Raw genomic sequence first — 288,358 nt, forward strand, 5'->3', positions numbered from 1 at the left:
TCCACTGTCCTCGGGGTTTCTGTGCATTGGGGAAAGCAAACAGCTGCAGGGGGCACCTACACTGAACACTATCCCAACATTTTCCACAGGAGTTGATCCTGGAAGATATCTCGCTGCTGCGGGTCACCTGGGAAGCGCGGAAGGGTCTTCTACAGCAATGTGGATTCCGCCCTGGCCCCTATACAGCTAGCCTGTGTGCAGCAATGGTCTCCCCACCCCTCGTGGCACAGTGGCGTGGATGCGTTAGCCTGACTAGGACAAGGACCACGGTGGCTCTCCCAATAAACTTGTGCAAGCGCATTTCCCACGCTCTGGCTGAAATTTTTGAAGAGATTACCGAGGACAATTACCGCGATGTGATAGACCACATCAATGCGCTATTCCGCATCTAGGCATGCATGCATGCAGCGCTAACCCTCCCTCCTTTCCCAAAAAATTTCCATCATGAAAATAAAAGCCGCTTACCGGGAACCCGCTCCTCTGTTTGTCCTCCACCAAGTACCGGCTGCTGCGACTGGCTATCTTCCTCCTGGCTTGAGAAGAGCTCCTGGCTGCATGCCTCCAGGAACTCCGGGGTGTCTCCCCGCAACCCAGTACCCTCACTCTCGCTTTCCTCCTCCTCTTCCCCTTGCTCTGAAGTGTCCATCGTGGTCCTCAGAGTGGTGGTGGGGTCACCCCCAAGTATCGCGTCCAGCTGTTTGTAAAAACGGCAGGTCGTGGGGGCAGCGCCGGAGTGGCGGTTTCCCTCGCGGGCTTTGCAATAGGCACTCCGCAGCTCCTTTACTTTAACCCTGCACTGCAGCGCGTCCTGGTCATGGCCCCTTTCCAGCATGGCCCTTGATTTCTGCCCATAGGTATCGTAATTCCTACAGCTGGAGCGCAGCTGGGACTGCACAGTTTCCTCCCCCCAAACACTGATGAGGTCCAGCAACTCGCCATTGCTCCATGCTCGTTTGCCACGTGGAGCCATGGTCACCTGGAAAGATTCATTGATTGCACTCCACACCTGGCTGAGCAAACAGGAAGGGGATTTTTAAAATTCCCGGGGCATTTAAAGGGCGGGTCATCAGTTCGAACTGATGAGCAAAGTGGCTGAACAGGCATTCTGGGATACCTCTGAATACCTCTGGAGGCCAATAACAGCGCTTTTGGTGGCCACACTGGCGGAGCAGCGCTGCATCAGCAGCGCTATAGTCGTTATTCCCCAGGCTGAGGTGGAGTACAACCAGCGCTGTAGCCAGGGAGATACAGCGCTGTATGTGCCTTGCAAGTGTGGACGGTGAGTGAGTTGCAGCGCTGTAAAGCCACTACCAGCGCTGCAACTCTCCAGTGTAGCCAAGCCCAAAGTGTATATGGGTCAAAAATGCTTGCATGCCTGAGAGGTGTGGGGATGAAAATGCCTTGGGCTGTGGCATGGCCCTGTACCTATGCTAGTTTGTAGTGTGGACAGGAGTAAGGGACTTGTACAATGTCACAAGTTCAATAGTCCACCAGCCCTGTTCCCACAATGCTCTGAGCCCTTTCCTGCCTAACCCTTACCCAGATCTATAAAGGGGTTGGGAACACCACATGGCTCTGTGCAGCAGCTCGCTATAGAAGCTCTCCACTTTATTTTTATTAAAGTTTCATTCCTTTCTCATTCACTGGTTTGTTATTTAATGAATCCCAAGATTGTTACAAGAACTATAATAGTTCAGCGTATACTAATTATCTTGTTAAATTTCCAAATTAACAATAAATGTATGAGACTTGATAGTCACGTAGGTAATCACACTGAGACTACAGCCCATTCATGTTTTTTAACTATTGTGATATTTAGGAAGTGAAAACTAACTTAGCAAGGAGCCAATTGTTTTGTCATTTATACCATTGCAAGCCCACTAACTCCAGAGTAACTAAGAAAAGAATTAGGGTCAAAAGTTTTTTGTGTGATGTTCAGTAGCGTAATAAAGCCAAACTCACGAGCCACTAGATTTTAGGATAGTCTCTGAATTTCCTTGGGCCACATCCTGAGCTGGTGTAAATCAGGATAGCTCCAGTGAAGTCATTCCTTAGTGGAGTGGCCCTGATTTACACCAGCTCAGGATTTGGCCCATTTTTCTCTTTTAATACTGTTAAAAGTCGGGAATCCTTTTAGTGGCTTGAACTCCTGAATCCAGGGTGTTCATCACATCTGACTGGATTTTAGGAGCTGTCATACTGTACATGAAAATAGAAAAACTTTCTAATCTTTATATTTTTATATAAATTAAAAACGTCTATAACAAAGACAGTACACAATGAAGACTGATCCTCCACTCTGTTATACCAGCTTTATGCCAGTGTAGATTCATTAATTTCAATGGAATTTCACCAGTAACAGAGGTAATAGAGCAGAGAATCAGGCCTGTGGTACTGCAACTAATATGTATTTTTAAAAATTTCTTAAGGAGCTGATGCTGATCTAACTAAATGTTTTAAAATATGCTTTAGAAAGGTCTTTGTGCTAAAGGTATTGGAAAAAACCCCCCTCTGTTTCTGTTTTTCCTTCTGTCTGGCTACATTGAATATAGTCTGTAGGATATTAGTACTTGGAATGGGATGCACATTTCTTTTCCTTGGTATATTCAAGGTCTCAAATATGTGTTTTGTCAACAATTAGGTTGTTTGTATATTTTCCCTCTTAACTGACTTGTAAACTTTTCTGGTATACATCTGTACATATTCAGGTAGCCATTTATGCACTGAATGTTATGTAGGCTTATTAACGTCTATATAAATGTTATGTTCTTTTTGTTCAATTCTTTTTCCTTTCTTTTTTTCTGTGGCATTTTTTCTCACTTGGAAAAGGTCATAACATTTCAGGGTGTTCACTTTCTTTAGCACTGTTATGAAGCCTGAATCCTTGAGGTAATGAGATGCAGCTGATCTGTCAGTGACAATATGCAATGAGTGGAAAAGAAATACAGCAAAAGCAAAGCAAAAAAGCATCTACCCTCAGTAGCTTATGACAGTGTAATGGCTATTCACTTTCTGAACATTATTGGAAAATCGCCCAAGGGGACAAAAAAACATGACTATGTGTCACCTAGTGTTATTCTTTTAACCTCTATAGTATTTTCAACCTTCGTGTTAATGTTACATGGTGATTCAAACTTAAGGAAACTTTCCTTCCTAATAGCCCTAGAAAGTGTGCTGTTATTTTTCAGCTCTTTAGTGATTCTAAATAGATTCTTGTTGTATGTATTAGTTGGAACTTTTCCTGACTGAAATTTTCAGGTCATTCTTTTGGATGTATATGGCTCAGAAAAATAACAGTGACTTTCACCCTAGAGGTGGCTAGATTTCACTGGTGGTATCTGTAGAAAGGGGGTGTATGGGAGAGGTAGTACTTTTGGGAGATTTGAACTGTCACACTCCTTGAGTGGTTCTTTTTCTCTCTGGTCCTCACTGTACACTCATCTGTCACCCGTGGCTCCATGTAGCTGTAAGTATGTGACAGCAGCCACATCCCGGTAAACTGCCTTGGCAGGTGGGCTAAACCAGGGGAGGGTAACCGGAAGTGTGGAAACTGACAGTGATTTAGAGATTGCCTTCCCAAGCATACAAAGACTGTTCTGGTGGCCAGAGCAGAAGAGACCGTATATTAGTCCAATGGCTTGAAAAGCAGTGCAGCAACATATTGTAGAAGGCGAAAGGCATGATGGGGCGCTACAGAAGTCATGGCTATCAGGGGCAGCTCTAGGCATTTTGCCGCCCCAAGCACGGCAGGCAGGCTGCCTTCGGCAGCTTGCCTGCGGAGGGTCTGCTGGTCCCGTGCCTTCGGCGGACCTCCCGCAGCGGGAGGTCTGCCGAAGCAGCGGGACCAACGGACCCTCCGCAGGCAAGCCACCGAAGGCAGCCTGCCAGCCGCCCTCGCAGCGCTGGCAGAGCGCCCCCCGCGGCTTGCCACCCCAAGCACGCGCTTGGCGTGCTGGGGCCTGGAGCCACCCCTGATGGCTATCCACTGCAGCTAAAGAAATCTCCAGTTGTAATAGTCTTTGTGCCACTGGGTCAAGTTTCAGCAACTGAGAGAATGGGTTTGTCCCAGTGCAACGAGTCCCCCATTTTAATCAGCTTCACTTACACGTCATTCATTCACATCGTCTGTAGAAAGAAAAATGTGTGGCATGATGATTTAAATACGTGGGTCTGATTCAAGTTGCCCTGCATTTTGTAGGGGCATTTACCTCAGTAAAAAGAAGGTATAAAATACTTCCATTCTGAGTGTGTAGTATCTTACATCACTATGCAAATTACTGCATGAGATGCAGACAGAGGTGAAAACTGTAACATGCTACTTTGCAAATGCGTTGAAAAAGTCCAATACTAAGCCCAGGTCTAGTTTGCAATTCTAAAAGTAAGCCTGGTCTTGGTATCAGTGTGTGGGGCAGGCCAGATGGCCCTTCTCATGGGGAGGCAAAATCTGACCTCCTCTAATAGTATGCTGCTGGAGTACCCCATGCCAGGGAATCTTTGTGGACGATTTCATGGGAAAATACCCTCCTGTGGATTTTCAAGCATAAGAGAAACAATTTGACCCCATATATATTCTATCCCTTATGTAATACATCCAATAATTCTATTTGCTTTTTAATTGCTGCTATGCTTTGTACCGACATTATCATTATTGTATGATAAACAATGCCATCTAGTTCTTTTATTTGGGAGATCAGTTCTGAGCCCATTTAAAAAGTAATTTAGCCTGTATTTCTAAATATGCACTATCCTGCATTTCATCTATTCTACTGCCTAATATGACTGTCATTCATTCATCCTTTCTTTTTTTGCAGTCATCCTTAGTTGTTGTTAGTCACTAAGAAACAAACTCTAGCAACTTTATAATAACTGAAATTATAAATAAAACTGTTTTCTTAAACAGATTATTTAACTTTCTGTACGGTCATCTTGTGTGAGACGAAAGCAATGTTAAATCAAAAAGACATTGCAAATGGAAATAACTTAGGCAGGATATTCATATTGGTGAAGGTCAGAGTGATTTTTTTCCCCATAAGATGTGATATTATTATGCTGTACCTGACAGAAAAAATGAAATTTTGTTGACATATCTTAAATTTTTAATTGCATTTTGAGAAACAGAGAAAAGAATCTGTCATGGTTTCCATGGCTGTCTTGTTCTTGAATCTTTTATCCACATACAAAATATTTCTCTTCCTCTTTACTGGTTATTTATTTCTCAGTTTTATCTGACTGCAGCAACTCAGCGATGTCACCTTTACTGTTCTTCAGCAAGAAAATGGCTGCTCATTGGGTTTACAGCAAATAATCAGTTAGTAACCTCTCACTCTAGTGAAAGAGACAAGATTTATAAAAGTCCAATTATACCACCACTGGTTTTTAGCCACTGATATATGGCTCATAGTACCATTTGGGATTGCAACTCTCAGTTTCCCCCTAACCTTGAACCTGATATCTTTACTCAAGCATGGCTTCCATGGAAAGTCCATTGGTAGCTACCTGAGTAAAGCCTGCAGCTTTGTGCCCCGAATGCTGAGTCTCTGAATACTGCTTCTTCCCACCTAGTATTCAATTTTCCATATTCTAACCAGCAGTGCAGCTTAAGCCACTCCAAACTTGTCTGTTATGATACCAATGATCTATTGTGATTAGGAGCACAGTAAAACCCTGATCTTTCTCCCATTGACGTTAATAAGAAAAACACCTGTTGACTTAAATGGTGCAGGATCTGGTCTAATTGAATGGGAGGTGGCAACCACTAGCTAGTATAGTAGAGGTAGTAGGGCCTGATCCTATAGGGGTGTTGGGGACCCTGAAAGGCAATCAGCATTTTGGAAAATTAGACCCATAGCCTGGCAAACTGGTACAGCTGACTGAAAAGGTTGGGAGCCATGACACTACAATACTGTAGACTGACTGAGAGTGTGCATTCTAATGTAAATTATTTTGCTGCAGCTCATGTGTGTAGCAAATTTAAGGTAAAAAAGTATGTATGAATGATGTATTATTAAGATTGTTTCTCTTTTATAATGCAGCTCCTGTACGGTATCTGATGTGTAGACAGTTCTCAGTTTCTATAAGATATTTATGCACTGCTGTCATTAACTATGCTTGCTTTCATGAAAAGAAAGTGAAAACGTTTGCACGTTATTTAGAAAAAATATTAAAACTACCTAGGTAATATCAACATTTATGCTATTTACTGGATAGAAAAGAATATAGCACTAAAAGACATTGAAAAGTACTATTTCTGCCCTGGAGTTTTTTCTTTATTTAAAAAATAAGCTGTCAAGTAAGTATTTTATATTTTTCATTTCCCTGCTACTCTCAGTTGTTTTTTGTAAAACATCCCTAGAAGTCTGAAAATAAAATTTTCTTTCCCACTGATTTTGTCTTTTTCCATTTGGCAACTATTGATTTTTGCTTCGCTGAGTTTTGGCAGGCGTTGACGTTAACAATAGCAGCTTTCTTTTAACAACACCTTTAACTTTCATTGCACTTCTCTTGTCAAAATATAATTGTTTACACACTAAAATAATCAATTGCATCACACCTCTAGGAATAGTGGCAAACACAGTTTTAACAGATACTGCAATCCCAGCCAAGTGTGTATAACACATTTGTTTTTTGTGTGTTCCACAAAAGCATCGGTCATTTAGACACATAAAGAAGATTGGGAACATTTATTATTTATGTGCAATATTGTCATAGTTTCCTGATGAAATATTATTTATTTATTTGTATTGTGGTAGTGCCTTTGTAACCCACACACCTCTTGGGTGTGATGTTCTGTTCTACCTAATGGCACCAAGACCACTTAGAGAGAGTTAAATAAGTCTGCTCTACAGCCTTAGCTAACAGCCAGTTGACTTTTAGCTCACACAGTAGAGACTCATGCACTAAGCTCCAGAGGCCCTAGGTTCAATCCCGCCCGCCGACATCCGGAGTCTGTCGGTGTTATACATTGAATCCAATAAGGATCAAGATTCCATTGTGCTAGACACTCTAATGGAAAGATGGTCAATACCCCCAAAAGCTTACACTCTAAGCAAGATAAGGTGATGAAATAATATGTTTTAATGGACCAACATCTGTTAGTGAAAGAGACAAGTTTTCAAGCTTACACAGCACTCTTCTTCAAGTCTGGGAAAGATACACAGAGGGTACATTTACATTACAGCAAAAGTCCCACCGCAGGGTGATGGCTGGCCCAGGTCAGCTGACTTGGTCTCATGGGGTTCGGGCTTCAGGGCTAAAAATTGTAATGTAGATATTTGGGCTTGGGCTGGAGCCCAGTGTCTGAAACATCATGAGGGGTCTGGATCTCAAAGTCCAGGCTCCAGCCCAAGCCCCAATGTCTGCACTGCAATTGTTAGCACCTCTGCCCAAGCCCCACGAGCCTAAATCAATTGACCTGGGCTCTGAGACATGGGGCTGCAGGTTTTTTTTAATCACAGTAGATATAACCTGCATGTCACAGCTAAATACAAGGTGGAACAGATCAGTGGCTTTCAACCTTTCCAGACTACTGTAGCCATTCAGGAGTCTTATTTGTCTTGCGTATCCCCAAGTTTCACCTCACTTACAATCTACTTGCTTACAAAATCAGACATAAAAATACAGAAGTGTCTCAGCACACTATTACTGAAACATTGCTTACTTTCTCATTGTTACCATATAATTTATGAAATGAATCAATTGGAATATAAATATTGTACTTACATTTAAGTGTGCAGTATATTGAGCAGTATAAACAAGTCATTGTCTGTATGAAATTTTAGTTTGTATTGACTTTGTTAGTGTTTTTTATGCAGCCTGTTGTACAGCTTGACAAATATCTAGATGAGTTGATGTACCCCCTGGAAGATCTCTATTGAAAACTACTTGAACAGACTGATTAGCATAAGCAGTCAACACATATTGTAAGACACCATTCAAGGTGAAGTGGCAGGTTAACACCCTGCAGTCATAGGACAAAAAAGGTGGGATAGTAGGTTACAGACAGGGCTGGCTCCAGGCACAAGCCCAGCAAGCAGGTGCTTGGGGCGGCCACGGGGAAGGGGCGGCATGTCCAGCTCTTCGATGGTGGGTCCCTCACTCCCTCTCAGAGGGAAGGACCTGCTGCTGAATTGCCGCCAAAGACTGAAGCGGCGGTGGTAGAACTCTTGCAGATCACGATCGAGGCTTTTTTTTTTTTCTGCTTGGGGTGGCAAAAACCCTGGAGCTGGCCCTGGTTACAGATTGTTGTAATAAACTATAGATCCAGTGTCTTTATTAAGTACATGATTTTTAGTGTCTAGCGAAGTTATAAAGCTCCCACGCTAGTCTTTTGAAGGCGTTGTACAGGTTCCCTATGAGGATGAAGAGCTCAGATATGGAGTGACTGCTTTGAGAAAAGTGTTCGCCCAGGGGTGATACGATGCATTTTCCTTTTATCATTTTTCTGGATGAGTTCATTCAAGAGTGTAGTGATTTGTCTTGTTTAACCCCCATAGTTGTTACTAGGACATTTAGTGCACTGGATGTGTTAACTACTTATGCTAAACAATCTGTTCCACCTTGTATTCAGCTGTGATACTCTCAGTACCTTTCCCAGATAGAAGAAGAGCTCTGGGTCTTTCACCAACAGAAGTTAGTCCAATAAAATATATTACCTGACTCACTTTGTCTCTCTAATATCCTGGGATCAACATGGCTACAACACTGCAAACTACAATCTAAGCAATAAGAGCTTGTCTACATTTAAAGTGCTGCAGTGGTGCAACTGCGTCACTGTAGCACTTCAGTGAAGACACTACTTATGCCAACGGATTATCTACGCCATCAGCGTAGATAATCCACCTCCCCGAGAGGTGGTAGCTAGGTTAACAGAATTTTCCCATCGATCTAGCACTGTCTACTTAATCCTCCCATTGACCTAATGTGGGGTTTGGTTGGTTTAACTGTGTCACTTGGGGTGTAGATTTTTCACACCCCTGAGTGACATAGTTATACCAACCTAATTTCCTAGTATAGATTAGGCCTAATTCAAATACTTTTGCACACAAGTGGTTATTAAAAAGCAAATCCAGTACAACCTATGTTTATTTACAAATCTGCAGTAGCAATTTTAAACACCAACTGTTAGCTCATTCAAAACTCACAGACTCCAAAAATCAGTTGTCTTCAACTCCAGTGACACCTTAATTGTTTCTGTCCAAATACTCCTTGTTTGTCCTATCCTTGTCATGTGCTCCAGTTGTAGTTTTGGGAACTGCAGGTGAGTCATTCCCCTTGCTGGGTGTGGAGCCCCTCTATGGATTCAATCCTGCATGGTTCTGAGTTTTATAAAAAGCATTTAAACTTGCGAGTCGTTCCATTGAAGTTAGTAGGAGTACTCATGTTTAAAGTTAAGCATGTGTTTAAATGCTTTGCTGGATGGAGGCCAGAGCACTCAGCATCTTTCAGGATTGAGCACTATCTGAATAGAGGTTAAAAACCAAGGGACAGGATTGCATTTTACCTTACTACCTTCCAATTTCAATAAGATCTCTGCTTTTAGACAGTGCACCAAATTCAGCTACAGTTGTAGCTTTCAATGAAGCCAATGGGAGTGGCAGACGTTTGCCTTTTGCCAAAAATGTTCTAGAGTTCTGAAAGTAGAATTTCTTGTGTGCCAGGTTTGTTCCTGGTGAAAAAGATTTGTGCATGTATTGTGAGTAAAATAGACAAGAATTCTCAGTATCATTTATTTCTTTTCCAAAGGGAAACAGTAGTTCTAAAGCGGCAAAGAGTTCTGTGGCACCTTATAGACTAACAAACATATTGGAGCATGAGCTTTCGTGGGTGGTGCTTCGTTGGATGCATGTAGTTCTAAAGTTTCTTTAGTTCCAACTCTGAAGTTCCAAACTCATGATCATCTGGAAGACAGGACAGTTCTTTATAGACTGAATGGTCACACTTCTGAATTTCATTTCTTTTCCTGCTTAACATCTTCTTAGTTATATAGTCTGAAAACTACAGATCAATGTGAGATTGTTATTATTTTATTAATTATGCATTAGTCACTGACAATGTGCTTAACCACTTGTTTCTCCATGGTAAAGGTAGTCACTAATCTTTTTAAAGGCTTACTGCTGCTGATGTGCCTTGGGTGGTGTTATACCACAGTATGTTTCTTTCCTCTTCAGGCTGTGTCTATGAAAGATTTCCGTATTTTGGAATGTTAGCCATTTTTCATACATCTCATCAGACCACACCTGATTCATAAATGACAATGACTGTAGATGTTCATTATCTTTCTCTAGCTGAATATATTTACAACTTTTTGTTTTTATCATCAGAACGTCATAAAACAAATAAATCATTCAGTTCCATGTCCTGTTTGGTATGTGGAATTAATGAGGAATGTTGGGGGGAAATTGAAGCATTGCATGGTATAAATGGGGTGAGAAAAGTTTATGGTCCATGACCAATTCCACTTTTAAACTGAATGCCAGGCTATGAAAATTATATATTTTTATTGAGTATATTTCTCATGAAGTCTGCCTGCTCTAAAGATGGTGATTGCTTTTGATGGACGGGATGGTTCAAGGGATTATTAATGGGATGCAAAGCTTTTCACTTATAAATGATTGATTTTAAATCCATCCCAGGAAATAGTGACTGAAACTGCTTAGTGGCCTCTATAAAGTCATTTTAGTGGTTTTCAGTTTAGTCCTATTGCACAGGTATCTTCTTCATAAAATCAGCCACTAGGAAATGGCACTCTTTTTGTAGTCTCAGCAAAGAGGTCAGTGAGTAATTTCCTAACGCTCAAAATGAGATCAAACTAGCTAGTGACATAAAGGTTAACAAGAAAAGAGTCTATAAATACATTGGAAGCAAGAGGAATACCAAGGACCCGGTGGGCCCATTACTCAGTGTGTGTGTGGGGGGGAAATAATAACAGAAAATGTGGAAATGGCAGACGTGCTTAATGACTTCTTTGTTTTGGTTTTCACCAAGAAGGTTGGTGGTGATTGAACGTCTAACATAGTGAATGCCAGTGAAAATGAGGTAGGATCAGAAGAGGGTAAAATAGGGAAAGAACAAGTTAAAAATTACTTAGACAAATTAGATGTCTTCAAGTCACCAGGGCCTGATGAAATGCATCCTAGAATACTCAAGGAGATGACTGAGGAGATATCTGAGCCATTAGCAATTATCTTTGAAAAGTCATAGAAGATGGAGATTCAAGAAGACTGGAAAAGGGCAAATATAGTGCCAATCTATAAAAAGGAAAATAAGAACAGCTTGGGGAATTACAGACCAGTGAGCTTAACTTCTGTGCCCAGAAAGATAATGGAGCAAATAATTAAGCAATCAATTTGCAAACATCTAGAAGATAATAAAGTGATAAGTAACAGTCAGCATGGATTTGTCAAAAACAAATTGAATCAAACCAACCTGATAGCTTTCTTTGACAGGGTAACAAGCCCTGTGGATAAGTGGGAAGCAGTAGACATGGTATATCTTGACTTTAGTAAAGCTTCTGAAACTGTCTCGCATGACCTTTTCATAAACAAACTAGAGAAATGGAACTTTGATGGAGCTACTATAAGGATGAGTGCATAACTGGTTGGAAAACCATTCCGAGAGAGTAATTATCAGTGGTTCACAGGTCACACTGGAAGGGCATAACAAGTGGGGTCCCACAGGGATCAGTTCTGGGTCCGGTTCTATTCAATAGCTTCATCAATGATTTAGATACTGGCATAGAAAGTACACTTATAAAGGTTGCAGATGATACCAAGCTGCGAGGATTGGATTAAAATTCAAAATGATCTGGACAAACTGGAGAAATGGTCTGAAGTAAATAGAATGACATGCAGGAAGGACAAATGCGAAGTACTCCATTTTGGAAGGAACAATCAGTTGCACACATACAAGACAGGAAATAACTGCCAAGGAAGAAGTACTGTGGAAAGGGATCTGGGGGTCATAGTGGACCACAAGCTAAATATGAGTCAACAGTGTAACGCTGTTGCAAAAAAAGAGAACATCATTCTGGGATGTAGTAGCAGGAGTGTTGTAAGCAAGACACGAGAAGTAATTATTTCGCTCTACTCCACACTGATTAGGAGTCAACTGCAGTATTGTGTCCAGTTCTGGGCACCACATTTCAGGAAGGATGTGGACAAATTGGAGAGAGTCCAGAGAAGAGCAACAAAAATGATTAAAGGCCTAGAAAACATGGCCTATAGATAGATAGAAAAAACTGGGTTTGTTTAGTCTGGAAAAGAGAAGTCTGGAAAAGAGAGGGGACATGATAAATTTTCAAGTACATAAAAGGTTGTTGGAGGAGGGAGAAAAATTGTTTTTCTTAACCTCTGAGGAAAGGACAAGAAGCAATGGGCTTAAATTGCAGTAAGGGAGGTTTAGGTTGGACATTAGGAAAAACTTCCTAACTGTCAAGGTGTTTAAGCAGTGGAATAAATTGCCTAGGGAGGTTGTGGAATCGCCATCATTGGAGATTTTTAATAACAGATTAGACAAACACCTGTCAGGAATGGTCTAGGTAATACTTAGTCCTGCCATGAGTGCAGGGGACTGAACTAGATGACCTCTCAAGGTCCCTTCCAGTTCTATGATTCTATGACCTCCTTCAATCTAAAGGGTCCCCTCAAACTTGGATTGAGGGACACGGGTGGACAGATTAGAGAAATATGCACTGCCAGTGCCCATGCTGTACATGTTCTGTGTATAGAGGATTTCAGACTCAGATGTGCACAATGGGTCAAATACAGCTCTTTAGTGATTATAAATCCACTGACTCTAGAAGAGTTGTACCCACTTATAAACTGGCTGAATTTGGCCCATCATGTATATTGTTACACAGATTTTTTTCACCTACCTGTGGGTTTAACCATATCTTTCTTATGGAAGTACCTGGAAACATCTCTGAATGTCTGGTGCACCCCATGCCAGTGTTCCCAGAAGTAGACCTCACTGGGTCAGACAATAGCTGTCACAGGGTTAATCAGGGCCGCCCAGAGGATTCCGGGGGCCCGGGGTCTTCGGCGGCGGGGGGCCCTTCCGTTCCGGGATCCGCCACCGAAGTGCCCCGAAGACCCGCAGCGGGAGCCCCCCGCCGCCGAATTGCCGCCGAAGCGGGACCCGCCGCCGAAGCGCAGCCCGGTCTTCAGCGGTAATTCGGTGGCGGGGGGGGCTCCCGCCGCGGGCCTTCGGGGCACTTCGGCGGGGGATCCCGGAACAGAAGGGGCCCCCCGCCGCCGAAGACCGGGCTGCGCTTCGACGACGGCGGCGGTGGGTCCCGCTTCTCCCCCCCCGCCCGGCCCCGGGTCCCGCTTCTCCCCGCCCCGGCCCCGGCCCCGGCCTCTTACCGTCGCCGGCAGGGCCTGAGCTCCGTCCCGCTCAGAGCCGCGTGGTGAGGGGGCGGGGCTGGGAGCTCCACGCCGAGCGGAGGCAGCTGCCCCGCCCCCTCCCCACGCCGCTCTGAGCGGGGCGGGGCTCAGGCCCCGTTGGAGCTCCCAGCCCCGCCCCCTCCCCACGCGGCTCGGATCGGGGCGGGGCTCAGGGGCCCCGGCGGAGACTCGGCGCTTGATGCGCTGAGGCTCCAGGAGAGGGGCGGAGGCGGGAGCCTCCGCTCTTCTCTTGGGGGCCCCTGCGGAGCCCGGGGCCCGGGGCAAATTGCCCCCTTTGCCCCCCCCTCTGGGCGGCCCTGGGGTTAATTTCCAGCCAGGATTCCAAGTCATCTCAGGGAGGCACTCCTAGTTAGGAGCTAATTAGAAGCTGCAGGGTCTACCCAAGCGCCACACATTTAAGGATCCTACTCTCAGAAGGGAGAGTTGAGGAGTTCTGTTGATCAGATCAAGGGTAGGATGTTTTAGGACAGGTGTTCTCAAACTGGGGGTCAGAACCTCTCAGGGGGTCACAAGTTTATTACATGGGGGGTTGCAAGCTGTCAGCCTCCACCCCAAACCTCGCTTTGCCTCCAGCATTTATAATGGTGTTAAATATGTAAAAAAGTGGTTTTAATTTATGAGAGATGAGGGGTCACACTCAGAGGCTTGCTATGTGAAAGGGGTCACCAGTACAAAAGTTTGAGAACCACTGTTTTAGGGAAACTTAGGAAGTATTGTACCCTGCATTGTCTGTACTTTGTTTTTAAATGTATTGCTTGCAAGGAGATGCAACTAAAGGCTTTTGTCAAACTGGTGTCAGTTTGGGTTGCAACGAAAGGTCAATCAGAGATGCTGATTGTTCACATCCAACCCTCTGGTGAACTTCATGGTTCTGCCTCTGGCCCCTTCATACTCATACTATGAGTATGCTGTCAGTAAGATATTAAGAAAGTACAACAGACCCAATCCAAGTGATTCTGAGTAGGGATTGACTGACCATCATGACCTTGCCTACTCTAGACTTATTTCCCAGAAATTGTATAGGAATTCTAGTGTAGAGAGGATGCCAGTGTTTTAAGCATCATGGAGTGTAGACCTGCTCTTGGAAGGATTAGGCATGGAGCTAATGTCACTGGAGGCTGGTCTCCACCACTGCCCCCTGCTATTGTTACTATTGCTGTAGCTGGACTGGTGGTAGCAATGATGGGAATTTTGGGGTAAAGTAAACCCAAGTGTAGATACCACTTTTTTGTGTTTATGTTCCAATATGGGTGTAATAATTCCCTACTATATGAGTACAAATGAAGTGACAGAACCACTAGCATGGACTGAATTCTTACAGGCTCCCTGTATGTACACTAAAGCTGGATAGATTCAGAGATGGAGCTCTTGACCTTGACTCTTCTGGTGACAAACAATGGTGCCTTTACGTCCTCAGCTGTTTGATTTCCTCTCCATTAGCCATAATTAGTGTTTACTCAATCAGTAGTAGGAAGAATGCAAATATTCCAGTGAAACTAATTTCAGTCATCAGAGCACAGAAAGGAATGAACTCCAAAACATCCTAAACTGGAAATATCCTTTTAATAAGGATGTGCCTTATTCCTGCAAGCTGGGTAACATCAATTTCATCAAGCAATTAACCCAAACAAGAACAGATACAGCATGCCATATTTTCTCCTCCTCCTATTAAGGATGTTGTAGTACTTGCAATTACGCAAATTACTGTTATAGTTTTTCAGGACAAAGTTAATTATTATCATCTATGAAAGCTTTATGAAAACAAAGGGTGAATTTCTAAGTTCTTGGGGCTTTTTATATGACAAGTTACTGCTTTGCAAGCCAACATGTGAATTTACAGCACACAAACTTGATATGCAGTAATATCCCTTGTGAACTCTGCTACAGCACACTGAAAAACCCAGAGTGGAGCTTGGCTTACTATGCTTATTCTGTAAGACTCCCATTGACTTCTGTAGAAATTTCGGGCTGGTCTACACTAAGGGGAAAAATCGATATAAGATACGCAACTTCAGCTACGTGAATAACGTAGCTGAAGTCGAAGTATCTTATATCGATAACTTACCCGTCCTCACGGCGCGGGATCGATCTCCGGGGCTCTCCATATCGACGCCGCCACCGCCGTTCGCGGTGGTGGAGTTCCGGAATCGATATAAGCGCGTTCGGGGATCGATATATCGCGTCTAGATGAGACGCGATATATCGATCCCTGAAAAATCGATCGCTACCCGCCGATACGGCGGGTAGTGTAGACGTAGCCTTCGTCTCAGTGCAGACTTCAGATTTGGCCTAATGGTAACATGCCTTTTCATTATTAATTGTATTTGCTCTCTGGAGACATGACCAGAATGATTACCCTTTCCCCCCAAACCTGTTCACATTACACCTCTACCTCGATATAACGCTGTCCTCGGGAGCCAAAAAATCTTACCGTGTTATAGGTGAAACCGCATTATATCGAACTTGCTTTGATCCACCAGAGTGCACAGCCCCCAGCCCACCCCTGCCGAGCACTGCTTTACCGCATTATATCTGAATTCGTGCTATATTGCCTCGCGTTATATCGGGATAGAGGTGTACTTTGCTATCAGGAAAGAACAATAATGCATTGATGCTCTTTACAATTAGTAAGAATATATAGGCTAAAATTTGAGGATGGAACTTTTTCTGAGTAATCTACTTTTGACATTTTCTGTCCCCAGAAATACTGGAAGAATTCACCTCATGAGGATTCAGAAAAGGGGGAGGAGGGGAGAGGACCATTGTTTGGACAGCAGCATTACTTCAGGGTCCAAACCAGATTTCATGTTTAATTATTATTGATCTTTCTCATGCATAGAATTCAACTGTAAACCAAACTTGGGACTGGGATTGAAGATTTGGGAGGCAACACACAAAATCAAGTGTTAGGCATAGGAAGATTCATAAAGGTTCTATTGCAGATCCACAGGAAATGGAGAGATGAGTGGGTGGATCATCCTACTGGAGAATTTTATGTTCTCATTGTAGAAATCTCATTTAATATGCTCTTAAACTTTTAGATTATAATGTTAAAACAGATATCAGATGAAACTCAGTTACCAAATAATATATTTTTTCAAACAAAAGATTGAGTTTAATTCAAGCTTTAGGTCAAGAAAAAGGTTTCTTAAAACATTTTGTAGCATTGTTTAATATGTCTGGAAGAGTCATAGCTATGTCAACATCAGATTTGTTTATATTTAATATATTGCTGTATGGTGCATTCAATATTATTTAACATGTGTATTAATTAACAACATACATAGTCAATTAAATCCTTCCTTTGACCAAACCGCAGGACACTGATTCATTAATTTGGACCAAAACTAAAGATTAAGGACATATTTTGCAGAGATGATGCCTACTAATTTGGGCTAATCTCTTTGAAATGGCAAGTCTGACTTCTTAACAGAAACCAGGACAGAAACACAGTCATGATCTATATTGATTTAAAACAAATACTTTTTATTAAGCAGAGATAAACACAGTAATATGATATTTAAAATACAGATTCACTTAATTTAATGCTCTGAGTTGCAAGGGCAGAATCTCTGAGTTGCAAGGGCAAATTCACATGCTTCAGAATATATATCATGCTGAGCAGAATGCCTTTCATACAGTTTATAGAGTGTCTACTTTATGTACTAAGTTTGATGTATTGTGCTTTGTTACCATCTATTCTATTGACACTGGGCCCAATTCTGTTTCCAATGAAGTGAGCAAGAGCTTTGTCATTGGCTCCAGTGAGAACAGGAAAATGACTGCTATGACAGAGAATTTTGTATTGTTTTAGTACAGTGGTTGGTAAACTGATCAAACAATACAGGTTCTATGGCTTGTGAGGCTGTTCTGGGTGGTAGAGTACAATTAGTGACATACTGATCTGCCACAAGTAGGGCAGAGTTCCTCACCTGTCAAATAATCAGCAATTAGAATTTCTCAATAAAACATAACAGTATGATCTATTTGAGGGTACCTGGATCATGTATATTATCCATAATTCTGTCATTGCTTAAGCATTATGCAATGTTACAATAGAAACAAACAAGATTTCACAAATAAAGTATTGAGGACTGATAGAAAATTCCAGAAATTTAGGGCAAGATTGTGGATTTGAAGACACTGCCCTGAGTAGGGAACAGTGTGAAGCTGTGCCATCCCAGGAGGTGCAACTCACTGGAACACAATCTTTCCACAGCTGCTCTTTGCATGCAGGTAGTGAGGTGAGTAATTTGTTTCATCCTTTAGATTGTGGCCCCAGATGCATCAGCCTTGTTGTGAGCTGTAGTCTTGCCATCTCTTCTCCCCTTCCCTGAATCATGTTTCCTTAGAGCAGTGTTTCCCAAACTTGGGACGCCAATTGTTTAGGGAAAGCCCCTGGTGGGCCGGGCCAGTTTGTTTACCCGCTGTGTCCGCAGGTTTGGCCGACCGTGGCTCCCACTGGCCACGGTTCTCTGCTCCAGGCCAATGGGGGCTGTGGGAAGCGGCGCGGGCCGACGGACGTACTGGCTGCTTCCCGCAGCTCTGGCCCACCAGGGGCTTTCCCTACACAAGTGGCATCCTAAGTTTGGGAGACATTGCCTTAGGCCTGGTCTACACTGGGGGGGGGTCGATCTAAGGTACGCAACTTCAGCTACATGAATAGCGTAGCTGAAGTCGAAGTACCTTAGCTCGAATTACTTACCCGTCCTCACTGCGCGGGATCGACGTCCGCGGCTCCCCCGTCGACTCCGCTACCGCCACTCGCTCCGGTGGAGTTCCGGAGTCGACGGGAGCGCGTTCGGGGTTCGATATATCGCGTCTAGATCCCTGTGCACAGGTTAAAACTCCCATTTACTTTGATGGGAACAGAGTTAGGTTAACAGTGAGTGCTTCTGAAAATCTCATGTTGAAGTTCTATTGGAAGTCTGTAGTATGGATGAGCATCACAGATAATAAATAAGAGTATATACAGATCAGAGATGAAGTTTCAGGGAAAACCTTGCAGACCAGAATCAATGTGATTTTAATCCACAAACACTGCAATTTGCATGTGATATATTTAATAATCTATCATTTTAATTGTATTTATTTTTCTAGCAACACTAGGAGTGATTGCTTTCATTTAAGTTGTTAAAATGGTTTCCATTTTGAAAATCTATTTTTAGTTGCTTAGAACTAGAGTTGGTCAGAGAAACTGTGACAGAACCATATTCCACTGAAGTCAAAATGCTTCACAAAATCAGTCCAATTTCACTGGCATTTTTATTTGTAAGGAAAAAATGTTGCATAACATATAACGTATATTTTTAAAAAGTCAGCATTTAAATGAAACATTCTAATCAATTTGAAACATTTTGTATCCTGGACTTTTTCTTCACAGAGAATTTCAAAATTGTGTTTTCCCTCCAGTTTGGAATGAAGCCACACTTTAAAATCTTGAACTTTTTCATGGAACAGAACTTCCATCCTCCTAATTGCTCTAATTAATACGTTTCTGCAACATAAACTTTAGGGATGAAATTGACCATGACTGGTCTCCTCTCAAAGGTGCTTCTTGAGATAAACCCCTTTAGTCGTTTTAGAAGTACACAAGTGTGAAAAAAAATGTTTGAGCAGGTGCCTTTCCCACAAATTTTGGCAGGTCACAAGACAATACTTAAAGTTAGGCACAAGCTTAAGTAGCTTCCTGAACTGGGGGGGCTAAAGATCTTAACTCCGCCATGCTACTCTCCCCTTAGCTGTAGGGGAGAATGGAAGGCACGAGTCAGCGTAGATACTGCAGGGGTCAGTGCTTTAGAAATAACATAAATTGATGCCTCTGACACCAGAATTTTGCCTTATTTTCCATACCTCTCCCGCACTTGTTTTACTGCTTGGTTGCCCAAAAACTGGAATCCACATAACTACATTGATTTTCATTCACACCGTTAGTTACAAATCTAACCCTCTTATTTTGAGTTAACGAGCCTATTTCTTAAAAAATTGTCATTTTAACCAAAATATTCCAAATGCAACAACCTACAGTGCAAAATACAATATTTTAACCAAATACAAACAACTCTCAACAACACAGGCAGAGCTCGCACAGCGGAGCACGCGAAGGGCGTTGTGTGCCACCCTGCACAAACACAGCTTGGGGTTGTTTTTCATGGAAAAATCCCGTTAAAGAGAGGGTCCAAATGTGAGTGAATGTGTGTGTGTGGGGGGGGGTGTATGCCTTGATCCCGCCATGCCTGTGGCCCCCTCCCGTGTAACCTAGGGGACCCCAGGCGGCCTTGGCTTTTCTTCTCCACTTCCCAGTCACTCAGCCGCGGGCCGAGATACGAGGGGCCCCGCGCTCCCGCCCTGCGGTGGGTGGGGAGGGACCCCTCGCCCGGGCTGAGTCACGAGCTGCCTGGCCGAGCTGTGGGACTCCTCGGGCCTGGGACCCGCGTGGATGCGGGGGAGCGAGCATGACGCGCTCGCCATGAGTCAGGATGACGCAGTCCACGTGTCCGGGAGATTTAAAAGTTTGGGAAGGGACCGCGGGCTCCGCAGCGTGGCGACTCCGGAGCGAGAGGCGCAGCCGCGGCGGCAGCGGGTGCGGTAGGGAAGAGCTCCGCGGCGCAGGGTCGGGGCCAGGGCCAGCCGGGCCCCCCTTCGGCAGACACCATGCTCAGGAGAGGCTCTTGCCAGCAGCAGCCCCCGGTTCAGCAGCACGCTGCCTCCTCCCGCGGCAGCCAGCCCAGCCTCAGGACCCCGCCGGGGCGCCACAGCAGCGTGCCCCAAGCGTCCCTGTTATTGCTCTTCCTGCTCCTCGCCTCCTGGACGTGCGCCTGCCAAGGTGAGACGCAGCCCCGTCCCCAGACCCAGTCCCTGCTACTCTGGGGAGCCTCTAGTTGCTGCTGGGTCCTGCCGCTTCCTAGCCCCATCCCCGCCCCGCTCTGCTGCCCTTGGCGGGGTGCTGGTTTACAGGGTGTCCCCGCGAGTCCCTCTTTCTCGGGGTGCTTAGGCTGAGCGAGAACAGGTGGGTGAGGTAATATCTTTTACTGGACTAACTTTTGTTGGGAGAGACACAAGCTTTCCAGCTCCCCCCCCCCCCCCCAGGGCTACAGCTGCCCTGCATATAAGGCTTGGGCTAGTGTGAGCGCTCGGGGAGCTGAATCTTCCCCCCCCCCCCCGTACCTGTGACAGTTTATTCAGGGATGCGGCTACCTGAAAAGGTTCAAGGTGTCCAGGAGAAAAACTTCCGGAGTGGGAGTCTCCTAACCTGGTGTCGCCACCAAGCCTATGTGCTTCATCTGTGTTTGTAGCTCACAGGAGAGGTGCTGGGAGGGAAGGGAGACTTGGGACAGAACTTGCACTGAACCTGGGGGAGGAACAAGACGTTTGAATTAATCATCCCATTCTGAATATGTGGATGGAGAGTGCAGTGATACTGCTCTGCAGTAATACTGAATACAGAAAACCTTCTCTTGAATTTAAGAGCAACGAAATTGGGAGTCCAGGCAGCTACCTTAAGCGCTTACTGGAGCACATACAGAGGTACCCCCCAGAAATGTACACACTTCTGGGGAAGTCCCTAGGAAATACTTTGGTAGGGATAAAAGCAATAGGATCCTATAAAATTCTAAACCCTGATAGAAGTTAATAGAGAATGATGTCCTTTCTGTGGATTAATTGAATCATGCCTCAGAATTTTATATACTTCACTTTTAAATTGTATAGGATGGTTTAAAACAACTCTAGACATGAGAACAGATTGTTACATTCTATGGGACATCATAGACATTTCATTTGCCTGTGGAAATCACAGAGAAGAGCTCTGTAGTGGCACAAAGTCCTGTAAATATTGCTAGCCACTGTTTTGTTTGAGTCTCTATCATTACTTTCAGAACAGTACTCCAAACCATCTTGCATACCAAGATACATCCTGTAGTACCTCAGCACATCAGGGCTGGTTATAGACACCACTGTGGCAATCTTAACTGAATTTATTATTCATATTACTGCTTATATAGTTTTATTAATGTGAAGCAAGAATAGTGTAATAAACCTGATTACATCATATTGAAAAGTTACAAAAACAAATACTGCACATGATGATTATTAGTTAATTTTCACACACACAAGTCTGCAATTTTATATATTTTGATTGCAAAGGTATGAAGTTCAAATTTAGAAAGAACTATGGAAAAGTTAATTTATTAAAGCTAATATTATTTTAAACCAAAAATTTGGCATAAAAGAAAATGACAAGGCATGAAATATTTATTTCTTTATTGCTACTCTGAGTCAAAAAGGGCTCAATGTTCTCAATTTATTTTACCGGGGAAAAAAAAAATCAACTATTCTGCAGCTTGATTTCATTTGAAAGGCATAAGACATTAAACCTGAAAATTAAGCATTTATGAAGGTGTTGTAATATAATATAATGTAATATGTATTTCTATAATATTGTTCTATTCTGCATATCTTCAGATGCTTTACAAAATAGTTAGTTATGTATTCATTGATGAGGAATGTCACACAATAAGTCATCACACAATGAGTATTTTTGTTTTGTTTGTGTTGCTTATCTGAAGGTTGCTTTTTATTTGTGAGTCTGATATTTAAAAGCACCAGGAAGGAGGGAGGTTTAAATATTGCATCATAAGCACTCTGGTGTGGCCATTTTTTTAAAAAGTTGTCTCTTTGAAATGGCATAGCTACACAGATATTGGGCATAACTCTGAATTTCTTGAGTGTCCAAATTCCTTTTGAAGTTTTTGATGCTACTGTTTCCTTTCAAAGTGATATTTACTTGCCCTCTAAAGGATCTTGGTGTGTGCCCACTGATTTCAGCTCATGGGTGTTGCATGCATTCAACACCTCACAGGATCAGGCCCATGTTGTTTACAGAGAGAGGTAAAGTGTTACCAACAGGGCCGGCTCCAGACCCCAGCGCGCCAAGCGCGCGCTTGGGGCGGCATGCCGCGGGGGGCGCTCTGCCTGTCGCCGGGAGGGCGTGCCTGGGGATGCTCCACCGGAGCCACGGGACCAGTGGACCCTCCGCAGGCACGTCTGCAGGAGGTCCACTGGAGCCGCGGGACCGGCGACCGCCAGAGCGCCCCCCGCGGCGTGCTGCCGTGCTTGGGGCGGCGAAATTACTAGAGCCGCCCCTGGTTACCAATAACCTTTTGCTTAAAGAAGACTGTGTGGGAGATTTAAAACTATAGTACCTACTTTGTATACTTTTAGTTTAAGTGAACATACTTGTTAAAATAAATATATTCATACTGATTGCTACACATCATCAGATACCTGTATTGGATTAATGAATAAAGATCACATTCGGCTCCTATTAAAATCAGTGGAAACGGAGTTAATGGGAGTTGGATCATGTTCTAAATCTAAAAAGGGTACAGTCTTGTGTTCTTTGTGCAGCCAAAATTCCCCTTGACCTTAAATGAATATAAATCATATTACCAAAGTATAAAATGTAGAGGCCATTAGACATTGATTAGGCATAAACTTGTTAAAGTTGTGTAGAGAGATGTTTAAATGTATGTGAATCCTGTGTGTGAAGTGAAATGAAATTCGACAATAGTCTTAAATAGTCATGTAGAGAATGTGGAGTCATTTTAAATATACCAATATAAAAATAAGCAAGGCTTTAAGTACCGTTTCTTTTCAATATTGTTAGTGTTTCATCTTTTGTCTCCATATTACTCTAATGTTAGAAGGCAAGTGTCCTACATGTGATACTTATACAAAGACATTCTGAACAAACCTCATGAGTCAAATTGTAGAATACCACTGATATCTTTTGTGCACCCTAAATCTACGTCATGAATTGAGAACTGGTTAAAAGACAGGGAAAAAGGGTAGGAATAAATGGTAAATTCTCAGAATGGAGAGGGATAACTAGTGGTGTTCCCCCAAGGGTCAGTCCTAGGACCAATCCTATTCAACTTATTCATAAATGATCTGGAGAAAGGGGAAAACAGTGAGGTGGCAACATTTGCAGATGATACTAACTCATGATAGTTAAGACCAAAGCAGACTGTGAAGAACTTCAAAAAGATCTCACAAAACTAAGTGATTGGGCAACAAAATGGCAAATGAAATTTACCGTAATGTGGATAAATTAATGCACATTGGAAAAAATAACCCAGCTATACATACAATATGATGGGGGCTAATTTAGCTACAACTAATCTGGAAAGAGATCTTGGATCATTATCTGAAGATGTCCACGCAGTGTGCAGCGGCAGTCAAAAAAGCAAACAGGATGTTAGGAATCATTAAAAAAGGGATAGAGAATAACACGGAGAATATCTTATTGCCCTTATATAAATCCATGGTATGCCCACACCTTGAATACTGCGTACAGATGTGGTCTCCTCATCTCAAAAAAGATATACTGGCACTAGAATTGCTAACATAGTTCCTATTTTTAAGAAAGGGAAAAAAAGTGATCCGAGTAACTATAGGCCTGTTAGTTTGACATCTGTAGTATGTAAGGTCTTGGAAAAAATTTTGAAGGAGAGGGTAGTTAAAGACATTGAGGTCAATGGTAATTGGGACAAAATACAACATGGTTTCACAAAAGGTAGATCATGCCAAACCAACCTGATCTCCTTCTTTGAGAAAGTAACAGATTTTTTAGACAAAGGAAATGCAGTGGATCTAATTTACCTCGATTTCAGTAAGGCATTTGACATGGTTCCACATGCGGAATTATTAGTTAAATTGGAAAAGATGGGGATCAATATGAAAATTGAAAGGTGGATAAGGAACTGGTTAAAGGGGAGACTACAACGGGTCATACTGAAAGGTGAACTGTCAGGCTGGAAGGAGGTTACTAGTGGAGTTCCTCAGGGATCGGTTTTGGGACCAATTTTATTTAACCTTTTTATTACTGACTTTGGCACAAAAAGCGGGAATGTGCTAATAAAGTTTGCGGATGACACAAAGCTGGGAGGTATTGCTAACACAGAGAAGGACCGGGATATTATACAGGAAGATCTGGATGACCTTGTAAACTGGAGTAATAGTAATAGAATGAAATTTAATAGTGAAAAGTGCAAGGTCATGCATTTAGGGATTAATAACAAGAATTTTAGTTATAAATTGGGGACACATCAGTTGGAAGTAACAGAGGAGGAGAAGGACCTCGGAGTATTGGTTGATCACAGAATGACTATGAGCCGCCAATGTGATATGGCCGTTAAAAAAGCTAATGCAGTTTTAGGATGCATCAGGCGAGGTATTTCCAGCAAAGATAAGGAGGTGTTAGTACCGTTATATAAGGCACTGGTGAGACCTCATCTGGAATACTGTGTGCAGTTCTGGTCTCCCATGTTTAAGAAGGATGAATTCAAACTGGAACAGGTTCAGAGACGGGCTACTAGGATGATCCGAAGAATGGAAAACCTGTCTTATGAAAGGAGACTGAAAGAGCTTGGCTTGTTTAGCCTAACCAAAAGAAGGTTGAGGGGGGATATGATTGCTCTTTATAAATATATCAGAGAGATTAATATTAGGGAGGGAGAGGAATTATTTAAGCTTAGTAACAATGTGGACACAAGAACAAATGGATATAAACTGGACACTAGGAAGTTTAGACTTGAAATTAGACGAAGGTTTCTAACCATTAGAAGAGTGAAGTTCTGGAACAGCCTTCCAAGGGGAGTAGTGGGGGCAAAAGACATATCTGGCTTCAAGACTAAGCTTGATAAATTTATGGAGGGGATGGTATGATGGGATAGCCTAATTTTGGCAATTAATTTGGCAATTGATCTTTGATTATCAGCAGGTAAGTATGCCCAGTGGTCTGTGATGGGATGTTAGATGGGTTGGGATCTGAGTTACTATAGGGAATTCTTTCCTGGATGCTGGCTGGTGAGTCTTGCCCACATGCTCAGGGTTTAACTGATTGCCATATTTGGGGTTGAGAAGGAATTTTCCTCCAGGGCAGATTGGCAGAGGCCCTGGAGGTTTTTCGCCTTCCTCTGCAGCATGGGGCACGGGTCACTTGCTGGAGGATTCTCTGCAGCTTGAGGTCTTCAAACCACAATTTGGGGACTTCAATAACTCAGACATAGGCTAGGGGTTTGTTATAGAAGTGGATGGGTGAGATTCTGTGGCCTGCATTGTGCAGGAGGTCAGACTAGATGATCATGATGGTCCCTTCTGACCTTAAAGTCTATGAGTCTATGAGAAAAGGTTCAGAGAAGGGCAACTAAAATGATTAGGGGTTTGGAACAGGTCCCATATGAGGAGAGATTAAAGAGGCTAGGACTTTTCACCTTGGAAAAGAGGAGACTAAGGGGGGTTATGATAGAGGTATATAAAATCGTGAGTGGTGTGGAGAAAGTGAACAAGGAAAAGTTATTTACTTGTTCCCATAATATAAGAACTAGGGACAACCAAATGAAATTAATTGGCACCAGGTTTAAAACAAATAAAAGGATGTTCTTCTTCACACAGTGCACAGTCAAGCTGTGGAACTCCTTGCCTGAGGAGGTTGTGAAGGCTAGGACTATAACAGGGTTTAAAAGAGAACTAGATAAATTCATTGAAGTTAAGTCCATTAATGGCTATTAGCCAGGATGGGTAAGGAATGGTGTCCCTTGCCTCTGTTTGTCAGAGGGTGGAGATGGATGGCAGGAGAGAGATCACTTGATCATTACCTGTTAAGGTCACTCCCTCTGGGGCACTTGGCATTGGCCACTGTCAGCAGACAGGATACTGGGCTGGATGGACTTTTGGTCTGACCCAGTATGGCCATTCTTATGTTCTTATGTTTGTATCTACAGTAGTTATTTTCACTAGACACTCAAGAAGGCAACATTTCATTTTCTTTTAATGAAAGATTCTATAACATTTTAGTTCTGGAGTTTTAGTAACTTTAAATCATAAAGTTAATCTTGATAGACTTGATCTGATATTACTAAACTAGTGAAATAGTAGAAAGAGCTAATCCTTTTTACACTGTAAAGTCAGTTTATTTATGTTAACTTGGAGTACTTAACACACTGAAATGTGAATCCTTTTAGTTAATAAACTGAGATGATTTTGAATAACATATATTAAATATGTTTATTATTATTTTGGAAACTACAGGCCCACCCAGTAAAGTGCCAAGTAACCTAAAAACCCACTGATTTCAGATTGGAGTGGAATAGAGTTAGGTTTTTTGAGTGTTTCTGTACTCCTCACTGGAGAGGCTTAGAACTTTGTATGTTTGGACTTTATATTAGTATGCCACAAATTATTTACTTAAAAACAAACAAACAAACAAAACCCCACAAACTTAATTCCTGAATCCAGGATTGGTAATTGTAGGGGCCAATGTTGTAATCCTACCAGTGTTGTTCATGTGAACAGTCCCAGAATATGTCTACACTGCAGCTAACTTGGGCTCATGAGGGGCTGTTTATCTGCAGTGTTCAGGTTTGGGCTACCCAGGATTACTAGATCCAGGGTTGGGATAATTGTAGACAAGTATCAAATAAAAGTCTCAAGAGTCTGGTAAATATGCTTTATACAGAGCAGAGGAAAATTATTTAGAGCTGGCTGTTTTTAACTATTTATTTTACATTTATGGATGTAAAATCTGACTTTATGCAGGTATCAGTGATGCTTCCCATTGCTAAGGCTGTGTTGTATTTTCAGTTAAAGCAAGATTTAAATCCTTAGGTGTTGTTTTTTGTGTGAAAATTAATCATCCCCAGCCTTACAGTATCTGCTCAGCAAATCCTAATTACATTTACTATACAATTATTATGTTAAATTAGTTATTCGGTACCTTTACAGATCTCTCCTTTTAAAAATTTAATATAGTTCTAATCTTTATAATCGGAAGATGCTTACAACACTCAGATTTCAAACTTCATAGTCATCACTCGTCATTAGATCTCCCAAATAGACTTATTTTAAAAATCAGTCATCTAAAAACCAAAAGTGTTAGCTATATTGTTTGACACTACTCTGTAAAGAACTGTAGCTAATGGAGAAAGCATTCCTTACAGGATAAGGGCTTTCCCACAGTTCAGCCAGTTAAATAATTCAGTTTCACTGGCTGAGCTTGTCTTCTCGATCTCCTATACCGTGGGGAGTCTGCAGGATGATGTTGCTCTTCTGCCAACTTCCTAATGGCTGCAGAAGATATTTCCCCGTCCCGCTGTCTGTGCACCACCAGATTCTCTCCTGGACTTTCTGCATGCTTTGGGAAACCCTCTTGCCAGCTGCTCCTTCCAGTGCCCTCTAATCCCAAATGCTCCCACCCCTTCAGTATCCTCCACTTTACCTACATATTTATGGTTGTAAACTAAGGCTCCAGTTCAGGAAAGCATTTAAGCATGTACTTAACTCAGTATTTCAAAACCCAAGCTTTTAAAAATTATGCATCAGGACTCCCAGAATGAGTAGATTAGTTTAAAAATAATGTGATTTTTTAAAAAAAACATAGAATTGGGGTTTTCTGGTTTTTAAGTCTTTAGTGTACATGTGGATCATTTTTTCAAGCTTTTTTTCTCAGCAAGTATGAGGGCTAGAAATTTAATTGTAGCTTTAATTTAACAAAAAAATGAAAGTTCCAGCTAATCATATGCCTCCAGAAGCTGTGCCTTTATGAAAAACTCCAAATATCAGGAGGCCCACAATAAAATCATGAGAACTGGCAATGCTGTTAATTTTAACCATGAGTTTAAAGTACGTTATTATTTATTTGTTTGTATTACCACAGCGCCCAGGAGCCCAGTCATGGACCAGGAGCCCATGTTCTAGGCACTGTACAAAGAGAGAACAAAAAGGGCTTACAGTCTAAGTATAGAATAAGAGACAACAGATGGATGCAGACCAACAGGGGAATACAAGGAAACAATGCTCAGCATGACAGGCAGTTGTCTCAGCATATCAGTGGCCTGTTCTCAAGTTTTTGTAGGCATCGTGGCAGAGTTTTAAAAAGGATTATGAAGGAGAATAATGTTTGTTGTGTAGATATTTATGTGGAGCATGAGGGGCAGCATCAGAGAAAGTTCAAAGGTACGTGTTTGAAAATGTAACAAGTGGTTGATGGAGTCTGGTATCATGGGCCAATTTCAGCTGGGAATCAACATCTCAGTAGTGAATGAGAGATGATGGGTAGAGTGGGGATAGGCCATGAAGGGCCTTTAAAGTGAAGATGGGTAGCTTATGTTTGTGATAATGAAGGGGGAGCTAGTGGAGGAATGCAAAGAAAGGGGTAAGATGGTCAAAGTGACACAGGCTAGGAAAATGATCTTTGCAGCAGCTTTCTCAACAGATATGAGTAGGGCAAGACTAACAAGGCCAGACAGAAGTAATTGAAACTAGAGACTGAGAACCTGGATGAGAGGTTTAGCTGTGTAAATGATTAGGAAAGAGATGTTATGCAGAAAGTTTGCAAAACTTAGACATAACCTGGATATGAAGACTTAGAAAAGTCCAAATCAAAGATGATGCTTGGGTTATGGATCTGAATGACATACAGGATGCTGGTGTTGTCCACAGTGATCAAGAAAGGAGATAGCGGGGGGGCTTGGGGGAAGACTAAGTTATGTTTTAGCCATGTTGGAGCTTGACCTGACAACATGACATCCATGAGATATCAGAGAGACAGGTCAAGGTTTTAGTTTGGATAGCATAGGTGCTGGAACTAGGGGTGCTGGGGGTGCAGCCACAACCCCTGGTTTGAAGTGGTTTCCATCATATACAGGGTTTAATGTTTGGTTTGGTGGCTTTCAGCACCCCCACTATACAAATTGTTCCAGCACCCCTGTTGGACAGAAGAAGACAGGTCTGGAGTACAGAAGTAGATATGTAAGTCATCAGTATATAGATGGAAGTTGAATTTGTGTTTGCAGATGAGATTACCCAGAGATAAGGTGTAGAAGAAGAAGAAAAGGGGGCAAGAACTGAGCCCTGTGGAACTCCCAAAGAAAGTTTGAGGGAAGATGCAGAGGATCCTCTGTAGGACATGCTGAAGGTGTGATTAAAGAAGTAACAAGAGAGCTTGCAGAAAGCAGAGTCACAGTAGTCAACGGGGGACAAGATTTCAAGAGGAGAAATATTGAAAGTTGATAGGTCACAGAGGGTGAGGATGGAGTATTGATTCTGAGCTTTGGCTAGGAAAAGGTCATAAGTGACTTTTGCAAGAATGGTTTCAGGGTCTAGGATGGAATTGGAGGAGAGGAACTCCAGAGAGCAGTTGCACTGTATACAATTGCTCTCTGGAGTTCCTCTCCTCCATACAGTGCCATCAATGAGCTTAGACATGAATGGATGATGGGGTGGTAGTTGAAGAGGCAAATGGGGTCAAGGATGAGGTTTTTTTAGGATGGGAGAGATTAAAGCATGTATATATTTTTGTGGGGAGCAAGCCAGAGGAGAGAGAGAAGTTAAGCAGAGGAGTGAGGGAGGATATGAGAGAGGGCACAAGGAAGATCAGGAGATGTAGTAGGATGGAAGCACTGGGACAAACAGATGGGTTACTGGAAGAGAGCAGATGAGAAACTTCTTCACCTGTGACATGGGAGAAGAAGATGAAATCATGTGTTGTTTTGTCAAATTACTCTTGAGAGAAATCAGTGAGATCTTGTGCAGAGAGAAAAGTGGAGTCAGGAAGAGGGGAGGGTTTGAGGAGTGAGTCAAAGATGGCAAAAGGTAGCTGAGATTGTGTGTGTGAGATTGAATTAAGTTGGAGAAGTAAAGTTTAGCAAGGAAAATGGCAGAACTGAAAGATGAGAAAATGCATTTGTAGTGGACGAAGTTAGCCTGGTCATTGGATTTCCTCATAAGTGGCCTTTCTGAATAGGGATGCCTTCCTGAATCAGGGTTTAAGTGCTTAATATTTCTGCATGTAATTTCTATACATGGATATTTCATCCATATATGGCAAAATTGTATACAATTTATATCAATGAAGTCCATCTAGGTTACAAGATGAACACTGGATGAGGCAGTGTAGGGGGCAGTGATGGTGGCTGTAGGACAGACAGTGCCTGTCTAGGGCTTAAAGCATGGGATAGAGACTGAGGAAGACATGGTCTACACCTAAAAACTTAGGTCAGCTTAACTATGTCATTCAGGGGAGTGAAAAAATGCACACCCTGAGAGACCTAATTAAGTCAACCTAAGCCCTGGTTGTAGAAACTGCTAGGTTAATGGAAGAATTTTTCTGTTGACATAGCTACTGCCTCTCGAGGGGATGGATTTACTACAGCAATTGGGAAAAATCTTACTGTTGCCATAGTAAGTATCTATGCTACAGTGGCGTAACTGCAGCTGTGTCACTGTAGCGCAGTGGTTCTCAAACTTTTGTACTGGTGACCCCTTTCACATAGCAAGCCTCTGAGTGCGACACCCCCCCTTATCAATTAAAACATGTTTTTATATATTTAACACCATTATAAATGCTAGAGGCAAAGCTGGGTTTGAGGTGGATGCTGACAGCTCATGACCGCCCCCATGTAATAACCTTGCGACCCTCTGAGGAGTCCTGACCCCCAGTTTGAGAACCCTTGCTGTAGCGCTTATAGTGTAGATATATCCTAAAGTCTTGAGAATAGAGCTGGCCAGGGGGAGGAGGAAGGAAACTGCAGAGCTGGTGAAACAATTGTATTTGCTCTGTTCAAAAGTTTATACTGCTGGCAGAGAAAATTCTAACCAATACTCAAACTTTCCTGCCTGGTGCTCAAAGCTTTTCATTCTATCAGGCTCCTGTTGCTTCATGTGAAAAGCTTTGAGAGCTTGATAGAAGCAGCTGGAGCATCAATGAAAGTTTTCTCTTCCCGACTGGAAAAGATTTAAATGGAGAAGATAAGATTATTATCTGCTCCCCAGCTTTACTTTCCAAATAGGTCCTTTCTCCAGCCCCAGATATCACCCAAGTTTGGATACCTTAATTAAAAACATAAAAGAAAACCAGGGAATTTTAACACAAAAAAATTCATTAATTTGTAGCTAAGGTTGCTACAGTGTATTTCCTGCCACTAACATAAACACTGAGAGGCAAGGAAGGTGTAAATAGGGCTGGCGGGACATGGCTTCCTATCCTGCCAAAATGTTTGAGATTTCAAAAATTTTCCTGTTCCATATTGGGATGAAACTGAGACCTTCTGAAATTTTTATGAGAATAGCATGTGTGAGAGAAGAATAACCAATAGCTGAGTGATTAGAGCACTCACCTGGGATGTGGGGTATGCACAGTAAGATCTCTGCTCTGCTTAATTTGGAGGGAGTCAGTGGTGCTGAATTAATATTTAACTAGTTGTACAAAATGGAACAGCTTCAACAGGAGAGACTGAGAGACCCACCCCAGACTAGCCAGGTAGTGGAGGCACTTGCCTGGGAAGTCAGGGTTCAATTAAGTTCTGTCTGATTTGGTGCAGGGAGTTGAACTTACGTGTCCTATATCCCAGGTCAGTGCCATAGCCCCTAGGCTGTTGCTCATTCACCCCTCCTCTTCCAGTTAAGATCAGAAATTCCATCCTGGACCTGAGAAACTTTCCCAACAAAAGTTTCAGCTGAACTGACCCTTTCCCATGAGATGTTTTTCTTTTGACAAATTTCCATTTTCCAATGAAAAACCATTTTGACAGAAATTTCCAACTAGCTCTAGTCATAAATTTAGTCAACATTCACACCCATCTCAGCACTAAATTCCAGGCATTTGCCCATTACCATTACAATATTCCTTCATCCCAACACATGAGAAACTCATTTTCAATTCAACAATATTATTACCCTCAATGCACATAGCAGCAAACTGTAAATTGTAAGGCAAAACACAAACTTGGCTCCAGCTTTCCAGTGTCACATAAATTAATAATTAACAGACATTTATTATCTTTCAACAATCTTAGCATTTCCACATAGCATACACCCAAAAAAGAAAGAATGCAAAGCTGATACGCAACATTTTTCATCTTGTCAAAAATGCCACCTTCAAAAAGTCAAAAAATCAAATACTATCCGTACCACTAAACAAAATACACATTAAAAGTTCCATGTGTGAACCTATACAATATTACATATGTTTAGTGCAATATACAATAAATTAACAAGTCAGAGCTATAGTTATTATTTTCAGTTCTTTGAATGCACTGAGAGTGAGATGAGCTCTTGGAGAGCTATGGGACTTGAGAGATTTGGAGTAATTGGAATGGTTTTTTAGACTGGGATTTTAGTTGTCTGGGACTGCTAGACAGTGTTTCCAGCCAGCTACTTACAGCTTACCACAGAGTTACATCAGCATGAATGTTGATGGAAATAGAATGACTTGCACAACTTTTACATATGGAGGGTCAAAATCCGCTGTCAGTTACATCAGCAGTGTAAATGACATGAAATCTGAGCTAGAATAGCTAAAATGTATTGGGCCACCTTCCACCTTTGTATAACTCCATTTTCTTCAAGGAAGCTATTCTGCAACTGTATTGTGAATAGCAAAAGAAACTCTTTGCTCCAATGAAGAAAATAACTTCATCAGACAGAAACAATTGGAGAAAATATAATAATGTTTGAGGCCACAGGCTCCTGTATAGTATAACTCCCTGTATCTTTCACTTTTGTGCATTCTAACAGTGTATTCTGGGCATCAAATCCTTAGCAATATAAACTACATGGCATACTATATGAGACTATATATATGAGATACTATATATATGAGAAAAATCATTATAAACAGAATAATTATAGCCTTTGTTCTATGGTATCACTCTCTCTGTTTTCAGGTGTACCAGTGCTATCTCAAGAACTACAGGCAGAACAAGATTTGCAGCTGTGGAATGAAGTAAGCAGCAATATCTTCAAGTGCTGGATCAACCATGTGTTTTAATAATATTCTGCTACAGTTTACAGTTGTGGATGATCCCTGCTACATGGCTGGAGTTTGACAGCTGCCATAGTTTCCTGACATCCTCAATCATAGAGATTTATTTTTTTGGCATTCCACATCCTTTGCACAGGTTTTCCCCCAAAGAAGGAAACACTGAAAACACGAACTAATCATGTCATCTCTGATCATAAGCAGAGTAGATTCAGATTGGAGTGCATTGAAAAGTGTTCTTCCTACTGCTCACACATGTACCCATCTTGCACTGTAAATATTTCTGACATACTGGTGGAGCTCTTCCTCTGTCCCTTTCTACCTCTCCTACATAGATTGTACCCTTCTATATTGATTTTGGGGATGGGATGCAACCACCTTTTTCAGATTGCTGAATACTAAATATTTTGTCTTAACCCAAATACCGAAATGATCATTAGGCTGGGAGTTGGGAGGTCATTAGAGTAAGGAAGAAATTGTGTTGGCTCATGCAGAGCTAGACTTGGTAGTGGGAGGCAAGCTTTCATGTAACTGGCAATGACTAGGCATATTTATGGGCCACGGAGAAAATACATATAATCATAATGTAGAATACATACAATGTAGTGATTGTTACAGCAAAAGATATTACTCCAAAGATACTGTATATGGTACTAAAACACTTACTGAATCACATTCTATCATTTTGGTTCACTTGATATTGGATTATGTACTGCTTCAATTATATATTTTAATATTGTGGGTGCTGACTGATGTTATAGCATGTTGTATTCTCAGTTCTGAGTTTTTTGATTTATGTACAAGTATGTTACATGCGTGTTAGGTGGCCAGAGCTCATTGCTCTGTACCTTGTGATATGGACAAAGCATTGACATATAACATTTAGAAGGGCTTTACCTCAGGATATGCATACACTCATCTGCCATTTCCTTAGGGTGCAATATGCTATTAGAAAACAGGAAGAGGATTCATTTATATATATATGCAGTAAACTTACTATTAAAAGTTCAAGATGTTTCTTCTAAAAGGATGTGCGTACAGTACTAATAAAACAGCAGCCATATACTTTCTTGTAAGCTTAAACCTAAAGAGTTTTCTTAGGAAGTTAACAAATCTGGGCTCTGGTGGACCAAGGGGGTGGGGACGGAGGAAGTTCCAGAGTCAAAGACCCCTCCCAGGGAATGCCTTGCTGCCAGCCTCTGCTCCCTTTTAAACTCAGGAGTATTAATGCAAACACCTGTGCTGAATACAACCATTGTAATATTGATCATATGAGTTGATGGACCATCTCTCAGGAAAATGAGTCTCAAACCACTTAAGGATTTAGATGAAAAATCAGAAACATAAAAGACATTTGTTTTATACATCCCTTGAATTAGACATGTAACAAAAGGCTTGCTTCTGCTCTCTTTGAAGACAAAGGCAAAATTACCATTGATCTCAGTGGATGCAGGATCAATTCATAATATGATGAACTCTGTATAGAATGATATAACAAAATCAAACAGTTACAAAGTGCATGTTTTACAGCAAAATTAATGTGGGATTGGATTATATATGGCAAGACTGCAAACTAATAAAAGAGATACAGCCATCTCCTGGTAGTAGGATCCTCCAAATCACAGTAGTTGTTTAGGTTATGAGACTGAGCAGTCCCGTTTGGTTCCTTCTGATTCTGACTAGCAGAAGGATCACTCAAGAGACAGCATCCCTAGAATAACAGAATACTTGTCAGGTCTTACTCTTAGACTGTCTTAACTGCAATAATGGGGTGTGAGTGCAGCTCATAGACCCGTATCCTAACCAGCCTTAATCTAGTTAGCTTTAGTACCCAAGCAGTGAAGCTGGGGCAGCACACACTTCAGCATGGTGTACATACACCCACCCTGGACCCTAGCTAATTACTTGCATGGTTAGCCTATGCTGAAGCATGTGCTGCTGCAGCTTTGCTCCTCTGGGACCCAAGCTAGCTAGATTAAAGCTAGCTCAGTATGTCTACATGAGCCAGAATCTTACACCCTAGTTGCTGGGGAATTTAATGCACTTGTACTCTGTCCTTACATTACTATAGTATCTAAGCACTTCACAATTTTTAATCATCATAACACCCCTGTGATGTAGAAAAGAGAAGGCAGGTATTGAGGAGATACATCTGTAAAGATAAAAATTATGGGTTTTTTTTTTAATGCAAGTTCTTGATTTTTAGCATTCTTCGAGTCTAGATATTGTAGATTCTTCTCAGCTCAACCATTTAAAAGTAGATTTTGGCTGATAGATTCTCAGTCTTGCTCTCCATTGAGACCAAGATGGCCTACAGCTTATCTTACTTAGTGTTCATGAATTACAGTAACCCTCTAACAGAGACCTCCAGCAGCAGGAAGGGATTGTCCTGGGTGAGAATCAGGCTTAAAGCCTAGAATCCCAAAATATGATTTTTGAATTGGTCTATTTTATCCACTTTTGCTTTACACCTATACATTTTCAACACTAAACCCACAATTGCAAAGTTTAATAATCTGTTGGTATTCCCAGAGACACAGAGATTCAGCAAAAGGGGGAGGGGAAGGAGACATTTTAACATAAAAGGCTATTTGGAGAGGAAGCGTGGTGAGCTACTCACCTCCCCTCAATGTCTCCTAATGTGTTTTTCATATGATTAATTTCTGAGCAGAAAAGCTTCTCCTAAAGCACCTGAACCAACGATATTTGTATCTTCTTTTGTAATTTGTGCTTGCCAAGGTGTAGCGTTTGGAGTTCTTTATCTCTGATATTTATTATAGAACTTATTATATTGTCCAGTCTTTTTTGAAAACCACTTCTCTGGAACATAATGCATGATTGAGAGTGTGATTGCAAAAGGTATTTGTCATCTGGACTAAAAATATAGGATATTTTATGGAAAATGTGTCTCATGCAATGTACAGTAGCATGTGACACAAATTTTAAACTGTCATGAAAAGTTAAACCTCTTTTTAAAAAAAACTTCCCTATAGTATTATATCCTGGTGCTGCATTCTGGGCTTTTGTAACCGTTCCTTTTTCATTATAAAATATGGTATAATTACAGTTATCTGAATTTCTTTTATCTGAAAATCCTAGTTATCTGAAGCCACATTGTGTCCCCCATGTAGCCCTATATTCAATCACTTGCTAATAAGGTCTCACTTAGTGCTAATCAACAGCTTTATATTTGTATAGTGGCTCTGAACAGTTACCTGCAGTTACTGAGATGTAATCCTATTTCACCAGCAACAGCATATTGGCAGGATCATGTCAAAAAGAAAAAGATCTGTGCTGGATCTAAAGCAAAAGTATTAAGCAAACAGCAGCATTACTCCCTTCATTCCCCGTATGCCTATATCAGCAAAACTGCAGCTTAAAATAGTACTTCCATAATTTATCCAAGCACCTGGTTATCTGAAGGTTTTGGATGTGCCCCAGGCCATTTGAATAAATGGGAGTATACTGTACTCTTGAACTTTCTTCACTGAAAATATTAATTACTTGAATTCATATGCCTTTATGAGTCCCCTATTTCCCTTTCCTCCCTCTCTCCTGGAGTACTTGAGAACTGATCAATAAGTGTCTATTCCTGTCACTGGTGGTGTATGTTATGTAGGTGGTCCACAGTCAATCAGTCACACCTCCAGCAGTGCCCTTTTGTCTGAGTTTAACGTCCCTGGAATACATCTCTCATTGGCACTCTGAGTTTTATATATAGCATCCCCTTTAAACCAACCACGTGAGGTGTTGAGTCCCTTCGGTGACAACTGAGATCAGTGGAGTCATTGAGAGTTGAGGGTGCTTAGGGTACGTCCAGACTACCCGCCGGATCGGCAGGTAACAATCGATCTATCGGGGATCGATTGTATATACAAACCACCTATTTTGATAATCCTGTCATACCTTTTGCTACACTGAATGCTATTTGAAAATGTATATACATTTTGTCTGTTCACTGTTCAGTCTGACTTTCTAAGATGTAACATCTCAATTTTTACAGATAGATGATGCATGTTCTGCTTACCTGTCCATCATAGATCCTCACCCTGAGGTGAGTCTAGTTAGAGCAATATTATTTTAATTATTTATAATTGTTTTTCAAGTGCCATTAAATAAGTAATCCGGTGTCTGAGTTCACGTTTTCTTTTCAATAGGCATCCAGTGCACTGGAAGAACTTTGCTTTATGGTCATGGGATTTCTACAGAAACCTCAGGTAGTGCAAATTCAAAACTATTTTACATTTTTGAAAGATGATTTTCAGTATACTAACTGCCTGAAACTTTAGAATAAATTGAGGATCCAGGCAAATAGTAATTATCCCCAGCTTTCTGAGCTGGGCCATCCTTGGATAACCATGGATACTAGCTTGCCACAGCCTCCAGCTCCATGTTGTGTAGTTATGGTGCTGCTCAGGTCCTGGAGGAATAGTATAAATCTATATCTCCCTCACTCTGCAGTGCTTTATGGACCTCATCCAAAGCCCACTGAACCCATCTGAAAGACTGACTTTGATTAGCTTTAGACCAAGCCCTATATTTGGGAAACGGGAAACAATCTCTCTCCCCCTCTGGAATATACAGTCTATGGAGCTTTTGTAGCTCATGGGTTAGAGTAACCACACAGCCTCCAGTGTAGGAATGAACTAGTTTCCTTCAGTTACCTGGGAGGGGAGTCTCCTGTCCTTCTTGTATTGGTAGTTTACTTTTACTGGAGAATGGGGCCTCACACTTTGCTGAATCATTAAAACATGAACTCCTTAGTGTATTAGTGTCAAAGCGATAAAGTTCTCCTATTCTGAATAGTGGAAAGAAGTGGCCCAGTAGTAGCATGTTAATGATTGTAAAGAAATGTATTTAATGACTAAAAGTCAAGTTTTCTGGGGGAAAGCAATCCGTACACAATACAGTTTTTGAAAGCAGCAGTTAATTTGACAACCCAAGAAATATAATGTGGTTATCAAAAAAGTAAAATGTTCCAAGAAAGTACCAAGATGTTTACAATGTTACTAAAACTGACCTTGGCTTGTTTTAGAAATTAAAGCATCTATACCAATTATTGTTCCCACAGAGTTTAGAGGAAAAAGACAACACCAAAAGGGTAAGGTTGTCATACATATTTTTGGTCACACTTATAGTCAAGAAAATCATAGCCCATTAACATGTCTTGTAGTAAAATCCCACTTTTAATTTTTTCTGAACAGTTCTTATTTCATTATTCTAAGACTCATGACTCAGGCAATTCAGACATCATGGTAAGTTTCACCACCCCTCTTTGTGAATAAATGTGTGCTTGTACTTAAAAACAAGACAGTATTCTTCTTAGCAGTAGTCTTGATAGACTCTCCAGCTGGAGATCAAGTTAATAATTTGTGGAGTTTGACACAGTATCCCTAATAATGTACATTTAAACAAAAGAATGGAATGTCCAAGGAATGGTGCCTATGTCTGAACATTGTAACTTCAAAATTTAGGAAGGGTGCCACAAGACACAAGTTTATCCTAGGAAAAAATAAAACCATGTTCATTTCTGCATATCTAATATAATTATATGTTGAAATTAAGATCTCATGTTCCTGATCCTCAGTTAGTTTTGACTGGTATTGTTTCACCAAAGTCAATTGAGCTATGCTGATTTATACTAGTTGAGAGGCTGGCCTTAAATGTTGAGAACTATTAAATATATCTAATACAGCATTTTAGGCAAAATATAAGATGCTAATTAAGATTTTGGATTTCATAAACAAAAAATAGAATAAATCAAATATCCTAGTGTTCTGATATTTTAAAAAAAACCCTCATCACTCAACAAATAAACTACATTTTGATCAGCTCTTGCTTTTAAAGTGCAGACATAACATAGATATTTGTTTTCTATGTGCAACCACGCTTTCATTGTATATCACTGCGTTTTGAGAGTGCAATATTCAGACTTTTCCCTTTTTGGTAATCATTCTGTCATGTTTATGTTCACTGTTGTCTTGCGCTATATGTTTCCATTGGGAATATACTACATCATTGCTAGAACACAGTACAAGTTATTTTCTAAACCTCCAGTTAAAGCTATAGTCAATATGTTTCCTGGTTGATTATCATGCATAGACCCAAGGCAGCTGAGTTTGGTGACTTCAGCTGCTCATGTTTAGGTTTGACGTTTTTTCTACTGCATGAAATGCTTTTTTTTTTTTTAAGCACCTGCTCTGTTTCTGTACCCTACAGATAAAATAAAATGATAGTGTCATTTTTCCTATTAAATATGCTGTAACTTGTGTTACAATAGTAATTCAACCTTTGTTGCACTTTGTATAAAAGTAATCATATCAGATATGCACTGTTTTTCATGTTGTGAACCATGTTCTCTTGTTTAAACAAGGGGATCAGTTTGGGCTTAAAATTAGTTGAATGAATACAGGTAATTATCGTTTGATTTATTTCTCGGAACATTTTACTCCTTATGTAATAAATAATCCATATTGAGGCCTTGATCCCTAAAGCCTTGATCCTTTGATTCATTGCGTAGGGGCACATTGCTGCACCTGCATGGAGCCCCACTGAACTCAACAGGGATCAGTGCAAGCACATCAGTGTGCCTGAGCATGTGAATTGCAGACTCTGGGCCTTAATTTGTCTTTCCTGAAGCTAATAGGGTGACCTGCATCAGATTTGCTGATTTTACTTCAAATATATATATATCCTGGTAGGAACACTACTAGAAATTACTTTTTAATTGAACATCACTTTTATTCCTGTGATTCAAACTATTTTAAAGCAAAATTAACTTTGAGTGCCAGGAAATTTGAAGCTGTCTATTACAATAGCAGATCATCTTAGAAACAGTAGTAATCAGAAACGGAGAATGAAAGCTTTCCAAAAATGTTCTGTGCACAGTTCACTATATTCAAATCACAGAGCTACCTGTGCACTCACACAGGCTGATCGAAGTCAGAATTGGGACTTGCCCCTGACAAAACAATACACTTTACCACTCTAGATGTATTCAGAGACTAAATAAACATGCTGTATCTTTCAGGTATAAATTCAGAGTACCCAAAAAGTTAACTATCAGCTAACATCTTCGGTCCTTTGTTTTGCATGTTTTGTCCATAAACCAGTAGTATAATAAGAGTCATTCTTTGCATCACAAGACCAGGATTTCATTGTTACTCATGTGTCTGTGTTCATGTCCTCTCAGTCGTCTGTCCTGCATCCTTTGCTGCAACTTGTTCCCCAACTTCATGAGAGAAGACTGAAGAGATACAAAGCAGACGTATGTAACTTTAAACTATGTATGCTTGCTGTGACCGTTGGTGCCTGGGTGGGGGGCACACTGAGAATGCTGTGTCAAGGCAAACTGCAAAGAATGGGGCAGACGATCCCCAAAACTGGTGGTTATTCTATTAGATTCATTAAGGCAGCAACAAAACAGCTTCTACAATACCTCTCTGGTTACCCCAAAGCCAGAAGTACAGTTCTCTTAAAGCAGTCCAGCCTTGCACTCCCACCCACGCAGCCAAGTCAAATATGAGGATTACTGAAAATCTTGTCCATCATATATAAAGTTCTACCGATCCCAAGGAATCGGACACATTACCCACTAGGTCAATGAATATTTCAGATCTTATCCATATAATCACTTACAGCCAATTCTTATTAATAAACTAAGATTTAAAAGAAAAGAGTATTGTGATTAAAAGATTATACATACAGATATGAATAAAGTTCTTAGGTCAGTTTCATAGTAAAGATGGTGAGCTGCTGAGTTGCAAAAGGTTCTTTCCAGAATCCGTTCATCGGGTTATAGTCCAAATAGGCAGCCCATATATAGAGTTTGTTCAAAATTCTTCCATGAGAATTAGCAGGGTAATCTAGACTGGAGCTGGAGACCTCAGTCTTGCGACTCAAGCTTCCCCTGACCAAGCTTAAGCAGATCTGAGATACAGGATTGAGGCCTCAGTTCTTTTATAGATCTCTGACAGCAGGCATTCCTTGGGTGAAGCATTGTGGCTTTGAAGTAAAACCTCCTATTTCTTATGTATACATAAGTAATTGGTTACATTCATAGGCAGTTTACTACAAACTTCAAATTGAAATATAGACAATTTTATTATTACACCCAAGTTTCATCTAAATGTTAATATTCCCTTTTAATCTCTGAATCAATAGAATATAGTAACAGAGAGGAACCATCTGTTACAACCTTAACTTCTAACAAGATATAGGTAACTACAGACAAATAAGATCACTATCTTCTACTAATTTTCTAACAATACAAGTCCGCATTTCAAAGCTCTAGACTCTCTAACATGGCTTTGTTAGCTATTTATAAGGAATGACCCTAATTACCATTTATTATAATATGTCTTTAAAGGCAGCATTTGGGTCATTTAGCCTGCTTTCTTGCTCAGTGTCACTCTTGCATTCTTAAGTTGTGTGGTTTCATTACCTCTTTCTGAAAACATCCTATTTAAGTGTTTCTGATCATAGCATTTTTTTCAAGGTGCATCATCACATCAGTATGCTATTTAAGTGAGGTTTTGTATGTCCTATTTACTGGAAAATACTCATGCACCTTTGATGTTTAACATTTTAAAAAAGAGAACTAATATAACATACGTTTAATAATTAATGCCTGAAAAAGGAACAATGACAGATGACATATCCTGTATAATGAATCTAGATTTTATACAGTTTTTAAAATCTCAGCCAAGTGTTGTGCTATCATATAGCTTAATTTTGTCTAAGGGCCCTGTTTTTTTTTTTAAACTGAACAATGTCTACTTATTAAAATGTATTTATGACTTAAATACTTGTAACATCAAGAATTTTCCTAGTAATTACAGACAGAAATATGGCTTATGTTAAGGCACAGGTCAGAAAATTCCCTCTTTTTAATTTTTGCCCAGAGCCTCAAAAGTCTTATTTTTCCAAGCTGTAGAAACATGGCCTTTGAGAATATAGATTCTTCTCTTGCTTTGTGCCTCTATTTTTAATAAGCTTGTTAAAAAAATTTAGCTAGTGTAAACTGATGCAAGATAAATAGATCAGAGAAAAATACTACTCAGTCTGTAAAGTGTGAGTCTCCTCTTGCTTACGTTAGTGTAAATTGGGAATAATACCTTTGAACTCAAAGGTGTATACACTAGAGTAAAACAGGTATAAGCAGGGCCACCCGGGGGGGGGGGGCAAATGGGGCAATTTGCCCCAGACCCCGCAGGGGCCCCTCGAGCCACTCTGGGTTTTCGGCGACACTTCAGCAGCGGGCCCTTCACTCACTCCGGGTCTTCGGCGGTGGGTCCTTCAGTGCAGCGCAAGACTCGGAGCGAGTGAAGGACCCGCTGCTGAAGTGCCACGGAAGCCTCAGAGCGCCGCCCAGTGAGTACAAGCGCCACAAGCGGCGGGGAAAAAAAACAAACAAAATACTCCCCCCGCGATCGGTGGCAGTTAGGCTGCTCTACCACTGCCAAAGACCCAGCCCTGCCCCAGGCCCCCTGAATCCTCTGGGCGGCCCTGGGTATAAGTGAGAGGAGAATCAAGCTATGGACATTTTCCCCAAAACACTCTTAATTCTGTGTCTTATTTTTAGATTTGAAGTACAATTAATCCATTAGATGTTTTGCAGACTAAAAAGTTTTATAGGACTCTAATAGAAATAACAATCATTAAAAAAAAATCTTCCTGATATTAATATTGCTATGGCATACTCACTGTCAGAGCATGCATGTGCACATTTTCACCCTGCCCCATCTCAAGACACTGTATTGAAGGGTTTCTTATCTATCCTGGTTCCACAATTTTCTGTTGCTTCCAAGGTTTAGCCTCCAGCCAAGTCACCTGTCCATCTATTCCCCTTCCAGGTTTAACATAAACATCCAAATATAAGAAAACTCAGTCTAGTGGCCTCTAAGCTCAGTCCTTGGCCTCTGCCTGGGACTCATAGTTCTTAGCCTCTTTCACTCCTGATGCCTGTACTTCCCCTCTTAGTCTAGAGAAGAGGTAGAGGAACCCAGGCCCATCCTCTCCTCTGGGATCCAGCCCAGGGATCTTGTTTTACAGCTACACACTTTTCCTTCGGTCCCTTTGCTGCTCCTACCTTTGCCCTTTACCAGGTCTTTACAAGGTCCCCATCTTGGACTTGTGGCTCCTTATGCCTTCTTTTTAGCCAGATACAGAGGTGCTTTCTCTGCCAGCAGCTGGGATGTACTGTATTTCAAACAGTTTCTCTGTCTCTTATTTTAAAGCAATTGGTATCTCCCTCCTTCAGGATCTGGAATTGTGTTTCAGGCAGTTTCTTTGACTCTTGCCTTGTGGCTGTCAAGATCTCCCTCCTTTAGACAGAAGTTCCTGCAAATCTCTTCCTCCAAGCTGGGGCTTATGCCAGCAGTAAAGCCTAATCAGCTCCTCCTTCCACTGGATCCTTTTCCCTAATCAGCCCTCCACTTTGGAAGGTTCATCAGGTTAGCCTTCTCCTGCCAGTCCTTGTCTTGCTATAATGCAGGATGCAGTAGATATATGCTGGTCCCTTTCCTAGATTTCATCCCAATTGGCTGGGAGAGCAAAGCACTTTGCCCTACCCACTCTGCAAGGCTCCTGGGACCTTAAAGAGACAGTAATGGGATTCTTTCTAAACACTACTTATTCCAGGGACCATTTCCTCTACCCCAAAGCCTCCTTGGTCTTTGCCTATCAGACATCTCAACATCTTAAAGGGGTGGTGGCTCTTAAAGGCGCCACTATCCTTAAGGGGGCAGTTCAGCCAGTCACAAATGTGTAGATGGGTTCTATCATGAAAGTTACTGGGAATTCTCAAATCCTAATGAAGCCAATTGAGCACATCAGCAGTCAGCACCTTGCTGAATCAGGCCCTTTAATTCTTGCATATCTCTGAACTCTGTATATATCCTCTGGGAATGTTGTAAAATTGTTTCTGTTGGGCACATTGTCATATTATTTTTGTTACCAATTTAGATCCCAAACCTGCAAACACATACTCATGTACTTAGCTTTAGAGATTTTGACAGGTTCCAGAGTGGTAGCTGTGTTAGTCTGTATCAGGAAAAACAACAAGGAGTCCTTGTGGCACCTTAGAGACTAACAAATGTATTTGGGCATAAGTTTTCATGGGCTAAAACCCACTTCATCAGATGCATAGAGTGAAAAATACAGTAAGCAGTAGCTATATCACAGCACATGAAAAGATGGGAGTTGCCTTACCAAGCGGGGGGGGGGGGGGGGGTCAGTGCTAATGAGGCCAATTCAATTAAGGTAGAAGTGGTCTATTCTCAACAGTAGATAAGAAGGTGTGAGTATCAGCAGAGGGAAAACTACGTTTTGTAGTGACCCATCCACTCCCAGTCTTTATTCAGGCTTAATTTGATGGTGTCCAGTTTGCAAATTAATTCCAGTTCTGCTGTTTCTTGTTGAAGTCTGTTTTTGAAGTTTTTTGTTGTTGAAGAATTGCCACTTTTAAGTCTGTTATAGAGTGTCTAGGGAGATTGAAGTGCTCTCCTACTGGTTTTTGAATGTTACAATTCTTGATGTCTGATTTGTGTCCATTTATTCTTTTGCATAGAGACTGTCCGGTTTGGCCAGTGTACATGGCAGAGGGGCATTGCTGGCACATGATGCCATATATCACATCGGTAGATGTGCAGGTGAACAAGCCCCTGAAGGTGTGGCTGATGTGGTTAGGTCCATCATAGGAAGAGATATTAACACAAGTTCCCCATCTTCAGGACAGTCTTGGATGGAGTTTTTTCTTTATGGCCTTATGAAGCAAGCTGGCCTTTTCCCAGGATGTATCTCTGATGCACAGACAGCATTTGTGGCATTTTCAGAGTTTCTGAGACCCTAAGTTATGCATGGCCTTCTGGGTATGTCTATACATGGGAGTGTGCTTCCCATGGGAGGGGGCTAGCTGCCTGAGTACATATCCATCCAAGGGACTAGGCAGGAGGGCTAGCCCCTCGTGCCACTCACACTTCCATGGCTACACTCTATATTTAGACATACACACTTTAGAAAACACCATCATAATTAAAAATGCTGTTCAGACAGGAAATAAAATCTCAAACACTTTTGTCAGCATATTTCCTTTTTCTGTGGACTAATTGGAACACTGTACTGTAACTATGCATAGTTGTCATTTTCCCTTGAAGTTTAATACAAATTCAAAAATTGGAGGCCTTATCAAAGTTGTAGACTCCACTGGGAACAGTCAATTGCATTCTGGAGGGCACATTCCTCTTCAGAGTTTTTAGGTCTTTGGAGAGACAATATATTTCATCCGGGGGAGCTTCAAAAATGCCTGTGATAAACTTGTTCCTGGCTAGCTTTCCAACTTACAAATGAGACAACTCTGTTCTCAGCATCTGATGTAGATTCTGCATGAGAGGCTTGAAAATGAGGAGGAAGTGATTGGGGAAGAGTGAGCTTAAAAACAGATTTTTTTTTCTTCCTTTTTTTTAAAGAAGCATCTCAAAGTATGTTAATGCATCAAAACACTCATAGCAGTATTAAGCATGAGTGCCTTACATTTGGGGTGAAATATGCTATTCATTTATATTCATTCTTTATACAGAATTATCTATGATCATTCTGTTTCTCTTCTTTATAAAGCTGTCGCTTTGTGGATCATACATTTCAGTTTTTGCATAGTTTTGCTACTCACAGATATGTCACGACAAAGAATTCAGACAACTGGGAAGCACACTCTACCACCGATTATGAAAAGTCTGCTCTCTTAATAAAATGTTTGTATTTATATCCTTGCCCATTTGATATTTTGGCTCTAAGAACATCAGCTCCATTTGCTTTTTTCCCAAGAGATCTAGAGAGGATACACTGAAGATGTACAAAAACTACTTTAATAGTCAGTTGCCTTCTAGCAAGAAAAAGATAAAAAACAATTTGTATGATATTCTAATGCAGTGACCTTTTAAAGTATATGGAAGACTCTCATCAGAGTGAACAATTTTTAAGAAGCAGGGAAGAGAAAGCTATTAATATGTAATAAATCACCTAATCTAAGAGAATTCTGATTATTTTAAATGTCTTTTCATCAGTTGTTTGGAAACGTGAACTACAAATGAAAATTTTTGGAAATGTGTCAAAACAGAAAACAAAAAAATGCTGTAAAATCATCAGATTGATGGGGGAAGCAGAAAAATGGAGTAAAGAGATGTATTATGTCTGACTCAGGTGGCATAATGGAATTCAAATGGAATCTGGACTAACAACTAGAACAAAAACAAGAATTAATATTAGACAATAAAGTTAGATTTTAAAAATCTAACAAGAAATAACTTGGTCTGTACTCCCTAGAAAACTGCAGAAGATTTCATGTTTTGTAAAATTCCATAACTTTTTCAACATGCTATAAAAGTATCTTAAAATGCTAACTCTGCTATACAAAGCCCCATACCTTTCCTAATAGATCTTTGTGAATTGGAAAAAGATATGCATTTCTCTTCTTGGCAGGACTATAATGTTAACATTTTAAAGCAGTGAACTATGTTGTATAGATCTCTTTCAAGAGTGCTGTACTTAATCTTCCACAGTAACTATTTCCTGGGGATTACAGATACAGGTCTGTAAATCTCAGGTTGTGTCTACTCTGGGTTTCCTGTAGCAGAGGATTTTAACATTTTAAAGCTCTGTCTATAGTTATTGTCTAAATACCATGTTCAGAGAAAGGATGGTGTGTCAATCTTGGAGATTGATTCTCCTCTTACTTAAGCCAATGTTAAGTAGTGTAAGTGTGATCATTAACAGGCCATTGCTCCTCCAATTCAGATGTCCTTTTCTAACTTGGTCTCCATTGTGTTACTGCCCCTTAGAAAGGGGGACATTGCCATGCATTTTTCTGAAACATTATTCATAAGGCAAAAAATGCAAAGTGATACCACATTTAATGACTTTTGATTTAATTATTTATTGGTAATGTGATAGGGCCAGGATTACCAGTGGCATTCCCTAGTGGGCATTTGTCCGTTTTCTTTTGGCAACTGATCAAGTCAGCAAGAGCAAATGAGACAAATGCCCACTTTTGAGGGAGGGGGGGAGTCAGGATGGCTGGGACAGGGCTTTAAAAAGGGACTGTCCCTGCCAAAATGGGACGTATGGTCACCCTACTAATGACAGGGAAGGACCCTTAGTCTCTCTCTTAGTCCCTGTAGGTAGCTCAACCTTGTCATGAGGATTTCAGTATCTCTATTGTCTCTTTACTCCTGGGAGAGGAAATAAGGTTTGTCCCTTTATGGGACATAAAGGGGAGAGGGATAGCTCAGTGGTTTGACCATTGGCCTTCTAAACCCAGGGTTGTGAGTTCAATCCTTGAGGGGGCCATTTAGGGATCTGGGCAAAAATCTGTCTGGGGACTGGGCTTGCTTTGAGCAGGGGGTTGGACTAGATGACCTCCTGAGGTCCCTTCCAACCCTGATATTCTATGAGTCTATTCTATGGCAAGGATGTTTGGTAGGGGGGCAGGGCCCTCCCACTCCACTAGGCTCAGACCAAGAGGCAAACAATGTCAGAAACCAGGAAATGCCTGGGCCACTTCCTACCAGCCTCACAGTCCATTTTAAAATATCAAAGGAAAAAAACAGGGTAACTGAACCTTCAGCTCAGCGGGTCTCAAGTGGTAGTCTCTTCCTCCTAAGCAGAGACTTCTGTGGCAGAATGGGTCAGGAGCTCTCGGGGCAGATCTGTCCTATTCCCCCATCTCAGTTGTTTGGCTCCATTCTTAAGCTCCTTTCTCCAGCTGGAGTGTTCAGGAGGACAGAGTCACCTGGGCCCAGAACTGCTCCTTACACCTTCAATTCTATGAGTCTATGAGACTCTTTCCTTATGTATGCTCTGCTTTGCAGTAATTATTTTAACTTCTCAGTGCTCACTGGAAAAGGTCCTACATCATTTTAGGATATGGAGCAATTTCAATTCTGCCAATTTCAGTTCAGAAACCAGAACAAGACTGGAATTGGAAACCTCATGTAGCAAAGGGCTTGTACTTACAGTAGAGTCCATTTTCTTAAATGGAAATGCTGCAGAAAGGAGGTGTTGGAGAGATTTTATCCAACGCATTTTCCTGTCTGGAACACTACATAAGCTCTCAGTTCACTGAGAGCTTCTGATCAGATCTCCACTTATTACAACCTATGTTGCCACCATTTCTAAGAAAAAATCAGAGGTCTATGGACACTAGATATTTCTAGGAAAGAAGACTAAGAATGTGGTCATAGCAGAAACAAAAACCAGAAGGTGCCACCACCAAAATAGCTTCAGAAAAGGATGTCTAATACTTGGATTATATTAAATATCAGCACAGCTTTTCTGTTGAGGGAAGATGGGATGGGGGGTGAACTGTAGCATTTAATGTTATATTTATTATATATTTATTTTTATTTTATACTGGTCTTTTGAGACCTTTGCAACAGTACTATTTTAAAGGGCAATAAAGAACTTTTAGTGCACACCAGCATGGTCTACATGGACTAATTAATGCACAACATGTTACTGCACTTTTAAAATCGCAACCACACAGTGCGTATTGCTGCTCTGTACGGACGAGCCCCTAAAGTGTGATTTTTTTTTTCCTTTAAACAGATTTAGCTAAACTGGTGCAAAACCCTGTTGCACACATGTAGTTTGGTTTAAGGGGGCATTATTTTACTTTAGCTTAAGTCAGTTTGAAACAGGTTTAAGCTACACTGAAATAAGGCACCCATAAACTGAAAAAGTGTCCACACAAGAGTTTGCATCAGTTACATGAAATTGGGTTAAAACCTGTTGAAGTTTAACTAATGCAATTTCAGTTTGTAAACAAGATCTCTGTGTGATGAATCTGTACTTTGTAGGTACAGTTACTTTGGATTTCTCTAATAGCCATAGTATGACATTTATTATATAGATTATAGCCCTGAGGTGTAGTAGAATGGTATGCTATTAAGGAAGATGATGTAGCAACAGCATTGTCTACAGGAAGCTTTATGAAAAGCTCAGGAAAATCATGACATTGTGCATACCATCTTGGGGAAGCATAGCTGAGGTATACTGCTGAGTCCTCTTTTGGCCTTTTCCCTCAATATTTACTTTAGCACAACTGTTCTATTCAAGGACACTCATTAATATGCAAGAACAAAAGATTTCCTGTGGAGGATACTACGTTTTAAGAAGTTATCCTCTCTTAGACTGGCAGGGAACACAGACATTTGAAAGGACCTTTTCTGCAGAATACACCTGAAGAACACTGGACAACCCAGTCAACTTCTAAATAAGGACCATATAGCAAAGAGATGTATTCTACAGCAGGATCCAGGTGTTAAGTGACAATGAAGTGTTGCTTGGAATTATTGTATTTATGATCAGGAGTCAGAGTTGTTGGAGAACATCATGTAGGATGAGCCTGTTTGCTGCATTCCTCTGTTGTGCACTGATGCCTTGGGATCCCTATTTTGAGTGGATGTATCTGATCAACTACAACCAGTTGATGAGAAAAACAGCCATGCTGCTGAATGTCCATGCATCTGCAACTCAGTGAACATTGATTTTAAATGGGAGCTGTCAAGCAGAAACTCCTGAAAACTCCTATGGAGAACGACTCTGTATAGTCAAGCTGAGAGCTGATGCACTCATGCAGGTTGCACTAAGTGGTAAAGAACACATCACTTTAACAACTATTTGATCTTTTTTGTTAATTATTTTATCGTTGTTTTATCTATTCTCTGCAAGTCATGATTTTAATTATTGCTGTTTGATAGTATGTACATACAGATTAATAAAAAGTATCACCTCCTCCTGAAAACTTAGTACTCTTGCTGAACCTATTAACAGTGCAAGCTTATTTACACTGTTAAGTTCTGTGACAACACTTTCATTCATTGGCCCTCTACTGTATTTACCCCATTGCATCTTTCTTCTCCTTCCCCATTTGCTAGCAACTTATAGACTGCTGCTCCCTTTAAAGAATGTACCTCTCAAACAAGATGGAGGGAAATAGAGGTGACTTGATACTGGTATCTATTGTATTTCTATGTATTTAATTATTGTACAGCTTTCCATCTTTCAGTATTTCTTTCCTTTTTCTTTCCTCTAAATCTAGTGTAACATGCATTCTGGTAGCACACCTCACATAATATATATAAGCAAACCAGAGAAACCACTTTAAACACTGTTCTTTTAGTCTTTTCAAATAAAAACTGGTATAGTTGGTATAAATATATATGATTCTAGAAAGAAGCATATGATGTAAAGAAAATCATACAGGCAATCCCTACAAGTCAAAGCATGACTGGTCCATGGTGATAATGGTGTACTCTGTGACAGTAAAACAGGGTCCTACCGTGCTTTACAAGACTTGAAAATTATGTACAATTTACTTTCTTGGAGAAGTTCCTGGGATTTGGGGAGTCCTATGGTTGGAGATGCATGAGGCCATCCTGATCAAAGGGATCCTCTAAGTGCTGTTATAGACTTCTACTGACATTAGGAGCTAACAAAACATGGTTTTCTATTGGAGAATTCTGACTGATTGTAATCTGTGATACCCTGATGAAGAGACAGTTGTTAATGAGGAGATACCGGTGGTGGTTGAGAGAGTTCATGATAAATGGATGAATCTAGATATAAGGATGTTGTGATAAGCATAAAGTTTGAACCATTTTGTCTCGAACTTTGATTGGATTAATGTTAACAACAAACATCTTCAAATATCGGCTTTCAAAATGGACTCTACAAATATTGAGCTTAGTTCTCCTGTCACGGCCAGATAGTAGTTAGCCAGATCTAATGGTGAGCGTAGGATTCCACAGTCACAAGACAAAAGTCAAGAGTCAGCTAGATCAGGAGATCAGAAGCAGGAGACAAACTGGAGATACAACCGGGAGTCAGAGTCAGGTTGGGTCAGGATGCCAAGGAGTCAGAGGCAGGAGACAACTGGAGGTCAGGAACCACAAGTCAGATGCCAGGAGTCAAGCCAAGTTGGAATGCCAGGAAGTCAAGCCAGGGGAGCTGGAGCCCCATTGTTCAGACAACTTCCTGTTCCTGCTGCTGACTTAAAATGAGCCAGTGGGCCAATCAGCTGTTCTAGGGCTCCGCCAATAGGACCTCAGGCAGAGTCTCAAACTGGGGCTGGGCTTTGTGGTCCTAGGTAAGCAGATGTCAGAAGGCTACCAGGTGGAGGGTTGGAGCAGGGTCACTCGCATAAATCGGACCTGATTTTCAGACCCATGGGTCATGAAACCTACAAATTCTCTATACATGGAACTTTCAGTGAAGCCAAAGGGAATTCCATGTCTGGAGGGATTTCAGGACTGGGCTTAATATGACAAAATGAAATTTGTTTGTTCATCAATCTTCCTTACTATATAGTTGATTAGATCATTGGTTCTCAACTTGTGGGTCATGAACAGGTTCAGAGGTCACAACTCCCTTTTGCTTTGCAGCTAGATGTGGAAAGGAGAGGAGTCCTTAAGCCCATGAATTCTGAGAAATTCTCAAGCTGTCCCCAAGCACAGTTACAAATATGAGTGCTGCAACTTGGAAAGTCAAAGCCGAATTCTGCTCAGCTATGTTGGTGTATTTCTAAAACAATTCTGACTCAACTGAGTCAAAACTGGAAACAAAATTTGGCCCTCAAGTGTTAAAAGGTTATTCCTTGTCAAAATTATTTTGAAGATGCATTCTCTTGTATTGTTTAAGAAGGAGAGAATTATACATAAAGTATGCATATTAGGGGATCAGAGGATACAGTGGTACTGTATAATGGTTGTATTATGTATACAGACAGTCTCATGTGTATTAAAGGGAAACTGCTAGAAACCTTCTCTTTCCATCTCAATGTTGAAATGAAATTAATACAAATAGCGTAGAATTTTATTTTTTCCTTGGTGAGTTCTGGGTATTATTGTATTTGGACAATTTTCTTTATCAGTTGGGTTATTCAAGTTTGTGTGTTTTGAAATGCATTGTTGTTTCAGGAGGAATTTCAAGGACCTGGAGGGATTCAAAGCAGGGGCTACTTTTTGTTCAGGGTATGGTTGTTGTTGTTATTTCTTTTTCAAACTGATTGTTAAGTTGCAAAAAGTAAAGTATTCATCATCTGTGAGAGCCAGGGGAGCTTGTTTCCTTTGCAGCACTCATTATAATAAAGGATCTATCTGCATTCCTATTATAAACACCTACCATATTTAGAGGTGCTTAGCACTTGCTACTTCTATTGAGCTCTATAGGTAAATTCTACAGGGCAGGGAATGTGTTTGTACAGTGACTAGCAAAACAGGGCTTGGCTAGAGCCTTTGGGTGCTACTGCAAATGAAATATTAAATAAAAATCAATAGGTGTTGTCAGAGCTAGGCACTTTTCAGGATTAGATAGTAATTGGATTGTAAATATTTACCCTTGACAGAAGTGTGTGTCAGTGCCTTGACATGAGAACATTTTCTCCTACAGACCAATTGAAAAATGTTTTTAATCTACTAAAATGGATATTCTGAGATCGTGTCTAAAACTGATTTTCTAAAACTTTTCCACCAAAAATACAATAAGAAGTTTTGGCATGCTGTCTTAATGTGTGCTGAATGGATATGTTCCCATGCTGTTTCTTAATAAACTATCAATTATCATGTGTATAATCCTTGAACTAATAAGGATTGAGAGCTCATGCAGACAGACATAAGTCATCCTTGTCTACCTGGTAAATAAAAACTTTATTCAAAATAGTATTTCTACATGTTACACGTAATACATGCCGTGCCAGGAGACAGATATACACCAGTAGTTTGTATTGCAACAAGATACACAATAGTCCTGATTTTCCACTTTGCTTGTATTTTCTCTTGTCATTTGCACTTCAGCAAAGTGGGTGTAAAAAATACCTCATCAAAATACACTTAGTCCATCCTAAAATTAAGCTGTTAAACATTTTTTCTGTTTCTTAACATAATGAATTAAGTTAAGGTTGACAAGTCTTCCTTAATATTGACTTTCCTGGCTTTCGTTGGGTAAAATCTTCATTTTTTTTTCGTATTTAAATATGAAGCTGCCTGGCAAATGGTACACACGTTTTGTATATTACATTTCTCTAGTATGAAGCTTGGAGTTAGAGAGTTATGATTAACTGAAAGGGCCAAATAAAATTCAAGGGTAACATAAACAGTGGTGTACTTTACATGTCAGATAAAAGGTGGTCATTCTGGGTCTGAACCAGCTCCTGTTACAGTCAATGGCCGTTGTTCCATTGACTTTAATGGAAGCTGAATCAGCCCCTCATTGAGTATGCAAAATTAATGAAATGTACACCACTGGAAGGGTGAAAAGGATTTAGCAAGAAAGCAATTAACAGGGCAGTGTAAAGTAAATGAGACCCTGCCAACTCTGATATACTACACATGACTTTGGCCCGTGTATTCACAAGTGTGGTACCACTAGGACTTACCCTAAGAGATTACAATGTATGTCGTCACTAGCGACGTTAAAGCGCTGCTGTGGCAGCACTTTAACGTGGCTGTGTAGTCGTGGCACCACCAAATTCAAATTCTAGAGGACTAAGTAGGGAAGCGAATTCCAAAGCCAATGATGCCTCATTGATAATTCCCTGCTGCAAACCCCTTTCCATTTATAGAGGACTTTCAACTCAAGTGTCTCATAGGACCTGAACTGTACTTGTAACGCATGAGGAGGAAGACCTGGCAGGCTCTCCAATAGATAAAACCCAAACCATTCAAGGTTTTAAAGGTCAAAAACAACACCTTACAGTTAACCCAGATCAATCACTGATCAGAGAACACAAGTGTAAAGTACTATATGTTGTGGGTCTGTGTATTCTGCACTGGCAATACTAGACGAATAGCAAAGGTTTAGTCCCATTTGCAGTGCATTGCAATAATCTAGCCATGAGGTAACAAAGGTCTGGATAACCATGATGAGAGCTGTGTGAAAATGGAAAGGGGAGGAAAGAATGGAAAGGAGCTCCTTGTGCCCTCTTCTCCTCCCCCTTTACAAACTCAAACAGAACTGGGCACAGTCTGGCCCTCTGTTTTTAACAGTTGTAAATTTGCTGTACAAACAGTTTTCAGAAGTTGAAAAGCATAGATAAGTGTTCGTTTCAGTCTGTCTTTAATAATCATTATCCTAATTTTAACTGAGAAATAATCTTGTAAAAGATATGGTATAACTCAAGGGATTTGGAAAATGGAGTTGATACAGGATTACTCTGGGACCTTCTTTAAACCCTGTATGGTTTTACAGTGTTAATTTCTTACGAAATATTTGTTGTTTTCTAGCCACGCAATGGAAGGAGATCAGCAGGTTTCCGCTGAAAAGGTATTTATTTCATATTTTTAATCAAGATGCACGTCCAAATCCTGCTTCCTTTATATAAATAAACCAGGGTCCACATCTTCAAAAAATGTCCACTCATTTGGGTGCCACCACTTTAGGGTAACCAAATTGAGATCCCTATAGCCTGATTTTCTGAATTGCTGAGCATCCACATCTCAAATTGAAGTCAATGGGAGCTTCAGATGCTTAGTATCTCTAAGGTTATGTCTACACTTGGAACTGCGGGTGTGATTCCTAGCTCAAGCAGACATACTTGGTGCTAGCTGTCATCAGGCTAGCACACTAAAAATAGGGTAGCTGTGGTAGCATGGGCAGTGACTAGCACAGGCTGGCTGCCCCAAGTATGAACCCACCTGAACATGATGGATACATACTCGGGGTGAGTAGCCCATGCTACCACTACTATGCTACTATTTTTTAGTACACTAGCTAATGAGAGCTAGTGCTGAGTATGTCAACTTGACCTGGGAATCGCATCCCCTGCTTCAAGTGGTAGCCTAAGAATCAGGCCATAGGTGTCTCAGTTAAAAATTTGAGGAACCCAAAATCTATGGACAGTTTGGAAAGTTACTACTAGTGACAATATATGAACCAGACCAAATCCAACTTAACCTGGAACCTGAAAGTCAAGTTTGTAGAGATAGTGCCAGTGACTGTTCAGGGAGGGGAGACTTCAGAATTGTAATCTGTGAAAATTTAATCCAGAAATTGTTAAAGAAGAATGAACAGGAAACCCCACAATGTCATTTTTATAATTATTTTTCTGAGTAGAACTTCACTACAAATCCAATTATCATCAAGGAAAGTTGCATGTGTATACTGAGAAGAGAACAGACCTTTGCCTAAATCTAGAGGTCCTTACAAAGACAGAACTCACATTGAAACCAAGTAAGGACTTCAGGATTGGACCCCAAACATGTTAGCTAGTTGAAAAAGTTTGGAGAGGTACATGAAAGATTTCCTTTACCAATACTATGATTCAGTATTTGAGTATCTTTTATGTAGAATCACGTCATATAACTGTATTAACAACTACTGTTGTTTTTTTTTTCAGGATTTTTATTCCTTACCAGAACTAATGCTGTGGGAATGCAGAATACACGGACATAGTGTTTTGCTCACAAAAATTATTTCTTGCCACTTGTACAATTCTTAAAAAATCACTAGAATGTAAATGTTCCTAAATCAGATTTCGTTACAATTGCCAATGTTTCTTTAATTTCTTGAGTATATTAAAAGCATCTTAAAATTGATTTACATTGTCATGTATACAACTGTGTGTAATAAAAATGTAAACAAAAAAATTAGTGTAAGATCCTTGCATGCAAAAAACATTATCCCTACCAGTATTGCTATACACATTTATTTTTTGTTGTAAATAAAGGTACTCAGTAGAGAGTTGTTTTAAATGTGAATTTTTTTATTAAGGAATTTTCTGTTTTTACATAATGCATTTTGAGAGTAGGCATTTTTAAGTTAAACTAACAGTATATTATAGTGTGTGTGTGTGTGTGTGTGTGTATGTGTATATATATATATATATATATACACACACACACTATAATATACTGTTAGTTTATACATACACGTGTGTGTGTATATAAAATTTCTGTGCAGATTCAGAGTCAGATAGTGCTCTAGTGTACAGAGATAAGCCTGAGTATGTTCTCGTGCCTAGATAAAGTAAGAGTAACTCCAATTAAGTCAAGAGACTTGCATCCTTGTAAAACATGTGAAAGAGGAAAATCAGACCCTATACACACATGCACGCACACACACATATATACATAAAAGCAAGCCTAACTTTCCCCATATGTTGATTTTTCTAAAATAGTGCATGAAATCTCACTCTTCCAATATGATTTTCGTTGCAATGCCATTGTATATACAACTGCATTATTACAATACAGTACCTGAAGAGCCATTAGAATAGTATGCAGTTGGAAAAAAATGCAAATACTTCAGCTAAGAAAATGTTCCAAGTAATCATTTCATTCATTTTTTTTTTTTTTAGGAAGGATGAACAAAGAAAGTGGTGCCCTTTTCAAAGAGTGTTTTCTCAACCGTATTATTGAATTTAGATTGGCAAAATGAAACAATTTGTACTGTTTTAGAAGAGAAATAGCTACTTTATTTAAATTAAAATATAATCATAACTTAATTATTAGCTAGCATAACACAAATGCATTATGGTCCTGATTTAGGAAAACACTTAAGCACATTGATGTGGAATCTCTCTCCTATGTGAAGATAAATACTTACCACAAGAGCAGAGCTGGCCTCTCAGTCTTCATAGCTTGAATCCACGTGTCTCAGGGTTTGTTTTCATTAACAAATTAAGTTGTGTCAGAACATGATTTTGAGGGGTTATGGTAATTAACATAATAGTAAACATAACATCACTCAGTGTTGACAGATATTGTTGTGTTTAACATTGTGTCTACTGGTCATTGTTAGAGTTCTTCCTTGAGTTACCCACTACCTGCTGACACAATAATAAACATAACAATCTGTATCTACACTGAGTACTAGTTTGTATTAACTCCGTGGGCTACAATAGATCATGAAGTAATGATCCAACCTGAGCAAAGGCCAGCATGTTGCTGAGCAACCCAGGAAGAAGATTGTGATTTTGCTAACTGGCTTCTGGCCTCCCCATTGCTTCCAGGAGGAAGTAAACTATCCTGTGTCTATATGTGGTGTAGCATACATCTGCTAGTGTACCAGCACTGCTACACTACCCTGCATGAGGGGTAGCAGAGATGTAGCAGCTTTGCGGAGCCTTCTTCCTCTCCTGCATTTTGAGTAGTTGTATGTATAGTTGGCACAAGACAGTAAGGGAGTTATCACAACTCCTCAAGGTCATATTCTAAGAGGATAAAAGTTCCCAGTGTAGCCAAGACCGCAGTGCTTAACATTCTATTAGTTACCATGACTCCTCAAAGTCCTGCTGTAACAAAACCTAATTTACTAGCGCAAAGATATCCTCAGAGAGATTTCCACCAGCAGAGCTCTCCTCAATCTCCCCAGATGGAAGATCCATGTTCTTCTTAGATGGAATTTTGAATTACTTCCTGATATGGGCTGGTCTCATTAGAGATTTCTTATATGAACTCATCAGTTCAAATCACTATTTATCAAAAGCCAGCATCCTATCAGATACTGTTTTTTACAAAAGTAATAAAACAAATATTTGGAATACATGCTAGACCAAGTTGTTGTGAATGAATCCAATAAGCTATTTGTATCAAACAGCATAAACCAAAATACCATGTTATTTTAACCCTCTTGTTTCCTCTTTAGCTATGTCTTTTAATTGGCTGTGATTTCTTTAAATGGCAATTCAGCAAAAGAGGAGTGGTCTAGTTTCAGCCTTTGTATATATTTGATAAATATTTCAGACACGAATAGTGTAGGCCATATTAATTCCATCTTTAGGTATAGAGGGAATAAAAATTGCTGAAAACCCACTAAAATGGGCCAAAATCTGTCTGAAATTGAGTAGCTGCTATGCTTAGCCTATTACATATATTGCTTCTTGGAGATCCTAAGCTGTAAGGATATATTACCTGAATGTCCTGTGACTCCACCATTTACAATCAGTCCTAGTGATGTAAAATACACTCAGAAGTTACAGTAAAAGTTGCTAATTATTAACCACCACCCTTTGGTTTGTTATGAAATATACTGGCGATTCCAAATACCCATGTCAGACAGGTTCATTAATGTGGTACAGAAAAACGTTCTATAGGACTGGTGCCTCCATCAGCCTTAATAATCAGGCAATCTACCACGTGCAGCTGTTTTTACTGAGCGCCACTGTCGCACATTTCCCCACGTCCTTGTGTGTTGCTATTTAGCGTTGGTGATCGAGGGAACCAGCTAAATTGGACCATTAATCGCCTCCTTCTGACATAACCCAGGGGCTAGGGTAGGAACGCCGCACAGAGAACGTGCCAGTTTTCGGTGCATCTGGCGTACGGGGTCACATTATTTACACATTGACTCTCGCTATGTATTTCCACATCCACCGCAAACACGCACTTCTCAGGGGCACACCCGAAACCCTTCGGGCCCCGAAAGCCTGGGGGAGCGCTGGCTGCAACGGGAGCTCAGCTCCCGCGGGTTTGGCCATGAGACAGAGAGAGGCGAGAGGCAGCCGAGCGATCCCCTCTAGAACCCGACGGAGAGAAGAGCGGCAGGAGCTCGCGCAGCGGCCGTTAAACCTCGGGGAGGGCGCTCGTTCGCACTGTAGCCCGGCCAGGTTCTAACGGCCCCTGAGGACACTGATTTGAATACGCAAATAACCGTTCTCATGGCCCCGCCCACCCCGCTGTGTCTAAGCGGAGACCGCTCTAAGCAGCCGAATAACTGCTCGGGCTCGCGGCTGCTTCACACCGAGGTGCTACAGCGCCAGCCAAGGGGGGCTCTGCCCTGCAGCAGGGACAGTGCCACGCGACCCCGCCCCTCCGCAGGGCCCAGCCCTGACACACCCTTCCCCGGGCCGCGAGTAGAACCAGCTGCACCCCCACCCACCCCGTGTGTGCCATGCAGGTGAAAGCAGAGCCTGACTCGGAGGGGGCAGCCGCCGACACTGCAGGCGGACGGGGGGGGTGAGCCCAGCTGGAGGGGGAAGGGTTGGGGTGGGAGAGCTGAGCTGGGGGGTGGAAAGGGGCGGGAGTGAGAGCTAAGGGGTGTGGGTGGGAGCCAGCTGTATGCAGAAGCGAGAGAGGGAGCTGGGGGAAGGGCAGGCCGCATGCACCCACAGGCAGGGTTGCGGGGAAGGTGTGTAATTTCAGGCAAGGGGGTGTCCGACATGCAGCAGTGCTGTGAAGATGCTGTCAGGGAAACTGGATGAAAAGGGTGACGCTGGGGGCTGCTGAGCAAGATGTGAAGCTGTACAGCAGTATCAATGGTGTGGATGGATTTGTATGATCAGATGTGTGAAGGTTAGGGTGACCAGATAGCAAGTGTGAAAAATCGGGACGGGGGTTGGGGGTAATAGCACCTATATAAGAAAAAGCCCCAAATATTGGGACTGTCCCTATAAAATTGGGACATCTGGTCACTCTAGCGAAGGTGTGGAAGCTGGCACTGGGGAGGGAGTGCCACAAAGATGTGGACACTGTGGGGGGGAGGGGAAGCTGTAAGAAGGTGGGGAAGCTGTGATGGATGGAGGAGTTGGGTGTGCTGGTTTTCAGGATACCCAGGACTATGAGTCAGCTTGTTACCCACTGCCTCTAGTTGTAGGGATTCTTGCCTATGGTGACTGGAGGTTAGCTCCCTGACACCACCAGTCTTAAAGCCACTCAGTCACCCTCCTGCAGGCTCTTCCAGCCATGTCTTTGCCTTGCAGGTTAACAAGAGGTGCACCCCAGTCCCTTTGTCTATCTGAAGCATTCCCCTGTGGTTTCCAGCCCCTGGTACTGGCTACTCACAGAAATCCCAGATTCTCTGCTCCCAAAGGAGCATTGTACCCTCAGTTTACGAGTTTTATATTAAATCATCATTCCTGTGTAACACACTGCACTTATGAGCACTTACAATAAAATCAAAGAAGGTTTAAGAAAGAACAGAAGTCCCACTGGAAACATGAGTGTGATGGAAACAAATGGTTCCAATACAAAACAAAACAATAAAACAAGAACTAGGATGTATACTTATAGTTAGTTACCTTTCCTATCTGATAAAGCAGCAGTTCTCAACCAGGGTTCTGAGGCTCCCTGGGGGGCCGTGAGCAGGTTTCAGGGGGTCTGCCAAGCAGGGCCGGTGCTAGACTCACTGGGGCCCAGAATAGAAAGCCCCAACCCCGCCATATGGGGCTGAAGCCGAAGCCTGAGCAACTTAGCTTTACAGAGCCCTCTGGGGCATAGAGCCCTGGCCAATTGTCCTGCTTGCTATCCCTTAATGCTGACCCTGGCTTTTATATGGAGAAAAACTGTGTTATGGAACAAGTTGGGCCTGGAGTTTTTATAGCATGTTGAGAGGAGGACGGATGGCTCAGAAAGAAAAAGGTTGAGAACCTCTGTAATAAAGTAGGTGTTTACCCCAAAAGTACAGTCTGTGGCAGAGATAATAGATTGGATCCTGGTTTGCTATTCTTGAAACACTCCTGTACTCAACAAGATGGCTCCTTAGTGAAGGGATACAGAGTGTCTTTCTCCACACTGATATATTGAATCAGTCTTTTGTCTTTATTCACAGACAGGATGATCCTCTGTCTAACATTCCTTTTTTCCTCCAAGTGGATTTGATTGTTTGTAGTTGTCATGGTTTTCCATTGACAGTTCTGGGATGGATCAAGGACAATTGAAGCTTGCGTTACATCATTGGCTGATCAGAAAGGGGTGACAACTCCCTCCCACTTGGAACATATGATTCCATGATAACCAAGTTGTACTTCAGTATCATAAGGCATAGTTTTCAATATAGTTACATTATTCCTCAAATATTACCCATATGCACATCTTGCAATGATTATGCATCTTGGTAAGTTTTAAGCTTTCAGTAGAGATTCACATACTATCCTTCATGGATATATACTGTGAAAATAGTGTATTAGGTGTAGTGAGTTTGTCAGGTCTGAGATAGGAGTTGCTTGTAAAGACCAGTTTGCCTGTTTGCACCAATGGGGCCTCTGTGTCACATTGGTGTGTAGGAGCAGGATTTTATAATGTCCCATAAGAATTAATGTATGATTTGATTTCATCCTGTCAGCCACCCTTTTTGAATAGCAGAAAGGAATGACCAGAACAATCCTTATGACTGATTATGGTCACCTTTTTGTTTTAGGATAAGTTATAATGTCTACTATGGTTTCCTATATGTATTACAAATTAGGCATTCTAGTTACATATACATTTATTTGTTTTAAGGTTTTAGTAAGTAAGAGACAGGATCTTGTATCTATGTTAAGCAGATTAGAGGAATGTTGAGGGCCTGAAGCCCCAATGTGAATTGTTTTAGTTATAAGATTTAGCAAGGCTTGATTTACAATGTATTCTGCTAAATATACAATGCTGCTGTCTGTATATCTTTGAAGGTTTCTGTAAGAGATTGTTTGTGTGAATGAGGAATGCGTGCATCAAGAAAAGATAAGGTGTGAAAGCCATCACAAATGTCCAGATGGTCAAAAAGAAGTGAGAAACTTGGAAAGACCAGAAGGCAATCAGAAAACATCCATTGTATCCGATGCTAAACATATTAGCAGCATTGACAACCTCAGAGGTGAGGCAGGCACCCCCGAAGATGAGACAACAAATAGGAGATAACGATGGGAAGCCCAACAATAACCATCAAATGATAACACCACTTAAGGACTAATGATTACAGGATAACATTGCAAAATGCATGGACTCAAAAGGGAATTTATAACTATAAAGCTGGGGTGTTTTGCTGTGGAACTCTGGGTTCAGTCCTGCAAAGCCTCGGAGCATCGGATTGCGACCGACAAGAGCCCATCTCCACACTCGTGCTCAATCTAACTGTCCATTACAACAGACTGGTAACTATAAACATCACTGGCAGAACTCTGTGTGTGTGTGTGTATGTGTGTGTGTGACTGAAAAGCATATGCTAACTGTTGTATTTTCAATAAATGCTGCGTATTTGCCTTCCTCTATAAAGATCCCGTGTGCTTTGTTTAAGCATAACAGGTGAAAGTGTCAACACTGTGGAGTGTGGGAATCCATACAAATGAATCAAACCTGCAGATTGTTTTGTGGGGTGGGGGAGTAGAGGGAGCTGCCTGTATCATGATTAAGGTTAAGATTCTGTCATAGGTATTTTTAGTAAAAGTAAGGAACAGATTGCAGGCAATAAACAAAAATTCACAGACGTGCATGACCCTGACTTTTACTAAAAATACCCTATAGGGGGAGACAAATAGAGTGCTGCTGGGTGCTTACAGCTGCTCCAGCCCAACTGCTGCTGCTCCTGCAGTAGAGGCTGAGCACTGCTGCTCCACTGCTGGGGCCACAGTTTCAGCGACCCTGGGGCTGACATCTGCTTCCGCCCTGCCCCAAAAGCAGTCATAGAGTTCCTGGAAAGTCACAGAATCTGTGAACTCTGTGACAGAATTGTATCCTTAATCATGATCAATAGAACTGGAGTCAGAGGGTCAATGTTCCCTGGGGCCAACTGTTGATGGGACACCAGGGGAACTAGTGGAGTTAGGCTGGAAGCAACTCAACCACGTGGACAGAGCAGTCCACAGAGTTTAATAACATTGCACTTATTCAACTTAACCTGCATTCAGCTTCAGTCTTTGCAAATGAAACATGGTGGCAGTGTCTGACCAGTGAGTACTCTGAAGTGCAGCATCTGACCATGTCTGCCCCGGTCGGTCTGAAGCCCTCTGGATTTTGAAGATACAAACCTACCCCAGCGATAGGCCCAGTGGAAGGAGGAGTTCCAGATGTACACGGAGCTGGTCATGTGGGAGGACTACAACAGCAGGAAAAGTATAACTAATATGTTACTTTATTGGACAAAGAGATCTGCAGCACTCTGAAGCTCACCATGCCTCAAGCCTCACAGCAGTCCTATGAACCCTGGGAACCTATTGCTCCACAAAGCAGAAGAAAACTGGAGTGACACAAGTTTTTCACTAGAGACCAATCTGAAAGGGTGGAGATAGACCTTATGCACACTGACTGCTGCGTGCAGTTTTGGGGGCTTGGCAGACTCCCAGTTTGGAATGTGATAGTCAGTGAGTTATGATACTTTTTTGGTCTCTTTTTGGTTGTATGGTTTAGTGATGTACAGGTCAGACAAGATGATTTAATGGTCCCTTCTGGCCTTACATTTTATGACTTGGAATCATCACCTGTGGAAATGGCTGCACTGGTAAGGGGATCTCACATTATACAGAGGCTTAGACAATACACATGGTGTTGGAATTATTATTATCAGTGATACAGGTTATCTCTGACACCAGTATAACCGTAAATTCATTTATTACACTTAAAGGCCAAATGATATTCAAACAGCTGCTCCAAAGTGCCTTAACTACCTAAGCAATCATCAGACCCATACAATAACATGCAGTTATTAGTATTGGGCAGGTACTGACAACAAGACTAGTCCTTGGGTCCTCAAATCTATGTTGACTGACTCTAAGTTGTACAGGCAGGCAGACACTAGCAAGTGACCCCACCTATTCTTTCCCCTTTTATACCTTTATAATACATCTATGTATCTAACATCAATCAGTTTTAGGTCTCCACTTTTGTCAAAACCAGTCTGAACCATCCCTGACTATTTGGTTGGCAAGTGTCCAGGGACTTCAAAGATTCCCTTCACAATAGTTTACTTATCTTTATCATAGCTGCAGTTGTCCTAGGAACTTTTTCTCTATTATTCATTCCTTTTAATTAGTCCTTGCTAATAAAGGCTCCAAATTTAATTTCTTCTTTTACCTAACAAAGCATTCTTTCAAGGTTTCATTTTTTTATTTTTAGCAAAGCAAATTAAACCTATATATTCCTACACATGGGTGTGCAGTTGAAGCCTCGGGAGAAAGGATGAAAGCTCCAGGAGGGGCAGCACTCCCAGAAATATGTACAGTGAGACAATAGCAAAGGAGAGCAGGTGGCCAGGATTGAATATCCACAGTGAGATGCATTTACTGTGGGAGGCAGTATGAGCAGGTAAAGGAAAAAGGCCCAGCACTAGGACACCACTGCAAGGAATATGGCAGGTTGAACAATACTAGCAGTGTGTGCAAGAACAGACAAAGGTCTCAGAAAGCTTTAGTCACACTGCACAAGAGGGGAATAACTCATCACAGTGGTGATCACATCATGACTCTTTCCTTGAGTCCAAGAACACCTGAGGTTCAGTCTGTTGGGACAGGAAAGCAACAAGGGACAATACCAACTGCTATGTATGCAACAATGTTGATGGGGAAACGGTCTCTGCGATAGCAGCTGGATAGTGCACCTTCCTGCAGTGTGATTCATTGGGGTGAATTTGTTCTTTACAAAGAGCAAGAACAATCTAATAATGTACAATGAGGACACATTGTAGCCCATAGGAAAATGTGATCTCCTGGTGACTAACCTGAAAAAATAACAGGTGGCACCAGCTGAAGTTTGTAGTAGTGGATCATATGCACCACGGACCCTTGGGGCATAAAGTGGTACAAGACATGAATGTGATCATGGTGCAGTGTCAGAATTTTATAGTCTATGGGAAGTCCCATAGACAATGGAAACAATTTTAAAAGTAAATGGGATGTTTTCAAAAGTAACAGGTACCTCAAAGGAAAGCTGTGACTGAAAGTAGACCCCACAATGGAACCATAGTGCTTACCATGAAGAAAAATTCCAGTTGCACTACATAATCAAGTATGCAAGGATCTGAAAAGTGTGCAGAGTAGGGATATCATAGCACCTGTAGAGACTAGTCACATCTTGATTAAGCAGCATGATAGTGGTAAAGAAGTCATCAGGCAAATTATGCATCTGCGTAGACTCGAAGCCATTGAACTGGGCATTGAAAAGATGCAAATGTTGACTGCTTATAATTGATTACATCTTGGCAGAACTTTCTAAAGCCAGAATTCTTATGATCTGTGATGTGAGGAACGGGATTTGGCACATAAACCTTGATTAAAAAGTCCAGCATGTTGACAACTTTTGCAACACCATTTGTTCACTACAGATGGCTGTACATACCCAGGTGTTCCAGAGAAGACTCACCCAAGGGCTGGAAGGACTCCTGGGGTAAAAATAATTGCAGATGATATCCTCACTGTAGGCAAAGTGAGCAATAAGGCAGAAGCTGAACTAGACAATTACTGAAAACTACAAGATTTTGTACAGTGATGCAGGGACAATAACATAACTCAGCCTGGAAAAAATATGACTCAGGCAGCATGAGGAGACATATAATGGATATCTGCTCAGAGCAGAGGAACTGAAAGTAGATTCCCAACAAGATCAAGGCAGTCAGAGACATGCCAGCACCAGTGGATGTAAAAGTTCTTCTTCAGAGGAATGGTACATTTTCTCTCCACATCTGATTGCAGTAGCAGAACTCATACATCAGTTCACAAGGCAGGATATTGAGTGGGACTGGGCAGGTCTCCAACAGCAAACATTTGACATGCTGAAGCAAATGATAATGGATGCACTTGTCCTGAAGTACTACCAGCCAGGAGGGAAACTGACACTCCAATGTGATGAATCAGAAAAAGGATTGGGTGTGACTTTTTTGCAGAAGCCGCCAATCGCTTGTGCCAGGAGACCCCTGTCAGAGACTGAACAGGTGTACACCCAAATAGAAAAAGAGCTTCTGGCTTTTTGAGTGGTATGATTTTACCATGGCCAGCCAGTAATAGTGCAATCAGACCACAAGTGACCCCTGGAGACAATCATGGCAAAGCCTCTTCATAGTGCTCCAAAGAGGTTGCAGTGCACAGTGATGCACCTCCAGCACTACCAGGTAGAGATCAGATATTTTCCAAGATGTTAAAGGTTGTTATCTGACACCCTGAGCAGAACAATTGACTCAGCATCAGTGAGTTGGGGAAAGGGAATCAGGGAATTGAATCTATTATCATGCTACGCTATTGCCCAGTTTTAACAATGAAGCTGATGGAAATCAAAGAGGCTATGGAAAAGAACATTCAACTACAGGTCAACAAGAGAGCGATATTTTCAGGCTGGCCAGAAGACAAAAGTCAAGTACCTGAGCGGAACCATATTTTCAAATTAAAGATTAGCTATGTGTGCATGATAAAATCATGTTTCAAGGGAAGAGAGCTGTTGTTCCTGCCTCATTATGTAAGGATGTTATGCAAAAATTAATGCCTCACACCTTGACAATGACAGCAGTCTTAGGTTCGAGAGTGTTTACTGGTTGGGAATTTTTACACAACTCCGCTCCTTGATAGAAGAGTGTGACATCTGCCAGTTGTGTGATAACAGAAAGAGACTCTGTTCCCATGTTAGCTGCCCACCCAACCTTAGGGAAAAGTGGGAGTGGACTTATTTACCTTCAAGGAAAAGCAGCACTTGATTACAGTGGACTACTATTCAAATTTTTGGGAGGTTGATGACCTTCTTGATACAAGAAGCAAGTCAGTGACTGGTAAACTGAAGGTCCACTTTGCAAGATAGGGCATTCACCAACAGTGGACACCAGTTTGCCTGCGAAGAATTAAAGGAATTTGCATCCAGATGAGAGTTTGGCCATTGCACCTCCTCCCCAGCATACTCACAGAGTAATGGCAAGGTGAAATCAGCTGTGAAAACACCTAAAACTGTTACACAAGGCTGGTTCTTTTGGTTCAGGCCCTCCTGTTAGCATTTTTGGCACACAGGAATACCTCATTATGCAGGTGCCAATAGTCCAGCACAGACACTGATGGGACAAGGGACCAAAAATCCTGTTACCAATGAGAGATCAGTTGCAGCCAGAAGGCTGGTGACACCACCAAGAGGAGATGGCCAGCTATCAGAGAAAGCAGGCACTACAGTACACTTACAGTACAGGCACTTCCCTGTGGTGGGAAGAACATCTCAACTGCCCAACACTGTGGCCTTTAATTTCAAAAGGGGGAACTATACAAAAATGAGGGGGATAGTTAGACAAAAGTTAAAAGGTACAGTGACTAAAGTGAAATCCCTGCAAGTTGCGTGGGCCCTTTTTAAAGACACCATAATAGAGGCCCAACTTCAATGTATACCCCAAATTAAGAAAAACAGTAAAAGAACTAAAAAAGAGCCACCGTGGCTTAACAACCATGTAAAAGAAGCAGTGAGAGATAAAAAGACTTCCTTTAAAAAGTGGAAGTCAAATCCTAGTGAGGCAAATAGAAAGGAGCACAAACGCTGCCAACTTAAGTGCAAGAGTGTAATAAGAAAAGCCAAAGAGGAGTTTGAAGAACGGCTAGCCAAAAACTCCAAAGGTAATAACAAAATGTTTTTTAAGTACATCAGAAGCAGGAAGCCTGCTAAACAACCAGTGGGGCCCCTTGACGATCAAAATTCAAAAGGAGCGCTTAAAGATGATAAAGTCATTGCGGAGAAACTAAATGGATTCTTTGCTTCAGTCTTCACGGCTGAGGATGTTAGGGAGATTCCCAAACCTGAGCTGGCTTTTGTAGGTGACAAATCTGAGGAACTGTCACAGATTGAAGTGTCACTAGAGGAGGTTTTGGAATTAATTGATAAACTCAACATTAACAAGTCACCGGGACCAGATGGCATTCACCCAAGAGTTCTGAAAGAACTCAAATGTGAAGTTGCTGAACTATTAACTAAGGTTTGTAACCTATCCTTTAAATCGGCTTCGGTACCCAATGACTGGAAGTTAGCTAATGTAACGCCAATATTTAAAAATGGCTCTAGGGGTGATCCCGGCAATTACAGACCGGTAAGTCTAACGTCGGTACCGGGCAAATTAGTTGAAACAATAGTAAAGAATAAAATTGTCAGACACATAGAAAAACATAAACTCTTGAGCAATAGTCAACATGGTTTCTGTAAAGGGAAATCGTGTCTTACTAATCTATTAGAGTTCTTTGAAGGGGTCAACAAACATGTGGACAAGGGGGATCCGGTGGACATAGTGTACTTAGATTTCCAGAAAGCCTTTGACAAGGTCCCTCACCAAAGGCTCTTACGTAAATTAAGCTGTCATGGGATAAAAGGAAAGGTCCTTTCATGGACTGAGAACTGGTTAAAGGACAGGGAACAAAGGGTAGGAATTAATGGTAAATTCTCAGAATGGAGAGGGGTAACTAGTGGTGTTCCCCAAGGGTCAGTCCTAGGACCAATCCTATTCAATTTATTCATAAATGATCTGGAGAAAGGGGTAAACAGTGAGGTGGCAAAGTTTGCAGATGATACTAAACTGCTCAAGATAGTTAAGACCAAAGCAGATTGTGAAGAACTTCAAAAAGATCTCACAAAACTAAGTGATTGGGCAACAAAATGGCAAATGAAATTTAATGTGGATAAATGTAAAGTAATGCACATTGGAAAAAATAACCCCAACTATACATACAACATGATGGGGGCTAATTTAGCTACAACGAGTCAGGAAAAAGATCTTGGAGTTATCGTGGATAGTTCTCTGAAGATGTCCACGCAGTGTGCAGAGGCGGTCAAAAAAGCAAACAGGATGTTAGGAATCATTAAAAAGGGGATAGAGAATAAGACTGAGAATATATTATTGCCCTTATATAAATCCATGGTATGCCCACATCTCGAATACTGTGTACAGATGTGGTCTCCTCACCTCAAAAAAGATATTCTAGCACTAGAAAAGGTTCAGAAAAGAGCAACTCAAATGATTAGGGGTTTAGAGAGGGTCCCATATGAGGAAAGATTAAAGAGGCTAGGACTCTTCAGTTTGGAAAAGAGAAGACTAAGGGGGGACATGATAGAGGTATATAAAATCATGAGTGATGTTGAGAAAGTGGATAAGGAAAAGTTATTTACTTATTCCCATAATACAAGAACTAGGGGTCACCAAATGAAATTAATAGGCAGCAGGTTTAAAACAAATAAAAGGAAGTTCTTCTTCACACAGCGCACAGTCAACTTGTGGAACTCCTTACCTGAGGAGGTTGTGAAGGCTAGGACTATAACAATGTTTAAAAGGGGACTGGATAAATTCATGGTGGCTAAGTCCATAAATGGCTATTAGCCAGGATGGGTAAGAATGGTGTCCCTAGCCTCTGTTCGTCAGAGGATGGAGATGGATGGCAGGAGAGAGATCACTTGATCATTGCCTGTTAGGTTCACTCCCTCAGGGGCACCTGGCATTGGCCACTGTCGGTAGACAGATACTGGGCTAGATGGACCTCTGGTCTGACCCGGTACGGCCTTTCTTATGTTCTTATGTTCTTAACTGGTCAGCCAAGGACTACCGGCCCTGAATATAGACACTCCTGCGAGGATCCAGCTATCAGAAAGACACTGAGAAGGCATGGATTCAAGGAGTCTTGTGGGATACAGTGGTACCAAAGTCATACAAGGTGACTACTCAAGAGGGACAAGTAATCTACAGGAAGAGGGTACTTATGAGTCAGCAGACACAACGCTCATAGAACCTACAGAGATGATCATAGAATGGTGAGACAGAGAACCATCCAGAGGCCAGTCCCACGAGAAGGGAGGAGACACCACAGAAGACAGTTTGCTATACTTGGAGACAGAGAGAGATCACTCTTGGCATGGTCATCTGTTGAGGAGACAAAACTATTTCAAAGACTATGTAACAAGCTGAATCTGTAGTAAAGGCAAGACTCCAACTCGGCTCCGTGTTAGCAACCTCTGGCCAAAGGGACATGGGGTCTGGCCGTCAATTATTTTTATTTAATATTTATATTAAAATGTTTGTAAAAATAGGGAAGATGTATCATGATCAGTGGAACTGGAGTCAGAAGGCCTATGTTCCCTGGAGAGACTGTTATGGATGAGACACCAGGGGAACTGAGAACTGGTGGAGATAGGCAGGAAGCAACTCAGTCACATGGGCAGAGCAATCCACAGGGTTTAATTATGTTCCTGTGTTCAACTTAAGGTGCATTCAGCTTCACTCTTTGCAAATGAAACAGTGTCTGAAGATTTCAGTGCTGCTAGGGAAGGAAGGTCACTGCATGAAGATCCCAGAGCTGAGAACTGTGGACAGGAAGCTACATCAAGCTATCACAACTGGGGACTGGATGATGTATACAAAGAGAGGGGATGTGAGGAGCTTTGGTCTGTAAATTGTGAAGTGGGTGCAGTGGAGAGAGATCTGTGCAAATTCCAAACCAGTGGCACAAGAGAAGAGCTCTTTGAAGTCTTCCAAGTTCAGAATTGGACCAAATCAATGGGATTTCTTGCACTGACTTCAAGGAGAAAAGGAGCTAACATAGGTTGTCATAATGGGCAGGATCCTTTGCTTTGACCAAGTTGCATGAAGCCCAGAATGAGGCGGGGACAAAGATGGTGTTATGCTACTTTTGTGTTCCTCTGATATTATGACCAGCACAACTTAAAGTATCCTCAGGACTGCTCTAAAATTTGTGTCCTGGCCAAAAGGCTATTACTTTATCAGGAATTGCTGGGGCTAGATACCTGGCCATGCCCTCTTATTCTGCAGAAGGCCATGCAAGCAGACTTTGTGTCTCGTTATCTCATGAGAGAGGTGAAAAGAAGCCTTAGGAGGACTGAGACTCTGATTCAGTAGGTTTGAGAATTTTAGTGCAAACTATACATACAAATGATGACTGGGAACTTTTGCAGAGTAAGAGTCAATCAAGGTGCTCAGGTACCAGGGAAAGCATGTAAAAGAAGCAGTGAGAGATAAAAAGACTTCCTTTAAAAAGTGGAAGTCAAATCCTAGTGAGGCAAATAGAAAGGAGCACAAACACTGCCAACTTAAGTGCAAGAGTGTAATAAGAAAAGCCAAAGAGGAGTTTGAAGAACGGCTAGCCAAAAACTCCAAAGGTAATAACAAAATGTTTTTTAAGTACATCAGAAGCAGGAAGCCTGCTAAACAACCAGTGGGGCCCCTTGATGATCAAAATTCAAAAGGAGCGCTTAAAGATGATAAAGTCATTGCGGAGAAACTAAATGGATTCTTTGCTTCAGTCTTCACGGCTGAGGATGTTAGGGAGATCCCCAAACCTGAGCTGGCTTTTGTAGGTGACAAATCTGAGGAACTGTCACAGATTGAAGTGTCACTAGAGGAGGTTTTGGAATTAATTGATAAACTCAACATTAACAAGTCACCGGGACCAGATGGCATTCACCCAAGAGTTCTGAAAGAACTCAAATGTGAAGTTGCGGAACTATTAACTAAGGTTTGTAACCTGTCCTTTAAATCGGCTTCGGTACCCAATGACTGGAAGTTAGCTAATGTAACGCCAATATTTAAAAAGGGCTCTAGGGGTGATCCCGTCAATTACAGACCGGTAAGTCTAACGTCGGTACCGGGCAAATTAGTTGAAACAATAGTAAAGAATAAAATTGTCAGACACATAGAAAAACATAAACTCTTGAGCAATAGTCAACATGGTTTCTGTAAAGGGAAATCGTGTCTTACTAATCTATTAGAGTTCTTTGAAGGGGTCAACAAACATGTGGACAAGGGGGATCCGGTGGACATAGTGTACTTAGATTTCCAGAAAGCCTTTGACAAGGTCCCTCACCAAAGGCTCTTACGTAAATTAAGCTGTCATGGGATAAAAGGAAAGGTCCTTTCATGGATTGAGAACTGGTTAATGGACAGGGAACAAAGGGTAGGAATTAATGGTAAATTCTCAGAATGGAGAGGGGTAACTAGTGGTGTTCCCCAAGGGTCAGTCCTAGGACCAATCCTATTCAATTTATTCATAAATGATCTGGAGAAAGGGGTAAACAGTGAGGTGGCAAAGTTTGCAGATGATACTAAACTGCTCAAGATAGTTAAGACCAAAGCAGATTGTGAAGAACTTCAAAAAGATCTCACAAAACTAAGTGATTGGGCAACAAAATGGCAAATGAAATTTAATGTGGATAAATGTAAAGTAATGCACATTGGAAAGAATAACCCCAACTATACATACAACATGATGGGGGCTAATTTAGCTACAACGAGTCAGGAAAAAGATCTTGGAGTTATCGTGGATAGTTCTCTGAAGATGTCCACGCAGTGTGCAGAGGCGGTCAAAAAAGCAAACAGGATGTTAGGAATCATTAAAAAGGGGATAGAGAATAAGACTGAGAATATATTATTGCCCTTATATAAATCCATGGTACGCCCACATCTCGAATACTGTGTACAGATGTGGTCTCCTCACCTCAAAAAAGATATTCTAGCACTAGAAAAGGTTCAGAAAAGAGCAACTAAAATGATTAGGGGTTTAGAGAGGGTCCCTTATGAGGAAAGATTAAAGAGGCTAGGACTCTTCAGTTTGGAAAAGAGAAGACTAAGGGGGGACATGATAGAGGTATATAAAATCATGAGTGATGTTGAGAAAGTGGATAAGGAAAAGTTATTTACTTATTTCCATAATACAAGAACTAGGGGTCACCAAATGAAATTAATAGGCAGCAGGTTTAAAACAAATAAAAGGAAGTTCTTCTTCATGCAGCGCACAGTCAACTTGTGGAACTCCTTACCTGAGGAGGTTGTGAAGTCTAGGACTATAACAATGTTTAAAAGGGGACTGGATAAATTCATGGTGGCTAAGTCCATAAATGGCTATTAGCCAGGATGGGTAAGAATGGTGTCCCTAGCCTCTGTTCGTCAGAGGATGGAGATGGATGGCAGGAGAGAGATCACTTGATCATTGCCTGTTAGGTTCACTCCCTCAGGGGCACCTGGCATTGGCCACTGTCGGTAGACAGATACTGGGCTAGATGGACCTTTGGTCTGACCCGGTACGGCCTTTCTTATGTTCTTATGTTCTAAAGCAGTGTGGTATAAATATCTAGATAGATAACAATTAATTTAGAGGGACAATTTTTCTGGGGAAACAATTAATTTAGAGGGACAATGTTTCCCTTTACAAATAGATCATCAAGAATGGAAATGGAAATGTCAATTTTTAAGAGTTAACTTGATAGTTAATATGCACCAGAACAACCAAAGGCTATGCTTCTGTTACTAGGGAGTTTGTTTTTTTGTGGGTTGGCACCTTTCTTACAACAGAAATGAATTCTATTATTGAAGATCAGACATGTCATACTGTAAAAATGTCACTTCATTTGTTTTACTCAAGATTCCCCATTTAGGATTTAATGTTTTAAAAAAATTGATCCATTATACTTGCATACTATACACTACACATATATTGTTATTAAATGCATACAATGCTATGCAAAGTTACTTATTCCCTGGCCCAAAGAATTTACAGTCATAAGAGTGGTTAATACTTTAAAGTTGCTTAAACTATGTAAGAATGGATTGTTGTAAAGTAGTATTTAAATTGCTCTTGAAGTGTCAGTTGGCTATACATTTTTTAGATTTGAAATTAATTCATTAAATTAACTAGATATCTTTAAATTATTCACTTATTAATTTAAATAGTCAAGTCTTTGTGTGAGCGCTGTACTCTTGTAAGCAATCCAGTGCCTTTTTAGCTAATGTTTCTTCTGTCAGTTAACAAATCCTCTGAACGCTTCCATTTGAGCTGATTTTCAAAACATGCTTTTGCCTGATTTATAAGAAGCATCTATTTTATATTGGTGTATTCCAATTTTAACTTTCAAGAGACGGTACATAAATCCTTATTTGAAGAGAGAGAAAACAGGCTATTTCCATTGATTTAATCATCAGACACCTCAGGAAGCTAGAGGTCATATTCTGAAATTCATCTATGTGTTTATTCTCTGGAATCATAAAGGGTTCTGAATAATTATACATCCCAAAGTGATATACATACTGTATAAGGCAAGGTTGCCTAACCTATGACCCGTGGGCAGTACACGGCCCACCAGAGCATTTCATAAGGCCCACAGCTGCTTCAACACAATATACTAACGGCTGATTCATTAGTGTTTTGTCGCCATGTTTACATCATTTTAGTTTAATCAAGTGTGTAACTAGACAATACTGTACATACTGTTGCTATCTAAATACATAGGAAACAAGCTGAACTTAAAATATTAAATCAATACAGCTGACTTTAAATCTTATTAAAATATGTAGAATCTATTTGGTCCACATAAGGTTGTGCTTAGCTTTATGTAGTCCTCCTCTGCAATGAGGTTGGGCACCACTGGTAAAAGGGAATCTTGTTGTAGTTAATTTTGTTAAAAAAAAGTATAGTGAAATTTCTCAGGAGTTTTAGGTGCTGATGTTCAGGGTGAATTTGATTTAAATCATGATTTAAATCACTAGTCAGGAAGACTCACTTTAATCATGGATTTCTACATAAAAGTGCATTCTTGTTGGTTATTACTAACCTGAAGATCCTGTATGTTCAGACATGTTCCTTTTATCATCTTCAATGCCGCTTTCTCCTGAGAAGGAACACTTCTCATGATGTTGTTTCATTCGGGAAACCAGGCCTTGCATTTCTTTGTTGCACTGTTTGCATTTTGCATGCATGCCTGTCTTACCCACAGGTAGAGGAACTTCATTAAAATATTCCCAAACTGAGTCTCTTTTACGGCCTGCTGCCATTATAGGTTTTCCCTTCTAGTGAGAGAATGGTATGACAGATCTGACATCAATGAAGACTTCTGGAATATGCTGCTCAAACAGTTTCACTTTTGTTTTTACTGCCTGTCTCTCCCTTCTCACATTTATCTCCAGATTTGTTCTCCTTGTCCAGATCTATTCCATCCCCAGCAATCTTCTATTCATTGAACTTTTTGAAACTTTGCACTTTTAGAGAGAGGTATGGAATTGACTCTGTGTATACAAATTTGCAGAGGGACAATAGGGTTGAAGTCTGTTGTTTCTCACCTCTGTATATTATTTATTTATTTATTTCAAAACATTTTTGCTGTTAACAAGCATGTTATCTCTGGAGACTGTGATAACCTCAGGACAGACAGTTGCCAGGGGCGGGGGGAGGAGTCAGTCCCAGAGGGTTAAAAGGCCCTCCTCCTTATCAACTGAGAGGCAACTACAGGTCAAGCAGGTTCAGCTGAGAAAGGGTTACCAAGGTAGCAAATTAGAATCAGCTGAGGGGAGCTACCTGAGGGTAATTAGGATCAGCTGGTTCCAACTTGGAGCTGCCTGAGACCTTTTTAAACCCCTTCCTGGGAGGAAGGAAGGGGGGGGGAAAGCAGAGAGAGAAGGAGCCTGGCTACCAGGAGTGTTGAAGCAGCAAGCCTCCCCAGGCAGGGCGGCAGGACACTCTCCTACAAGGCAGGGTAAAAAATACTTTAATTAAGACTGGTGAGAAGACAGGGAACAGACTTCCCCTGAGTCCTAAGGGGGACTGCATTACCCTAGCCGGTCTCACCAGAGCTAAAAACAGCAGAGGCTGGGGAGACTGAGACGGGACTTTGCCACACGTGGTGTCAGGGGTGGGATGTGAGTGAGACTTTGCGGCAATCCGTCTCGGGGCAGGGTAAAAGCACCCCAAAAAAAAAAAAAAAAAAAAAAGGAAGGTGTAGTGAAGGCATTGGTGCAGGCCACTGCGGCCCAGCAAGAAGCTACCAGGGTGCAGATGGCTGCCCAGCAGGAGGCGGTACGAATGCAGCAGGAGACAAATCAACTCCTGATGAGCCAGGCGGCTCAGGATCGAGCCACCTTGCATGAGGTTGTGAACCAGCTAAAGGCCCTGACCACCCTAACGCACGGCCCCCATGGGACTCGGCCCCTGCACGCCAGCCGCTACTTACAGAAGATGACAGTGGATGATGACGTGGAGGTGTATCTCCTTGCGTTTGAGAGGACGGCCCGGCGGGAGGCCTGGCCCCAAGACCAGTGGGCCAGTATCCTGGCACCTTTTCTGTGTGGGGAGGCACAGAAAGCGTATTTTGATATGGCAACAGAAGCAGCTTCCCATTACTCCCAGCTAAAGGCGGAGATCCTGGCAAGGTCTGGCGTGACGACAGCTATAAGGGCGCAGAGGTTCCATGAGTGGAAATACCGAGCCAACAAAGCCCCGAGGTCCCAGCTGTTTGACCTGATCCATCTGGCCCGGAAGTGGCTGTGCCCCGAGACCCGCCGGCCGGAGGAAGTCGTGGAAACCATAGTTGTGGACAGGTACATGAGAGGGCTACCACCGGACATACGAGGATGGGTCAGTCAAAATGATCCCTCCTCCTATGATGAGCTAGTTGCCCTTGTAGAGAGACGTCTAGCAGCACAGGAACTCTCTCGGACCACTGGGGAAGGGAGGCGCCAGGATAGGAGGCAAGGCTACGTACCAAGGGCCCGAGTTGCCATAGCTCCAGGCCGAACTATGGCAGGGAAGAAGGAGGACGAAGAGCAGCCAAAGTACTTGGAGGGACCTGGGGACTGGGAGAGAGAGACTCGGGGGTAAGGCCCCACAGCCCAAAAATTAAGGGGCTGCCCCGAGGAGGGTACCGATGCTATGCATGTGGAGAGATAGGGCATATAGCTGCCCAATGCCCAAACCTAGAGGAGCCCATGCAATGTGACCTGGGAAATCTAGAAGAGTCATGTGACCTGATAAGCCTAGTAGGAGTAGCGATGGTCCCTCATAGATATACTAGGCAAGTTAAAATGAATGGTATATAGACCACCGCGTTAGTAGACTCAGGAAGTGCAGTCACGCTGGTCTCGGGAAAGCTGGTCGGGTATGATCAACTATCCCGGGCCAAGCGCACAGGGATATCCTGTGTCCACGGGGATGTAAATTACTATCCGACCATCCGAGTGAAAATAGAGGTCCAAGGAAACCCCACTAAGGTGATGGCGGGGATGGTCCCGAAACTCCCCTACCCAGTCCTCATAGGACGAGACTTCCCAGGGTTTGGCAGTCTACTTCCTGGAGAGGAGTCAGAAGAAGATAACACCCCAGAGAGCAATGGGGTGGCCTCAGTAGTTAGCCACCCCCCAGCCTTCCAAGAATTTGCCCAGGACTTATTCTCGCCCCCTGGGAAAACCAGGAAGACTCGGCAAGAAAGGAGGGCAGATAAGAGGAGGGGAACGAGCATCTTGGCCCAGAATCAGAAGCCTATACTCGTAGGGGAGAGAGTTGGCCCAACGGACGAGGGGACTAGGCAGGAGGTTGGGGAGCCAGTAGCCGGGCCCAGTTCCCCAGGGACCTCCCTTGATGGGGAGGGGGAGATAGAACCCTCTGAGTTGGGGCAACTTGGAACTTCACTAGAGAATTTTGGACAGGATCAGGCCAATGATCCAGTATACCAGAACATTCGCAAAGAAGTAGTGGAGGTGAATGGGGTCCCTGTGGAAGGGAGAGCCAAGGGCCCAGGGCCGTATTATATGATCAAGAAGGATCTGCTGTACCGTGTTGTCCGTATCCAAGAGCAAGTCGTGGAACAGCTCCTAGTACCACAGAAACATCAGAGGGGCGTGATGGAGCTAGCTCACAGCCATTTGTTCGGGGGACATCTAGGGGTAGATAAAACCCTGGACCGAATTCTACAGAGGTTTTTTTGGCCTGGAATATATGCAGCGGTCCGACGATATTGTGCCTCCTGTCCAGAATGCCAGTTACACGGGCCCCGACCCCGCTTAAGGGCACCTTTGGTACCTCTCCCGATTATTGAAGTCCCCTTTGAGCGGATAGCTATGGACCTAGTAGGGCCGTTAGAAAGATCAGCCCGGGGCCATCAGCACATACTGGTGGTGCTAGATTACGCCACCCGATACCCCGAGGCCATTCCCCTACGGAACACTACGTCCAAGACCATAGCTAAAGAATTAATCCAAATTTTCGCTAGAGTGGGAATACCCAAAGAGATCCTGACAGATCAAGGAACTCCCTTTGTGTCTAAATTAATGAAGGATCTATGTGCAATGCTCCACATAAGGACCCTAAGGACATCAGTCTATCATCCGCAGACCGATGGCCTCGTCGAGCGTTTTAATAGGACGTTGAAGAACATGATACGAAAGGTGGTGAGCCGGGATGGGAGGAACTGGGACACCCTGCTACCGTACCTAATGTTTGCGATCAGGGAGGTGCCTCAGAGTTCGACTGGGTTTTCCCCGTTCGAACTGTTATATGGTCGCCACCCCCGCGGCATACTGGACATTGCCAAAGAAAGTTGGGAAGAACAGCCGAACCCAGGGAGAAACGTCATCGAGCATGTGTTGCAGATGAAAGACAGGATAGCCCAAGTCACTCCCATAGTGCGGGAACACATGGAGAGAGCACAAGGGGCCCAACAAACATATTACAATCGCCAGGCGACGATCCGAAAATTCCAGGTGGGAGATCGGGTGATGGTACTCGTACCCACAGCAGAGAGCAAGCTCCTGGCCAGATGGCAGGGGCCATACAAGGTAATAGAAGCCGTTGGAGAGGTCGATTACAAAGTCCGACAGCCCGGACGCCGGAAGCTGGAACAAATCTATCATGTGAACCTGTTGAAACCTTGGCAAGACAGAGAAGCGCATGTGGTCACTATAGGGTCACCCCCTCCCGAGAGCAACCTGCCTGGCCAAGTGGGAATATCCCCAGAATTGACCTCTGACCAACGAGCGGAGGTGTTCCACATGATTGAACGCAACCAGGACGTGTTCTCAGAAAAGCCAGGCAGGACTACTGAGGTTCACCATCACATCCTCACAGAGCCTGGAGTGAAGGTGAATGTAAAGCCATACCAGATCCCGGAGGCGAAAAGAGAAGAGATCAAGTCAGAAGTCAGGAAAATGTTGAAGTTAGGGGTCATTGAAGAGTCTCATAGCCAATGGTCAAGCCCAGTGGTCCTAGTACCTAAGCCGGATGGCAGTATGAGGTTTTGCAATGACTTCCGGAAACTGAATGAGGTGTCCCAATTTGATGCGTACCCTATACCCCGGATAGATGAGCTAATTGACCGACTGGGGAAAGCACGATTTTTGTCCACCCTTGACCTGACTAAGGGTTATTGGCAAATTCCCTTGGCCAGGGCCGACAAAGAGAAGACGGCCTTTTCAACTCCAGAGGGACTGTATCAATACACTGTCCTCCCATTCGGTTTACATGGGGCTCCTGCCACCTTCCAACGACTCATGGACAAACTGTTACGCCCACATGGCAGGTATGCGGCCGCCTATCTTGATGACGTCATTATACATAGTCCGGATTGGGAGACGCACTTGGGGAAGGTGGAAGCAGTCCTGGACACCTTGAGGAAGGCAGGGCTGACTGCAAATCCCTCCAAATGCGCAATTGGGCTAGCAGAAGCCAAATACCTTGGATATATAGTGGGGAGAGGTGTGGTAAAGCCCCAACTCAACAAGTTAGAGGCAATACAGAATTGGCCCTGACCTGTCCGGAAGAAACAGGTCAGAGCATTCCTGGGGCTGGTGGGGTACTACAGGCGGTTCATCCCCCACTTCGCCACCAGGGCATGCCCGCTAACTGACCTAACGAAAGCCCGTGGCCCAGATATAGTGAAATGGTCTAGCGCGGCTGAGGAGGCATTTGCAGATCTGCGGACCGCGCTCTGCACTGACCCAGTGCTGGTAGCTCCAGACTGGGAGAAGGAGTTTATCTTGCAAACGGATGCCTCAGAAGTTGGGTTGGGAGCGGTGCTTTCACAACTGGTTGGAGCGGAAGAACACCCCGTCCTGTTCCTCAGTAGGAAACTCCTGCCCAGGGAACGGAAATATGCCGTAGTTGAAAAGGAATGCCTGGCCGTAAAGTGGGCCATTGAAAGTCTTCGCTATTACCTACTCGGACGGAAGTTTACCCTTGTCACGGACCATGCTCCCCTGAAGTGGATGCATCAAAACAAAGAGAAAAATGCGAGAGTGACCAGGTGGTTCCTGTCGCTACAACCCTTCCACTTCAGAGTACAACATAGGTCTGGAATCAAGCATGGCAACGCGGATGGCCTTTCAAGGGTACACTGTTTTGCCGACCCAAGTAGCCCAACCCTGTAGCGTTGAGCAGGGGGGGGGGATGTGTGATAAACTCAGGACAGACAGTTGCCAGAGGGGGGGGGGAGGAGTCAGTCCCAGAGGGTTAAAAGGCCCTCCTCCTTATCGACTGAGAGGCAACTACAGGTCAAGCAGGTTCAGCTGAGAAAGGGTTACCAAGGTAGCAAATTAGAATCAGCTGAGGGGAGCTACCTGAGGGTAATTAGGATCAGCTGGTTCCAACTTGGAGCTGCCTGAGACCTTTTTAAACCCCTTCCTGGGAGGAAGGAAGGGGGTGGGGGAAAGCAGAGAGAGAAGGAGCCTGGCTACCAGGAGTGTTGAAGCAGCAAGCCTCCCCAGGCAGGGCGGCAGGACACTCTCCTACAAGGCAGGGTAAAAAATACTTTAATTAAGACTGGTGAGAAGACAGGGAACAGACTTCCCCTGAGTCCTAAGGGGGACTGCATTACCCTAGCCGGTCTCACCAGAGCTAAAAACAGCAGAGGCTGGGGAGACTGAGACGGGACTTTGCCACAAGACACAAATCCACAGTTTGAGAACTGCAAAACTAAGCATCTCTGATGGTATCTTCTAGACTGAGCACTGAGTCCCATTGGGAAGATAGAAAGATTAACCTAAATAATCTATACAGAAGCTCCTGGAACCCCATAAAATTGGGTCCCTAATCTGTGAACTATTGGAACTCATTTACAAAATTTTTCTTGAACATTACATGACTATATTGTCTCATAATATGGAATTAGAATTTATAATCCTTATTCCATGATGAGATATCTTTGAACTATAATGTATCTTAATTAAAACTATCTCTAGAAAAGGTTTTTTCCTTAAAAAGCATTTTATCAAAAAAATCCGATTTAAATTAAAAAAAATCAGATTTTTTTTAAATCATTGTTTTTTTAGCTACCCTGCCGATGTTACATTCTAGTGAAGGAAAACACATATTCAATAATTTACCAATTGTTGCCTTGTCTTGGCATAAAAGCCATATTATCAACTCCAAATGCTCAAAAATCATGACTCAAGACCTTAAAAATAAATTAATAAATAAAACTTGAGTTGTTAGGGCTCATGTTTAAGTGAAAACTGAGAGTCTCATTTAATTATCTGACTTTGCAAACTGGGGCCTTATAAATAGTACCAAATAGTGTGAGTCTTGGCAACGCTGCAAAAAGGATCAGTCAAAGTTTGCCTCCTCTGTGCCACATACTGGTTGTCTTCATTATAGATTTTGCTTTCCACTTCCAGCAGTTTCTGAAGGTGCAGCATGTAGAGAAATCTGTATGTATATCTGGATATTACTTGAGGCATTACAAAAAAAATGTTCCATGAGCATGGGGAAATGTCATATTGTAGTGCACTGACCTTTGGCTTTCTATTTGTAGTACTTCAGGATTGCTTTTTCAAATCTCCTTTTCAAATGCTATAGAGAAATAAAGTTTCTTCTTCGAGTGTTGTCCCGGTGAGTACTCCACTTCAGGAGATTGTGTGCCCGTGTGCCTCTAGGAGAATTTTGACAGCAGTACCCAGTTGGGCCACATATGCACTTGCCCCATCTTGCGCCTGTAGCGGCGGTTAACGAGCATTTTGTGGCCAACACCCACTCAGTTCCTTCTTAAACACCCTTGGTCCGAGTTGGAGCTCTGGCAGTGCCTCTGCACGACTTACCTTTGGATATAAGATTAGCAGTATAGTGCAGTAGATAGAATAGTTAGTTAGAATTTGTTCCCTTTTTTCTCCCTGTTAAAATATATATATCTTATTTTTATTTTTACATTTCGTTCAACCCTCTTGGGGACAATTTTACCTGAGAATGCCCAGGTCTCCTGGCTTTAAATGTTGCCTCTCCTGCTGAGAGGCAATTCCAGTCTCAGACAGACATTCCCAGTGTGTCCACTGCTTGCGGGGTAATACACGTACATCAGAAGTGCTTCCATTGCCACAATCTTAAGGCCCATGCCTTAAGCAGGAAAGCGAGGGACCTTAAACTTAATCCTTATGGAGAAATCTCTCTGCCCAGCCTCTGATCTGGGACCGCAAATGCCTCCTACTTCAATTTCTGACAGACCTCCCCCACTGACTCTGCATGGGAGGGACCAGAAAAAGGGCAAAGAAGAGAGCTACCACTTCTCCTACAAAGGGAGCCTCCAAAAAGAAGTGTTCTTCAACTTTCTCCACATCCTCAGTACTGACCGTGCTGCAGCTAAGTACCTACGGGTCGGCAAGATCTTCTGGTACAGCCGATACCACTAAAGCCAAAGACCCTAAGTGGGCAGGCTCTCAGAAGGACAGCAGAGACAAGACTGCCCCTTCTACTATAGCACTGACTGCAGCAGCTAAACACTCAGTACTGAGCACCTCTGGAAGTGCCTCGGTTCATGGCACCATCTCTCTGGCACATAGTGCAGAGACAGTGGTACCAAAGTCTATTTTACCTCCTTTGGTACAGACAGCCTCGGCACTGGTCTTCCCAGTGCCACAACAACTCCCAGTTCCACAACAATTATTGCCAATGCCATCTTCAGTACTGAGATCTCTTGGAATACAGCAGTTTCTTTGACGTAAGGACCTAGTAGTTGCTGCGGCATGAGAATCACTTCTTCTCGGTACCAGTATAGTGTCGGTACATTCAGCACCGTTACACACACCAACAAACAGATCTTCCCCTCCTTTTTCTAGTGAGGAAGGCGACGATGAGGAAGGAGATGTTTATTCTTCACACCACTCTTCACCCATCCAGGGAATCATCAGACCAGACCAGATCTAAAGGAACAGCCGGGACACCGTTCCAGAGATGACACTCAGGGGTGGTATGGGCATCCATGGATGCCACCACCAATGCCATTTCCACCATAGTGACCATATTGGGACCTGTGGGCAATATATAGGCAACATTATTCCATGCCTCCCAGTATCTCCAGGGAAAGACAGAGAAGCTCCACATCGGCATCAGAGACGGGACTCTGCGAATCCCCTGGGCAGACTTTTGAGGAAACGGAAGAAGCTCTAGACCAGGATGTCACTCCTGCAACTAACACTTCCTCCTCTTCAGCCAGTTTGTTTACTTTGCACAGCCACCCGCAGCTCCCAGTGGCCGCGGTTTGCTGTTCCCGGCCAATGGGAGCTGCAGGAAATGGCAGCCAGCACGACTCTCAGGGCCAGCCTTATCGTGAGGCTAGCTGAGGCAGCCACCTCAGATGCCAGACTTGGGGGGGGGAGCTCAAAGGACGCCCCCATGCCCCCTCGCTTGGGCCAAAACTTTGAAAGGTCTCAATTCTGCCTTCTTCCTGTTCTACTCCTCTCATGGTACTGCTCTGCTACCTACCCCAATAAAGGAGAACTAACAACTTAAAATGCCTTGTTCAAAAATTTTAAGTATCATTTAACTTTCAAATGCCTGAAGCCATGGCCTCTCCACTTTGTCACCATTGGGGATTTCACGCCAGTAATGTGTTGGATTGAAACTTTTATTTTCATTGTCTTTGGGGAACATGAAGTTTTTCACTTGCTATGGCCCATGCAGTACAAGGAAGTCCCTCAGGCTACTGCTCAAGTGGGTCCACAGTCCTGGATCACCTAGGCTTAAGGAACTAAACTCAGCAGCAGCTGTTTCTTGCACCTCCACCACACTGTTCTCTGATCTACACTTTTCTTCAGGAATGTGCATGGTTACATCCATCTGAGATGGTGATATGAATGCTGCAGTAGCTGCCAGGTCACCTGCACTCTGACTAACTGGAGGATCAGGCATCTCCTCGCTACTCACATCCTCACTGGGGCCGGAAGGCTCACCGTGAACGTTTGTGTCTGTGTATCTCAGGAGAGCTCCTTCCTGCTTAGATAGAAAAGCTTCCTTTGCTTTCTTTCTTCTTCTGAATGCTGCCCCAGAGGGGCGTTTTCTTCTTTCACTCATGACTACTGTTCTGTGCCCACTATAGTGGCTCTCAACACTCAGTTGAAGCGGACAAATAAGCAGGCTGGTAGCAGGGCCTGAGTGAGGGAAGATATCAGCGTCTTAAGGGCCTAACTGGCTCCTACTACTTCAGTTGACTGCCTGTTCTCCTCAAGTGGGTTCAGGGAAGCAGCAGGAAACAGGAAGCTCCCTGAGAAGCTGGTGTTAATCAGTCCAGGGTCCTGTGGGTGCTAGAGAGGTACATAAGAGGCTCCTCCTCCTTTCTCTCCCTGCAGCTTTCTGTTATTGCCTCTCCCTTTTTCTCCTGCCTGCCTGTTACATCTCTTGTGCCCTCCTTCCTCCAGCACAGCACTCCACCATCTCTGTGCATCGAGAGCAGGGAAAATACATATGCACCAGCAGCAGACACAATTTTCTACACTCTGGGTCCTATTGGCGCCCCACCCCCCCACGCACACACACACAGTCTGGCACATGAGGTGGTGGTACTGTTGCATTTTCTGTCTTTCTTCGGGGCTTTCTTAGGTATATATTACTCTAAGCGCTAAAGGAATGATTTCACCCTTAGCAGACTTTGAGATATATATATTTTAGCATTTGAGCTGTGGGATTTTAGACTGTGACACCTTTGTGGAATGGTTTACCCAACAAGCAAAAAAATTAAATAGCATTCATTATGTGAAAGGTCTTGTGTAGTGTTCTTGTTCATAGGTATCGTTTTCCTTCCCAGGGACTGCATGTTGGTTCAAGTGAACAGTGTTTATGAAACACTTTTTTGTATAACCTTTTGTCTTATATGTTAAAACAGTGCTATTTGTTTCCACCATAAAACGTTGTGGCATTTACAAATAAGGTAGTATATCAGAGTTAACTGTACATGTTTTGATTAACTACCTAATTTAGAAATCTGTTATGACAATAAGTGAATATTTTCTTGTTGTCCATATCTGAAGATATACATCAGTTGTCCTACTCGGATATTCCATCATTCCAAAATAAATTGCTATAATAAACAGATACTTCTGATAGCAAACGTAATCTCAATAAAATAAAAATATAATTTTGTCAAATTGCAAGCAGTTTCTTTCTGTTGAGTGTCCCATTGATGTTCCCGTATATTTTTAAAATTCCACATTCATGTGTTCTATATTATAAAAAGGAACCATTAGTCATAGTATTTATGGTGGCTTCTTAATGTTAATACTGATTTAAAAGAAAGTTTATTTTTGTTTTCAATTTTCTAAGCTTGATTTTATATTTCGTATTCATAAATTCAATATTTCCTCCTTAGCAATCAATACAGAAGTTGTGATATCAGTTCTCTCCTGGATAGAATAGTCCAGAATGTACTGCTGTCTTTTCTTTGTCCAGGCTTGGTTATAATTTTGACCTATTTTATTGTAATGTCATGCCCTTTATTATAAGTCAAAGTGCACAAGGGAACATTCTTGTTTAAACAACAATACAGTAGTAGATTAACCTGTTGATTTTTGTTTTGTTTCATAATTTCAAAATAGGATCCAAATGAAGATACGGAATGGAATGACATATTAAGAGATTTTGGAATTCTACCTCCAAAAGATGAGCCAAAAGATGAAACTGAAGAAATGGTTTTACGTTTACAGAAAGAAGCAGAGGGCAAGTAAAGTTTAAAAATTATGCTCTTAATATAGCAAAGTATGAAGATCTGAGGACTCTTCAGAAACATTTATCATGACACAAAAGTTCTAACGTAATTCCACTCTTTAAAATAGAATACTTTGGTTATTTTATTTGGTAGCGTTTTTTTATTTTTAATTTTCATTTATTTGTGATTGGTTATTTTATTCAGTGCAATATACTTGTAAAATAACAGAATAATAGCACAATAAAATATATAGATGTGCTAATAACAAATATTACTGTACACGGTATGTAAAAAGACAAATCAACAATTCACTATTGGACAAGGAAAACCTACTTTCGGATTTTACCACACAGGGTGGTTGACGTAAGCAATACTGACATTCAAACAAACTACTGATCAGTTATCTACCCACACAGACTGGTAAGAACAAAGGGGATCAAATCAGAAAATCAATCTTCAGAAGGAAAATATGTCTCAGAAAATTGTCGTCTTGTAACTGCTTTCCAGTACTTCAAATTCCCCATGTGTTTTGTGTATCCAGCACTGCAAAACAAATTTTTACACAGTGTATGTGACCCAAAATAATAAGGGCAAAGTTTTCAAGAGACCTCTGAATTTGTGTCCACTGCTTGGCACATCAAATATTTTCATTCCCTATTACTTTGGGGTCTAATTTGCATGCCCACATCTATCATGCAAATGCTTACACGTATGTTTAACTATGTGCCAGGAGGTTCAATAAGACTACTCGTTGTGCTGAGTTAAACACATTTTAGTATTTGCAGGATTGGGGCCTAGGTAGTTACGCTTATCTAGTCAGCATGTGTACCAAAAGCAAAGATTTAGAGTGCCTCAAAACATCCATGTGCACAACTGCTAGTGCGGATGTAGAGACTGCAGGCTCAATTCTGCCCTCTTCCTCAGCCCTGTTTGATGTAGGTTTTGGGAGGCTGTCAGGAAGCTATTTACAGTTCCCTGATTCTGTGCCAGCCATTCCTAGCATGAGTTAAAGCAGTCTAGGGATCTTATCTCAGTGGAGGATTCCAGAATTATGTCATGCCCCTGCCTCGTTCCCACTCTGCCTCCTCCAACTCCCAGCATGCCCTTTACATTGGTGGCGGGGATGCAGATAGTGTAGGAGCTAGCTCAAGTTGCTTTATGACACTGGGAGTTTCCCCTGTTGTAAAGGGAATTCTCTGTTGGTCGCTTCTGGCCAAAATCCAAAGACTTTGCATTACCTGAAAGATGCAAAATGGCTGGAACAAAATGGGAAATCTGAGGCTCCTATGAAAATTTAACCCCAGTACAGACATAGTTAAATCCACAATTTACCATGTTATGTTGTGTCATGCTGTCTGAGAGCAACATAATATGAAAATGACAAAGCATATAAAGTAACTTATAGTTACTCAAACTTCAGTTATTTTTCTCTTTCTTGCCCAAGGTTGCTCCAGTGTTGGCCAAATTTATAGGTGAGACCTGAAATGTTTTTCAAACTGATATTGCTCTCCTGCCTGCATCTAAAAATTTTGCACATAACAATATTGAAATATGCATAGCTTTTTAGTGGACAAAAGCTGACTAATTATTTGGCTTGTTCTTTCTAGTGAAACCATATGAAAGAATGACTCTTAAAGAACTAAATGAAGCTGAAGATGACTTTGATGAGGATGATATGAAAGCTCTTGAAATGTATAGGTACAGTAAGATGTTTCTTGCCATATTCACAGTACATATTGTTATTTAGGATGTTTCACACATATGGGATAAAGAAAAATTCCATCCCCAAACTGAAAGGAAGAAAACTACCTACATAGTTATATATTTGAAAATTAAATATTCAGCTAAAAATTAATTAGTTCTATTAGTTCTATTAGTTAGAAAAATATTACTTTGCCTTCGGATGGTATTGGTTTGCAGGTAGAGTTAATGATTTAAAGATATATGCTGGCAATAAAGAAAAATGTATGTGTAGTGTATTTATAACTAAAGATTCAGTGGTACAGTATTTCATTCACACACTGTGATTACTACTTTAGAACCCTTAGCACATATAGACAGTGCATACTATTGAGTATTTGTAAAAGATTTTTAGTACATCTATTGTTGGTCCCATATATGCAGAACCTTCTTTTTTTGCCCCTTATCTAGTACCCATTCTATTTGGTTTCCTATTTCTTAATTCAGAAGGATGGCTTTATCTAACTAATATTTTATATATACACAGTATTTATTATGAATGATTATACATAATCTCAAATCCCTGATAAACTATTAATATCATTATACAATGCTTTCTTACATACAGTATGATGCAGAGTCAATATGTCTAAGCACTTTGGCTTCTGGGTCAGAAAATCATAGAAGCTTACACCCAAGATTTTTAGGGTATAGTCAATTTAGTCTTATTGACCCCGTGTGTATAACAAGTATTTTATAGCAATAATTTACAAAGTACTTTTGCCAAGATCTTTGGGTAGTACTGTACAATGACTCATAAAAATACAGTGTATGACATTGTCACGAGGTTGCTTGCCCCTTTAAAGGGGATCTGGGCTCAGGTTATCTGCAATAAACTAATTTAAGGAGTCCATCGAGGCAGTTGATTGTATAACAAGTGCTCAGCTCAGTTACAGGGGGGTGCTTACAGAAAAAATCTCCCAGAGACCACCAGCCACAAGGGGGAGGACTGTGTAACCCCTGAGACCAAAGAAAGAGACGTAATTCACATTTATTTTGGGTTTAACAAAGTAGAACCAAAGCAGGGGAATTTTGTCTTACATTCATCTGAACTGTGTAGAATTCTTAAAGGGGCCTGAGAGAAGAGAAACTGAGGCAGGGATTACCTGCAACATGACACTATTTCAGTAGGAGGCATGCCTTGCAACAGACATATACAAAATAAATGTATCAATGTGATAAAACTATCCACTTGAACTAAAAACCAGAACTGGATTTGAACCATGCCCATTATAGTATATTCCTGTACTGTTAGAACTGCTAAAATAGTAGCAATTTAGAAATACTAGACTGGTGTTGATTCCAAGTGTCTATTTTATGATAGAAAGAATTTTAAAAGAATGTTCTCATGAGTTGTGCACTTAAATCCTTACACATCATGGTAAGAATATATTAAATGTATTTTGTTTTACACTTTTTAAAAGAAAGTCAACTGCTGACTTAAAACAATGGCTTTGTTTATTTCAATAAATTTTAATAAAAATTGGCCTTTGGCTGTGAATTTTTCTCACTTGCTACATTGTCATTATTTTTATAGATGAAGACTGCCACCTAGTGCTTTTGCATTCAATTTTTCATTACAAAATTGTGCAACAGTAAGGTATTAAACTCTGGGTTGCTTTACTCAATACATTATTTTGTTTTCAGAATCATAAAAACATTTTGACTTTTTTTTGAATTTGTGTTGCTTGCCTTGTCTTCACTGCAGTATCAATACAGACGTAATATGTTTGTTGCTTTAACTTTCTTTTCCATAATATTTTATATCCTTAATGTTCCTTGACTGATGGAGTACATATAGTTTCTTTCCTATCTTCAAGTGTTGTCTCACTAACTAAATGCCAGCACTGAAGCTTTCTAGCACAAAATTATTCCATTAAAACTTAAAGGCAGTCAGATATAGATTATTAAAAAAATTGGCACCACATTTCAAAAACTGTTGCCACTTTTCCAAAATGTACAACAGTATCTATCTAAAAGCAGGATGAAGTACTAAAAGTTGAAAATCATGGTTGTAATATTTCAACCATAAATGATGGTGGGTTTTTATTCAAAGGAACTAAGAGATACAAAATTGATATTACTGTAAAATAAATTTTAAAAAATTGTACCAAATAATTTTTGTTTCTGAAATAGGCAACAACGGTTGCAAGAATGGAAAATTCTTCAGAAAAGACAAAAATATGGGGATCTGAGAGAAATTTCTGGTGAGCAATATGTGAAAGAAGTCACAAATGCTCAGAAGGATGTGTGGGTTGTAATTCATCTATATAGATCAAGGTAATGCTATGATTATATTTTTCAAAACTATTTAAGAATCTAAAACACTTAGCAAAAAAAGATTTAAGATGATGAGATGATAAGAAAGATGATATATGCAAAATAGATTATAATATCATTGTTTACTATATCCCCACTTGGGGGAAAAGAAATCTTAGAAAATAAGATTTCTCCTCTGTTGGTCCTCCTTGCTCCATCAGTGCACTACATAGGATTTCTTCACCTTTGACTCACATAGAAGTAATGCAAAAGATCTTTCTTGCTAGCTACTGTTGGCAGACATGAATTGTGCTGGAGCGCAAAAGTTCCTCTGTAGCCCTCCTTCAAGATTCCTCTCTAAGGCTTTTGCTGCCTTTTTTTCTTTTTCTTTCTTTCATTCTCTCCCTTCAACAGATCATCAGTCTGGTAGGGTGAGAGTCTTTCCTGAAGGATTGAGGAAGGTTGGGATTTGGATTTCCCTAATTTAGCAGTTCTCCAAGGAATTCCCTAGTGGTAGCAGTAATTGCATTAGGATTCGGTGGTAAGATCTAAGGACTCCGATGCTGAACTCTGTGGGCGAGGGGGTTATTTTGGTTTTTTGTGTTTTTGTTTTTTTTTGAGACAGGACATGGCTTTTTTCTTAGTACATTGGGAGGCAGTTTCCACTATTCATTCAATTGTCATGAAACAAGCCTTCCTTCCAGGATCAAGGATCAGATCAGTCAAATGGAAATAAATGCTTATTAAAAATAGGCAAAAAGAACAGGAGTACTTGTGGCACCTTAAAGACTAACAAATTTATTTTACCATGAGCTTTCGTGAGATACAGCTCACTTCTTCAGTGTAGCTCACGAAAGCTCATGCTAAAATAAATTTGTTAGTCTTTAAGGTGCCACAAGTACTCCTGTTCTTTTTGCGGATACAGACTAACACGGCTGCTACTCTGAAACCTGTCATTAAAAATAGGGAGTGGGACCTTCCATACTGTCATAATGGCAGACTCCTTTTGCCCTAAGCATCCCAGAGAGGGCCCAAGTATCAGTGCTCAGTTCCTGTCTTCTGATCACCCATAGACTTTTCAGTTCATTACCCACAAGGCTTCAGCAGAAGTTGCCAGTCCAGGGACAGTCCCGGATGGATTTTTTTCTGAATTACAAAGTAAACTATGTATCTTATTTATTCTGTCTTAAAAAGAGTGGATCCAGTTCTGGACACCACAAAAAGTTCTCAAGACAAAACTAAGGAAAATAGGAAAAGCAGTCTCCCTCATACACAAATGACTGGAAAAGACAGTGAACTCCAAATGATCCAACCTAGTAAAGAGGAAAGTCATCATTAGGGCCTTCCAAAAGTTATACCAAGTTCAACAAAAGGCCACTAAGTTCTTCTCGATTCATAAGATTAACTTCTTCGTTCCTTCCTCTGAACCAAAACTAGTCACTGTAAAGGAAAAATCCATCTGTGTGGATGGAATAGGTGCTCCTAAAGACCAGAAGATTGACAGTTTGCTAAGAGTGACTTTAAACCTTTCTCCATTGTCTTATGAACATCCCTGGCCTCTGAAATTGAAGCTTGCACAACTGTGTTCATCATTTGCTCATTCCACAGAGAGAGAGACCTTGTAATGACCCGGAGAGAGATTCTAAGTAAAATGAAGTTACATCAAAATAGCACTTATCTTTCTTTATAAAGCAACCTGGGATATTACCAGTTTCTTAGCCAGTTTGCTCCTTTGCAATACCTAGCTTTGTCTTGAATATGGCTTTGGGCCTTAGATACAGATTCTCTCTCTTGGCAACCTCATCCAAACTGGATGAGACTATTCTGAGAATCTCTCATGAGCATTTAGTATTCTTCAGGCCTAAATAGGATAGGCCAAGATTTTCAACAGTGATTGGTGATTGTAGGTGCCCAAATTGAGACATATTAAAGGAGGCTGTTTCTTTTTCCAGAGGATGGAGTCTCAGCACTTTCTAAAAGTCAAGCCCATTTGAGAAATCTTAAGTTGTTGGCTTCAACAATACCAAAGGTACTGGTGCCAGATACATAATATGTAGACAAATATGAGAAGAGAGATGAAAATATGTTTGTGTGTCAGAATTCACTACCATTTGTATTACAAAGGAAGGAAAAAGCCGGGGTGTAAAGGATTCAGAAGAGTACAGTGCACATGCTATTTGAAATTTCAAATTGGTGAAATAGTGAGTAAAATCCATTAGTTTTATCAGAGCTGTCTCAATTCTCATGGAGATGCAGCTGAGGTCTAATGTTCCTGAAGTTCAGATATATGCCTTATTGTGAAATCTGGAAGAGTCATTGGAGTTTCTCTTTTTCTCTGTCAAAATTTCAACAACCAATGTTGAGAATATAAGCATTCGGAAGCAACATAAGGCTTCTATCCAACCTTCTGGTGCCAAGATAATCATTGTTTTGAAGGCTGGAAGTATGCTAATAGTTTTGCGCTGGTAGTTCTGAGTTCACCATCACCCATCCCAGGCAGTTCTTATGGGTTAAAATACTGCAAGCAGAATTGCTATAGGATAAATTATAGTTGTGATGTTCCCCTCTGGTGTTTCTGGACCAGTGATCTGCTAGGTCATGCCAATACTTGACTCTGGGAGCCAGCCTTACCCTGCTTCTGTGAGAACCCCCACTCCTGGGCTGCTCCTTGGATTGTGCAACCGAATGACACTAGCCAATATCTCTGGTCCCAGACACAACCCTAGGAACCTCCGTCTTGCAGTGCCCAGTTATGCTCGCTGGACGCTGCAAGCTTATATGAGTTTGCCAATTTAACAAAGAAATTGATATGTACCAGGCTTGTTATCCCCAGGGGAGTCTCTGACACGCTTCAAACCAAATGCACTGCTTCAAGTAGAATAAATAAACAGATTTATTAGCTACAAAGATACCTTTTAAGAGATTATACGTCATAGCATAACAAGTCAGATTTGGTCAAATGAAATAAAAGCAAAACACATTCTAAGCTGATTTTAACACTTTCAAAGCCCTTACAAATTTAGATGCTTCTCACCACAGGGTGACTGGTTGCCCTTCAGCCAGGCTCTCCCCTTTGACCAGTGCTTCAATCAGTTGGTGTGGTGTCTGTAGGTGTAGGTGGAAGAGTGAGAGAGCACCACAGCCAAAATGAAGATCAGGGAAATATCAGCTCCCTCCACGATTTCACCCTCAGCCATACTACCCACAGGGGCAGTTTGACAACCAACGCCGTTGTCGCCGACCTCCCAACAGGCACAGACAATCACCTGCATGAGAGACACTGTCCCAAACACCCTCTAATAAGCAGCAAATTTGAAGGTGTGGTCAAGGTCTAGAGAACCTCGTGCCTGCTCCAGTTGCTCCTACCATCTGTAGCACCATCTACACACCGACAGTTTGACAACCACCTAGCTCCATTTTTACTATCTTGGATGCTCATTACCTTAGACAGATGGGTCCTAGAAATAGTAATGGAAGGTTACTCCATCCCCTTCCTAGCTATACCATCCTGCCAGCCCTCCTCCCTGTCCCTCTTCAGGCCATCCTGTGGGGGGAGGTGAGACATCTTCTTCAACTGGGAGCCATAGAACCAGTCCCTCCGCAATACAGAGGATGCAGTTTCTACTCTCACTACTTCCTGGTACAAAAGAAGTCTGGTGGTTGGTGCCCCACCCTAGACCTTCGCAATCTCAACAAGTTTGTCGAACTACAACATTTCAAGATGGTCAACCTATCTACCATCATCCCAGCATTGGAACAGGGGTATTGGTTCTCTGCCCCTGACCTACAGGATGCGTACTTTAATATTGCAGTACACCCTGCTCATAGACTTTTCCTGTGATTGATCGTCGGCCATGGTCGCTGTGAAGTTGCACTCTATATGATTTTATGAAAGTATGCTGATGAGTGTGAATATAATGTAACTAAAATATGCTTCATGCAAAAGGTCTCTTGTAAGGTATCATTACAAAGCTTATAATCTACTGAGTGTGGTCATCCTATTTGTATAAATGTATCACTCTTGTATCTGAAACTAGAAATATGAAATATAACTCTGAAGTCCTACTGTAGTTGTGCAAAGTGTGGGCCATTAATGGTGGTTTGGAATCTTGATGGCTCCCATTAACCAGAACAATTGACTGTAGATGGCTCTGTTTTACTTGTAAGTCTTCCTGTATACGTGTGTGCTGGCAAGTGGGTAATGAAGTCTTACAGTGACATGTGATCATGATACCTGAACTGGAATCCATCTTTAACCTGGTGCTTTTCCATTGAGAGGGAGGGGTGGGAACCCAGAGAGGGACAAAGGATTCCCGCCTTATGCAAAAGATATATAATTGGGTGGAACAGAACAAATGGGGTGGCCATCATGAGAAATCCCCTAGCTACCACCTGAGCTGGAACAAGGGCTGTACCAGGGGAAAGGATTATGCCCAGACTAGGAAGGCATCCCGTCTGTGAAAGAAACTTATTGAAACATCTCTGAAGGTAAGATTTTATCTGTATTCAATTTTATTACTGTACTAGGTTTAGACTTGTGTGTTTTATTTTATTTTTCATGGTAATTCACTTTGTTCTGTCTGCTATTACTTGGAACCACTTAAATCCTACTTTCTGTATTTAATAAGATCACTTTTTACATATTAATTAACCCAGAGTATGTATTAATACTGGAGGGAGGGAACAGCTGTGCATACCTCTCAATCAGTGTTATGGAGAGCAAACAATTTACAGGGTAAAACAGATTTATTTGGGATTTGGACCCCATTGGGAGTTGGGCATCTGAGTGTTAAAGACAGGAACGCTTCTTAAGCTGCTTTCAGTTTAAGCCTACAGCTGTTAGGGGACGTGGCTCAGACCTGGGTCTGGGTTTGCAGCAGGCTAGTGGGTCTGGCTCAAACCAGGCAGGGCACTGAAGTCCCAAGCTGGGAGGGCAGGGAAAGCACGGGCAGAAGTAGTCTTGGCACATCAGTTGGCAGTTCCCAGGGGGTTTCTGCAATCCAACCCGTCACAGTGGTGTAGTCGAGCAGGGTCTGTGCACAGCTGATTGCTTTGAGATGTTGGTAGTGATTTTAAGTGAGTTTTAAGTGTGGTGGCTGGAGAACAGATGACTGCCTTCTCAAAGTGCCACTGAGACTGAAGCGCTCTGAGCAGTCCACAGTACAATGACCCTCTTTAAAAACTGGGCCTTCTTATCAATTTTGAATAGTCCACACTAACCCCAGTGTAAACACTGGAATTCGTTAGCGCTGTACTTGATGCCAAGCGGGCAAGATCGTTTTTACCACCTCACAGGTTCACAGCGATAACACAACAGGGAACCGTGGCCAATGGGAACTTCGGGGGAGGTATCTGGAGGCATGGCAAGGGCAGCGCGCAGAGCCCTGTGTCCCCCCCAGGGGCCACACAGGGACGTGGTGAGTGGCGTGGGGCCAGGGTAGGCAGCCAGGGAGTGTGCCACTGCAGGTAAGTGGCGCCTGGCTGGACCCCAAACTCCTCATGCACCCCGCCCCCCAACTCCCTGCCCTAAACCCCCTGCCTGCACCTCGCACCTATCCTGCACCCCAACCCCCTGCCCTGAGCCCCCTGGCTGCACCCTGTATCCCTCCTGCACCCCAACTCCCTGTCCTGAGCCCCCTGCCAAACCCCTCCTGCATCCTGCCCCCCGACTCCCTGCCCTGAGTCCCCTTCCTGCACATCGCACCCCTCCTGCACCCCAACCCCCTGCCCTGAGCCCCCTGCTGCACCCTGCACCCCCATGCACTCCAACCCCCTGCCCTGAGCCCCCTCATATACCCCGCACCCCTCCTCTGCCCCAATCCCTTGCCCTGAGCCCCTTCCTGCACACCGCACCCCCTCCCACACCCCGCAGTCCCTCCCACCCCCCAACCTTTATGATGTTCACCTTAAAAAAATAAATAAAATTCCCTGGGTGCTCACCCTAATGAAATGTACTGCACATGCCTATGCACGTGGAGCTTATATAGCAGTAATAACCAACAGTATATGTATCATGACATTCATGTAAATATTTTAGATTTTTATTTCAACAGCCTTTTTCCATAAGACTCCTTGTAGGAGAAGCCAGAGAAGAAAGCTGTAGTGGAAGTCCCATTATAGAGCACAGTAGAAGCATACTGACTCCATGTAAAAACTCTATTCTTGAAAGATTATTTGTATGGATTCTAGTATTTTCTTGCATGTTTCAAACTGTTGTGTCAGAACTTTCATCAAACCTATCCAATTTTTTCTAGCATCCCACTGTGCTTACTAGTTAACCAGCATCTCAGCCTGCTAGCCAGAAAGTTTCCAGAAATCAAGTTTATCAAAGCCATTGTGAACAGCTGTATTCAAAACTACCATGACAGATGTTTACCCACAATTTTTGTGTACAGAAATGGTCAGATAAAGGGCAGGTTCATTGGAGTTACTGAATGTGGAGGGACAAATCTTAAACTAGAAGGTAATATAACAAATATGTTCAAAATAATTCTATAGTAATCTAATGTAATTAATAATCATAAATTCTTAAGATCACTTCTTGGTGTAGAACAGTCTTGTATAGTGTTTTTGTACCATAAACAGGAAAAGTTAGGAATTAACTGTTAACAGAAGCTTCTGCATTTCTACTGTAGCACAAATATTAGTACATGTTGATAGCTTGCAATGCTATAGATAAGGTAGGTGTGGTGGGGATGGCACCTGTGTAACATCTGATCTTTCCTATGGGGGAGGATTTGATCTAAAAAAGGGTATACATTCCCTCTTAAGTGCGAGTCCCCAACCCAGTTCCATGGGACCAGGCTACGCAGGATCCTTTTCCATATGCCCCCCATTCCATACTGGGCTGCGTGACACCTACTAGCAGAAAACCTCATTAACTATCTGATGGTCACTTGACATGCATTTTTGTCTTTTCCTAAACTATCCAAGTTCCAGTTCCATTAATATATATTCTGCAGCTATTGCAACACTATTCTATCTATCTCTATATTATAGGCACTTACATGGTCCCCATTACCATAATATCTGAGCAAATCACAATCTTTTTAATGTACTTATCCTCACAACACCGATTTGAGATAACAAAATACTATCATCTCCATTTTGGAGGGAGGAGACTGAGACACAGAAAGACTAAATGACTTGCCCAAGGTCACAAAGGAAGTCTGTGGGAGAGAAGGGTTGTGTTATGTGTGCAGTGGATCACTTTTGTGTGGATAAGTCCAGGTTCCTAAAAGCAGTGGGAAAAACTGAACCTATTGTTTCAATTTCTTGTTCCCGTCCTTAAATATAGTTCTTGGTGTTCTAACAGCACCTCTCTTTGAGACCCTTATAAGAATCTCTGTTTACTTGAACCCAGGCTCATATCCTATGAAGCACATTAGACCTCAGTTATGCAGCAGAGATCCTGGAATTATGCAGCATGGATTCTCTCTCTCATTCAGTTTAATCACTGTAGTGTTTTGTTTAATTTTTTTATGTTAAATTGAATTTTATTTATACTGCCCAAACTGCTAAACTACCCATATGCTGCACATTTTTGAACTGACGAAGATCTCCATTGTAGAACTTGTCAGGGGAAACCTGGAGGTTTTGACAGCTGTGAAAGGGACAGTTAGTTCTTAGCTCCCCAGAAGGCATGGGTACTAGTTTGGTTCTGAAGAAGCAGTGGAGGCTTTTGGAACCAGGGAGGGGATGCATCTCTAACTTCCCATTTTTCAGCAGGGGCAGAAGTTACTTTAAGCTTTTGGGGTGGATGGAGCCTTGAAGTCGTTATTCCTCACTCAGCAACTTCCACACCACAGTCTTTAATATCAGCAGCACAAAGGGAAGCAGTTTAAACCACTTCCTCATCATCTTCTGCTCCTACAACTTCTATTCCTGAGGGCATTCTGTGCCAAAACATTACAAATTCTGCAAATTGTATTTGTCAAATAAATGTGGAGGTTCCAGTATGGCATTGGGAAGCACAGACTACTGGCTGCACAGAGGTGGGAGATCACTGTGCAGCTCTCCCTGGGACATGGACTCAGCAGTGAGGCTGCACCCAACCCTGACACCACCAACCCTGGGCCTACCACAGAAACACTCCAAGGCCCTGATGCTCCATTTGGGCAGGCAGGCTCAGCAAGGCAGGATCCAAGTGTAGAGGGGCTTAGTGAGGGGGATTCAGGTGTGGCTTGAGAGGGTTTTGTGTGGGGCAAACTGGGTATGGCTGGCTCGGGGGATCTGGATGCACAGAGGCTTGTTGAGGGGTTCTGGGTGCAACGGTAATGGAACTCTGCAGGGGGGTCCTGGTGAAGGTGGTTGGGTTCAGCAGGTGGCATCTGGGTGTAGGGGGTATAGAGCTCAGCAGGGGAGTCTGGGTGTGGGGGCTCAGTGGGGGTCCAGATGCTGGGGAAGTGGATTGGAGATCCAGGTGTGAGTGGGTTGTAAGGGTGGTCCAGGTGCAGGGGGAGTGGGGCTCATCAGAGGGGGGTTCTGAGTGTAGGGGGGTGAGGCTCGGCATGGGAGTCTGGGTCTGAGGGGGTCTGGATGCATGGTTGTTGGGTGGATGGGGGAGCAGCTCCCTGTATAGGGATCCTTCCCCCTACAGCTGACAAGTGACGGGTGGAGGAAGTGGGGGTGGGGAAGCTTTCAGAGCTTCCTGCAGCGGGGGGAGAATCTGGGGGTGGGTCTGACCTGGCCCTGTATGCCATGCAGGGGAAGAGGAAGTCCTATTCTCAGCCCAGCTGTGGCAAGCAGCTGAGCCTGGCACAGGGTAGGAGCCACCAGCTGGGTTTTCCCCAGTCCCGCCTCCTGCCCCACAGTGATTTACCTCTCTTCCGGCTGCCTTGGGCACCCGAAACATATTGCTGGGGAGAGTCGCATAACCGCTCTTGTGGCTTCCCTTTACTTCCCCATCAGAAAGTCATTTTTCTGCAGAGAAGCAAAGAAATCTGCGGGGGACATAAATTCTGCACATCTGCAGTGGCCCAGAATTCCCCCAGGAGTATCTTCTAGTCAATAGATTTGATATGATGCCTGATACTCCGGTCCCAGGCTTGCTTTCTAAACCTTTCCCTTCCCAGTAGGAAGACTACATGGGTCATTTCTTTGCAAAATGGAGTGGAATTACCATGGATCACTGGGTTTTAGAGAGAACCAACCTGGAGAATGTGATTCACTTCCTCTTTGTATTGAATACCAACTTCCATTTCCCCATCCAATTTTAGGGTCATGAGCCAAGATATTCTAAAGTGACATGTGTTTTTTGTGTTCTTCGATTTTTGGGTATACAACTTGGGACATTCTATGTGGGCCTGGTTTTCCAAAAGTTCTGAGCCTCCACCCTGTGAAAATTGAACTTATTTAAGGTGTCATGTTAGGCACCTAAAGTGAGGCACCCAGAATGACTTGTCACTTTAGAAGATCATGTCTCCTGTTCATGACAGGAAGCTTAAAGAAGAGATTCTCTTTGTGACTAGGAACCACAGTAGTGGTATTTTGTTAGTTTCAAGGCAAGGAGTTCTACTCCCACTATTTTCTTATTCCAAAAAGAAAAGGTAGTCTGTGTCCCATCTTGGGCTTGAGATGACTAAAATATATCAAAATATTTATGGTCCAGGTAGCAACAGTAGCCTCTATCTCTGCATTATATGTTCAAAGCTCATTTGGGTTTCTTGTTTTAAAGAATGCACATCCATATTTCCATCAAGGATGCTTATGAGAAAATAACTTGGTTTATATGTGACAAGCAATCATGTTCACTACAGCTCTTTAGAAGGACACTGTCAGTTTCAGCCACATATGAACAAGTATGTTAAGGTGGACACTTCAGCTACTCAGGCACACATGAATGGGGTTAAAAAACTGATTCTTTATACACAATAGCTATATTCAGTTTGCTGCATGCCTGCTACTGTAACGCATAGACTGGAGTAGTGGTTGTATGCTACTGTTTTCCTTTTATACAAATTTGTAGAGATTTTTCAGTTCATGAACCCACAGGCCATGCCCCTGCCCCACCACTGCTATCCTGCTAATACCCTTCGCTTCCAGAAAATGAGGGGTATGTCTACACTACAGGATTATTCCGATTTTACAGAAACCGTTTTTTTAAAACAGATTGTATAAAGTCGAGTGCACGCGGCCACACTAAGCATATTAATTCGGCGGTGTGCGTCCATGTACCGAGGCTAGCGTCAATTTCCAGAGCGTTGCACTGTGGGTAGCTATCCCATAGCTATCCCATAATTCCCGCAGTCTCCCCCACCCATTGGAATTCTGGGTTGAGATCACAATGCATGATGGAGCAAAAACAGTGTCGCGGCTGATACTGGGTAAATGTCGTCACTCAGTCCTTCCTCCGTGAAAGCAACGGCAGACAATCATTTTGCGCCCTTTTTTTCTGGATTGCCCTGGCAGACGCCATAGCATGGTAACCATGGAGCCCGTTTAGCCTTTTTTCACTGTCACTGTATGTGTACTGGATGCTGCTGACAGATGCGGTACTGCAGTGCTACACAGCAGCATTCATTTGCCTTTGCAAGGTAGCAGAGACAGTTACCAGCTCTACTGCACTGTCTGCTGCTTTGGAAATTGGCGATGACGGTTACCAATCATATTGTACCGTCTGCTGCTGTCATAGATGCTCCTGGCTGGCCTCGCTGAGGTCGGCCGGGGGCGCATGGACAAAAATGGGAATGACTTCCCAGGTCATTCCCTTCTTTATGTTTTGTCTAAAAATAGAATCAGTCCTGCCTAGAATACGGGGCAAGTCTACTAAAGAACCTGAGAGCACAGCCGCTCTGGGTCAAAGCCCCAGATATCCCACAGAAATGATGAGCTGCATGCCATTCTAGGGGGTGCCCCTGCAACAACCCCACCCGTTGCTATGATGAGGACGGTTACCAGTCCTATTGCACTATCTGCCAGGACTGAATCTCCAGGACACAAAGCTTAAAGAAGGGAATGACCGGGAGTCATTCCCATTTTTGCCCAGGTGTCCCCGGCCGACCTCACCGAGGCCAGCCAGGAGCACTCACAGGATGATGGCGAGGATGGCTATCAGTCATATTGTACCGTACTGTCTGTCACTGGGGAGGGGAGAGGATGCTGTTGTTTAGCGCTGCAGCACCCCGTCTACCAGCAGCATCCAGTAGACATACGGTGACATTGAAAAGAGGCGAGAAACGATTTTTTCCCTTTTCTTTGATGGGGGGTGGGGGGTAAATTGACGACATATTCCCTGAACCACTGGCGACAATGTTTTTGACCCTTCAGACATTGGGAGCTCAGCCAAGAATGCAAATGCTTTTCGGAGACTGCAGGAACTGAGGGATAGCTCGAGTCCTCAGTCCCCCCTCCCTCCCTCCATGAGCGTCCATTTGATTCTTTGGCTTTCCATTACGCTTGTCACACAGCACTGTGTTGAGTCTCTGCTGTGGCCTCTGTCTATCATAGCCTGGAGATTTTTTCAAATGCTTTGGCATTTCGTCTTCTGGAATGGAGCTCTGATAGAACAGATTTGTCTCCCCATACAGCGATCAGATCCAGTATCTCCCGTATGGTCCATGCTGGAGCTCTTTTTGGATTTGGGGCTGCATGGCCACCCGTGCTGATCAGCGCTCCACGCTGGGCAAACAGGAAATTAAATTCAAAAGTTTGCGGGGCTTTTCCTGTCTACCTGGCCAGTGCATCTGAATTCAGATTGCTTTCCAGAGCGGTCACAATGGTGCACTGTGGGATACCGCCCGGAGGCCAATACCGTCGAATTGCGGCCACACTAACCCTAATCCGACATGGCAATACCGATTTCAGCGTTACTCCCCTAGTTGGGGAGGAGTACAGAAATCGGTTTAAAGAGCCCTTTATATCAATATAAAGGGCTTCGTTGTGTGGACAGGTGCAGGGTTAAATCGGTTTAACGCTGCTAAATTCGGTATAAACGCGTAGTGTAGACCAGAACTGAGCTATTGTAGAGCTTGGCTTTGTGACTTGTGGAGGCCTGTGAAATCATGCTGTGTGCCCTCTATGTATCCAAGCCCCACTGTGAAGCATAATTGTGGTGGTTCTGCTCTGTTGTGTGTTCTCTATAGCTCTCAAGATTTTGCCCTACACTTGTGCAAAAACTGTTGGTGGAAATATTTCAGTTTTTCTAAATATCTATATTAACAGTTTATCCACAATTCAAATAAATCTCAATTTGGATAGAGGTATTGAGAAGCTATATTGGATTGCCAGTACTAAAATCTTTTACGCAATTTTGTTTGCTGCACTAATAATGTTTTTAATACTGGATGTTCGGTGGTTCTGTGCCTGACTCTACATTTCAGATTTGCACTCAGTAGAATTATTGGTTTGTAAGAAATGACAAAATAGGAAAATATTTAGTTTCTTGGCCAATCCTTGATTGATTTTCCATCGAATGGAAGGGTTAAATGATGTCCTGGAGTAATCCAGTTTGGACAAGGGCTGTTTGCTAAACAACTGTACTAATATAGACTGTCACCCTAGCAAGGTTCTATCATAGTTTAACATGGCTTTTAATAGTTGGGTGTAAACACACACCAACTCTCTCTGTGCTCTACACAAGGAGTATATCAATGGAACTATAAATGTAAAGTTGGTGGAAGACAAGAATCAAGCCCACAAATCCTGTTACAATAGTAATTGTGTTTGAAAAGGATCTTCTTCAGCTATCCCTCGATGTGAGGATGATGTCTGCCAAGGGGGTTCACTGGTGAGTTTTTAAGTGGCTGAGACCAATTCTTGCCCTGCAGATTTTCCCACAGAAGTGATAGGTGTAATCTTGGAGGAGACATAGTTGTTGGCTGAAGTGTTGTGCCCTTTCTTTCCTCCACTGTCACTTCTCTGTCTCATGAGCACATCAGTTCTCCTCAGAGTGAGCTGTGGCTTGGTGTATGGGTGGTGCCACTGCGTTCTGTTCCGCGCCAAGTCCTCCCAGTTTGTTGTGTTGATGCCTCCCTTTTTGAGGTGTACTTTCAGTATGTCTTTGAAATGCTTCTGCTGCCTTCTGTGAGCCCTTCTTCCCTGACTTAACTGAGGGAGGAGTATTTGCTTCGGGAGGCGATTGTCATGTACACAGTGGCCAGCTCAGCAGAGTTGGTATTTCATGACCTGCGCTTCTATACTGCTGATGTTGGCTGCAAAGAGAACGCTGATGTTAGTGCATTGGTTTTCCTAGCTGTTCCTGAGAATCCTCCTGGAACAGCACTGCTGGAACCACTCCAGCCGCCTGAAATGTCATCTGTAGGTTACCCAGGTCTCACGCCCATAGAGAAGAGTGGGGGTGACAACTGCCTTGTAAACCAAGATCTTGGTACCTGTTTGTAGATCCCTATCATTGAAGACTCGTTTAAGTAGTCTTCTAACAGATGTGCTGGCACAGGGGATCCAGTATTCAGTTTCTGTGTCCATGCTGGCTGTTTGGGAGAGGTGGCAGCCAAGGTACGGAAAATAGTCCATATTTTCCAGGGTTTCTCTGCTGATGGTGATTTGTGGAGTTCAAAGAGTAGTTTGTGCAGGTGAGGGCTGGTAGAGTACCTTTGGTTTTCCCAATGTTGAGAGAAAGACCCTGACTGTGATAGGCATCTGCAAAAAGATTTAGGGACAAGAATCAAGCTCAACAATCCTGTTACAATAATAACTATGTTTGAAAAGGATATCTAGGTGGTAGAATGCCTTTTTCACAGTAGAACTTCTATTTTAAGAGGAAACAAAAGACTCAAAAGGCCCGTAGGTACCCAACTCCATATAATAGCTACTTTTAACATGGTGTTGCATGTATGTTTCACTTGTTATAATTCATCTAATCTCTTTTTTGATTGTCTGCTTTGAAAATTCAATTATCAGTCCGGTCCATTGTTAAAAAGCTTTTAACAATTTGCAAATTGTATGTATAAATGCATTTTATTACAGTATCTTATTTTTTTCAATTCTCTGTTTTAAGTCATTATTTGTTGTTACAGAGCTTGAATGGAAGTTAGCACAAGTTGGAGCAATAGAAACTGACTTAGAAGAAAGCCCCAAACAAAACATTACCGATATGATGATGTCTTCAGTTCGAAGTGCTTCTATTCAAGACACCAGCTGTGCTAGTAGGGACAATGATGAGACCAAATGTTACTCACATAGGAATTTTTAATGCTAGTACTCTGCACTGATGTTTTTATGTTTGGTCAACATATACATGTTTATTACTGGTTTCATAAATCTGAAGCAATGCAGAGATTTGTTTTATATTTATACTTGCAGTTTAAACTTCTAGAAAATAATTAATATACTGTCTAAACGCCAAATTCTACCCTTGGATATACACTCATGGCTCATGTTGACCTGGAAGGGCCTTGATTCTCCACTTCATCTAAGTGCCACTCAACTGGAATGGAGAGGTGGGGTCACAGGGAGCTAACCGTTGCATTCTGATTCAGGGCTGCCTGGCATCAGGGCAAGATGGGATGCACAGGGGTAATACTAGTGTCACTGGTTAACGATTGAGTGTAACTGAACTCCACTGTGCCAAACCTCTTCCCCATTTCTCCCATCAAGAATCTAGCCCAAAGGATATTATAGGCATACCCATCTAGGAGCAGGATTTAGCCCTTAATCTGTTGAATAATGAAGTTTTTTAGTACCTGAGAACTGCATTTAGTAATCTTCTCCAATGTCAAGGATAATTCTCCAACTGTTTCTAATACTGACTATTAGTCTCAGTTTTCTTGAAGAGAAACTGATGCTTACTTCAAAGCAGTGCAGTACAGTCATGGATGAACAAAGCCTAAAGTTATGGATGTAAATGAGGGGAAATGTGTCCTAATTCGGCATTATTAGGTATTGTGGCTATATTTCAGATAATATAATAATGTACTTTCATCATGCTCTCCTCATGTCCTCAACTGAAAAAGTCTCACTGCACTAATGAAGACTTCTCCATATAGAGTCTACTCAGGACATGTCTACACTTAAAACGCTGGATCGGCGCAGCTTCATCAATACAGCTGTGCTGCTGAAGAGCTTTAATGAAGATACTCTAAGCCAACTGGAGAGCACTCTCCTGTCATCTTAGTTAATTCACCTCCCTGAGAGATGGGTTAGGTCGGTATAACTACGTCACTCGGGGATGTGGACCAATATAGGTCTGTAGCGTAAACCTAAGATGGTTCATGGACTATATATGCATAAACATCCAGCATTCAGTTCACACTCATTACATGTATGTTCAGCTATATGACTGAGCAAAAACATAACAGGGTGGGCAGCTTTCTACTGGCCATTTTCTAAAGATCAATAGATTCAAGAATTCAATAATAGTTTTGCTCATAGTAATCTAAATAATTTTACATTGGATCTGCTCATACATTCCATGCACTGCAGCTCACAGTACTTTCAATGCAAACAACTAAGAACTATGCATTGGCACCTGGAGTTTACTGCCTTATCTCACTCACTCCAAGGTAGGAGTACTTGTGGCACCTTAGAGACTAACACATTTATTTGAGCATAAGCTTTCATGGGCTACAACCCACTTCATCAGATCCATAGAATGGAACATATAATAAGCATATATATATACATACAGAGAATAATGGGAGCTGGTCGGGGGAGGTGCCTGTGGGCAAGAGCTGCGTGGAACTGCTTGCGTGCCTCCTCCTAGGAGCCGGACCTGCTGCTGGCCACTTCCAGGGCGCAGCACAGTTTGCCTGCCTCTGTACCCTGGCTGCACTGCTGACCGCGCTGCAAACCCATGCCCCAATCTCCTGCCCCAGCCCTGAGCCCCCCAACCCAGAACTCCTTCCTGCACCCCAAACCCCCATCCCACCCCACCCCAGAGCCTGCACCCCCAGCCGACCCCCCTCCTATACCCTGAACCCCTCATTCCCGGCCCCACCCTGCAGCCTTCACCCCCACACCCCAACCCTCTACTCCAGCCCTGATCCCCTTCCACACCCAAAACCCCTTATCCCCAGCTCCATTGAGTCATGAGCATCAACAGTTTTATTCAGCTGGGTCCCCAGAAAAAAAGTTTGAAATCCATTGTTCTAGATGATGACTGACTGAGTTGAACTGTCTTTCATTAACTCTACCTTCAGTTCTTTCCAGAAAAATGTTTTTCAGTTTCCTTTGGAATTGGTCTCCAAGATGATTACTGTATTCCTCCTCAACTAACCCATTTTTCTTCCTTTCTGGGTAAAGCAGGTGCCTCATACCCCCATGGCAAGAAACTGTTTTTATTAGATGTTAGTTATGTTCTCAAATTTAATCCCTCTCATTCTCAAGCATTTAGAAAGTCAGAGATGTCTGTTTTGAGGGCTGTAGCAAGAGCAATGGCTTGGTTTAAGACTCTGTTACTAGATGGGTCATCTGAAACTGCATTCTTGCAGGCTAATAAGTATTGTACTGAGCTTGTCAAATGCTATTTGACTAGAGAAGCCTCCACTTGATTGGTAATGAGGGTCAAAGTGTTCCAAGATATGTAAGTTAGTGATTTAGTTGTCTCCTCCCACTTATACATAGTCATCCATTTGACTTCTTCATTCTCATGATGCCTCCTGCTAACCATTTTTTTTAGGGGGTGTCTACACTTGAGACAGTACAAGGTTATATGTGCGTTGTGGTACCATAGCATCCCTGTTGTCAATATCTGAAGCTCTGAAGCATGTTTCTGAAGGACAGTCTAGTTAGTGTATGAAAGCTAGCACACATGAGGGGTGTGGGTATGTACCTTGGAGGAAGTCCTGGGGAAAGCCCTAGGAGACACAGAGAACGAGCATGTAATTCTGCACCTCTACCCGGATAACAAATCCCCCCCCACACACACACACCCACACACACCCTGAGCCACTACAGGAAAGACAATCCAGTGCTGGTAAGTGCTTTTTTTATACAATGGACCTCCACATTCCCTAAGAATACCCCTGTTGCTCTGCTGCTATGTGCCTCATGAATAAGTTTTTTTAAAACAATATTAGAACATTTCCCACTAATAAATACTTAATAAGCTCTTACTGCTTAACAGTGCACTTTCAAGGCACAGTAGAAAACACTAGACAAGAGCCTTTGGGGGAAATGCAATAGCACATTTGTGCAGCCATATTATCCTGTATTTTGATCTTGTCAGATATCAAACCCCAAGTTGGATCAAGATGTGAAGACCTTCAAAAATAGCAGCTACTGCAAGGAACATTGGTGGTTCAGTAGGTGTTGTTGATCCCTTCATGTCAACACTACAGTAATACATCTGCATGGTGTGAAGGGGCACTTTGCTACTTGAGGTGCCCTCTTTTTCAGAACATTCTTGATTATTAGAGACCTTATGGCAAATTTCATTTGTCTGGGCTGGTGTTAACCTTTGTTTCCTGAGCACATTCCCATTTAGATAATACATAGGGTATGTCTACACTACGAAATTAGGTCAAATTTATAGAAGTTGATTTTTTAGAAATTGATTTTACCATCGATTGTGTGTGTCCCCACTTAAGACCATTAACTCTGTGGAGTGCATCCACAGTACCGAGGCTAGTGTCGACTTCCGGAGCATTGCATAGTTCCTGCAGTTTCCGCCACCCATTGGAATTCTGGGTTGAGTTCCCAACAGGGCCGCCCAGAGGATTCCGGGGGCCCGGGGTCTTCGGCGGCGGGGGGGCCCTTCTGTTCCGGGACCCGCCGCCAAAGTGCCCCGAAGACCCGCGGCGGGAACCCCCCGCCGCCGAATTACCGCCGAAGCGGGACCCGCCGCTGAAGTGCAGCCCGGTCTTCGGCGGTAATTCGGTGGCGGGGGGGGGTCCCCGCCGCGGGCCTTCCGGGCCCTTAGGCGGCGGGTCCCGGAACAGAAGGGGCCCCCCACCGCCGAAGACCGGGCTGCGCTGCGGCGGCGGCGGCGGGTCCCGCTTCCCCCCCCGCCACCGGTCCCGCCCCCGGCCCCGGCCCCAGCCTCTTACCGAGCGCGTCTCCGGCGGGGCCTGAGCTCCGTCCCGCTCAGAGCCGCGTGGTGAGGGGCGGGGCTGTAAGCTCCATGCCGAGCGGAGGCAGCTGCCCCGCCCCCTCCCCACGCCGGTCTGAGCAGGGCGGGGCTCAGGCCCCGTTGGAGCTCCCAGCCCCGCCCCGCTCACCACGCGTCTCTGAGCGGGGCGGGGCTCAGGGGCCTCGCCGGAGACGCTGAGGCTCCAGGAGAGGGGCGGAGGCAGGAGCCTCCGCTCTTCTCTTGGGGGCCCCTGCGGAGCCCGGGGCCCGGGGCAAATTGCCCCCTTTGCCCCCCCCTCTGGGCGGCCCTGGTTCCCAATGCCTGATGGGGCAAAAACATTGTCACTGGTGGTTCTGGGTAAATGTCATCAGGCCCCGCCCCCCGTGAAAGCAACAGCAATAAATCGTTTCTCGCCTTTTTTCCTGGGTTACCTGTGCAGACAACATACCACGGCAAGTATGGAGCCTGCTCAGCTCACTGTCACCGTATATCTCCTGGGTGCTGCCAGACGTGGTACTGCATTGCTACACAGCAGCAGCTCATTGCCTTTTGGCAGTAGACGGTGCATTATGATTGGTAGCCGTAGTCATTATCTCCTGGGTGCTCTTTTAGCCGACCTTGGTGAAGTTAGTTGGGGGTATCTGGGCAGATATGTATGTCCTCCCTAGCTGAGTTTTGCTCCTTTGAGTAGAGTGCAGCCCCCACTATATTGCCAAGAATAAATAGCTTTACACAACTGGGGATAAACGATGCTTGGTGACAGTGCGGCAGAGAAGTTAAAGATGATCCTGGTGTCAGACAACACAGCCACCCAATCTCTGACATGTCAGAAAATATCAAGGCACAGCTGATCTCTCGATTGCAGTCCAGTTTATTTGCAATCTGGTTAGAAGAAACATACCCCATGCCCCAGTCAAAAGCTCATGATTTATATTAGTGTCTTTGGATTTTCAAGGTGTTTAGCAAGGGGATTTGTGTTCACTCCTTCATTTCAGGCCCAATCTAACATTCTCCATGCACTCAGAACTCCCATACATTTCAACAGGAGTCTTGGTTCCACAACAGATACAGGATCAGGCCCCTGATTTTCTTCTCAAGATGGAAGCCAAGAGAATTTGATTTTCTCATATTATTACATGCTGAGAAAAACTCTTAAAACTAGCAGAGGCGGCTAAAAAGTACAACAATAAAAATATCCTGAGACTCCATATAGTCTGGACACTGAAATGCAGAAATATGACTTGACATGCAAAACAACCACAAGTGGCAAATGAATTTTGGATTTTTATACCCCATCTGATCCCTTCTTGTTCCACTCATTCAGGTTACCTTTATGGAAGGGGGCCTATACAGTCTGAAAAAAAACCTTCTGGTATTAGGAAGGTAGCTCCTGGAGGCTCCAGCTAGATGAGGGCCCATTGTGCTAGTAAGAGACAGTCCCCTCAGTCCAAACAGACAGAGGATGGAGTATTATCCCCATTTTACAGACAGGGAACTGAGGCCCAGAGAGATTAAGTGACTCATCCAAGATCCCCCCAGGGAGTCTGTAGCAGAGGCAGGAATTGACCCTACATCTCCCAAGACCCAGTCTGTTGCCTTATCTAGAAGCCCATCCCCTAAGCTGCAGGTGCCCCCTAAAGAATGGGAAATGCTCCAGAGCTCATGTCTGCACCCCATGCTTTCCAAGATGGCAGCTGAGTTTTCTCTAGCAGCAGCAAGATTGGCTGCTTTAAATGCTATATTTACAATACCCCCCGCCGCAGAGATTGTACCCTGGACCTGTAGCCCCACAAGTACCAACCCCCTTGAGCCATGGGAACTACCTGATTGGCTGTGATTAAGTGGGAACCAGACACTAGGAGGCACCGCAGTCCCACAGCCTACCCAATGGTTACACCCATAGATGAGTGAATCTGATCCCCCCCCCCCTTCACTAAAAAATACATCTAGGATCAGCCTCCTCCCCCAGGCCGGCATAGAAGATGGCCTGGTCCACACTGAATCCCTCTCACATATCATGCAGTCCCCCTGCATATCTGGGTTGCTGGGGTGCTCCCCAGCACCCCTCACCACAGGTTCTTTTATGCACAATGTAGGCTCCAGCAATAAAAACCAGACACCTAATCCAAGGTCTCAGGCATCTCTCTTGCTTCTCTGCATTAAGCCTTCAGCCACTTGGAATTGCTCACTGCCTTCCCGAATGGGTTTGTAGTTGATATTCTATGCATGTCACTGGTAATACCTTTGTCTGATCTTTTGAAGACATTTTGCTGCAGTAAATGGAACTTGGGAGGGTTTTGTTTTGTTTTTTTGGACTGAATGGTGCACTGGAGAGAGGTGGTGGGTTGATGGCTCTGGTACCTAGAGTCACCTCTGTTCCTGTAGAACAGGAGAGCAGCAGGGTCAGCCAGCCAGCTCCCCCCCATGATTCTCCAATGATGGGCTTCTGTAGATAAATCTCTGATTTTACATTGTGGCTCTTCATATAACCTTGTAGTGGGTCTACCCACGTGTGACCTCCATTTTCATGAAACTTTGTATCAAAGCCTCATATAGAAACCTTGTACTGATGAGCCTTGGTATATGAAAACTTTGTATCAAAGCCTCATGTAGAAACCTTGCATTGCCCTTGGAATAATGTTATAGACCCTAAGGATAGAATAAGATAGAAGAAAAATGTCTCTTTGCTAAGAATAGACTAAGCTTTCCCCCTACCCCTTAATCAATTGCCCTGTTGAATGAATGAGGTGTGAAAGAGGAAGGCGTGAAAGGCAAGCACCTCCAGACAACTGCAACAGCTGGAGAAGGGATGGAAGCCAGACCCAAGGACAATAAAACTTGTCAAGTGGGCTCACATACTTGTAAAACAATATCATTCTTGTGTTTTTATTTTAAGTACAAAATAAATATGTATAAGGAATTTAAAAGTATGTAGTTAGTAATTTGATATGTCGAGTGGTGCCTTTTTTTGTGTGTTCACTCCCCCAGATGTTAGAACCTGGCTACGCCACTGGGGTACCACCCTATTTGCGCCCCTGGTTGTGCCAGCCAGTGTAGCTCTGCTGGTGGGACCTTCTCACAGCAGTGCCTGAGTGATCATGCATCCCTCCAGACATTCTGAGGACAAGGCTATACAAGGGAATATGGAACCCTCTGCCACCTCAGTTCCTTACATTGCTCCCCAAGTCAAAATTAGGAACTTGAGGAAGTAGGAAGGTGGCCAAGGGTTTAAATAGGCAGAGTCCATCTTGAAGAACTCCAGTTCCAGGTAAGTAGCCTTCATTTGGGTGGTGAAGATTCCAGGAGTCAGGTGCATGGAGTTCAATTCCCCACTCTGCCATAAATTTCCTGATTGTGGCCAAGCAAGTCGCTTAAGCCTCAGCCTAGACACAGAAATTGTATTGGTACACTGAAAGCAGTACGACTCCCTATTGCTTCCCACTATGCATTTAATTATATGTGTAAAGTTACTTTATATTGTTGTAGTTATTCCGCAGGAGAAAAATAATCACCTACAGTATAAAGCACCTTTATATGAGTTATAAGTGGGCAGAGTAACTGTACGACCAACTCAATAAAAAACTCCTCTCCTTGCTGAACCATGCGCAGCCTCCTACCCGCTGCAGATTGTGATTTTCCCCTTCGACTCCTCCTCCCTGCAGTGGAGCTGCGCGCTCGCGGCGTGCGCAGCGGGACTCTGGCTTCCGCCTGCACCTCTGTATAACATGAGGGTCGTTTCCCGGGGGCGATGTGAGGGGAGGTTCATTAACGGGAGCGAAGCACCCAGCTAGCCCAGGGAGGGCGGCGTAGGAGGCAGGACTGCAGTGACCGGCTAAGGGCTTTCAAGCGGCTCTACGCCGTCCCCAGGCAGCACGCGCTGTGCCCGGCTGGTCTCTGCCAGCGGCTCCCTCGGGTTGTGCGACGTCGCCCTTTCCTCTTCCCACCGAGATGCGCGCAGCTGCTGAGGCGCTGGGAGGCGGCGGGGATTTTACCAACTCCCCCCCCCCCCCGGGGTGCAGAACGGGGCAGACCCTGAGGCAGGGTTAACAAGCCAGGGCTCACAGGGACTCCCCCAGGGTCTCCCGCACCCGCTGCCTCCGGAGCCCTAGGTGTGGGGCGGCCGGGGGACCCGCCCCTAAAGGAGCTAGTGGTGCTGGGCAGGCTGAGGTAACTGCTTTGGGACCCGCTCGGGCGGTCCCCACCCGCGAAGGCGCAGGGGAGAGCCCACAGCCACTGCCTCTGTCGCCGCGCCGGCCGCTCAGCCCGGCGGAAAGGCGCCATTTTCTCCTCACAGCCACCGCGTCTCTAGCGGGGTGATCTGAGGTCAGGGAGCCCGCCCGGGTCTCGCTGCGCAGGCTGCGAGCGCGTACGTAACTGCTCCGCGCGCCGCCGCTGGGAGGCGCTACTGGAAAGGAAGCACAAGCCGCGGTGGGAGGCCGCGCATGCCCCTTAGCGGCCAAGGCAAATCACGGGCCCAGCCGCGGCTGCGTGGCGCACGCGCACTGGCGCGGGGTTTAGCTAGTCTGGTGGCTGCTGTTGCCGGTAGGCTCTGGCGGCGCATGCGCAGTGCTGGCGGTGAGGGAATCGCAGGCCTGGCTGCTGCTGGAAGAGGCTCTGGGCTGTCGGTGGGTTTGGGACTAAGCGCAGGAAGCGGCTTCGCACGCTGCGAGGAGCCCGGGGTGGCCAGGCGGCGTGGGGAGCCGGGTAAGGTGCGCGCAGCAAGGGCAGGCGGGGCGGCTGTGGCCGGGCGGGGTCCCCCGGATCCCGGGCGGGGTCCCGGGGAGCCATTAAAGTTTGACAGTCCTGGCGGGGCTCCCGTCTCCAGGGCAGGGCAGGGGCTGCCCGTGGGGCCGGGCGCGGGCTGCGGCTCCCGGCGGGGCAGGGCAGGGCAGGGGCTGTTTCATAAGGGACCCGCTAGGCCTTGTGACCCACTTTACTCCTGTCACAACTCCCAGCACGTTTGGAGCCCTGCCCGGCTGGCCCGGCGCCCGGCCGGGCTCCGCCTGCTCTCGCCGCCCCCAGGGCGGGGGTGGGACCCTCAGAGCCGCCAGCTCCCACCTGCCCGGGCGCGGGTTGGAGCTGGCGCTGCGGCGGGGACCCGGGTTGTTTTCTTTCTCGCGCCTGGAGCCGTAGGCGGCGTCTCGTCCGGTCTGTGCCTCCGGGAGCGGCGCTCGCCCCGCGCTGCCCCCGCTGTCAGAGGGGCTCTCCCGGCTGCCCGAGCTGGTTGTGTACCGCCTGGGCTGCCCCTCGCGGTTATCCTGCCGGCTCCGCGCCGAGCGTGTCCGCCGCAGCCGTAGCGCCAGGAGCGGTCCTGCCTGCGGTACCGGGCGGACGGTACAACCAGGCGGTGTGATAGCCCCTGGCCTGTCGTTGGCAGGGCGGGGTGTTCGTAGTGTCACTGTTCAACTGGAATTAAATTCAGTGGCGTGAGAAGTTATAGGCCAACTGACGTCTGTAGCTAGGGTGACCAGACAGCAAGTGTGAAAAATCAGGATGGGGGGTGGGGAGTAATAGGAGCCTATATAAGAAAAAGACCCCAAAATTGGGACTATCCCTATAAATTCGGGACATCTGGGTACCCTATTTGCAACTCGTCAGTCCTGTCCTGTGGAAACCAATAGTCCTGCTGACCTGCGGGAAGGTTTATAAACTCAGACACATCCCTTTCATAGGGCCCCAAGGCGTCCACTTGCCTGGATCAGCTTGCAGGATCTATCTCTAAATCTCAAAATGATTCACATCATTAGTAATTATAATAGTTAATGCTTGTACAGCGATTTCAGTATAGAACTAGTTGCTTAAATCTTGTTGTAGCAGAGAGACTGAAGTTAAGGGTACAGTGAAACATTAAAAATTTTGTTGAATGAATAAATTTTACTTTGCTTTTATGTAACACTTTTTCGGCATCATGTCTAAGCAGTGTTTATTAATAACACCTTAAATTATTAAAAGTGAAGATTTTACAAATATATTCCCCAGTCCTGCTGGCACTTATGTACATGCTTAACTTCAAGCATGTAAGTAGCCTCTCTGATTTTAGTAGAATGGCATGCAATGCATACACAATTAAGCATGTGCATTGTAGGATTGGGATCCTAAATTACTTGGCATTCTTCTTGTGTTTCTCTCAACCTGGAAATTGAAACTCAGTGAAGTTTATAGTCAGTTTAATTTTCAGGTTCTCATTGTTCCCTTATTGGAGTTTTAAATACAGTAAGGAGAATGTTTGTTTAAAAGCTATTTTGATTGGAGGTTTTTGTTTAATAGTTGAAACATTTTGTTTTTCTGTGGTCTCTTAACATTATGGAGATTCCAAGAAAAATAACACGTGTGCCTCAAATAGATTTATTTTATAATACCAGGTGTTCCTGTTAAAGTGTGACTATTGTGCATCTTGGAGCTGGTCTTTAAACTGTAGAGAGACTTGTTGAAAGAGAAACAATTATTCAACCTAGTAGTGCAATATTTTCCTGAAAAAATTGCTTTGCATTATTACAGAATAGCATGAACAAAAAAATTATTTTTCAGGCCCGTGTTTAACAGCCAGGCTCGAACATTATACAGCTGCTTCTCACTTATTGCTTGTTTCAGTTTCTTTACATGTTCACTTAAAGGAGGATGAATGTTTTCTTTAGCTCTGTCATTTTATGCATATTTTGTTTTACTTTTTGTAAATTTTGTTTACATTTTTAGGACTACTTGAACTCCCTTTGGTGGCTAATTTAACATATAATTTAAGACTGTCAAAGAGTGGTTATTTGCCCATGTAGTTGTAGGCTGATCTCCCTGTGAAGTGCCTCATTGAGGTCAGTGGGGCTCCATACCAGGGTCCACCTGTGAATGACAAGTTACAGGTAGAACTCAATGGGAGGAAGGTTCCTTTGGTAATAGGTGATTACTGTAGTTATAATGATTGAGGCCCCAGGGGCTGTGAGGATCTTCAAGTTTCACCTGATCTGGCTGCCCTCTCTGAATGTCAAGTGTTTATTTTTGGATTGTTTAAACAGATTCTTCTTCTTGATTGTATGGCACTAATGTATATTTTTCTCTCCACAATCTTTTCCATCTTATTTTTTCACATATTTAAGTCCCCTTTTTGCCCCCTCATGTTACCTCCCATGCTTGAAATTTCCTTCCCACTCCTTTAGAATATGCACTGGGAAGCAACACTCTGCCCCTGGGTTATATAACTTTTGCTGCTCAGGAAAATTTGCAATTTCTCATTTATTCGCAAAGTGACTTTATATTGTATCTGATATATTTTAACAAGGATGGTTCTGATAATTAAATGTGTCTCCTGCAATATAAAGGATTTTAATAACGCAAAGAAAAAATATACTCGGTGCTTTAAAAAAAAAATGTTGACATTGCCGTGCTCCAGGAAACACCTTTGACAGAATTTGAAGCTTGTAAACTGAATAGAGATTGTGTATGCCTCTCAATTTCTAGTTGCTTTAATTCTTAAGCGAGGGGACATTGGTATACTAATACATAAATAGTTGAATTTTAATATTCTGAGCACAGCATCAGACATTGAGGGCAGATTTACTATCCTCAAGGCTGAAATTGACAATTCTAAAATCATGTTTGCCAATAGGTACTGGGCAACTCAGGATGACCCAATTTGGTCGTAATTTTTTTGAGTATAAATTACATGGGCCACCATCCTGTTATCATAGCTGGAGACTTTAACAAAACTCTAAACCCAACCCTTGATAAATCTTCTCCCTCTCCATATAAAAACATGAATTCTCATGTATTTCATACATACATAGCAGATTTAGGCTAAAAAAGTATGGAGATTGGGTAGTCTTATAACCAGAGACAATATCTTTTTTTCTGCAGCTCATTCAGTGTATTCAAAATTGGACTGTTTCTTAGTGTCACAAAACTCGATCAGTTCTGTCACTGATTATACCATGAGTACTATTGTTATATCTGACCATGCTCATATACATATGTCTTTTAGGCCCCCAGGGTATGCACCCCCAACTAAAATGTGAAGATTAAATACCTCTCTTTTGTTTGATACATCATTTGTTAACTTTGTCCAGCAAGAGTTGGAACTTTTCTTTAAAACAAATACCTCCATCGCTTCATCAGTTGTCACACTTTGGGAAGCCTTTAAAACTTTCATCAAAGGCCATATGATCTTTTATGCCACATTTAAAAAGAAACAGAGAGAACATAGAATTGATACCCTTGTGAAGGAAATTAAGGCCTTGGATGTAGACTGTGCTTCTAATTCCTCCCCAGAGAAACTCTGAATTCTTATCAGTTTAAAATATGAAATCAATAAACTTCTGTCCCAAAAGGCTGAGTTTGCTTTATTCTTTTTTAAACAAAACTACTGGGAATCTGGCAAGAGAGACAGCTTCAAGCAAAAGGCTAACAGAAATAAGATTGCTGCTATTCGTGATAGTAGCAATAAATTATATACAACAGTCAGATATTAATAAACAGTTTCAACAATTTTATTCAAAACTACATTTAGCTGAAGAGGGAATCACTAAAGATGCCCTAGATAACTTTTTTAGTGGATTGTCTCTTCCACAAATCTCTGACTCTGATGGAACTTTAGACACCTGTTTAGAAATCACACAACTGACTCAGGATATAAAAATATAATGGTCAGAAAGACTCCTGGTGCAGATGGGTTCCCAGTTAAAGTTTCAGAGAACTTTTTGTAAAATTCAACACCTAGGTTATTGAATATGTTCAATGAGACCAAGAATGAGCAAACTCTTCTGCCTACTCTATGAGAAGCTGTAATTTCAGTTATTCCTAAACCTGGGACAGACCTTGAACTACACCTCTACCCTGATATAATGCCACCCGATATAACACGAATTCTGATATACTGCGGTAAAGCAGTGCTCGGGGGGGGGGGGGCGAGGCTGCACACTCTGGCAGATCAAAGCAACTTTGATATAATGCGGTTTCACCAATAACACGGTAAGATTTTTTGGCTCCGGAGGACAGCGTTATATCGAGGTAGAGGTGTATGTAGTAATTACAAGACAATTTTTTAAAGCAATTGTGATGCTAAAATTTTTGCTAAAGCTCTTGCTATGTGATTGGACAAAGCTCTCTCTTACATTCTACGCACAAATCAGTAGGCTTCCTTCATAATAGATGTGGCTCAGATAACTTGGGTCAACTGAGATTATTGCCACTTCAAAAAATTCTAAAGAACTCTTAGCTGTCATTTCTTTAGATGCTGTAAAGATCTTAGTCCCAGGCTATGTGGGCAAATTTTGCTAACACACAAAAGAAACTGGATTTGGTAAACAATATATTGCTTGGATTAAGCTCTTATACTTTAACCTGACTTCCAGGGTAGTTATCAATGGTATTATTTACACACCATTTTCATTACAGAGAGATATGAGACAGGGCTGCCCACTTTCTCCTCTTCTGTTTGATTTAGCTCCAGAACCTTTAGCCTTTGCCATCTGAGCAAATAAACATATTAATGGTATCTGGGTGGCCCAAACCAAGAATAAAATTGTGTTCTATGCAGATGATCTTGTATTTGTATATGTGTTCCAGGTTACCATTCCTAACCTTGTAACTACTGGTAATAAGTTTGGACACCTTTCAGGATATAAAATTAATTGGGATAAATCAGAAATCTTAGACACTAACAATATACCCACAAAGGCCTCTTCTCAAATTGGGACTTTCAGTGGCAATCCTCTTATCTGAAATATTTAGGAATACTGATTCCCAAAAATATTCAGGGCATCCCTAAGATAAATATAGAACCAGTTATTGCCCAAGTGGCTAACGATTTGGGGAGATGGAGTTTAATGCTCAGTTTGTCAGGTAAAATTAGTATACTGTTCTTCCCAGAAATTTCTATGTCCTGAGCAGTCTGTCTATTTCTAGCTCTCAAATTCATTTTGAGAAATTCAATAATATTTTCTCTGCATTTCTTTGAGTACAGGTTAGAAATCTAGACTGGCTCTGAACAAATTACAGCTCCCCCAATATTCCCAATTTGAAAAATTATCATATCTTCTTTTTGTTAACCAGGCATCTCTGTGGATTTTACATATGACACGCAGACTCCACCCTGGGTTCAGATTGAATGAGAATTGGTATATCCCAGAGGTGGGCAAACTATGGCTTGTGGGTCACATCCAGCCTGCGGGACCCTCCTGCCCTGCCCCTGAGCTCCTGGCCCGGGAGGGTAGCCCCTGGCCCCCTCCCCTGCAGCCTCAGCTCACTGCACTGCTGGTGCAATGCTCTGGGTGGTGGGGCTGCGAGCTCTTGCCAGGTTGCGCAGCTGCAGAGCCGCGGCCTGACCCGGTGCTCTGTGCTACACGGTGGCATGGCTGGCTCCAGCTGGGCAGTGCGGCTGCCTGTCTTGGTGCTCTGGGCAGCACGGCTGTAGTGCCACCAGCCACCGGTGCTCCAGGCAGCACGGTAAGGGGGCAGGGAGCAGGAGGGGTTGGATAGAGGGGAGGGGAGTTTGGGGTGATGGTCAGGGGGCAGGGGTGTGGATGGGGTCGGGGCAGTCAGAGGGCGGGGAACGGGGGTTGAATGGGGCAGAGGTCCGGGGGGGGGGCAATCAGGAAGGAGGGAGGGGTTGGATGGGGCGGCAGGGGGCAGTCAGGGGTGGGGGTTCCAGGAGCGATAAGGAGACAGGGAGGGGTGGATAGGGCAGGGGTCCTGGGGTGGGGGGCATCAAGGAGTGGGGATAGGGCAGGAGTCCGGGGGGGGGGCAGATAGGGGGCGGCGGCTGGCCACGCCTGGCTGTTTGGGGAAGCACAGCCTCCCCTAACTGGCCCTCCATACAATTTTGGAAACACAATGTGGCCTTCAGGCCAAAAAGTTTGCCCGCCCCTGGTATATCCTCTACCCTTTTCAGACATTGTCGGATTATTATAGATTTGATAGCTCCAGAGTTCTCCCAGTGATGGCTGTCATATAAGCTTGGTCAAACTTGGCTAAAAAGTTCTGCTTCCCTCCGTTCTTCCATGAAGAAGTGGTCATATGGAACAATCCTGTTCTTAAAATCACTAGCAAAACTTTGATCTGGAGAGATTGGATGGACAGAGGAATTATGACTTTCACAGATAACTGACAATGATAAATTTAACCATTTGTGTAGATCTTCAATAACAGTTTGCAGAGTGGTTATCTCTGCTCTGGAGCATGGTAGTATATACAGTTAAAGTGTTTACTTATTAGTGTATTTAGATCAGATGCATTGGGAGCTTTATTCAGCCAGTATCCTTTTATGATATTCTGGCCCAAAAAACTCTGCCAAAGATTGATAATTTGAGAGTTGCTTGTAATAGAGATTTGGATACACATCTATCTTTGATCCAGTGGAATACAATGCTGTCTAGTGTTAAAAAAGCAACTATAGAGCTGACACTACGGCTTACTTGCCAAAAGACACTTTTTCCAAATATACTGGTCCCTGCATAGGCTAATGGTAATGGGCCTCACAAATGCTGTTGGAAATGTAACTCAGTTGGTGCTACATTAAGTGCCCCTGTGTCAAGAATTTCTGGTATGAGGTCAGTCAAAGGACCAATTTGATATTGGATTCTAAGTTGGAGCCCAAGTTTCATTCTTGGATATATTCCTGATATCTAGCGATTACCTTGTAACAAGGCAGCATGGTTCCAGCCTGCAGCTTTGTTTGCTAAAAAATTAATCCTGCAAAAATGGAAAAATTAATCCCTACCAGATATTGATGCCTAGCTCAGTGGTATGGCTGACTTTACATGCAACGAAAGGGAATGGCCAAAAAATTCAAAGCAATCTGGGCTGACTTTGTAGAGGTCTACGATTAACATAGGCCTTGAAGATAGCTATTTCACTTCCCCTCCCCTGCCTTTATCGTAACCCTCTCTGTTTACTTTTTGTATTATGATGAATCTGGTATTTTGGTATATTTATTGTATTTGGAAAAATTAATAAATGTCTTGCTTTCCTAATAAAAAAAAGTGAAAATTTTTTGACTTGAGTCCATATCCTGCATCTGAATATTCACAAAATACACTTTTTTAAAAAGGCTTTGCACAGTAAAATAAATAATGAGCACTGAATGCTTTAGTTTTCTAAAATAAACTTTTTAGATTGAAATGTAGCTGTCATGCATTATGGAGTGGCTTGTGACTGAGTGTGCCTACCTCAGGGCAGAATTTCAAAAACAGGGCAGATACCCCAAACTGGTGGTATGTTCTATACTTAGATTTTACCAAGGTAATAACAAATGTGAACTCCTGCATCACTACCATGGAGTCACAGACAGTCCCCTTAGACTCTCTAGTCTCTCTTGCCACCTATACAAACTGGGCTTAATGATAAATGGTCACTTACACAAAAATCAGACAATATTCAGGTTGCTTCCAGACACTTACACCAGATCAATAGGTACCCTAGATCTTAGACCAAAAACAATGCCTGTACCCAATCCTGTAACAAACTATCTAAAGATTTATTAACTAGAAAAAGGAAATGAGTTATTTACAGGGTAAAGCAGGGGTGGGCAAACTACGGCCCGTGGGCCGGATCTGGCCTGTCAGGGCTTTGGATCCGGCCCATGGGATTGCCACCGCCTTGGCACCGTGGGCCCCGCACCACTCTGGGAAGCGGCTGGCACCACATCCCTGCGGCCCCTGAGGAAGGGCAAGGGGGGCGGGCAAAGGGCTCAGTGTGTTACCCTCGCCTGCAGGCACCGCCCCCATAGCTCCCATTGGCCGGGAATGGGGAACTGCAGTCAATGGGAGCTTCGGGGGAGGTACCCACAGGCGAGGGCAGTGCGTGAAGCCCTCTGCTCCCCCTCCTCCAGGGGCTGCAGGGACATGGTACCGGCTGCTTCTGGAAGTGGCGCGGGGCCAGATCAGGCAAAGAGCCTATGTTAACCTCACTGCGTGCCGCTGCCACCCCGGAGCTGCTCCAGGTAAGCGGTGCTGGGCCGGAGCCTGCATCCCAAACCCCTCCTGCACCCCACACCTGAATCCCCTAAGCCCCCTGCCCTGAGCCCCCTCCTACACCCCAAACCCCTGCTGCACCCCAACCCCCTGCCCTGAGCCCCCTGCTGCACCCTCCTGCACCCCAATCCCGTGCCCTGAGCCCCCCTGTACACCCTGCGCTTCTGCACCCCAACCCCTTGCCCTGAGCCCCTTCCTGCACACTGCACCCCTTCCCACTCCTCAACCCCCTGCCCCAGCCCTACATTCTTGGCCCTGAATGCAATTTCCCCACCCAGATGTAACCCTCGGGCCAAAAAGTTTGCCCACCCCTGGGCTAAAGCATGCAAACATATGCACAAATGAGTTGCAATCTAAATCCTAAGAGTGATGAGTTGTAGTGATCTGTCAATTCAAAGCCTCTTTCAGGCAGAGGCAGATTACGATTTTTTTCTGGGGCCCTGGGCCAGTCCCCGCCTGCAGTCCCTGCACCCCTCCCTTGGTGCTCCTGCCAGGGAGCAGGGTTTGGGCGCGGGGCTTGTGCTGCTCTGCTCACCCAGCGCTCCTACTGAGCGTGGGTTCGGGGTGCAGGGTCTTCCCCTGCTCCCTGGCAGGAGCGCTGGATGGGTGGAGCGGGGCAAGCCCCTACGCCCCAACCCTGCTCCCCAGCAAGAGCACTGGGCAGATGGAGTGGGCTGGTGCACAGGGGTGCCCATTTTCCTGGGGCTCCTGGGCACGGGCCCCGTTGGCCCAGGGGCTAATCTGCCTCTGCTTTCAGGGTGTAACTATGAGGTAGACTCAGGGGATCTCTGGCTTCAGTTTCGAGTCTCTGACCCCGTGGGAGTTCAAACAGCAAAGAAATGGAAAAGTTTCCTGTGTCTGTTTTATTTTTTTTATTCAGCCTTCAAATCCATAGGCCAAGCTTCCTTTCACACAGCTTTTCCAAAGTGTGGTAGGGCCATTGCCCAATCCTTTGTACTGCAGTGTTCTTTGATGACCCATCTCATTTTGATAGTTCTTCTGGACGGCAATACTCTTCCCACCTGGGTTTACAAATTTAGAGCAAACATTTTCAAAATTATAAAGCAAAATTTGCATATTTCTTTAGCATGGACTACAGACATTACAAATAGGATTAATGCATGCAGCAACTTATAAACATTGGATAGTCAAAACTCTAAATACATTCTTATAAGGTTAAGATATATATTGAGCTACACTAAGGCCATATCTACACTAGCGAGCTTACAGCAGCACAACTGTACTGATGGAGCTGCGCCGCTGTAAGATCTCTTGCATAGCTCTCCTGTTGACATAATAAAACCACCTCAATGAGAAGCTCTCCTGCCAACATAGCACTGTGCACACTACCACTTATGCTGGCAAAACTTGTGTCTCTCGGGGTATATTTTTCACACCCCTGAGCAACGTAACTTTTGCTCACATAAGTGGTGGTGTAGACATGGCCTAACTAACACATAAGTGAACTGGTCTGGTCTCCAGTTATGAGTCTGTCAGTTCTTAGCTAATGCCTGCAGCCTTGGCAAGAGCTGGCATCTGGCCTGCCAGTGTCTCAGTAGCCACATGCTGCCAATGAGTTTTTCACTCGTGTCACTGCGTCACTGAAAGCCCTCTTAGTTTGGAAGAGCTATGCCTGTGTTATACCATTAGTCATCTTGTGTTTGGCACATCAAGGATGAATCTGTCTTGCCTCGAGGGTCATGGTGATGTTCTGCCTGGAATTGATCACTTGTGTATTAATAGGACATTTAAGAAAAACCATACTGTGATATTGCTGGGCAGAAGCAGAATTGCATAATTGTTTCATTTATATTAAATAGTGTCATAAGACTTTTCCATGATAAAAGTATCTGGAAGATGTTAGGAGATGGATTAAAAAAAATAAATCAGGCTATTGCTTCAGCATGTTTAAAAGTAAAGTTTAATACCCAAATGGACATTCAGAGAGCTTGGAGACAGTAAAAGTTAGTACCCAAGCCATTCAACTATACCTGACCTTGTGGTGATTCAGTACCATATTTCAGAGTAAAATAGCACTCTTATCTTTTGTTTGGGTTTAAAAATCTTTTGCAACAGTATAAAAGGTGTCTTTCACAAATGTCAATTCAATAGTTATGATTTCTAGGCTTTACTGAATGTTTTATAGTTTCCTGGTTTGTTGGTTGATTGGTTGGTGATTCATATTTCCTTTGGCTAGGCAAAGTTTATTTGCTTTCTATTATTTTATTTCCATAGTAAGTCAGATTGGTTGGGTAATAAAAATTATGCTCCTTAATTTTCAGTCTGAAGATCTGTAGGTTAGTTGCCTGTGTAGTATTTTTAACTAGATATGAAAAATTAATATTATTGATTCATTTTCATATTCAAATTTTGCAGCTGCAAAAGGACAAATTTATCTTACTAGTATGTAATCCGCATGACCATTAAATTGTTCAGCAAGTATGTGTTTAAAGATTTTAAAACACTAATTTGGCCTAATTGCAGTTGCTTGGGGTTGTACAGTATAATTTAAACAAAAGTAGGTATTTTAATCTTAGATCAGATTCACATTGTGAACATACTGTTTTTTTAATCTGCTCAGTGTTCACAAGAAGTGTAAAAATAGTCTGTTGTATGGAGTAAAACTATGTTATCTGAACGTGTGATACAGGTGTACTGAGTTTTTATTCTACGAGTGGACTTACATGCGTATGTGGATTACGTTTGTAATGTTGAGGTCTGAATTTTCAAAGAGTCCTCTGTTCAGCTTTTAACTTTGCACCCGAAATCTCGTGCCCACCGTTAGTCGTAGGAACAAATGTTTAAATTTTTAAATTCCCAACTACTTTATTTGATTGACAGATGCAAGTGGTTTTTTGTGCCAGCAAATCGACTTCTAAATTCTAATGCTTGTTTTCACAGTTTATGTGCATATAATATTATACCATCATTTGACTGTAGCTAATAACTGGAAGCCTTTTTTGGGGTAAAACCTCTAATCTTGCATATAAATTAATTTGTTTTTCTTCTTCAAGGTATTGTTTTCCTTGGAGTTTGAAACACACTTTTGTTTCCAAGTAACTTCACCATCTTTTAATAGGGATCAGGTTTAAATATCCTTAGTGTCTCTCTATATCAAAATTTTGGAAAGGTAACCATTTGTTCCTTATTTTTGTGAATTCTCCCTTTTTTTCCTGCACCAGAGCCATGTATTCTACTTGATGTTTGAGGCAGATAACAGATTTTACAAAACTGCAGTATAATTATGTAAACTGTTGATGATGATAGTAGTATTGAAAAGAGCGTTTTCCATAAATATGGAGTCCTGAGTACTGTAGAGTTCCTATGTATTTAGTATTATGTAGCAGCAACAAAATTATTTTGGTTCTGAGTCCTTCAGCAACTTCAGCATTACAGGTTTTGGACTCTTTCCATTCTAACCCAGGTATTTAGAATTCAGATCTTTTGTGTTAGTTTCCCTATCCAGTCTCAATGTGCTGATGAACAAAATTGAAATTAGAAAATCAATTTCAATATTATTTATTAAAGTACATACTTAAATGTAAAAATTAAACGCTATAGTATGTAGATCTTACAATATGAGATTCTATTAATAAGAGGTTTTTGTTCGAAAGGAGAGGAGAGGCCAAGGCTTGTGGGTTTGTATATACAGTGAGCACACTCCACGTGTATGGAAAAAAAGGTAGCTATGCTTATGTAATTGTTCTAAATATCATTTTTACAACCTGTAAGTGATTTCATGGGCAGCATATGTCATGATTTAATAAACAATTTATTTTTTGGAGTAGGCTAAGATCACTTTAGCTTTTAAGAGAGCCTATTGCGAGAGAGGACAAAATCAGTATAATAAACTGTTAGTACAGCCCAATAAAGCCAGTACTAGAGTAAGATTTATTTGTTAAAAACATTAGTACAAATAGATCCATGTGGGTGTATGTCCTCTGACATACATCCCTTTGTAGAACTAGGCCATTGAAGAGTCAATTTGGGGTAAACTATGTGAGAGGCCTTTTAATATGCACTGATTTGTCTTATGATACTTTTCAGACCGAAAATACATGATTGCTATTCCCTGCCAAAAGACGTTTATGGTCTAAAACCCTGAGGTAGAGACTGAGATAAGGTGGGAAGGGAGGATAAGAGAGAGTATGGCCTGGTCTACACTACGCGTTTAAACCGATTTTAGGAGCGTTAAACGCCGCACCCGTCCACACTAAGAGGCCCTTTATATCGATATAAAGGGCTCTTTAAACCGGTTTCTGTACTCCTCCCCAACGAGAGGAGTAGCGCTAATATCGGTATTACCATATCGGATTAGGGTTAGTGTGGCCGCAAATCGACGGTATTGGCCTCCGGGCGGTATCCCTCAGTGCACCACTGTGCTCTGGACAGCAATCTGAACTCGGATGCAGTGGCCAGGTAGACAGGAAAAGCCCCGCAAACTTTTGAATATCATTTCCTGTTTGCCCAGCGTGGCGCTCCGATCAGCACGGGTGGCGATGCAGTCCCAAATCCAAAAAGAGCTCCAGCATGGACCGTACGGATGTGATCGCTGTATGGGGAGACAAATCTGTTCTATCAGAGCTCCGTTACAGAAGACGAAATTCCAAAGCATTTTTAAAAAATCTCCAGACAGAGGCCACAGCAGGGACTCAGCACACTGCTGCGTGACAAGCGTAACGGAAAGCCAAAGAATCAAATGGACGCTCATGGAGGGAGGGAGGGGGTACTGAGGACTCCAACTATCCCACAGTTCCTGCAGTCTCCGAAAAGCATTTGCCTTCTTGGCTGAGTTCCCAATGCCTGTAGGGTCAAACACATTGGGGTGGTTCAGGGCATAGCTCGTCAATTTACCCCCACACCCACCCCCAGAAGGAAAAGGGAAAAAAATTGTCTCTTGACTCTTTTAAATGTCACCCTATGTCTACTGAATGCTGCTGGTAGACGCGATGCTGCGGCAGTGAACTGCAGCATCCTCGCCCCCCCCTCCTTGGTGGCTGATGGTACAATATGACTGATATCCATCGTCATCATCAGCCTTGTGGCAGATGGTACAGTGCAGAAGGACTGGTATCCGTCCTCATCATCAGCCCATGAGTGCTCCTGGCTGGCCTCCCGGTCATTCCCAGTAGATGGTACAGAACGGCTGGTAACCGTCTTCATCATAGCAACAGGGGGCTGAGCTCCATCAGCCCCCGCCCTTTATGTGTAAAGAAAAGATTCTGTACTGCCTGAACTATCATAGCAGCGGGATGCTGGGCTCCTCTCCCCCACACTGCTTAATGTCCTGTCTGGACTATCATAGCAGCTGGAGGCTGCCTTCCCCTCATTTTATCTCACTAACAAGTCACTGTTTCTTATTCCTGCATTCTTTATTACTTCATCACACAAATGGGGGGACACTGCAATGGTAGCCCAGGAAGGCTGGGGGAGGAGGGAAGCAACAGGTGGGGTTGTTGCAGGGGCACCCCCTGTGAATGGCATGCAGCTCATCATTTCTGCGGGATCTGACACGGAGCGGCTGTGCTCTCTGGTTCTCTGATACACTGGTTCTCTAGTACACTTGCCCCATATTCTAGGCAGGACTGATTCTATTTTTAGATACCATAAAGGAGGGATTGACTCGGGGAGTCATTCCCATTTTTGTCTTTTGCGCCCCCGGCCGACCTCAGCCAGGGGCACCCATGACAGCAGCAGACAGTACAGTACAGAAGGACTGGTAACCGTCATCTCATTGCCAATTTACAATGGCAGCAGATGGTACAGAACGGCTGATAACCGTCTCTGCTATCATGCAAAAGCAAATGAATGCTGCTGTGTAGCGCTGCTGAATCGCCTCTGTCAGCGGCATCTAGTGACAAAAGGCAAAACAGGCTCCATGGTTGCCATGCTATGGCGTCTGCCAGGGCAATCCAGGGAAAAAGGGCGCGAAATGATTGTCTGCCGTTGCTTTCCCAGAGGAAGAAGTGACTGACGACATTTACCCAGAACCACCCGTGACAATGATTTTTGCCCCATCAGGCACTGGGATCTCAACCCAGAATTCCAAGGGGCGGGGGAAACTGCGGGAACTATGGGATAGCTACGGAATAGCTACCCACAGTGCAACGCTCCAGAAATCGATGCTAGCCTCGGACCGTGGCCACACCACCGAATTAATGTGCTTGGTGTGGCCACGTGCACTCGACTTTATACAATCTGTTTTACTAAACCGGTTTATGTAAAATCGGAATAATCCCGTAGTGTAGACATACCCTATAAGTGGAAAGCAAGGCTGAACAAGTGGAGGAGGGATTTGAAGGAGGAAAGTGAGGAGGCTTGATAGGAAGAGGGATGTTATTCAGATGTAGGAAACATAGCTGAAAAAATTGATGAGGGGAAGAAGCTACAAGGTGAGAAATTGAGAAATGGTAGAAGATATAGGCAAAAAAAGAGCTATGCAGAGACTTAGGGCTTGTCTACATTGTGCTGATGCAAACCAGCTGAGATGTAAATTCTAGTGTGCATCAGAATGTTGCACACTGATTGGCCTGTTGGACTGTTTGAAACAGGACTACGTTAACATGCATTAGGGAACTTTTTGTGCATACCAGCAGGGTCCACACAGACCAATTAGTGTGCGACACGCTGGTGCACACCAGAACTTACACCCCAGCTGGGGTGTATTAATGCACTGTGTAGACAAGCCCTTGGAAATGGGTTGAAGAGTTTGGCCTTCGTTCAGAAAGAGACAGGAAGACAGTGGTCACTAACCAGTCCTGAGCCCCCTCCTGGAGTCAGCACCCCAAACCAGCCCTGATACCCTCCCAGAGCCAGCACCCTGTACCCCCTCCTTCACCCCAACACTCTGCCCTTGCCCGGAGGCCCCTCCTGTACCTAAACTCCCTCCCAGAGCTTGCACCCCATACTCCCTCCTGCACTCCAACCCCCTGCCCAAGGCTCAGCCCAGACCGCCTTCCCACACTTGAAAACCCCTTGGCTCCAGCCCAGAGCCCACACCCCCTCCCGAACTCCTACCCCAGCCTGGTGAGGGTGGGGGAGAGCAAATGATGGAGAGAGGGGGTATGGAGTGAGTGGGGTGGGGCTTTGGGGAAGGCGCAGGACCACGGGGAAGGGGCATGTTAGATCCTGGGTTGTCCTTAAATTCAAAAAGTGATCTTGGGTGTAAAAAGGTTGGAGACCACTGCAGTAAAGGGACTTGAGGACATATTGATATGGTCAGTGTGGTAGGAGGGAGGGGACACAAGTTATAAAGCATTAGTACTGTTTCAATACTCTTTCTTTTTATTAAATCCTAGGAAATTCATGTTAAGGCAGTCATAAAATAAACTCAAGAACAGTGACTCCTATAACTGAAAATTCATTTGAGCTTCAAATTCCAACATTAACTCTGCCTTCATATGCAGCTAATCACCTCAATAAGCCTGAGACCTTTTTTACTAAGTTGTCCTGCCTCATCTATATTTTAATATTGTTAAATAATAATCCACATATATGCACTTAAACATAAAAGTGATTCATATTTTCTGTAAAATAATGATTGAATCACTGACAACTCATCTCTTGTCACAGGCTTAAGAGCTGGTCTTGTACTGGTTTAACTAAAATTGGATTTTAATTTGATTTCAACTGATACATACCCTTGTATGTTACTTTCAGTTGCTTTCATTTGAGAATCCAATTTCTGCTCATTTGCCAAGGACCTCGGTCCTAATTCTTTACTGGGGCATCTCTCAATTGCAAAGGTTTGCCTGCATAGTTCTTATTGCAGGATTGGTGTCATAGTCATCAATAAATCCTGATGTCCTGCCATTTGCCCCAGAAACTATTGTCTTGGACTCAGGAAATGCTTTTTAAAAACACATGAGCATACTAGTGATAACGTTAATGGCCTTTAAAAAAAAGTTTACACTGTCCCTTTACAGTAAATAGAAGTAGCTGAAGCAGCAATTGCTTTTGGTTTGTATGTTTTTCCCACTGCTGGCAATCCTAGGGGCTTGATTTCAGAAGTGTTGGGCACCTGTAACTCCATTTGACTTCTATTGGAGTTTTGGGTGCTGAGTGCTTCTGAAAAATCATAGGCCCATAAGCAGTGTATAAGACTTAAAGAAGAGATGGCAAACTTGGTCACATGGTGACAGACAAAGAAGCTGCTACATGAGATGCACTAGCTCAAGAACAGTCTTAAGACTTGTGTTTCCTGGATCAGTTTTACTCACATATGTAAGTGAGGTGTTTGAACCCTCAATGGACAGTAATTGCTGTGTGTATTATCACCATTTGCTAGCTCAGTTGTGGAGTGCCATTAGGAGCCTTTTTGAGTCAGAGAATTGATGCTCTTGGAGCAGCTGTGTAATGAGAGGTAGAAAGGGTTAGAAGATATATCATAGAATAGCTCCAGAATGGAGAATTGTGGAATGTGTGAAAAACTCTTCTGGGTCACTGCTAAGAGAGGCTAAGCATCTGTGTTTGAATAGTTATGATGGGGCAGGAAGAGAAGAGGTTTCGCTTATTGGGTTGTTTTCTTCATTTTAAAAATAAAGTGTACACTGGCAAACTCAAAGGACTTCATTGGTGATCTGTAGAGATTAGCATTTTTAAAGCAATGAATAAATTGCTGTATGTTTATATAAAACCTTTTTAAAGGTCTGAGTTATGTGTAGGTGTAAATACAATTAATAAACTTGAGCTGCAGTATTACCAATAATAAACAAGAAATAAGCAGTAACCAGAAGGTAATAATTATCAAGTATTCACTAAGCTTTTGAGGCTTTGGGAGCTCAGAACCAGCAACATAACGTGATTAATAGCATTCTTCAATAAGATTCTCATTAAATGAAGTGGATTAATAAAAAAAAAAAAAATCTTCGCTGTTCTTCCTGCTGCTCTTTGTTAAGCAATTGCAAAAAACCAGAGGAGCTTATGACTTCCAGCAGGGATTTCAGAAAATCTTGTTGGCATCACTGCATCACTTGTACTAGATTCAGTTTTAAAGGCTGCTTCTGTTTTGGAGTTTGTTTCAGGTATTTTTGGCCACAGGTTGAATACTGTAGAATAACAAGGTAAGATTGAAGTGTTGATTAAACTAATTTGCTAAATCAAGTTTGCTAAAATATGCAAGTATAACAAAATGTTCCTAATAAAGTAGATAAAAGCAAGTTAGGGTTATCAGACTTCTCTAGTTGATAATTCTGGTAGAAGTAGAGTGCTAATTTACTAAGGCCCAGGCTACACTACAAATTTAGATTAATTTAAGTTACTTTGCATCAACCTGCTTATTCATGTGTCTGTGCTCAGATGTGTCCCCGGATGACATAAGCATCCCGTTACTGAGGTGCAATAAAACCACCTCCCCCAACAGTGTAGAGCCATAGAATCATAGAATATCAGGGTTGGAAGGGACCTCAGGAGGTCATCTAATTCAATCCCCTGTTCAAAGCAGGACTAATCCCCAACTAAATCATCCCAGCCAGGGCTTTGTCAAGCCAGGCCTTAAAAACCTCTAAAGAAAGAGATTCTACCACCCCCCTAGGTAACCCATTCCAGTGCTTCACCACCCTCCTAGTGAAAAAGTTTTTTTCTAATATCCAACCTAAACCTCCCCACTGCAACTTGAGACCGTTACTCCTTGTTCTGTCATCTGGTACCACTGAGAACAGTCTAGATCCATCCTCTTTGGAACCCCCTTTCAGGTAGTTGAAAGCAGCTATCAAATCCCCCCTCATTCTTCTCTTCTACAGACTAAACAATCCCAGTTCCCTCAGGCTCTCTTCATAACTCATGTGCTCCAGCCCCCTAATCATTTTTGTTGCCTTCCGCTGGACTCTTTCCAATTTTTCCACATCCTTCTTGTAGCATGGGGCCCAAAACTGGACACAGTACTCCAAATGAGGCCTCACCAATGCCGAATAGAGGGGAATGATCACGTCCCTCAATCTGCTGGCAATGCCCCTACTTATACAGCCCAAAATGCTGTTAGCCTTCTTGGCAACAAGGGCACACCGTTGACCCATATCCAGCTTCTCATCCACTGTACCCCTAGGTCCTTTTCTGCAGAACTGCTGCCTAGCCAGTCGGTCCCTAGTCTGTAGCAGTACATGGGATTCTTCTGTCCTAAGTGCAGGACTCTGCACTTGTCCTTGTTGAACCTCATCAAATTTGTTTTGGCCTAATCCTCTAATTTGTCTAGGTCCCTCTGTATCCTATCCCTACCTTCCAGCGTATCTACCACTCCTCCCAGTTTAGTGTCATCTGCAAACTTGCTGGGGGTGCAGTCCACGCCATCCTCCAGATCATTAATGAAGATATTGAACAAATCCGGCCCTAGGACCAACCCTTGGGGCACTCTGGCTGCCAACTAGACATGAAGCCATTGATCCCGATGATCTAGCCAGCTTTCTATCCACCTTATAGTCCATTCATCCAGCCCATACTTCTTTAGTTTGCCGTCAAGAATACTGTTGGAGATCGTATCAAAAGCTTTGCTAAAGTCAAGGAATAACATGTCCAGTGCTTTCCCCTCATCCACAGAGCCAGTTATCTCATCATAGAAGGCAATTAGGTTAGTCAGGCATGACTTGCCCTTGGTGAATCCATGCTGATTGTTCCTGATCACTTTCCTGTCCTCTAAGTGCATCAGAATCGATTCCTTGAGGACCTGGTCCATGATTTTTCCAGGGACTGAGGTGAGGCTGACTGGCCTGTAGTTCTCTGAACCCTCCTCCTTCCCTTTTTAAAGATGGGCACTACATTAGCCTTTTCCTCAGTCATTCAGGACCTCCCCCAATCGCCATGGGTTTTCAAAGATAATGGCCAATGGCTCTGCAATCACATCCGCCAACTCCTTTAGCACCCTCGGCTGCAGCGCATCCAGTTCCATGGACTTGTGCTCGTCCAGCTTTTCTAAATAGTCCTGAACCACTTCTTTCTCCACAGAGGGCTGGTCACCTCCTCCCCATGCTGTGCTGCCCAGTGCAGTAGTCTGGGAGCTGACCTTGTTCGTGAAGACAGAGACAACAAAAGCATTGAGTACCTTAGCTTTTTCCACATCCTCTGTCACTAGGTTGCCTCCCTCATTCAGTAAGGGGCCCACACTTTCCTTGATTTTCTTCTTGTTGCTAACATACCTGAAGAAACCTTCTTGTTACTCTTAACATCTCTTGCTAGCTGCAACTCCAAGTGTGATTTGGCTTTCCTGATTTCACTCCTGCATGCCTGAGCAATAGTTTTATACTCCTCCCTGGTCATTTGTCCAATTTCAACTTCTTGTAAGCTTCTTTTTTGTGTTTAAGATCAGCAAGGATTTCACTGTTAAGCCAAACTGGTCACCTGCCATATTTACTATTCTTTCTACACATTGGGATGTTTTTTTCCTGCAACCTCAATAAGGAGTCTTTAAAATACAGCCAGCTCTCCTGGACTCCTTTCCCCCTCCTGTTATTCTCCCAGGGGATCCTGCCCATCAGTTCCCTGAGGGAGTCAGTCTGTTTTTCTGAAGTCTAGGGTCTGTATTTTGCTGCTCTCCTTTCTTCCTTGTTTCAGCATCCTGAACTCAACCATCTCATGGTCACTGCCTCCCAGGTTCCCATTCACTTTTGCTTCCCCTGCTAATTCTTCTCTGTTTGTGAGCAGCAGGTCAAGAAGAGCTCTGCCCCTATTTGGTTCCTCCAGCACTTGTACCAGGAAATTGTTCCCTACACTTTCCAAAAACTTCCTGAATTGTCTGTGCACCACTGTATTGCTCTTCCAGCAGATATCAGGGCGATTGAAGTCCCCCATGAGAACCAGGGCCAGTGATCTAGTAACTTCTGTTAGTTGCCAGAAGAAAGCCTCGTCCACCTCATCCCTCTGGTCTGGTGGTCTATAGCAGACTCCCACCACAACATTACCCTTGGTTGACCTGCTTTAGTAGATGCAGTGGGAATGTAGACACAGTCCTACCCCGTCAAGCTGTGCTCACTGTGATTGGAGCCGGAGAGTGGTGTTTATGCCAGTGTCCTCCAAAGCTGAAGTATCAATAAACATTTCTCATTTAAAGTTTCCATGGAAATAAGGGAAGGTGTCTTGTCGACCCTGATGGTCCTCCAGCTGCTGTCTCACAGTGCCCCAGTCCCTGTGACAGTGACCATTCTGCTCACAACTATAAACTCCGCTGCCCAGGGTTCACAAAGACCAGAAGCCCTCTGCCCCCCTTTAAAAACTCTAAGTGTTTTTTTTAATGCTATTTCCTGGTTGCCCTCTGTGGTGAACACACCTAGCAGCTGACCTTTGTTTGCATCCAACCAACCATGGATCCATGCATGCAGAGAGGTACTAGATGCACTTCTGCAGGGAGCAGACAAGGAGGATTCGATCCCCTGGGTCTGTGAGGAGAAGAGGCTGTGCAAGGACAAGTATGGAACGGCTGAAGAAATGTGGACATCTGTGAGCAGATTGTGTGGAGGACAGAGGCCGAAGGGAAGGACAGGGGTCAGTAGCAGTGCTGCATGAAAGTGAAGATACTTTGTCAGGGACACCACGTGACAAGGAAGGGCAACTATAAATCTAGTGCTGAACCACAGACCTGCTGCTTTTACAATGAACTGCATGCCATACTGGAGTGACCCCACCAGCACCCTGTGGATCCTCTGAAGAGCCTGAGATGGAGACCCCTTCTCTGAACAGCAAGGAGGGGGGAGAGGAGGGGGACTCCAACCATACTGTGAGCCAGGATCTCCATAGGAGTCTAGCCAGTCCTGCCAGGCAAGTGTGGATGAGCCCACTGATGAAGAGGATGGGAGATTGGGTAAGTGTGTGCTGCGTTTTTTCTTACAATGTTTTATTTGCTTTTCCTTCCTCTCCTCCTCCCCCTCTGCCCTTTACAGATGGCCCGTCTCTCATCCCAAAGTGTATGAGACAAAAGTATTGACTTTTCATTGTTTTACTGGTATACTGTGAGAAATTAAAAAGTTAGGAAGCAAATTTGAAACAAATTTCTGAACAGTACTATGGCAGGCTAATTTCACGATCCACATCAATTCAGTGTCCTGTGTTTGGGTAGAAGTAGAGTCAACATCTGCTTCTGTTGGGCTAGGTGAGGGGCCATGTGGTGCACCTTGTTTATGTGAATAGGGATGTCCATTTTATCTTCCTGAGAGTTCTCGATGGCACTTTCATGGAGATACTCACAAACCTTTGGGAGAAGATTGCAAAGGATGGCAGTCTTATTTCTTCCTCCGCAGTAGGACACTTTCCCATGCCACTATGTGATGTATTCAGCTGGCCCCATTGCAGGAAACAGGCTAGCAGCATATGGGCCCACGTGGCTTCAGGATGCCAGTAGCAGCTGAGTTCTCTGTGCTTTTGTGACCCTCAGGAGTGAGAGAAACAAAACTCTTTGCCTGTCAGGGGGAAAGTGCCAGTAATTACAGTGATTGTCATATACTCATACCTATGGAATAGGGGCTCAAATTTTATAAATTAATGCAACAGAAAATTTGCCCCCACTCTCCTCCATGCCAAGCCATATTCGCCATGGCTGGAGCTTGAGAGTGGTGCTGTTCTGAGGTGCTCCAAAGCTCAAGTATCAATAAGCATGTCTTGTTAAGTTTCAAAACACCGTTCCCTTATTTCCATAAAAACTTTTATCTTTCCTTTTCCGTTGTGACTGTAAATCTAATGGTGCATCTTATCTGTTTTTTATCAGCAACTTTTGACATGGTGGCTTTGAGTGGTGCCCCTTCACGCCCGCAGTACACCTGACCCTGATGAAGAGGGAAAGGGCTAGGAGAGAACATGTTCCATGAGATCTTACAAGCCAGTGTTGCATCAGACTGTGAACAAAGAGCTTGGAAGGCCAATGTGACTGAGATGATGGAGAAAGGCCAGCGAGGACAAGAAAACAAAAGGAGTCCTAGCAGGACAAGGAACAAAAAATGTACTAGGACATAATGGGTCTTCTCAGGCACCAAACAAATGCTGCAGATCCTAGCTGACCTACAGATCCAAAAGTGCCAGTCTCATCAGCTTTTGCACTCCTTGGAGAACTCTGTGGTTGTTGCTCCCTACATCCCCCAACATATCTCATGGCATAGCATCCTTACCCCTACCACTCCATGCCAAGGGACAACAAGAGAAAATGCTGACCTATGAAAACCACAGATTGGTGTATGTGTAGCCAGAGTAGACTACATTGGACTATCTTTTTGTTTAAACAAATGGCAATAAATGTTTACTTCCTTTTCAGTAGGAATTTTAAAAGTTTTATCCCATTATGTTAAGTGTTTATAACATTGTATGTGTTTGATTTTGCGCACTCAATTTTTGTACTCAGAGTTGTATTTTTGGAGAATTAAAATATCTTTATTAGTTCACAACAGATATTACAAAATACATAGTGGCAGTCAAGAAATCGAACAGTATTTATAAATCTTCAAGTACCGTACAGTTCATAGCAGCAGGCAAAGCCCCAAGCCTTGAAGTATTTATAATTTGCAGCAGGCCAAGCAGAATAGATACCAGCAGGCAAAAACCAAAAAAGACATTATTTAAATTACATAAGACAGGCTCTACCTCAAGCTAGCAAGAGAGCACACTACTTTGGCTGACTGTGAAAATGAACTTTTAAGTATCCCTCAAATGCAGGAGTTCTCAAACTTCATTGCACTGCGACCCCCTTCTGACAAAAAAAAAATTACTACACGACCCCAGGATGGAGGACCGAAGCCTGAGCACACCCATGCTCTGCAAAAGCCCAAGCCCCACGGGGGGACCAAAACTCAAGGCATCAGCCCCAGGTGGGGGGCCTGTAACCTGAGCCCCATTACCCAACCCTGAAGCCCTCAGGCTTTGGTTTAGATCTGGGCGATGGGGCTCGGGGTTTGACCGTGGGCAGTGGGGCTCAGGCTTTGGCTTTGGCCCCAGGAAGTCTAATGCCAGCCCTGGTGACCCCATTAAAATGGTGTTGTGACCCACTTTGGGGCCCCGACCCACAGTTTGAGAACCGCTGCTCAAATGAATATCTCCACATTTTGCTCTTCTAAATAGCCCTGGCATATGACTGTTGAGGTTCAGCAAACAGCCGCTCCACCTCACCCCCTCCTCAGTATGGGCATTTCCCCATCACCCCAAGCTGCTCAGGAAAGAATGTCCTTGTATGCAGCTTTCTGAACAGTCTCATGTTCTTAAAGATGCAAGCATCATGTACCTTCCCTGACCTAGCCATAGTGATATCCGTGGAGCGTCCTCAGTGATCCACTAGTGCTTACATAACTGGAAAAGTATCCCTTTATGTTGATGTTACTAAGTAGCCAGGTGGGCTGGTGCCACAATAGGGATATGCATTCAATCTGTCACCCCACTGCTGCAAATCTATCCGGTATTTCTTGCACATTGCTGAGAGTAGCAGTCCTGTATAACGGGAGACTTATTAATAGCCCTACACACTTGTATGACAATGGCTCTCATAGGTTTTTCAACTCCAAAATGATTTCCCACTCACTGATGGCAATCCAAAGTGTGATCACCATGTGCTTCTCCATTGTCAAAGCAGGTCTCAGTTGGTGTGTCTGCACTGGAGGGCTGGGGTGGGCTCAACACACAGATCCAGAAACATGACCTTTTGCATCTGAAAGTTCTGCAGCCATTGCTTGTGGTCCCAAATCTGTATTATGATGTGATCCCACCAGTCAGGGCTTGTTTCTTGGCCCAGAAGTTTCGCGCCACCTCTTGCAGCTGCTCCATGAATGCAACCAGCAACCTGGGACTTTTTTTCACTGTCAGTCAACAAACTCTCCTCAAAGATAGCCTCATGTTCCTCATTGTGAGCCTGAAGGTGTGCAAATACAGGACAATTGTGCAGCCTGAGCCCCGTGAGCCTGACCCTGGCCAGCTGTGGGTTTTTTATCCCAGTATAGACATAACCTGTCGCTGCCTTTGCCACAGAGTTTGTGTGTAATACTAGGGAAGTCACTTAAACCAAACCTTTTCAGAGTTGTTCACTAACTGTGTGTTCCTTGTGGTCTGGGTACCTGGGGCCTAATTTTCAGAAGTGCTGAGCACTCAGAACTGCAGCTGAAGTCAGTGGGAGCTGTGCTTTGATATGGCAGTGCTATTTAATGCTAAGTTCTCTGAAAAATTAGGTCCTAGGTGGCTGGGTTTGAGGAGCCCAAAATTAGTGGATTCTTTTTAACTTAATCTCTGTGCCTCAGCTGTTCAAGTGTAAATGGGGAAAATACCTCTCACCTCATAGGGAAGTTGTGAAGATTGATTAATGTTTATGAAGTACTCAGATACTATTGTGATAAACACCACAGAAAAGCATATGAGGAAATGAATCATTCTGTCTTTAGAGCAGGGTTTGAATAGTGTGCAGTAAGTAAAGCCTAGGGCTACACATTGAATAATGAGGAGAAAACAAAATATTGAATAGTTGCTTGTTAGTTGTGCACCATCCCTTCTATGCACTGAATGAGGCAAAGGTCCTGTGGAAGAAAATGTCGTCATGTAATTAAAGAGTATTACAAAGCATTTATGCCTGGGGACTGAATTAAGGTTGCATAGTGCATGACTTTGCAACCTTAACTATGTTCATTTAATGTAGTTTTTGGTGTGTTGTACTTCATATATACTCCATATTTAATGTATTGTCTCTAGGTGGAAGGCCACTTCCTATTTTTTTTAAAGAGTTGTTATTTGGAATCATTGTTTCAAAAGCTGACTTCTGTAACCATTACTTGTTTGTATAGCAGTCGCCTCATTGTGCTAGGTACTATACACTTGTACCTATGTAATCCTCTCCCTTTGCTTCTGTGTGTTTTAAATTAGAAGTCACCTACAATAGGATAGGCCCAACAAGGAAAATAACAGAACACCACTGGCCATCACATGCAGCCCTCAGCTAACACCTCTCCAGCGCATCATCAAAGATCTACAACCTATCCTGGAAAACGATCTCTCACTCTCACAGACCTTGGGAGGCAGACCAGTCCTTGCTTACAGGCAGCTCCCCAACCTGAAGCAAATACTCACCAGCAACTACACACCACAGAAACACTAAGTCAAGAACCAGTCCCTGTAACAAACTTTGTTGCCTACTCTGTCCCCATATCTACTCTAGCGACACCATCAGAGGACCCAACCACATCAGCCATACCATCAGGGACTCATTCACCTGTACGTCTACTAATGTGATATATGCCATCATATGCCAGCAATGCCCCTCTGCCATGTACATTGGCCAAACCGCACAGTCTCTATGTAAAAGAATAAATGGACACAAATCAGACATCAGGAATAGTAACATACAAAAGCCAGTAGGAGAACACTTCAGTCTTCCTGTAGAAGCAGCAAAGAATCCTGTGGCACCTTATAGACTAACAGACGTTTTGCAGCATGAGCTTTCGTGGGTGAATACCCACTTCTTCAGTCTTCCTGGACATTCTATAACAGATTTAAAAGTAGCCATCCTTCAACAAAAAATCTTCAAAAACAGACTTCAAAGAGAAACTGCAGAGCTACAATTCATTTGCAAATTTAACACCATTAATTTGGGGTTGAAAAGGGACTGGGAATGGCTGGCTCATTACAAAAGCAACTTTCCCTTTCCTGGCATTGACACCTCCTCCTCAATTATTGTGAGTGGACTACATCCACCCTGATTGAACTGGCCCTGTCGACACTGGTTCTCCACTTGTTAGGTAACTCCCTTCTCTTCATGTGTCTGTATAATAATGCCTGCATCTGTAATTTCCACTCCATGCATCTAGAGAAGTGGGTTTTTTACCCACAAAACTTATGCCCAGATAAATCTGTTAGTCTTTAAGGTGCCACTGCACTCCTCGTTTTTTTTAAATTAGATTGTAAGCAGGGGCATGCTTTTCTTTTTTTGCTGCTGTTTGTATTACAGTAGTGCCTAGAAGCTCCAGTCAGGATTAGAGCCCCACTGTGCCAGACACTGTAAACACACACAATAAGAGACAGTTCCTTCCCTGAAGAGTTTATACCCTAAGTTGTTGCATTTATAGTAATAAGACTATGACAGGACCCAGACTCAGAACACAGATTACTGAATTTAATATCTTAAATCTATCAGATTTATAATTTTACTGCTCTTTTAAATTTATTTGAAATTAATTAAAGCTTCCTGAAACATCTGCAGCTGTGGAATCTTTGGAAAAAGTCTATGAGCAGCCATGGCAGAGGCTGATAGTTTATTTTACGTCTTAGCTATGTAAAATGCCATATTATATTAGGCTAAATGCTACAGTTTTTGGACTGATGGTGTTTACTCTTATTTTACTTCTGGGGGAATTCTGCAATACTGCACATGCATAATTAATGAGCTGTGCATATTTTTAATTTTTGTGCAGAAAAAAAGCGTCTACCGAAATGTTGCTGCAGTTACACCTTTTGCCCACCAGAGGATGCTGTGGTGATAGAACACAGCAGCTTCTGGCCAGCTAGGGAAGAGAAAGAGCCTGCCTTCTTCGCAGTGCCTGTCAGGCCAGGTCAGGAGACAGGGGCTATGGGGAGACAGACAGCATGGGGTGCTGGGGGGGATCAGATGGGGCTCATTAAGGGCTAGTGAGGGAGGACAGACTGGGATGGGCTGAATGGGAGTGGAGGCACAGGGCCACAGGGTGAGGGAGATGCAGGGCCACATTGTGATGGGGGAGGGGCTGCAGAGCTACATAGGGGCAGAGGGTGGCTGAGTTGGGGACACTGACACCAGGGGACAGGGGGTGGCTGAGTTGGGACACAGAGACACATGGGGATTGGGGTGCAGGGACACAGGGACAGGGGTGGCTGAATGGTGGCAGCGACATGGGGACAGGAGGAGGGGGTACAGGGACACATAGGGACAAGGGGTGGCTGAGTGGGGGCACAGAGAAACATGGGGATGGGGGAGGGGGTACAGAGCTACATAGGGACAGGGGGTTGGCTGATTTGGGGCACAGAGACACATGGGGGGGAAGGGGTACAGGACCACATGGGGAGGAGAGAGGGGGTGTCTGAGTGGGGGTGGAGGAACACATGGCGATGCAGGAACACATTGGAACAGGAGCAGATGTTCCTGACTGAATGGGAGAAGCCAGAGTCTGCATGGGGGAAGGTCCCTAACAATCCCACCCCCAAAAAATACCTGTTCCATACGTTTCCCACCCATACCCAACAACTCTCAAAGTTGACACTCAGGCTCCTTCCCCAGCAATTTACTTCCCTCTCCCTCAGCTCCTCCGTTACCCCTGATTCCCCAAAGCATTTGCACTGCTTCTGAGGGGTGCGGGAAATATGATTCTGTATTGTAGTTTAAATTAATTATTACTCAGCGTTCTGTATTAATATGCCTAGTAAGGAATATATTTGTCAAACATTTACTGAATCTTTTTTGTTGTCTGTATTGTTACAGACATACTTGCTGACAGGTATTTTGAAATAAATGACCAAAAATAATTGAAACTGGTGTGATTATATTGTGTTATATTGATGAATAAAATGTGCACAATTTTGCAGAATTTTAAAATATTGTGTGCAGAATTTTTAGTGTTTGGTGCAGAATTCCACCCAGAGTATTATTTGCATTGATAAAGAGTATTTTACTTCAAAGCATACTTTGTTCTCCCTGTTATCTGAAGAGGGAAATAATTGTAATTCCTAGCTTTAGTTCCAGTTTTCTTTTAAGTGAACTGAGAGCTTGTTATATAATGTCTTGGCATGTTAAAGATTTACGGTGACCATAATTTAAGGCATTTTATATGGTGTTTGCAGCATTTGTGTCTAGGTCAGAAATGTTAACATCCTTTTCTTTGAGTAAAGCAAACATACCATCCAGGACCAGGAGAACCTTGAATGGCATATGCACTTAAAGCATGTTGATCAAAGTAAATATCTTGTTAGTGACAGCTTTATCATCTACATTTAAAATACAAACAAAGCAACTTAATTTATTCAATTTTAAGTCTTTTTTAAAATGCAAGAGATTATGTCCAAAAAGTCTTTAATTACACGATCAGAAACTATTTTTCCCATAGTTCCTCTGCCTCAATTGGTGCACTGAATGGATGGTGCCCTGGGAATTAATCGGGGTTGTGTAGTTAGTGAGGCTGGTGTCTGCAGGACCCCTGTCTCGTTTGTTGCAGAAGTTGTGTGGTGAATGAATCAGTGATCACATAATTAGATTGCATCATAATACATATGCCCAAGGGGGCAAGTTAAGGTTGTTCAGACAACCTTAATTCTGGCATTTTCTAACTTGTAAGTGCTTTACTCTGCAACCTTAACATTCTTTTAACATAGTTTTTTAGATGTTAAAATATTTTAGCACAATCATGGTATCTAACATAATATGCTTGGGGTAGAGCTGGCTGAAAAAAGGGAATCCCGTTCAGCAAAAAGTATTGCATTGGTACACAAAGCCAAAAATGCTCAAATTTTCACAGAAAGGTATTTAAAGAGAACCAAAGTGGAATTTTTTTGGATTCCTGGGTGCCTTGCCAACCCGGCTGCTGGAGAGGCAAAGACTGCTAATGCTTGTTCTGTTTCCCCCTCTGTCAACGCTTCCCCGGCTACCTCTCCCACCCCTTGGAGCTAGTCCTTCAGGAAAGCTTTTATCAGTTTCACTGGCAAAAATTAAAATTGAAAAGAGCTTTGCAGGCAAGCTACCAGGCAGCTGTCATTTTTTAAATTGAAAACTGAAATTTTTTTTGCAGAAAACTTCAGTTTCACAAAAATGTCTTATGTTAAAAATCATTCAAATTAAAAAAAAATTTCACCAGCTCTACTTAAGAGCAACAGTTTCTTGTGATAGCTGTAACAGCACATTGGAAAAAAAATGTGGGTAACCATATTTCATCATAAGAGAATAAAATATTAGCAGATTTTCATTATCATGGTAAAGACAGGTGTGTGAGTTTTACTGAGACCGGTGAATCTTAACAATTTTGCACGTTCAGTACCTGGAAAGATAATGGAGCAACTAATTAAGCAATCAATTTGCAAACACCAAGGAGATAATAAGGTGATTAGTAACTGTCAGCATGGATTTGTCAAGAACAAATCATGTCAAACCAACCTAATAGCTTTCTTTGACAGGGTAATAAGCCTTGTGGATAAGGGGGAGGCAGTAGATGTGGTATATCTTGACTTTAGTAAGGCTTTTGATACCATCTCGCATGACCTTCTCATAAACCAACTAGGAAAACCTAGATGAAGCTACTATAAGGTGGGTGCATAACTGGTTGGTTATGTAGTTATCAGTGGTTCACATCAAGCTGGAAGGAGATATCGACTAGGGTCCCACAGGGATCAGTTTTGGGTTCAGTTGTGGTCAATATCTTCATCAATGATCTTGGTAATGGCATAGAGAGTACACTTATAATGTGCTTTGGAGGATAGGATTAAAATTCAAAATGATCTGGACAAACTGGAGACATGGTCTGAAGTAAATAGGAGGAAATTTAATAAGGACAAACCCAAAGTACTCCAGTTAGGAAGGAACAATCAGTTTCACGCATACAAAATGGGAAATGACTGCCTAGGAAGGACTACTGCGGAAAGAGATCAGGAGCTCATAGTGGACCACAAGTTAAATATGAGTCAACAGAGTAACACTGTTGCAAAAAAAGTGAACATCATTCTGGGATGTATTAGCAGGACTGTTGTAAGCAAGATACAAAAAGTAATTCTTCCAGTCTACTCCATGCTGATTAGGCCTCACCTGGAGTATTATATCCAGTTCTGAGTGCCACATTTCAGGAAAGATGTGGGCAAATTGGAGAAGGTCCAGAGAAGAGCAACAAAAATTATTAAAGGTCTAGAAAACATGACCTATGAGGGAAGATTGAAAAAATTGGGTTTGTTTAGTCTGGAGAAGAGAAAACTGAGAGGGGACATAACAGTTTTCAAGTACATAAAAGATTGTTACAAGGAGGAGGGAGGAAAAATTGTTCTCGTTAACCTCTGAGGATAGGACAAGAAGCAAAGGGCTTAAATTGCAGCAAGGGCAATTTAGGTTACACTGGTTACACTGTCCCTCCCCCCCCATACCTGCTTGAGGGCTTGGGCAAGTCTACACTACTGGGGAAAGTCGATTTAAACAATGCAATTTGAGTTACATCAGTAGTGTAACTCAAGATAGTGTAGCTTAGATCTACTTACTGCGGGATCCATACTATGCTATGTCAACAGGAGACACTTTCCCATTGACTCTCCTTACTCTTCTTGTTCTGGTGGAGTACTGAAGTTGATGGGAGAGCGATCTGCGGTTGATTTAGAGTAAATCAAGTAGAGTAGCTGCAGCGTTGATCCACTGGTAAGTGGAGACAAGCCCTCAGGTAGACTTGGAGGAAGTGCTATAAATATCCTGATCCAGTTGAGTATGGTGGTGGCTGCTAATCTCACAGTTTCTTCCCTTTTGGGGAGTCCCTTAGCACACATCTCAGTTGCTTTGGTAGAGGATTTGGGGATGTTATATGTAGTGTATATATGTTGTATGTATAGGGTGTGTGTGGCAGAAAGAATAGTTGGTAATAAATGTTATGAAGGTTTTATCAGTGTTAATTCAGAGTGACTTTATTATAAATGAGAGGAATCCGCAAATGGGTTATGTAGTTCATCCCAGATGTGTACATTTCTACTCCAATTTTAATAGAAGACCACTTCTATTAAGAAGCTGATTTTTCTTAATCCTTTGAATGGTTAAACAAGTTTCCCTCTAGTTTTTTTGCTGCCAACACGTTTGTTTGTTCTTCAGCTCATGAGTGCCTGGACTGTCTATTTGCACGATCTGTTGTTTGCTTCGCTGTACTATTGTCTACTTGTGAGCTGCTTTGACGAATAGTCAAAACAACTGTTCGTGTTCAAGTACAGTAGAACCTCAGAGTTACGAATGCCTCAGGAATGGAGGTTGTTCGTAACTCTGAACAAAACGTTATGATTATTCTTTCAAAAGTTTACAAGTGAACAGTAGCTTAATGCAGCTTTGAAACTTTACTGTGCAGAAGAAAAATGCTGCTTTCCCTTTATTTTTTTAGTAGTTTATATTTAACACAGTACTGTACTGTATTTGTGCTTCTTTTTTTGGTCTCAGCTGCTGCCTGATTGTGTAATTCCAGTTCCAAATGAACTGGAACTCATAGTGTGTGGTCCACTGGTCAGTTCATAACTCTGGTGTTTGTAACTCTGATGTTCTATTGTACAGCAGAGTTTTGGATTGGGACTATTGTGGATTATTGTCAAGATAATTTTAGTTATTGAATGATTAACAAGAAGCAAAACAAAGTCGCCAAAGATTTCTGTACTACTTTCTGAAAAAAGTTAGATGACAAACTACCATAGTAAAATTGTGTTCTGTATTTATTGGTCATTACATTTCCTTGCTACAGTAAACTTGTGATTTTTATTCTTACACAGAAAATAGGTTTGGTGTTGCTACATATATCTTATGTTGTTTTAGTACAGTAAGCTGTTCTTCAAATTAGTTCATTTAGTGTTCATTCTTCCTTAAAGCAATGTTTTTACAAGTTTAGATGGTTTATTAAAGTTTGCATTAGATCAATCAATATTACATTAAATGTGTGTTTACTGTTGTACAGATTTTCCAAAGTCCCACATGATTGATTATTATTTTTTGTTTCACAAATTATTTAGAGTGCTGAATTTTAGTTTTAAGTTGCTTAAAAGCTTACTACAGGCCAGATTATGTTCATTTGTTTCTGTATTACCCCATTAACTCTAAGGTGGCTGCATGGATGTAAAATAACAATTTTGCTCTATTTATTTGATGACTACTTTAAGAAGTGTAGATTTTAATGTTTAGATGATAGTCCCTGACCCAAAGAGCTGCCTCAAGTGTTTGTACATTGCCTGGCACAGTGACACTCTGATGTTGTTTGAGGCATCTAGGTGCTACCTTTGCACAAATCATTAATAATAAAACTGTGAGCCAGGGCTGCAGGGTTCTATGCTTGTCTGCTCAGCTTATTTCCTATGTGATTCTAGACAGCTCATATCAGCTTCTCTGTAAACTGCCTATAATAACTTACATACAGTGATGTTAAGGCTTGTTTGTAAAGCATTTAGAGATTCTTGGACAAAGGTCACCTATAAATATTAAGCATTTTCCTTCATGATAATCAGTGACTCATAGGAACTGGGATGGAAAAATTATTTACTTAGCAAAATAAACTAAATGTCCAATGCCCTTCACTATCTTGGACTGAGTTGTGTAGACTTAAAATAATGTGTATGCATCCCCTTTCACAAACACATTCCCAGTTGCATTACACATAGCAGCAACATTAAACACATACCTTTTCAATATCTGTTTAAAGGCTAAAGCAGTTTTTGCAGTCTGAATATTAAGAGCATTCTACAACTCTTATCAAAATCCCCATTCTAGAATATTTAAAGGCCAACTCTTCCAAAATGACTAGGATTATGAAAGAAAAAGCAGTTTTCAAAGCTCACTTTCTGTAGGTGAGCAAAGTACTTCAATACCAGTGAAATAGGATTTTGGAGGATTTGAGCATAAGATAAATAAACTTAAACCAATAACTGTTAAAAATTGCAGCAGTTGGACTTCCATCACTTCCTTCAGATGCTCATTAAGTTAATGAAAAAAGAGTTTAAAAAATGTTGAAGGATGATCAGTTTAAATGTTCCTTTGCTCATTAGTTGTCCAATTAGTTCTAGGTATACACCTTTGAACCCCTCCCTAATCCAGTCCTCTCAATTTTTGCTGGCTCCGTTCTTTACACGCTTTAAAGCAATGTGTTCCCTAGTGTGGTGGGGTTTGGGGTCAAACTATACTAATTTTTTTCTAAGCTTTCCTCCTAAGTCAACCCTCTTGTCTGTTCAGCATTTGTTGCAAGTCTCTGAAATCTTTACAATGTGTTGATTTATGCTGTAGTGTTCAGAGCAGATCACTGTAAAGTGGTATGTTTTCACCATTGCCATATGCATACAGATGCTCCCCCACTTACGCAAGCTTTCCGTTCCGGAATGCCTTGTGTAACTCGAATTTTGTGTAAGTTGGAAACATATACCCAACAATTACACAAAAAAAAGAAAAAAAAACCCTCCTATTTCTAGCTTATGGAACTTTTTCTGTAAGTGCGGATTTGCGTAAATCGGGTTTGCGTAACCCGGGCGGCATCTGTACTGTGTGCAGTCCAAAATTGCAAATACTTTTTCTGTTACCATACTGTGAACTTATACGTAGAGTATATCTCTTTGGCATTATTTTTTTCCAAAAGCACATTGCTTTCTTATACTGAATACCAATTTTGGATTATTAACTTGCAGTATCCAGGTTGCATCTCCCTTTTTTTCCTGCACACATTCCTAACCTCTCTAGGTCTCTTTGTATTATTTCTTTGTACCATTAATTCCTTTATTCCCTCTCCTTCCCAAGAAAAATTGTTTTACTTGGGCTGTAAATCCTGAATCTGAAGCTGCTCTTGATCATATAAACTAATAATATAGCTGTGACAGAGTACGCTTCTGTATTCACATCCTCCACACTATTGTAATAATCTTAGTACAAAGTATGCCTTGTTAAGGTATCAGTTAAAAAATTATAATTTGCTACTCAGGATTGTCCTGGTAAAATATGTATGGCAATATTGTATGTGAAGTTGTAAGATTCTCTTGTATGATGATGATAACTCACGTTCCAAACCCCACAGCCATGCCCAGGCAGAAGCTAGGCCAGTCCTAAACAAGGAAGGTGCTTGCCTTAATTTGCATTTAAGCAGTAAACAGAGTCATCAGGCAGGGAGGGAAAACAAAGGAAATTCAAACTGCTGGGGGAAAAAAACGAGCAGGGACTATCCTTTTACGTAGACTCTTTGTCTCCTGGGTCTCAGCTGGAAATATCACAAGGGAGACTGAAACTATAAAAAAGAGGAACAAATACAGGTCTCTTGCAACTTATGCGCATTTACCATGCGCAATTTCAGCTTTACGCTGAAAGGTCTGGAGTCCGGGAGGGGGCGTGGCCTCAAGTAGAAGAAGTGTGACCTCAAGATTTAAAGGTCCTGGGGCACCAGCTGTGGCTGGGATCCCAGGGCCTTTAAATCACCCAGGGGGCTCCCAGCTACAGAGGTGGCTCGTAGCCCCCTGGGGCAAACTAAAGGGCCCGAGGCTCCAGCCACCGTGGATCTTTGGGCCCTTTAAATGCCAGCCCCAGCCCGGCTGCCAAAGCTGTGGGCGGGATTTTAAAGGGCTCCTCTGGGCTCCCCACCACGGCGGGAAGCCTGGCAGAGCCCTTTAAATCCCACCTGCAGCTTTGGCAGCTGGGCCGGGGCAGCATTTAAAGGGCTTCACCGGGCTCCTCGCCGCGGCGGGAAGCCCGGCGGAGCCCTTTAAATCCCGCCCGCAGCTCTGGCGGCGGGACTGTGGGGCATTTAAAGGGCTCCACCGGGCTCCCCAGCGGGAAGCCCGGCGGAGCCCTTTAAATCCCGCCCACAGCTCCGGTGGCGGGACCAGGGGGGCATTTAAAGGGCTCCACCGGCCCTTTAAATGCCTTCCCCCCCCAGCCCCACCGCCGGAGCTGCGGGCGGGATTTAAAGGGCTTGGGGTTTTGACTATACGCAGTTTTCGCTTTACGCGATAATCACAGAACGGAACCCCCGCCTAAGATGCGACAGACCTGTACCCATTTCTTTCTCTCCCTGCCCGTCACATTCTCTGCACCTGAGGAGGCAAAAGGAAACAGCTGTTGGACTTTGGGGGCGGGGTCCTGATCTGAAAAGTTTAGTCAGTAATCTGCTGGAGCATGTGATGAGAAAGTTTTTTTAAGTGTTAGTAAGCATTTTATCTTTATTTTTCTTGTAACCATTTCTGATTTTCATGCCTCATTACTTATACTCACTTAAAATCTCTTTTGTAAGCTTGTGTTACTGTTTTTATCTAATCCAGCATGTTTAAATTGAAGTGTCTGAGCAACTATTTAAGTCAAAAAACTAGCATATGATTCCCTTAATGTCTGGCTCGTTCCTCCAGGATTCGCTGCTTGATGTGTAGATGGTGCAGCCAGTGATGCAACAGCAAGTGACTGATGCTGGTCAAGAAACCCATCTCCTCTTGGGAATTCCTAATGACGCCCAAGGGTGGTGTAATAGGACACCCTGGGTGAAGGAAATGTCCCCAGAAAAGTGGATGAGCCAGAATCCTGTTGGCTAATGGTACCAACAGTACAGGGACCAGATCCATTTAGAAAAGGCACAGTTGCGGATGCGATAATGTGGGCGCTTTTTTCAACTTGGAGCTTTCAAATTGTCTTGACCTTCGTCTTGCCATTGAAGTTCTATAGTCCCTGCCAAGAGAGAAGATATAGGGCCTATGGCCATCCCTTCCTTCTTTGTTTTGCTTAGGCTTACGCATAGAGGGTCTGTGTTCGATGGTCGCTCCTCTTGGTGGGGAAGGATCCAGACGTTTGACAGAAGCTCAGATGTCCAAGTAGGGGAAGGTCTGCTCCTCGCACTTCGGGCTTTTCTCCCACACTACTGTCAAGCACCATTGACTGGCTGTTTTCATCGTGTTTCCTTTCATCAAGATGTTGGATGGCCATGTAGATTCCCTTAAAGGAATAATGGACTAAATATACTGGTACTCTCCAGGAGAGGGCTGGGCAGTACAGGACATACATTTCTGGGGGAAGATCCGGGGGTAGGAATGTGTTGGGATCACTGTGCAGTATAACCATGGCTAGTGAGTTGTGTGTGTAGCCAGCAGATTGCAGTTACACACAGGCACTCAGGGTGTGTCATGCTGCAAGGCTGTTTGTAAGCGGTCCAGGTCGGAACCGCTACAGCAAAGCATTGCAAGGCACTGAAGGTTGTAGGGCAGCTCCCCACTAGTCTGAGTTGTGCCCTGGTATATCATAGTCGCTTTATTTTATAATAGATTTTATGAAAGATGCTATCTTAAATTGTTTTATGAGGTAAGTAATTACAAAAGCTAAAAGTTTAAAAGACAGCAGTCAAATTAATTAAGTTGCATAGACAAGGGATGATTTCAAAAGAGATTTGGAGAGGTAAAAGCGAAGGAAAGCTGTTTCAAATGTTCTTGCCTCTTCCTCATCGCTTTGTGTGTATGATTGTGTGTGTCTTGCTACTCTAGAAGTGCACCTGTGCTGCTGCTTGTGCACAAAACCGTTTTCCCAGGGGGAGCAGCAAAGTGAAACAGATCTTCTTTAGATGCATTTTGATGTTTCTGCTGTGGAACAGGATATACAGCGGTACAATCACTATCTTCCCAGAGGCATGGCAAAATGTTGTATTTCCCTGCAGTTAAATGCCTTAGTCATAATTACTGGGACTGCTGTACCTCTCGTTGTCAGGAGGAAATACAATTAGTTAAAAATTTGTGTACTAGGGTGTAGAGAACTAATGACCTGAGAAAATAGTCTACTAATTCCTAATCAGAATTTAAGGAACAAAAGAAGAAACTGGTTCCAAATAATCCATCCCAGGGTTGATACTTGCCCTAATGGATTATTAAAGGAGGTGAGAAAAACATAGATGAACTACACTCATGAGAGGGAGAAACAGAGGGCTTGTCTCCACAAAGACTTAATGTACAGCAAGCTGGGTTGTGAATGTACAATATACTAGCCTGCTGTGTGCTGTCTGTGTAGACCCTGCACTAAAAGTTCCATAGTGCTCTTTGACATACTGCTGTTAAAGATTTGCTGACCAGAAACCAAGATAGGCAGCATTGGAAGCAAAGGTCTCTTGTTCTCTACACTTAAAAATTGTAATGGCCATATCTGTGCTAACCTAAGCCCTGGTGTAGACTGGCTAGATTGACAGAAGGTTCATAGATTCTCCACTTGGGGAGTGGATTACTTACAGTGATGGAAAAACTTCTTCCATAACTGTAGGAAGCATCTACAGCAAGAGTCGGCAACCTTTCAGAAGTGGTGTGTCGAGTCTTCAATTATTCTCTAATTTAAGGTTTCGCGTGCCGGTAATACATTTTAACGTTTTTAGAAGGTCTCTCTCTATAAGTCTTTATTATAAAACTAAACTATTGTTGTTTGTAAAGTAAACAAGGTTTTTAAAATGTTTAAGAAGCTTCATTTAAAATTAAATTAAAATGCAGATCGTATCAGTTTAGTGCAGTGGTTCTTAATCTGGGGTGCGCACACATCCTCGGAGGTGCGAGATATCCTTTCAGGGGGTGCGAGACATGCAAGATTTTTTTAGAAGGTAAATCATCGAAAACACAAATTAAGCACAGGCACATAAGTACAACTACTTTGTTTCATCAAACCTATGTATTTATTAACATTATACATGTTTTAACAATTACTGTAATATACAAAGTTTTTAAGTTTTCAAATATTTAAGCTAATTGTAGTGTAATTTTTTATAAGGGCTGCAGAGCGCTGGGACTAAGCTAGGAGCAGAGCCCTGGACTGGCTGCTGGTACCCCAGACTGGCAGGAGGGCTGAGCAGGGCCGGAGGCCCAGACCCCGGCTGGCATGGGGCTGGGTGGCTGGAACCCCAGACCAGCAGTGAGGTGCGTGGGGCTGGTGGCTGGTATCCCAGGCCGGCAGCAGGATGAGCCAGGCCGATGGCTGAGACCCCGGCTGGCAAGGGGACGGCGGCCAGGACTCCAGACCATCAACAGGCTGAGTGGGTCCGGCGGATAGAACCCCAGGCTGGCGGCGGGCTGAGCGACTCAGCCCGCTGCTCGTCTGAGCGACACAGCCTGCTGCCAGTCTGAGGTTCCTGCCAGCCGGGGTCCTGGCCGCTGGCCCCACTCAGCCTGCTGCCAGCCGGGGTTCCATTCATCCAGGCCGGCAGCAGGCTGAGCAGGGCCAGTGGCCGGGACCCCAGCTGGCAGCAGCATGCCAGTAAAAATCAGCTCGCGTGCTGCCTTTGGCATGCATGCCACAGGTTGCTGACCCCTGATCTACAGTATATTGCTGCAGCTATGCCACTGCAGCACCGTTGTGTGGACATGGCCTAAAATGCATGAAAAGAATGTGGCCAGAGACTTGTGTTCTTCTGGTTGAACAAGATCCCTGTATGTTATATGTTCTTGGTTATTTGCTTAACCGAGGGCTCCTGTGCACTTTCTGTCCAAATGCTCAGATTCTGGCTGTGTCAGTTACCCCGGTAGTGTGTGTTGTGCAGAAGTTAAAGGGCAGAAAGAAGTGTTTGAAATTGTATCACTTCTCCTTGGCAAATGTACAGATTAAAAATGAATAAAGAAGTCATGCTAAAATGTTGTGGCTAGTTATTTCACAGTGACATAAAATTTAAAGGCAACATATTTTAATTAATGCAAATAAAAACTTCAGATATATCTGAATTTCTTTCCAGCATTAAGACAGAATTGCTACCAAGCTATATGGCTGATTTTTGCATTTAAATCCATCAAGTACAGAAGGAAAGTTCTGAACGAATAAGAATTTGTTATATTTGTCTTTCATGTTAAGTGTATGTCTAGTCTTTGTTTTGGGAACTGCTTCATGAAATGCTGGGTTTCTTTTTTGCAGTTGCTGAAACTGAAAGGATTAGAGGAGCCAGTACTTTAATTTTGCATGGAGCTTTTGGAAAATTACTGCAATGCTGTAAATCAGAACCTCAGTTAAGTTCGGTGAGTGTCTATGGATATTTTCATTATCCTGACCATATAAGGAGTATAAAGAGTTACTCATGCATTGGGATTTAGTCTTGTAATTTACAACATTGAGACAAGACTCTACCGTTTAGCCCTAAAATCTTGTGATCTAATTGATCGATAAATTTTTATATAAACATTATTTTTCCCCGTAGAAGTTAGTTTATTTTAAGCAATTTTATAAATCAATTCCTTCCATTACTGTTGGGTTAAATAGTTTTGTATGCCCTATAGGGATTTAATTCAATATCTTCTCTACTAGGTTTGAACAGAGTACTTCGTCCATAGTTTAGCAGGAGCATAGAATAAAATTTCCATATTGGTTTCACTCTAGTCCTGCTGTTCATGGTAGTACCACTGGGGAAGTGCTCTAGGAGCCTCGTAAAATATGGGGTACCCTCAGTCCTATGCTAAACTGAAACCACTGCATCCTTGATCTCATTTTTTTTATTTAGTTTGAATATGTTTAGTACTGGTCTTTGAGACCAGTGTAAGGGACTGAATTTACCAGGACTAAAGATTTGACTCAGTGTGCGCTGGTATGGACTGATAAGGATACCAGTCATTTTTTTCATTCTTCGCTGCTCCAGTCTATGAATTACAAAGTAAAATTGACAAGATCTCTGATGCCTTAGTTGAAGGGATCTGAAATCTTGACAGTTTCACTTTGCTGCTGGCATGTGTAGCAGAGCTGTAAGAAGGGGAAAGAAATTGGGCGGGGAGGTGGGTAAACAAGAAGTAAGGAAAATGGGTTGCTGGGGAAGTAAGAAGGGTCATAATATTTAGTGAAGAAACAAGGATAGAAAAATGTGAAAAGACTGAGGAAGGGAGACATGGGAGGGGTGAGGGTAAAGATAAAGAAACAGCTGCAGTAGTAGGAGCGGGTATCCTAATGTTCTTGCCTCATCATTATTTTCCTGCCACTGAGTTCTGAAAGAAGCCTAGCTCAGAGTGGGAGGCATATCTAATTTGTGATAGCCACTAGAATACCATATACTAATGAAATGTTACCTCTGCCATCTACAACACCTAATTTTCTTTGAAATATATGTTTAAAAAAGCCACATTGAATCCTTTATGCCCTCATAGTATTTCCAATATATCAGGCACCTGTTTTAATTAATCTCCTTTGGAAAGACATTACTGTAAGGTTGTTTAGTTTCTGTCATGAATGAAGATACTGAGGTGAAAATTCAGAATCTATTTGCATACTTCACCATTGCTAGGTTCGTCATTGGTGCTATGAAGTCTTTGCTTTTTAGAAATCTCTTCTTATTTGAATACTTTTGATCTGCTTTAAATCTCAGCATTAACATGCTTCACTCAAAATATGCATGTTCCCTACAATCCTTTACTATTGCCAGCCCCAGGGAAGTGGAAGAATATTGTAAGGCATAAATTAATTGTGAGAGTAGCTAACCATTGGAACAGCTTTCCAGTGGTTGTGGAGGATTCTCCATCACTGGCAATAATTTATAGGAAGTTCTTTGGCCTTTTTGTTATGCAGGAAGTAAAACAAGATGATCATGTTCCCTTCTGGCCTTTGGATTTATGAATGTATAAAGTAGCGTGAATAAAAATGATTTAAAAATTAAAACAGTTTTTGAAGTGTACATAATGGATTTTAATTTACATTTTAAAAATGGAAGTAATTGTAATTTACATAGTATTGGTTTGCTTCTTTCCATTTTATAGTCTTTAAGTTGCTAAAATAGACATTTTATACTTGTTTCTTTAGTTTCCTAATTTTTAGTCAGACTTTAGATTTTATATTGTTTTTTCTAAATTTCACATCTAAAATGTTCGTCTGTGCTGAAAAAGACAAGTCTAGGGCCTCACTGCCATCTTTACTGTGAGAACAACACAAACAGCCCCTGCTATATTTGCAGCCAACACATCGAACTTTGTCAATAAAATTGAAATGCTTCAACTGGACTTTAGTCCGCCACCAGGGTTGAAGTCAATGGGACTTGTACTCCGAAGGTCATTTAGGTGCCTTTGAAACGCTCAGCCTCAAATGCCTAAATTTGAGCATAGGAGCATCATGGTAAGCGCCTTGTTTTTAAACTCTGGCCTATGTGTGTGTACGTGTGTGTACGTATACGTATATATATATATAAGTTCATAGTAATTTTGTTAGCATTCTGAAAGTCCAAGCTTTTCATTGTTTGCACTGAAGTAATTTTATTTTGAAGTGATAACATTTTATGCCACAAAATAGTTTTTAATAAACCTTTAGCCTGTGACGCTGCAAATGCTTGCGCTTAAATAAGACTGCTCATGCACATGTTTAATTGTTAAGTCAATTTGCATGAGTAAAGTTATGTATCTGCTTAGATGTTTGCAGGATCTGAGCTTTAATTTTCAATATTTTGGTTTTTGCGCATAGCAGTTTTATAAAATTCAAATAAGAGACCCCACCAGTAGTGACATTTTTTTCAATAGCATTTATAATTTAGTTTATTATCAATTTTAATCTGAAGTTGCAATGGCACAGATCTTTAAATTAATTTTACAAATCCTAAACCTGATTTTAAACCAATGGTTTTAAAAAAAGTCAAGTTGTTTAAATAATTTAGATTGCCTTATTTTAGAGTTGTGAATATATTTGATTCTTTTGGATCACAACATCTTTGCATCAGGCATTTAATTTTTTCTAAAATACGTATTACTGAAAAATATAATGTATTTGCAGCACCATAGCTAACAAAAACAATGCATGAATAAAGTAAAAATATAACTATATTTTGCCAAAAAGTTAAGCAAAGAGTTGTATCATGCTTTGTTTATAGCCATTAAAATGGAGAGCAGCAACTTGACTAACCACCCATAACAAAGCAATTATTAGTATAGTTGTGTGCAAACATTGTAGTAAGCTTTAACATTAGAAAGTTTCTTGGAAGAGGAAAAAGCCTCCATTGAAAATGAAGAGTAATGTTGTTGGAAAGTGTAAATAAAATTCTAACAGCCCTTAATAGCTTACTTTAAGGTCTTGTCTACATTACAGAGTTTTGTTGACACAAATTAAGCCAACAGTCAAAAACCGGTATAATTACATTGCCTGTGTATGTTCACACAACACTCCTTCTGTCGGCAGAGCGCGTTCACAGCTGGTGCTCTAGTATTGACAGAGAGAGCAATGCACTGGGTAGCTATCCCACTGTGCTACTCACCACCTTCTGTAGCTAGGAGTTGTGGGAAGGCAGAGCGGATCACAGGGCATCATGGGTGCATGCTCAATGTCCCATGATGCAGTTCTTTCTGCCCCAGCATTCCATGGGCTTCCGACTGTGTTTCACAGCATTTTTCAACATCCCCTGTTTATTGTGTGCCTGCCATCTCTGTCAGGATGGATCACACATTGTTCTCTACTGTTGTGTTCAATGTTATGAACACAAAGTGGGTGGTCATGCAGTATATCATGAGCTCCAAATATGAACAGGAATCAGAGTTTCCTGACCTGCTGTGTGCCATGGAAAGAAACAAGACCAGATTACTTTTTGCCTTCGCGGAGTAGTTGAACACGATGGACTGTCGCTTTTGGGCTCAGGCACTGAGTGGTGGGATCGCATTGTTATGCAGGTCTGGGATGACAAGCAGTGGCTGCAGAACTTTAGGATGCAGAAAGTCACCTTCTAGGAACTGTGCAGAGCTTGCGCTAGCACTGTGACCCAAGGACACCAAAATGAGAGCTGCCCTCGGTGGAGAAGCAGGTGGTGATCGCTTTATGGAAGCTGAAGACTCCAGACTGCTACCACTCGGTCGCAAATCAGTTTAGAGTCAGGAAGTCGACCATTGGGAATGCAGTAATTCAAGTGCGCAGGGCTGTTAGCCAAAAGGGCTCATTTCCCCCTGGAGCTTACCTAATTACACCAAGGAGGCACGGAGACAGGAAGACGAGTACCACACCCTTTATTGATCGGTCAGCTGAGCGGGTGCTCTGATCGGCTAGTGCCAGAAGAGAGACACACCCCACAAGCCCGAACGGGCCTTTTTATAATCAGTAACAAACAACTTAGCCTACGTTTGTCTACGTCATTTGGTTGACCTGTAGAACCTGTACATGTATCTGTTAGGGGATAATTGGATACGCAGGATACATATATCATTTTGTGGGGGCTACAAGATACATCTGTTGAGGATACATTTGTCATTCTGAAGGGGACACAAGATACATCTGTTGACCCTTTGTACTAGATACTTTGGATGCATACATGTGAACGCAGCTGCATACACTTGGGGAGCCAAACAAGCTGATAAGCAAAATAGCTGACATAGGTAAATACACGGCCTTCAGTCTAATGAGTTCTGTAAGCTTTCCAACACAGTTTGGACAAGCATAACATAACACTTAGGCCTAATACGGAAAGGCTTCATTAGCACTATGATTTTCCAACAGGGCCATTAATTGCATCCTGCTACAAAGGACCGCGACTCTTGACCATGTGCATGAAATATTGGATGGCTTTGCGGCAATGGGATTCCTTGACTGCCGTGGGGCGATAGGTGGCATGCATGTTACAATTTTGGCACTGGGATGGAGTACATCAATAGAAAGGGGTACTTCTCTATGGTATTGCAGGCACTTGTGGATCACTGCAGGCGTTTCACTGACATCCGTGCGTGGTGGTCCAGGAAGGTGCATGACATATGCATTTTCAGGAACACCGGCCTGTATAGAAAGCTCCAAACAGGGACTTTCTTTCCAGACCGGAAGATTCCAGTGAGGGGTGCTGAAATGCCCACAGTGATCCTGGGAGACCCAGCATACCTCTTAGTCCCATGGTTCATGAAACCTTACATGGGAAACCTGGAGAGCAGCAAGGATGCTTCAACAATAGGCTGAGCAGGTGCAGAATGACCATAGAATGTGCCTTTTGCAGATTAAAAGTGTACTGGTGCTGCCTTTATGGCATGTTAGACCTAAATGAGGGAAATATTCCCGTGGTCATCGCAGCCTGCTGCACACTCCATAATATTTGTGAGGCTAAGGGTGAAAAGTTTCCCCTGGGGTGGAGCATGGAGGTGGATTGTCTGACTGCTGGGGGAGGAGGGAGTGAGCATGCATGTGTTCTGCCTGGAGCGTGATTAGGGACTTCAGCATCTCTGTTTGCTCCTCCATCACTTATCATCCGCTCCTGGCCCCTTTACAATGTGCTCCTCACTCTCCTTTCTGTCCTGCCATTCTATTTTAAATTTGTCTTTCAAGGTCTCTCTCTGCTCCCTGCATTCTCTTTTTTTCAGCCTCTGAGGATTGGAGCACCTCTTGGAATATGTCCTCCTTGCTCCACTTTGGTCGCTTCCTTATTTGGCAAAGATACTCCACCGGTGTGTAGGGGGTTCCCCTGAAGGCCACATCTGAAGAAGCACAAGAAACTACACAGAAGCATGATTGTTAGTTCACGCACAGCATTGAATCATTATAGTAAAATACACCTCTTTTTACATACAAATCACTTTTTCTCTGTCGCTTGTCAGGCACACATCTCAGCAAACATCCTAAACATGGTGAGTTTGGCCCAGGGAGGTGGGGTGGAGGTTTGAGGGCTCAAGATGAGGAAAAGGGTAAGGGAATCACTGCAGGCCATTAGGCACAGTATTGTAAAAATCTGCCACCATTTTCCACAGGCAGGGGTCATTGAAGCCGATATCTCACTCATGAGGGTAAGCAAGTGTGCATCTCCTGCACTTGTGCAGCTTCATACCATGTGCTGCCCACCTGTGTGCTGCTTTAACCCCTGCACAAGTGACTGCTGATTGGCATGGGAAAGTTTCCTACAATGAGGGAAGGAACAAAGCAGTTCTGCCAAGGAACCTTCAGCACAGGATTGGCAAGTACCTGCAGGAAAGTTTCCTAGAGATCTCTCTCGAGTATTCTCGTGAAATCTCAGTGAGCATTAACATGCTATTCTGCCACACTGCTTAGCTGCACAAGAGAATGTGGAGCACATTCAAACTCAGCTAGTCTTGTAAATTTCTATCCCTTCATCCACTTCTAGAATATACAGAGCAAAGGACAGTTCTACTTCATATAACTGAGCAGCATCTGCTCAAAAAGATCACTTACCTGGGCTCTCCTCTCCTGCATCATGCGTGCTAAGAGATTGACTGCTGTGACCAGCTACACCCCTCTGGAGTAGAAAAGAGGTCTTGACTTGCCGCATCACCAGATGGCCCTGCAGTGTGCTCCACATTGTCCTCCAACTTGACCTCCTCGTCCACGACTTCATTCTCTGGGTTGAGTCCACTGTCCACTGTCTCCAGCCCCACTGAAGTATCCACAGGGCTCTTGGTGGTGGAGTGCGGTGGTCACCAAAGATGGCATCCAGGTCCTTATAGGAGCAGCAGGTCTTCAGCACAGCACCAGAGCGATGTTTTGCCACCCTTACCTTCTGATATGCCTGCCTCAGCTCCTATATCTTTGCACAGCATTGATCATAGAATCATAGAAGATTAGGGTTGGAAGAGACCTCAGGAGGTCATCTAGTCCAACCCCAACTAAATCATCCCAGCCAGGGCTTTGTCAAGCTGGGCCTTTAAAACCTCTAAGGATGGAGATTTCACCACCTCCCTAGGTAACCCATTCCAGTGCTTCACCACCCTCCTAGTGAAAAAGTGTTTCCTAATATCCAACCTAGACCTCCCCCACCGCAACTTGAGACCATTTCTCCTTGTTCTGTCATCTGCCACCACTGAGAACAGCCTAGCTCCATCCTTTTTGGAACCCCCCTTCAGGTAATTGAAGGCTGCTATCAAATCACTCTTCTCTTCTGCAGACTAAACAATCCCAGTTCCCTCATCCTCTCCTCATAAGTCAGGTGCTTCAACCCCCTAATCATTTTCATTGCCCTCCACTGGACTCTTTCCAATTTGTCCACATCCTTTCTGTAGTGGGGGGCCCCAAAACTGGATGCAGTACTGCAGATATGGCCTCACCAGTGCCGAATAGAGGGGAGTAATCACTTCCCTCGATCTGCTGGCAATCCTCCTACTTATACAACCCAATGTGCTGTTAGCCTTCTTGGCAACAAGGGCACACTGTTGACTCATATCCAGCTTCTTGTCCACTGTAATTTCTAGGTCCTTTTCTGTAGAACTGCCGCTTAGCCAGTCGGTCCCCAGCCTGTAGCAGTGCATGGGATTCTTCCATCCTAAGTGCAGGACTCTGTACTTGTCCTTGTTGAACCCCATCAGATTTCTTTTGGCCCAATCCTCCAATTTGTCTAGGTCACTCTGGACCCTATCCCTACCCTCCAGCATTTCTATCTCTCCCCCCAGCTTAGTGTCATCTTTGAACTTGCTGAGGGTGCAATCCATCCCATCATCCAGATCATTAATGAAGATGTTGACCAAAACCAGCCCCAGGACTGACCCCTGGGGCACTCTGCTTGATACCGGCTGCCAACTAGACATCAAGCCGTTGATCACTATCTGTTGAACCTGACAATCTAGCCAGCTTTCCATATTTCTTTAACTTGCTGGTGAGAATACTGTGGGAGACTGTATCAAAAGCTTTGCTAAAGTTAAGGTATATCATGTCCACTGCCTTCCCCATATTCACAGAGTCAGTTATCTTATCATAGAAGAAAATCAGGTTGGTCAGGCATGACTTGCCCTTGGTGAATCCATGCTAACTGTTCCTGATCACCTCCCTCTCCTCCAAGTGCTTCAAAATTGATTCCTTGCACACCTGCATCATTATTTTTTCAGAGACAGAGGTGAGGCTGACTGGTCTATAGTTCCCTGGATTCTCCTTCTTCCATTTTTTAAAGATGGGCACTATATTTGCCTTTTTCCAATTGTCCAGATGTGTGTCCCATTCATAGCCCTTATCCAACAAGCCACAAAAAATCTGCCTGTCGGTATCAGAGTTCCTACAGCTGGAGCAGAGCTGGGACTGTGCAGCCTCCTCTCTCCACAGTGTCAGGAGATCCAACAACTCAGGTGTGCTCCAAGTGGGAGAGCGTTTGCTGTGTGGAGCCGCCATTGTCAGCTGGGAAGATGCGATGTGAGTCGTCCACACCGAGCAAACAGGAATTGGAATTTCAAAAGTTCCTGGGCCTTTAAAGGGGAAGGGGTGGATACCTGTGTTCTGTGATCACAACTGCTAATCAGAGCGGTCAGGATGTGCATGGTGGGACACCTCCTATAGGCCATTTATAGTGACATTACCAAGTGTGGTGTCTACACAGACACTTTGTCGATATAACTTTGCTGCAAAAAGCTCAACACTTCTTGTCGAGGTGATTTTATTTTGTCAGCAAAACAAAAGAGTTTTGTTGGCAGAAGGAGCTTTGCAGAGTGTACACCTCCATGTTTTTGTCGATTAAACTTGATATTTGTTGACAAAATTGTGTAGTGTAGGCCTAAGTAAGCTATTCATAAATTAGCACATAGACTCAACAGCTAATTTACACAATTTTTTCATGATTTTCTAATAAATCCTCTAGTGGTTGGAGTCCCGATTTTTTTATTTTGTTGCCAGTGTTAAGTAGAGTAACAGCAGGCTCTGCACTTTATTGGTGGCATCACTGAAACCTCATTCACAGTGTTTTAAGGGAAGATATACTCTACTGAACAGAAATACATGTTTCTTTAAAAAGAAAACTTCTTTCTACTTTTCCTTCTATACAGCTGACCCTTGTTAGAGAGCCGAACTCCAAATATTGTCTGTATGGATGCCTGTTTGTGGGATGCTTATGTCCTCTAATTTGATAAATAGCAATGACCACTGACACAGTATGTGAGATTCAGGCATTTTCAGGACTTTCCATAGTGCTGGATTATTTGATTCAATTGGCAAACTGGGAAGCAGAGTAGGGAATGGATTCCAACCTATTTACCAAAATAAAATGTATTAACTGTAAAATAGTCTAATACAACTTTGTTTTAAACCCAAACATGTTAGAATTGGTAGTTATCTTAGTGTTTGGCTTCGCTAATTTTAATATCTTCAATAATGATCTGGAGAGAGAGGATAGCAATATGCTACTGAAAGTTGCTGATGCTAAATTGGGAGACGTTGAGAACTTGAGAGGACAGAGGTAACACAGAGCAGCCTAGGGAAGTTAGAAATATGGGGAAGAAGCTTTAAACTGGATATTTAGACTGGAAATATGCAAACAGTATGTGAGTTTTGGGGTAATGGTGGTAGAAATAACAGTCATTCTATGAAAAACCTGGAAAGTGGTACTGCTGAAAGACTTAAGAGGGACTGAACAGCAAACTAAATGTAGCCATTGCAGCCCCTCAGCGGTCAATATGATTAGGCATTACATGCTTGAGGCTTCAGTATGAAGGAATAAGGGGGTGGTAGTCCCTATGTGACTAACTATGAGCGCTCATTAAGAATTTTACTTTTAATTTTGGTATATTGTCTTCTGGTCTAAAATCAAGAAACCTTTTCTTCGGGTTTAAAATCAAGCATGGAAAGTTTCAATCTTCAAGAAAAATTTGAAAAATTACTACTGTATTGATTACATGCATTTTAAAGGCACCCATTACTGTGATCTCAGTGCACATGGCTTCAAGTCAAGTTATTAAGATTTCCCAATAAAAAGTACTGGAGTAATATACCCAATCTTCTGCAGTTTAACTTAAAACCAGAAAATGTAAAGAACTGACCAGTCAGCTAAGTGTCCTGGATTTCATAGCTTACCATCTGTGTAATGTCTGGTGAAAGCAATTGCCCAAGGTTTTGCTTTAAATACAGTTCCCATGGGAGCAAATTCCTGATGTGGAAACCTGCATCAGAGCAAGTTATGAGGGGGTTATGCTGGAATACAGAATATAACCTTAAGCTTTGCTATCCTGAATGTAACAATTTTCATTTTTGTTTTGTGAAGGCAAGAAGGGGAGTTTCTCCCTTGCTCTATCCAGTTGCAGGTGCTAGAGAGTCAAATTTTCAGCTATGTTTTTGTTTCATTATGACCTCCTGTTTTTATAACAGGTAGCTGTAGTGGGAGGGAAGTGGAAGAATCCAGTGACAGCCACCAGAGTTTTAGAAAAGTAAGTTTTTTATGTTGTCATATTTTGTTAGTTTCATAAGAAATAATAATAAGTTATAACTGGTCAAATACAGAAGTGTATAATAGAGCTACAGTGTTTTCTATTCCTTGAGTATATTTTAAATGTAGGTTTCCCAGAGTTCATTCACTGTTTCTTCCCCACCCCTTCCAGCCTCGTGATTTGAGGTGAGCTGATTCTAAAATACTGAGGTTCCACAGTGATGATTTGGATGGGCAGGTTGGTATAAAAGTGGAGTCTCAATTCAATTCCGTGCCCAAACTCTCTCAGGCTGTCACTAAAGAGCTGAGGAGGCAGTGCAAACTGTCCACTCTCCACAAGCACTTAGGTAGCCATTCAGTTGTGTGAGATTCACCTGCATGCAAAGAGTTAAGCATCAGAAGCAGTTTTAACAATGTACAATCCTAGAGATTTAAAAACCTCAGCCACTGTAAAAGAATCCCATTAACAGGCCCTTATTTACATATGTTTGCATTTCTACAAATGGAATAATCAAGTTTCAGATTAAGTTTTAGGTTCCTTCAGTTAACTGTACTCGAGTGATGCAGAATGCATCTACTATTCTGTTCTTGTAGAATCTGTTAGCTACATTTCAGGAATCTTACAAATTACATTGCCAGAGTTCTCCACTAGCCTTAGGATTAATGCATCCTTTTGCTGCGTGTACATAGCCCCATAGTGGTGTCCTTTATGTAGATAAACACTGAACATATTAAAATATGCAAAACTCAGGTTGACCTGTTACTAACTAGAAATAGCAGCTCATGTTAGTGTGTACACATTGCATAAATGCTCTGCTTTCTGCATAGGCTCCCCATTGAATATAGAGTTCAGTTCCAGGTTTGTGTCCTGATACTCAAAGCCTTCTGAGACTGGCCCTAGCTATCTGAGTTCCCTGATTGATATGTTCCACTGAAATGATGAAATTATTAAACAGGGAAGAATGAATGTGATACTGATTATTTTCAGAACTAAATACAGAACTCATTTAAATCTATTTATCTTTCCCTCAGTAAGTTCTTCTAACACACACACATACAACCCACCCACTCACAAACAAAAATCCCTAAAAACAAACCAAGCTAATTTTCTACATGCAGGAAGGAAGAAAATGGGAGATACAGACCTCTAATTTAGAATACTCGGAAGGCTCTCTTATAGTGTGCTTCTGGTAAGCAAAGATGGTAATATATGGTTACTAGCACTATCTGAGTTGTTGTATTAAATGAGTTAATGTGTTTGTAAAAAATTGGGTGCTCAGCATCACATAGGAACTCTTGAGTGGCTCTGACACAGAGCAGGGATAAAGGGTTAAGAAAATTGTGTGCTTGACTTTGCAACCTTTACATTCTTTTAACATAGAGGTTATTATGTAACTTCTTAAGTCTTTAAAAAAAAAACAATCCCCCCACCTAATTCTGTCATATGGAACAGTATTGACACCCCCTGCTCCCCCCGGTTGGGCCATCAGGAGGGTTTCAGCCTTTAGATCACCAGCACAGACTGCTAACAGTAAGTAGTAATAATAGGATACTATCCTCTATGTGGCACTATAGGGGGACGACACACATACTTTGCCAGTGGGTTTCACAGCAGAGATAACGTGGACTCCAGAATTCCAGGTTCAATCCCAGGCATTGGAGAAGGGTGTGCTTGGTGCCCTCTTCCTTCTTTCTCCATTGCTACCTCCTTCCCACATGTCCCCAGCTCCTGACCCCTCTGCCTCTATTACCCCCTCCCAAACCTCCCCTCCCTTTGCTTCTATCCATATCTCTCTTCTTCTGCTTCTCTCCACCTTCTGGTTCCTGCAACACCCTCTTTCCCATGTTCCCCTGTATAGTCCAAGGGTATGTCTACACTGCAGCTGGAAATGTGCTTCCCAGCATGGGCAATGAGACATGCACTAGCTCTGCTCAAACTAGCATGGTAGAAACAGTGTAGCTGGTGGTAGCACAGGCAGCCGCTCAGGCTAGCCACTTGAGTACAAACCTGCCCTGACCCCCTGGGAGTATACTCGGGAAGCTAGCCTGAGCCGTTGCCTGTGCTACCCTCCCTCCCACCCCCCCAGGTGCTATTTAGCATACTAGCTCAAGCAGAGCTAGTGCTTGTCTATGTACTGTGCTGGGATGCACACTGCAAGCTGCAGTGTAGATGTACTCTAAGTCAGGCTGGTTCTTCCTCCTCACTGACTGGTTCCAGAAAAGGGCATATTAAGGCCACAGGAGAGAGAGTCTCCCTGCTCTTAATTTTGGTGCCTGGCATCACAATGGGCCCAGAGCAGCAACTGCAGGGAAGGTCTTGCTCCACACTTGCTTCCCTGAGATGGAATATGCTCAGGCACTTTGTGGGGATGGCATATACAGAGTCTGGTCAGTTGAGAGGCTGGAGCATGCTCAGTGGAGACAGAATCTTTGGAAAACTTAGCTGCCAAACTTGAACAAGTTTCTACTGAGCTTGTGTTAATTGAGATTTTTCAAAAGCTTGTACCTTGGCCAAATTTGGGTTTTTTTTCCCCACGAGAACAATGGAACTTATATTCCTGATACCTGAATAACCTTCCCCTTGCCAAATTTCAGGCACTAGAGCAGGGGTAGGCAACCTATAGCACGCGTGCCGAAGGCGGCACACGAGCTGATTTTCAGTGGCACTCACACTGCCCGGGTCCTGGCCAGCGTTCGGGGGGGGGGGGGTGCATTTTAATTTAATTTTAAATTAAACTTAAACATTTTATAAACCTTATTTACTTTACATACAACAATAGTTTAGTTATATATTATAGAAGTATAGAAAGAGACCTTCTGAAAATATTAAAATGTATTACTGGCACGCGAAACCTTATATTAGAGTGAATAAATGAAGACTCGGCACACCATTCTGGAAAAGTTGCCGACCCCTGGGCTAGAGCATCTTTTTAAAAAAAAAAAAGTTCATAACCAATTTGTTAAAATGGGCAAAACAGTGTATGTTTTGTTTTTGTTTTTCATTTGATAGTTAAGCAGCATTAGTTACCATAGTGAGTTATAGATCTCTAGCACCCCCAGGAAGGAGAGTGTGGAGTCTTGGAGTCTGGAGCACAAGCCTCTGTCTGTGTGGTGCTAGAAGTCAGGAGGCATCTGCAGCCCACAAAAGGCAGAATCTAGGGCCTTCAGAAAGCCAAAGAGAGAAGAACTGGCTCCTTTCCTTTCTGAGTCAGCCTGGGTGGTCAAGGCTCTCAAGTGTTTTCCCAGTCAGAAACCCCTTCTTCTGAGGGCTAGGGAGCTCTGAGTTATAGCCCTATTCCTTCAGGGTATGTCTACATGGCAATTAAAAACCCATGACTGGCCCATGCGAACTGACTTGTGTTCATGGGGCTCGGGCTGTAGGGCTGTTTAACTGTGATGTAGATGTCTGGGCTGGCACTGGAGCCAAGGTTCTAGGACCCTGTGAGGTTGGAAGGTCCCAGAGTTTGGGCTGCAGCCTGAGCTGGAATGTCTACACCGCAGTTAAACAGCCCGCAGCCCAAACCCTGCAAGTGTGAGTCAGCTAGCATGGGTCAGCTGTAGGTGTCTAATTGCATTGTAGACATACCCTCAGAGTCCTGCCCCAAACTGAGCAGGGATCCACCTTTTTAAGGACCCACCCTCTCCAGACTTGACAGACTTCACAGTTGCAATGGGTTGGGGCTGATTGTGCCCAGAGGAGATTTTTAACACCTTTTTAACACCTGGGGTGGGGTGTGATGGGTTCGGTCACAGAAACCCCCTTGGGACTGGCACCTGATGTGCTGAGACTATCTCTGAGCCTGTTTTCTCTGCTGGCTTGGGACTTAAGAACATAAGACTGGCTGTACTGGGTCAGACCAAAGGTCCATCCAGCCCAGTATCCTGTGTGCCGACAGTGGCAGAAGACATTTGTTGCTTTGCGCATACTGTTTTTTTTCTGGGACTATTACTGATAAATCATATGAACATGGGTAACTTTGGGTATCTACATATGGTGTTTCTCCCATTTTGAACTGGCAAATAGTTACTGTCATTTGCATGCATCTTCAGTTTATTTGAAGGAAATTGGAAAAAAATAAGTGGAATGGTTTTGCCTTGTTACATGAGAATGTATTTAGCTTGATATGGCTCACATGAGAAAAAATTAATAGCAGGAAGTTGAGACTAGTTGACTCTGAGTTTAGGTTTGCTGCTAAAGTAGGGATTCAACCAGCTTTTTTACACATTAAGAATATAGCGCATACTCTCCAAAATTACAGCACTCTTTGAAGTGCAGAATAAAGTTTGAGAATTTGCAAGCAGTATCTCCTGCATATTAGGCTTTGTTTGTTTTTTTGGTTATTTATTGAAGAAGGGGAAGAAGGGAAGATCAAAGGTAAGGAAGAGTGAATATACAAGCCAGGATTGAAGAAGTAATTTAGTTGAGACTAGAAAAGAAAGGGAATTGATTCCCCAAATCAGGCTGTTAAACCCTAACTTTTGAAATGTGTCATCAAAATGTTTCAACATCATTAGGCTTATACTCATTATTGATTGTCTGTTATTTATGGTTCTTCATTGTATTGAGCTGGGAGGAGGGGAAGTGTTCATTGGTGTGCTGTGAGGATCAATGTTTAAAGCCAGTTTAATTTAATATCTTAATGATCTGGAAGCACACTAAATATCATCTGAAAATACAGTTAATTGGGAGATGTTGAAAACAAAAGTGAGGACAGAGATAATACACAGAGGCTTAAGAAGGGAAGAAAAGATGGGCTTGTGAGTAAAGCACTGGACTAAAACTTAGGACATTTTAGGGTCTATTGCTAGCTCTGCTACTGATTTCTTCTCTGACCTTGGTCATGTCATCTGTAGCAGATGCCTTTGCCCATGTGAAGCCTAGTGCAGGATTGGGAACTTAAACTCTTTGTACCTTAACTCCCCATCTGAAATAAGGAAAATAATATCTACCAACCTCCTTCACAAGGGTGTTGTGAAGTTAGACTCAGTGTGTGTGAGGTACTCAGACATTATGGTGATAAATCCCACAGAAAAGCCCATGGACAGGGAATAACAAAAATAAATTACCTGAAAAGAGTAAGGCATACATGCATCTATTGAATAATCCAGAAATACAGATATTAGTTGAGCAGGAAATACCTAAAGAGAAATAATGCCAAAAGAATTCTAGCTTGAGTGTATAACAGACTCGACGTGCTTGCGATATAATATGATGACATAAAAAAAGCTAATGCAAATTTGAGCTAGACACCATGAAATCATGTTACAGATGAGAGAGAGTGAGAGTGTCTATATTGGTTTTATTTCTGGGCACCTCAAAACCAGAGAGAGAGTGACAAATTGGAGGTAGTACAGGGATGATCAAACATAGTGATAAATGGGTTGCAGAGACTGACTTGGGATAAAGGACTTACAAGAAATTTGTGTTTAGCTTAGCAAAAGCAATTAACAAAATGTTGTAAACATTTTCAGGTATTCTAAATATGTAAGCACCAAATGGAGAGAGGAAATGTTTAAGGTGCAGCAAGGAATATCAGGGTGAAATTGAGCTAAGAAAAACTCGGGTTGAATATTTGTAAGGGAGGGGTGAATGAGGGGATTCAGGACTAGAAGACTGTGGCTATGTCTATACTACAGCTTATGTCAGCATAACTTATGTTGCACAGAGCATGAATAAACCACCCCCCGAGCGAGATAAATTACATCGTCATAAGCGCCAGTGTGGACAGTACTATGTCAAAGGGAGCGCTTCTCCTGTCAATATAGATACCACTTCTCACAGAGGTAGTTTTATTATGCTGACGGGAGACCTCTGTCCTATCAGCATAGAGCATCTTCATGAGATGCACAGCAGTGGCGCAGTGTAGACATGCTCTGTGAAATCCTCTCCCAGTAGTGGAACGGTTCTGCATGTGCAGGAGCATGGAGGGAGATAACTTATTAGGTCTCTTTCATCCCTAACTTCCTGACTTCTGTGAGAATATTCTACATTCTGACTTTCAGTTGAGCATGTCAGCCTAGTGTGAAAACCCTATCCTGAGGATTTACAAAGCTTGTTTTACTGAAGAACTATTATTACTTTTAAATGGTTTGTTCCTTCTGTTTTTCATTTCTAATCTCTGTGGCTCAGTTTGATATTAAAATAACTACAGTGACCTGACCTCTTGCTAGTATTTTTAACCTATTCAAAACCATGAAAAAATCTTTCCTATAAAATATGTAATAAGATGTAAATGCAAGACTTCTGTAAGTCCCATAACATTTACTTATAAAATGTCATACACGTACTGAAAAGGTTATACAACCAAACTGTATATACAGGCAAGAAGTTAATATAGATCTAGGCCAGTGAAATATTAGAAAAAGGCATGAAAAATGTAAACCCCTATAGAATGCTAGTTGTATTTTCAATGTGCCATGCAGGAGATTAGGTAGAATGCCAGTTGGAATAAGAATTGCACAGTTCCTGTTCCATCACACTCTTCTCTCCCACACATGGTGGTTTCTAGGCTCTTACTGACTGCTGCCATTGGAGGAAGGGTTTTTGTTGTGACTAAATACTGTGAATGGTAGGCATATTAAGAGATGTGGTGCCAACATAATTTTGAGTTGGTATTTTGTGAGTTTCATTGACCTTTCTTGTAGTTTGTCTTTTAATTAAATCTTCCACCTTCGTCTATCCCTTTTTTTCATTTAAATTTCTCTCCCTCTAATCTCAAAACCTGTGTGATTTACCAGTCCCCCCCGTTACAAAACCCACATGTCTTCCTCTGCCAGATCTGACTTTCTGATTGGTCTATCTTCCAGCTTCATCTTCATTGAGGACTTCATTGTGCAGGTTGATGTCCCTCTTGAATCTTATGACTCCCTTAGATTTACTTACAATTTGTTATCACTTTTGCCCATAGCCATACCATGGCAGCAGCTTCTACTTTGTCTTGTCTAATTCTTGTCTATGCAACTCCTCCCTTTATTTTGTTTGAGCATGTTCCCCTTTTTGTTCCTTCTAGAAATGAGCCTATTCCATCACTCTTGAAAACATCTTGATCCTTCTAGGCTTCCTCCAGTTTAATTTCTAATTCTTTCTCTTATTTCCCCTGCGTGCCCTAACCAACTTGCCCTGTCAGAACTTGTACTCCCTGCCTCCCACACTTTAAATTCTGTCTGGCACACTGAAAAACTCCAACATTAATTTATGTCCTTTAAATAAAAAAAAAAAAGGCGGTTGGTAAGTCAACATTAAAGTCTAGAAATTTTGTCAGATAGTCTGTGCTGAGGGAGAGGAGCAGAATGTTTAATGAAAACACCATGATCCTGATCCACCTCCCACAACTGCAGGCAAAGTAGCAGGCATTAGAGTCATGCACAGGACTAGTGTAGAGCCCCGAAGCAAGACTGGGATCCCGTGGGTCCTGCAGGATCCACTGCCATAATAGCAGGAGCGAGATTTTAAAAAAAGTCCCCTTCAGGGTTCTAGCAGACATCTCCTTGAAAACTACCTGCTACTTATGGTGGCTCCTACTACATGTGGTTACAGAAGCAGGTCATATGTACATGTCTACAGGCTTGGGTATTTTCCCCAGTGTTCAGCTCGCACACTACTTGGCTCAGCTTGGCCATGAGAGAGCATATGGCCAGGCACCTCTCCAACCAGCACATATTATTCCGGGGTGGGGAGCCACAGAGAAAAAGGGAATTAAAAAAATTAAAAAAGACATGCATGGGAAAAAGCAAGATAAAAAAAGGATAAGAGAGAAGGAGAAAATGAGGGAAAACAGAAACTATTCTGGGGCATAATGTGACACATGTTTCCCATCCACACATCCATTGCAGTTGGGTGCTCCAGCAAAACAAGCTGGGAGCCATTATACAAATTAAAAAAGCAGCTTTTTGCTCACCAGTAGTACCCAAAAATACATAACCATCCCCACCGTTCCTATTGTAAATAGTGTTTGTGGTGTAATGGTTAGATCAGGAGGCATTGTATAACTGCAGAGTATTGTTCTTGAGAAGAGTTTTGATTTTTTTTAAATCATAGAGGATTAGCAGTAGAAAAGTCCTATTAGATCATTAGTCAATTCCTTTATCATATTAGGATTGTGGCACAGAACTGTTAAGTACTAAAATGTTAATGATCTGCCCCTGTTTTCAGAAATACTTACTAAACCTAGCAAGCTGGAAAACTGAGAGACGTGCAGATTCTGTCAGAAAACTGAATTCTGTTTTCTATGATCTTTCCTGGGTGAAATTCTTTGGCCTAATGTTATGTAAGACTAGATGATGATAGTTGTTTTCCCTTCTGGTCTTAAAATCTATGGATTTTATGAAGAAGTCGTTTGTAAAATCAATCTATGTATATAATATTGTTTACAAAATAAGATTAAAAATTCACTGTCTCTTTAAAATATTTAGTGATATAGGAAAAATATTGACTGGATTGACTGCCCTAGAGACTTAAGTTCTTTGTCCTCACAACAGATATATAGGGTAGGTAGAGGCAATGCAAGCTTCCCCACACTGCTTTGGCAGCTTCTCAATTCTGTCCTGAAGGGACTGTTGCTAGGAGTAAGACGATTGCTCAACCTGCAGGCCTTGTTCCATCTTTGAACTCACTTCTGAGAATCAGTGGTACCAATGTTAGTACCAGTTGTGGAGGTAGAAATCGACTGTGATTACTAATACTTTCCATATAGATATCTGCCCCCACCCTCATGTGGTATAAACTTTCATTATTATCTTGGGCAGGATTCCAGCTGGTGACTCTGTAAGTGCTTTAAAGACTCAATATTTCATTTCCTTTGGCCACCCAGGCATGTCTGTGCTGCAGTTGGGAGCATGCCTCTGAGCCCAGATAAACAGACATATACTTGCTCACTAAAATAGCAGCATCAACATTGTGACACAGGTGGCAGCTCAGGCTAGTTGCCAAAGTACAAATCCATCCAACACTCTGGGTCCCTACTCTGGTGGCTACCCTGTGCTACCATCCGTGCTACAACGTTGACACTGCTATTTTTAACGTGTTAGCTCAAGCAGAGTTGTCTGCCCAGGCTGGGAGGCATGTTTCCAACAGCCATCTAGATGTACCCCTCGTCACTCACTGTCTACCTCTGCTCTGCAGGTCAGCATGAGGTGGAAATGTTATAGTGTTGCCAACTCTCATGATTTTGCTGCAAGTCTCAGTGTTGTTTTTCTTAAAGCCCCAGCTGCCGGAATCAGGAGATTGCATGAGAATCTCTGCTTTAATTAAAAAAAATAAGTTTCTAGCCCTTATGATTGCAGAGAAAAGTTTGAAAATGTTGCTGGAATATACTCTAAAGGCTTAGCATCTAGAAGGCAAATAAAAGAACCTAATATATATTTAAAAATCTCATGGTTTTTGGAGATCCTCATGATCTGTGAACATTTTGGCCGGGCAATACTTATGTGTAGGCATCCAGACCTTTCTGCAAGCTTTCACATGCATGCAATTTTCTACTTAACAGAACTATGTGGTTTTATTTTCAAAAAGCTTTTCCACCATGTTCAGCTTTTTTCTTACTTTTGTTTAAAATTGCATATGTTCAGTTACCAGTTATGAAATAGTCAAAAGTTTTTTTCCCTCCTTTCTCTAAATTCCCTCTTCAATGTTCCTTCAACTTCCTTTTTATTATACTCTTTTTAGGCATCATGAAATGTGGCTCTGTTCTGTTTAACCTCGGTGTATCCTCTGCAGTAGGAGATATCCTGCATGTGCAGCTTGTAGAGCTGTAAAATTTTCCTCATTAGAGCTGTCAGAACTTGTGGAAGGGTTGGCAAAGGCCTCCTGCTCTGAACAGCTTAAAAACATAGGCTGTTTTCATATTACAGTCTCTGTAATCTAGATTTCAACAGGTCTCTTTGTAACTGTTAATGTTTATACTTGTCAAACCGAACAAAACTGTCTAAATATGAGATGAGGGTTTAACTACCTTACAAAAAAAGTAGGTCAATGGGCCAGCAGGTTATTAGGCTAGAGAAGAATGAGCGGGTTCACTGAGTCATGCTGTGTAGTTGTTTTTCTTCTTTTGGCAGAACGCTCTGCTCTGCTTTCATTTCATGTTTTTTTACAAGTGTTTTTTTTAACCAGTTAAACACTTCCAGTAGAAACAGGGAGAGGAGCAATCATTGCCTCTTTAATTAAACTAAAACATACTACTTGTACTTTTTACTTTCCTAAGAATAATAGCTATTCAACCTTTAGCAAAAAGTACAAATTCAGTACTTCTCACTTTAGCGAAAACGAATTTTTTTCTTATAACCCAAAATACATTATAACATTAAATATAAGGCACCAGAGTGAAAATGATAGAAAACAGTGGCATACGATTCATTGTATAGTGAAGAAATCAAAACATTCTGTCAGTGTGGCCAATAGTTGATGCAGCGAGAAATGAGGTATGGCAAGGGAGGAGAGATGTGTGTTTAGATAACTTTGAAAAGAGATGCAAAGTGGCATGGAGAGCAGTTTTAGACAACGGGAACTGTAGAAGAGAATTCATTAAAAACAAAAATGATTGTATGAAGAGACTGGAAGGTGGTGATTGCTAGATTAGTGAAGGGAAGCATGAAAGGGAGTAGAGACTTAGATCTAGGAGGTAGGTTTGGAATAAGTACTTAAAAAGAAAATGATATTGGACTTCATTTGAAAATAAAAGGGGGAGCCAGTGGCTGTGTTTGAGGCAGCAGGAGTGATGTAGCTGGGTTTCTCTGTGAGTGAGTGAGCAGCATTCTGAACATTCTGGAGTCCAGAGAGCAGTGATTTGATGAAACCAGAGAAGAACTGAGGTAATCAGTAGGAAAAGGGATGTAGATGTGAATAAAAAAACAGCAGAGAAGGAGTTGAGGGAGTGGCATAGACAAATGCTGTTTCAGAATTAACAACAGGGAGATTTAGAGACTTAGGCAATGTGGGAGATGGAGAGTTTGAGTCAAGGATGACACTATGATTACAGATAGAGGTAAATAGGAGGTCTTAGTCAAGCCAGATGACGTTTCAGAGTATTCCTCTTGCTGAAGAGAAGCACTTCTGTTTTTGACACATTGAGTTAACTATATTGAGCTATTTCTGTAATTCATCAGGCAGAGCATTACATTTATAAATGATATATCACAATAGTACTTTACTAGTAATCAGAATAAATGATGGCTATAAATATTGCATTTGAATACTAGTGACATACAGAATTCCAATCATTTCCAGTTCTCTAACTTTTCTTTTTTGATTCTTTACAGTGCAGAGTTTGATGCTTTTCTGTAGAAGAGGATATATTTAAACCCACATTTGTCTGAAGGATCAGGGTTTATCCTAAATATCACGGTTTAACATCCCAAAAAGTATAAGAGGTAAAGAAAGTCTTACTGTAATTATGAGCTACAGTGTTGTAATTTGATTCCTGTGGTTTCTTATTAACTACATTAGGGATCTGTTCCTGTTGTCAAGGAAGTTAATGGACTTGGTTCCAAAAAGGTATAGAGCCCTCAGTCCCCATAAGGCTTCATCTAAGGCCCATTAAAGTCAATGGGAGTCTCTTCATTAATTTCAATGGGCTTTGCTTCAGGCCCATACAATTCAATGAGAGTTGAGGATGCTCAGCACTTTGCAAAATTGGATTCAGAGGGAGCAGGAGCAGGCCTGAAAGAGAGAAGCAAATGTCTATTGTTTTTTCTTTGGCTTTTGGGTATTTGGAATTTAGGCACCATACTTATGCTGCTAATTTTGACATAAAATCTGGGTACACTCATTAAGGTGAAATTGGTATTCTAACAATATTGAATGTACTTTGCTGTTATGGAAATAGTGATTCTGACTTCTGATTCTGCATATTGAAAAGGTCAGTCTTGTTCCATGTGAAGTCCTTTTGTGCTTTGCTATTCACACATTTATTTCTTTTGAAAATTAATGGAATGTTATGTGATTTGATATTCTAAAAATTCATATATCAGAGGGGTAGCTGTGTTAGTCTGGTTCTGTAAAAGCAGCAAAGAATCCTGTGGCACCTTATAGACTAACAGACGTTTTGCAGCATGCATCCGAAGAAGTGGGTATTCACCCACGAAAGCTCATGCTGCAAAACGTCTGTTAGTCTATAAGGTGCCACAGGATTCTTTGCTGCTTTTAAAAATTCATAGACTCTTTGATGCATGTAGTAAATGTTGAATACCAGATTTGTTTTGAAGACTAATTATGCGATTATGTTACTAGCACATGCAGTAGATGGGGAAGGGATAGCTCAGTGGTTTGAGCATTGGCCTGCTAAACCCAGGGTTGTGAGTTTAATCCTTGAGGGAGCCATTTAGGGATCTGGGACAAAAATCTGTCTGGGGATTGGTCCTGCTTTGAGCAGGGGTTGGACTAGATGACCTCCTGAGGTCCCTTCCAAGCCTGACATTCTGTGATTTTAAAGGAAAATATATTTACAATCTTCCAGCTATTGTCAAGTGAAAGCCTAAGGATATTAGTTCTGTCTCTTTGAACACTATATTTATCTCATGTAATTAAGCACTGGAAGTAGCTTGCATCAGCAGTGAATGACATGTAGTGAGACTGAATATCAACCAGTTTATAATAATATAAACTGAGGTATACAACCATAAAAACTTCAGATCTCCCACATTCTCCACAGATTAATGTCTTTTTAGTGCAATCTGCCATTGTGTGTCCAGGGAGATTGAGGTGTTCTCCTACAGGTTTTTGTATATTGCCATTCCTAATATCTGATTTGTGTCCATTTATCCTTTTACATAGAAGGATAAATGGACACAAATCAGATACTAGGAATGGCAATATACAAAAACCTGTAGGAGAACACTTCAGTCTCCCTGGACACACAATAGCAGATTTAAAGGTAGCCATCCTGCAGCAAAAAAACTTCAGGACCAGACTTCAAAGAGAAACTGCTGAGCTTCAGTTCATCTGCAAATTTGACACCATCAGCTCAGGATTAAACAAAGACTGTGAATGGCTTGCCAACTACAAAAGCAGTTTCTCCTCCCTTGGTGTTCACACCTCAACTGCTAGAAGAGGGCCTCATCCTCCCTGATTGAACTAACCTCGTTATCTCTAGCCTGATTCTTGCTTGCATATTTATACCTGCCTCTGGAAATTTCCACTACGTGCATCCGACAAAGTGGGTATTCACCCACGAAAGCTCATGCTCCTATATGTCTGTTAGTCTATAAAGTGCCACAGGACTCTTTGCTGCTTTTACATAATGTCCTTAGTACACTGAAGGTGGAGGCACCTTAATGCTAATAAGCATCTGATTGTTCTGTAACATCAGAGGTGAGCTTTCATCTGTATGAACATATTGTCAGTTTCAGCAAATGAAAAAATTGCCACCTCTGGTTCAGCACCATTGTAACACACATATGTGTTGGGGCACTAATGTAAGTCTGCTTTGTTAGCAGAGGGGCTTCTAAAGTTATACACACTTCCTTTAGACTCTCTGGAGGCAGTTTGCCTTGAAGCAGTTACTACTTTGCCTATATTACAATTGATACCCTGGATCAGGGCAAATTATCAGTTTTACTGTCACTGCTATTACAAAGTTAGTTTTATTATATCATTGTCAAAGGAAATTGACAGTTGTTACATGGTAATAAGTTCTAAATATAAAGATTTTTCTTTCATGTGGAAGTGGAGGGAGAATTTGAAGCACACTGTCACAGTGCAGGGCTTCTCCTCAGCTTCCAAGCACATACTGCCATGCCAAGTCTTCTTTAAGGCTGTTTATTTTCTTAAAACAGGCAACTGAACAAACAGAAAAGTCTTATAACTCACTCCTTTGTCTTAGACTTCAGGGCCACCCCTTCCAGGGGTCTCTGGCACTCCTGCTTCTGGTTGCTTTCCAGTTTTAATCAGATCTGCTCCCTTCCTGGAGGAGCAGCTCCAGGGCTATTTCCCTGAGGACCTGGATCTTTGCTACTGTGGCTTTCCTTCCCCAGGCACAACCTATCTCAGTCACCCTCTCTTCCATCTCTGATTTCCTGCCCTTTATAGGCTCAGGCATAGCCCAGCCCTCTTTAATTGGCTGGATTGGGCTCCTGTACTCTGACCCAGAGGAGCTAGGACTGGCTCTACTCACAGGGAACAGGTACGCTGTGAAAACATTTTCTGCCAGTTCAGTTCTGAGAGATTAAAACTACTTTTTCAAACAAACACCACCTCCCACCCCCGGCCCCTGTTTTTCCTTTTCACAAATCTAGTCAAGTGCCCCTTGTTTAGGCACTCACCAGACTTCTGTGAAGGTATCGACATCTGAATCCTGTGTCCTCTAAAGCCTGGTCTACACTAGGCGTTTAAATCGGTTTTAGGAGCGTAAAACCAATTTAACGCCACAACCGTCCACACTAGGAGGCACCTTATATCGATTTTAATGGCTCTTTAAACCGGTTTCTGTACTCCTCCCTAACGAGAGGAGTAGCGCTAGTATCGGTATTACCATATCGGATTAGGGTTAGTGTGGCCGCTGATCGACGGTATTGGCCTCCGGGCGGTATCCCACAGTGCACCACTGACTGCTCTGGACAGCAATCTGAACTCGGATGCAGTGGCCAGGTAGACAGGAAAAGCCCCGCGAACTTTTGAATATTTCCTGTTTGCCCAGCATGGAGCTCCGATCAGCACGTGTGGCGATGCAGTTAAAAATCAAAATAAAGAAAGAGCTCCCGCATGGACCATGCGGACGTGATTGCTGTAAGGGCAGGCAAATCTGTTCTATCAGCGCTCCGTTACAGAAGACGAAATTCAAAATCATTTTTTTTAAATCTCCAGACAGACGCCATAGCAGGGGCTCAGCGCACTGCTGCGTGACAAGCGTAACGGAAAGCCAAAGAATCAAATGGACGCTCATGGACTGGAGGACTCAAGCTATCCCACAGTTCCTGCAGTCTCCGAAAAGCATTTGCATTCTTGGCTGAGCTCCAAATGCTTCTAGGGTCAAACACCGTGTCCGCGGTGGGTCAGGGCATAGCTCGGCAATTTACACACACCCCCACCCACCCCCAGAAGTGAAAGGGAAAACAATCCTCTCTTGACTCTTTTACATGTCACCCTATCTTTACTGTATGCTGCAGATAGACGGGATGCTGCAGCCGTCAACACTAACATCCTCACTCCCCCCCCCCGCCATGGGTGGCTGATGGTGCAATACGACTGATACCCGTCCTCGTCATCAGTCTATTGGCACATGGGGCAGTGCAAAAGGGCTGGTAACCATGCCGACTAGCATCAGTGAGGTCAATCAAGGGCGCCTGGTCCTAATTTTTCCTTGTAGATGGTGCAGTATGGCTGGTAACCATCCTCATAATAGCAACAGGGGGCTGAGCTCCATCAGCCCCCACCCTTCATGTGTAAAGAAAAGATTCAATTGCCCCTGGACTAGCAGAGGGATGCTGGGCTCCTCTTCTCCACACTCCTTACTGTCCTGTCTGGACTATCATAGCAGCTGGAAGCTGCCTTCCACTCATTTCTCACTAACAAGTCACTGTGTCTTATTCCTGCATTCTTTATTACTTCATCACACAAGTGGGGGTGCAATGCTATGGTAGCCCAGGAAGGCTGGGGGAAGAACGGAATCAACAGGTGGGGTTGTTGCAGGAGCACCCCCTGTGAATAGCATACAGCTCATAATTTCTGTGGGATCTGACACAGAGCAGCTGTGCTCTCTGGCTCTATGATACAGTGGTTCTCTAGTACACTTGCCCATATTCTAGGCAGGACTGATTCTATTTTTAGATACCAAAAAGGAGGGATTGACTCAGGGAGTCATTCCCAATTTTGGCTTTTGCGCCCCTGGCTGATCGGCCAGGGGCACTTATGACAGCAGCAAATGGCACAGTGCAAAAGGACTGGTAACCATGACCATCTTATTACCAATTTATGGTATGGTAGATGGTGCAGTATGGCTAGTAACCATCTCTGCTATCATGCAAAAGCAAAAGCATGCTTCTGTGTAGCGCTGCTGAATCGCCTCTGTGAGCGGCATCTATTACACATACGGTGACAGTCACAAAAGGCAAAACAGGCTCAATGATTGCCATGCTATGGCATCTGCCAGGGCAATCCAGGGAAAAAAGCCGCGAAATGCTTGTCTGCCGTTGCTTTCCCAGAGGAAGGAGTGACTGACAACATTTACCCAGAACCACCTGCGACAATGATTTTTGCCCCATCAGGCACTGGGATCTCAACCTGGAAGTTCCAAGGGGCGGGGGAGGCTGCGGGAACTATGAGATAGCTACGGAATAGCTACCCACAGTGCAACGCTCCAGAGATCGACACTAGCCTCGAACCGTGGACGCACACCACCGATTTAATGTGTTTAGTGTGGCCGCGCGCACTCGATTTTATAAAATCTGTTTTACAAAACCGGTTTATGCAAATTCAGAATAGTCCCGTAGTGTAGACGTACCCTAAGCCTCTTGAGTCTGAACAAAATCAGTCCAGGCACTGCCTCTGTCTTGGCTACCGTAGGCACATTCTCAGTGTCCAAATCCCCTGTCTAGCACCCCCTTCTGACAGCTGATGAGGAGTTCACTGGACCATTAATGTTGTTTTTCAGTAAGTCTTGTAAGTTCCAGAAGCCTGGCAGAATGCTAATATTGTGCCCATTTTTAAAAAGTGTAAATGGGATGACCTGGTTAATTATAGGCCTTTGAACCTGACACTGATCCCAGGCAAGATAATGGAGCGGCTGATATGGGACTTGATAAGTAAAGAACTAAAGTAGAATAATGTAACTAATGCAAATCAGCATAGGTTTATGGAAAATAGATCATGTCAAACTAACTTGATATCTTTTTTTATGAGATTATAAATTTGGTTGACAAAGGTAATAATGTTAACATAATATACTTAGACTTCTATAGGGCATGTGACATGGGACCGTATGACATTTTGATTAAATTTTATACCATCCTAGTTTGTTTGTTTTTTTAACATGGCATACGCTATATGGATTAAAAACTGACTGATAGGTCACAAAATGTAACTGTAAAGGGGGATTATCACTGAGCAAGTCTGTTTCCAGTGGGGCCCCACAGGGATTGGTTCTTGGCCCTAAACTATTAAACATTTTTATCAATGGCCTGGAAAAAACATAAATCATCACTGATAAAGTATGCAGCTTACACAAAAATAGGGGGAATGGTAAATAATGAATAAGATATGTCACCGATTCAAAGCAATTTGGATCATTTAGTAAACTGGGTGCAAGTAAACAATATGCAATTTAATATGGCTAAATGTAAATGTATATATCTCCTGTGAAAGCAGCGACTCTGAAAAAGGTTTGGTAATTGTGGTGGATAATCAGCTGAACATGAACTTCCAGTGTGATGCTGTGGCCAAAAGAGTTAGTGATCCTGGGATGCATAAACAAGGCAAACTCAAGTAAGGCCTGGTCCACACTAAAAAGGGGGTTCGAATTAGGGTACGCAAATTCAGCTACGTGAATAGCGTAGCTGAATTCGAAGTACCCTAATTCGAACTACTCACCCGTCCAGACGCGGCGGGGTCGAACTCCGCGGCTCCAAGGTCGACTCCGCCACCGCCGTTTGCAGTGGTGGAGTACCGGAGTCGACCGCGGCGCTTCTGGAGTTCGAACTATCGCGTCTAGATCAGACGCGATAGTTCGAACTCCGAGAAATCGAACTCACCGCGTCGACCCGGACGGTAAGTGTGGACTAGCCCTAAGAGTAGAGAGGTTATTTTACCTCTGTATTTGGCACTGGTGCAACTGCTCTGGAATACGGCATCCAGTTCTTCTTCGAATGCTTGCTCAAATTGATTCCAGTTAGGTGTGTGCGCTGCATGCACAATCGTTGGAAGATTTTTACCCTAGCAACACTCGGTGGGTTGGCTGAGGCGCTCCCTGGAGTGGCGCCTTCATGGTGCTGGATATATTCCCCTGCTGACCCAGCGCCCCCTCAGTTCCTTCTTACCGCCCGTGATGGTCATTGGAACTGTGGAGCGCAGCTTCGCAGATCTCCACTTCCCTAGCATTCATTAGTACCTGTTAATAGTTTGTGCTTAGTTGTTAATAGTTGTTGATAGTTGTTAATAGTTGTTACTAGTTACTTAAGATAGTTAGAATTAGTTTACTTAGAGGGGTGGAAGAGGGTCTTCTCCCCTAGCCTGGTACCCGGGCCCATGCCTGGGTCTCCGGGCTTCAAACCCTGCTCGGCCTATCTGAAGCTGATGCCAGCAGGAGACCCCCATGACTCTTGCCTAAAGTGTCTGGGGGAATCCCACCAAGCGGACAAGTGCCGCATTTGTAAAGCCTTCAAGCCGAGGACTAAGAAGGAGCGGGACATTAGACTGAAGCAGCTCCTTATGGAGGCGGCACTTAGCCCGGTTCCTTCCTCCGCTCACCGGGACTTGGCACCATCGTCTTTGGTGCGGAGTGCCCCAGCGGCACCGACTGGCCCTGCATCGCGTTCGGATTCTGCTAAAGTCTCGCAGTGCCAGATCTCCCCGGCACCTCCACCACAGCGCCGGTCCTTGTCTCCGGGCCAGAAGAAGAAGCAACCCAAGCTGGTGCTGACTGCTCCTTGTTTGCTGGCTCGACAGCCACAGACGCTTTCCGCACCACAATCTGAGCCACTTTCTTTGCCGGAGGGCACAGGACAACTAACGGCTCCGGCACCATCGACTCTGGCACCGGAAGGGCCATCAAGTCCGGTGCATGTAAGCTCCCTGGTGCAGACCGTGGTCGAGCTGAGACTGTCCTCCATGCCAGAGACCTTCTCAACAGTGCGGGACCTGATCATGCTCACAGAGCCAACTCCTCTGCAGCCAGTGGCACCTCCGGTGCGGATGGTGCTATTGAAAGGAAAACCGTCCCTGATACGACCACCGTCGCTGAGTAAAGCAGGACAGCACCGGTCCTGGTCCCGATCATGGTCCCAGCACCCATCATGACGTCGCTCGCAGTCCCGGCACCGATCTCATTCTCGGCGCCGGTTGTACTCGCAACACCGCTCCGGCTCGCAGAGATCCGAATCATGGTATGGCCAGTACCGATCACACTCCCAGCACCGTTCCCAGTACTGGTCAGAGTGGCACTCGTTCCAGAGCCGATCCCGGCACTGATCTCACCGGAGGTCACCATCAAGATCCAGATCAGGCTCCCGGTACCGATACAACCGCAGGCACCGATTGCCATCTCGGTACTGCTCTGCATCACGCCACCGGTCCCCAGCACCATGGCACAGTACAGCACCAGGGGACTTGGTGCCATCACATATGGCACCACCTTGGCCATCTCACTCCGCCTCGGGGTCATCACGCTCACAAGGTGGCTACCATGCCCAGGACCAGGGCGAGGGCCGTGCAGGCCAGTGGCTGGAAGAAGGCCAGGACCTGGGCCAGGAACCCCCACAGTGGTCCTTTTGGACCCCCTGGGTCTACCATCAGGCCCAGGGGGTTCCTTCGGGGCTTCCCGTTCCGCCCCTTTGGAGCCCTGAATACCAGAGGCCATGGTGTCTCACCCCTCCCCACCGCGGGGGTTCTGAGGCGACTGCTCCAGCGCCAATACAGGCCCACGCTCCTAGTGTGGTGGACCTTGAACAACAAGATTCTCCACAAGAGGACCTCACGCAGGGTCCCTTAGTCCCAGGAGTATCTTCCTCATCCTTGCCTGATGAGGCAGTCACGGGAACTACGGTTTCGGGCCCTCCTCCTACGGACCTCCACATCCACCAGGAGCTGCTCCACAGGGTGGCACGCAATATGAACCTCCAGGTAGAGGAGGTGGTGGAGGTAGAGGACCCTGTGGTGGACATTCTGTCGACGGAGACACCGTCCACAGTGGCCCTCCCCGTCATAGGGACTATACAGGCCAATGCCAAGACAATATGGCAATTGCCAGCCTCTATTACACCTACGGCCAAGGGGGTGGAAAGGAAGTACTTTGTCCCCTCAAAGGAATACGGGTACCTCTACACACACCCCCAACCGTGCTCCCTTGTCGTGGCTTCGGTCAACGAGAAGGAATGACATGGTCAGCAGGCCCCTGCGCCTAAATCTAAGGACGCTAGCCGCCTAGACTTGTTTGGGCGCAAGGTGTACTCGGCCGGAGGCTTGCAGCTCAGGGTGGCCAACCAGCAGATGCTCGTGAGCCGATATGACTATAATTTGTGGCTCTCTATGGCAAAATTCAAAGAGTTGGTTCCACAGGAGTCCAGAGAGGAATTTGGGGCTCTAGTAGAGGAGGGCAAGAAGGTGGCCAGAACCTCCCTACAAGCCTCTCTGGACGCAGCGGACTCGGCGGCTAGGACCCTGGCCTTGGGCATAGCCATGCGCCGCATCTCATTGCTACAGGTTTCTGGCTTACCACCAAAGTTGCAACAGATCCTCCAGGACCTACCCTTTGATGGCCAGGGCCTATTCTCTGAAAAGACAGACTCAAGGCTGCAGAGTCTGAAGGACAGCCAGGCCATCATGCTTTCACTGGGCATGCATACGCCAGTAACGCAGAGAAGGCCCTTCAGACCGCAGCCTCAGAGATCCTACCCTCCCCCTCGGCCAAGACAGGACTTCTTTAGAAGACACGACCGAGGTGTTAAAAGAAAACAGACTGAGCACCAAGCCAGTCAAGGCCAAGGCCCTTTCAAGCCATCAGCAGGGCCTAAGTAAAACTTTTGAAGGTGTGCCCAAGGACGGAGCACCAGTCTCCATTCAGGATCCTTCCCTGCCTTTCCAGAATCGTTTCTCCCACTTCCTCCATGCGTGGTCTCGCATAACATCAGACTGTTGGGTCCTGCGCATGGTGGAAAGGGGATACTCCCTCCAATTTGCTTTTTTTCCCCCCTCCCACCCTTTTTCCCCGTCCCTCTTCAGAGACCCTTCTCACGAGCACCTCCTTCTACAGGAGGTCCAATCACTCCTACATGTGGGGGCGATAGAGGAGGTTCCAAGAGAGTCATGGGGCAGGGGTTTTTACTCCCGCTACTTCCTAATCCCCAAGGCCAAGGGTGGGCTTCGGCCCATTCTGGACCTACGCGGACTCAACAAATTCATGGTAAAGTTGAAGTTCCACATGGTCTCACTAGGGACCATTATTCCTTCCCTAGATCCTGGAGACTGGTACGCCGCGCTCGACATGAAGGACGCGTACTTCCACATTGCGATCTCCCCAGCACACAGACGCTTCCTTCCCTTTGTGGTCAGTCAACAGCACTTTCAATTCACCATCCTCCCTTTCAGTCTCTCCTTGGCCCCCAGGGTGTTTACCAAGTGCATAGCTGTTATGGCTGCTTCCCTTCGTTGACAACGGATCCATGTGTTCCCGTATTTCGACGACTGGCTCATTTGGGGTTGCTCCAGGGATCAGGTGCAGTCTCATGTTCAGCTCACCATGAACATGTTCAATCAACTAGGCCTCCTGCTCAATGTCGTGAAATCCACTCTGGTACCAACCCAGAGGATAGAATTCATAGGAGCAGTCTTAGACTCAGGCCTAGCCCAGGCACTTCTGCTGGAAGCACGCTTCCAATCCCTGACGAACATCGTCCACGGCCTGCAAAGCTTCCCAACCTCAACCGTGAAAACATGCCTGTGCCTCCTGGGGCACATGGCCTCTTGCACATATGTGACCAGGCACGCCAGACTACGACTACGTCCACTCCAAGCCTGGCTATCAACAGTTTACCGACCAGGTCGGGACGGCTTGAAAAAAGTGGTTACCATTCCTCCAGGGATATTAGCCTCTCCAGACTGGTGGCTAGACCCCAAATCAGTGCGCGAAGGGCTGCCATTTCATGCCCCGCAGCCCTCCGTGTCCCTAGTTATGGATGCATCATCCCTGGGATGGGGGGCCCATCTCGGGAACCTCCGTATACAGGGGCTATGGTCGGCAGGAGAGTTATCCCTGCACATCAATGTACGGGAACTCAGAGCGGTGCGCCTGGCGTGTGAAGCATTCTGAGAGCACATTCAAGGCCGTTGCGTTGCAGTCCTCACAGACAACACAACGGCCATGTTTTACATCAACAAGCAAGGGGGAGCCCGGTCATCCTCCCTCTGTCAGGAGGCCACTCGTCTGTGGGAATTCTGCATAGCCCAAATGATCCATCTGGTGGCAGCATTTCTCCCAGGAGTCCAGAACACTTTAGCGGACCACCTCAGCAGATCATTCCTGGCTCACGAGTGGTCAGTTCGCCCAGACGTCATCCACTCTGTCTTCCAGAAGTGGGGCTTTCCCCTGATAGACCTATTCACCTCTTGCGAGAATCGGAAATTCCAGGTGTTCTGCTCTCCCCAAGGACGCTCCCCAGGTTCCCTGTCGGACGCCTTCCTAATACAGTGGAAGTCTCACCTGTGCTACGCCTTTCTTCCATTCCCGCTAGTCCTCAGGGTCCTGCTCAAACTGCGCAGGGACAGAGCCCGTCTGATTTTGGTCGCCCCGGAGTGGCCCAGACATTACTGGTATACCACTCTCCTGGAGCTGTCAGTGGATGCTCCAATTCCACTCCCGCTGTGGCCAGACCTGATCACTCAAGACCACAGACGACTCTGTCATCCTGACCTGCAATCTCTCCACCTCACAGCGTGGATGCTGCATGGCTAACTCAATCTGAGCTGTGCTGCTCTCGCTTAGTACAGTAGGTCCTTTTGAGTAGCAGGAAGTCCTCTACCAGGTTCACGTACTTAGCCAAAGTGTTTTTCCTGCTGGTGCTCTCAGAGTCATACGGCCCCTCTACAGGCATCAGTGCCTATCATCTTGGACTACCTCCTGTCCTTAAAGCAGCAGGGCTTGGCAATATCATCTATCAGAGTGCACCTGGCAGCTATTTCAGCTTTCCACTTGGTTGAAAACGGGCGTTCTGTCTTCTCCAATCCCATGGTCACTAGATTTCTCAAGGGGTTGGAGTGCCTGTTCCCACAAATTAGACAACTAGTCCCTACATGGGATCTTAACCTGGTCCTCTCCAGACTCATGGATGCCCCATTCAAGGCGATGGCTACCTGCTCGCACCTGTACCTTTCCTGAAAGACAGCCTTCCTTGTAGCTATCACCTTGGTGAGGCGTGTGTCTGAGTTCAGGGCACTCACATCGGAACCACCGTATACGGTGTTCCACAAGAATAAGGTACAATTGCAACCCCACCCGGCCTTCCTCCCTAAGATGGTGTCTGCCTTCCATGTCAACCAGGACATCTTCCTCCCTGTCTTCTACCCGAAGCCGCACGCCTCTAGATGGGAACAACAGCTGCACTCCCTGGACATTCGCAGGGCACTTGCCTTCTACATCAAGCGAACAAAACCTTTCAGGAAAACGTCACAACTGTTTGTTGCTGTGGCAGACCGGATGAAGGGCCTTCTGGTCTCCTCCCAGCGCATCTTGTCCTGGATCACATCATGCATTCGTGCATGCTATGACTTGGCTGGTGTCCCAGCTTCGAACCTTACCACCCACTCCACGCAGGCTCAGGCTTCATCCTCTGCTTTCCTGGCACACGTGTCCATACAGAAGGTATGTAGGGCAGCGACTTGGTCATTGATGCATACCTTCACTGCCCACTATGCGATAGTTCAAAAGTCCAGGGGTTATGCTGCATTTGGTTCAGCGGTCCTTCACTCTGACCCCACCACCTAGGTAAGGCTTGGGAGTAACCTAATTGGAATTGATATGAGCAAGCACTCGAAGAAGAAAAGACGATGACTCACCTTTATAACTGTTGTTCTTCGAGATGTGTTGCTCATATCCATTCCAAACCCGCCCTCCTTCCCCTCTGTTGGAGTAGCCGGCAAGAAGATACTGAGGGGGCGCTGGGTCGGCTGGTGTATATATCCGGCGCCATGAAGGCGCCACTCCATGGGGGTGTCTCAGCCGACCCACCGAGTATTGCTAGCGTAAAAATCTTCCGACAATCGTGCATGCGGCACGCGCACACCTAATTGGAATGGGTATGAGCAACACATCTCGAAGAACAACAGTTACAAAGGTGAGTAACCGTCTTTTCTGGTGCCCACAATTCAAGAAGGATGTGGATAAATTGGAGAAGGTTGAGAGAACAGCCATGAGAATGAGGCTGTCTACACTAGAAATCTTATAGTGGCACAGCTGTAATGATGCAGCTGAGCTGCTGTAAGATCTCTCATGTAGCCACTTTATGCCAATGGGAGAGAGCTCTCCTGTCGATACAATTAAATCATCCCCAACAAGTGACGGTAGCTATGTTGGCGGGAGAAGCTCTCCCTCTGACATAGCACTGCGCACACTACTGCTTACGCCGGTGTAACTTACGGTGCTAAAGGGTGTGGTTTTTTCACACCCCTGAGCATTGTAGGTTTTGCCCTCATGAGTGATAGTGTAGACATGGCCTGATTAAAAGATTAGAAAACATACTTTATAGCAGAAGTGGCCAAACCACAGCTCATGAGCTGCCTGCAGCTGTTTTACAGTTAAAGTGCAGCTTGTGGAGCCCCCCCATCTGCCCCATTCTCCGCCTACGAGACTGCGGGGTGGGAACGGGACACGGGGCTTCTGCCCTGCGGTGGAGTGGTGGGTCTCAGGGCTTCTGCCAGAGATGACTGGTGCCTGCTGAGACTGGGGGGGGGGGGGGACAATTTAAAGGTTTGGCCCTCCCAACAGCTTGAGGCATGCCCCCTACAGTCATGCCCCTCCTCTTATCCTCAGTGGCCCCTCCCTGCAGCTCCCAGCTTTTTGCCACTGCTTGTCCCCACAGCTGCATCTCCCAGCTTGCTGGCTTCAGCAGTTGCCATGCAGGAAGGGGGCCCGGCGACACTATGTGGCAAAAATCAGGGTGGGATGTGACCCCACGTGCACCCCATGCATTGCCTCTGGTTTCTGCCCTGGGGGAGGGTGTCTTGGAGCTTCAGCCCTGTGGGGCACAGCTGCCCGTGCGTGGCTCTCAAACGTCTGAAGATTGTCGTATGCGGCTCGGAGGGTCAGTAAGTTTGACCACCCCTGCCTTATAGTGATAGACTCAAGGAGTTCAGTCTATTTAGTTTAACAAAGAGAATGTTAAGGGATGACTTGATTAGTCTATAAGTACATATATGGGGAGCAAGAGAAAGGTATAATACGATGCGATGGCTGGAAGTTGAAGCTAGACAAATTCATAAGACATTCATTTATAACAGTGAGAGTAATTAACCATTGGGGCAATTGACCAAGGGTCCATCACTGACTATTTTTAAATAAAGATTGGATGTTTTTCTAAAAGATCTGCTCTAGGAATTATTTTGGGGAAGTTCTATGGCTTGTGTTATACAGGAGGTCAAACTAGATGATTACAACGGTCCTTTCTGACCTGAGAATCTATGAATCATTAAGGCTGTGATTTTAGCATGGAGGCCACAGTGTTCACAATAAATTGTGAATTTTATTTAAGTCTGTGACACCAATGAGTGCTGGTTCTTGTGGGTCAGGATTCCTACTCTGGCCACATGTTTGCACCACCACTCAGGTTTAGTGCATCTGCTCCTCCTTTGATGGAGATGAAGGGGCAGATGGGCCAAATTCGATTGGCATAGTGAGCTGATCCATGTGGTCAGAGTGCCACTCAGGTTTGGCATGTCCACTCATCTACTGCATTATAGAGGGGCAGACAGGTCAAATTTGATTGGCATTCCGACCTGGCCCATATGGTTGCAGCGCCACTCAGGTTTGGTGTGTCCACCTCTGCATAGCATGACAGAGGAGCAGACAGGCCAAATTTGACTGGTGTGGCCAGCTAGAGCACGGGGTTGCAACACCACTTAAGTTTTGGTGCATCTACCCCTCTGTGACATGATGGAAGATAGAGGGGCCAGATTTGATTGGCTTTGGAACCTGACCCATGTGATTGCGGCACCACTTAGTTTTGGTGGATCAGCCCCTCTGTGACATGATGGAAGGGCAGATGAGCCAAATTTGTTTGGTGTTGCAACCTAGTATACAAGGTTGCAATGCCACTCAGTTTTGGCACGTCTGTCCCTCAGTAGATTGAGACAGAGGGGAGGATGCATCAAACCTGAGTGGCCCTGTTACTTAGCGTATGGGATCACAGTGCTTGGTGTGGGGAGCCACCAGTGAAGGGTGGGCTCACTTTCCAGTTTCCCCAACACCCGTGCCACCTCTCCTTGCCGGGGCAGACTCACTTTCCAGCCCCCTGGCACCTCGCTTCCTCATTGAGGCAGGCTTGCTCTCCACCCCCTTCCTGTGGGCCATGAACTTTCTGTGGCTATGTTCCCCCCCACACACACACACCTCTGACATAAAATGGACTAAAAATGTGTGTGACAAAATTGAAGCCTTAATCATCTACACCCAAAGTCTTTAGTCCCATTTCCCCATAAGTTCTCTTACTTCTCAGGCAAGTTCAAGGTTTCCAGTGGCCGCAGGCACCAGCTGGTGCCCAACTCTCCCCAAATTCAGCACCATTTTTTACAAAGTGATTGTGTCTCTGTTCTGTTCTGTAGAGGTTTTTATGCCATGCTGATCACTGTAGTATCTGAGCACCTTCCAGTAGTGCATTAAGCAATGTGACTATGCATCTCTTACATTTGTTTTTTCTCTCATCTTCATCCCAGAGGGAGAAGCGTGTGTAATGGAGTGTATTATTTTGGTAGGGTTTTATTAATTTGTTAAATAAATATATCTGTTGCTATGTGTTTATATTAGAGAAAGCAAGGTCAAAGAAATTGGCATTGCATGTGGAGAGGAAAGTGGTGAGGTTTCTCATGGTTAGTTCCTGGAGGAGTTCATTGCACAGTCTTGAACCACCCCCAGAAAAGGTTCTTTCTCATGCCCAGATGAAATGTACTCTTATTGTGGAGAGTTGCCTTGCCCCAGAGAAGTGAAGTTATCAACCATGGTCTTTGCCCTGGAGCTTTAGAGACTGTCTTCTAGATATCCTGGGCTCAAGCATGGGGTGCTTTGAAGTTAAGGACTGAGACCTTGAACTTGATCTGAAATTAGGGCACCAGTGTAGAGGGTGGAGGACAGGTGTGATGTGCTCATGTAACCTGCCTTCCTGAGGGGAGACACTGCAGCCTTTTATACTTTTGGAGTTTCCTAAGTGTTGAAGATTTCATGCCCCGTTATATTTCATTGCTGTAGTCCAGCTGATAGTGATGAAGGCATAAATAACTAAGGCCAGGTCTTCATCCACCAGGATGGGACGGAGTCTCCTAGCAAACCAGAGATGGCAGAAAGTATTACGCATTTCTGTTGCGATGTGAAAGCTCAATGTCAGCGAGGAATCTGAGAGTAATCCTAGAATACGGACTGAATTGACCAATTGTAGATGGGAACCTTCAACCAAAGGGGAGATCGCACCATAGCTGCAAACTCTTCAAAGTACTTTGCTTTACCCACCAGCATCGTCTCTGTTTTGCTCAGCCAGTTGTTTTTCATCCATGAGCTGATCTCATCCAAGCATTGGGCCATCTTGGTGTGGTCACATGTGGTGCAGGATAGGTAGAGATGTGTGTCAGTTGTGTATTGATGGTATCTGAGTCCATGTTGTCTGACCAGTTCTCCTAATGGTTGCATGTAAATATTGAAAAGGACTGTATAGAGAATTGATCCTTGTGGAACCCCTCAAGTGAAGGGTCCAGTGGTGGAGGTGGTTTCCCATCAGTACTCTTTGGGTGCATCCTTCCAGGAAGGACTCAGACCATTTTAACACATTACCCTGGACTCCTACTACACTTCTCAGGCAAGACAGCAGTATCTCATAGTCAACACTGTCAAACACTGCAGAAAGGTCTGGGAGGATGAGAATGAATGTCTTTTGATAGGATGAGATCATTCATCAGTGCCACTAAAACAGTTTCAGTTTCTCTCCTGACCCTTTAAGGAACTGTTTTCCCCTGGGCAGTCCTTCAGCTTCCCTTTCCTCTTGGGTGTGTTCTCCCCTCCTCCTTTTTCTGGAATGAACAGGATTTGGCTTATATGGTCTCCAAACCACTCCCACTCCCAGCAGCTTCTGAAAGGATTGGAGTCAATTGCTTGGGGTTATTTTTTTCTTCTCCCCTTATGACAGTTCACTTTGTCATATTCCCTCAAATTTATTCACGTTCTTTGAAATATGGGCCAATATAAAGAATAAAAAGCTGTTGCTGAATACAGAGGTAAATGAAAGTTTAAACTGGCTTAGCCCAAGTTGATTCATCATGGCATATAGAAAAGTGATAGCCTCTTAACCTCTGTATCTGGTGAAATAAGATGTTTAGGTTCAGCTATATGGGATACATAATTGACATAAAGAGAAAAGCTGGAGGGAAAATAAAGGTTAGAAGCACTACTCCTTTTGGGGCAAGCCAGAGCTTCATACTTTCTATGAGGGGAAAACCAACATGTTCTACAAAAGTTATATTTCCATTTGTTTCTGTTCTCACCCAGGCAGACGTACAAATGTCTACCACAAGACTAAAGTGTGACATGTTATGTTCTTTACCATAAGGACCCATAAAATGAGCTCCATTACAGACAGGTATGTTGTTAGATTATTTTGTTTTAAGTGATTTATAGGTAAACATTTTGATGATGTATTCTTATTTAAGATTAAGAGCAGAAGGACTCCAAGTCAGACTTAAGTATAATGAGGTTTTGATTTTTGGCAAAGTTAAGGTCTGTTAACTACACTTCAGTTATGAAAACATAGCTATGTAGCCATCACATGTTATAGTACCTGTTTTTGTTTAAAATTATATTATTTAAATATGTTTTATATTTGGAACAGCAGCTGCCTAATTGGAATTGTGTTTTGAAATTCGTTGTATTCTTAGGGTTTTTCTCTTGAAACAACTGATCTGGGGACTTGTTTTAGAATTACTTGAATCCAAGAGCTGGGCTTAAAGTGCTTTCATAGCAATCTGTGGTTCCCTTTTTGTTATAAAATGCTTTACGTTAAAGTTTTGAAGTTTTTAGAAAATGAAAAAAGTTTGCCTATTGTATAGAACACAATTGGCTTTTCTATATTCAATTCATCTATCCAGAAACTAGGGGTAGAATTTTTAGAAGTGCCAAAATGACAGCTTCCCAAGTCTCAAAAGTGACTTGGGGCACTTAGGAAATTAGGTTTCATTGACTTTCAGTGAAATTTGGGCTTTTAAATGTCACTTTTGAAAATGGGACTTAGGCACTTTTGAAAAGTCTACCACAGGATTCTCTTGCACTGGCTTATTAAGGAAAAGGAAAGAATAATCAAACACTTTTCATAACATTACACCCTTCCTCCTCTTTTTGTCAACTTTGGGTACTGTATTTTACAGTAGTAACAGACAATACAGTTCTAGTGCTTGCATATATCCATTACACTGTAGGTGTGTGTGCATCCTGTGCACCAGTGCCAGAGAGTTTTCCTTAGTGGTACCTTTAGGGGCATCTCAGCTCCTCGTGCTTTAAATGGAGAGTATATAAAGGGTGGAGCTGCCCCACCACTCCTTCAGTTCCTTCTTACCATTGTTCCTCATGAACAAATTTCTTGCTGCTTTTTTTCTTACCTAGTGGTACGTTTTCATCACTCCGCTTTTTTCTTTTCTTTTCTAATTTTAAAATTTCTGGTTTTAGTTGAAAAAAATATATATTTTTTTCAGTCAGGCAGACCTCAAGGTCTTACCCTTAATTGGGGCAAGCTTGTGCCAAGATCCCTTGGCTTCAAGTCCTGTTTGGGTTGCCAGAATCCCATGTCTGTCAGAGAACCTTATTCATGCTGCTTCAAGTGCTTGGGTGACAGCCACAAAAGAGAGACGGGTGCTCCATTTGCAGTAGTTTAAAGGCCAGGGCAAAGAAGCTGAGAGAAGAACACCGTCGTTATATCCTTATGGAGGCTGTCCTTAGGCCAGTGTCTGAACCCCTTTGGTTGACCAAGGGAAGTTTTTTGACGACTCCTTCTTGGAGTGCTCCTTTAGCTTTACCTGGGAATAGGAGCCACAGGAGATTTCTGTCACTGGGACTCTTGTCTTTGAGGCCGAAGACATTGGAGCAATTGTGGTGAAAGAAACATAAGAAATAGACACTGGATTCCTTGGAATCCATGATTCAGGATTGCTCCACAGAAGGTCACTCCAGTACCAAAGGTAGAGTGACATCTCTGATCATGGTGGGGCAACAGCCCATATTAGTGCAGACAACGCCAGAGGCCTGTGTGGTGGCAAGAGATGATGCCTTTCAGTACCACTGTCGCCATTGATTCAGGGCAGAGATCCTCGGTCAGTAGTGGTGCAGGTTCTGAGACTGTCAGCTCTGGAGCACTCTGTTATGGATCCATCACTTAAGGGCCCAGTACCACTGTCTTTGGCCTCATCCATTCTGGTACCAGCTCTACCCTGTGACATGGTATCATCAACTAGGAAGCCCTCTATGTTTCCTCCAGTGTCACATTCCTGGCATAGATCCAGAGGATCAGACCCAGTACAGCACAACCATGGCTCTTGAAATACTCTGATTCTTCATCAGACTTCGAGATGGGCTTTTGAGTCTCATACTACCGAAAGTCCAGAGTGCTGTCCTGGTCCTTTTTCTCTTACTCATTAACTGTTTTGAGAAAAGGAGAACCAGGAATTGAGATGTTTGGACCAGGCACATCTGGGACCCATTACTGTACCAGCCTCCTAGTTGACCTTATTGGATTCTCCCCAGTATCTAGATCAACATTGCAACTATCTCACAGAAGCAGGTTCCTCAGGGAATAATCTTTTTCTGATGGTACTAAGGCCTGTGACAGTTGGTACCCATCAACCTTTACCTCAGGATTTACCTCAGCCTGCTTCAGACCAGTAGCCTAATCCAGTACTGTAGGACCACCCTCGGGAGCATATTCCCTTGCCTCCCTTTCATGCATCTTCATCACCTGATGAAGCCCTGATACTGGAGGTGTCCTCCCTGGTCCCAGATTACCTTTAAGGTGTACCTTAAAGGAGAATGCCAACTCTTTACAAGTGGATCTCGTGGAGGAGAATACCCACCAACTGATTGACCCTGTGCATCTAGCTATTACAGGAAAGATAGCCCTGCCTACAAATGATGCCATTATGCAGGCTATTTCAGATACTGTGGAAAACCCCTTCCTCCATTTCGCCTGTGGCCAAATTAATGGAATGTAAATACCAGGTTTCATCCCAGAGGATTGAGCAATTTTGTGGTGGGTTGTCTGGTCTCTCAATCAGTTCTGCAACGTTCCTTGGATGCAGTGGATTCTGCTGGCAGGGCTATGGCAATGACTATGCGCCCTTGTACCTGGCTATAGACCTTGGGGGTTCCTGCAAACATACAACAGACAAATGAGGCCCTTCTCTTTCAGGGCTGTCCTTTGTTCTCATCCACAACAGGTGAGGCTTTACACACTCTAAGAACTGTAGAGTAGTTTTAAAGCCCTTGGGCCTCTACACTCCAGCTATGAAGAGGACAAAATATCATCCTTGATTCCAGCCTAGACAGCAATATTCCTTCCATCATGCTGACCATTCCAAAAGAAAGCAAAAGTTTCAGAAAGGGAGACCTCTGCCTCTTACTTCCTAAGTCTCCTCATCCAGACATCCACAGGCCACGAAACAGTCCAAGTGGTCACTGATAGCACCATAGCAGTGTTTTTTTTGTGCCCAGACAAGGGAGTGCCAAGTCAGACCGCTTCTGCCAGGAGGCGGTTGAGCTGTGGAATTTATACTGAGTCGCTCTCAGAATTTCTCACTTGCCAGGTATTCAGAATAGTCTGGTGGATCACCTGAGCAAATCCTTCAATTTAGATCACAAATGGTCTCGCAACACAGCCATTCTAGCTTTGGTATTTGTCACAGGAGGTTTTCTGATGGTAGATCTGTTTGCAACTCGGCAAAACGGGAAGTGTCCCCGGTTTTGTTCCAGAGCAGGTCACAGAACTGGGTCAATCTCAAATGTTTTCCTGGTTTCCATAGGATAAGGATGTGGTGTGTGTATATACCAGAGCCCCTGATTCCCAGGTTCATTCTCAAGCTGAAACAAGTCGAGGCAGAATGATCATTATAACTCCAGCCTGGCCAAGGCAGCCATGGTATTGTGAGTTATGCAAGCTGTGTACTCAAGGACCCTTGTTGTTGCCACTAACCAGAACTATGGGCAGGTGTTGCACCCAAATTCTTGGGTGTTGCACCTCACAACATGGTTCATCAGTAGTCAAATGCAGAGGAGTACTCTGCTCAGTGGCAGTCCAGAATGTCCTCAATAGCAGAAAACCTTGTACAATAACACCTTACCTGGGCCAGTGGAAGTGCTTCTCCATCTGGGCAACCTCCTATAATGTGTTCCTGACGCAGTCTAACATTCAAACAATTCCGTACTACTTGCATCTTAAGCAGTCGGGTCTTGCTGACAGCTCCATTAGGGTGCATCTCACCACTGTCTCAGTGTTTCACTCTCAAATTAATAGTAGAGCTGCTTTTATTAATTTTATCTTGACCAGGTTCCTGAAAGGTCTAGATTGAGTATTCCCACCTATCTGGGACCAGCGCTAATTTGGGATTTGAATTTAGTGTTATCTACTTTTTTATGGATCCTCCTTTTGAATCTTTAGCTCCCTGCCTGCTTCTACATCTCAGGTAAGGTAGCCTTCTTATGACCATCACCTTGACTGAGAGAGTGCAAAAGGTAAATGCACTTGTAAAATAGATCAGTGACTCCATTTTCTATGAAGACAAGGTTCACCTTAGACTGCACCCTAAATTCCTCTCAAAGGTAGTATCAGATTTCACCTGAATCAGAGTAGACTTAGCAATTTTCTTTCCAAAGCCACGTGCTCACAAAGATGAACAAAGACTGCTTGCTCTGGATATGTATCAAGCTTTGGCTTTTTACCGGAATATGACAAAGCTCTCTTGGGTTTTTTCCCAGCTGTTTGTTCTGTGGAGCATATGAGAGATTAACCAATTACAGCGACTTTCAAAATGGATGACTAGCAGCATCACTCAGTTTTGCTGCCAAATGTGTAAAGTCTCTGCAGAGGACGTTCAGCCTTTGCAGCTTTTGTGGCATATGTCCCTGTTATGACTATCTGAAGTGATGTGGTCTTTCATACATACATTCACCAGAAATTCCACGCTGGCTGAGACATCAAGGGAAGATGCCAACGTAGGAAGAATAATCCTACAGTCCCTCTTCCAAAGAGACTCTGAACCCTGCCACCTTGGATTTACAGCTTGGGAGTCACCTATTGCGAGATGGATATATGCAAGAACTCAAAAAAGAAAGAAAAAAATTACCTTCTCATAACTGTTGTTCTTTGAGATGTGTTGCATATGTCCATTACACAACCCACCCGCCTCTCCCGGTGGATCGTAGTTTACCATTAGTTTCCAGTGTGAAAGAACTGAAAGAGTTCAGGGCAGTTGTGCTCTTTATACCCTCTCCTCCGAACATGAGGAGCTGAAGTATGGGCAGGGCCACCTCTACAGATACTGCTAAGGAAATTTCTCCAGTATTGGGCGCACAGGATATGCGCCCACCTTATAGTGTAATGGACATCTGCAACACATTTTGAAGAACAACAGTTTGAGAAGGTGAATAACCGTTGGTTACTAACATCTACCATTCACAGTATCACAAATCACTTTACAGTATGTGAGTCACAAATCAGAGAGAGTATTCCATCTGACAAAGTGGGTATTCACCCATGAAAGCTCATGCTCCAATACGTCTGTTAGTCTATAAGGTGCCACAGGACTCTTTGCTGCAAATTAGAGAGAGAGATGAGTGCAAGGTAAGATTTAGAGGGAAAGTGTTTTCATATCTCGAAGGAAGGAAGGAAGCGTCACAGATTAACTTTCCCAACTCTAAAATGTTATGGGTAGGCAAAAATTGGAGGACCGTACTAAGTAGACATGGAAATTAATAGAATAGCTTAGAGAGGTAAGATGGAGAAAGTCTCATATGTGGTGGTTTTGAAAACCAGGCGTGGATTGATTCTCACTTTAAAATGAATACAAAGTGATGTAGGGAATAAAGTGCAATATGTTCCTATTTAAGTGAAAGAGTATATTCTGACTTCTGATGTTTAGAGACTGATTTAGGAACACTGTAAAAGGATTTGCAGTAGTCGAAAAGAGGCATTGTGTAATGTTTGAGTGATATTTGGAATATTATTTATAGCTCATTTTAAATTTTATATTTGTAAAATAACATAATGGGATGAAATATAGCACATTCCTCTTCCATCTAATCTTAATAATTTATTACCATATACGAAGGATGCTTTTTTTTTTTAACTATGAATAACCCTATAATTAAAATTAAGGGCTTGCAAACAAACAACAAAGATCTTATAGCAAAGTGATTCTGTCCTCTCCTTTGTTTGGAAGGACAGTAGCAAAGGTACTGTTCAAAAAGATTTAAAACTAACACAGGATGGTGTAAGCTAAGTATGCAGAGAGGATTGTTTGTGAGATATCTCGTTAAAAACTTAAATATTCTGAAAATAACTTGAGATATATCTTAGAAATGTCAGCCTTTCAAAATACAGGGTTTTAGTAAACTATAGGCAACAACTTGTAAAGTATGTGGATTCATGGAAGCTGTTTGGCTTTGTAAAACTTAGATCACAATAAAACAGTGCTCCTATATCTTGGGTTAGCTGAACTATTGAATGATGAGCTTCCTTTGCTTGCTATTTTGTGTATTCCTTCTCATAGTGTTAGCAGTCTGCGAGAGACTATTGTGCTCTAATGTTTGTCTGTTTTCTCTCTTGTAGAGATGATGGTAGTATTTTTGATGGTCTGGTGGAAGAAGATGACAAGGATAAAGCAAAAAGGTAGTCTTTTTTTAAGTTAGCTTATGCTAAAATGGCCTTTATTTGACTGCTTTGGTAAATCCAAATATATTAACAGAATAAAAATGTGACTGTGTTTGTGACCATACAATAAAACAGAACTTCCCCGTAGTGTTTATATGTCAGATTATGTCATATTTTTCTACATATGGTTTATTTACTTTGAGGTGTTGGTTAAAGGAGTCTTTGTGCCTCAAGTTCAAATATGACTGTTCTTGTATATGAAGACTCTTATTTCAAGTAATGGGCAGCTTGTTCCTTCCCTGTGACAATGGATGTCTTGAATGGAGGATCCCTCCTAAACACAGCCTTCACTGTCATGACTCCAAGGGTATGTCTGTACTGCATCTGGGAGTGAGCCTCCCAATCTGGGTCCACAGACCGCCACTCCCACTCCAGGCTTGAAAGCCTGAGCGCCAATCCAAGTTACATAATCTCTGAATAGCAGTACTATATAGAATAGAACCTCTTCCCAGGCTACTAACTCAAGTCATTAATTAGGTTTGGACTCTCAGATTTCTTTTATGGTGGTTAAAAGGGTTTCAAGGCTCAAATTAACTTCAGCTAGAGCATGAATAATCTCCACTCCTTCCTGCCTATAGCTGATTTAGAGAATGGCTGGCCAGTAACAGGCTGTTGTGCCCACTGGATTTCTGCTCTTGCAGATGCTCCCCAGAAGGATATGGGTGGCCCCCCAATCTTCACCAGTAGGCACAAAGGCATACGTGGCAAGCATCCCATTCTAGTGATTCAGGCCATCACTGAAATAGGCACTTGCTGTTGTGGACAGTTGGAGAAGTTCTCAGTCATCAGAGTCAAGTGCCTAGATTAGATCGGTTCTCCCCTTTTTGTCCTGCTGACCCACTGCAAGACAAAAGGAAGGAGTGTATATTGCTGGAAATGACTTAGTTTCTGAAATCTCTGTTTAACATCCTTGTTTGCTGCAGTGACTTGTGATCACCCAGGTAAGAGGACAGCGTAGTAGCCTAATTTTAAAATAAACAGCTGAGTAATTTTTGTCCATGTCCCTAAGTCCTCCATATACTTAACACTTGTATCCTGACCACAAATGAATGGTTAGATGTTTGGCTATTAGATGAATATTGAATTGATGTTTATATTTGCTATCATTGTCAAATTTTATCTCATTTTGGTGTTAATCTGTAAGTAGATGTTCATTGTTATAGTCACAGAATTTATACTATCAGTAATACACACCTTTGTAAGAGTTGACTCCTTTAACTCTCATTCCAAATTGAAAATTTGATTAAAACCTGTCATCTGTGAAATATTCTTGACACAGTTTGCTTCTGTTTTTATTACATGGTTTCCATTTTTGTCTTTTTCAGAGTGTCTAGAAACAAGTCTGAAAAGAAACGTAGAGATCAGTTTAATGTTCTCATCAAAGAGCTTGGTTCCATGCTTCCGGGTAATGTTCGGAAGATGGATAAATCCACTGTACTGCAGAAAAGCATTGACTTTTTACGGAAGCACAAAGGTAATTCTGTGGTGTAACAAGACAGCTGGAAAACTGGAGTCTTTCAGTTGGGTTTTGGTTCAGGCCTTTAATTCTCCCCAGTAAACTGCAAAACAGCTCCCCAAACCAAAGCTGTACAAGGGATATCTTTACAGATGAAGGATTTCCACATACAGACATCATAAATGGAACACGTTGTTTAGTCACTCAATAAGCAACTAAGACAAGAAAATGTTGTATGAATAGATTAGCACTGTACAAAATGCACCAAAATCTTAATTATAGTTTGTTTTTGTATTGTTAATTTTTCAAAACCTATTAATTTCTGAAGCGTCTCCATTTAATTCTATGAATACATCTACACAGGACTCCCCCCGCCCCCCCCCCCCAAAAAACAACACAGACCCACAGCTCATGGCAATGAGTCTCAGAGTTTGGGCCCAAATGTCTACACAGCTATTTTTAGCCCCGCGGCATAAGCCGGAATCAGTTGACCTGGGCTCTGAGACTTGCTGCCCTAGTGTGCGTTTTTTGTTTTGCTGTGTAGACGTGCCCTGTGTCTTATTGTGTCTTGTTAGTTTATTATATTTTTGATCCCTTTCGTACATAATAATTCTAAAGCTACTTCTTGGGCAGAATTCTGAAGGAAATTACGATTTTTTATTTTATTTTCATGTCACATGATTTTTAGTAGCTGCTTTATAGTATTGTTAGTGTCTGATCTCTGGGAATAAACTGAAGGATTAGCATTTTCTTGTCAGTCCACTAAGTTATTTTCTGTGTACTTTACAAATTCCATTGAAATCCTCAGTTTCAAAGAAACTTCAATATGACAAGAGAATTTTCTGTTTTGAGAAACTTGTCCTTATTTGTTCGAGTGTTTAAACTAAGGAAGTTTCTTAATGTATTAACAGAATGGATGGTTCTTCCTCTCCATGGCGGTTGAGTTTGATTCAAAAGTATCTTATTTTCTCTCAGTCTTTCTCTCAGTTAAGACAGCCATGGCTTCCCCCACACCTAGTTTTTTGTTTTGTTCTTTATACATTAATATAGCACCTTGCAGTTCATCCTGGTAGCTGTGAGATTAAAAAAAAATGTTTACTACAAATGTACACCTAATTATACATGCTCATTATACTAATATACTGTAAAGTTAGCCTTCCAGACTCAGCAGATGAGAGCTATTGCATGCTAGCCAAAAACAAGCAAACTGAAACAAAACACTGTCTGCTAGGTAACATCCAGGGGATATGATGAAGAGAAGTTGCCCTCTGCAACTTTTGAGCAGAATATACTGTCTTTCCCAGGAGGAGGTGGAGAAATAAGAAACATATAAGGGTAATATAACCCATATGAAACAGATGGATAATATAACAAGCAAAGCTGGGAAGGCAATTAATACATATACCTATCCACATGTTCATATGGTGATTGTCAATACAACTTTCATCACATGGTTATGCTTGCATGCCCGTTGTATGTCCTCTATTTGAGTATTATGGTTACTGTCCTAATAGCACCAGATGCTTATTAGAACAATACCATTAAAACAGTAAATACAACAATTAAAATGGAACAAAAAAGAGAAAACATGCATGCATGTATTAATAGATTTAATAACATTAAATGTTTAACCATGCTATGTAATATTAGTAAGACATATGTTTAACATTGATACTTCTGAAAACACAGAAACAAATCAATCTATTATCAAACCCCTTTTCTCCAAGGAGAGTTAGTCCATGTAGGACACTCTGGAGTTTTTGTAATGTTTTCTATTGACTAGTTATTACAAGTAGGTGAAATATGCTACTGTTTTGTTTCATAATGGGTTTATTGCTTGTATTTTTAATGGTTGTTTGCAACATTGGCATCCCAAAACATTAAAAAAAAAAAAAGTAAAAACCACCTCTGTAACAAATTTCATCAGTCAACCAGCAAAAAACAATGCATGAATTAGAGACTTTGCCCCAAAAAAGAAGTGTGAGGGTTTTTCTGAAGTTCACTAGAGATTATTGCTATTGATTTTACATGGAAGGCTCTCAGATACTATGGCAATGGATGACAGTAGAAAACTATAACTTAGATATCTGAAGCACTTAAAGGCTGGGGTAGGCATTCTCTCTTGTTTTGTTAAAATTGAAATAAACAAGTCAGCTTCCAGACTAATGGAAGAGAACAGTTGATACCAGATTGGTGCATCTGAATCAGTACCAGGCTGTAAATAATAAACTGCCTTCTTTATCAGAATTATTTTAAAAATTAAAATGAAGAAATGCATTGGAAATTGAAGTTTGTGTTAAAATGCAATTTTCGAAAATGTGATCACTAACAAATATAGTGAGAATAATACCTACCCCACTAAATGAGGAGTGGGCCCACCATTTGCTCAAATTTACAATCTAGGGATCTGGTCAAACTCTGAGCTGCAATTAGAAGATCAGGTACATCAATAGCCAGGACAGCTTTTTATCATTTAAGTACAACCAGGAGGTTGTGACCGTTCGTCTCTGCTATGGCGGTCATTTGTGTCTTTATCACTTTAAGATTAGACTACTTCAACTTACTCTGCATGGCCTTAAAATTGACCAGAAACTGAAGCTAGTGCAGAATGCCTCAGCCTTCTTATTAAACAGAATGTCTTGCCACGAGCATATTCAGGCCATGCTTGATGACCTGCACTGGCTTCCTGAGGGTTTCCAGGTGAATTTTAAACTCTTTGTCTCATTTATCTGGAGAGCTCTTGTCCAGCTTAACACTACATTAACTTGAGATCTGACAGAATCACAGCACAAGGTGATTTGACTGCAGCGGTGTGAATACAAGTTTCTGCTAGCATTGTCTTCCTACTCTCTAAGACAGAATGTTATCATGCTGTTGGATAACTTTTCCATTTTTTAATCACCCTTCCAGGAACTAACATTCTGGTGTGATGAGTGGACTGCAGAAGGGAATGGAAAAAACTGACAATTTTTTTCCCTTCTTCATATTACAGCAGACTAAAGAGCTTTCCCTCAATTCATATAATTCAGTGGTGTGAATTAATTGCTTCCAGGAGTGTGAATCATAAATGAATATTCATGTATATGTTTCTGATTACAGAAATCACTGCACAGTCAGATGCCAGTGAAATTCGACAGGACTGGAAACCTACATTCCTTAGTAATGAAGAGTTCACACAGTTAATGTTGGAGGTACATTATCATTTCTATCTTTTTGAAAAGAGAGGATTCTCCTTAGCAAACCACCACTATGTGAAGATAGAATCTTTTAGCTTAATGGTATTCCTTTTCAAATCCATATTTTAATTGCAACACTATCTACCTAGAAATCTGCAAATAAATATCTTGACAAATGTAATTTTAACTAAATGGGCTATAATATATTGTAAATACAAAAGTGTACTATTAAGTTTATGAAAACTGTTCTTTAAAATGGAATAAAATATTTCCAATCTCTATCATTAGAAATCATTTTTTAAAAAGGCATAACTGTGCATCTACACAAAGATGACTAGTACCTTTGTGGCAGAGTTAGCTTATTTTTTTATGCTTAAACTAAATGCTAGTTACCAAAACTATTCAGCATATTCTCTTCTTGATTGGAAGTATGGCTATAGCTTGTGAAAAGAGTATGCATAATAAAAATTGTACTTTGTGTATCTGCATATTATCCAGCAGTTTATTGAGGTTGCAAACTCAAGTGCTCAGCCGTTAGGAAATGCATTAAGGTTGCCTGTGCATCTTTAATTCAACCCCTTGTGCATATGCATTATGATACAGTCTTTAATTACATAATCATGTATTACTTTTTCTCAATTAGTGCATAGATTGGGCAGGGCTCGCTTAATGAGCAGATATTCAATGTTTTGGTTTTTTCCCCATGTTGTTCAACGTGTAGCCCTCGACCTTATTTACTGCACACTATTCAAATTCTGCTCTGAAGATTTAATTATTAATTTCCTCATGGGCTTTTCTGTGGTGCTTACCACTATAGTATCAGAGTGCTTCATAAGCATCAATTTTGACAACACTCCTGCAAAGTGAGGGAGTGGTATAATCCCATTTTACAGATGGGTAACTGAGGCACAGAGAGATGACCGTCAAAATAATACCTACCTCTTGTATAGTGCTTTCATCAATAAATCTCAAACCACATACAAAGAAGGTAAGTGTAATTACACCTATTTTACAGATGAGGAAACTGAAACACAAAGTTAGGAAGTGACTGGCCCAAGGTCACCAAGCAGGCGAGTGGCAAAGCTGGGAATAGAACCCAGTTCTCTTGAGTCCCAGTCCAGTGCTCTATTCAGTAGGCAAAACTTCCTCCCCTTTAGGAAAGTTTTGTCCAACTTGGAATTTGCTAACAGATGAGCTACAGCAATCACTTAAAGAACTAAAAAATTATCTTGTACAGAAATTCAAAGAGCTGGGAGAAAGCAGAAGAAATCAAGAGAAGCACTCATGAGCATGGCCCTGAGAGGGAGCAGAGAGACAGAGCTCCTTGGAGCACAAAGCTGGTTGCAGAGGCAGACTAGGAAATTGTAAGCAAGGAAACTGCCTGCCGTTTTTCAGTGGTATTCAAGGGAAACAGAACTTCCCTGCAATTTTGTGTTCATACAAAGAAATTTCTGACTCATCATCCATTTCTCCTCATAGGGGAAACAAATATGTGAGGCCCTGAATATGGACTAACCACTTGGGCCAAGAGGGGCAATACTGGCAACAAAAGTATAAACTAATTCTGGGTTTACAATTTGTTACACATAGGAGCTGATTTTTCAGAATGCTGAGCATTGTGTACCACTTCATATGTTCAAAGCACAGCTTCCATTGACTTCTGTTGAGACTGAGAATGCTCAACACTTATGCAAATCAGACCTCAAGATCTCAAGTTGAGGGCCCAGAAACAGTGACGACCTGTGAAAAATCTGGTTTAAGCAACTTGCCCAGTATCACTTAGGAACTTTCTGGAAGAGGCAGGGACAGAATCAAGTTCTCAAAGGCATTATTTGACTGCCTTAACCATGAGACCATCCTTTGTTCAGCCCCATTGGAAGCAAGACAGTAGGTAGTGGATGTGAAATAAAGCCACAGTTTTATTCGCTTAAAATATCTGGAACTACTTGGCAATAAATTGTACAATATAGTTCATCATCATTTCCTTAAACATTACCATCTCTTTGAGGGGCTGTTGTCACCTCTCCCTCTTTCCATCCTGCTCCCTGACCCCCCCACCACCCTCCTTTTGTCTGAAGGTTAAGAGGGCTATAAAAGGAGGGGGGTTGGCTCCCCACTATACCAGATGTAGGAGCCTTGAACCCCATAATGGATGCTTTCTTTCCAGTCCTTTCTCAGTCCATTTTGTCTGATAACTGTATCCCTTCCATGTATCTGCCCTGGATATCTGCTGCCTCCCCTTCATCTTGCATGGTTCTCTCACCTCAGCTTTCTTCCTCCTTCCACTCCTGTGGCTACCACCCACACTTCTGCCGGCATCATTGTTGCCCCCCTTTGGGTGGTGGCAAAGGGCACAGGCAAGGACTTGGCTGCTAAACCCATCAACAACAACGAGGCCCGCTCAAGTCAGCAAGAAGGGCCAGGGCAAGAAAAAAAGGGAAGAGCCTTGCCCAGTTGGCTTCTTCCATCTCAGCAGCTGCTTCTGGCAATGGTTCACTCTCCCTGTGCTGTCCCTTCCATCAGCTCTGGGGTTGCCTGCCCTTCAACTCCACAGGCATATGCCCAGGTGGCCACAGCCGTACCCACTGCCCCATCACCATCTGCAGTGGCCCCTCCATCCACCATTGCCAGTACTGCTGCTGCGGTCTCCTCCGTCTCCATCTGTGGCACTCAGGGCCCCCTCTCCCTTCCCTGAGTAGGAGGCACTGTGTTTGCTGTCTCTTAGCGGCTGCCTCATCCCACATCGAAACCTGTGTGTGGACATTGGCTCAGATGGTGGGGGCCCTTGGACATTGTGATGGCTTCCAAGATGTACAGGAAGGTCATCTTCTTCCAGGCAGCAGAGGTTGCTGCCCAGAAGGGCATTTTGGTGGGGGTCTCTTTGTTCCCCTCAAGTTCTTGTAAGACCTGAGAATACAGTGATGCTTACTTCCATCCCGTCTTTCCTCCCTAATGCTATCCTCCTGCTTGCCCTCTTGTCCTTGGGGAAACTGGTCTCCCCTCTTAGTCTTCTTCCTCTGGGCTGCAAGTATCTCTTCCTCAGTCACATGCTCTTATTCCTTAGGCATTGAAGTCACCATCCAGTTGCCGCTGGGAGATTGGAGGGGTCCTTTGTGGTGCCGCGTCAGGACTCCCTTTATTGCATATATTACTCATTGGGGCAGGCTCAGTGATTCATTTGCTGGGCTGTGGGGTACATCTGAAGGGACTGTCCCTTGGCCCATCAAAGAGGAGTGTTAGGTACCTCTGAATTCCAGGAGGGCACCAGCCCCACCACCACCAGTGACCCTACTCATCCTGTTCCCCGTCCTCTTTCCTCTTTAACATCCAGAAATCCTGTTCAGGTGCAGAGAGTGGCACCCCTGTTGTGCCCAGCTGAGTGGGTGGATCCCGTCTCTGAAACCCACTGGGTGGGGCTCGGGTGCAGGGGTTGAGGCGATGTGAGGGAGCTAGGAAGAGGGCCCATCTCAGGGGGAGATCATCCCTTCCCCTGTTGTCCTGTCCCCACTTGCTCCAATTGCCGTTCTATTACCCTTGCCTGCTGAGCCTACCCCTGCTCAGTAACAACACCAATGAAATCTGGGTGCTAGTAACGGCAGTAAGCTCAGCAAATGCAAGTCATGGGCCCAGGACCTCCCTCTTGACCCAGAGAAGGGCAGAAGGCTTCTCATATGTCAACTGGTGGAGGGGGTGTTGCTAAACTTACTTCCTCACCACCTCCATTTCTGTTCTCCTTAAGTGGTATGTTACCATGCAAGGATAACTTGAATTAATATGCAAATTAGATACAGTTAACTTAGGTTTGAACGGAGACTAGGAATGGTTTGGCCATTACACTAATTGAATCTTTTCCCCATGTTAAGTATCCTCACACCTTCTATGGGTCATCTCGATTAACAATTCAAAAAATTTTTTATTTATGTATTTTTTTTCTCCTGCTGATGATAGCTCATCTCAATTGATTGGCCTCTTACAGTTGGTATGGCTACTTCCACCTTTTCATGTTCTCTGTATGTATAAATATCTTCTTGCTGTATGTTCCAGTCTATGCATCTGATGAAGTGGACTGTAGCCCACGAAAGCTTATACTCAAATAAATTTCTTAGTCTCTAAGGTTCCACAAGGACTCCTGTTCTTTTTATGCAAGGATAAGGATTTCCACTGAAATCAGTGGGACTACTACTATTATTTTGGGTGGTCAGGTACTACTCCAAATAATCAGGATGCCAGAATGGTGCTCTTAATTAGGAATGTTAAAGCTTACACAAATTTTAAACCACTACCAGTAATTAAAGCAGTCACAGGTAAGTTTTATTAAAACCCATGGCCTTCCCATTTCTTAATTTTAAACTGAGGGGGTGAATATTTATTTTCTACTGAGTTTCTTTAGGAAAGAATTGGAACTTCAAAGATTTTAATAATTGAAATCTATTATTTCCTCCTTCTCTTTCTACCCTTCATCCTTTTTCCTCTTCCACTCTCCGATTTTCTGTGCCTATTATTATTTTCTCCTTTCTTCAATCTCCGTTTTCCCGTTTAGCATTACCTTGCTTCCTTGTCATTCCATGTTCTTTTTTAAAGACTAGAATTCTAGTAGGGTAGGGGTGGGAGAAGAGGGAAACAAACCTGCCAATAGTTAGATCTATCGCCTAACCGAAGTTTTGTAAATTATAGATGGCTTTTTGAGAACACAACAGTATGAAAAATGATAATGGTAAAGCTGATATAGTACAAATGATATTCAAAGGTGTTAGTGATAACACATGCTCTCATTGTTTTTAGAGTAAGTAAAATGAAGTCAATCTAGCCTTCATTCTTAAGTTAAATATAGATTTTTTGATTTGTCATGTGCATTGTACTGTGTTCCTTTTCATTTAACTGCCCATTATGTTTAATTTCAGGCTCTTGATGGGTTTTTTTTAGCAATCATGACAGATGGAAGTATAATATATGTGTCTGAAAGTGTAACTCCCTTACTTGAACATTTGCCAGTAAGTATGAACTGCTTCCAGTAAGATATCAGTGTTAGTCTATGGACTAAGTTTTGCTGCAAGCACTATTAACCTTCCACCTCTCAAAGCACTTGGAGCACAGACAATGTATGTTCTGTCCTGAAACCTCTGTTTTTCCTCTAAAACACCTCCCTCCCTGGTTATTGATGTGTCCCCAATCTTAATCTCTTCAATTGGAAAAGTGGAATAAACACTCTCCTCAGACGCCACTGTTACTGTTATTCCATTACTCATCAGCTGAGACTGCTAAAGAGAAGCATGCTTGGTACTCTTGAAACTACTGTCCACTGATCTTTAGTTACCCTGGTCACTTCCCAAACTCGGGACTCACCAGGAACAAATATGCTGTTGCTGCTTGACTGGGCTGACTCTTATATGTCATATTTGTACTGCATCTCATTCATCTTTATTTGTACTGCTAATCTCATTGATATATTTACTCTCTAGTCCATGCTAGTATAGGTGTCACCTGGGAGTGTTGCTCTTCTGAAACCAAAGCTAATAGTATTTTAAAGTGAGAACAGTGCTTATATAAAATTCATTGTCAATTATAAACCTGAGGTGGAAAAAATAGTTGTCAGACTGAACCTGATTTATAAATGTCTATAAAATGTATCCACATTGACTAGAAGTTTCTTACCAATGGTTCTGCAAGGCAAAAAATTAATCTTTGATGTGAACGGTGTTAGAATGAGAACTTGTCTTAAAATGAGAAAAATGTAAATGGCTCAATTTTCCAGCTAAACAAATTTTACATTTCCTCAACTCCAAAATGTTGGTTCCAGAGGGATAACTTTTAAGTTCAATTTTTTCTTTTTAAAACATATCTTCTGTGGTTGTTTTCTTTGGAGATTTTGTTAATGTATTTGTGCATATAAACAGTATCAATAATACTTTGTTGTTATCTAAGAAGAGCTCTGTGAAGCCTGAAAGCTTATACCTTCCACCAACAGAAGTTGGTCCAAGAAAAGATAATACCTCACCTACCTTGTCTCACCTCTATTTTTGTTTTTCAAGATGAAGATTTTAAATCTTTGGTGCCACCAAGAGGCAAAAATGTGTACTGATATTTTAAATCAACAGTACACAATTTGATTCCAATGCTTCACTATTTGAAATTATCAGAGCAAAGGAAAGACAGTAGGTTCCAGTATGCTTTTACATATGTATCTGTGTTGTGTTTACAGTAACGTTTATTTCTTTTTCAAGTAGTGTCCCTGTCGGTGATTCACGTCAGGTGCACCTGCACCCTTGATTGGAGATTTTTTGTACTAGTGCCTACTGGACCAGTTCATGAGTCCCACACATCTTCTTGTCCCGTGCCGAGGCTACATGGAGCTGTGCAGGCTCTTCTCAACCGCCTTCGGCCAGAGACAGAGTCTACTGTGTGCCTGTTCACTCTATAATTAGTTAGTTATCTTATAGTCTGTATAATTGGAACAGCTGTTCCTTTTATTTTCATTTCCTTTAACTAACTAAATAATTAAAAGAAAAATTATTACTATGTAGTTAGATACCAGTTAATAGTTTTCCCCTTCTAGGGGTCATTTTTTATTATATTGCTCAGGAATGCCCCGCTCTTCTGAGTTCAAATGGTGCCTCTCCTGCAGTGAGGTGATTACCATTCAGTGACTGACATTCCCCGTGCCTCCACTGTTTGGGAGATAATACATATCCCCAGTAAGTGCAAGATCAAGTTTAAACTCCTGATGATGAAGCAAGCTTTGTGCCCATATTTGGATTCTAGGGTGGAGGACCACCCTGTATGTAGCCCTTCCAGTACCGCAAGTACCCTGTCCACATCAAGACCTTGGTCATCGGAGACTGCTAGAGATGTAGGCTGTACCATAGCACTAAGTACATCTAAGTTACCAAAATCCTCCGTAGAGATAGCCTTGATACCTGCCTCTAAGCAGAAGGATGTAAGGAGTAAATCTCCAAGAAAATCTCAGTCACTGACCCACAAGAAGACTACGGAGACTTCAGGTCCCAAGGGAAGTTACATGCAAACTCCAGGTGATGCTAATACTGCAAAAGCAAAGAGGAGTCTGTTGTCTAATGCAGTGTTGTTGTAGCCATATTGGTCCCAGGAACTTAGAGACAAAGTGGGTGAGGTAATATCTTTTATTGGACCGACGTCTGTTAGTGAGAGACACAAGCTTTCAAGCTTACACAGAGCTTTTCTTCAGGTCTGAGAAACTAACTCAAAGTGTCACTGCTATACACAAGATTTGAACAGATTGTTTAGCATAAGTAGTTAACGCTTATTTTAAGGGACCAATCAAGGTGAAGTTGCCTGTTAACACACCTCCAGTCATAGGCAGGAAAGGTGGGGGGGGAGGGGTTGTTAAAGGGTTACGGATGTTGCAGTAAGCCATAATCAGTATCTCTATTCAGTCCATGATTTTTAATGAGTAGCAAAGTTATGAATTTAAGCTCCTATTCATAACTTTGATAAACACTAAAAATCATGGTCTGAATAGACACCGGATTTATGGCTTATTGCAACAATCTGTAACCATCAAGTACCATTGATAACCTTCCTTTTGATGGTGGCAAGCTCTTTGTGGACTCAGTGGATACATCTCTCCACACTTTAAAGGACTTGAGAGCCATGCTGTTATCCTTAGGGATTTATATTTCTGTAATAGAAGATGTAATTGGTGTCAGATGGCACAAAGAGCACAGTCCTGTGTTCAACTTATCGTAGGCCATCTGAGCCCCCGGCCAAGAGACCAAGGTATTCTAAGAAGAAACCTCTTTCAGCTACAGCCACATCTTCTCAGCCATGTACGTCCTCCAAGCAACAGTTTTGATGATGTGGTCAGGAGTGTCATCCATCCAACAGACAGAGGTTTATACCTGCAACCTCCTACCCCTCCCTTCTCTGAGATGTCATCTCTCCCCTTTTGGGATTGTATGGGAGAATATAACATCAGACAAATGGGTTTTGGAAGCCATACCATCTGGGGATAGCCCAGTGGTTTGAGCATTGGCCTGCTAAACCTAGGGTTATGAGTTCAGTCCTTGAGGGGGCCACTTAGGGATCTGGGGCAAAAATCAGTACTTGGTCCTGCTAGTGAAGGCAGGGGGCCGGACTTGATGACCTTTCGGGGTCTGTTCCAGTTCTATGAGATAGGTATATCTCCATATATATTTTACCCATTCCTCCTCCCCATCCTTCTTCAGGAACCCTTCTTGCAATCAGTTGCTGGTGCAAGGTGTTACCTCCTCTGAGTTTAGGAGCGATAGAACCAGGCCCTGTACTAGCACAGGGGAAGGGGATTCTATTCAAAATACTTCCTGATCTCTAAAAAGAATGGCGCCTGGAGGCCAATTTTATATCTCATGTCTCTCAACAGATATGTAAAACAGCAGAGATTCAGGATGGTGACCCTTTCAGCAATAATTCCCTTGTTATATCTAGGGGATTGGCTTGCAACTCTCGACCTACAGGGTGCATATTTTCATGTTGCTATTCACCCTTCACACAAGAAAGTTCTTTGTTTTCTAATCAACAGTGAGCACAATCAATACAGGGTGCTCCCTTTCAGCCTATTTCTGCCTCAAGGGTATTCTCAAAGATTCTGGTGGTAGTTGCTACCCATCTACGTCATCTGGTTATAATAATTTTCCCATATCTGAATGATCAGTGCAGATCATTTTAGGAAGTCTTGGCAGCAGTAAAGATGTGTTCTCTTTTTCACAGCCTGAGACTTCAAATCAACCTTGAAAAGCCCATTTTTTACTCCAATACAGCGCCTAGACTTCATAGGAGCTTCCCCGTATGCAGAGATTGGCAGTACCTACCGCCTTTCCAGCAGATTTCTCACACTAATGACTCTCATCTCAGGGACCAGGACAGACCTCAAATAAGAGGAAAAGATTGTCTTCAGATGCTAATACTGCAAAAGCAAAGAGGATTCTGTTGTCTAATGCAGTGTTGTTGTAGCCATATTGGTCCCAGGAACTTAGAGACAAAGTGGGTGAGGTAATATCTTTTATTGGACCGACTTCTGTTAGGGACATATGTCAGATTGCGTTTTTGTAGTGCAACGTGTCAGATAATATCTCTGAGGTCTACAGGAGTGGCTTTGAACAGTTTGAAGAAGATTACAAATCAAGCAAGCACAACCTAGGAAGATTGGGGGACTGACAGTAATGGGTTCTGCAGTCACTCATCAGTGCAGGTGTCTCATTCCTTCAGAATCCCTCTATGATAGTGATAACGTTGACGCTTCACTTTTAGGTTGGGGGGCACATCTGGGACTAATAAGGTGCAAGGCAAATGGTCACTACAAGAGCAGCTTCTTCACATCAATAATTTGGACTTGAGAGCAGTCAGAAATGTTTGTCTACACTGTCTGCCTCTAATCAGATCCAAGTCAGTAAAGATAATGACAGACAATGTGACATGCATGTATTATATCAACCATCAGGAAGCATGTTCCCATTTCTCTGTGTCAAGGTGATAAAACTCTGGAATTGGTGTATAGCCAATCAGATAGTCATCTCAGCTTCTTGCCTCCCAGGTATACAGAACATCATGGCAGATGACCTCGACAGATATTTCTTTCTAAATTACAAATGGGAACTGGACTCTTGAGATCTCCACACAATAGTCTTAGCTTCGGAATTCCCCGAGGCTGATCTATTTGCCACGGCAGCCAACACAAAATGCATCAGGTATTGCTTCAGAGGGGGTCTCAATCCCCAATTGCTAGGAGCTGCTTTTCTCATCTCATGAATGAAGGTGCTTCTTTGTGCACATTCACCGACGCCATTATAGTTAAAATTCTCAACAAGATCGGGCCAGAGTTGTACTGATTGCACCAAAGTGGCCAAGATAAAATTTGGTATTCCTGTCTAATCAGACTCGTCTTATGCTCTCTGTGGTGACTTCCATTCATTCCTTATCTACTGACTCAGGATGCCAGTCAAACACTTCACCCCAGCCTGCAGATTCTGAGGCCCCAAACATGGCTCCTTGTGGTTCTCGAGAATAGTGGTATCCTGTTCATCAGCAATACAACAGATAATATTAAGTAGTAGAAGAGACTCCACAAGAAATACTTACCTTCAGAAATGGAAAAGATATTCTCTTTGGTGTAAAAGCAGTTGTCAGATTTTGCCAACTTGATCTCTTCCCAGGGTATTGGATTACCTGTTGAAATTGAAAACATCAGGTCTTTCTATGAATTCCATTAGAGTACACTTAGCAGCACTTCCATTAGGTACTTAGCTTTTCACACACCCATAGGGTTTTTTCGTTCTTCACTGACCCAACCATAGCAAGATACCTAAGAGATTTGTTGAATCTTTCCCTGCAAATCAGAAATCCTACTCTTAGCTGAGACCTCAACCTAGTCCTTAATTGCCTTATGAAACATCATTTTCAGCCATGAGCTCTGTGTTGTTTATTAGATTTATCTGTGAAGACAGCCTTCCTGGTAGTCATCACTTCTGCTCCAAGGGTTTGAGAATTGGGGGGCTTTAATGGCAGACCCCCATTTATGGTCTCACCAGAGACAAAGTGTCACTATGGGCCCATCCAATATTTTTATCTAAGGTGTCCTCAAAATTTCATATTAATCAAACCGTTCATCTCCCATTTTTTTCTCCAAAACAACATTAGACTAGTCAAGAAGCTATATTCCATACACTAGATGTCAGGAGGGCATTACTCTTTTATCTAGAGAGAGGACCAAACCATTTAGAAGATCTCCTAGACTGTTTGTATCCACTCCAGACAGAAACAAGGGTTTGGTAATTTCAAAATAGAGGTTATCAAAGTAGATCTCTGGATATATTAAAATCTGTTACAACCGAACTCACGTTCAACCCCTTTGAGAGTGATAGCACGTTCCACAGGAGCACCAAATATTTCTGTAGCCTTACTTAAGGATGTACCGGTTGCAGTGGCAGCTTGGTACTCTGTTCATGGTTTCTAATCATCATGCCTTGGTGTCTACAGCTAGATCAGATGCTTCTATTGGCAGTGCAGTTCTCTTCCGTATTGGACTCTGCTCCAAATCTCCTGCCTCCTTGGTGATATTGCTTGGGAGTCTCCTGAAGTGGAGCACCCATAGGAACACTACTCGAAGGAGGAGAAGTTACTCACCTTGTTCAGTAACTGCAGTTCTTCAAGGTGTGTCTCTCTATGGGTGGGCCACTGCCCGCCCTCCTTCCCCTCTGCTTCAGTGGGACTTTGTAGTGTTGAAGGAACTAAGGGTGGTTCACCCGCAAAGCCCCATATAGCCTTGGTACGGACATGAGGCTCTGTGGGGCACATGCGTGGGCTGAATGGGCAATGCTACCAAAAAAATCTTGATCAAAGGTTCAGGGTGCAGGCACACCTGATGTAGAGCACCCACAGGGAGACACATTTCAAAGTTCTCCAGTTACTGCACAAGGTAAGTAACTTCTCCAACAGTGTCAAAAATCTGTGCAATCAAGAGATAATCACTTCTTGCAAAATGGTATTTTGTTCCTCAGAATATGGTTTTGCTGAATCTGTTTTTGTTCGTTTGTTTTCTCATCCCTGACCTCTTTAATTGCTTTACATTAAAACAATGGGCTTTGCAAAGATGTCATGTCTTGCATTATTAAAATGTTTCTGAAATCTTTTTTTCTTTTTCAGTCTGATCTTGTGGATCAGAGTATATTTAATTTTATCCCAGAGGGGGAACATTCAGAGGTTTATAAAATACTGTCTACTCATCTGCTGGAAAGTGATTCATTGACACAAGAATATTTAAAATGTAAGTTGTATTGCTAAAAAATCTGGTAGATGTGGGAGTCTTATCATAGAGTCTTTATATGGGCAACTCAGTTTCAGTGGAAGTAAATGCATATGGGATTTCAGGGTGAAACTTATAGGTCTTAAAGGAAAAAGATGATTCATTTTATTTTCTGAAGTAAATCAATATTTTATTTTAAAATTTCCCAGAATAACATTGCATGTCATAAACATTTCCAAAACACAGGGAAAGTATTTCTGTTTATAATTTATTGTCACATGATCATAGCAGCTGGAGAGGATAAAGACCTATTACGTCATACACCATTGGAATCATACTTCCAGGCACTTCCCATTAGGCAGCTGTCCATGGAAACTTCCCTAGTAGGAGTTCCGCTCTTCTGTGGCTTCTTCGTAAAGCTGAAGTATGGAGAGTGAGTGCTGCTGAGCCTTTCCAAACACAAATCCAATAGTTTCCTCTCCACTACGTTGGGTAATTCCATGTTGGGAAAAAAATAAAATGCCATAAGCCATTTTTCTCCATTGCAGCATGTATATTAAATTCTTTATTAAATATGTTGTTTGCGATAGTGTTGTTGCCATGTTGGTCCCAGGATATGAGAGAGACAAAGTAGGTGAAGTATCTTTTATTGGACCAACTTCTTCAGTTCAAGCTTTTGAGCTATACCAACCTCTTCTTCTGGTCTAGGAAAGGAAATCAGAGTATCTGAGCTAAATACAAGTTGGGGACAGATTGCTAAGCATAAGGGAAAAGGGATACAGCATGTTGCAGGAAGCCACTTGAAAGAAAATCTGCAATTGAGAATTCTATTGTTATGCATAGGGGGTTTGAAGAAGGTGATTAGGGATAGTGTGCAGTGGGGTGTGTTAGAAATTATTGTAAGGAGCCCTAAAACTAGTGTCCCTATTGCATCTGTAGTTTTTGGTGTCTAGCAGATTTATGAATGTAAGTTCCCAGGCTCAGTTTTGAAGGTGCTATGCAGGTTTCCTTTGAGGATGAGTACTGAAAGATCAGACAGGGAGAGATTGCTTTGTGAAAAGTTTCTGCCCACAGGTGATATAGTATTTTTATCTTTTATCATTTTTCTGTGTGAGTTCATTTAAGACCATAGTGATGTCTGGTTTCACCCACAAAGTTATTATTGAGGCATTTGATGCACTGGATGAGGTACACCACATGTTGTGATAAGCATGTTTAGGACCCATGAATTTTGAAAGGTATACTGTACGGGGTGTTAATCATTGTAGAAGTGATGATATGTCAGCAGGTTTTGCATCTGTTGTTCTGGCAGTCTGGTGACAGTTTGAGTTGGTGAGCTCTGGTTTGTAGGGAGCTTGTTTCAGATGATTAGCTTGGTGAGATTGGGGGATTGTTTGAAGATCAGAGGAGGAGTTCAGGAAAAAATTATTTCAGGATATGGTCCCCATGAACTATAGGTGTAATTGTTTGATGGTACCCCTTATGGCAGGGGTCCCCAATACGGTGCCCGTGGGCACATTTAAATGGGCCCGCGTCCTGGCCAGCAGTCGAGCATCCACCGAAATGCCGCCGAATTTCGGCGGCGACACCTCTGGATGATGCCGCTTGCCGCTGACAAGTGATGTCATCGAGAGGCGTCACCACCGACGCCAGACGAAAAGGTTGGGGACCACTGCCTTATGGGTTTCCGTGGGGGGTGGTAGTTGAGAGCTAGGGGTGTGCGGTCAGTGGGGCATGTTTTTTTTTTTTTTTGCTGTATTGAAGCAAGTTCTCTGAGGGATTTGGATGGCCCTTTCCATGATGCGATCTACTTCTTGGATGGAGTGTTCTTGTTTAGTAAAGGCAGTTTTATGTGTATTTAGGTGAGTATTCTGGACTTTCTCTTCAGAGCAAGTTCTGTGGTATCTGAGTGGCTGGCAGTAGATAACAGATTTTTTGGTGAGTCTGTGGTTGTTTCTAGATCTTTGGAGATAAATATGGTGATCCCTGGGTTTCTTATGGATAGCTGTTTGTAGGATTCCATTGTTGAATCTGATCATGCTGTCCAGGAAGTTGATGCCGGTGTGGAAGTGTTTTAGAGATAGTTTGATCAATGGGTGGTTCTGGTTGAAGTTGTGGTGAAAATCTATGAGAGAGTTGGGTCTTCTGTCCAGAGTATGAAAATATCAATATATCTGTATCCCAAGTATATTGTTGGTTTTGTGGTACATTTTTCCAGATATTCTTCCTTAAATGGGCCCATGAGAAGTTTAGTATATTGGAGAGCCATGCTAATACCCATGGCTGTACCCATGGTTTGGACAAAGTGTTTGTTGTTAAATGGGAAGTTGGCCTCATTGACGTAGTCATCATGTTTAAGGACTACAGCAACTCCCCCTTTGCTGGTTTGATCACTATCTGGTGGTTGGAGTTTAGAGGCAGCATATCTGTCCTTTTGGTGGTAGGAAGACTGTGGTGATGTAATGTTTGTGGAGGATTTCATTGTATCTTTTCATAAAGCAGTTGATGTAATGATCCAGTGTTGGTTTCATCCACGGGGGCGGGGGGGAGGTTCAGTCAGATGATTCTTTTTTCTTATGACTGTCAGTGGGATTGTAGTAGTTGTGGGTTGTGGTGTCTTAATTGTGAAAGAATTCCTTGAGGAGGTGCATGGGTCCTACACATGCTAGTCACGTGTGGTGTATTCATTCAGCGCATCAAAGCCCCAATAACAGCTATCTGAATGAAACAGACAATCGTGCTCTCAGATGAACTCATGCAGAAAAATGATAAAAGATAACACCCTGTCACCTATGAGCAGACACTTTTCACAAAGCAGTCACTTGGTATCTGATCTGTTAATACTTGTCCTCAAAGAAAACCAGCACAGTACCTTCAAAAGTGAGCCTGGGAACTAAAATTCATAGGCCTGCTAGACATTAAAATCCTGGACTCAGCCGGGACACTGGTTTTATGGCTTATTACAAAAATCTGTAACACTCCCACATCACACCCCTTATGCATCACAATTTAACCTTCAGTTGCACAATTCTTTTTCAAGTGACTTCTTTCAACAAGCTTATCCCAATTTGTATTTAGTTCAGAGACTCTGATTTCCTTCCCCAGACCTGAAGAAGAGCTCTGTGTATCTCAAAAGCTTATACCTTCTACTAACGGAGGTTGGTCCAATAAAAGATACTACCTCACCTATCTTGTCTCTTTTATGAAATATGTATGCTAATTATTATTGCTTTTATATGAATCTCTATTGGTGCATGTTTCATCATGTAAGCTGCCTTTTCATTATATTGTTTCAGCAAAAAATCAACTAGAATTCTGTTGCCATATGCTGCGAGGAACAATAGATCCGAAAGAACCACCTACATATGAATATGTAAAGTTTATAGGAAATTTCAAGTCTTTGAATAATGGTAAGAAATGCTTCACTGTAATGTGGCCAAAATTAAAGGCACTTTCCAAAGATTTATACATTAGGAAAGGTTTGGGAAAACTTAGTGATAATATTTAAAATATTTTGGTATTTATTTTGAAAGATACTAGACCATGATACAGGTTGTGTTGTTTCTACTTAGCATTACTGAAAAAATAATACTTCTTTATATTTGGTATTATATTGTAGACAGTAATGTCTGAGCAGGTGAAAGTAAAATAAAAATAGTACCTTTCAGCTCTATAACTCCTTCCATTAAAGAGTGTTAATGTTTGTAAAACACTTTAATAAACATTTTACACAAGAGGAGACGTGAGGTAAAGAAAAATGTAGGCCAGTGTTTTTAAGTGCCTAAGTCCATATCTAGGTACACAGGGCCGTCCTTAGGCATAGGCAGAATAGGCAGCCGCCTAGGGCACCACTAGGTCTGGGGGCACAGCTCTGCCTGGAGCCGGGACAGACGGGAAGCAGTGGAGCATGTAAGAGCAGGCTGCTGGGTCCTAGAGAGAGCCGAATGCAGCACAGTCTGAGGGAGGGGATTGGCTGCTGGGGTCTCTGGGAAGGGGAGGGGGTTGGGGAAGGAGCTCACCTGTGAGTGTGACTCTTTCTCCCTGGCTGAAGTGAGGTGAGGCAGGCTCTGCAACCAGTATCCTTTGTTGTGCCCCATAACATCCATTCTTCTCCCCCCTGCCCCATGGAGCACCCCCTCCTTTCTCCCTCCTCCCCAGGAGCATCCTTCTCTCTCTCTCTCCTCCCTCCCCTCAGTCAGGGCTGGGTTGGGTGAGGTGCTGGGGGGTAGGTGGCGGGAGGCTGGCTGCCTGCTGAGGAATGAAAGTGAAAGTAACTCACTTCCTCGGCCAGGATTGGAATGTCACACAGGGCTGGGCTGGGGTTAGCCAGATGTGTGAAAAATCAGGACAGGGGGTTGGGGTAGGGTGAGCAGATATCCCTATTTTATAGGGCCAGTCCCAATTTTGGGGTCTTTTTCTTATATAGGCTCCTTTTACCCCCACCCCGTCCTGATTTTTCACACTTGCTGTCTGGTCACTCTAGGTGGGGGTAATTGGTGCCTATATAAGACAAAGCCCCAAATATCGGGACTGGCCCTATAAAATCAGGACATCTGGATCTGGTCACCCTAGCTGGGGAGCGCCTCTCCCCCGGGCAGGCAGCTGCCAGCGATCCATCTCATCCGGGGGGAGCTGCACTGGGCAGGATGAGCTGCTGTGGCTCCATGGGTGACCTGTCCCTGAGATCAGATGCTGTGCTAACTTCACCATGGTCCGTAAGGCTGGTGGTGGTGCCCATTGGCGTGTGATTGGACCTGAGGGTTTGCTGCTGCTGTTGCCACTCTGCACCCCAAGAGGTGGATTTTGGGGTCTACTGCAGCTGTTGGACCAGCAGGCTGGGGGGTGAGCCAAGCATGAAAGCAGTGCTGTGTTGCCATTTAGATTGTCATTTAACAACTTTGTTTGCCCAAAATTCTTGCTAACAATCCTGAATCCAATTTCAATATTTTTTTTAAAAAAAATTAATATCTTAGCCAAAAACAGAAAATTAAGTTGTTGACAATTATTAGTGACAGGTTTGGTTTGAGGCAGGGAGTGGGCCAGTTTTCATCAGAGAAACAAAAAATGTTGACTAACTTTCCTATAGCCTGTTACTCCTGATAAGAGCCCTCCAACAACTGTAATATGCTCATCTCCTTACTAGTGTATAAAGCAGGGGTTGGCAACCTACGGCACACATGCCAAAGATGGCAGGTGAGCTGATTTTTGATGGTACGCAGCGGCAGGCTGAGCGGCCAGCCCATCACTGCTCTGGGGTTCCGGCTGCTGCCCTATTGCCAGCTGGGATACCAGCCGCCGGCCCCACTCAGCACCTGCTGCTGGCCTGGGGACCCCCAAGGAACCCCAGACTGGCAGAGAGCTGAGCAGGCCAGCTGAACCACTCAACCTGCTGTCAGCCTGGGGTTCCATTCATTCAGCCGGCAGCGGGCTGGGGGGTTGAGTGTCTCAGTCTGCTGCCAGTCTGGGGTGCCGGCAGCACTCAGCCTACTGCTACTCCGGGGTTCTGGCTGCCGGCCCCTTGCCAGTCAGTAGCCCAGCTGCCGGCCCCACTCTGCCTCCTGGCGGCCGGGATCCTGGGTGGCAGGAGTTGGTGGTCAGAACCCCAGACCAGCAGTGGGCTGAGCAGGGCCTGGGATCCTTGTCTAGGGTTCCAGTCACCAGTCCCGCTCAGCCCGCTGCCGGTCTGGGGTTTCATTTACTCAGCTGGCAGTGGCCTGAGCAGGACCTCAGATAATTACAATAGTTTATTTATATAAAATAGACATAGAGAGAGACCTTCTACAAACATTAAAATGTATTACTGGCACGAGAAACCTTAAATTACAGTGAACTTGGCACACCACTTCTGAAAGGTTGCCGACCCCTGCTATAGACTGACCATATGTTGTACTAAGATTCTCCTGCTTTTTTTTTTTTTCCTGAGTCAGTATAGCTTTTGCCAGCCCAGAAGTTGGGCAGCCAATGTTTTACATTTTCACAATGTTTTCTCCAACTTTCATAAAGTAAACACATAGTTAATATGAGTTAAAAAGGCCAGGGACACTTCCTTGTGAAGACTCTGTACAGCAGATCATGCTAGAGCTGTGAAAATGTCAGTTTTTGATGGAACTTTAGAGACAGTGATTTATCATGTATTTTATCATGTGAATGTGCTGCTATTGCCAATGTCTTTCCAAACAAAAATAAGGCACAATAGGACTTCTGTAACATTTCTGTGCTACCTTAATCTAGATGAAATGATTCTGTGCTGACTTCATTTTGGTCACTTTGTGCTTTACCTAGCAGTAAAACTAGGGTTATATTTTCCCACTGTTTGGAAACCCAGCTTATTAAACTGATTTTGCAGCCAAAAAAGCCAGAAAGATTGCTTTTAATTAAAAACAAATCTTTGTTTCAATACCTCTTCATATAAATTTCCAATAAAATTTTGACAAATTAAAAAAATTATATTATTTGCATCATTCTGTGAAATCAGAATTTTTTCTATAGGGCTAATTCTTTAGTGCTAGTGCATCAGCATTACAGTGTGTTTAATTAAGTTAAACTGGTTTTAATAACGTGAATGTGGCAAGTTTTCCAATACTGTATGCTTATATTTGTGTTGCTAAGAGCAGATCAGGCACAGGGGCACCAGTTTAATAATCTCGCCTAGGGCACCATAAATCCTAAGGACGGCCCTGTAGGTACATTACTAATTAACATGATTTTTTAGAGTTACTGAATACCTGCAGCTGTCATTGGCTTCCACTGGGTTCAGAATTAGAACCTATGTCTCCACCTTACACTCAATCCTGTGATTTAATCAACAATTATCCTTCATAGAACACTCAGAACAAAACCACAGCAGCTGTTGTTTTCTTTAATATGGTATCAGAAGGGCAGAGGAATTTATCTCTTAACTGCATGGTTTTTCCTGCAGAGTATGAGATAAATTGAGCTCTCAAAGGATAAATGTGTGGATGAGGCTGCCTAAATTGTTATACGTTTTGTAAGCAAATAGAATGTTATAAATATTCTGCATTTGGAAGACAGTACAGGAGATAGAAAAGTCCTAAATGCTGTAGAACTTACCAGTTTTGACATGAAATTTAACATAAAATATTCCATTAGGATATATTGTGTAGCCCAGGTTATATCGGATTGGTATTATGTAGGAAAAAGATTTCAAGCAATGATGTTCTATAGGAGCGACTTACTTGTTCTCTGCTGGCTGTCTATACTTGATCATGTTGGAGGATTAGTGGGCCCCTGCGTTGTTCCATCAATAAACTGGGTGATGTTATCTTGAGCTGAGCAAAGTCTAGAAAAGAAAGCCTTACCTAAGGATTCAAGAGAAAAAGGTTACTGTAGTACTTTTCTCTCATGACTTCCATTGCGGCTAAAAATGACAAAACCTGATGAAAAATTCAGAAATTTAAAACCATTTGTTAACAAGTAGTCTAAAATAATCTAGCCAATTAAAATAGAGCTATTAAGAAGCAATGTTATAGCTTTTATTGGTTTCCTAAAACCATCTGTTGTCCATGACTGTATTTAAGTAGCTGGACTCTAATTTTAGTTGTTAGAGAAGTCCCTTGCTGGTTTTGATAACATGGATATGACTAGTACTATTAAATTATATGCCACATGTATGTATTTTTAAATGTAGCTTTGCTCATAATTCATAGTAAATTTATAGTATTTTACAATAGGTTAATGTTGGGGTTTTGCCAACTTTGTGCCTCTATGCATATTTTGTAACTAAGGCTATGTCTACACTACCACTTACATTGGTAGATCTTATGTCACTCAGGGGTGTGAATAAACCACTAGTGACCTAAGTGCCAGTGTGGACAGCACTATGTCTGTGGGAGAGTTTCTCCTGCCAACATAGTTACTGCTGCTCATTGGGGTTGGTTTAATTAAGTCTACGGGAGAGCTCTCTCCCATTGGCCTAGAACAGCAACGCTTGGGAGCTTACAATGGCGCAGCTGCATCGGTGTAGCTGTGCTGCTGTACGTTCTCTAGTATAGCCATAGCCTAACTCTTCTCCCTCTCCATCTTCCCCCCCACCCCATCTCCTTCAGTCCCCAACTCAGCGCACAACGGTTATGAAGGAACTATCCAGCGGCCCCCTCGGCCTTCATATGAAGACAGAGTTTGCTTTGTAGCTACAGTTAGGTTAGCTACACCTCAGTTTATTAAGGTACGTTTGGGATTTTCCTCTGCACAAGTGAAAACAAGTATTTATGACACTTGGTAAACACTTAAGTGTGCTCAGATCATGAAACTTTCAATGTGACTGTACCACTTTACGTACTGCTATAAACTTTTGATCCAAAACAATGCAGACATCTGGTCTACACTGCTTTTACCTAGGAGTGTCCTCCACATTGATGACAGTATCAGAGAAGTTTTTTTGCAGTTCATTACAGTTTGAAATAACCTCAGAGGCCATTGATTTCAGTGTATATTCCAATGTCATGAATATTGGTTTTGATTTTGATCTCACACCAGCATTACTCAAGTCAGTTGAGTTATGCCAGTTTAGAGCTAGTGCAATTGAGATCAGATTTTGGCTCAGTCTGCTTTAAATACATAAAAACAATGAAAGTGTCTAAAAAATAACTTTTAAAGCTACATTCTTGTGGATTTATCTGCCTGCTTTGAATAAGTCTGAATTTCATAAGAGCTTCTACATTAGAATAGAGCAGATTTGAGAGACTTTTTGTTTGTTTTTTTAGGAAATGTGCACTGTTGAAGAACCCAATGAAGAGTTCACATCGAGACATAGCTTAGAATGGAAGTTCCTATTCTTGGATCACAGGTGCCATTCCTTATAATAAAGTAGTACATAGTAGCATTCTGGCGGTAATCTTTAGAATATGTTAATCAGCACTAACTATTCATAATCTGAGTTGGGATTTGTGTGGGTTTTTGTTATTATTTTGGAGAACATATTGTAAACATGAACTAGAATGAGACTGATTTTACTGTTTTTATATGTAAAAATAAAGTAACAGTAACTTCTGTATTAACTAGGGCACCTCCAATAATAGGCTATTTACCATTCGAAGTTTTGGGGACATCAGGCTATGATTACTATCATGTAGATGACCTAGAAAATCTGGCAAAATGTCACGAACACTGTAAGTAAATGTCAAAACTCTGTGTTACAAAAACCAACCTCAATTAAACATCTGTACGTTATGTGAAAGTCTTCTTAATTATATTTAATTGTGTGGAGAGGGCAGGATATATACTGAAATCCTGCATCACTCAAGTGATGCTTTCTGTGGCAAGACTACAGTTTTCTGCTGCAAAATGTTTCTGGTTCATTTATTTACAGACACCTGAGATGTGGTCTCATACCACAGCCTTCTAATATAAAGGAATTACAAAATCATGGCTGCTGTAGCTGAAAAAATTTGTAATATAACTTACTGAAAAACCTTTCTTCCATTGTGTGTAGTACTTGAAATAGAAGTTCCTCTTTTTCTTATCTTGTTTTTAGTCATTGTCCTAGTGTCAGTCAGATTCAGGGGAAGATCTCTTAGTTTAGATTTAGTGAATAATATAAATAATTGAATTACTACTGTGTCACAGAATTCACATAACATGTGAAAGCAAAGAAGTCTTATTCTTTTTTATCTTCTAGTAATGCAATACGGGAAAGGGAAGTCATGTTATTACAGGTTCCTGACAAAGGGGCAGCAGTGGATTTGGCTACAAACACATTACTATATTACTTATCATCAGTGGAATTCCAGGCCAGAGTTTATTGTCTGTACACACACTGTAGTAAGGTAACAGTTGTTTTTTATTAATTTTAGAGAAGCTCTCTTAATTGGCAACTGTATTGCTGATGTTTTTAAAACATTGGAAAGATTTAACTAATAGTAGTTTGCAAAGACATTGTGAAGCCTCCTGAGTGTTTATACCCTTTATTCCATGAGCAAAACAGCATGTCTGAGGAAGTCACATTTTAAGACATTATTGTAAAAAACATTTAGACGAGGTATAATAAATGTGGTTTGTTCTTTTACAGTTATGCAGAAGTTCGAGCAGAAAGAAGGCGAGAACTTGGTATTGAAGAGTCTCTTCCAGAGATAGCAGCAAATAAAGTGAGCTTCCTAACTTTTTTTTTTATTATATGGTGTCCCTTTGTACTGCTGTATATCTGATTTTTTTTTTTAATCAGAAGGTAGGAAAGTTTTTATACTCTGCTGCTACAGCTAATGCAATGCTTTTTAACTATGAAATATTATCTCATGACTAAGAAGATGTAGGAAAGGTAACTGCTTCACAACATACAACCTTGGAGTTCTTCTTTATTATTTTTAGGTTTATTATATGTATTACATAGCATACAGAGGCCCCAGTTAGGATTGGGGTCCCAAAGTGTTAAATACAAACACAAAGATTGATGTAGTCTCTTCCATCTGAAAAAACAAGGAACAGATAAGGGAGGAAGAGGGAGGGAAATCAGCAGAAGGGGACAGCATAGCTCCATCACATGGCCTCCACCCACTTCTCAGGAGCATCCAGAAGTCTTTCTGGATGAATACCCTCCGGATGAGACTGTGAAGGTGTTCAGGATATTGGGCCTCAGAAAGGTAAGTCAGGGGCAGGCACTCATGATGTGCTCCCTTGGTAGTCTGGCAAATTTCCCAGTGGAAATCTGCTGCTTATGGCACAACTAACTATGCCTGCATGTTTCAGAGTAGCAGCCATGTTAGTCTGTATCCACAAAAAAAACCAGGAGTACTTGTGGCACCTTAGCGACTAACAAATTTATTTGAGCATAAGCTTTTGTGGGCTACAGCCCACTTCATCAGACGCATAGAATGGAACATTTAGTGAGGAGATATATATACATACAGAGAACATGAAAAGATGGGAGTTGCCCAACCAACTCTAAGAGGCTAATTAATTAAGATGAACTATTGTCAGCAGGAGAAAAAAAACTTTTGTAGTGATAATCAAGATAGCCCATTTAAGACAGTTTGACAAGAAGCTCTGAGGATACTTAATATGGGGGAAATAGAGTCAATGTGTGTAATGGCTCAGCCATTCCCAGTCTCTATTTAAGCCTAAATTGATAGTATCTAGTTTGCAGATCAATTCAGGTTCAGCAGTTTCTCGGTGGAGTCTGTTTTTGAAGCTTTTCTGTTGCAAAATTGCCACCTTTAAATCTGTTACTGAATGGCCAGAGAGGCTGAAGTGTTCTCCTACTGTTTTTTGAATGTTATGATTCCTGATGTCAGATTTGTGTCCATTTATTCTTTTGCATAGAGACTGTCCGGTTTGGCCAATGTACATGGCAGAGGGGCATTGCTGGCACATGATGGCATATATCACATTGGTAGATGTGCAGATGAATGAGCCCCTGATGTTGTGGCTGATGTGATTAGGTCCTATGATGATGTCACTTGAATAGATATGTGGATTATCACTACAAAAGCTTTTTTTCCTCCTGCTGACAACAGTTCATCTTAATTAATTAGCCTCTTAGAGTTGGTTGGGCAACTCCCACCTTTTCATGTTCTCTGTATGTATATATATCTCCTCACTATATGTTCCATTCTATGCGTCCGATGAAGTGGGCTGTAGCCCACAAAAGCTTATGCTCAGATAAATTTGTTAGTCTCTAAGGTGCCACAAGTACTCCTGTTCTTTATGCCTGCATGGCTTCTTGCTCCTCCAAGAGAGAAATAGAGTACACAGCAGTAGGAAGTGAGTTATGTTGCTGGAGAGGGAAGGAAGTTTGTGCAGCAACACAGGACTGGTGCAGAACTCAGAGTTGCAGGATTTGCCTGCATATCTTTGGACTGGGTTTTCATAGCTTTGTCTCGCCTTTCTTTACATGGTACAAACCTGATAAATGGAAACTCCATAAACTTAAACTTGTAGAGTATAAAAGGACAAAACTTTTTCTGCAGATTTATCTGTCAGGGGATTGATTGGCCCAGATGTTTGTTTAATTTGCTAAGCTGTGTTTGCCAACTGAAATATTTATTGTCTATGTGCTGAACCATCAAATAAAATGATTTTTATTTGTACTCCTTCAGAATCAGGACTCCGGATCTGATAATCATATAAACACGGTCAGCCTCAAAGAAGCATTGGAAAGATTTGATCACAGTGGTACACCTTCTGCTTCCTCCAGAAGTTCGAGGAAATCTTCGCATACTGCAGTCTCAGATCCTTCATGTATGTGCTAACCATTGAAAACATAATTGCCTTATAAAGGGAGACTGTATCTGTCCTTTTTTGCTGTGTTTTTATTGAAATAATGCCTTAAAACTTTTAAAATATTCTGTTAATAATATATCTGAATGAAACACTGAATTTAAAAATGTCCCTCTCAATGGCTTAACTATCAGTAATGCAGCAGCCTGAGGGTACCAGGTTTATCCAGAGAGTTCTACATTTAAATGTTGTCCAGTAGAAACCCATTGAAACATCTGATATTAAAATAAAATCTTATTTCATACTATCAGGCCTATACAATTGATAGAAATGTACTTTTGAAAAATTTGCCTGAAGCTTTCACTCAGGCAAAACTCCCTTTGACTTCTTTGTTTATGGAGTTACAGGATCAGGCTTATCATTCATATTATTAACAAAATGTGTTTTCACTTTTACATTGATCACCATTAGCAACGCCAACAAAGATGACAATGGACACTAGCACTCCTCCAAGACAAAACTTATCTAGTCATGAAAAGACTGCACCAAGGAGGTCATCACTTAGTAGTCAGGTAACTCTTCAAAGGAGAGCCTCTGTGTAAAATCCATTTATTTCACTTGTAAATGAAAATGTTTAAATCTACAGTAAACTTTACATTTTTTTCCCTTAAAGCATAGAGTTTGAACTGGAAGTGAAAACATTTTCAGTCTGGGTACTTGATTGCTAAGATTGCATGATCAAGGTTACTTACAAACGCTTATGCAGGTGTTTAATTTTACATGTTAAACTAAGTGTGATTACTCACATGCATATAGTTAGGGCCATTTTGGTCAATTTCATGGTCATAGGATTTTTAAAATAGTCAGTTTCACGGTTTCAGATGTTTACATCTGAAATTTCCCAGTGTTGTAACTGTGGGGGTCCTGACCCAAAGGAGGGTCATGGCGAGGGTATCATTGGATTGTCACCCTTACTTCTGTGCTGCTGCTGGCAGGGGCACTGCCTTCAGAGCTGGGCGGCCAGAGAGCTGCCGACTAGGAGCCCAGCTCTAAAGCCAGCGCCGCCGTCAGCAGCAGCACAGATTTGAGGGTTGCAGGGTATGGAGGTGGCGGTCGCTTTTGGAGAGAGCAGGACCAGCCTTATGGGTGGGTGTTTGCCCAGGGCCCTGTGGTCGGGGGGGGGGGGGGCGCTGTTGTTCCTCCCACACACAGCCAGCTCAGGGCCCCTTTAGCCCCTGAGCACTATGCCTGGAGCTGGGGAGGGGCAGGACTGGGGGCCCCACCACCAGGGTCTCCTACCATGCACTGGGCTCCAGCTGCTAGTCCTAATGGGGCTGGGGAGGGATGGGACTTCCTCTTCCCCTTCCTGAAGCTAGGTCAAACCCACCTCCAGGAATGTGCCACCTTTCCTTCAGCACTGCCTTCAGAGCTGGACTCCCAGCCAGCAGCTGTGGAGCTTCCTGCAGCCAGGGGAGGTTCCTAGAGGTGGGTCTGACCCAGCCCTGGGGGTGGCCCCTGCAGGGGAAGAGGAAGACCCAGCCCTGCCAGGACTAGTATCTGGAGCCCAGTGCACAGTAGGAGCCCGCCTTCCCTACAGTAGCCAGATTTCTTGGGGGAAATGAGATTTCATGGTCCATGATGCATTTTTCATGGCTGTGAATTTGTCAGGGCCCTACATATAGTTAAGCATGTGTTCATTGGGTGGTCGCTTCCCATGACCCCCATCAGGGCCTTCGGGCAAGCCTGAAATTGGACCCCTGCCTCAGTGTCCCCTTTCAAGGGGCTTCTTGAGTAAGTCTCAAACACTTTTGTCTATTCATACACCTCCTCAGGGTCTGGTTTATTAAATTAATAAACATTCAAAATAAAATTCCCAAGTCCTTCTTCAAGTTCATTGGTTTACCCCATTACCAGGTTGCTTCCAGACCTTTCCAACCTGTAGTCTCAATCCCCAAGTTCCAAGTTTCTCTGATGGAGCCTACTTGTTCCCAGCAGCCTCTCTAGTGCATTTTGTTCTCCCTGAGCATTCTCGCTCTGCAGTTTTCTGCTGCATTTTTATAGGTGAATGAGCTGGTCCTTGCTCCTCAGGTGTGCTTCCTTATTAACTAGAGATGACTGTCTCCAGACCTCTAGCCCTTAAAGGGCCAAGACAACATGCATAAATCTGTGCTTCCTTTCTCATACAATTTTTCATAAACTGGGTAGAACCCATCCAATAACAAAGTAATGGAATAATTTCATATAGTTCTTGAAACCCTGATAATATTAGAAAATCCCATACAAGCCCTCTGCTATGAGCTATTCATTGACTGTGATTTGAGGCTGGTTTATTGTTGGTTTGAGATGATTAGTAGAGGAATAAAAAGATGCTGTCAACTTAAAAATGTTTGAAAACAAGTATCTTTACTTACTAAGACTATCTTTCAAATGATTACAGTTCTAAAATTCCCATTTCCCTTTCACTATTTGTATTCTTTACTTATTTCTGACCTATATCATAACTTGAACAAAGATACCCCATGTAATCATTTGTACCTGCATGTTCACAGTATGCAATATTTCAGTTTCAAACATCGCAGTGAGCATTTAGTTGCTTAAAGACTATTATCCCCTTGAAATAGCAATATAAATGTAGACACATTTCTGTTGGCCTTGTGTTATATAAAAGTGTGTTTTAACAAAATGTACTGTTTTGCCATCATGGAATTGACAGTTTCTCTTAAATAATTTAGTTATATCTAGTGTGAGACAAGTTCTGTTTGATAATTATGGTATGCTTTTAAATCTTAGTCCTTAAACGCCCAGTCTGTTGGACAACCATTAGCACAGCCAATGATGTCTCAACCTGCAACTTTACAGATCCAGCCAGGCATGTCCCAGGTATGGATTAGTTTTGTATATTTATTGATTGGCTCTTTCAGCAAATAACCACATTTAGGAATAGCACATTAAGGACTTTCTCATTAACTGAACTGTGTGATGGAAGTTTATTTTATGCAAAGTCATCTTTACTTGCATTCTCTCTTGTGCCTAATTAAGGTAAACTTCTCCCAAAATGAGTGTAACAATTGATTTTTAGCCAGTTTTGATGGATGCAAATAATTGTTGTCACTGTTTGTTTAGTACAAACTGAAGTACCTGATTTGCTATCAGATCCTTAAATGTCCAAATGACATAAATTGTCACTGTTAAAAGTTAAAATCCATTTTAAAAATCCAGCCGTAAGTATAAAATCAGATTAATATTGAATTCATGCTCTGGCAGGAAAGAGGGGAGATGCACAATGTACTGGCATGGCAATGGGGATCTGTAGTAGCCTATATGGCTTTTGTCCTGGTTATCTACGAGACTGTATCCTCCATGCCCTGTCCAGACAGTTGAAGTTAGCTGATACTGACAGTCCCTAGAGATATACAGCTGAGTTTTTGTGTCTTCAGGCTACATTGTAAACCCATCTAATTGCTCAGGCTTTTTGCTGAGAGGTTGACCTGGGTGTAGGGCAGTTGTGTGTTTGTGGGTGCCTTTTGTTTGTTCGGGTTATTTTGTTAAGAGTTCTCTAAACATTAAATGTATGTGTCAATCTCAGAACTTTTCACAACTAAGTAATTGTGCCTAGAGAAGTGCTCCCCAAATTGTCGGATGTGCCCCCTCCTGGGGGGCAGGGGTGGAGAAACGTTTTGGTGGGGCCCTGCACAAGGGCTGGGAATGGAGCACCACCCAGCCCTGTTCTGCCCCCAGACCAGCTTCGATCCCAGCCACAGCTCCACTCTGCTCCCTGCTCTGCCCCAGCCACAGCTCCACTCTGCTCCCTGCTCTGTCCCAGCCACAGCTCCTCTCTGCCCCCTGCTTTATCCAAAGCCCAGCTCCGGCCCCAGCTGCAACTCCACTCCGCCTCCTGCCCTGCCCCCAGCCCAGCTTCAGTCTCAGCCACAGCTCCACTCTGCCCCCAGCTCTAGCCCCAGATGCAGTTCCACTCCGCCCCATGCTCTGCCCTGCCCTCATTCCATCTCTGCCCCCAGGCCAGCTCCCCTCAAGCCCCAGCTCCTCCCCTATCCTCAGTTATGCCCCCAGCTCCACCTTCAGGCCAACCTCCTCTGCTGGGCCAATTGTGCAGTAATAGAGGGGGCACAGACAGGCTCCATTACTGGTAAGGGGGGCGCGAGAGGAAAAGTTTGGGCACCACTGGCCTGGAGATTGTGATAGACAACAAACCGTAGCATGTTACTAGATAGGGCTTGGTTCCCATTGCTACTATGAAGGGATGATTTACCTTTTGTAGGTCAAGTTTGTCTGTTTCTGATTCAAACTCTTTTAACCTATACATGGCTCTGCAGCCTATGTTCCAGTTTTCAGCCCAATTGGGAGCCATGCAGCACCTAAAGGACCAGTTGGAGCAAAGAACACGAATGATAGAGGCAAATATTCATCGGCAGCAAGAAGAGTTGCGTAAGATTCAAGAACAGCTTCAAATGGTCCATGGTCAAGGGCTTCAGGTGAGTTACAGTTGGATTAACACTGACTTCTTAGTAAGGACTAAGGATTTAAATGACTTTCTGTGTGCTATCTAGTCAAAATGGATAATATTGGGAAAGCCCTGCCTTATAGATTGTTGCTACAGACAGTCAATTTCCAGGGAAGAAATTATGTATAGTAATTGAGTCTGTCAGTTATAAGATTATTTTCCCATCATTGACTTCATTTCACTAAACTGCTGGAGACACTGGAAAGAGAAACGCAGTTTCTAATTAATATTGTCTTTTTCAAAATTTTGTACAAGTTGTCTTTGTGCTTCTGTGTAAATGCAAACCTTAAACTAAATATGTAGGGATCTAATTCTCTTCACACCAGAGTAACACTACTGTATCTCTGTTAAATATTGAATGGCATTATTCCAGAAAGAAACTGGTGTGTGAAAGAGATTTTAATCGTGCATTATCCATCGCTTATAATACATTCATAATGCCTCTGACACCTACAATTAAACAATATTTCTGTCTTTAATTGTTTTTCAAAGGTATTGTATTAAGAATTTTTAGTAATACTTTAAACAATCAGTAGCTTGTTTTAAAAAAACTAATTTGTGGATTTTCTTAAAGATGTTTTTGCAGCAATCAACTCCTGGATTAAACTTTGGTTCTGTGCAGCTTACTTCTGGGAACTCTTCTAACATTCAGCATCTTACACCAATAAACATGCAAGGTCAGGTTGTTCAGGCTAATCAAATTCAAGGCGGAATGAACACTGGGCATATTAGTACTCAGCACATGATGCAGCAACAGCCTTTGCAGAGTACAGCAACACAGGTAAAGTTTGTCATAAGTACCTATGCTAGGTAGTATAATTGCACGGAACCAAAATTGAAACCCATTATGGGCCTGCCTGATCCTGCACTGATTCTATATAGAGAATTTCCATTGAAGTCAATGTAAATTTGAATGTGCAAGAAACACAGGTTCATGCCCTAAATATTTAGGGTTGAAAAACATTTTGTTTTCTCTTTCAGGAAAAGGCTTAGATTTTATAGTCTTCTCTTGATAGAAGAATTATCAAGTGTAAATGATGAGCAGTGAATAACAAGTAGTTATTTTGGAAGGGCCCAGTGTCAAAAGCAGGCTTTAGCTAATCATTCTTCCTTTTCATGTGGCCTTTTCATTCAGCAGAGGAACATGTTTTAAAAGGAGCAAAATGTGACTGTAAAGCCATAGAATTGGGTAGGAGACAATAAGGGCAGGTGTAGTACCTGAAAATAGTTTAAACTCATTTTTTTTAACTCAGATTGGAAGTTAATGGTGTCCCTTTAAAATAATAGTATTTGATCAGTTAAAATGGGAATATATCTTTGGAACATTTGGCTTTGAATTAATAAAGAAATGTAACGTTTTAGTTAAGAATCATTCCAACTTTAGCCCTAGCGAGCTGTAGGTGTTTCTGGAGCCCTAAGGATTTCCACCCCCTACCTGTGCACATGGACACATCCCTAGTGTTTTATTCCTACCACCCTCAAAAGCCTTTTGTCATGGTGACCTATGTTGCCTTCAGTCCCAATAAAGAGCCTTCATAGAGCTCACTAAAGTTGACTGGACTAGTGCAAAGTGACGTGCTCTCTGTCTTCCCCTCACCCCAACACTTCCAGGGACTGAGCATGCTTGCACCTGCAGTTCTGCCTGGCCCATCATTCCACTTCTTGTGCAGTTCTCCTAATGTTATAAGAGTTTTGGAAGAGGAGCATGGGACTGGGAGTGAGAAACTCCTGGATCCTAATCCTGGCACTAACACTTACTCACTGCATGGCCTGGGACAAATAATTTAACCTTTGTTTTCTCATCTGTAAAAACTGGGATTATATATATTTACATAACTCACAAAGATGTTGGAGGATTGGATTAATTATTCTGTACAGTGTTTTGAGAGTATAAATCATATATAAGAACATTTAGTATTAGCAATAATTAACTATTAGTGTATAGCATTTTTATTTATGCCCACAAAGCAAGCTGTGCCTTCTCTGTGTTTGAAAGGGGTGTTTATTTTTACATTTTTACAGCTGTATTCAATTAATTTATTACATATTTTTCTTTCTTAGCATACTCCGCAAAATATACTTAGTGGGCACAGTCAACAGACTTCTCTTACCAATCAGTCACAGAATACACTTTCAGCCCCCTTATATAACACTATGGTGATCTCCCAGCCAACGACAGGAAATGTTGTCCAGATTCCATCTAGTTTACCACAAAACAACAACCAGAGTGCTGCAGTAACTACTTTCACCCAGGACAGACAGATCAGGTAAATATAAAGGAGCAATATTCATTCAGATGATTTTGCTAGAGCTTTCTGTGCTTTAGTAGTCATCAGATCTTATGGAAAAGGAGACAAAAGTTAAAGCAACAATTTCATGCAGTTTTACTTAGTGTAGGCATGTGCATGTGCTGTAGTCTGAGGACCAAACCGGCAAAGAGATACTCCTGTAATTCCATTAAAACTCATGGTGTTGAGGCACTGGGGAAGGGGTGGGCCTTTGAGGGCAACATGTAGCTCTTTGCATTTGAATTTGTTTAGTTTGTAGTAAGCAAAGGAAAAATTGGTTTGTCTTGAATGACCCCGTCAGTGATAAACTGGCACTTACCTAATCAGATTGAGATAGGAAAGTTCATCCAGTGTATCTGAAGCAGATTTTTTTCCCCCAAACTAAGCTGGTAGGACCTTCTGATGTCTTTTTCCTTTAACAGATTTTCTCAAGGTCAGCAGCTTGTCACAAAATTAGTCACTGCCCCTGTAGCATGTGGAGCGGTGATGGTACCGAGCACTATGTTTATGGGGCAGGTGGTGACTGCCTACCCCACTTTTGCTGCACAGCAGCAGCAGCCACAGACATTATCAATAACGCAGCAGCAGCAACAGAGTCAGCAAGAGCAGCAACAGCAACTCAGTACAGTTCAGCAGTCGGCTCACACTCAGCTGACGCAGCACCCGCAGCAGTTCTTACAGGTAATGCAGCACTGTCTAGAAATCTGTCAGATTGCACAGATAGTGACGTAAACAGGTTCCGCATATAGTGCAATTTTAATGACTGAGAATGTTATTTAAATAAGCAACCTTGTTCATCTCAGACAAGCGATATGCACGGGAGGAGGTTCTTTCATAGACCTTATTTAAAGTCTCTTGCAGTCTTTATTATCAAGTTCACAAATAAGAACTGCACTTAAATAAGTCTGTTCCCCAGCCTGTGAGCATTAGAGGACACTAGTAGTGGGACATGGAGAGAAACAATGGGGACAGGAAAAATTGTCACACTGGGTCCACCTCATCTCACCACAAACATGCTTGCATGATTCTAAGTAAAGGGGCAGGCATCTCTTTGTAAACCTCTCACTTTCCCTCCAGTTACCATGGTGGCCCACAGTGCAACAAGATGTGAGCTGACTTAGGAGGCAGCATGACAGCCTATGTGTCTTTTCTCTGCTTCTGTGTAGCTGCAGGAGCACATGCTGCCTGGACCTCAGGGAGATACCAGTGGATGCCTGAGCAGCAATAGCCTTCTCATGCGTAAGGAGAGAAGAAGCCACCAGGGGGGAGAGAAGAGAATGGATCAGAAAGAAAACAGAGGGTGCAGGGAAGGAGGAACAGACTGAGAATAACAAAAGAGCAAAAAAGAAAATATGTACTAAAAATAAGAGAAGTCAAAAAAAGACTGAAGAGGGGGAAAGAGAAGGTAGAATGGACTAATAAAAGGAGAGGCAGCAGTGACCTTGCAGAACTAGTGTACTGGAATGTGTCTCACAGGAAGGCCTAGGGAAGGGGGCAAAGGAGACATGTCAGTTGCCCGTGCATTAGAGGGACAATCTGCTACAACAAAAACTTTGGGAACCATTGAATTAGAGACATAGTCAACCTATTTGGACCTGAAATTTTGCCTTCTTTTAAAGGAAGATAATCCCTTACAGCATCCCTAACTAGTTTTTGTATATACGTGTGGGCATTCTGTTAAAAGAATGTTAAAATTGCAAATTAGATTATTGAAATGTCAAAGTTAAAGTTGGCTGCTCAACCTTAACTATATTCGCATCATTAGGGGTATGTGCTCTTATGAAGCCTTTAATTACAAGTGCTGTGTGTCTCTGCCTCTAACTGTTGCCATAGTTCTCCTAGCCATTGACATCACAAACAGAGATCCAATAAGTTCCTTTACAATTAGTCAGATGCTGAAAATATTAATACTCTGTAGTTGGCTATTTTATTCTGAATGAATCTTCACTTTATGCAATTGTAAGCGACAGTAGTCGTGGTCCTATTGATGTTTAACCTCATGTGGGAGTTTTAAAATGTAACCAGACCTGCATTTTCATAGCGTGGGCAATAATCCTCTTTTATTTATTTCTTCTTAGACATCCAGGCTACTTCATGGAAATCAATCAACTCAGCTTATTCTCTCTGCTGCTTTCCCACTACAACAAAGCACTTTTACTCAATCACACCACCAGCAGCATCAATCTCAACAGCAGCAGCAACTCTCACGACATAGAACTGACAACATGATTGATCCTTCCAAAGTTCAGCCACAGTAGCACAGGGATTCACTTCTTCTAGAAGCAAACAGCAGGGAGGGGCTGCTCCATAAACAGTTGCACTGATGATAGTAGAGGTAGAAGTCCAAAGGCTTTATAAAGTACAGTATTGAGGTCACGTCTAACTTCTGGGAATCTGTTTGCAGAAGAAACTACTACAAAATGTTGTGGAGGTACCTTAGATACAAACAGCAAAAAGATAACAGGGACATGGCCAACTTTTACAGTCTTTTAGTTGTTCCAATTTCTATGTTCTAAAGGATGTGCTACCACGTAGTAACTTGTCCAGATCAAGGCTCAAACCTCAATGAACCGAAAAGGGTACTAAAAATGTTGGTATCTTCAGCAGTCCTGTAAGTTTGTCAAATGTGACCATGGACACACAGTTGCTCACAATAATTCTACAAATACAGTCCAAAAGACATTTAATTTTTTTTTTCAGATGATTATGGGACAAGTAAATATTTTCAAAATGTTGTGTGGAATCAGATTCTGTATTGTACAGATGTTGTAAAATAATGTGTATATGTCTGGATAAAAGGAGAGAGAGCAAAAATATTTTATATGATGCATGAAAATGTAATCTTGTTGTTTGTAGGTTTGAATGTTTCCCTAAATTCTCACACCATGCTCCGACTAATATTTTCCTCTGTTCTACCCTTTTGTTTACAACATGATGCATCATAATTTTCACCCTTAATGTGGGCACAAGTCTCTTGTTTGTGCTTTGTCTGCGATGTCACAGTTTGTTCAGTGAGGTATAGTGTGCTGGTTAGTGGATTTTTTGGGGTTAAATTATTGATGAAAACTGTTTGAACTGATGGTCACGCATCAGGATTCAAGACATTCAGATTTCAGAAATATCATCCATTTCACAATTATTCATTGTTTTTTGATTGAAAAATAGGAATTTGCACTGCTTTATTGTGGATGGTTTGGAATTTTACTCCCCAAAGCTATCTTTTGAGATCATAGTTGGAAATATTTATATAAAAGGTTTTTAAAAAACTACATGAAAGTAATTTTCAAGAATGTGTCAGTTATAGGAGTAATTTGCACAACAATATATTAACACTTAATAACATTTTAGGCACTTTTTAACCACCTTCTCTGTGGTGAGAATTGTAACTTTTTAAAATATGTTGGAATCTTTTTATTCTCCTTTAAAAATTAGATCTTTCTTTAGTCAGAACTGATTCAGGGTCATTTTAAAACAAAAAAACAAAAAACCCATAGTGCCTTGATTTTAATTCAGGTGATAACATTGAACATCTTGAATTGTGTTGTCTTGAATCTGTTACAATTTCACAATTTTGAAGTCTTAGTACAATCTCAACAAAATGTGTTTCTACTTCAGAGCTATATCTTGTTTGTGTTCATATATACAAGTATTTTAACAATCGTCTGAGTTGAGATCATGAGCATTTTTTAAAGGAGTGCCTCCCCCCTCAAACACTAAAATGGAAACAGGTATCTAATTTTTACAGGTATCTAATGATTTACCTGTAAAGTGTTCAGAGAGTAAGGAGTAGCGCTCCAAAACAGAGATTAGTCATTTGGGGGGGGGGGGAATTAATCTGACACTTTTTAATCAGCTCAGATCCAATTTTACTTTATTGATTGGAATTTAATGGAAAAATAAAGAGGGGATTAAGACTGCATGTTTAATACTCTGAGTATTGACTTAAAAGGGATACCATTAAACTAAGACTTCAGAAGGCAACCTCACTTTATAAAGATAATAAAAAGTTCCAACAGAAATGATTTCCTATTTTTAAATGTTCAGTAGATTTCTATGGTACTACTTCATACAAATCACATCTGCAGAGCAAAATGAGCTAATACCAAGATAGACTTGGTAGTTAAAAAAGAAAATTAATTAAAATTAACACTGAGGAGGGAAAGTTTTTAGTCAAGAAGCTGAATTAAGTTAGAGTATTAGGGAGGAGCTGTATGAATGTAACCAAATTGTGATGGAATATTAAATATTAGGAACAGTTTGATTGTATTATTGGGTGACCAGAGCTGACTGAAAGGTAGTGCTAAGTTAGTGAACACTAGATGCAGTTACCTTTGGAGGCTTCTTCCTAAAATGAGCCTTGACCTCTCCACTGTCATCTCCTCATCAGATTAGCCCCTTACCTCCAAACCATAAAGCAACAGGTCAACAGTGGATCCTGGGAGAATCACAGTGGAAAAGGAAAGAGGGCGTAAAAAGTAAAGAACCAAAGAGAACTGCTCCAGGAAGTCTTTTGCAACAAGGAGTAGGAACAGATACAAATTAAACATATCCAGGAAATTTCCATCTCCGTGCTCTTTAAAGGCATTTCTGTCATTCCCTGAACCAGTAGAATTGTCAGAAACATATATTTTTTTAAGTTTCAGAAAAGCAAAACTCCATTTTCTTTTTTTTTTCCAAATTGCCTTGCTAATCCTGCCATACCATTCTGCCTGTATCCAAAATTTAAGCTGCATTGACCAGAGGTCCATTCCATAAAGACTTTTAGTGGGAAATAGACCTGTTAGATAAAGGTTTTAACCTAACTACAATAATAAAATAGCACTAAAGAAGAAAATTGGGAGAGCTTTAATATTACTCTTAGAAATATAGTGTGGTGGTAAAACCAGCCAATAAGCTGTAGCAGTTGCAGCTACAGTAAATGCAGAGCATAACCAGCAGACAGCTGAGAGAGTTTTATATATAAGCTTCATTCAAACCCCTTCTATCAACCAAAAAAATACTGTGGTGTGCTGTTGTAGGTCAGACAATAAAAAGGCAGCCTAACTTAGGTGTTGCAGGTTTTTATATAAACATAGCTATTGGAAGAGGACTAAGAGGAAAAAATCTGCCCTTTGATCAAGAAGCCTTCCATAAGCTCAGAGGGGAAGGTCATACAAAAATGAAGCTACACTTTACCTGCTAGCTGATAAAGAGAAGAGGGGAATTCTAAGAGACTGGAAAATGATTACATACATTTGAAAAGCTTCTGCCACAATTCTGGCAAATGTTTTTTTTTTTAAAAAAAGAACAGAAAAAGCACACAGTATTTCACTGACTCTAATTGGCGTGGATGCTCTGCTTCTCTTTCACTGACTATTAAAGGATTTGTGTTCAAACAAGGTGCTCACTTCTGCTCCTATTAAAGTCAATTGCAAAACTCCATTGACTTCTGTGGGAAGAAAATTGAGCCCCAGTCTTTCTCTCTTTTAATCAGCCTGCTGCTTCTGCCCAGCTTATTCACTGGTGTGGCAGACCTGTTGTTTGTGACATCCCGATAGATATCACAGCAGCGAATACTATGATGTTTAATGTTACAGAATGACTCTGACAGGAGTGAGGAAGTTGGCTAAGAAGGAGGAAAATGTTGTATTATGGATAAATGCCTTGGTGACATACAGTTAAGTAAAATATCATGCTGTATTTTCTTAATAGAGTTTTGATGAGAAAATTAGTAAGTTTGCCTGGGTTGGGTGAGAACTCAGAGAAAAGCCTCAGAATTTCAGAGGGAAAAGAAATATAGCTATTTTTATATTATATTTAATATATGTTATATTTGTATATAAATATGAAAAGATTATAGTAAGAACTCTCCATATGCCTTCCATTTTATCTAAACGTTTACCTCCTGGTGCTATGGCTCCAGTGTATCACCATCTTTGTAGGCATTATGCCTGCTGCCAACCAACGTCAAAGTTAATGTTCCAATATCCTTACAACAGATAGGCCCCCGTTCAGCAGTATGCCTAACTTGAAGCATATAAGTTAGTCCAATTTAAGTGAATGCTGACATACCGTGCTGAATAGGGTCCTTAGTTCTCAGTGCCCATGCTGGCAATTTTTCATGGGAAAAGGAGAAACCCTCGCAAGACTCAAGTAGCGCAGTTTAAAAAAAGGTTTTGGAATAATGATAAGCACTTTACTGAAAAGAACTATTTGGAAAACAGTTAATTATTTTAGGCAATGGAACGGTTCAAAAGTGGCCTAACGGAATCCGAATGTAGAAAACTGTCAAAAAGAGGCATTTCTGGAAAATGTTTCTAAATGTGGTGATCCTTTGAGGCTCTAAGTGTGAGATTAAAAAGGCATCTAAAATTGGTTGATTTTGTTTTAATATGGCCTTGGGAAAGGCTAAATCTACATAAATACTAGCTTCTTTTAGAGATTTCTTTTAAAGTTGCACAATTGCCTGTGAGAAAGAAATGATCAGGAGGGTTATTAGCCTGTTCAGTCATTCTAAACGGCCCTTGGGATTATAATTTGCATTAAAATATGTGTAGAGGGTTTACAGATGTGGCCTTTAGTAGACTGTTGCAGTCCCCAATTCTAGAATAACTAGTATTCTTAGAGATAAAACCAGATGTAGTTCTGAGTGCATTTTAAATGTCATGGCATCATGCGATGTCAGCACATGCATGTTAGATTCGTGTCTCCCTTTGAAATCATTCTTGAAACAAGATACTCATTGAGAAGGGCTGGGGAAATTATTATTTTTAGCCAGAAGGGAGAAAAAGACCAGCATAGAACCGAATCTTCTTTTTTTAACTCGTCCTCAGTGGAAAAAGTTAAAAACTATTTGAAACTAATTGGGATAAAGAATTTTGTATGCAGTATATTTGAAGTTGAATGTTGAATGGCTCATAGTAAATGAGATAAACTTTGAGAGAGATTTTTAAATTAAAACTGGTTGTCCATTAGACCTTTTTTTTAATATCCTGATTTTAACACTACATTCCTTGTTTTTTTCTTTAATAAACAAGTAATTTACAGGCTCTGTTTGCTTCATGCTTTGTCATCTGCATGGGTTTGGCCAGCATGGTATGCTAAACTGTACCTACAAATAAAGAGGGAAAACAAAACACTGTGTATGAACGAAATACTGTATTGCCTGATATGGAGATCCCAGCTCCCAAGACTGACAGGTGCTGCACTAACAGACAATCAAAATGTGCGACTATTTATGAAAGACTTTTGGGAATGGTCTTAAAGAAGTAACTGCTTTGAAAGCAGTTGAGTTTTTTAAATAAGGTAAAACTATTTATTTTAAAATATATCAATTGGATTGAATGTTGAGTTTTTAAGCAGTGTTGAATTCACAGTGTCTTGGGTTTTGGTTTGGTTTTGTACTTTCTAACTGGCATTAGATTTGTATATGTAGAAAACTAGTGCCACTCATACTGACGTCAGGAAATGTAGATACAGTTTCCTGGTGTTCATGTGACCATTACTAACTGTCCATTTTTTTAATTAAATAAATGTAACTCGTTTGAAATTCTACTTCTTGTAGCTTCTAAGGTTCTGGTAACTTTTCTAATTTCACTTTTATACCCTACGGGGTTCCATATTTAAAGATCTTTTAACATTTGAACAAATATACCAACGGCACTTCCTTTCTTCCATACCCCAACAAAGAACAGTGATATGGCAAATGAGGGTAGGGCTATATTTAAAATGTATGTTGCACTTTTTCTTGCCTACTTTCTGTATCGCTTCATAAAATGATGGCCTGTCCTGAAGGTTACAGAGATGTCAGTATTTCTTATATCTTGTGTTGTTTTCAGCCCTTGTGTAAGGGATATAAGACAGATGGCAGTCTCTGTTTTAGTTAATCTAATGCTTTCAAAGAGTAGTATTACCTGTTCAGATTAAACCCTTGGATATATCTGTGTATTCCTCATGATGCGTAGGTGTAACAGAAGGCAGAATTTGACCTAATTTATGTGTCTTCATTATTATCTTGAAACTGATCAAGACAGTCTTGTTTGAACATGTACTCTTTGCACTAAAATGTTTTAATAATGAAGCGTAAAGATTTCATGCCTTCCTTACATCTGCATGGTGACATAAATAGGAGTTCTGTATGCAGCACTGGGGCAGCATATAACCCAATGTGGTGGTTTAACTAAACAGACTGGGCCAGATCCTGCTCTCATACTGAAATAACTCCATTGACTTCTGGTTGGCGTTGGTGGAGTTACCCTGGAATGTGGAATTGGATCTAAAAGTATGCCCTGTAACTCAAGATCATGGGAATGTGGCAAATGTGCTAAAAGGTTTGTTTTTGTTTTTAATTTCTGGACAAACTATGACATCACTTCATTGTCAGAATGTTGATCTTTTCGTGTTAGGAGTGAGATTGTACTGGTGCAATCCCATTGCTGGCAATGAGTGGACTGAATCTGTTTGTGTGAAGTTAATGTAGAATTAGCCATACAAAAAACAAATCTGCACCAGATGGTGGTGTCTTTTTATAAAAAGACCATCAGTTTTCTTAAAACAGAACTTAGGAAATATCAGTGTATTTTCCCATATACTTATCAACCAGAAGAGCTGTAATTCAAACTGCTGATATAACTGAAGCAGTGTTGTTCAATTACATTTCACTGTTGTGCAAGTTTGGGAACCAGCACCTTATTTAGACAAGACCATAACTGTTGAATATTTGTAAAGATTAAAAATTGAAAGTCTAGTTAACTCAGCACTTTTTTCTGCCTCAAAGGGCTTGTGGAAAATATAAATGTTTAATTTTTGTAGATTTCCTATTGTTGACATAGAGTAGTAGTTGAAACAACATGAATGAATAATTTTTCACTCTTACTAGTGTGCTGTACAGAGCTAGGGATGCACTGTCCTTTCCATTACTGTCACTACTGCTTGGCTCTTGAAATGAATTGGATCAATGTAGTTAATCTGGGGGGAAATCATCATCCTAGTCAACTAGAGGAAACTAAAAAAAACGATGGTACATGCTAAGTACAGATAGGTGACACGTGAGTGAATGAAAAGCTGTTTTTCCTTCCCCAAGAACACTGCTGGTGTTGCAAATGCTGCCTACACTAGCAAACTTCATAGCTGTAATTCACCACTGATGGAACTATTCTGGTATTAGGGTATGTCTACACTTACCATGGATCTACGCTGTGGCGATCGATCCACCGGGGGTCGATTTAGCGTGTCTAATGAAAACCCGCTAAATGGACCACAGATTGCTCTCCCGTCAATTCCGGTACTCCACTGGAATGAGAAGCCTAAGGTAAGTCGATGGGAGAGTTTCTCCCGTCGACCTAGCGCAGTGTAGACCCCACAATAAGTCAACCTAAGCTACGTTGACTCCAGCTACGTTATTTACATAGCTGGAGTTGTGTAATTTAGGTCGACTTAACCCCATAGAGTAGACCTGCCCGTTGTGTAGACCAAATAGTGACTTTAGCTTGTGAGACTTGGGGGCCACAGATGCCAAGAGTGTGAATGACAGCACTGAACAGATTTAATTTCATTATTTAATTTCCCAGAACATGAACCGAGATTTTGGTTAGGATGAGACCCTGTATTAACGTGCGTAGGGTGAATGGCCCAAGCCACAAAGATCCAGTCTTGCACCTTTACTCGTGAAGTCAGTGGGGCAACTCATGAATAAGGTCTGCAGGATGGGACTATATTGGAATTTTGACAGGAGGGGCTTCAGCTGGATTGATTACTGACATGATCCAGAATCCAGGCCTCAAACTGCTGCAAAGTCTAGCATGAGCTGCATTTAGGAATAGACTCTGAGGTTAGGGTGACCAGATGTCCTGCTTTTATAGGGGCTGTCCCAATTTTTGGGTCTTTTTCTTATATAGGCTCCTATTACCCCCCCACACACCCTGTCCCGATTTTTCACACTTGCTGTCTGGTCACCCTATCTGAGGTTGATACTGGCTGGTTTTCAGGTATAATTGGAGGGCAGTTCAGCTTGTATAACACACCGTTCTAACCTGTGCAGTCAATCACTGACTCTCGACAACAAAATTTACATCTAAATGTCATTAAGTAATCATGCTTCACAACTTTGTAAGCCCATTAGCAGGCTTTTTCTGGAATGTATCCAACACATTCACGTTGCTCTCCTGATACTGTGTGTTGTTAGTGTTGAAGATTGTACTTGTACTTTGTTTTTTGCCCAGTTTCTATTGAAAACTTTGTACTGGCAACATAGCAAACCTGATGTTTAAAAGTCTGGTGTTAGCTTAATCTCCCCTTAGTATTCTTTAACAGATAGAGAAATTATAGTGAGACAAAGAATTTTGTTTTACCAAGTTATCTTTAATTATGCTGATCTTTGTACAGCTTTAAAAAGATAAGCAAGCTTGTACAAATACTGTGTTCTTTTTCCCATTTGAAATACTATAACTGACGTCTCCAGAATTACGTTTCATCCCAACAGAGCCAAGCAGTAGCCGCTACCCCCTTGGCTGCCTTTTTTTGCTTCCATTATTAAAGCTTGGAAATAAAACATACCTCACGTGTTTTTCCATGTGACTTACATTTCAGTTTTTGCCTGCACTGAAGCCTGAATACATTGTTCACCACCTCAGCATTGCACTACAGTTTTATGGACAAATTGGCTATTAAGTGAGCTGCTTAATCAGTGATGCAGCTTCACATTTGTTTACATTCACTTGGCCCCAACATCTACATCTGTTTCCTTCCCATGAACCAAGGAGGAGATCCTATTAACCATATTACACAGAAATCTGTCATGATTATGTTCCTAAAGTAGCATTTATCTGCAAGACCCATGGGCCCTCTCCAGGTAACTGCTTATAATATCCGTTCCATGAGGTAGAGGACTACAGAACTCTCATTTAGGACTATGTATTCATATAGTACAAGCATCAGTCTGGAGCCAGGAAAAAATATGGCAAGCAGTGGGACAAGGCTAGAACAAGTAAAAGAAAACATCATTTGCTCTTTCCTGAAGTGCTTCAGATGTCGGTTGCCAAAGTCAGAACACAACTTAATGTATATTACAGCCACTTATAGGGACCATCAGTGTTAATCATGCTTTCTACAGAAGAGCTATTTAAGGTCACTGGAAAGGCTCAATGCAACCTTTACATGTTAATCAGTAGTAGGGCTCTGTGTTTGTCACGGAGGTTGCAGAAGTCACTGATTCCACACTGGCTGCTGCTGGAGCGGCTCTGAAGCCAGCCACTCAGGCAACCCTGCAGCCAGCCTCTGGCAGTCCCAGGCACCTGGCCCTGGGGATCACCAGTCCCGGTGGTGGTGAGAGCTGCCCCAGCTCCTGGCAGCAGTGCCAGGCGGCCGCAGGAGCAGCTGGCCTTGGGGCTCCCACCCCCAACCCCGCAGCTGGTGCTGTAGGCTATTCTCCCTGCCACCTCCCAAGATTCAATCATGGGTATTTTTAGTAAACGTCATGGACAGGTCACAGGCTGTGATTTTTTCTTTCTTGCCTGTGACCTGTCCATGATGTTTACTAAAAATACTTGTGATTAAATTGTAGCTTTAATCATTAGGGAAGTAGATCAAAGGGTTAGCTGGAAACTGGATAATTTGGGGGGGGGGAGAAGGGAGTGGGGAGTGGTAACCATGGAGGGGCAGACGGAAGGCACAGGTCACCTTGAGAGCTCAGGCTTGGGAGGCTCTTGTTTTCAATAAGATATTTCATTGCTTATTACCCAATACTAGGAGCCTGGGTCATAAGAGGAACTGGACACTCTTGGATAAGGAGGAATACAACTGCCATTACTGAAACCTGCTGTGGTGATTTGTGTGATTGCAATGTTAAAAGCAGGAGTTATAACCACTTAGGAAGGAGAAAGTAGGCGAGCCGTATGGGGAAGGGAGCCACCATTAGCTGGTTTATATTTATTAATCACTCAGAACTGCAGGCTCTTAAAGGCCCAGAGACCAATGTGCTAACCCAGGAGGGTCAGAGAACCAGAAGAGTTGCTCTTTAAGTACTTGGCTGAATTGTATGGAAAGAAAAATTGTGGTGTGGGGGCCTCAGTTGGGCGGAAGACAGATAAAATATGAGTTTCTAAAAAGTATACAAAAGTTTATAACACAAGATACTGCAGCCAATGAGAGGTAACGTTTGGACCTAATGGTGGATAAAGATGAATTACTCACTGTAAGTGGTGGTTCCCCAGTGATGCTTACACTCCCTAGGGCAGTGGCCTCCAACCTTTCTACACCCAAGAGCACTTTAAGGGCAACCTAGGAGCTACCCCCCTCCTTCCCTGCCCCCCCCCCAGTCTGTCACTCACTTTAACTGGGCTGGGGTGGGGGTGGTGGTTCGGAGGGGGGCGCTGGGCTGGGGCCAAGGACTTCACTGGGAGGGGGCTGCGGGTTGAGCCTGGGGCAGAGTGTTGGGGTGCAGGAGGGCGCATGGGGTGCTGCCTCGGTGGGGGGGGTCAGGGCTGGAGGTTGGGGCACCCCCACCTCCAGCAGCTTCTGGTTAGCAGAGCAGTGGGGCTAAGGCAGGCTTCCTGCCTGCACCTGCCCCACTCAGGCACATCAGCACCTCCTCCCCATCATGAGCCGAGCCACACACACCCATGCCCCCCACCTCTGCCAGCCAGTAGCGCACTATGTGGCCATGCTGCTCGTGGACCTGTGGGGCGGAGGGCACATGGGGCTGCCACACAGCTCCCATTGTCCACAGCTCCCTGTTCCTGGCAAATGGGAGCTGTGGGGGGGGGGGGCGGTGCTTGCAGTCAGGAGCAGGGTGTAGACACCTAGTCCCCTCCCCCTCCCCCAAATCTTCCCACAGGGGCATGCTGGCTGTTTCTGGGAGTGGCGGGGGAGTCCCCAGGATCAATGGGTTGGTGACCAATGCCCTAGGGGCAGGGGGGACAATTCCAACCAGTAATGTATATCCTTGGTGCTGCAAAAGGGCTGAGGAAAATTATATGCACGATTAGTGGGAGGAAGCAATTGGGCAGAAAGATGAAAATGAAAATTGTGAATTTAAGAAGAGTTTATTAGATGTTTAAAAGCCACAATTGTAAAAGAAAACAGCTCAGGCAGTAAACACATCAATTACAAATACTAGTGTGTTCATAAACGGTGGGGGGCAATAGCAATCACTATGCATTGTGTGTTATGAACTGACTCCTTTACCATCCAGCTTTTGCTCAGTACAGATTTTACATACCCTGCCTAATAAAGTGCCAGTGTCTTCACTGTAGCCTCAGTCAAGCATGGAGAAGGGCGAAACTCAGTTCTCAAACTTCATTGCACTGCAACCACACAGCCCCAGGAAGCGGGACCAAAGCCTGAGCCCACCCGAGCCTCACCACCTGTTACCTTAGCCCCGCCACCCAGGGCTGAAGCCGAAGCCTGAGCCCCACCACCCAGGGCACTGAGGCTTCAGCTTTATCCCTGGGCCCCCGCCACTCTAACACCAGCCCTGATTAAAATGGGGTTGTCGTCCACTTTGCCATCATGACCCCCCGTTTGAGAACTGCTGAGCTAGTGGCTGATATCCCATGGGAACGTTCAGCAGAGGTTTTAGCATGGAAGTAAAAACTATTCCCAGAGTGTATAGATAGTTGCTGGAGCAGTAGGTCTAGGTCTGGACCTCCCACTTGAGTGCCATACCCACCACCTGAGCCACTCACTCACTTTTCCCTAACTCAGTGACTTTCTAATTATTTATCCACAGTGCAGCTGGGTCTCCAACAGGCTGCGTTAGAAAAGGTATGAGACCCAGCCACTGCCACCTGTTCTGAATCTGGTGGGTCTTACAAGAAATGGCTTAAGTGCCTGGTTCAGGGTTGCAAGTAGAGATAGGTGCCTCCCTCCAGTCTGGCCTGCAGAAGAGGAGTTGGTTGTAGGACACACACCTCTCATCATTGACTGCCATTGTAACATCCACAGACCCTGGTCATCGGTGGTTGGGATTGAAACGGACCTCTGGAACTTAGTGCATGAGCTAAAAGCCCTATGTCTGTTTCGCTAGGACTGTAGAGCAGAGAACTTAAGCTCTAAGTGATCTCGAGGGGACAGAACACAACACCCAGGCAGCCTGTGGGTTACACCATGGCCTAGTTCAAGTATCTCCCTACTCAGCAGGCTTTTGTGAATCTTATTTCTTCCCAGTTGTATATGCACCTAACCAAGGCTTATATCCCAGTAATTTTTCAGAGGTGTTTTGACACAGCTTTAATGTCTGAAGTCCCTTTATGAATCTAGCCCAAAGTGTGTTCTGTGCCTCCACACTGCAGCACTGTTCCACTACCCTGGTCAGATGAACCACATACTGCCCCATCAACAGTGGCTCAGTTTTATAATATAGGTAATCTACTCCCTAAGAGCTGTAGAGTTATGCAGTTTGAACTGCTGTAAAATGACAATATGGGGAAATGCAGTGGTAGAGCTGTATGAGCCCCAGCATATTAGAGAAGGCTGGTGAGATATGAGCTTTTATTGGACCCACTTCTGTTGGTAACGGGCAGAGTCCTGTTGCAGATTGAAACCTTGTCTCATCCACTTTGTCTTTCTAACAGGGGGGAAGGTACTTCCCCCTTGCATTCCTTTTGCATATTTCACCTGCTGCACAGTCCCAGCACGGTACATAGGTCTAGCTTTACAGGGCAAATGGAAGCATAGACTTACTTGTAAGAAACGTTACAGTGAGGAACAAGAACTGGAGTGTATCAGAACGTTTTCCACCATGGAAAAGGGTCCATGCAGTGATAAGCTGCAATTCCACAGCACGTGGCTGCTTTTACCCCTGTTCTGCATGTCACACACTGGACAGCAGTGGGGGCTGAAAACTAAAAAGCTAATTTAACCTGGGCATTTTTTGAAATGTTACTGTCTGCTTTACACATAGCTTAAAATACTCCCTCCCTTACCTCAGGTCTTAGTTTGGGGTTTTGCACTGAGGCTTAAGAGTTTGGCGCAGTTATGAAATATAGGAAAAAATTCACAGCTGGTGGTATGGGCATGGTTGTATGAGAGACTGGGTGGGTGGTCCTCTCCCATTGTGAATTATCTCCAACTGAGCCACTGCCACTAGCCCTTAGTGTAGAGTACACTAAAATCACCTAACTCTTAAGGAGCTTGCTGCCCAAAGGTTCTCAGGCTCACCCTCCATTGTATGAGGCCAGGTCTATACTACAGAATTACATCAGTATAACTACATTGCTCAATGGGTGGCAAAAATCCACACCCAAGTGACACAATCTAACCCCCACTGTAGGCAGTACTACGTTCATGGTAGAGCTTCTCCCATGGACACAATCCACCTCCCTAGAGGCAGTAGCTAACTACACTGACAGAAGTGTCTTCACTACAGCTACACAGGTGCAGCTATAGCACTGTACATGAAGGCAAGCCCTAAGAAAGGGATTCTCAGAAGCCAGCCAGCTGAACAGGAGCAAAATGCAGAGCAAAGGGGCAGGGCTAGCTCCTCAAAAGTATTTAGGCACTTAGTTTAATGGGAGTTGCACCCCTAGGCACTTCACTGAGGGCCCAAAGGGAAATGTCACCTGTTGCTCTGGCTTTTCAGCCATGAACGTTCTTCTCCCGCAATTAGCTGGAAAAATGAGACATGCTCCCTTATAGGCAACACAGCCCATGAGGTAGGGCACTCACTTTAGCTGTGGGAGAGCTGGCTTCAAGCCCTTAACCCCTCTAAATTACTGAGCACTCACAAATCCCCCAATGGTAGCTCAGCTGTCTTTTTGTGCAGGGGCCCAAGCTCTAGGTGTGGTCAGGTCACATCTGTGGGACTCTTACTAGACCCTGGTGGGCATGTAGGCTAGGAAACACTTAGCTGAAAGTCACACTGGACTCAGTTGTGGGCAGCCTCAGGACTTTAAATTTAAAGAGCCACCAGCTATTTAGACTAGTCAGATTCCCCATCTGTGACACTGAAGTCACTACCAGAACCCTTCTGAAGTAGCAATAGGTATCTTGATCTGGAAACTCTAGTGCAATTAGTAGGAGTTTGAGAATGGGAGGCTAAAAGACAGTAGTTTGATTCACTTTATCTCCGTAACTTTACACAGATGTTCAGAAACCTTAAAAGGCAACTTAGTCCAAATAAAATATGCTCAGGTTCATTTTTCTGGAAAGTTTGATGTTGGTGTAACCCACTTTAACATTACTTTAGTTGAACAACGAACTGCACGTATACTAATCTTTCTAAGAGGCACTTTAGAGGGGTGCATTTAGGTTTTTGTTGTTGGGGATTATATGAAGGAACATCTTTGAGTAAGGGATAGCACAGCAGTGCTTTAATGTCCCTGCCCCTGTTTTGCCTCCCCTGTACAGACCCTACCAGCAGGGCCATCGATGGGGGGAAGGGGGAAGGGGGCAGCGACGTTAAAGCACTGCCGCAGCAGCACTTTAATGTGGGCTGGGTATGGGCCGGTGCAGGTACCGGCTCGTACCAACTTTCATCCCGGTCCTAGGGCACCTGCTCAAGTCAACCATCATGGATTGCACTTTACAGAAGTCTGCTACTTCATGTATGTCAGCTTAAAACACTGCATTATACGCCACGTTCCTGGTGTGAATTCAGAAGCCAACTCCACATTGTATAAACGGCATTGTGCTTACAGATCTATTCCGGTAATGAAGCTGTGCAAAGTTGTCATGACATCTTATCACTCCAGCCACAAAAATCAACATAGCTTCCCTTTTCAACCGTACCTGGATAAGAAGCGAGCCTCGCCCTCAGTGCACACAAGAAGCCATTACCTTGCTCTCTAAGGGAATTAAATTAACCACCATCAAAAAAGAAGTTGAAAGTAACTAAAATGGAGACACCACTGTTTTATTTACATTCCCCCCATTACACTATTAAAGAAAATATGAACACAGCTTAATCTGTAAGAATTGCATTATTGTTCAAATTGGGAATGCAGCATTGTCAAATATTGACCGTTTTATTACTATGATGTATATTTATAAGTTTTCAATTTAATACAAAAAGAGAATTGGTTAAATAAAGAAAATCAGATCTAGCCAGATTGTCTGTTGTTGAAAACAGTACATCGTGAATCAGCACTTTTGTTGACTTCATACCAAAGACCCCTGATTAAGATATTTGCTTTTTAAAATTAATTCTGAATGTTTCAATAGGTGGCTCAGTCACTTAATGGCATGGGAGCTGCCCTCAGGTTTCCAGGCTACCAGGGTATCCTGGAAGTGAAGTGTGAGAGTCAATGATTTTCTCCCTCATACTTACTATTGGGAAATTTGTAACATCGTAATGCCTGTTGGCAAGGCAGCTGCTCATTTAGCCAGATGGATAAGCTCTAGAACAGACAGCAATAGTGATCATGTGGAAGAGAGGAAGGAAGCCTCATGTTTGTGGATACAGATCCTCAAAAGCCATCTGATCAGGTTCAGCAAGCAAGAAAGCCACTCAAATCCTGTGAGGCACCCAACCACCACTTAAATACACCTTGCAAACCAGACAGGAAGCAGATCTTCATGGCACAAGGTCCATGAATGTGCCAAACTCACAAATCATTGCTATAGAAGTGGAGTATCTCATTTTCAGTGCTTGTTTAGCAACAATACCTGTACATTATATACAGCAACACACAAGGACAAGCTTGTTCCTCCCAATCCTTGCTCTTTAAAGACAATGAAAAAAAAGCTTGTTAAAAACCAGACTCCGGGCTTATAAATAGTGCAGAGAATGCAAATGCCAAGAAAACAATGCCTCCTATGATTGTCACTGAAAGACAAAAAAGAAAAAAGTTAGATGTTGTACAGGTAAAAATAGTTTTAAAACAAGTTAAATGCACTTCTACCATGCCTCATGAGGGGTCCATTTTCATGGACTTGACTTCCACACTAATATGCACAGTTCAGAGGTTACTTAAACTGCCTGCACTGGAAATTATTTCTGACTCATGCAGCACCCTGCCAAGGTGCGTCTGTTGTCATCCTCCTGGCTAGCTGCACAGATGTAAATAAGGATAAATTTTGACCCTTAAAATGAAACTTGGTTTTAACTCTATTATACATAAACCAGAATAAAACGCAGCCTGCTGCCCCGGAATTGGGAAGTTTTGGCTGACAGAAGAAAGAAAAAAAAACCTACTTTACTCTACATTAAGGCAAAGGTGCAGTCACAAGAGCAAATGGTGATGAGTACTGCTAGCATAGTTCTCCAGATTATACCAGCACTGAAAATCTGACTTTAGAAACATTACAACTCCACCTCCAGTGACCAGAGAAATTGTATCATGATGCTTCTCAGCAACATCTTAAGTCACTATTTGCTGATGAGATACTAACATTTCCTTGGCCAGTGTAAACAGGGGACTATCTAAGTTTCATGAATAGTATTTACTTTTAGAATGTGTGCACGCTATTGCTGCGGAAATGAATTTTCTTGATGTGTCTTGTACCTTTTCTGGGGGCAAGAAAATAAGACTATTACATTTGGACAAGCTGTGGCCTGCCTCCAAGATGGGCATATCCCTGTTAGTCAAAATATTATAAAAACACCCACTATGCACAGCAGATACTCTGAAAAGCAGTTGTTCCACATGTACAATAGCTCTAAAAAGGCTGAGACACAACTGGGATTTTTCGATAGCCTAACCCCCTTAATCCCTCTCCTTTGAAAGACCTAGCCTAAACTCCTAGAGGGTAGAATCCCTGCTGCTGTTTGCCAGACAGCATACTTTGCGTTTCTTAGATGCTTAAGATTTTCTTCCACCACCATACCCCAGGAGCTAAATTATGTGCCTCATCTTAATTTACTTTTAAACCCAATATTGGAATTCAGTACCCACCTGAAACTCAAATCACAGTAAGAAAAGACTTGCTACATTACGAAACATGATTATGATTGAGCTTCTGGACTAAGCTCCTCCATAGCACCAACCAGCACTAAGTTACAAGGAACACAATCTTAGCTTGGCTGGTTCTACTTGTGGTGGCATGTAGGCTATGCGTCGCTACATGCTACAGTGAAAAGCAGGCTGCGTCCACACTGTGGTGTGTAGCTCCACATGTTGGGGATAGACTCTGGCAACAGAGAGGCAGTGTGAAAATAGCAGCATAGATGGGGGAGGCACTGCTTGGGCGAGTAGAGAACAATGCAGGGTACATACCGCATGGTTCAAGTGTGCCTTCACTTTACTCACTTAAGCCATGCGTTGCCATCTACAGTGCTATATATACCCATGCGGGGGGGGGGGTGCACTCATATGAAAGGCAGAGGATCAAGTCTTCACAGGAAGGGTGCGAGGTGGAAGTGACAAGTGCTAAAGGCAGCTATAAAAGCCTCTAGTGAGTTTGGCAGTGTGACAATAAAAAATTAACTTAAACACACCATTTTAAGCTCCTTCACATACCTTCTTTAGCATTAAAAACACTGCCTTTAACTGCACCTCATGTGCACATGCCATCATTTTTGTTCTGATGGTCACTGAAGCCAGCTATAGTTGTGTTGAGTATTTCTTTTTTCAGTTAGAATGAGATTTCACTTACCAGTCCTAACAGAAATTTTTTGTGCTATCATCCTTCCTCCAATAACCGCTAACCCAGTGCATAGACAGTGTCCTACTGTTCCTCCCACTGCCACACCATAGGGATCCTATGCAAACACACAAGATCAACATTAGCACAGGTGAAAACCTATAAGCCTCAAACAGCAGTTTACCAGGAAAAAATTATGCTTTCCTAGTTTGCTGCAAGGCAAGGTAACCCCCAGAGAATATCGTCAATCCCTCTGAGGGGTTTTGCATGGCCTAATAGCAGTTGTTTCCTGCAACACTGAGGAACAATCACAACAGAAAAAAGACTTAAAATCTGATAAATCAGGAGCAACCTATTAATCTACTTAAAGATGGTTGAAAAGTGCCATAACACAGACCCAGGATTCACTTTGTTTACCTACCACTGAAAAGCAGCCACCAGGGTGGAGGCAAAGCAAAACTACACAGTTAGAAGAACACTAACTCAAAAGTTAAGAAATGTCAAACAAACTGTAAAGAGGATCTTTTGGTAGTCAGAGCACATGCTAGTTACCAGAAGTATTCTGTCAAGGTCCATTAGGCCAATGCACCTTCGCTAAAAAGGCCACCCAAAGAAGTATGAAATCAGAGGAACTAGGACTGGAAATATAGGTACCAAATTTTAGCCTAGATGGAAACTGTTATTCTATTCTAGGTTTACCAGCAGTCACAACTGTAACATCACTGGATGAAGTTTTCAACTGCATACATTTACTTATCCAATACTTAAATGGATAGCTAAGATTTACCTACAAACCACTTTACAAAGTTGAAGGCTTTAGAGTTGCTATTTTTGTTAAAAGTTACTGGAAGGGTAAATAAAAAGACAAGAGACAATTGCTCTGCTATAGAGAACAAACACGGCGGGAAGTGTTACACAGCTTCTCAAGGTATCCTCTCCTTCTGTCTTACCTTCTTACAGTAGTCAGGATATAACTAACAATCCTAGACCAAAGATGACTTGGGGAAATCTTCAAAAGGCAAAAGTAGCAGCTGGGTACCTAGTTGTCATTTGTACTTTTGAAACTTTTTGTATCTCCTCGAGGAAGGAAAGGTGTTAGACTCTCAACAGAAGGAAAAAGAAATGACAGTATTTCTTCCCTACAAGGAGTGCATGAGGGAGGGTCTCTAGAAAGCAAAGAGAAGAAAAAGTCTATTCAGGGAAACATCAGACCCAGAAGGAGAGTAAATTGGGACTGGCTGGGCAAGGAGACTAGGACAAGGATCCATGGAGATGTAGAAAACTGATGGGACAGGGAGCCCAGAGTGAGGGAGCTAGGCAAGGGAGAACTGGATTGGGATGAGGAGCCATGGGTGCAGAAGAAACAAGACAGGGAAAGGTTGGAGGGGACAAGGCAAAAAGGGGGTCACATCTGGGGGAAGGAATGGGCAGAAGGGACTGTGCTCGCTACAGCACACTCCCCTCCACAGACTGAAATGGAACCCAAAATTCCTGAGTCTCACCAGTCCTGTGCTGTCAGCAAATCTGTGAAACCCTTGGGCAAAATGTGCTTCATATGCAGCAAGTGCTGGTACACAGAAGATGACAACCTACTATTGCTATCACTTATTCTGCTAGCTGAAGTGGCAGAGGTTTGTGTGGAGGATCTAAAGGCTCCAACCCTGCTGATGACCCATGAGGGTATCAATGTCATGCTACATGATGGAATTGTTTTTTTTTCCAGTTTGTTTTTAAAACCTACGAAATTGAACATAAAAATGACATTTGCAATACATTAAAAGTTCCACAGTTGAACATTCAAAAGTTAGGAATGCCAAACTTCAGGCTGCCAGAGAGACCTTAATTCAGCTTCCTGATGCGTATGCATTATTATGTAACTACATACATAATCAGTCTAATTACATGATCACAGGATGCCTGCCTCTTTCAGTTCCCGAAATTGATAGGGTTCACTTAATGAGCAGCTACTCAATATTTTGTTTTCTCCTCATTGTTCAAATACTATTTGAACACTCCACACTATTCAAACCCTGGTCTGATGACAGAATTATTAATTTTCTCATGTGCTTTTCTATGGTACTCATCACTACGGTATCTGAGTCATTCGCAAACATTAACTGACTTACCCTCGCAACACCCCTGTGGGGTGAGGAACTATGAGGCAGAGTGTGTGTAAGATCAAGAGTATCCACTAATTTGGGGTGTCCAACTTGAGACTTCCCAAGACCTGATTAAACTTAGCATTATATAGCTAAAATAATATAATTAAATACTATCGTAATGCATATGCACAAAGAGATCAAATTAAGGTTGCACACACACACAACGTTTGTTGTGGCAGTTCCTACTTTCTGAGTGCTTGATTTTGCAAGCATAATGTTTGGGTATATAACAGAAAAGTGAAATGCAGCATGTATGCATCTATCCAGAAAGATTATCTTTCCCCTCCATTTCCAGCACACCAGAAGCTTAAGTGTATTCCCTTTTTCAGTGTCTTCCTTGCTTTAGCAGCACTGTTGATGTCAATCAATATAAATAGTATTTTAATGCTTGTTTTTCAGAGCAGCTCACAATTAATAGTGATACATATAAGATAATGCATTTTGGATTCTAAGAAACAATCAGCTTTTAACAGTTTTAAGGACTGATCAAATTACAAGTTCCTCTTTAAAGCTATAAATAGTTTTAATAGCAATATCTGCTTAGCCTGACATTTTCAAAAAGGTTTCTTAAATGATTGTCACGTTGTTCCATGCAATAACCATCTCTTATTCTGTACAGCTGAGGAGAGAAAACAGCTTTTTCCAGAAATGACACGCAGTCCCAAACCATGCAGTTAACAATATAACTATCTTTAGAGGAAGACTGTAACAGCAGTAACACCTCAGGTATTGAGGATACACAGAAATAACCACACTGCCTTCAGATTCATGCCTCCATATGCTCCCAACATTAACTGGGTATATCTAATAAACTACAAAAGAGAATCTGAGAATTTGATGTGCTGATGAAGTATATACCATCTGTCTCTCTACCTCATCTGCTGCCAATATTAAAAAACATGACAAAAGAAGGACATTTTGTATCCGTCACACTCACCTCTCTTGCTGCCAGGACTATTGTTGTCAATTGAGAGCGATCACCCCATTCTGCTACAAATGTTAAAGTAAAAGCTTGAACAAAAATTGGAGAAATAAAATGCAGCCACTTCTTCTGAGGTATATTTGTGCCTGTCCCTGTTTCCACATCTCCTGGCCCATTTAATAGTTTCGTTCTCTGGAACTGGAAACAAGAAGCCCTTCAGAAGAACTGAAATATTATCCAAATATCCCAATGCAAATACTGCTCAAATGTAAACCCAATAATTTAATACCCAGGACAGTTAGACTTTGAACAATAAACTTAACTGTTGATATATAAATTGTAGGTAACCTTAAATATTCTACTCTTACCCTTTTCCTCCAAGTAACTGTCTGCCTCAAAGCTGTACAACTAGACATTTAGACAATTCAAATATTTAGCTCCTACTACAAATGTGCAAAGTAGGCAGAAACAAACGCAAAATAAATCATTTATTTTAGAAAGTGATATATGATGAGCTGTTATGCTATTTTTAATTATACTGAGAAGAAACTGAATGCATTATTATGGTGATAAACAGTGGTGGCTCTTGAGTTGGGAGAGGGGAAGACAGTAAAATTAGTGACAAGAATAATAAATGAAATAAATGAAGTAGTATTAACTGTATTCCTTACAGCTGCAGTATTCTGATTAGGTTATGTCCACAAGTACACCTGCAGCAACACTAGCTTCAGTATTACTCTACTTAAATGTTATAAATAAAAGCAGCAGCAATGGCAGCTGTCAACATTCTGGCTGGTAAATCCCCAGGTGAAAAAGATACATAGAATTCATGCTTGAAATATGAAGAAGCAGTTCACTTCTCTCTCTCACCTCAAAATGCAGCCATACAGCTCAGAATTACAGCCAGCTGTTAAAACAGTCTCCAGGAAATTAGCAGGAGGCATTCTGTTATGTGGTCCCATGGTAAAGAGGGGCATTTCTGTCTGTTTTCATGTTATTGTTAACCACACATTGTTTTGCATCAGACTCGTATTACACATATATACAGCTGAGCAACGCTCTTCCTTAATTGTGCAACCTAACTGGCCTAAGTGTTTCATCAGTCATCACTTCTAGGTACTTTATGACTTACTTCTTCATCTTTTTTCTTGATTTCTGCTTGAACTTCCTCCAGCTCCTCCTGACCCTCATCTGGGCTCATCTTCAAGCCTTCCCGAAGCATTCGGATGCCAAAAATTGCAAACAGTGCAGTTGACGCATAGTATGTGTACACTCGGGGGATAACTGTGGTGGCATAGCCAAATAAAACTGAAAGAAAATAAGTTACGTTATGTGTTAAATACCACCAAGATGAGCACTGATGATATTACTATTTTTAAGTGCTGCTCCTTAGCAAAGCTCACTGTTCAGAGACCTATTACAAAACATTCAAACACTTTGTTTTCCTGTATTCTGAGCTACAGAGCATCGCGTTGGTGGCCATGGTAAACTGTTGTGACAGTAGCCTTTGGAGCTGCTCTAACTTATACTGAGGGCAGCGCCACCCCAGAATCCTAGAGATGTCTAAAGCTACCTTCCCCTCCCAGACCCTGGCTACTTTTTCTGTGTATTGCACAGAAAAAAGGATCACAGAACCTGGCCATTAATCTCATTTAAACTTACGTAAGCATAAGTCCAAGACAGCCCAATTTATATCAATATACATGTTATCTCTGAGTGCCCTCTGTCTTCAACTAATGAATGAAGTTATACGATCCCATTGCATTTACTTGGAAAGGCATAACATTTATATGCTAAGAGACTACAAAAAAAGCTAGTAGCCCTTAAAGCTATATAGAAAAGAATCACTAACAAATCCTGCATACCTGCTGCATTCATTTTCACTTTGGTTAAGATTTAAGGATGACAGACTATATGCATACATTTAATCAGTGAATTCTGAGAAAGGCAGCAGAGTTCTAACCTGATAAGCATGTCATCAGTCCTAAGGCAAGCATGGCACCAGCCATTACAGTCAAACGATTATAACGCATTGCCATGATGGCTGCAATAAAGAAGGTCTTATCCCCCAGCTCTGACACAATGATGACTGATATGGCAGCCACAAAAGCATGAATAAACCCCAAATTAGTTTTATCAGCAGATTCTTCACTGATAAGATGAACTGGAGGAACTGGCGTGGGCCATTTCTGTAAAAGAAGAAAATGATTGCTTAAGGTTGAACATTTAACTCCCAAAAGAATGCAACTCTAGTTTTCTCCTATTGCAAACCATTACAGTCTAATACTTTTTATTAGAATATTTTCAGGCAGGATTATTGAAGTTTTCCTTCAATCAGAATCTTTTAACTACTACTGACTGCCACCCATCTGGGACTATAGCGATCAGTCATTAACCTATGATATCCTGCTATGATTAATAATGAAATACCTTTGTACAGATTATATTACTTAGGTATAGCAATCACTATCATAATAAATGGAAGGTACATTCAAGTCACTGCAAAACTGCAATTTACAATACATGTCTCTTTCTGTTATTTTGGCAGACCAGTGAAGCAAGCAGTTTTCGGGTTACTGTATTACATCTAAAAAAAAGGAGGAGTACTTGTGGCACCTTAGAGACTAACAAATTTATCTGAGCATAAGCTTTTGTGGGCTAAAACCCACTTCATCGGATGCAGGGTTTTAGCCCACGAAAGTTTATGCTCAAATAAATGTGTTAGTCTCTAAGGTGCCACAAGTACTCCTTGTTCTTTTCGCTGATACAGACCAACATGGCTGCTACTCTGAAACCTGTATTACGTCTAATACTTAAGCCAAAATTAAGTGTTCATAGTATCTTGGCACAAGTGTAAAGCTTCTTAACATTTAAGCATGATCAGGTGTAGCTTTCTTCTCTTCCTTCCAAAATTCTATTATCTAAGCCACAGTGAAGTTTGATACAAGTGTTATTTTACTGCCATCATAAGTGCACTGCCTTATTTTTGAAAAGCATAATGAGGTTTCTAGTGAGCTCATGCTCACTATTTATCTCCCTTGTGAAGATCACTTGGGATTTTACTAATAAATGAAGTCTGAATTTTGCAAAAAGAAAGATATAGAGCCAGAACATGGCCATTAAAACATACAGTGAAGTAAATATAAAGTTGTTCTAACCAGCTTTTTGCTGAATTGTGAAGTGTCAGTTTTAATGTATCTATTGATCGTGACAGACTACCCTACATTTAATAAATAAAAGTGGTTAATCTTCATCTTTTCCAGAACCAAGTCTTTCTAATCTCCCTTAAAATCCTGCATACAGCCAGTTACATTTAAAGCTCATGCTTCACACTATAGGGACTAAAAAGCACACATTACTGATACTTTCCCAAACTGGTTGGCAGCTAATCAGCCAACCGAACCAAAAACAGTGAAGTTATCTAAACAAGTTTGAATATTACAACGTTTAGACGTTAATCCTAATTTTCAGAATTGAAAGATACTAAAAACTTATCATGAGTTTCAATTTAAGGCAAAATATGCTTTCCTTTTGTTTATGTCAAGAACACCTGGAGAAGTCAGTTCCCCATTCACTAGCAAGTAAGCAAACACGCTGTCATCAGATTAATGCTTTCAGAGTGTCATCTTACTTTTTGTGGTCAAGTTTTGCTGTTCATTTTATCAAATGCCAAATCCCCAGTTTAATGTCCCATTTTCGGTAGACCAATTTCTAGCAAATAAAATTCCACCCCCCTCCGCCCCAGCCTGCAGCTCCTTTGTTGCATTCCATGATCATCCATCAAGCCACCACTTGTGAATTCTTACAGTAAGAGCTATAGCAGAAATAGTCTCAACTCTCAAGTGAACTATGGTGAACATAAAGTACTTAATTCTTTAGAGATGCATTAACAGATTTAATTTGAAAATCAAGATTAAGAGTCAAGTTTTGTAGGCTAAAGGTTCTAGTTTCTTGCATACTGTTTCTCTTAGCATACTGTACGTGCCTCTGCCTGTCAGCCCCACATACCAATGAATATGAAGTCAACAACTGGAGGTGGAGACAAGGAGCAAAGTGAAATTTTTCTGGAGTTAAGGGAAATGTTTACCAGCAACATACGTAGCATTATTTAGATTGCTATAATGTCCAAAATATACTAGACACTTCCTAAACACAGCCCTATTCTGTGCCCTCAAGACAGTCCAGTACAAGGTACATAGGAAGATTTTCAGAGGCACAAATCGGAGTTAGGTGCCTAACTGCTCTTTGTGCCTTTGAAAGTCTCCCCTTTCAGAAGTAAATGTTGACCAATCTAACAACTGATATCCCTGTACAGATTCAGGTTTTTCCTAACAACAGATTCACTTTACCTCAATAACCTATTCCTTCTTAAGCTTCATGATTCCCATAATACTTGTTTTAAAACAAACAAAACAAACAAAAAAACACCGCTGTTCAGCCAGATGGAAATTATTACCTTTCCATTTCTGAAAGCACTATTTTATAGACAGAGAAACTTGATAAGTCTGGGAAAGAATAAGAGGGCAGATGATTGAGATAACAAGCCATGACCAGAGGTCTGGGTCTAAAGTGACTCCTCAACAAGATCTAGGTGAAATCTTCATTAGCTCTTGCAGGCCTTTGGGCAAAGTTAAATAGTTGGGGGAGGGGGTTGGCTTTAAACCTCTATCAGGCTAGGAATACAATAAAGGCAATATTTTTCCATTCATGTTTCATTCCTCACTAGCACTTATCCGTCTTCCCAATCTCATCACCTCTATCCACTTTGCTGCGTCAACTGTTTTCCTCTTCTAGTTTGGTCTTGCTCCTTCCCTTCTGCTCTGCATTTTAGCCTACGCTGCTCATGTTCTCTCTGCTTCCCTTTTTCTTCTGCCCTCACAGTGTCAAGTATGGAAATACTAAAGAGCTTCTACAGTCCCTCCTAAAGCATATGGTCAAAGTGTTGTAGCAGCATTTCCTAATATGGGAGCCCACTAACTAAGGATTAATGTGCTTGATTAATTGATGGCCAGTATTAAATGATCCAGAACACTTGGGAAAAACATGACACATTTCAATAGTTAAAGTATAAGACACTAGTATGTTTGCATGAATGACTTCCCCTTTGTTGTTCATTTGTAGCCATTAGGGCTTTGCTTCAACATACATGCTGGGATCTAGTTAACCAGATTATCACTTCAGGAAGGTGAGCCAAAGTCATTCTTTATTCAGACAGGAACAAAATCCACTTTTAATTCAGTTCTGTGAACAGGGTATCAATTTCAGATTGCACATGCCTCTATCCACTGCTGGACTCCCCACTGCCGTCAATGGGAGGTTTGCAGAAAGGCCAAGGGACTACAGTCTTTTACGCTGCAATTAAGTTTAATTACGTGTTATTAGTTAGGTATTATATAAATCAAGGTTAACTTGGCTGCCATGTGGGCTAAACACCTTTTCTTCTAGATTAAAGCTTGGATTCTGCAGACCCACCCTAGGTCACATACCCAGGAGCGCTCAACAGGCGGGGCAGGCTGGAGACACCCGACACTCTCCCCAGGCGGGGTGTCTGCCCCCGCCGCAGCCCGCCCACCCCGACCTCATCCGCCCCGTGCCGGGCGCTGGGCGACAGGCGGCCCCGCCCAGGATGCTGCCACAGGGCTCCGGGCTGCGGCCGCTGTGCACCCGCGGGGACGGAGGAGAAGCAGCGGGGGACACCCCCCAGCACCACACCCCCACCCGCCCGGCCCCCGCCTCACCTCGGCCCGGCCCGGATCTAGCCCCTGCACCGCGGGCTGCGGCTGCTGCTGCTGTGGCGGCGCCGGCGGCTCCTTGTTCCTGCCGGGCTCTTCCTCCAGGGCGGCGCGCAGCCCGGCGGGCGCGGCCAGGAGCATCAGGAGCAGCAGCGCGGCGGCCCGGCAGGACGCTCGGCCCCCCGCTGCCTCCGGGCCCCGCCGGCCGCCCCCCGGCCCCATCCCGGCCTGCGACTCGCGGAGCGGCCCCGGCTCGACCCGACCCCGCAGGGAGACCTAGCGGCGCCGCGCCATGGCCGCTCCCGGGGGGGGGGGACGGGCCGATCCCCGCAGCCGCCTCAACCGTCTCCCGCACCGGCCGCCACCGAGTCCCAGCGCGCGGGTGGAGGGCAGGGCAGGAAGCGCTCACTCAGGAGCGCCGCCTCCAGCGCGCAGAGCAACCAAGCCCGCCCTGCTTCCCGCAGCCGCGCCCCTGATTGGCTGCGATCGCCACCACGTCATGTAGGCGTAAGAGCGCGGAGCTGACAGGTTAGGCTGAGCCACGCCGATCCCCTCCCAGACTAAGGGGAACCGGCGTTGTCTGAGACATGAAATCTTGTGACACCCCGATGTCCCGCCCCCGCCCTCCAGTACCAGCCTGTGGAAGCTTTACGTGTCCTTCCCATGAGCCTGCTGCCTAGCAACGCGCTGCCCGCCCCTGTGCCCCGCGCGAAGGGAGGGGGAGGGGCGAAAGACCGCGGCTCCCGAGCGCCGGCAGCCGCAGCCCGGCGCGTTGCAGCCCCTCTCCCTGGGCTGGAGTCTGCGCACAGAGCGGCGCGGCCCTGCGGGAGTCACCCCCGGGAGGCCGAGGGGAGAACCCGGCTTTGCAATGCAGAGAGTTCTGAATCCCAGCGGGGGAGACGCCCCAGCTCAAGGCAGCTCCTGGCCCCGCTGCAGGTGCCGCTCCACGTGGCTCCATAGCTCAGGGGTTAGGACATGGGCTTCATCAACCAGGGCTCACAAGGCCAAGCTGCCTTAGCAGCAGTTTCTGGATGGGCCTCGTAGTGGCTCCCTGCCAGACCTTCGCTCCCATCCCAGTTTCCTCATTTGTTGCCCCCTAGAATTGCTTGAGATCTGGGTCCTTAGGCTGGGAGAGACAGAGACACCTTTAAGATTGGGGCGGGAGGCAGTAGGTGCACAGGGCCCAGCAGCTGCAGCCAGTGCTGTTGGAACCACCAAGAGCATTCAAGGGACCAGCCAGGAGCTTGCAGCATCCCGAACAACCCCTGGGTTGTGTTAGTGTTAGCAGCATCCCAAACAACCAAGTACAAATGCACTCCGTTTATAAGAATTACCGATACAAGAATCAGCCACATACAGTGATCAAAACCACTGGGACAAAATCATTCCTATACTAACCCTGCTAAAATACTCCAATTTTAAGAATCAAACATATAAGGATCATTTGGGGGCAAACTGACTATTTGTAATACAATAATCAAGTGCAAGGACACACAAAAAGCCAATAAAGCTGTTTTGAATTTGATGACATATCGCATTACTAGGCAAGTAGTGTGTCTGAAGTATAATCCCAGTGTAGAAACAAGATGTGCCATTTATATGCGAGTCAACGTGGCAGGAAAAAGAAAGATGCTTTCTGCAGATGGAAAATACCACCTTCTAGAGTGTTCCCAAAACCAGCCAAAGAGAAGCAGCTCAGAAATTGGGCATTCCACAAACTACATTGTCTAAGAGTCTCAAAGCCAGGGAGAGCATCATACAAAATGAAGGAGACAGAAAAAGAATGAGGTCAGGCAAGGGCACCTATGGTTTAGGTGGTGCTTATAAAGTGGATAAGAAATGCCAGAGAAATGCCCTCTAAATGGACCATTGGTAATGCAAAAAGCAGAACTGGCAGCAGCCCTGGGCATTACTGACTTCAAGGCCAACACTGGCTGATTTGAGACCTTTAAAAAACAAGAGGGGATTGTTTTTAAGAAAATGCCTGGAGAAGCCAAAGATGCAGACGTTAGGGTACACAAAGAATGGTTAGAAAACGAGCGGATTGAAACAAGACAGGACTTTGCTGAAGAAGACATTTGGAATGCAGACGAAAGTAGAATTTACTTTCCAGCCCTACCTGATGGCACTCTTATCTTTAAATAAGACAATAAAAAAGGAGGAAAGAAGTCTAAAGAAATAATTACTCCTCTGTTCATTTGTTCCATGATTGGTTAGAAAAAGGACCTCATCATCAGGAAAAGTCAAAATCCAGTGTTTGAAAAATGTGAGACAGCTTGCAGCCACTCTGCTGCCAATGCATCTGCTTGGATAACAGGCTATCTATTCAGTGAGTGGCTGAACGACTGGGATCAAAAGTTGGGCCTGGAAAGGAGAAAGATTTTGCTACTTGTGGACAACTGCACAGCCCATGTGACGAAAGAGGTGGCATTGAGGAATATCCGACTTAAATTCCTCCCAAAGAACACAACTTCTTTCTTTCAGCCATGTGATCAGGGAATTAACAGAACTGCCAAGGTGTACTTTCGCAAGCATATGGCTCACAGGGTCAGGGACAGCAGGTTTGAATAATTTTTGGTGGTGCCCAGAATGGGTCCAAGTTCCGCCCCCCCACTGCCCTCACACACACCTGCCTAAGGCTCTGGGAGGAAGTTTGGGTGCGGGAGGGGATTTGAGGTGCAGGCTCTAGGAGGAAGTTTGGATGTTGTGTGCAGGCTCTGGGCTGGGGCAGGGGGTTGGAGTGCAGGAGGAGGTTTGGGGTGCAGGCTTTGGGAGCAAGTTTGGTGCAGAAGGAGTGTGGGCTCTGGGAAGGAGTTTGGGTGCAGGAGGAGGTTTGGGGTTCAGGCTCTGGGAAGGACTTTGGGTGCTGGGTGTGGGCTCTGGGCTGGGACAGAGGGTTGGGATGCGGGACATGGGGCTGGCCAGGGATGAGGAGTTTGGGGTGCAGCAGACAGGCTTCCCCAAGGCTGGGGCAGGGGGCCAGAGAAGAGGATTCCCTCAGCCCTCTCCCTGCTGGCAGCAGCAAGCTCTAGGGGAAAGGGGCCCCTCCCTGCCCCCCCCCCCAACACTCACCGAAGCTCCCCCCAGGCTGTTGCTCAGGAGGTCCAACCAGGATAAGCCCCCCCCCCACCCCTGAGTTGCCTGCTGGGGGTGTGGGGGCTGCCATGTGCTTCCTCTCTGCAGGTGCAGCAGCCACCTCAGCCAGGCCCCGGTGCTGCTCCCTCGTAGCGGCAGCGGCCAGCGAGGGAGCACAGCACAAAGCTGCAGGGGGAAGCCACCCGCTGCCCAGGGCAGGCACGGATGCTTGGTGGCAGCAGATGGGCTGGGGAATGCTCAGGAGAGGTGCGCGGGGGTGGCAGGTGAGGCCAGGGGAGAGACCCGGCCCCAAACATTGGTGGAGATGGACCGCCTAGGCCCTGAATTTGACGGGCTCATACAACTTTCCGCCACTGTACAGGGTGTTTCACCACATCAATGATGAGAACAGCAAAGCCACTGCTGTGGAAATTGCAAGGAAGATCAGTCTTTTAGATCAGTGGTTTTCAAACTGTGGGTCGCAACCCAGTACTGGGTCACGGAATGGATGACACTGGGTTGTGGCAGAACTGGTCAGCACCGCTGACTGAGCCAGTAAAAGTCCCATCAGCAGTGGCTAAGGCAGGCTAATCTTTACCTGTTACAACACCGCGCTGCGCCCCAGAAGCAACCAGCAGCAGGTCCGGCTCCTAGGCGGGACTGCCATGGAGCTCTGCGCACTGCCTCTGCCCCGAGCTCTGGCTCCGCGCTCCCATTGGCTGGTTCCCTGCCAATGGGAGCTGGGGGGGGGGAAGGAGTGGGCCGTGCCTGCAGGTGAGACCCATGCAGAGCCACTTGCATGCCTCCGCCTAGGAGCTGGACCTGCTCCTGGCTGTTTCCGGGGCACACGTGGTCCATGGTGCCAGGACAAGCAGGAAGCCTGCCTTAGCACCCCTGCTGTGCCGCTAACCTGGAGCCACCCAAGGTAAGTCTGTGCTGAGCCCCTCCCACACCCCAAACCTCTCATCCCCAGCTCCACTGGGTCACGGGCATCAACAATTCTCTTCAACTGGGTCGCCAGAAAAAAAAGTTTGAAAACCACTGTTTTAGGTGCCATTCTAGTGCTTGCAAATGCTTAGACTGACATTGATGCTTGAACAATCTGCAATTGCTGGAAAAAGAAAGTCTGGTCATAGCACCCATAGAGGAAGCAATTGTTGTTGAGCCACCAAGAGAAGAGTTGATAGACATCAGTGACAATGCTTTTGTTATACAACCTGTCTCTGATGAAGACATTGTGACTGAGATCAGAGACCAGTTTGAAGTGAAACCCGAAAATGATGCAGAAACGGACTCTGATGGCGACAAGGTAATCGTTCCATCCTTGACCCAGATGAAGCATGCGATGAAAACTTTGACAAATGGCCTATTATACAGGGGCTTCGATGATTTTAACCTACATTGCATTGAAAAAGGAAGTTAACAATGTTGTGGGTTGTGCTATGATCCAAGGAACACTGGACAAGTTTGTAATCGGCGACCACGCCACTGCAATTGTGCATTTGCAGTGCCAGACATGCCACTCCGGTGACAGATGGTCACACTAAAATAAATATTAATGTGAGTCAATACTGTTAAACAATTTATATTTATGCTACAAAAGTCTGTGTAATGCACTTTCATATGTTATGTTTGTTGCAGTTTAGATGTGAGATTTTAAAATTTGTATCTTTACCTTAAGAGGTTACATAGCTCCACTAAGTCACACTTTGTGTAAAGTTGTAACATGCTGTACAGTATTAATAATTGCCTTGAATAAAAACACAAGCTAAGTAATTAAATAATAATATTTAATAGCCTGTTGCTCAGTTAAAATGTTGGTATGGTTTTGTTCATGTTGAGTATGTTTAAAGTCTAAATAAATTTAATTACGGGAAATGAGATGTTTCTCAATTGAATAAAAACAGCGAATTTAAAAAATAACAGTCAATTTCATCCATCCTTTGCAATTCCACATGTAAGAATCAACAGAATCAAATCATCCAGGACGGATGTGATTCTTCTAAAAGGAGTGCACTGTGTGACGGGTTGGACCCCCAGGGGTGTCACCTGGTGTGCTAGGGCACCCCTGAGTCAGACTATTCTGCCAGCCTAGGCTCCCGTTTAGCAGGTCTTGCTGGGCTAGGCAGGGCCACACCCAGCTGCATAGAGACAGAAATCCACTCTGAAAAGGCTCAGCTTAAGGGGCTTTCCACAGCACCTAGATGTCCGTCCAAACCCCCCCCCCCCTTGGGGTACAAACCCAAAATTATATGACATTCACCTCTTCCCTCAATGTGGAAGAGTGTATACACAACTTCTCGCCCTCCAGTTAGAAATCACATAAACTGGGTTATACTGTAAGCCAGAAATAAACTGATTAACTGTAACAAGTGTATTTTAAGTAGTTAAGGAGGTAGCAGACAGAACGAGGCTGATTACTAAGAAAATAAAACAGAGCGCGCAAACTAAGCTTAATACACTAAAGAAAGTGGTTGCATGTAAGTTCTCACCCTAAATATGGTTCTAATAATCTTCTTCACAGGCCAGACGCCCTTCCAGCCTGGGTCCGGTTCAGGATGAACCCCTGAGAAACAGGGCAGATACACCCCAAGACTGGTGGCTAATCACCTATAGGATATACCAAACCAGCAACAAAAGTAAACTTCTGTTTCACCACACTGGCTAACAAGAAAACATCAAGGCAGTTTCCTCAGGCATTCCAGTTCTATCACCACCAAAAACACTGGATTCAGAGATGAGTGGTCCTTTACAACCAGTCTCATCAAATAATAGGTTTTTCTGCTCCCAAAGGACCAGCCACACACCTAGGTCAATATATAACTTAGATCTTACCCAAAAATCACGCTGATGCCAATCCTTTAATATCTAAAATCTGAAGGTTTATTCATAAAAAGAAAGAAAGGTGAGAGTTAAAATTGGTTAAAGGAATCAATTGCATACAGTAACGGCAAAGTTCTTGGTTCAGGCTTGGAACAGTAATGAATAAACTGCTGGCTTAAAGTCAAGTATCTGGAGTACATCCACAGCTTGGATGGGTCATTCAGTCCTTTGTTCAGAGCTTTGGTTTGTAGCAAAATTCCTCCAGAGGTAAGAAGCAGGATTGAAGACAAAATGGAGAAGGTGCAGCTGCCTTTTATAGTCTTGCGCCATATGGCCTGTGCTTCCTTTGTTTCAAACACAAACTGCCCAGCACATGGCTTGGAAGCCTTTTCTATCCATAGGCATACCTATGCCTGCCTTGCTGAGTCAGAAAGTGTATCCTCTGACTTCATCAAGCAGGCTAGGCAGAGCTGATTCCCAAACTGTCTGGGGGTGTCACCCAGAAGCATAGCACAAGTTTTGTAATACAGGCATAGATACATATCTATAACCCAAAATACAAATGTGATACAAACATATACATGAGATTATTGTATTTGGCAAACTATAACATTTTTGCAGATATCTTACATGGCATATCTGGCACAACTCATTGCAATTTTACAATATTAATACAGCGTCACACACCCCACACAAAATTGATGCAGAAAGGGGTGTCCCCAGACACTGCTAAATGCATCACAAGAATTTTCCATTCTAGGTCCTACATTACTGCACTTTCAGTTTACATCACAAGTATTAAGTGTACAACAGAAATAGTTTATCAAAATCATGTCTGACTAAATCAGGCTCTTTATATATAGCCACCTTCATTTTCTGAAAGTTTTCTCTCTGTTACATTAATATAGACATTAATGCTCTCAAGGGTACAATTACCTTGGCATTTAGCCATGACAGCAATGTGGTAGTGTGCCTCAGTTTCCTTCTCTATACAGCAGACTACATTTATAAAGGTTTCTCTACAATGCCAAGTTTCACAATTGCTTACAGGTATCGGTTGTAACATTTCACTATCATAAAGCTCTCTAGCATACAGTGTGTTTTTAGGAATTATTCCCAATATGTTTACAGGCTTTGTATCAGTCATACACTTTGACCTTTTTACCAGGGTTGACATCAAAATCAAATACATTAGAAGGTTAAATCTTAACAGTAACACCAAATTTGTTACAAGTCAGTGTTTGTAAGTATCTTGGTCACACCATGCCTCTTGTCTCACTGAATTCCTTGGCTGGTCAGGTGTGTCCTCATTGCTACCAGCTATAGGGCAAATCTTCCCCCTCCCTTGTTAGCCAGGTAGATTGTATCAACCCAGACACTAGCTTTCAAATTCTCATCTGCTAACAATTTCAAGGCTGGACACTCATTCTTCCCTTCAGCACGATTGGGTCCTTCCCTCCTCCCAACCTTTCTCCTAGAAGGTTGAAAACTGAACCTCCCTTCTTACAGGAATCCCTTTGCTGGCTAGGTGTGTACAACGGCAGGCCCTCTGTGCTATGAGCATCTCCACACTCTCCTGGATGCTTGCTTGTGGATCTGCCACCACCACCAGCTCAGAGACTGGATTCTGTTTTAAAGAGATACCAAACAAATCCAAAGTGTCTAAGGGTGAGAGTTTGCCTGCTCTCCCCTGCATCCTTGTGGTTTCAGTCATAAGGCCGTTCTGATCTAATAACCAGTAACCCAATCTTGCCTCAGACCCTGAGGTACAGACTGCTTATACAAAGAATCAGCACGGAGACATTCCTGTTCCAACAACATTGTCTCCCCAACAAGCTGGTCAAACACATTCACTTGGTCATTATAGGGCTGTTCAACCTCCCTAACAATTTTCACTCCATCTGAAACTTTCTCAAAGCTATCCAAACTGGATCTTTCTAAAGCAGTCACTGGATCCATTTTCAACAGAAAAATCCTGGCTGTTAGGAACTGAAACTCCCTTGATCACATCACTTTCATCACACCCCTCATTTACAGCAAACTGCTTGGAAAAACTACCATGAAGATTTTTCTCCTTAGGAGCTTCTCTAAGCAACAATCCATCTTTCACAGAAATTCTGCCCTTACCCTTTTTATATAGGGCTTGCTCTAAACAAAGGAACATTTTCCTGAGCAACAACAGACTCTTTCTGGGTTTCACTTAAATCCAGAATCAACTGGTAGGTTTGACATATAGTGTATATATGACATATAGTGTATATTTACAGAAATGTGGTGTATGTATTTTCACTTGCAAAAAGGAAACATACAGGGTGTCATGAATGTGCTGTTTCAGGAGCAGATATGTTTGTTGAGCACTCCCAAGGGATATTTGCAGGGGTGGCTCTAGACATTTCGCCGCCCCAAGCACGGGGGCCACTCTGCCAGTCGCCGGTCTCGCGGCTCCGGTGGACCTCCCGCAGGCGTGCCTGCGGAGGGTCTGCTGGTCCCGCGGCTCCACCGAAGCCTCAGCACGCCTGTGGGAGGTCCACCGGAGCCGCGGGACCAGCGGACCCTCCGCAGGCATGCCGCCAAAGGCTGCCTGCCTGCCGCCCTCCCGGCGACCAGCAGAGCACCCCTTGCGGCATGCCGCCCCAAGCACACGCTTGGCATGCTGGGGCCTGGAGCCGCCCCTGGATATTTGCTAAAGTACTTTTTAGCCAAGCAACTTGACAGAATCACTGATTTTTCTGTTTACAAGACTGTTAACTGCAGTGCAAATGCTGAAGTGGGAAATGCCTTGAAGCAAGTCCAAGTGGCCTCCTGGGAATCAAGCCCAGCGCCTGTCATAGAAAACACTTTAATGAGAGATGGCACTAGGAAGGGACTACATCTCTCATTCCCCAAGCTACAGGAATCTTCAGAGATTATTCCACCAAAAAATGAAGTTATGGCTAAATGCTGAGATTATTACTTCCACGATTTCAGTTGTTGAGGACAAGGTATAGACAAGACACCCCCTCTAACTTAGGCTTATATTTACTATTTACTTGTGGAGAGAGAATAAGAAACTGTAAACGCAGGGTAGATTTCAGGAAAAGCAACATATATATTCCTGTCATTTAGAAGTAGGTGAATGTCCTGTATAATGAAAGTTTATTATACCTATTCTAACACTTAAAAAACAAAAAACAAAAAAAAAAACACTTTTTACATCTTAATATAATTGTGGCTGTTCTCACTGTCCAAGATACAGGCTGGAGCAACTGCAAGCCCCCAGCAGTGCTCTATTTACCACCCCAGCTCCCCAGGGTATTTTTAGTAAAAGTTAGGGACAGGGTGTGGGCTTCCATTAATTTTTGTTTATTGCCTGTGACCTGTCCCTGACTTTTACTAAAAATACCTGTGACAGAATCTTAACCTTATGGATGAGATAGAGAGAATCTGCTGTGACTGTCAGAACTCAGTATGAGTTTGTAGGATTGGTAGTTGGAAAATGTAGCTTCTCTGAAAACTAAGCAAATTTAAGTGGAAATATTTGAGACAAAAATAATATAAAACACTAGATGGCCACTTTTAGAGTAGTATCATACTTTAAGTTCTGATCTCAGTATGGCAACAACAGTGAATAAGGTAGGTGATTTCTTTTTAAGTCTACATCTCACCCAATATATGTAATTCCCACTCTACAATTTTGCACAAACTTAACAGAATGGGCTATCGCAATTCTTAATACACCTTGTGGTGAAGGGGGCATCTGAGTTCTATACAGTTTTCTAAGAGTGCAAACATAACTGTCCATAGCAAAAGGTGACATTCTTTATGGACCACTGACTTCTCTGTAGCAGAAAAATCTACTTTTTAGGCAGTAGAATGAGTCAGCCAATGGAATACCCATCCTTCCCATCAAAGAGATTTCTCAACCTTTTATTGTATTTGGTATTTCTGAAAGATGTGAATTGAAACAAATATATATTAGCAAAAAATGAAACAGTCATAAGTGGGAGTCTCTTATCCTTATATTCAAAATATCCTAGTTTCCTCTCCCCATTAATCCCATACTCACTCTCCTCTAATACCACCAACTACTTTCAAAATTATCCATAGGAAAATATTTAGAGGCAATGCACCATATTCTTTAACAGTTTGCTTCTTTTAATAGATTTAATGGTCACGGTATGTGGGGGATGAGTATAGTTTTCTTTTAAAATATTAGTTAAGAGATGAAATACAGTGGTTTCTCCTCACTTTGAGCAACTTCCCTTCCCTACATACATGTGTGTGTTACATATAAAATACAGGCACACACTTTGGCTTGCTACATAGCAGCAATGAAAGTGGTTTAAATATTACACATGAATGTCAAATATACAAATGTTAAACATCAGCAATTCCTGCATTTTAACTGAGGTCTTTAATACCATGTACAGTTCAGATTGTACATACTGTAGATATGTCACACCCCAATGGCCCCCTCCCTCAAGGGTCCCCCGGCGGGAGGCAGGTCATCACTGTATATTGCTAACGCTGTTGCAAAAATCACAGGACATTTTGGGAAGAGTCAAAGGTGTGAGTGTGGAATTGAAGATTCCTTTGCAGATTGCAAGAGGCCAAAGGGGACAGAGGAAGAGAGCAGAGAACAGGTTAACTCAACACTGTAGCTAGCTCAGCCTGACAATAAGACGCTACACTGGCCCCAGTCCAAGGTCATGGCACTAGACAAGAAATCTGCAGCTGCGTTTATCTCTCACTCAGCCACACACAGCCATGAAAAAAGAAAAAGTACTCTGAACCAGGGCTGCAGAGATGGAAAACACAGGCAAGACGACGGGTGGGGTGGGGTGGGGGGGAAGCAGAGCAGTATCTGTCACAGATACTTTATCATTAAATCAAAATGAATTTTTTTTTCATTAAAGTCCTGTGTAGCTTTGAGCTGAAATCAGACAGTAAGTATTGTTTCACCACAGCTTCTGTAACAGTTGCATTACACATACTCATGAGAACCTCAGTCTTTCATTACCTTTTAAACAGCATTTCACAGGTTGCATTAAAGACATATTTAACAAAAATAAAGGTTCTAAAAAAGAAATGGTATAAATGCTTTTCGATGTGTTGGGTAGCAGCTGAATTTGTTCACATAGAACTCATGGCACAGAACTGCAGCCAATGCCTGGTTAAACAACACAAACATTACTGCAAGCCACCAGGTTATGTTTTGAAATCCAAATATGATGGCCATGGCTACATATATTAGGAGTTCAGCAAAATAATGTGGGCAAGATACTCTCTCAAACCAGTCTCCAAAAGGAATGCTGTGGTTCAAGCTTACTACCTTTCCTGTAATTTAAAGAAAGAAAAAAAAGTTAGTTGATCATGGCATGCTCTAACTCTTAATCCATATTTATGTATAATTATGGAGTAATGCTGAGCACTTGCAGTTCCCACTGACTTCAGTGGGATTTGTGGGTGCTAAGCACTTCTGAAAAAGAGTCACTTCAATTTTATTACGTGCCTACATATGGATTAAGGAGCCTAATTTTAGCTCAGGTTTGAAAATGGTGACCGTAACTCATTCCCAATACAATGTCTAATGTGATGGTTACTTTAAGAAGTGAGGTCTAAGCATCAAGTGAGAATTTCTAATCATGGCTCAGGAAAGTAATTTATTCTGTAGCGTCTGCATATCAGTCTCCCCATTTATAATAGAGAGATGATAAACACTTAACTAATAATCACAATTACCTGATAAATGTTCCTAACACATTTTAGACATATTTCTATTCAGGATGATACAAGTGTGAACTTTGTTTTAAACCTTGCATACTGCGAATAACTATATATCACCAGCTCACTTCTCTTCCAGATAGACTAATTTAATCCCTTGGAAAATGATCTGCATAGATACATATTCACATCAGCATTCATTTCACTGAGTTTTTGGAAAATACCAGTGTTCTAAGGGATTTGGTTCTACAGAAATTCATTGTGACACACAATTTTTAATGGAAAAAATTATTACAAACAGCTCCAAGAAGTGAAACATCTCACCTGATTTACTTTTTCTAAGATTAGCTAGAATCACATGGCATCTATGTTGGTGAACAGAGGCCCAAATGTACATCATAATTCCTAGGATGTGGTACCAGCAGATCTGCATAAAGAGGTCTTTCCCTGAATTAAAAATGAAAATAGTATGCCTATTACTACAAGATTAGAAAAAAGTCTGCATTGAACCCTCACCAACACCATCTCAAAAAAATTTCAGCATAAATATATCTATTTAACCTTGCAGCTTTTTCCAGTGTACTCCCCTCTTCTTGAATAATGGTGAAGGGTGTTTTTAAACACAACTTATGCAGACAGTGAACCTAGTTATGAATTGCTGCAGGCCTTTATTCTTAAGTGCCTGCTACTGCAAATTATAATGAGTCAGTTTTGTTTTTAAATCAGTAGCTGTAGGAATAAGGGATGGTGCATACTGCAAGCAGAAGGGGTCACCATTTGGTTCAGGCCTCCATATTCTAACATGTTTTTGACTGTGACAGTGTTTATAAATGTGTATTCTTATCACCATGTTAGAAGACAGTGCCATAGTTGAGGTCAAGGTATCATTACAGAACTGTATTGCCTTAACTATACTAGCAATTTAAAAAAAAATGGTTAGAACAGATTACTCTGATTTGAAAGAAATTTGCACTATGGATGGGCCCCAGTGCTTATGCCAATGCACCATCTCTGTGGAATGCCATGATTAGGAAGGTAGAAAATGCACTCAGACAGTGCCACCTATAAAAGGCTTTGTTTGCACCAAAATCATTCTAAAAGTGCTGTAAAATCAGCATGGAGGACAAACGCTACCTCTAAGATAGTGTGAAATGACTTAAATTCTGTATCTAGTGCTGACCACATAAGAAAAATTAATCATGTGAAAAACACACCAGGCCATTTGGGCATTTTGGTTCATCATGTCCCTATGCAGCAGAGCAAACAACAGCTCAACTGTAGGACTTGGTGCAACATGTTGGCAGAAACAGGTCACATCATTCAAAGAGCTCTACAGGATTCGCGGATACTTAACTGGCCCAAGCAGCAAAGAGAAAGGAGACTATCTGATACTAGATAGGTGACTGGAGACCAAGAACTAAGTAGACAGACAAAGGTACTGGCGATGGGGCAGGCTCATATTTAAAGGAGGGTCCATAGCAAAGAGAAACTTCAGACTATAATAGCCATGTAACCAGGGAGATCCTGACCTTTGCTGAGCTGGAGGTTGCTTCATAAAGTGGAAGCACCTCATTGACAAAGATATGATGTGTTGGGCCTGGGAGTCTAAGGGACATGGTGGCATACAGCAAACAATGGTACTGAGCTATAAGGAGAAACCACATGTAGAGCAGAACAAGGATACATACTATAGGTGTGCATGTGATGTCATGTACTGGCTAATAAGTCTGACTTTAAGTAACTGCAGTAAGTACTTTTATAGGTCTCATCAAATACCTCTTATCTCACATACACCTGTACACTCTGTAGATAGAACTTTAGAAAGTGAAAAGATTAGGCATACTACTAATCTCTCGCTCACCCATCCCCCCACTCCCACCCTCACCAAACCATCTTGTGATATTAGAAACAAATTAAAAAGAAGCTGCAACTTTGGTTAGCATTAAAGAGGCACTCACCATTGCTGACATTAGCTGGCACTTGACACAGCACCGTTAAGCCAATAACACTATAGTACCCAAGTCCCAAGCAGTACTGTAAGATATGAATGACACCATTGGAGAAGACACTGATGCACAGGCACTCTATGAGCCTTCGAAAGCTGTGTAGCCACAGGAGCAGGAGAACCAGGAGGGCAGACAGGTGTTTGTCACCTACAAGTCAAACAGAAGTGACAATCTCAAACTCTCTCTCTTCAAAAACAGAGCTCTGAATTCCCTCTGGAAAACAGTTTCCACTATAATTTAATTTGCATTAATTTTAAAATTATCTAGAGGGACATCAGCTATGGAACCTGAACAGCAGGAACGAGAGGAAAAAAAAATCAGTGCGTGTATTTTTAAGATGACTGTCTTGAAAGATGGACAGTAAGTCCTTTTGGACAGAAAGGATGTTTTTTAATTTGTGTATATGGCACCCACACACTGCGATGATGAGCACATTTAGCGTTTGTCTTATTATTAGTGTTGCAAAAGGAACACTGACAACCTGAAGGATGGTAACTTAAATTAAAAAAAAAAAAATTAAAAGTGAAGGCAGGTGTAAAAACTACCTCCAAATCCCCCAATTTGCCTATTTTTTTAAAAAAACTGCTTCTCGTTCCTCTGTTGGTGTCTGAAAGAACCACACAAAAAGAGAAAACGGACTATAGTGAAATGGACTACACACATAAATTGTCAAAATGCATGATGTAAACAAACTTTTAAGAGAGATTTTTAATTTCTTTCAGTTGCACAGAAAAACCTCAGATATCCAAAATGTAAAAGACATCCAGTAAAACTGGAATTTGGTTTTTCCAAGTTTTGGCTAGGACCTCTGAGCTGTTACAAGATTTACTGACTCATTTTTCAGGCAGAAGTATTTTTTTTTCAGTTGACTGAATGTGCTAAAGGTGAATTGTAAAGCAAAATACTTTTTGTTGTTGTTGCTTTTATTGCATTTTGATGATGTATTAAGATAGACCCACCCCACCCTTTTTTATTTATTATTATTGCTGAGAATCAGCATCCCCTCCCCTCTGAGTTGGGGAAAGAGAGAGCCACACAGGCCCTCCCCATTTTTCTTGCTAAGGTAAAATAAAAGAAAGGCTAGATACTTACAGTGTGAAAAAACAAAGGAATATATTTTTTGAATTATGAAAGACTCTTTATACATCCTAAAACAATTGTACAGGGCAAAAATAGTTTTGCTTTGCCGTCCACTTTTAAATCAATTAAACCAAGAGATTATTCTGGAACATCCTTTCCATTACTTTCTTCTGTCTAAATAAAGGAAGGATTACTTCTAGAAAAGGACTGTTGAATAATGGTCAAAGCCTTGAACAAGGCCACCGACCCTCTCTGTGCCTTGGTTCCCTGACCTGCACTTCTTACGGTGGTACTGCAAAGATTAATGTGTGGGTATCATGGAATTCTTTATTTACAGACTTCCCGAATCTATAAAATCTTTACATAGTTACACCCTAATCTAGAATTTTTCAAATAAAGTATTTCCTTACCAATCTAATGTGAGATCAAATTTGCTTCTTTCAGATCTATTCTAAATTTCTGATGAAGGCAAGGGCTGGGAAGGTGACACTGCACCCCATATTCTTCACAGTGATATTATGATCATCTGATTATGGCATAATTCTGATGCATTTTGTACAAGGTAAGTCATGTAAGGTGTCATTGGAAAAGTTATGATTTCATGAATATGACTATCCTATTTGTATGCATGTATCATTTTTGTATCTGAAATTATGAATATTGACTAGGGATCTGTATATCAAATGGGCTTCCTCTGGAAAACACCCACAACTAGCCTTTCAGATACAACAATGAAGAAGCCAGGTGGGGCTGATGGCTCATCAGCAAAGACAATGGACTGTGGAATAGCTAACCTTCCTGTGGGCGTTTTGGCCAGCTTGTAAACAATGGCTGCTATAACACTGCAAGGGCATGTGCCCAGACCACATGTCTCTGGTCTCCATCGAGGGATGTCAGTATTTTTCCACAAACCAGTCTGGCACCCAAGTTTTGAAACAAAGGGTTCCCGCTCTATGCTAAAGCTATATAAGGCAGGGAGTGACATCATCGGTTGTTCTTCACTCCCCACACAAGGAGACTCCTGGAAAGACCTAAGGAACAAAGACTGAACCGGGGGAAATGCTGGAACCTGGCTAAAGGAATTTCTAGTCTGCATATGAAACACCTGGGAATTCTAAGCTGCAAAGCAAGTGTAGCTTGTGCCTTAAGAATCTGCAGCCTGCTTGTACCATCTCTCAGGGTGGGAAACTGCTAGTGTGTTAGACTTTGTTTGCATTTTTGTTTATTTACTAGGTAATGTGCTTTGATCCTGCTACCTGTAGGGCAAGGAGGCACATTTAACCCTGAGCCTCTGATGGATGGAGTATCTGGCTAGGTCTATGCCAGGGCGGGCAAACTCTTTTTCGGGTTTCCGAAATTGTATGGAGGGCCAGTTAGGGGAGGCTGTGCCTCCTCAAACAGCCAGGCGTGGCCCAGCCTCGCCCCCATCTGACCCTCCCTGCTTCTCACCCCCTGACAACCCACCCGGGACCGCTGCCCCTGGCCCCCCCACTCCTGACTGCCCCCCCGCCGCTCCATCCAACCCCTCCTCTCATTCCTGACTGCCTCCCTCCCCCGGTACCCCTGCCCTATTCAACCACCCCTTCTCCCTGTCCTCTGACCGCCCCCGGAACCCCTGCCCACCCCCCCATCCAACCCCCTCCCCTTCCTGACTGTCCCCCCCGGGACCACTACCCCCATTCAACCCCTCCGTTTCCTGCCCTCTGACCACCCCAACCCCTATCCACAACCCCACCCCCTGACCATCACCACCACTCTGAACTCCCCTCCCCTCTATCCAACACCACCTGCTCCCTGCCCCCTTACCGTGCCTGGACCATCTGTGGCTGGCAGAGCTACAGCTCTGCCACCCAGAGCAGAAGGACAGGCAGCCGTGCCACCTGGCGGAAGACAACCGCGCCGCCCAGCGGAAGCCAGCCACGCCACTGCGCAGCACAGAGCATTGCGTTGGCGGCACAGTGAGCTGAGGCTGTGGGGGAGGGAGAACAGCAGGGGAGGGGCCAGGGCTAGCCTCCTGGGCCAGGAGCTCAAGGACCAGGCAGGAGGGTCCTGCGAGCCAGATGTGGCCCGTGGGCCGTAGTTTGCCCACCGCTGGTTTGCACTATAGTTAAGCTGCCTCATGTCGACCTATGTTGTGTCTACACTACAACCTTGCTCCTGCCACGTAAGTGCTCTACTACACTAACATCATAACTCCACCTCCACAAAAGGCGTAAGGCTTATGTCAGTGAAAGTGAGAAGAGGTGTCCACATGGCACTGTTGTAGCCAGCATTGCAAGATATATACATGCCAGATGTGTTAAAGATTCATATGTCCCTTCATGCTTTGGCCACCATTCCAAGGACATGCATCCATGCTGTCAATAACGATCCAAAGCAGTGCGGACCGACGTATGTTCATTTTCCTTATCTGAGTCAGATGCCACCAACAGGTTGATTTTCTTTTTTGGTGGTTTGCATACTGTAGTTTCTGCATGGGAGTGCTGCTCTTTTAAGACATCTGAAAGCATGTTCTACACCTCATCCCTCGCAGATTTTGGACGGCACTTCAGATTCTTAAACCTTGGGTCTAGTGCTGTAGCTATCCTTTAGATAGCTCACATTGGTACCTTCTTTGCGTTTTGTCAAATCTGCAGAGAAAGTGTTCTTAAAATGAACAACATGTCATCATCTGAGACTGCTATAACATGAAATATATGGCAGAATGCGGGTAAAACAGCAGGAGACATACAAGTCTCCCCCAAGGAGTTCACTCAAAGTTAATTAACACTTTTTTTCCCTTAAAAACAAGCATCATCAGTGTGGAAGCATGTCCTCTTGAATGGTGGCCGAAGCATGAAGGGGCATATGAATGTTTAGCACATCTGGTATATACTATATATAGCTTGCAACTCTGGCTACAAAAGTGTGATGCAAATGCCTGTTCTCACGTTCAGGTGACATTGTAAATAAGAAGCGGGCAGCATAGCAAATGTAAACGTAAAACAACTTGTTTGTCTTAGCAACTGGCTGAACAAGAAGAACTGAGTGGACTTGTAGGCTCTAAAGTTTTACATTGTTTTGTTTGTGAGTGCAGTTATGTAACCAAAAAAAAAAAATCTACATTTATAAGTTGCACTTTCATGATAAAGAGATTGCACTACAATAGTTGTAAGAGGTAAATTGAAAAATACTATTTCTTTTCTTTATTATTTTTACAGTGCAAATATTTGTATAAAAATAATATAAAGTGAGCACTGTACACTTTGTATTCCGTGTTGTAACTGAAATCAATATATTTGAAAATGTAGAAAAACAACATACAAAATATTTAATAAATTTAAATTGGTATTCTCTTATTAACAGTGTTATTAAAACTGAAATTTTTAAAATTGTGATTAATTTTTTTTAGTTAATTGCATGAGTTAACTGCGATTGACAGCTCTAGTATAAATTAATAAATTAGGGATGAGTAGCTGATGCATTCTCAAAGGGAGGTCAGGAGAGTATACCAGTTCTGCGTTACAACATCTGTGCATCTGTCCACAACATGTGGAGTACTTGCCCACATCCTGGTTCTGCGAAGCTCCACCAATAGCACTGAGCAAATCCTGAAGCCATATTGGGAAAGGTCTTGATAGGAACAAAGCTTGAATAAGCAATAGGAGCAGGAAGCCATTCCAGACCACAGAAAGAATATAAAAGTGAGAAAACCACCTGTGGAAGAAAGAAGCAGCAGTATTAACTTTCTGGATTTTTCAATCAATTTTTTCTTATCACTCCTTTCTTCAGTGTTGTAATTCAGTGACCAGGTCATTTTCATTTGGCCTAACCTCCCACAAAAGACAATGGGGCCTTTTATGGAACTACCAGATGTCTACCATAGTCTCATTCCAACACTGTCTTTCCCAGTTATATGCTGCTCAGAATACTAAACCTCCCACTCACTGTATTTTTTTCCATGTTTTTAGACCCTTCAGGTGGCTGGACTGGAAAACTAGAAGAGTGAGTGGAGACCACACAAAACAAGTGCAAGACTCAAGGCTTTAAATAAATACATACATAAATACAAACCACACAGCAATACATGAATGTAAAATTAAATTTTGAAAATATAAAATCCTTTGGTTAGAACTTGCACAGTTAAAAGTCTGAAAATATCATGTTTTAATACCCCAGCCATTCTGCCTGGAATTATTATCTGGGCATTTCCATGCTGTTGCCTCTAAAAGTGTTTTCATCTTCTTCACCTCTTCTGGACAGACTATGCAGAGCATGGAAAAATTACTACTGTTCTGCATTTGTACAAAATCACCCAGACACCATTACACAGCTGGACAGTGTGTTGTTTTGTCACCACACAAATCCATGAGTCTTTAAATTGTCTTGTAGACCTATGGATTATTCATCTCTCTTGATATCTTTAAGTCAAGACTGGATGCCTTTCTGGAGCATATGCTTTAGATAAACACAAGTTATTTGGCTCAATGAAGGGGTAACTGGATTAAATGTAATAGCCTGTGATATACAGGAGGTAATTCTAGATGATCTCATGGCTTCTTCTGCTCATAAAAATCTATGAATAAAATCAGGACATCTGGTGATATCTGCCAACAGAATAAACATTCAGGATGGGCATGCTCAAAGTTTTCTGACCACAGTACTTCCTCGGATGATCTTATACTGACAAAGTTTTGACTGTATTTAGCTTCAGAATATAGCAAACTGACCTGGCATTTGAGGTTGATGACTTATTTTTCAAATCATATGGGAGACAGAATGCAGAGGAGTTGGATATTCCACAATGGCAAACAAAGATGTGCATCACACTGAGAACTTTCCAGGGGCTTAATAAATTTGACTTTATGGGTAACATGATCAAATTCTCCTAATCACTTAAAATGGGTATAAAGAACAGGAGTACTTGTGGCACCTTAGAGACTAACAAATGTATTAATTAATAAACACGACTGCTACTCTGAAACCTGTTAAAATGGGTATGTTCTACAGTGTTAACAGATCTCAGCTGGGACCTGTAATTTCTCTGGGTAGACAAGAGTGCTCCATAAGAGTATTGGGCTTGTACCCAATGCAGAGGCTATCATTTGGGAGCAGGCTATCAGCCTCTGATCAGCATTCTACAACATTCTCTCTCAAACAGCAGTACAAAGTCATTCACACAGATGGAGAGCTTCATTGTGCACAGAGCAACCATTTGCTCACTTACAGCAGGCAGACCAAGCAGGTACAGATTTAATTTATCTGAAAACACTCTTCGTACTCCAGTCTTCAGGGTATGGCTACACTGGCGAGTTGCAGCGCTGGAAAGCCTCCACCAGCGCTGCAATTAGTAAGTGGCCACACCTGCAGGGGACTTCCAGCGCTGCAACTCCCTGGCTGCAGCGCTGGCCGTACACCTCACTCAGCATGGGGAATAAGGATTCCAGCGCTGGTGCTGCAGCGCTGGTCATCAAGTGTGGCCACACACCAGCGCTGTGATTGGCCTCCAGGGTATAAGGTGTATCCCAGAATGCTTTTATAAATTACTCTCTTTGTTTTGTTATGCAGCCTCTCTTTGTTTTGTTATGAACGAGTTCCGATCCAAAAATCCCCTCTGTTTCACTCCCTCCCTGCTTGCCTCTCATTTGATTGTTTACAGCCAGGTACAGATGATCACAGCAAACAGGAGCTCTGTTTGTTTTTTAGATAAGCAACGGAGCTCCAAAGAGAGCTCCTGTTTGCTGTGATCATCTGTACCTGGCTGTAAACAATCAAATGAGAGGCAAGCAGGGAGGGAGTGAAACAGCGGGGAGTCGTATTGGCTGCAGGCTGTTTGCAATTAAGAGTTAAGACTAAGGGGTCAGAAACATGTTCTGATTTTCAATGCAGGAAGCTAAACACACAGTGTTGGCTCCAAAAATCCCCTCTCTCTTCCCCACCGCTCCCTGTCACACTAGACCCCACTCCATCCCCCTCTTTTGAAAAGCACGTTGTGGCCACTTGAACGCTGGGATAGCTGCCCATAATGCATCACTCCCAACAGCGCTGCAAATACTGCAAATGTGGCCACACACCAGCGCTGGTAGCTGTGAGTGTGGCCACACACCAGCGCTGGCCCTGCACAGCTGGATGACCAGCGCTGCAAACCGTAAGTGTAGCCATACCCTGAGCAAACAACATATCCACACAGCAGGGGTTGTTATAGTAAAGTAGCACTTTGGGCTTAAAGACAAACAGAACTCAAACTGCTATGAGTTTTTATGCAAATCAGGTCTCCACTTAGCCCATATTCAAGTCAAACTCAAGTCTTGTTTGATATGGGCAGCTTAGACTCTTGGGGAGGCCTCCAGCAGTGGAAAGTTTATGTGGGGAAAGGGATGGAACAAAGGCTGAAGAGGTAGATAATGAACACACTCTTCCCTCTCCTCTCTAAACCCCTCCCAAGGGTTTTTCACTAGTTATTTTAATAGCTGGTTGGTTGGTTCAGTGTTATGACTATATTCCCATAAATAACAGCTCAAACACATATGTATGTGTGTGCAGGTGTATGTGTATTTTAAACTATTTATTTGTTAGGAAGTTTTTAAACACATCTATAAATATCAGAAACAAAACAATCATTACAAGTTAGCTTTCATTTATGTGGGACTATAGTCATCAGAAGGTTATATTTAACAAGGTGTTACCGTATTACAGAGTGAGCATCATTACAACACGTGTGTCCTTTCTAGTCATTTTATTAAACTGAGTGAAATCTCTATGTACACATTTAATAGCCCAGACATGTCTATCAAATGCTAATATTTAAAAAATAAATATTAGCCAGGTGTACTGGTTCAAAACATTTATCTTTTTAATGTAAAGAGTGGAGTGCAATTACTACTAAGGCTACTTAAAAGAGTTGCTTAGCCACTGTCGGAGAGGCCAAGGGGACTGAATTCTCAATTACAGTGTGGTGGCTCTGCTGCAGATAGCAAGCCCTGCAAAGCCAATTAACTTGAGATGTCCTAGTGCTATTACAGTATACTATAGGAAACCTTGCCTCCAAAATGCTCTGGGACATTCAGGACCAAATCATCCCTCCTGCCTCCACATGCAGAGAAGATAAAAGACTAGAGAATGCCTACTCATAGGCAGGGGTACAAAGACGTGGCATTCACCACTTATGACATCGTACCGCCTTTCACACAACCCTGCAAAAGAAGCCTCTTCATTGAAACTCAATGAACTCCATGGAGAGGAGGAGGAAGAGGAGAAGGAGAAAGGAAAAGAAAAAGGAGACAAAGGATGCTTTCCACTGAGTCACATCCTCCCACAATTCCACAGGACTTAATTGGGCAAGTTAATGACAACCCTGTTAGCATACATTTGCACCTTTTGTGATGTGGAACTTCCCTTAAAGGTCTGGAGCAGTGTCAAGGTCCACGTACCCGACGGTCTGACAGTTTTGGAGCCAAATCGATGGCTACTTTCCTGTGACGTAAATCACACTTTCACAATGGAAAATTCTATTAGCGCAAATTCACTGAGTTTCATTACCATTATGGGGGAGTAGCATGCATAAAGGATTAATTTAGCCTCACAATACTGTGCAGTAGTAGTAGCTATGCCCCGTTGCAGGGCTGGGACTAGAAGCCAGGAGCCTAGGGTCCCTCTTCTCTAACCTTTGGGAAGGATTCTCTAGTTGATAGCGCACTCAAGAGATCCAGGTTCAATTCCCAATTCAGACACAGATTCCTTTTGTGAACATTGGCAAGTCATGTGATCTCTCTGCCTCAGTTCCCCATCCAGAAAAATGTGATATTTCCCAGAGGATTTCTGAGGATAAAACCCATAAATAAGTATGATGCATTTAGAAATCATGGTGGTGAAGGCCACTGCGTGTCTAGACAGACAGCCAGATAGCCTAGATACACATCTTCAAACTCATTCAGGTCATTCTGGAGAATTGCAGGGAGTCTTAAGGAGAGATTAATAAGAATGGGACTTTTCAGCTTGAAAAAGAGAAGACTAAGGGGGGTTATGATAGAGGTCTATAAAATCATGACTGGTGCAGAGAAAGTAAACAAGGAAGTGTTATTTACTTCTTCTCATAACACAAAAACTAGGGGTCACCAAATGTAATTAATTGGCAGCAGGTTTAAAACAAACAAAAGGAAGTATTTCTTCACACAACGCACAGTCAACCTGTGGAACTCCTTGCCAGAGGATGTTGTGAAGGCCAAGACTATAACAGGGTTGAAAAAAGAACTAGATAAATTCATGGAGGATAGGTCCATCGATGGCTGTTAGCCAGGATGGGCAGCAATGGTGTCCCTAGCCTCTGTTTGCCAGAGTCTGGGAATGAGCGACAGGGATTTATCACTTGATGATTACCTGTTCTGTTCATTCCCTCTGAAGCTCCTGCCATTGGCCACTATTGGAAGACAGGATACTGAGCTAAATGGATCTTTGATCTGACCCAGTACAGACATTCTTATGTTATGTCTTATTTGAAGCAATGTATTATATTTGTTTGAGCTGAGTGATTTGCAAAACTTGTGCACTTGTAGAATGTGCTACTTGTATCAACTGACTAGCTCTACAATAAGCAATTTTGAGGGAGTATGTGTAATTTGTCTGTGGTTTTAATCTTTATAAACTAGCTAAAATTTAAGAAGGGCAGAGCAGCTTGCCACCTTACATGGGGCCATGCTGACTCTCCTTGCATATATGCTTGTATAAAATAAAGGAGCCTCAGGCTGTCTGATCCAAAAATCAACGGTTTGATCAGTTTTCCACAACACATATTACTGTGGCTCTTTGGCGATATACACTGGGGAGGGATAGCTCAGTGGTTTGAGCATTGGCCTGCTAAACCCAGGGTTGTGAGTTTAATCCTTGAGGGGGCCATTTAGGGAACTGGGGTAAAAAAACTGGGAATTGGTCCTGCTTTGAGCAGCGGGTTGGACTAGATGACCTCCTGAGGTCCCTTCCAACCCTAATATTCTATGATTCTGGCTCCTTCTCAGGCTGGCCACCCCTGGTCTATACACCTCTCCTGATACAGGGCAAGACACACTGGTAGGGCAGCTTGCACTGCTGATTATCATTATATGCTTTTGCACTGAACAAACAATTCAGCCTCCTCTACAGCGGCCATCTTAGCATCTTTCATTCCAAGACCTTAAAATCAGTGATGCCAGCTCTCCAGGTTTTGAGGAGAGTCTTGTCACAGGCCCAAGGACTCACTCCCTGAGAGGGTCCCATGGGGAGGCAAATTAGCATTGTACGTTGCTAACACACTTGCAAGCATTGCAAGGCATTTTGGGGGAGGGTCAAAGGTGTCTAAATGTAAAGTAAAAAAATTCCTTTGCAGGTTGTGAGAGGCCAAAGGGGGGAGGAGGAAGAGAGCAGAGAACGGGTTAACTCAACACCTCAGCTAGCTCCGTCTGAAGATAAAATGCTGGCCCGGGTCCAAGGTCATGGGCTCAAAAAAAAAAGTTTGCAGCTGCCCAGCCGTGAAAAGAGGAAAACTAAGTAAAGCCAGGCTACAAAAATTGCAGTAAAAAGAGTAAAAGCAAATAAAACGGCAAAGGCCAACGGGGGGGGGGAGGAAAACAAAGTCTCTAAAGCCAGTGTGTTTTGGAAACGCCGAGAAGGCCACAGCAAGCCAATTTAAACTGGTACAAAAAGCACCAGGAACAGAGGGCCTTAAAACAAAAACACCCTCCAAAACCCCCAAAACTTAAAAACCCTCCCAAGAGCCAAAGGCAAAAAAATCACAGCAAACCCCGAACAACCTGGGCCCAGGACAGAACTCCCTTCTTACGTTACACCCAGGCTTGGCCAGGCTCAGGTAAAGCATGTGTAAGCATAAAAGTGGGTTAGGACTTGGGGCACTAATGCTTTCTTCTTTTCTCTAAGTGACGTGGGAAACACCCATCACTCTCCGCTGTTATTTTATTAATAAAGCTTTAAAATGTAGACACTTGGTGTGTTTCATCATCTCCTCCCCAAACAATCATGTGGCTTCAGCCTAATCACCTGATGCCTCAGGCAGATTAGTAATATAAATGTCACATTTTTGGTGGAGAATTGCAGAGGGGCGGAGCCCTGCAAAGTGCGCCAACTGTCCTGCCCTTGGTATTTCATGTTTGCTCTGCCCAGCACTGTTGGTATTTCATGTTGAGGATTTTATAATTACAGGTGTGCCCCACCCTCAGTCGTAGCATGGCTGAAAACCGGAGAGGGGTTTAGCATTCCTCTCTCCACCCTGGTTGACAGGGGAAGGGTGCAGGTGGGTCAACCCCCGGTAGTAGGAGGGCCGGGCAACAGGAGGTGAGCTTAGAGACTCTTGCTCAACACGACAGATATCCTCGGTGCACACACCCTCAGCAGTGGCATGACTGAGCATAAAAGAAGAACTTAGGGTTTCTCGCTCTGCCCCGGGAGGGGCTTTGTATTTGGTGTATGAACCCTTGGTGGCAGTAGGCTGAGTAATACAGAGGGAGGCTTAGCGTCTCTACCTCTGGCCCAGTGGGATAACATTGGAAGCTCCAGTGCTGGTGTGGGCTACATAAAATCTCAAAATATTAAAAAAAGTCTTAAAAGTTGTATTAAGGGTTTGTAAGATGTTCAGGAAACAGAAAGGTACAGCTGTGGACTAGGGAGTCCCACAGTCATGGGCAATGGCATCAGCGATGGGTTCAGGGCCAGACGTACGGGCATTAGGGAGCGTGGACATGGTAGTCTGGCTGCCCGGTCAGGTGGCGTCACGGGAGGCAGGTGAACCTGATGCCCAAGCCACAGGGGAGGCAGCAAAGAGGAACAGAACCCTGCTGCCTCTTTCAAGGGGGAGGGGGGGGGGCTTGAAAACCTCTCCCAGCTGGAAAAGGCTCTCACCAAGGTGGGATACAATCCCTGGGGTTCTGTGGCGGAGAATCAGAGAAGGGTGCAAACTTTGCAGAATTTGTTAAACCTATATGCCAAGTATAAAAAGCAGAAGGGTAAGAACCTAGGGGCAGCTGTGGAATTAATTTGAACTGCAGCAGCCATGTGGTATCAAATGTTGTTGGGACAAAAAGAGGAGTTGGGGAGAAGGAACAAGGTGTGTGCCTGATTGCTAGTGGAAATTGAGCAACTAAAAGCACAAATTACTAACCAGGCAGCAACCCAAGCCTATGCCCAGGACAAGTTACAGGCTTTAAGACAGGACTTTCAGGCAGAAAAAGCAAAACGCACCCACCTGAAAGCCCTGGCTAAGCAAGTACCGGTTCTTCAAGAACTTGTCAAAAATTTACCTATTCGTATTCATCAGATGCCGCAACATCAGTGTGCTTAACAGTTAAAACATCAATTGGCTGTGCGTTCGGTCCAGGTGGCAAGCCTCACGGGGGATGATTCAGGTGACCCTTGTGAGGGCTTTGATCTCTCCCCTTGTGAGGATCCTCAATTTTGGGCGGAACCTTGTTGCACCCCTATAGCGACCCTCATTAAGGCCAAGGAGAGGTCCAGCGAGTGAAGAGGAAGGTGGTCATATGTATGGCACCCCCAACTACAAAGAGCGCGCCCGTTGGGGAAATTCCAAAAAGGAAAGGGACCAGGAGGGGTGGGGGCTAGTTAAGGAGCCCACTCGCCTTGCTAAATTGGTAGTGAAACAAAGCCTGTGCCCATAAAAAGGGGTGGTTCAACAAAAAAGCAGGATCGGGCCCAGCCAAGCAGACAGGCAGCAGACAAAGAAATTGGAAAACTGGTTAAAAGCCCTAAGGGCATAATGGCAAAAGTAAAAAAAAAAAAAAAAAAAAAATGCAAACATGGGGAATTTAAACACCTAAAACAATACTTAATCAAATCTAAGTTAATTAAAATGTCATTTTAAAAAATAAGCAAGTAATTTTAAAAAAAAGTAAAAAGTTAACTCTGCAAAAGCTAAAAAATTAAGCAGTTAAACATTATAGAAGTATTTTAAAAAAATCTTGGTTTCTTTGCAGCTATTCTAAAAAAAAATGGGCCTTTTTCCAAAAAAAGTCTGTAAATAATCCAAACAAAAAAACCCTACCTAATAAAAATCATTTAACTATAAACAATTTAGTAGTCAAATTTGCTAAAATAAATAAATAAAATAAGGGAGGGTTCTATTGAAACTTAACTGCCCCAAATATACATAAATATGTAATCTATGTACAGCTACGTAAATCTGACACAGTCTCACAATATCTGGTGGGTTCTTAAAACTCCAGCTTCTGGAGTCATGGGATTACATGATAACCTCAGTCTTCATTGTAAAAAAACAAAACAAATCTACATTTCCAACTCCCATGATTACAGAGAAAAGCTGGAAAACATTAGGAGTGGATATCAAAGCCCAGAAACCACTAGATGACCACAAAGAAACATAACCCAATATTAATCAAAACACACATTTAAAAAAAACGCATAAACTTTTCAAGCCAATCGCACGACTTCTCAAAGCCAGACTGGACTGGCACCACTCCTGCAGCCCTTTACACGGCTGAAGGCGGGGTCTGTTGCAGAAGCACACCCCACCCACAGGGCTGAAGGCTGCATGGCTAGCGTGGGGCTCGGGGGCATGGCGAAGGGCCGGTACCAGCCTGCCCAGCAGAGCCTCGCCGCCCACGGCCCCTGCTAGGGCGGGCTCGGGAAGGCGGGTGTCCCTGCGCCAGGGACGCGCTAACGGACCCGGCGCTCCTCCCTTCACCTCTTGGGCACATCCAGAAGCCGCAGCCAGGCTGGGCGCTGCCCGCGGCCGCTCTTGGTCTTCCCGTAGCGGGTCAGGTCCTGGAAGAGGCCGGCTCCGGGCCCCGCACACGGGGCCTGCAGCAGCTCCAGCAGCAGCGCGGCGAGGAAGGCGGCGGCCAGCAGCAGCCAGAAGGCGCCGAGCGCGGACGCCATGGCCCGGGGGCCTCCCTGCACACGGACACGGCTCGGAACCGGGGCCAGGCGGGACTGGGCACCGCCCCGCCGCGGAGCCGAGCTGTAGCTGTGGGGAAAGGGAGGCGGGGCCAGCCACCTCCGAGCTGAGGGGGTGGCCCGGGCAGTCTCCCCGCCCCACTGGGAGGTGCGAGGGGAGCCCAGAAACCCCCTGCCCCCGTCAGCTGTGCACATGTGACCCTGGGTGCCCTCAGCCTTGATACCGGTATCCTGTCTGTCTGCCGTCCCCCGCCAGCACCGGACTGCCAGGCTGCCCCCCTCGCCTCTGCTCTTTCCCAGGCTCCCTTGTACCAAGGCATTTTAAAACCAAAACCCTGAAAAGGAAACAAGCTAAAGAGAAACTGCTGAGCTTCAGTTCATTTGCAAATTTGACACCATCAGCTCAGGATTAAACAAAGACTGTGCATGGCTTGCCAACTACGAACAGTGCTGCCCAGAGGATTCGGGGGGCCTGGGGGGCAAAGCAATTTCAGGGGGCCCGTCCATAAAAAAAGTTGCAATACTATAGAAGAATAGATTTAAAATTTTTATTAAGATGATGTTTTAAAAAGTGAACAGTACAGAGTTTAAGCACAGAAGTTTCTGGTTATCAGGGACTAACATATGGATTATCAAGGGTGCAAAATTTGGTTTAAAAATCAAGTGGCATAAGGAATACATAATCTGTAATATCCCCGATTGGGGGTAAAAGGTTGATGGGTCGAAGTACAGACATTGAGCTATGAGGGTGTGAAGTTCATAACGTGGCTCTGTTTGGGTGTGGAGTATAATGAGTAGATATGATGATGAGGATGGATTGACCCTATTCTCGTGGGGGCCCCTGAGGGGCCTGGGGCAAATTGTTCCACTTGCCCCCCCTCTGGGCGGCACTGACTACAAAAGCAGTTTCTCCTCCCTTGGTGTTCACACCTCAACTGCTAGAAGAGGGCCTCATCCTCCCTGATTGAACTGACCTCGTTATCTCTAGACTGATTCTTGCCTGCATATTTATACCTGCCTCTGGAAATTTCCACTACGTGCATCCGACGAAGTGGGTATTCACCCACGAAAGCTCATGCTCCAATACGTCTGTTAGTCTATAAAGTGCCTCAGGACTCTTTGTCGCTTTTTACAGATCCAGACTAACATGGCTACCCCTCTGATAGCTAATATAATGAAGCATCCTGTAGGATGGCAA

The 288,358-nt window shown here is 42.9% G+C and overlaps 5 protein-coding genes across 6 annotated transcripts; 3 read left to right on the forward strand and 2 right to left on the reverse strand.

Annotated features, from left to right (window-relative positions):
- Positions 1 to 19,882: 19,882 nt before the first annotated feature.
- On the forward strand, positions 19,883 to 55,913 carry NMU (neuromedin U). Its single transcript, XM_045019328.1, is given in 11 exon segments — positions 19,883 to 19,965; positions 19,967 to 20,229; positions 33,128 to 33,186; positions 37,226 to 37,276; positions 37,380 to 37,439; positions 38,294 to 38,323; positions 38,427 to 38,477; positions 40,415 to 40,489; positions 52,194 to 52,247; positions 54,498 to 54,537; positions 55,610 to 55,913. Coding segments are annotated over 10 exon segments (762 nt in total). The 3' UTR covers positions 54,534 to 54,537; positions 55,610 to 55,913.
- A 2,913-nt stretch (positions 55,914 to 58,826) lies between these two features.
- On the forward strand, positions 58,827 to 103,789 carry PDCL2 (phosducin like 2). Of its 2 annotated transcripts, none has more exons than XM_045017581.1 (6): positions 58,827 to 58,957; positions 85,456 to 85,576; positions 87,173 to 87,263; positions 89,442 to 89,585; positions 95,819 to 96,027; positions 103,541 to 103,789. In XM_045017581.1, exons 1-6 carry the CDS (start codon positions 58,871 to 58,873, stop codon positions 103,714 to 103,716), a joined length of 828 nt encoding a protein of 275 aa, XP_044873516.1. In that variant the 5' UTR covers positions 58,827 to 58,870; the 3' UTR covers positions 103,717 to 103,789. The 2 variants fall into 2 exon arrangements, with proteins under 2 accessions (XP_044873516.1, XP_044873518.1); XM_045017583.1 differs by having other exon boundaries at positions 58,879 to 59,109; positions 103,541 to 103,786.
- An 8,322-nt stretch (positions 103,790 to 112,111) lies between these two features.
- Positions 112,112 to 234,308, forward strand: CLOCK (clock circadian regulator). The gene is made up of 24 exons (XM_045018561.1): positions 112,112 to 112,241; positions 150,979 to 151,079; positions 161,053 to 161,111; positions 172,364 to 172,474; positions 189,487 to 189,577; positions 195,803 to 195,862; positions 197,230 to 197,378; positions 200,460 to 200,551; positions 205,438 to 205,527; positions 212,189 to 212,309; positions 215,585 to 215,698; positions 220,355 to 220,473; positions 221,012 to 221,094; positions 221,310 to 221,416; positions 221,926 to 222,073; positions 222,316 to 222,391; positions 224,339 to 224,480; positions 224,931 to 225,031; positions 227,250 to 227,339; positions 228,794 to 228,952; positions 229,556 to 229,762; positions 231,043 to 231,248; positions 231,692 to 231,950; positions 233,348 to 234,308. Exons 5-24 carry the CDS (start codon positions 189,531 to 189,533, stop codon positions 233,525 to 233,527), a joined length of 2,550 nt encoding a protein of 849 aa, XP_044874496.1. The 5' UTR covers positions 112,112 to 112,241; positions 150,979 to 151,079; positions 161,053 to 161,111; positions 172,364 to 172,474; positions 189,487 to 189,530; the 3' UTR covers positions 233,528 to 234,308.
- A 9,946-nt stretch (positions 234,309 to 244,254) lies between these two features.
- On the reverse strand, positions 244,255 to 259,972 carry TMEM165 (transmembrane protein 165). Its single transcript, XM_045018979.1, has 6 exons — positions 259,589 to 259,972; positions 255,814 to 256,039; positions 254,983 to 255,158; positions 253,866 to 254,048; positions 250,779 to 250,884; positions 244,255 to 249,009 (listed from the first exon to the last, which is right to left on the reverse strand). The coding sequence occupies exons 1-6, from the start codon at positions 259,802 to 259,804 to the stop codon at positions 248,933 to 248,935; spliced, it is 984 nt and encodes a 327-aa protein (XP_044874914.1). The 5' UTR covers positions 259,805 to 259,972; the 3' UTR covers positions 244,255 to 248,932.
- Positions 259,973 to 268,056: 8,084 nt separating this feature from the next.
- SRD5A3 (steroid 5 alpha-reductase 3) lies at positions 268,057 to 287,372 on the reverse strand. The gene is made up of 5 exons (XM_045020038.1): positions 286,949 to 287,372; positions 277,814 to 277,965; positions 273,142 to 273,336; positions 271,508 to 271,630; positions 268,057 to 270,796 (listed from the first exon to the last, which is right to left on the reverse strand). The coding sequence occupies exons 1-5, from the start codon at positions 287,353 to 287,355 to the stop codon at positions 270,537 to 270,539; spliced, it is 1,137 nt and encodes a 378-aa protein (XP_044875973.1). The 5' UTR covers positions 287,356 to 287,372; the 3' UTR covers positions 268,057 to 270,536.
- Positions 287,373 to 288,358: the final 986 nt, after the last annotated feature.

This window comes from Mauremys mutica, chromosome 5 (assembly GCF_020497125.1).
Source record: "Mauremys mutica isolate MM-2020 ecotype Southern chromosome 5, ASM2049712v1, whole genome shotgun sequence".
Classification (NCBI taxonomy): Eukaryota; Metazoa; Chordata; order Testudines; family Geoemydidae; genus Mauremys; species Mauremys mutica.

What these genes read in the sequence shown, in the direction of transcription:
- SRD5A3 (XM_045020038.1), bottom strand. Translation starts at nt 287,355, where the DNA reads ATGTGCACAGCTGACGGGGGCAGGGGGTTTCTGGGCTCCCCTCGCACC. An exon ending in CTTCTGGATGTGCCCAAGAG is followed by an intron (nt 277,966 to 286,948) that starts GTGAAGGGAGGA and finishes TTTCTTCCACAG; the next exon opens with GTGGTTTTCTCACTTTTATA. An exon ending in TCTTAGAAAAAGTAAATCAG is followed by an intron (nt 270,797 to 271,507) that starts GTGAGATGTTTC and finishes TTTAAATTACAG; the next exon opens with GAAAGGTAGTAAGCTTGAAC.
- TMEM165 (XM_045018979.1), bottom strand. Translation starts at nt 259,804, where the DNA reads ATGGGGCCGGGGGGCGGCCGGCGGGGCCCGGAGGCAGCGGGGGGCCGA. An exon ending in TAGATCCGGGCCGGGCCGAG is followed by an intron (nt 256,040 to 259,588) that starts GTGAGGCGGGGG and finishes CTTCTTTTACAG; the next exon opens with AAATGGCCCACGCCAGTTCC. An exon ending in TCAAGAAAAAAGATGAAGAA is followed by an intron (nt 254,049 to 254,982) that starts GTAAGTCATAAA and finishes TCTTGTTTCCAG; the next exon opens with TTCCAGAGAACGAAACTATT.
- CLOCK (XM_045018561.1), top strand. Translation starts at nt 189,531, where the DNA reads ATGTTCTTTACCATAAGGACCCATAAAATGAGCTCCATTACAGACAG. An exon ending in CTACACCTCAGTTTATTAAG is followed by an intron (nt 220,474 to 221,011) that starts GTACGTTTGGGA and finishes TTGTTTTTTTAG; the next exon opens with GAAATGTGCACTGTTGAAGA. An exon ending in CAGAGATAGCAGCAAATAAA is followed by an intron (nt 222,392 to 224,338) that starts GTGAGCTTCCTA and finishes GTACTCCTTCAG; the next exon opens with AATCAGGACTCCGGATCTGA.
- PDCL2 (XM_045017581.1), top strand. Translation starts at nt 58,871, where the DNA reads ATGGCCCCGCCCACCCCGCTGTGTCTAAGCGGAGACCGCTCTAAGCAG. An exon ending in ATTCATCTATATAGATCAAG is followed by an intron (nt 89,586 to 95,818) that starts GTAATGCTATGA and finishes AATTTTTTCTAG; the next exon opens with CATCCCACTGTGCTTACTAG. An exon ending in GACAAATCTTAAACTAGAAG is followed by an intron (nt 96,028 to 103,540) that starts GTAATATAACAA and finishes TTGTTGTTACAG; the next exon opens with AGCTTGAATGGAAGTTAGCA.